Here is a 280,835-nt window from a genome sequence, read left to right as displayed (position 1 = left end):
CTCAAATTTATTGCATTTCAACTGCGGGCCACTCCATGCATGACGGTGCTGGCAGCATAAAAATCAACGCTTAACGAGCATGCACCATGCACCTCGACAACCTTAAAAGTTTTAGTTGCTTTGTTGCAAAAATTTTCTCGGAATAACCAGCTTTCCGTTTGTGAATATTTATTGACTATCTGCTGTGAGCTTGACCCGCAATCACACAAGATCACGAGCGATATACGTAGTCAGCGAATGATGCTTATTCAACCAATCAATGATATTGATATCGTTTTCTGATGTAAAAAATCGAACGGGCGTACTGGGTCAATCTTGACTTCATATCTTTACTGTATCATTAAATCCAAATCCGTGCGATTGAGGTGTTGGCTACTGCTGTAGAACTTGTTGTTGTTTGTGGTATCGGTAGCGAGTATTGAAACCCGTTGTAAACTCTGCTCAATATCAATGTAGCAATACTCAGACTACGAACACATTGTCCGGTCTGGCTAAGACCGTTAAGGCGTAAGCTTATATTCCTTGGTAAGTCCTCGTCGAAATTGTTGGCAAAGCGACGGAATGTATTGATTTTACGCAATTATTATATCCTTTGATTACCGCTGTTGATCCATTTAGCGACGTTTAAAACGCCGATATGTACTTCAGCATTGTGGCATTATGTGGACCGAGTCTTCGCTAGGTATCGTGTACAATGTACATTAATATAGGCTATCACTTCATTGGAAGATAGGGTTGGAATTAACAATATGACGTCACGTGACGTCACGAGGTTCACGTTCGTGTTCACGCAGAACCTTTCAAAAAGGTTCGCGTTCACACGAACCTGAACCTTTCAGAGGTTCACACCATCCCTTGGTATATCAACTCCGCGTTATTCGACCCACAATACGCTATGCCTTTCCATTATTGTACCACTGGCACTCTGCAGTATGTTTTAAATACGCATGATATCACCTGGGCTTTGAGATAGAAGAGGGAACCAAGTATATATCCCTGGTGAAACCCAAATATAATTTAGACGATCGTCATTCACGTGCACGGTCCATACGGGTATAATATTCGAATTGAATGAGTGCGGTGATGGTGCAATACTGCAATTATTATAGCATTGCGTTGACCTGTCACCTATATCAATACAGCACGCAGATCTCACCGCAATGAATTACACGCTAACACCCGTAACTTTTATCAGCTCCACATCTCTCCACAAACCTGTCGCGCAGTCACGTAGATATATAGTGAACACTGCTTATATCAATGCACAATACACTTAAAATCGAAGACCATTTCTACCATTCTATTCTACCAACAACATTCTATTCTACCATATGCCGTGATTTGTGAAATACCTATGCTGCTATGCATCCAACGTGACGTACAATAAAACTTTGAATCGCAGCATTCAATGTTGATTTGATACATTGTATAAGTTTCCACCAGAAGTTTGGAACCGATTGCGGCGACCGCAATAGTTAAACATAAGAATGTAAAGCAGTGTTGATCCATGTTGTATACCAAAGAGGCGGGGCAGATTCATACGCAGGAAGCCGGAACGGGTAAGCTGCGTGTTTAGGCTGTATAATAGCCAGCATGAAATTGTAAATAATCATCAAACCATATTTTACACGTTAAATATATTTTCTCTGAGACGATCGAGAAATGATGCCGTAATTAGCGGGGGATTATGAGTGATCAAATATTATAATGCAGAACTGACACACTCGATTAAAAGACTTATAGACAGGGACTGTATTCATAGGCGTAGCCAGGGTGGCAAAGGGACCATGCCCCTCCCCCCATCCCTCAATTTTCGTCAATTAACATAAGGTGGAGTCTTTTTGAACAGGTGTTTTCAACTTGAAATTTTTTTCGCGTCCCGCGAGATATAGTGTAAGCAGATCAATAAAAATGCAAAGATAGGCCTAAATATAAATATGCAATATGCATGATATGCAGAATTGAATTTTAACTGTATTCGTGTGTGCTGCACCATTTTTTCAGCGCCGAAAGGACACACCAAGGCAAATTATTTTTTAGCCATGAAAGATCACCGGCGATAGAACCTTGGCGGAAGATGGCACCGAATTCTTTAGGGATGACGTCACGAATACTTATATAGGGAAATTATGGCTCCTTCGACGAAAAAGTCTTCCGACCACTGTCGTGTAAACAGACCAAAAATAACTTTAACCAGGACTACACCGTTATGCAGCTTATTTGCGGTCGACGGTTATCATCATCAGAACGCCCATTCCGCACCAATGATCTATATCAGTGCCTTTCAACCTTTTTGAGCTCCATTCGCACTCTTTGTGTAAAATAAATTTCATTCGCACAAACTAACCGAAAATTGTTATACAAAAAGAAGATATAGAATAGATACTTAACAACATTTTTTTCAGATGTACTAGTGCTTGAATGGCCAGGTCTTAAAATCTGTTCTGCACTCATATCCAAATACAAGGTATTTTTCGCGAGTGAATAATGCTTGCTGGCAGAAATCGTTTTTGAGGGCCAACACAAAGGTCCCGGAGGCTCCAGTTTGTCGATAGGGTGAAATACTCACATGTTTGTGTTGAGGCTTTTGCCTTATGTCTTGGAAAATAAGGTCCAAAACGATCAAGGACAGCAGGCACATTAGAGCTCGCTACCTTGTCATACGTTGCTCCAACTTGTGTTCTTTATTTTTCTTTTTTTTTTCGATTTCCCATTTTCTGTCTCCCGAGTAAATGAGAAGAGCAAATAATCTCACGATACCGTGTGTAGCTTTAGCTCAATCTAACTTAAGAATTCAAAACAGTTTAATAACGGTAAAGCAGCTTTTAAGACTACTACCAAAATCTGAGTTTTTGTGGCATCTCGCGACCCGAGTCTCATCCACGAATTCATTTTTAATATCACAATTCTATACCCAACATAGCTCTACAAAACATGCCTGACGAACGCGATTTTAAATTATGGTGAATTAAATTCCTCTGCGTGTCGCAGTTGTAGCCTACCACTGTAATTACTGTCTACCCATATTGCAAGAACAGGACTGTTCCGTGACGACAACCGAGCATATCCATATCGAAAGGTTTGGCCATTCACAGGCCGTGTTATTTTTGGCATTTCAGGAGCCAGATGCCAAAAACTGCCAAAAATAAAAATTTGAAAATGCCAAAAATAACACGGCCTGCCAAATAGTGTATTTCGTTCATGGTGTTGTGTTAACAGGACCGCGTTACAAGCGAGAGGAGCGTTTGTGAAAGGCAGGTTTCTTAATCTGGGTCCAGCCCACCCATTAGGGGTGAAAGCATGGTGTCCTAAAGGGTGTGGGCACAGCGAGATTGAACGGCTGACTGCATTTGGTTTAGGTCATACTTTCCATTTGTCCAAAGGCAGTTTTACGACCATTTTTGACCGGCTTGTCGAGCGCTAAATTTAATAAAACGGGTATCAATGAGAAGCTGCCGCTGTACTGATTATTAAAATATAAATTATATTCTGCTCATGGAACTGGAACCCCCAAAATCAACCACGATTTTTGCATTGTGATCTAGTTGAACATTGTGACGCAACAAACTGTCTGGCTATTTCTGAGCTGCATAGTCTCGTTTTGCCAGACAGTCTTGTTGCGCCAATGTTCTTAAACAAGCTAACCTTCCCAGGACTCTTCCATGCGAGTTGGTAATATCATGGAAAACTGAATGGGATAGAACGGTAACTGCGTGGCCTGTCAATCAGATACGGTTGAATGAAAAGTCATCGCAGCCAGAATGTTTCAGTTGTCTGCCGTGATGTTCCGGCTAACGTAAACACACATAGCGGGTTAATTGAGTGTTAATATTATCGTAGCTTGGCTAGATTACTTTTCATGTACTTTTCAAGTTGTGATTAAGTTGAACATCGACTGCAGTGTCTGCAGTGCTGTATTATTATTATTTTAATTTCATCAGGTACACGGCTTACTCATTTATACTGTATATCTATTGAAATTATGGCCTCGCAAGTTAGTAACGATGTTAAGGAATGGTACGATATTCCCCCGGAAATTGTCCATGAACTTCTCTTCAACGACTTTGATGAAAGCGTGGACACCATATCTGTTCCAAATATTATTCAGCAACCAGTGGATCTTGAACCATTGCTGCGCTCATTGGAGTTCAAAGACCCACCAGAACTCTCTGAAAAAGGTATTGAGCTAGCTACGGGATGGATTATCAGTATGAATTCCACTAGAAATCCAGATGATATTGTGATGAGTTACAGTAATTGCGGTGATCCAATATTAGATACAAAATCAAACGACAGGCTTTTATGTGCCAAATTTTTACTTGAGCTCATGGAAAAAATAACTGATAATGGAATGAAGCCACCTCAGCCGGAGTCATTGGTCTCTGCCAGTATTTCTGAAAGGGAGGGCGATATTTTAGAATGCATGGCTGGTTTTACGTTGAGAAAGACAATTCGAAAATTCAATGACCAGTTAGACCAGCAACTTTTTCAAAAAATTCTCGCACTGCGCGCCATTTCGTGGTCACATTTTTCTTGCTTATTGGATACCCTTCCTCCAAGAAATAATACGCATGAGGTATAGAAATGGGCATCTCGGCGTCAGCCATTATCACACCATGACGCGCCAAGACATATGAAGTTTCCGGCCATGTAACATGCGACTCCGAGAAGTGTGCCAGAACGAGGAAACCTTGGCGGAAAAGGACTGCCTTTATGCTGACCGACTTCGATATATATACGATATACATATATATTTAATTGTCCATAGGCGCCTAAATGGCTGCCGCCAAATGTTCCTGTCCTGTCCAATCAGAACCCCATAAAAATGCCATCTCGCAGAAAAAAATTATTCGCCAGTGCAGAAATACCAATTTGAAATCGTGTGCGTCTTTTAGTTTAGTACGTATGGGCGATTTGAATATCTTTTGACGTAGCAGACAGGCCACGAAATGTCATTACGTAACGAAGTCATTAGACATACGGGTCCGCCCGAATCTGTTTAATTATTATTTACGGGCCTTACATTTTCCAAGACACCTCACTCAGCTTTACCGGTAAATCTGAATACATGAGCAAAGAGCGGATAAAAAATTGACAGCAATATGTATGCGATTACCGATCATATTGATCGATTCAATTATGAATGATAGAAATTTTTCGCGCTTCGCGCGAATTAAGCCGACAAACTGAAGACTCCAACAATTTGTGCTGAAAAGTAGCGGTAAAGAGGTATCGGGGGGTTGATTTTGAGGTGCAGAAGTTTGCTTTATCGCCCTATGAGCGGATCAAGACCAACGTATTGGGGGTGGGCTGACGAAATGCTGTTACGGTCCTTTTGGAATAAAGTTGGAGAAATCACTTTTTTTGTTAGTCAACTCACCAAAATTTGGCTGGAAAAGTGTAATTTCGAGGTCGAGCCGAAAAATTGACTTTTTCTCTTAGTCAACTCGCCGGTGATTTCAGTCTGTATGCCCATTTTTGTGTTCCCAATATTTGGGGGGCGATGATCGGTGTGGAGTTTGAAAAGGGGGCGATGAGTCGAAAAAGGTTGGGAACCACTGAGTTGAACCGATCTTTGCTTGGATATCTTATAAATAGGGCGATTTTTTTTGACCTAAAAAACGAAAGATTTTGACCTAAAAAATCTAAATTTTGACATTTTTTGACCTTAAAAAAGTAAATTTTGACCAAATTTTGACCTAACGTATGCAAATTAGGTGTTTTCCCAAAAAATGTTAGAATTGTACTACTTATCCTCATTTCTGGTTTGAATTGTCGGTCCCTACGAAGTAGTTTTCCCTGAAAAACTTGTTTGACTCAAAAACTGACAAATTTTTACATGACGAAACATTATTTTAACAAAATTTGGCCCTATGATGAATTCCAGTACATGATGTACTATGGTGAAAATAATTAAAATTTTTTGTAGTACAACGAAAGATACTTTCCTGCATTCGCGGCCGGGATATCTAGATATCTAGTTCTAGATATCCCTGATTCTCGGGTAAAAAGTGTCTGTCTTTACTAAGTAGCTTGCCAAGGATGAAGATGTGGCGAGATAGCGTAGTGGGATAATTCACAGCTACAACACCAATGGGTTTTAGGTTCTAGTCCGACCGAGGTCGACTCCAGAATTCCTACCTGTGTTTGAGGTTTATCTAGGCTCCTCCTCGCCATCTCATCTGCGTAAGCGGTGTCTTATAAAAAGCATTGAAGTGGGCCGTGCTGCAAGTCGGCAGATACTCGGCGGATACGGAATCGAAAATAAGGAATATCGGCCTGGTGTAAATGACCATTGTAGTCGAAAAACACCATGAATATACAAACAACAACAGCAAGAAGAATGGAGAAAGAACGTTCAACTGTAGCAGCTATTGGCTGGCAACACTGAAGTTGTGCGTGCGTACACTGCTGGTGACACACCGTGTTGCTCCATTCTGACAATGGTATACATTGCAATTTTTGTAAGAACCATGCAATGCCCACGCAGTCTTGCTTCACTTAGAATATTTCGATACGCTGAGCATAACACCGTGTCAACCTATTTGTTTCATTTGACTGTTTATGATTCACAACGAGCAGACAATGCGCCGTCTGCCACGGTAGGCCTATAAAGTAGGCTACAAACTGTAAAATGTCAAACGATAAGTTCACCGATTGCGCAAAATCTACGATACAAATAAAATGCAGGGTGCGAAAAATGTTGTCAATTTTGACATTTTTTGACCTAACGCTAAAATTTTGACCTTATTTTGACTTTTTTTGACATGTCAAAAAAAAATCGCCCTACTTATAAATAACACTGGCAAGCCCTTTGGCAAGCTAATCTCTCTGATGGAGCGCAAGGCTGAGGCGTTTGTATATCCAAGCTCAGAGCTGTTCTTTCCTCTTAGAAGAGTCTACAGAGAGTTTACGAGGGAATGCAGCAAATCCCCAAAGTTAATGAACTTTTCAATTTTGCAAGACAGAGTTGTCAAAAGTTCATGCGTATTCAACTTCAGAAGCAGCATCAACAGAGCAACGTGTACTAATGTCCATTCCAAACTAGTGACAGACTATGTCAATGGCTTATTTCTTAGAGTGTTAGGTCACTCCTTCACAAAGAAGCTAGTTAACAAGCTTCAGAAAGGAAGAGATTCGAATAAAGGAAGTCAGGGTACAAGTGGTGATTTGAAATGAAAATCTTGATCCGAAAGTGTTCTACAATGTTTGCAATTTCAAAATTGATGGCATATAACTTACAATGTAGATTTAAGCGAATCTGCCGATCGTTCTGGCACACTTCTTGGAGTAGCATGTAATATGTCCCAAATCGTTATATGTCTTGGTGCGTCGTGTCGCGGTATTGGCCGACGCCGATATGTCCATTTCTGAGAATCTTTCTTGTTCTTTTCTTGGGAAAGAGTACCAAAAAATCAGGATATTTGGCACGTAGAAATCGCGTTGCATAAATTTTCAAAAAAATACTCTATAATTTATGCTAATTCACGAAATAATTGTGGGCCCCCTTCGACCTCAGCCCCCCCCCAATTGGGGGTTTTGGGGTGCGGCAGTTACGGTCCTGATCCGATCACAGCTAACAAACGAAACTGTCTGGATGCCGAGGTCTCGGCGGTCTCACGGCTCTCGCCATAGTGAGCAAAACACGGTTTCGCGCCTGCGCTAATTTGCTCGATGACTTGTCATTCAACCGTATCTGATTGACAGGCCACGCAGTCACCATTCTATCCCATTCAGTTTTCCATGGTAATATTAAAGCCACCTGAAGTGACAAAAGTCCTCCGAAAATATATCGGTACACTGAAGGAGAAATGATAGTCGGGCTACTAAATAGAATGTGTTGAGAGACAACAGAGGAAACTCCTGGAAAAGGATCTGGAGAAAATTTTTTCCGCGATGAGATCGATGGAACTGGCGAAGTGATCTCTTTTCATGATGCATGGAAGCCGGTTCGGCCCTCCAATGATTCTGAAGCTCTGAAAACCTTTTGTGGATGACTGGCAACATTCTTTCCTTCAACGGCTACTGTTGAAGCCGATATTTCCCAGATACGCTGGGCGAGAAATGAATTTAGGAGAAACTTAGCTGACCTGAGTTTGGAAACACTGTTACAGTGAAAATGATTTAAGTCTATTCAACAGCTGTAACAATCAGCTGTTGAGCGTGTTTGTTAGGCTTTTCTTTCTTTTCTTTTTGCGTATTGCCACCGAATCCGATGGATACTGCACATTTTGTGGTTTCGTCTGATATCATTAACCTATGAAATCGTTAGGTTTTTTCTTTTCGTATTGTTTGTTGGCACTGATTATACGTGGATGCTGCACATTTTGTGGTGTCTTTTGACAAACTAGCCCAAATAAAGCGTTTTTGTGACTAATTCGAGGCTGAAGCTATCTATTTAGAGGACGATGCCAAAACTGCCCAAAATAAAAATCGAAAAATGCCAAAAATAAGTTAGTTTTGGCATATGACAAAAATAACACGGCCTGGCCATTCAGCATCGGTCATTTTTGGCCAAGGTATTGTCGCCGCGTATGCTTTTGGGACAGCATTTTATCAGCGGTTTGATGGCCAAAACTTTACGTCTTCATGTGCCTCGACGCGGAAGTGGTTGGCCTCGAAATGAATGAGTCTCATATAGGCCTGAACTCGTTACCCGCCCCTACACTAGTTCATCCCAACTGTCTTCGACCATGTTTTCCATAAAAACCAGTCGGACAAATCTTATCATGAATTCTCATGATGAAGCCATATTTTCTGCGTGCTAATAAATCTGCAACGCTTCGTAACTTGCTACTGCACTGCCATGAATCAGACTGGGGCATCCACCGTCAATGGGTGTGATATACGCTAGTTTGCCCACACATAGTAGCATTTAGGACGGTGATTACTAAACTCGGGCAATTAGACCGTGGAGGTATGGCCGAAGTGTTCAGGTTTTACTTGTCACCCCCATCAGAGCCGGAGCCATAACAGGGACATGACGCAGGTTGATGACCATTTTCTACTATTTGTAGTCATATTCTTGCCATGTCTTCGTCATCGACGATCATCATTTTACACCATACCGATATTACTTATTATTTTGATTCATGAGATGCCAAATTATAGCACGGCCCACTTATTGTAAGACACTGCTTTTGCTGATCAGAGGACGAGTAGGAGCCTACATAAACCTCCAACACTTAGCAAGGCATTCTCACCATCGAGAAATGAACTCTCATTTGGAAGTGATGTTCACGTTTACAAATTAGAATTGCCAACATATCACTTCACATTGCGATTGTTAGGTAGCGTGCTTGCACTGCAGGTAAAATGTGGGCTTAGGCCGCAACGTTATGTTGAAGGCGACAAATTCGACAATTGAGAAGTAAAGTTGATCAAACCCCCGCTGAGGTTTATTATACCAGTTTGTTGGAGCAAAAATTGAACTGCGGGTGGCTGCCAGTAACACTATTGAGGTATACTATCCTCACAGGTGCTATTCAACGATCTGCGTGGAAATGCGTTTGGCATCCATGTATAATACACCTCTACGCTTCTGTATTTGTTAGTGACGATCGTGATTGGACGACGGTTAATTAGATCGACAATGCTGTAGTTGGCAGGCTATATTGTCAATTAAGCTCAAGGCGACAGCGGGGGAAGAGGAGCCCAGATGAACCTCCGATGGGAATCGAGCCCGGTCCACCGGCTTAGTAGGCGCTTATCGTTACCACTATACGCTATCCCCCCCCCCCGTGGTCACAGAGGTAATAGCTGATAATTGAAAACTTCACACGGAAGCGGGGAAAGTTCTTCTTCCGGCCTGCAATAAAATCGTAAAGAAATTTTTGGGAAGAATCGAAAACGATTCCCATGTCCAATGATACCATTCGTAGATGTATTTTAGAGATGTCCGCAGAGATGAAATAAAACTCAAGCGGAGAAAAGCCTACTTGAGTGCTCCGAAAAGGTAGAAGTACTTCGTCAGTAACCATGACCACCTCTGGTGCTATGCGCTTTCTGGTAGTTTGCCTCTGCCGTAAGCCAAAAGAGTTCAGAACCACTGAGCTAGTGTACCGCGAACTATTTTTCCTTTTCAAAGTGTGCCGCGATGTCAAAAAGGCTGAAAACCACTGCTTTTTATCATATGTCGTCAGCGATGTAGGAACGTATAACGGTGGCCTATACGCACGGGATTAAAAGGTATTGTCAAATTATAAGATAGGTTCCCAACCTTTATACACTTTAAAATTGTTCCTTCAATAAAATTTGATAAGACTTTCGTTTGTGACTTGCTGTTGGTGAAAGTTAAGACCCCCAGAATGGAACAGCACGCAATAAAATTAATGAGCAGTGAACTGGTAACCTTACACGTGTGTTGCGCCTCCGTAAAATGGATCTGTGAGGTAAGCCGACAGAAAAATAGGAAGGGTTTGAAATTTTTCCAAATGTACCAAGGTAGCATCAATTTACATGGATAAATGCCGAATATATTGCATGGGTCAGATAAACTTCCTTGTGTTGACGAACTCATGCAAATGGTAGATATAAGCCACCATACCCTACACCAGGGGTGTCAAACATACGGCCTGCCAGACGATTTCATCCGGCCCGCGAAGCAATGTGGAATAAATTTAAACATGCTTATATCATCCAGCACACTTGTAAGTCGTAACAAATGTTGAGATTTTTTGTAGGAAATGCTTTCAATTAAATAATACCCGAAACAGCAAATGTCAAGCATGTCCACAGGTCCTGTTATTACCACTCGACTGCGGTGATGTGGTTTCACTGTAGTTACCATTATGAACGTGCCCGTGACATTGACACCCAATTCCGAGAGGGGAAAAGTGCACACTGATTTCAGAGTTTTATGGAAAATGGACCAAAACGTAGTTATTCAAAGAAGCGAAAACGACGCTATATGCAGTTACCATGGAGGTATTAGTCATACAAAATATACGATTCAAATATTTTTGTTCGCACTGCGCTGTCACTTCCGACTCAAAAGGTTCCGGGACTAGTTGAATCTCTTGATCAGACTATAGTTGACCTCCAGGTCGTATCGATCATTCCTATCTGACACCGAATACTGTGCATGCGTATTTTCTGTAACACTATTATTGCTGTTTGTTTGTTATGTATTTCGGTTGGATGAAAATAAAGACTCTCTCCCCTCATACACAGGGCCAACGCTGGATTACGACTGAAGCAGAGGGATCATATTAGAAACATGCCAACTTATATCGTCGTTTGCGCCACTGTTTTAACTTGTTCATGGCGCCGCGGGCCGAAGCAACAATGATAGGGGAATTCGATGTATTTTCGAGTAGGCTTTATTTGACGGGACCTTGCAGACTGACATACCACACGCATCTTTAAAATGTGATTTACTATTGTGAATTCACGCTTGACACGAAAAAAATCACATTTTAAAATATTTGAATAAATTGTTGCTGTACTTAGCATAGCTGCTGTAGACACCATGCGAAAGTAAAAATGCATCAGGACATCGTAAAAGCTTTTGCGTTATAATTTTGCAGCTAGCGGAAATTTGACGTTATAGGTAGAATATTTTAGGATTTTAGAAATATTGATCTGCTGATATCAGAGCATTGGAGCAGTACGACCTAATCCGGGTTTCGGGCATACTCTTGATAACAAGGCTATTGTTTGTTTGTTTGTTTTGGGGTCTATTCATGATGTTTGTCGACTACTATGGTCATTTAAAGCAGGCTGATATTCTTCTTATTTTCCGTTACTGCCGACTTATAGCACGGATCACCTCTGGGCTTTCGTAAGACACCGCTGACGCGGATGAGGTGGCAAGGAGGAGCCCAGGTAAATCTCTAACACTGAGGTATCGGAAGTAGGACTCGAACCCGTGCCCATTGGTGTTGCAGCTATTGATCATGTCATTACCTATGCCAAATTAAATCAGCGTTAGATTTACCTTCGAATACTGGGACATATCTAAAACAACTTGAATATAATGATTACTGTGCCATAGCAATAGAAATGTTCAATCCCCGAAGTATTCAGTGATCCTCCTCCACTCAGTGGTAACTTTTGAAAGTGATGTAATAGTGAAGTTTGACGAGTAGTTTCAAGCTTCTGGGGTAGTTTTGGGGCCAATTTCCAGTTTTCTAATAAAAAAAATGATGTATGACACTTAATTATTGTCGAATACTTCGAAATCATAAATACCGTCGCGGGCCGCAGAAAATGGGCTCGCGGGCCGCGTGTTTGAGACCTCTGATCTATATATACTTGATAATAGAGTATTCAAGTGAAAAGATAGGGCATGATTTTGGAGTCAGTTGACTGGTCCGACCCGCGAGCGATTTGAGGGCCTAAATCCGGCCCGCGACGCAATTTGAGTTTGACACCCCTGACCTACAATGTCGCACGCTACTTGTAGTATTATCACTGAGCTTCTAGCTGTCTACTTAGACAGATACCTTTACAAGTCGGACTCAAAGTGTATTCCCCGCAGACACATGCTTGTCTGTCATCAAAACAATACGGAACCCATCGCTATGTTCAATCAAGCATATCATAACACCACACTATTATAACTCGAGCAGTAAAAAATGTATGTCATTTCATCAGTAACAAGTCCGGCTAGGCTATCAATTAGCGATTCCACGATCTCCCGTGAGTACATATTCATATACATATGAACTTTTATTTTAACGAATCAGGTGATTTCAATCACACCATTCCGCATACGAATGAATAACAACCTATATGAGGGAGATCGCGTGCCTCTGTCCAATCGATTCTCGCTAATTGGAGGCACTGATAATACGAATTGCTGAATTGCAAATGAGCGAAGAAATTAGAGATATATACGATCGGCATTTCATACAGACGTTCAATAAACGAAGGTAATAATGTGCAGAATTTGTTTTCCAAGTGAGTCTATTCCCAACCAGAAGGCCCTAAATTCCCCACAATTGGGGTATCCCCCATCGGTTGGAAACACCTGCATTGGGATATATCTTTGAATAAATTTCACATCACTGCAATCACTTTGCGACAGCTAATCAAATGTCTATTTTCTCCGTCAATCTGTGGGTGACACTCGTTAGCTTCATTAGCCAACATCAAGGTGTCCGCTGTCCATTATATCAGAAAAAATGCGTGTTGTAGGCCTGCATATCGTAACGTCGCTTCAAGACAAACTACATATTTTTGAATTACAATGATGGTTCTGTCAAATAGATATTGCGTGATGATCATCCTCCCAAAGGGCAGAAAATTATTTCCAAGTTCAACAAATTGATAAGAATATTGATGCTCTATATTCTCATGCAGAATCTACGATTTTAGATATATTGGTTATATATATTAGATATATATTGGTTATTTACGCAGTGGAAGCAGAGGTGGTCAGTAACGAAGTACTTCTACTTTTTCGAAGTACTTACGTCGTTTTCCTCTTCTTCTGGTACTTACTCAAGTAGATCCTTTTTTCGCTACTTCTACTTCTACTTCGTATTATTTTGTAAATTTACTTTTCGCTATTTTCAGTTTGTCAAGTAGAAGTAGTTTTATCCCCAATAACAAAGATAGCTCAATGAATTTCGGGGCTGATTTCACGTAGCACTAACATTTAATTTTCATAAAGTCATGTAATAGGCTACCCATAATTTTCGTTGCGCTTCGCGCACAGTAGATATGGAGTGGAAAATATCTTTGAAGGAAAGTATCGCTGAATATAATTTAGACACCGGGTTGCGTGGTTCCGTTGACACCGCATTGTCGCCTATACCAAATATTTCATCACAGTAAGTATGGCCCCCATACCGTTTGAAACTACCGTTTCGCAATCTAGCAATTACTTATCATATCTAGAAGCCCACGACGTGACCTAATCTGGAAAAGTGAACTTTGACTTTTTTAACGTTAGACCTGTTCTAGCAGACCACCGTTGAAACTTTCTGGACAAAAGACGTGAAATATATTTTCCGCTTTTTAGAAGTAGCCTAGTATTTGTATTTTTCTTTCAATAGTTTCAGTACTTTTGTCTGGAGAACATACATGTTGAAGTATAAAAGCAAGTGTAGTTATGCTAGGCTTACCATACGTCCTCTTTTAAGAGGATTTGTCCTCTTTTTTGACTTTTTTGAAAGTGTCCTCGGAGGACGCCGTTTTGTCCTCTTTTTTGAGATTTTGTCCTCTTTTTTGAAAATTTAGGTCAGATATAGAGGAAATTGCGAGTGATATGCCGTAAATTAGCGCAGAAGTGAAGCTCCGGCGGGTATTTCGGAGGAAAAGCGGTGATTTCAGCTCTGAGCGAAATGAAGACCTTTTTTTTTTTTTTCTAGTCATCCACCTGGCAATGTAGAGTAAAAAACGTTATTTTGAGATCTGAGCGGAAGTGAAGACCTTTTTTTTTTTAGTCAACCGACCGCAAAATGGGAAAAATTCACCGGTTTTTGAGAATTCTACTCCGGTTTTGTATCTTGCAAATTTCTGAAAAAGTGTCCTCTTTTTGCATTTTCAAAATATGGTAAGCCTAAGTTATGCCTCATATTTTTCAAAAATAAAGCTATTCAATATATGACATTTTTACGGTCTGCCATATTCTTACTTAACGTATACTAATCGCCCAAAGTGTTAAAGCCGTATCCGACACAACTTCTCCGTATTGCTCTTCGACTGAACTAGGGGCCTTATAATATGGGGGAGGGCGCCATGCGATGATATTCCCGAAATGGGATGTTCGAGTAAGCAAAGGATTAGTATCGCATTTCCATATCAATACTATCATTTACATACCATGATGTGGGAGTAGACTGCTTATTCTGTCAAAAAGTGACACCTCCTGGGATGCATCAACATGAATCCAAGCTCTCTGCACCTTTCGCATAGGTCCATTTGCAGCTTTTGACAGTCCATGCGAACGAATTACGATCGTTTTCACAACTAGTTACTTACTTGAGTAGATTTAAAGTCATTCAATTCTACTTCTACTTCAAGTAGTTTTAGGTGGCTTATGTAAGAAATACTTCTGCTCGTACTTGAGTAGATTTTTTCGTCGCTACTTCTACTTGAGTAGCTTTCTTGATGACTTTGACCACGTCTGAGTGGAAGTTACGATAAGCGAAATGCAATTGTAACGCGACAGCGGTCGAATATCATTCATTTTTATGATATTTAAATCGGAATAATTGATCAATAATATTATTTTCATTCATATGCGCGGGGCGAAACTTTGTTGTCTTCAAATAGATGTCGACCGGGATGGGTGAGTCATGAATCACAACTTGAGATATGATTAACATACACAGTGAGCAATTTTATGTGGTATGCAATCAATTTGACAAACCGAAAGTAGGATTATAGCCATGGTTCTGGCAAAACTGGCAAAGTATGGAAAAAACGTTCCATACCATACTTGGGAAATTTCCATACCATATTTGCACTCCTCCATATTCCATACCGAAATTTCGTTCCATACCATACCATGCCCTGCCTGAAACAATGGTAAAACTTTTTGCATTTAGTGGTCGGTCGACTAAAAAAAAGGTCCCTTTTCGGCTCAGCCCCGAAATAGCCGCCGGAGCGTTACTTGAGTGCTGATTTACTGTATCTCAGTCGAATTTTGCCCTATATTTAACCAAAATTCTCGAAAAAGAGGAGTTGGGGGTCTTCCGAGGACACTTTCAAAAAAGAGGACGTATGGTAACCGTACATGTTACACCCACTTTTTATAACTCTGTTTGGTGATATCTAATACTTCGCAATCATAATTTTGCTCACCTTTAGCAGTTTCTGGTCGCATTTTCAAGTACAAGTACCAATAGACGAAATCCCGTTAGCATGGTTACTTTACTATTCTTCAAAACGACAGTGAAATATCAGTCTTGGCCGTCGGAGTCTCGAGTCATGTGCAATGACTCGACTCATCAGAAAATCGTGAGTCGAGTCATTACAACCCTGGTACTACATCATTACTTCCGCTTCCTATTGAATTGAAAGCCTCCAAATCCTATACTGTGCTAATATTATTAGCCTACTCCTAACCCCAATATTCCAGTAACAGTAACGCAGGAATTCTTATCCATACCCCAACGTCATCGTCAAAATAATTTTCTTGCTGATGAATTTACCTGTCTCAAATTACTGGTTACTGTTGCAACAAGCCTGAATATCAAATTTGTGCACATCGTCATAGGATAAGATCTCTTATTGAGAGAAAACTGAGCCTGTATACATGAGAAATATATATTTAGGCATTACAAAATTTCGTCTGGAGCTCAAAAAATGATTTCGATTCATATGTTGATTGAAAAACACTACGCTAAGATGTGGTAAGTAGCAAAGTGCGAATGAAATTGACCACATGACAATAATTTTAGATAGAAAATAAACGTGATAAGCAGTAGATAAAAGGGAAATACAGACGATAATAAAGTTCATATGAAAAAGGCTTAAATTTCAATAATACAATACTTCTAACACAGCCGAAGTATCAAGTTATAGAAAAGCAATGTCGCTGATTTTATTGTCATAGTACTGATTAGTACTTCACTCATGGTCAGTGATTAGTAATCACTCATTACTGTAAGTAGTCATATGAAAAAATAGGAACAGCAATCAACGAAAATAAGCGAGAAATTGATAAAATATGGCCAATGTGAAACATATCAAACAATTCAGCAGGCGTTACAGGTACAATACTGAAGAAGCTGCAGTGGTTCCCAACCTTTTTCGACTCATCGCCCCCCTATCAAGCTCGACACAAATTTTCGCCCCCCATAATTACGGATCCGAAAAGCGAGACAAGTCAACTGGAAATTTATTCACCAAAATCTGATCGCTGGTGAATTGACTAAAAAAGAAAGGTAATTTTTTCGAGTAGGTGCTCGGAAAACCGGTTTCCGCGTCTACTTTCCGATGAGTTGGCCATTATTTTAGTCTAGTTTTGCTTCATATGCAGAATAAGCCGTCTTCACGCGCATTTTTCGGCTGTGTTAATTAAATATATCTCACTGGACTCCCTAACATTTTCACCCCCTTGTTTCCTAAAATCGCACACTGGGGGGGGGGGGCGATATTGCCCACATTGGGAACCACTGAGCTAGAGGAGTCGTAAGATGTATCAATAGGCAACTATAACGCGTGTGAATATGAAAGAGTTATCAAAAAATATGGAAGTAAATCTAAACATTTAATTGCTCACAGGAACCAACATTGCTATTCATATCCAAATCGAAATAAGATTATTTGTTAGGCTACTGCCCAGTGTGCCCATTCTAGGTGCCAGAACTCGTTTCATAGATTGTTTCAGCGCATATAGCTCGTACCAACGAAAAGTGACTGTTTTAGTGGCCATTCCGCAGCATTCAGATAACAGGGGAGATACCAACTTAAAGACGTAGCCGCGATTCAGGTGTTGCGAATCACTGGATTTTTTGGACAGTCCAATGGACACAATCAAGTGCGGTCATAACAGGGTTGTAACCAAGTCACAAGGCTCCGAGTCACAAGTCAATCTCACTTTTAGATTTTTGACTCGAGTCAAGTCGAGTCATTTTCAATTCCCACCGGGTCAAGTCCGAGTCCAAGTCAGCGAACAGAGGATCGAGACCGAGTCATGGTAAATGACTCGAGTCCGAGTCCAAGTCATTGTTTTGACTGCTCAGTTTCCAGTTAAAGTCTTCCTAAACCCACTTTTTAAACTCTGTTTGGTTTGATAATGGTTCGCATTTATAATATATCAATTTTCCTCACTTTTAGCAGTTTCTGGTCGCATTTTCAAGCACCAGTACCAACAAACGAAATCCCAATAGTGTGTTGGCTTCGAAATTACAATGAAATGTCGGTCTTGGCCGTCTGAATCTCGAGTCAATGACTTGCTTCGAGTCATGCGCAATGACTCGAGTACAAGTCGAGTCAATACACAGATTGACTCGAGTCGAGTCGAGTCATTTCCGTATTTTGAGAAAATGACTCGAGTCGAGTCGAGTCATCCGAAAATCGTGACTCGAGTCTGACTCGAGTCGAGTCATGACTCGAGTCATTACAACCCTGGGTCATAAGCAGACAAAAATTACGAACTTTGGTACTGCTTGATCTGTGAAGAACAATAAGAATTCATGAAATAGGTAGCATCGTTTAAAATTCTTAACCCTCGACAAGGGCGTGTAGTTTTGAGCAAACGCGTCAGTCATGCCTCTCCGTCATAGTATAATGAGAAATTTTGGATAGTGTCCAGCGACGAGAAATCGACTTGGCACTCCGCCAGTTTGAATGTTTTCTAATGGTGAACGCCTTCCAAGTATCAAATTAACTTCAGTCTTGGTACTGGCATTGGCATAGTAAAAACGGATTAATCCGGCTACAGAAATTCAAATAAATGTATCGCAAGCTCTCTAACACCAGCAAGCACAGCATTGTAGATGTGTCGATAATTCTGGTAAATTGATGTTTGATCGGCTAATTGTATGAGAATATCTGATAAAACCTCTGACGCCGGAGCGGGATCAACCTCTTGCTCCAGTGAATGCCTGAATGCTGTCAAGAGTTCAGCTATTTCTTCATTGCAAACATCAGCTTGCATTTGATCAGAAACATTTTCGCGACTTCCAGGATATTGACATTCATCCCATTGTCGAAAGCTCAGCATTTTGCCGTCATCATTTTGAAAAATGACTTCATCGAGATCAAGAATGAAGTAGAAGTTATCTCTGATTTTTTTCTTGGACCCTATGCAATTACGACAATCTTCAGTGCAGAGAAGTTCACTTTCAATTTGATTGGCTGATCTTGAAACACAACATACAATGTTCCCGAAATTCTCATCGACCACGTGCCTAACATTATTTATACGGTGAATCTTGCATGCTTGTGTAAGATATCCATGGCACAAGCGACACAAGATCTTCCATCCTGTTGCTACATTTTGGTGCAACAATTCTTTGCTGATTTGGTTCATCATTTTTCTGCGTTGTTTGGTGCGAATATCTTCAACTCTTGAGATGCGTGATTGCGTCGAAAGATTAGTCAAGTCGCGGATTGCAAATTTTGCCAAGAATTCGCATAGATGTCTTGTTTTCAAATTAGGTTCACGTGAAAGAAGATATTTAATTTGAGCATGCTTAACCCCTCTCTGCCATCCATACACAGCGATAGTCCCAGTAACCTCGTACAGTACGATAAGATCGTAATGAGACACATTCAAGCCTTCTTCCGGATTGACGGCAATGTCAATCCTAAACTTTGCTTCGTGTTCGTCATCGTCAGTATTTAAAAAATATGAATTAGTGTTCTGTCGCCCAAGTTTTGCAACATGCCGGTTGGATTCGGATAGTACCCAGTTTTTCTGTAATTCATCATAAATTTCCCGACATATCAAACTATTCTCAACTATAATAAGGCAGCGCCGATCCCTTGAATTATCATTAGTGAATTGCATGTCCAAGATTTCATAGAGTTTTTTCATTAATACAACTTCTGTGCGTGAAATTTGCTTCAATGCCACACACACGTCAGGTGCAAATTCATTAATTTTTTCTAAGATTTGCAATGGTATGGGAATTACGTTTTTCAAGTTGAGCAAGTCGTGAGAAATTTCCAATGAACGTACAATTGTGGTGACCTCGTCTGTCATTGACCCGCATGTGGCCTCAGAGTTGGCTACGTCATATATCCATCCTTTATATTTTACCAATGCTGTCTGATCAGGAGGTGGTTGAACCTGCGAATTACTTTGACCAAAAATACCTCTTTCTTTCAATTTCGTCTCTAACACATGTATGGTTTCAAGTAATTTGGTGGTTAGTTCATCTGTGACACTATCAACTATAGTCAAATTGTTTTCAGTGATCATTTCAGGTAATGACAGGCTAGGATGAGTAGAAACGGAGGTAGCATTGAGCGAAGCCATGAGTTCCAACAAATTAGCTGTAGTCATCTCAACCGTGCTACTACCTAAATCACGACAACTTGTAAATCCTACAAGCTGGATTGACTGAGACAGCGGATTTGTGATTAGAAATCTGAGCATTGCATCCAGTATGGATTTATATGAATGTTGAATCATTTCATCCATTGTGTTATAGCATTCATCAAAAACCATCATTGATATATCATGGAAAGACAAATATGGGCTCTCCTTGGTCAATGCATGTACAAGTATTTCAGGAGTTAGTACAACAACCTTCATCTTCTTTATCACAAGACCGATTGGCAAATCTGAGACAAAATCATTTGTCAATGATACTATATCATAGACAGGCTTTATTTCTTTACACAGCTGTTGCCGCAAAATCCGAGATTGTTTTCGAGCTGTGGCATCATCAAGTACCAATGATATAATCGATCTGGATTCAGGCTGTTGTAAATGACTTATAATTATCTTCCAACATAAATCTGCCGTTTCAGAGTCCGAGGTAGTAATAATTAGTGAATTCTTACCATTGATTGCTTGTAGTGCCAGATTTGTTGGAAGACTCTCATAAGTGAATTCAATATTGAGACCAACATCGGGAATTTGTCCATCAACAATATCTGATTGGTTTACGATGTCATTCATTCCTATTGCAGCGCTAGTGCTCGGTATTTCATTGGTACTCACTTCCTTTGCACTGCATCCATAGTACAGCTTTTGAAATCTTGCATCGTCAAAACTTCGCATAAATTCGTACAAAAATGATATAAGTTTAGGAAATCGGTTACTGAAAAATGCCAGAAATTTTGACGGTGGATCCCCTATCTGATCACGAAACTCCTCTCTGCCACGTGCAAAATGTCCCCTCCAATTCCTAATTTGACGTATCAGAGCCTGTAACGACTTGATATCCTTTTCACCCCTTCTTTCAAGAGCTTCTTTTACTGCCGGTTTACCTTCAATTATTGCATGCTTCCAGTTATCGCAAAAAACTTCGGTCTTGCGTTCTTCAAGGGTTTTTAATAAGGATTTTTGTTTTTGTCTGTCTTCCAACAATTCAGACACATCACATATAAAATCGAGCTTTTTTCCATCATTCCAGAAGATTAAGTGACTTCTTACCCTAGAAATGTCTGGCCTTACTGCGTAGTCTTTTGTCAGCATTGACAAAATAAGCTTCTCAGCTGCTTTAAATTGATCATGTAGACCAGACAAGTTAGGAACACAGTCACGCACTTTACTATTGACATCAGTCACGTCGTTACTAAATGGATGAGATCCTTTACAGCTCAAAACTATGTAGAAAATAACTCCAAGAGAAAATATATCGATTGCTTTTCGAATTTTCCCAGGTCCTGGTGATCCATCAGGCAGCGGTATCAATTCGGGGGCTATAAATCCTGATGAGCCCACCATATCAGCACTTGTGGACGTAATGCCATACTTCACATCTTTGCTAATTCCAAAGTCTGATATCTTTACCATCCATTTGCGTTCCCGATCGACATATTTGAACAGTATATTAGAAGGTTTCAAATCTCGATGAATGGTATACTGAGTTTTACCATCATGAAGATAATTTAGTCCTTCTGTTATTTGTTGGAGAACTTGTACACGTGTCAAACCTATTTTCTTGTTGACATCGGCTTCATCCACATACTGCCTCATGTTATACTGACAAAGCTCCATTGCAATGAAGAGCGTTGTTTCATTCCAATCTCTACACAATATTTGAATTATGTTGGGATGTCTAAATTTTCCCACAATATCCTTATAAATCTCAATAGTTTCCTCATCACAAAGCATGCCTTTTACAGCAACCGGAATGTTCTCAAATTTCCCTTCATAAACACAGGATGATCCTTTACTCATTATTGAACCAATTTTGATTTGTTGGCGCAAACCTACAGGTTTCCAATCTTCACCAGCATGCATGATCTACCAAAACCTATAAAAGCAGATATCGGGAAGATTAGGCCATGATGTTGACAGAATTATGCATTGTAGGCAACTGAAGGTTACAGCAACTCCAAAGCCAAAGGCACACTAAAAAAACTAGACGCAAAAGAACGAAACAACAGATTTAAAAGGCATACCATTGTGCAGCTTAAAATAATCTATCAAAGAGCAACAAATTTTGTGAACCGTCCATTACCAAATGCAGTTTTTTATATGAAATATAATAAAGACAAATCTTCTCAAGCGAGCGAGATAGGTTATGCGTCCGGCTTCTCGAGCGGTAGGTCGTGGGTTCGTTCCCTGGCCGGGTCATACCAAAGACTCGAAAATTGGTATCCGCAGCTATCCTGCTAGGCGCTCAGCAATCACGGATAGCATGGAGGAGAAAAAAAAACGGGGGCGCAGACTAGATGACCTCATGGGGCCGTATTGCAACTCCGTCGTCTAAGCATCTTGATGGTGCAGGCGAAAAAGAATATCATATCTCTCTCTCTCTCTCTCCGACAACGCCTCAATGTTTTCCTTATTTTTTGGCCAATTCATCCTCCTTTCCATCTTCTACAACTATAGGCTAATGGAAAGGGTAAACCGAAAATCGGTGGCACTTCTTCGATGGCAGTCAGAGATCGAAAAGTGTTCACCATGATCACCAATGAATGTTTAACATAACACGAACAAAAATTTATAAACGTCAAAATAAATAGTTTTGTGATTTCGGAGAGACTGATATTAGGGTTGGGGGAAAGGGAGATGGGAAGTGGGTTAGGGTAAAGTATCCCAAGATTAGGGTTGGGGGATGTTAGCGAAGGGGGATATTTGGGTTGGGGTAAAGGGGGATTTGAGGTGGGTTAGGGTATCCCAAGATCAGGGTTGGGGAAGGGGGATATTAGGGTTGGGGATTGGAGGTGGGTTAGGGCCAAAGTTGGGGTTAGGGTATCCCAAGATTAGGGTTGAGAGAGGCGGGGTATTAAGGTTGGGAGTTAGGGGGATTGGAGGTGGGTTAGGGTCAAAGTTGGGTAGGGATTCCCAAGATTAGGGTTGGGGAAAGGGGTATATTAGGGCTGTGGGAGAGGGGATCAGCATTCGAGAGTCCAATCTGAGTGATGACCTTTTTTTAGTCAAAACAACAATCAACTGTTTCCAATTTCGGTGAACTGACTGTTATGCATTTTGAAAGTGTCCCCCTTTCCGATTCCAAAATATGGTAGCCCTACACTACAACCATGGTCGTTTACTGCAGTGAGGTAAACAACTGGCAACCTGCCGCGGCCCTGTGGATATACGCAGTTCATGCAGGTATCACACAGGTATCACGCAGGCATCACTCTGCATCTGGTCTGGGTATCTCAGGTATCATGTCTGGAGTGTATTTGGGGTGTGTTCAAGTTTGTCTAATAATCAGGTATCACGAAGGTGTCACTCAGGTATTATGTTTGGGTGTGTCTGCGGTGTGTTCACGCTAGGTATCATGTCTTGAGTTTATTTGGCGCCGATTTTTACCGGTAGTGGTTGCTTCACACATTTGGAACGCAGATCCCGATCGGCGAAAGTTCATCTGTGATCCTTGATGAAGGAGCGAAAAGGAAGCTAATGTGAAGAACGGGATTTCGTATCTCAATTTCCAAATACATCAAGTTAAACGCTTGTCCATTAATTAACGAAATAACACCTCAATGTCGTCATAGTCAATTCATGGTCTACTTTGGATGTACGTCACAAAGATGCTACTTTTTTCGGACAGATAATATGGAGTTTGCACAGCTGTTCTCAGATTAGTTGATAACAATATTTATGTAGTGGAATAATTAGCTACTATATAATTTATTTGCTGTTCACCAATATAATTGTGGGGCGAGACAGCGCAGTGGTATAACTGCGGATTCAATACCAATGGGTGCGGGTTTGAGTCCGTCCAAGGTCGACTTCAGAATTTCGATACGTAAGTGTTGGAGGTTCACCTGCGCGATACCTGATTACTAAACAAACTTGAACACACCCCGAAAACACTCCAGATTTGATACCTGAGCACCAGATCAACATGGGAGAGTGATACCTGCGTGATCTGCGTGAACTTCGTATATCCACAGGGCCACTACAGGGTTGGTTCGATTGGTTTGAAATAAGGACAAATATGTTAGAAATGAGGTGAGTCTCATGTCAGAAATGAGGATAGTCATGTCAGAAATGAGGATAGTCATGTCAGAAATAAGGATAGTCGCTATATTCACTATAAAGTCAGTTACAGTACCAGGCACGACTTTCTAGTGCTGCTAACCCAGTCCGAACACATCCCAGACATGATGTCCAAACACGCCCCAGACACGATGTCCGGGTATCAACACAGGCCGAACACGCCCAAGACACCATGTCCGAATGGCAACACAGGCCGAAAACACCCCAGACATGATGTCTGAACACGCCCCAGATACGATGTCCGGGTATCAACACGGGCCGAACACGCCCAAAAGACACCATGTCCGAATGGCAACACGGACCGAACACGCCCCAGACACGATGTCCGAGTGTCAACTCAGATCCGAAAACAACCCAGACACCATGCTTGAATGGCCGAACATGTCCCAGACACGATGTCCGATTGGCAGCACAGGCCGAACACAACACAGACATGATGTCCAAACACGCCCCAGACACGATGTCCGGGTATCAACACAGGCCGAACACGCCCAAGACACCATGTCCGAATGGCAACACAGGCCGAAAACACCCCAGACATGATGTCTGAACACGCCCCAGATACGATGTCCGGGTATCAACACGGGCCGAACACGCCCAAAAGACACCATGTCCGAATGGCAACACGGACCGAACACGCCCCAGACACGATGTCCGAGTGTCAACTCAGATCCGAAAACAACCCAGACACCATGCTTGAATGGCCGAACATGTCCCAGACACGATGTCCGATTGGCAGCACAGACCGAACACACCACAGACATGATGTCCAAACACGCCCCAGATACGATGTCCGGGTATCAACACAGGCCGAACACGCCCTAGACATCATGTGTGAATGGCAGTACAGGCCGAACACCCCCCCCCCCCCAGACATGATGTCCGAACACGCCCCAGATACGATGCCCGGGTATCAACACAGGCCGAACACGCCCAAGACACCATGTCCGAATGGCAACACAGGCCGATAACACCCCAGACATGATGTCCAAATACGCCCCAGATACGAAGTCCGGGTATCAACACGGGCCGAACACGCCCAAGACACCATGTCCGAATGGCAACACAGGCCGAACACACCCCAGACACGATGTCCAAGTATCAACACAGGCCGAACACGCCCAAGACACCATGTCCGAATGGCAACACGGACCGAACACGCCCGAGACACGATGTCCGAGTGTCAACGTCAACTCAGATCCGAAAACAACCCAGACACCATGCTTGAATGGCCGAGCATGCCCCAGACACGATGTCCGATTGGCAGCACAGGCCGAACACAACCCATACATGGTGTCGGAACGCCCCAGACACGATGTGCTATTGGCAACACAGTCCCAACACCCCCCAGACACGATGGTAATAAGGTTGGTCGTGTTTGAAATAAGGTCAGTCTAGTGTTTGAAATAAGGATAGTCATGTTAGAAATAAGGATAGCCATGTTTGATATAGGGATAGTCATGTTTGAAATAAGGATAGTCTCATGTTTGGAATGAGGATAGTCATGTCAGAAATGAGGATAGTCATGTCAGAAATAAGGATAGTCGCTATATTCACTATAAAGTCAGTTACAGTACCAGGCACGACTTTCTAGTGCTGCTAACCCAGTCCGAACACATCCCAGACATGATGTCCGAACACGCCCCAGATACGATGTCCGGGTATCAATACAGGCCGAACACGCCCGAGACATCATGTCCGAATGGCATCACAGGCCGAACACACCCCAGACATAATGTGTGAATGGCATCATAGGCCGACCACATCCCAGACATGATGTCCGAAGTCGCCGCAGACACAATGTCCGAACACAGCCGAGACACCATGTTTGAATGGCCGAACATGCCCCAGACACGATGTCCGATTGGCAGCACAGGCCGAACACACCCCAGACATGATGTCCGAACTCGCCGCAGACACGATGTCTGAGTGTCAACTCAGGCCGACACGCCCCAGATATAATGTCTGAATGGCATCATAGGCCGAACACGCCCCAATAACTTCGCTATCTCGTGTCGCAAATTTATAAGGTTGAACTTACTTAATACAGCCATAATGCACATTTTACCTCATTTTGACGTGTCGCAAGCAATAAAGCACAAGTATGTTTTGGAATGTAATCAAATGTATTGCAAACAAGAATATTCATGAATGCTAGCTAGGAGAAATCTCAAGATCATGCGTTGTCATGCAAATATTTGTGTAGTCCAGTGGTTCCCAACGTGGGCGATATCGCCCCCCGGGGGGCGATTTGTCGGTCCAGGGGGGCGAAAATAGCCAAGGGGGCGATAGGGGGGCGAAAACGGACGAAGGGGGCGATAGGGGGCGATGGCGCGTTGAAATGGCTATATTGGCGTCCATGACCGTAACTGCCACACCCAAACCCCAATTGGGATGGGGGCCCGAGATCGAAGGAGGCCCACAATTCTTTCGTGAATTAACAATAATTATTGTGGAAATTTAGGCAACTTTTTCAAAAAAATTCCGCGCTGCGCGCCTTTTCTTGGTCTCATATTTCTTACTTATTGGATACCCTTCCTCCAAGAAATAATATGCATGAGTTATATAAATGGGCATCTCGGCATCAGTCACACCATGTCGCACCAAGAGATATGTATAGTCTCAGGCCATGTAACATGCGACTCCGAGAAGTGGGCCAGAACGCGAAAACCTTAGGGAAAAGGCCTGCCTTTATGCTGACCGACTTCGATATATATACGATAGACATATATATTTAATTGTATATATGCGCCTAAATGGCTGGCGCCAAATGTTCCTGTCCTGGCAATCAGAACCCCACAAAATTATGGCATCTCGCAGAGAAAAATTAATTGCCTGCGCAGGCATACCAATTTCAACTCGTGTGAATCTTTTAGTTTAGTACGTATGGGCGATTTGAATATCTTTTGGCATAGCAGACAGGCCACAAAATGTCATTAGGTAACGAAGTCATTATACCCACGGGTTCGCCCGAATATGTTAAATTATTATTTACGGGCCCTACATTTTCCAAGACACCTAACTCAGCTTTACCGGTAAATCTGAATACATGAGCAGAGAGAGGATAAGAAATTGATAGAAATATATATGCAATTCCCGATCATATTGACCGATTCAATCATACCGATGGAAATTTTTCGCGCTTCGCACGAATTAAGCCGACTAACTAATGAGTCCAACAATTTGTGCTGAGAAGTAGCGGTGAAGAGGTATCGGGGGAGTTGGGTATGAGGGGTGCAGAAGTTTGCTTTATCGCCCTATGGAGGGGGGGTCAAGACCAACGTATTGGGGGCTGACGAAGTGCTGTTATGGTCCTTTTGGAATCAAGTAGGAGAAATCACCTTTTTTGTTACTCAGCTCACCAAAATTTAGCTGGGAAAGTGAAATTTCGCGGTCGAGCCGAAAAGTTGACCTTTTTTCTTAGTCAACTCGCCGGTGATTTCAGTCTGTATGCCCATTCTTCGGTTCCCCATATTTGGGGGGCGATGATCGGCGTGGAGTTTGAAAAGGGGGCGATGAGCCAAAAAAGGTTGGGAACCACTGGTGTAGTCTGTAGGAGTCGACACCATGCGAGTGCGTTCAACGCTTCCATTTGAAGTATTTCATCAAATTCAGCTCCATCTTCCTCGTCTGAATTGATAGATTGTGAAGGCAGAGGCAGGCTATTGTCACAATTATATTCTGAGGTTCTTCCTTGAATATAGGCAATGCGCGAGATATTTTTTCAACACCCAAAGCACTGTGCTCTATGCCAGAAAGGGTAACATTATGTATGAAAACAATAGTGACATTTTTCGGTCAATGTTCTTGGCCATAATAGTGGCGTGAATAAGTAAGTCCTCAGTGGATAGTCAGCATCTCCAAAAGCATAATCTTCATCATTTAATATTAATATGCCAAAATGCTGGACAGTTGTGTCTTCAAAAATCGGAATCACAGTCGCACTCTTTCTTCGAATACTTTGCGATAACGTACTGAACATCTGCCAGATACTTCCTCGGGGTTCTATTCTGATCACCCGTCCGTAAATTTCAACAACTATAGCAATTTCATATTCCTTCACTGCATCGCTTTACTATACAGCATCAGCAAGCAACTAAAAACAATAACTATCTGGCCACAACTATCCTGCGTTGTAAACCAGGGCTGTCAAACTCAAAATTACGTCGCGGGCCGGATTCAAACATTCGAAATGCTCGCGGGCCACCGGCTTTGCTTTTCACTTGAACATATTGTTACCAAGCTAGCAAGAATAAGTAGAGCAACACTTTGATCGCGAACAATGAAATTGACGATGATGATTGGTTGGTTCAATGCACTTATGAACCGCTGCTAAAACAGTCGCGGTAACGACGATACAAGTTCACTTATTTCTATGCTCCATTTACTTGAGTCGTAATATATCGTTAACCGTATGTATGCGTTGTGAGGATTGATGAATTCCAGAGATTCAACTGTAAACGCGGACTTTTGAATTTGTTGTATTTTATTTGTATTATTAAATCACGATTCAGGTTTCTCTACATTACGGGGACCTTTTGAGTCAGAAATGATACAGCACCGCGACCATGCACTGATATTTGTGTAAGAGTCGTATGAATTGATTTTATCATTGGATTAAAGCTGAAATCGCAGATACTTTGCTGTATAGTACCCCATTCACCAATGTATTGTTCGAAGCTGGTCCAGAATGATCATTATTCCACACAACAGTGGAACTAAAGTCCCAATTACACAGTGGATGCCGGGATCTGATCATCGTGTTTCGCGATGCGAATGGAGCAGCGGGCGATCAGAATAATATTCAGGACTTCTAGCCTATGATCTACGAGGGCTGTAACTGCCACACCGAAACCCCCAATTGGGGGGGGGGGATTATGGCTTTAGGGGAGCTCTCCCGTGGGAACATCTCGCAGAACCGTACATCCTGCCATAGGCAATTTCATCACTACCCTTTATACATACGATTCTTAGACGCATACGATTCTTAGATTCGTGACACCGATAACAAAATCAAGACATGAACGGACACCAAATCGCGCCAAGCGCGAAGAAAAATTTTAGGTTGCATACTTTTGCCCCAAAATACTCTAATATCTATTGATTTTACGAAAATTTTCAATAAATTTGGGGGGGGGGCAACCGCCCCTTTCGTCCCCCCTGGCTACGCCAGTGCGTCCAACATCCAACTTCGCATCGGCATTTGAAATTATAGACGTGTAACCAGGAGTCTTCGATATTTATATGTGTGAGCCCCAAATATTCCTGTCCTTGTCAAATAAACCCAGCGGCAAACACAGGCGACCCGCAATAAATGCAAGGGACATTAGTATCGGCCGAACTCATAAATTAACTTTGAATGAAACTACAATTTACCAATACCGATCTTGATCGAAAGCTATTTCGCAAATACAATTTTAAAGCTGGCAGGTCAACGGAACCACCAATAAATATAGCCGTCCAAGTCTGAAATCTGGAAATCGGCATTGTTCCGAATGATCGCTCGATAAAATTCCATTATCCTGGTCAATTATTCATTCGGACATCGTGTCTTAAGCGTATTCGGCCTGTGTTGATACTCGGACATCGTGTCTGGGGCCTGTTCGGTCCGTGTTGCCATTCGGACATGTTGTCTTGGGTGTGTTCGGCCTGTATTGATACTTGGACATCGTGCCTGGGGCGTGCTTGGACATCATGTCTGGGGTGTGTTCGGCCTGTGATGCCATTCGGACATGGTGTCTCGGGCGTGTTCGGCCTGTATTGATACCCGGACATCGTATCTGGGGCGTATTCGGACATCATGTCTGGGGTGTTATCGGCCTGTGTTGCCATTCGGACATGGTGTCTTGGGCGTGTTCGGCCTGTGTTGATACCCGATCATCGTATCTGGAGCGTGTTTGGACATCATGTCTGGGGTGTGTTCGGCCTGTGCTGCCAATCGGACATCGTGTCTGGGGCATGTTCGGCCATTCAAACATGGTGTCTCGGCTGTGTTCGGACATTGTGTCTGCGGCGACTTCGGACATCATGTCTGGGATGTGGTCGGCCTAATGCCATTCACACATTATGTCTGGGGTGTGTTCGGCCTGTGCTGCCATTCGGACATGGTGTCTTGGGTGTGTTCGGCCGTGTTGATACCCGGACATCGTATCTGGCGCGTGTTCGGACATCATGTGTGGGATGTGTTCGGACTGGGTTAGCACTAGAAAGTCGTGCCTGGTACTGTAACTGACTTTATAGTGAATATAGCGACTATCCTTATTTCTGACATGACTATCCTCATTTCTGACATGAGACTATCCTTATTTCAAACATGACTATCCCTATATCAAACATGGCTATCCTTATTTCTAACATGACTATCCTTATTTCAAACACTAGACTGACCTTATTTCAAACACGACCAACCTTATTAACATCGTGTCTGGGGGGTGTTGGGACTGTGTTGCCAATAGCACATCGTGTCTGGGGCGTTCCGACACCATGTATGGGTTGTGTTCGGCCTGTGCTGCCAATCGGACATCGTGTCTGGGGCATGCTCGGCCATTCAAGCATGGTGTCTGGGTTGTTTTCGGATCTGAGTTGACACTCGGACATCGTGTCTGGGGTGTGTTCGGCCTGTGTTGCCATTCGGACATGGTGTCTTGGGCGTGTTCGGCCCGTGTTGATACCCGGACTTCGTATCCGGGGCGTATTCGGACATCATGTCTGGGGTGTTATCGGCCTGTGTTGCCATTCGGACATGGTGTCTTGGGCGTGTTCGGCCTGTGTTGATACCCGATCATCGTATCTGGAGCGTGTTTGGACATCATGTCTGGGGTGTGTTCGGCCTGTGCTGCCAATCGGACATCGTGTCTGGGGCATGTTCGGCCATTCAAACATGGTGTCTCGGCTGTGTTCGGACATTGTGTCTGCGGCGACTTCGGACATCATGTCTGGGATGTGGTCGGCCTAATGCCATTCACACATTATGTCTGGGGTGTGTTCGGCCTGTGCTGCCATTCGGACATGGTGTCTTGGGTGTGTTCGGCCGTGTTGATACCCGGACAACGTATCTGGGGCGTGTTCGGACATCATGTCTGGGGGGGGGGTGTTCGGCCTGTACTGCCATTCAAACATGGTGTCTCGGCTGTGTTCGGACATTGTGTCTGCGGCGACTTTGGACATCATGTCTGGGATGTGGTCGGCCTATGATGCCATTCACACATTATGTCTGGGGTGTGTTCGGCCTGTGCTGCCATTCGGACATGGTGTCTTGGGTGTGTTCGGCCGGTTGATACCCGGACAACGTATCTGGGGCGTGTTCGGACATCATGTCTGGGGGGGGGGTGTTCGGCCTGTACTGCCATTCACACATGATGTCTAGGGCGTGTTCGGCCTGTGTTGATACCCGGACATCGTATCTGGGGCGTGTTTGGACATCATGTCTGTGGTGTGTTCGGCCTGTGCTGCCAATCGGACATCGTGTCTGGGGCATGTTCGGCCATTCAAGCATGGTGTCTGGGTTGTTTTCGGATCTGAGTTGACACTCGGACATCGTGTCTGGGGCGTGTTCGGTCCGTGTTGCCATTCGGACATGGTGTCTTTTGGGCGTGTTCGGCCCGTGTTGATACCCGGACATCGTATCTGGGGCGTGTTCAGACATCATGTCTGGGGTGTTTTCGGCCTGTGTTGCCATTCGGACATGGTGTCTTGGGCGTGTTCGGCCTGTGTTGATACCCGGACATCGTGTCTGGGGCGTGTTTGGACATCATGTCTGGGATGTGTTCGGACTGGGTTAGCAGCACTAGAAAGTCGTGCCTGGTACTGTAACTGACTTTATAGTGAATATAGCGACTATCCTTATTTCTGACATGACTATCCTCATTTCTGACATGACTATCCTCATTTCTGACATGAGACTCACCTCATTTCTAACATATTTGTCCTTATTTCAAACCAATCGAACCAACCTTCCTCCCTGCCGCAACAGTGAGAAACCCATTATTGCAATGACGAACACATGTTTCCGTGCACGACTTGCACGTGCAGTCGTGCATTCAACATTTTGATCTTACTAATTGAATAAGTCATTTCGGAACGGAAAATGATCTGACGAACATGATGAAACAAAAACAGATTTCAAGGAGAAAAACCCAGAATCTTAGGAGATGCTCGAAAATCCCAGATCCGGGTGGAAAACACTGAGCTATATAAACAAAGAAAACAAAGATTGCTGACCTGTGACCCTGTGACGCTTTGAAAACCCCGCCGAGGACAACGGAACGGAACACGGTCATCGGACCCAATGATATATATGTCTCTCGGAACTGGCACTAGTAATCGTATAAAATTCGAATAATCGTAGGCATTTATAAATTTTTATTTGCTCAAGACACATAATGCGATACACCAGAAACGATGTGATGTAGAACAGACAGGGGGTGCTGAAATATGGCACCACTTGCACAGGACCGTAACTGCCGCAGTCTAAACCCCCCAATTAGGGGGGTCGAGCTCGAAGACGGCCCAAAATTATTTCGTGAATTAGCATAAATTATGGAGTATTTTTTGAAAATTTATCCAAATTTTTCGCGGTAGAAGCGATTTCTTGATTATTGGGTACTCTTTCCCCAAGAAAAAAAGACGAAAGATTTATAGAAATTGACATCGGCGTTGGCCGATACCGCGACACGACGCACCAAGACATATAACGATTTTGGACATATAAATGCGACTCCAAGACGTGTACAGAACGATCGGAAGCGCGAAAACATTGGCCGAAAAGGACCGCCCTTACGCTGACCGAAAACTTCGTTATATATACAAAATACATATAGGTTTAATCGTCCATAGGCGCCTAAATGACTAGCGCCAAATACACATCCCTCAGTTCTACTGGTATATCTGATTACATGAGCAGAGAGAGGATAAAAATTGATAGCAATATATATGCCATTTCCGATGATACTGACTGATTCAATCAGGAATTCTCGCTTCGCGCGTCCACACTAGAATAGCTGGCTCACTAAACGGACACCCAATGTTGATGACCAGTTTCGGCACAGAGCAGATAGCCAAAGGGGGGTCTGGGGGGCGAAGATTGCGATTTAATGAAAAGATAGGCGGGTGCCGACCAGACATGGGGTGATTACTTCATGAATGTAATCGATTGCGATAACGATTACTTCTTAATGACGCGATTATGATTACGATTACGATTACAGCAAAATCAGGAAGTAGTCGATTACGATAAGGATTACATTGGAATAGTAATCACGATTACTCACGATTACATTTATTTTGCATCTTAGAAGCTATGCTGGAAGACAATATATGGATTGCGCCGAAAAGGCCTAATGAGATAACAGACTCCTTTTAAAAAAGATCCGTCATTCGCTTGTTACGTCATAATGTACCCATTGCCCATTTTTATAGAGGTCATTTTGTCGCGCCCAACGATTTGTATTCTTGTCAGGGCCATAACTGCCGCACCCCAAATTTCCCAATAGGGTGGAGAGCGAGATCGAAGGGGACTCAAAACGTATTTCGTAAACAAACCTAAATTATAGCGTATTTTCGAGAGATCTAATTACCTTGAAAATCCTGTCTAGATCAGTGATTCCCAACCGCGGCTCCCAGCTAGCCTACTTGCGGCTCCCATTGACGTTGGAAAATCCAACAAAAATAATAAAAAATCAATCTATAACAAACAAAAAAATGACATTCAAAAATTACACTTGCTTAGCTTGGAATCTAGAGTATATAAATAAGGCTGTCGAGTAGCGATTCTCTACTCAGCAACGATTTCGTTACTCAACTCATGTCAAAAAGTATCCTCACACTCAAATGCGTTTGGATCGGCACTCAAATCTAAGTCTGCTCAGTTACAGATTTAATTAAGTGCAGGTGGTGTTACAACACGTTTTACAACGCTATATGACCATCAAACCAATGGATCATTTGACTTGATTGTTAAGTTCAACGGCCGCATTGACGGAATGAATGCTTTTTTGCCCATGATGAAATTGTTTTCAAGTCCTATTGTAGTTAATGAGGCCACTGACCCTAGTAATTTAGAACTTGAGTTGCTAGACAAGCAGTCAGATAGAAGACATGACAATAAGCTCGTGCGTCTCTCACGAAAGTTTTTCTTTTAGTCTGATGCGTTTGAGCCACTATAATATATTTTGATTATATAACGAACCGAAGGTCACGAATTAACAACATACACTAAAGTAATTATGACAAGATACCAGTAATTATGATTATGAATTACGTGCCCCCAGCTCTGCAGGTAGGTGGAGTTGTGTGGCGAGATAGCGTATTACGTAGTGGTATAATCCATGGCTGCAACACCGATGGGTTGCGGGTTCGAGTCCGACCGAGGTCGACTTCAGAATTCCTACGAAAAGTGTTGGAGGTTTATCTATGCTCATCCTCGCCGCCTCATCCGCGTAAGCTGTGTCTTACAAAAAGCCTAGAAGTGGGCCGTGCTACAAGTCAGCAGATACGGAATCAAAAATGTAGAAAATCGGCCTGGTGTAAAAGAGGATTAAAAATTAATGCAATTACTAATATTATTGACGAAATTCAACTTGGGATTACCACCAACGTCTGGACTGGGGGACGAATTGATGTTTTGGTCCTGATTCCAGCTACAACCCACGCTAACATGATATATAAGGGGCAGGTCCCAATGTTGAGAAAATAATTGTGAAATAACGATTGACGCCCGTTTCAAGTAGAGTCATATGAGAATATGACGAAGCGAACATAAAATTCTGCCTTCCACTTAATACAGATATTGTACTGCAAGCTGCAGTTACGAGAAACGGAAAAAACGGCTCGGTTATGATATTATATATATCACCAGCTGTTGATTTTACTGCTTCGTTGTGGAAACCGCAATGTTTTTAATTGACTAGTACAAAATTTCAAATCTTTGTCCGGTGTACGTACGTACTAGATAGGCCTACTGCTCGCCAAGCAGCAACGGTTAAACTGCGTTTAAATAAGCATAAGCAGGCATCAACACATAGTTACTATTTTAAACGAGGCAGAGCGGAGACAGATTATACTGCTGTGAGGAGGTGGTGGCGTGTGAACGTGTTGATAACCTGATACACAGCACGGCGGGTGTTCTTACAATCACGCTAATGTACGACGTACGTACATCGAATATCTATTTACTGCGGATACTTCTTATGCAATGACGCGCAAAGCTAATAGGCTGCTTCTGACGTAATAATGAGCAGTGGCGTTTGAAAATCAGACGTTTGTGCTATCACGAACCTGGTATAATATCTTTTCCTTGTTCACGAATGTTCATGTTCATATGTCATAGTCCTTGTACAATTAAAAAGTAATCGTTCTTTCACAGAGAAATCGATTAGATATGGGAAGTAGTCGATTACGATTACGATTACTTCGGAATTTTTTCGAATGTAATCGATTGCGATTACGATTACTTGAAAATGCTGTAATCGTCGTAATCGATTACGATTACTAATCGCGATTACCCCATGTCTGGTGTGGACACAAGCAAACCCCACGGTTCAGTGAAATTGGTCTACGTCACACTTTCCATTTGGTCAAAGGCAATTTGACGGTAATTTTTAACCGGCTTGCCGAGCATTAAATTTGATAAAACGGGTATCAATCGAAAGCTATCGCGGTACTGATAGCGAAGATATAAATTTTATTCTGATCGTGGTCCTGGAACCCCCAAAATCAGCCTCGAATGTTGCATTGTGATGGAGTTTTGTATTGTGACGAAACCATGCCGTCTGAGCAGCTCAGGAGCAAGGGCGCACGAGAGTGAGAATGTGAATGCTCAATCGCTTGCGGAACAATGGGCAATACGCTTGCAGTTTGCGCTGCTGCTCACCTGCTCCAAGACGGCATGGTTGCGTCACAATATCAAACTCCATTACAATGCAACATTCGAGGCTGATTTTGGGGGTTCCAGGACCACGAACAGAATAAAAATTTATATCTTCGTCTTAAGTTTCGAAAAATGTCATATGGCTCTCACTGGAGCCTGCAAAAGATCTATTGTAACTCAAGCTTTGCATGCTCAGATAAGGCAACCTGCATGATCAGTAAGAGTTTTTACAGAGTAAATACGGCGCACGACGAATCCATGTATGAGGTTCGAAATATTGCTACAATAACGTCACAAATTTTCAATTGTGAGGTAACAACGGATTGAAATGTATGGCTATATGAGAGTTAAAATGGAAAATATAGAGCCAAGATGGCTCTTCAGACGAAAAAGGTTCCCGACGATTGTCCCATCAACGTTGTGTGCGTGCGCGCGCTGTTGACAAAGTCTGCGCGCACAGAGAAATGTGTGCCGCGCACAAAAAAATCCACCTGTGGTTCGAAAAGAATTATCAGACGAAGCGACACCGTCTCTTTTTGTAGAAAATGTATTAAAACGCAATAAAAAGAACTCGAGTCCGTCCCAACGAACTTCAGAGTTTCGCAAAATTGGTGGAAATCGGGAGTCGAGTCAAAGTGACGACCTTTTCTTTAGTCAACACCACACATTACCGGTAAAATTGCGTTTTTTTTATAGACTGAATGTAAAGATTTCTTTTGTCGGCACCGCGCTCTTGTGCGCTGTGCAGTGCGCAATGTGCATCTGACTGCAGTATGCATTAATCGCAGAATAACCGCTAGATGTCAGTATTCAGATACATTCAATTTTGATATCTTTACTTCAATGCAGACAGATGACTAGTTCATGTTCCAAGCAGAAATTACTTAAAATGACAAATGAAGAGCTTCTTGGAGGTACAGAACACCAATATAAAATTGAGTAGTATATTCATATTGAAATGAACCCGAATATTTTAGGCTGACACTCGTCAGGGCTAATCGTCACCAACTAGTAGAGAATGAGAAAGAACATTTCAATATTATGAATATACTATTCAATTGTATAATGATAAATAAAATATGCATACTATATCTGAAGCACCCCCATATATTTAACCACAAGTGTGTGCATGAACGGTGTGTGGAGGCAACCAAATGAGGGCCGGCACTGACAGGCGACGACCAGCAAACTTTGAATTAATGTGCTTCACTAATGCTATTCTGCAAATGCTCGCTCGGTGATTGTCGCATAATATTTAAAACAGCAACGAAAAGATCACATGTCAACAATATCAGATTATTTTGGATCCCAGCTACCTCATACAGAACTACAAAAATTATGTAAACTTGGATCCGCGACCCCGACTTGCACTTCCGTAATTTTTATGTAGGCTGATCAGCACTTCTGTTCACCATACGCGATATATAGTGGCGAGATGGTGCAGCGCTACGTTCCACAGCTGCAACACGAATAGATTAAAACCATATTTTCAGCAGGAAGGATCGATGGTCCGGCCGCGTCATGCAATCACAACGTACCATCAGATTTGCATGAGTTCATTGCTACAGATACGGCACCTTAGGTAATAACTAGGTCGGGGACAGCCAGATTTCGACTAGATATATGTGAATTTGGCTGAAGGAAATAGCGTCAGACTTATAGAACATGTATGCCTACAAAGAACCCCTGTTGCTTCCAAATCTAAATAATATATAATGTCCAATAGGCTACTTCTTCATTTCCATTTCTTGAGCACACAAATACTTTGACCAATAGGAAATTAGTCGCGGGTCAAAAAGGTTGAGAACTGGTGTCCTAGCTGTTCATTATATCGTTATCATTATATCGCATAGCACATTATGTGTCTTTAGCGGATAAAAGTAATAGAATAACTGATTGTGATTATGACAATGATATTCACCGGAAAATTGTGACATAATCATAACAACCATGCAATCAAATCAATTAAGGCATGGACCGCCTTGTCGTACTCGAATGAGTATCAACATCAACATGTTGATCGGGAGATGGTGACGATCCCATTCAGGAGATGCAGTGGGACCAGGATTTAATTGATTTTTTGGGTAACTCGCTTAGATGTGGACATGGACTGGACAGCTATGCATCAATCAGTTTAAAGTGAAAATGAACGCTTTAATACTCAAGTAGGCAAATAGAAAACAACTACTTATATAAGTATATACTCTATGTTGAGCGACTATTGTTGTATACTAGACGTATTGTTTACATTCACCGAGGTGGAATGTCGAAATACGATATGCGCGGGTGCCTCCTATGAGATTTCGTGCAATGTGTAACATACTAATTCCCTCAAGCGAGAAGGTGAAAGAATGCGCGAATGGTATTTGATAACCCTGCTACTCTTTTACCGTTAGTATACACAATAAAGAAGAGTACAAACGAGACGAAGGTTTGGAGTATTGTATGACTTTATTTATCGCACTCGATCGCATTGGTGACCTGGCGACCGAGTGGGTGAAACTTTTCGTCGTTCCCGATCTGACGCTGTGGAACAGTCTCTCTCGTTTATATTTTTTCGGCCACGCTCCGCATTCCAATCTATGATTCCACTCTCGTGCCAAAGCGGTTCGCTGTGACAACTTCGACTGCAGGCGGGATCGCGGTCGTGGTTTCTCCTGATGCGATTTCTACAAAGATAGTCACTTAGTCAGGGGTAGCGCAGTAAATTGTGATGGTTTATAATTTCGATTTCTCGCTCCGATACGCATAATTTCGAGGAGTTCAATGAAACCTTTAGCGTTGCAATCGTAGACTCGTAGAGAATACCATACGTACCGTGATTCGCAGTAGGAAGCTAAAACAGAAAGCGTTTTGGAAGCTCTTGTGATTATTAGAGTTTCCTGCGGTAGTAATTTGCGAGACTGTCACTATGTCAATTTTAAAATATTGGCCAGATGCTTTCCATCTTCAATATTTTCTATTTCGGCAAGTGTTATTGATTTTATCAGCTTTCAAGTTTTATAAGATCGGAAGTTCATGTGCACCTCATTCAGTTTACCGTTTGGGTGTCGCTATGGCAAGCACTATCCTAGTGTCTGGATAGTAATGAGTAATTGAGCAGTGCTAGCCATACAAGAAGCTACTAGTATTGACTGCACACTACTGGTATTATTGTTCTTGCCTGTGAAATCTATAAATTATGCAGAATCATGATTAATTGGAATATTTATCATAATAATGGAAATCTCAATATGATTTGAGATATCGATTATGCAGAGAGTTGATGCTGATGTGATAACTTGGTATGGTAGCTTTCCAGTGGGCATTGAAGTAGTGCTTCATATGTGCTTCAACGGACAATATCATATGATGGGTTCTTGAAGCCTACTTCACGAGCTAGAGTTTGAATTGCTCAACGTTATGATGTCGCCATTCTCGAGTTTCGAGGTAGCTTTCAAATAATAAGTATGAGATTTATTCAAGAAATGAAGAGCTCTGAATATTGGTATAAAGTTCAGTGAAGCCTGTTTAGTGCATGGAATGGACTTTGCTGCTGGTTGTTTGTTTTTACGCATTGATCAGTTATCCTTGTCGATATACGATAACATAGATATTAACGCTGCTTTATACCAACTCACGATGGTTATAAAGAAATCTATAAGATGAAAAAATAAAGGCCATGGAGGTATTTGCTACTGCTGTTTGCCTGTTTTGTGACAGCACTCGTATCGTTTTAGATGGTCAGCATGAGTCTTTCAACTCATTTTTGATATGTAGGTAGGTGGTAGGCCTACATCGATTTTTGATGTAGGCCTACCAGTGTAGGCGCTGATAGTTTGCACCGAAGTTGAAGTCATTTTGTTAATGTCGGCGAAAAAAATACAGCTGAAACACATTTTCTGATACTTGATCAGCTCTGTGTTCGGTCTATATTGCTAATAATGGCTCCAATTTAATACGGGATCTACCAGTGTGAGCTTGATACATGTTGTCCTGATGTGTACCAGTAAATGCAGTATGGACTCGAGGTCGTCAGACAGCTTTTGAGCAAAGCACTGTCGAAAAAAGGCCCAAATTGGGTAAAAAACAGCTAAATTGTTCAATAACACTAATATCGTTGCACCATTACCTATAGACCTTTTTTTTGTCAATCTCCGGGAATTCCAGATTTATATCGTTGATGCTGTTGTAGGACACCAAATCCACTACAACTGTTGATAGTATTGGAGGACACCGAATCCAACTACAATAACTGCTGTTATTTCAAGCTATTTCAGAATTGAATATATAATAGTAAAATAAAAAATTGTTGTGTTATAATATTGGTCTGTATTTACAATTACAAACGTCAAACTCCTAACTTGAGTTAGCTTATGGTGTGCTAGCTAGCTAGCTTATAGTACTAAACTACAAAACATAAATTGAACGAATCCTGTGTTCCAGAGATGAAGATTGCCATGATAACTTTTGCTTAAAATACACCAAGCCCAGTCTAAAATATAAAAATTTTCGGTGTCAATGTCCGAAAGACATTTATTGAACTAGCTAGTTTGATAGTATGTGCCAACTGCTTCCAAAAAGAGCGAAATATTGAAAACAAATAGCTAGACAGATTTTTTTTTGTAACGCCGCCAACTGCCTCTGAAAACGGTTAATCTGGCAACATTGTATGGACTACGTCAATTTGTCAAGATGGTTATTTTGTACAATGTGATATAAGTAATAGTGGAAAAATCTTTACAAGTGGTGTTACATGTTGTTTCACAATTTACTAGAAGACTATTCAAATTGGTAATCTCGGTGGCTAAGATGAAAATTTTGACATCATATCCCCTTTTTCGTTTTTGATCTGTTTTGTATTGCGACAATCATACCTTCTAATTAACAGTGATTAAATGAATAATTTGTAATCGGAGCAGGTTGTGCTTTCAAGTAAGATACTAAGCTTTTCCATTTGTAAAACATTATGGTACTGAAATGTATTATAAACACTTTATAGCTATCTTTCGTCATATCAACAATGTCATTTATTCGTTCACCCATAATTTTATGAAAAGCTCTGGGCTGGAGTTAGAGTCCTCTCTATTGAAATGTTGCTGTTTATAGCTTATTTTATTTGATACACTCCCTGCAGTGTTATTAAATGCAGTGGGTTGGGTTAAGCATGGTATTGTTTTAAAGCATAGTCAGCATTGGATGAATAATTCAGTATTTTCATAAGCATTCTTTTCCGTTGGTGTTGAAAGTATACGGAAATCTGTTCCTATCCCCCATGAATATTGTATAGCCTAACCAAGGATATTCGGACAATCTGGTAACTGCATTTTCCTTCCAGCCTTTGCCCGCTATTACTGGTATGTATAAATTATGCACAGGTGTAGGCTAGATCTTATCACAGCGAAGCTAATGAGTTATATCTCGCAGAAAGAATTTCTGCCTCTTATCGAGTAGTACATTGAAAATTGGGGATGTGGAGGATATATTATATTATTATGTGAGGTGTGTTCCCACAGAATTTGCTTATTGAGGAGTCATTAGGTAGGTACTGCAAAATTTACTTTCGTTCTGAGAAATGATGAAAGAATGGCTAGAGTATCGATTCTTTTGCCTAATGTTTGTTGAAATATAAATAGTAGCCTAAATATATGCTGCTTTGGCACTAACACCTTGTTCTAATTATGAAAAGATATTTCAAAGACATCTGCCATATCCTTCATTTAGTTCTTTACCAATTGCTAGTGAGCATCACAATGTTTTAGGAACAGTCTCCAGGTGTATTTAGTTGGTTAATCATGTTTTGATAAGGGTTTTACTCCTAGCTAGCTCCAAGATGGAGGTGTGGGTTTTGGTAACATAATCTTATACTTGGAAAGAGTGTTCTAATCAGAAATAATTATGAATCATAATACAAACCCACAGAGGGAAAGAATAACTATCATTGGCTGCATACTAAACAGCAGACCATGTTAGCAAAATTTATAAGTGGTATCTATGGAAATGGAATAGTCATGCATGACTCTTAGTAGTGGAACTTGGGTATAGAATGGCTAGAGCTAGGCTGCTCTATCGTTTTGTAATTTGTAATCTATGGATGATAATGCCGTAGAAAGTAGCTCAATTGTGTTCATGGTATACACCATGTTCATTACTTGATAATTTCAAGTTTCCAAGTTGGTTCTCAAACCACCGAAAATTCCACTTGCAGAGCTAATCCTATTAGCCCAAGCCTTAAATTGAGGTTGGGCAGTTTTGGAATGTTTATACAACACTACCACAAACATCTAAGATGATTAAGTATGATACTAAATCTTTTCTCCTATGGAACTATGTCTGCTTCACACATTTGCAGGATGTTAGTTAGCATATATAAGAAAATTCATAGTCATGAATCATTTTACAGCTTCTTTTGTTATGTTTTTAGCCGGCATAAAAACATAAGGAAACAAGTTGTAACAGGATTCATGGCTATGAACCAACAAAGTTTCTTATATGCCTGCTAGATGACATAGATATTGGCTGACATGACATAGATGGAGTATTGCATTGCATGTACTTATGAGCCTAACATACATATTTTATGGGTGTCCTCAAAATATTTAATTATTTCCTCGACATGGTTTGCAGGATTAACCGAGGTATCTCAGAGATAATAATTACATGCTGCTACTGGAAGACTAATTCTTGCTGGATTACCATTGGGAGATAACTCGAGCACCATTCCATGTGATACCATATCCCTGACAGCACCATGGCCGCGGAAACAAATAATAATCTACCTCTACCCCCGGGATGGGAAGAATCTCAAGACTATGATGGCAAGTCATTTTTCATCGACCACAACACCAAGCGTACTACGTGGATAGATCCACGCGATTGCCTCGCGAAACCCCGTACTTTTGCCGACTGTGCGGGCGGAGAACTGCCAGTCGGTTGGGAGAGATGTAACGACCCTAACATTGGGGTGTATTTTATAAACCATATCACAAAGCATAATCAGAAGGAAGACCCGCACGAATCTTGGAAAACGACACAGCAGAAAATGCTCGAGGATTACATTCACAGCGCCCTTGCCGACATCGAACTGCAAGAGGAGGTATTCAAAATCAAACAAGAGCGACTGAACTTGGCGGAAAACACCATGCACACCCTGCAACAGCGTGTGAAAAGGCACGCCAGTTGTAAGTCGACGGGTTCCAGCCAATATGTGCACGACACCGCCTCAAATGGTAGTTCAGTGTCTGGTTCGAACTGGTCAATCAGCACGAAATTTGATCCTGACGAAATTCGATTTGAAATCGACGAAACGAGGAGACGCGTCGCCCATCTGCGGCACGAGCTTTCCTACATCGAGGCTAATATTTATTCGGCGAAAGCGAAACACCGACAATGGGCGAGTCAGCAAGACAGCGGTTGCGTCATGAACTCGTGCGAGCACTTGCACGGGCACGACGGTCACTGCTGCAGGTCGCAGTTGGCCGATTTCCGCGCGTCACAGGAGCATCTGCTGTGCAGCCTTGAGGAATCGAAGCAGAAAATCGCAGATTTGAACGCGGAAAAACAAAATTTGGAACTGTTAGGGTCAAAAGACGGGAATCCGCAGACGTTGCTGTTGATTTCGGAGAAAAAGGAATTGCTGAACGAGCTCTACAGTCAAAAGGCGAGTTGCAAAGCGACGGAAGAGGAAAAAAATCAAATAGTGCGACGCTGTCGGGAGCTAGAGAGAGAGCTGAAAGACGCGAAGCACGTTAACAATCGCGCGTTAGGCGACAGACTGATGCGCGCCGAAAAGTTACGATGGATCAACTCCAAAATCGATATGGAAATACAACACACTAGTGACATAAGAGGCCAATTGCAAAAACTATCATGCAGCTCCGGCTCGTTGTCGTCCACATCAAGTCAGAGCTCTAGTAAATCCGGCAGTCCGAGCGGGCAACCGTTTGGTTACCGCAATAACTCTATGACCCGGGGCAGAGCCAGGGCGGTCCGGGATAGTTTACGGCGAAATTCGTCTAGATGTTCCGATATCGGGCCGAGACTCAACGTGAGTGCTCATATCGCAGTGAATGGGTATGAATGCTCCAACGATCCCATGTTACCGCCGCATATGATGTATTCTGACCACCATGATGGCGCGATATCCATGTCGTCGAGTGTGTGTTCCTTACAAAGTCAAAATAATAATATGTCAATGCAAATCCGTGGAGGTACTTAGCCACATCGGAGATATCGTGGTGGTAGAATCCACGGAAAGAATGTCTCGTTGACGTCAGTCGCGATGCCGACAGGGTGAATCTCAGAGGAGCTGGTAGCGTGAAAGGTTGTAAGCCTTGCTGTGGCGGAACCAAAGTAAACATTCGAGCTGCCTCGCGCTCAAGACTGTTTACACGAATAAACGAATAAATACCGTACACTGTAAACACTTGTATCGCGTGTGTGTCTTGCGAATTCCATCGCGAAAGGCTCGCGTAAGTGCCTAAATTAAAAGATGTTCCTACGAAAAGTTGGAAATCATGCGCGTAGCTACGATTATCTTGCCATTTTAACAGAGTTAAGTATGTCGCCGTCGCGTATAATACCAGATACATCACGGTATTTTCTACAGTGTTGGACTGGCGGTGTATCCACTGCTATTGACAACACTGTAGTTTGTTGTCAGGACAAGTCTTTGTGACCCAAGTATGTTTGAATCGCTTATTGGAAAACACGCATGATGCGACTGTGTTTGTGTTAAGCATTGTAATTTCGCAAGCTTTGTCGTAGATATATGAAACCCTAGACTTGATCAAATGGGTTGTTATCTGGCAGCATTTGATCGAATGTTACCTTGGATCTGTTGTATGATGGAACCGTTTATTGGAAAACATACGATGCGACAGTGTTTGTGTTGAGCATTCTAGTTCCGCAAACTTCCACGGATATTATAAATAACCCTCAGACTTGATCAAACAGGTTGTTATCTGGCAACATTCGATCGAATGTTACCCTGGGTATGTTTTGCGTTGTATGTGAGTACTTTGGTAATGTTTGAAAAATGCACAATGAAGGAGTACAAGTGGCTTTGTTCTCAAGTGGGCCAAAGTTGTGTGGTTACGCAATTTCGGTGCCGCTAAGACTGTTCACATCGTACAAAGGAAAGGATGTACCGTTGGCCCTGCAGACACATTTCTTAATATGCTTGTGTGCCAGTAATATAATTTTTGTTGCCGATGTGATCCCAATGAATTTGCGGATTCGCATATTGGTTATCAAGCTCATAAGTTACATAGCATCGTTGGACATTTTGCCTGAGCGTTAAGATACTATCTTTGCGATCTGTCTGTATTTATTGTGTCTGTATCTCTTGCCAGTGTTACATGGAATACCACGCGGCCAATTAACATTCTTTTGAAATGTTGTAATCCTTTATTAGTAAATGTGGGATTACCTAATTAGAGCGAGTTTACGCAGTACCAACAGTGCCATCGACGACGCGTTGTTAAACACTTGACATGTCATTTATATTGATATTGCGACAGTGACAGGTCGGGGTAATACGGAGATTAACGTATGATAATAATATGGCTACTGCCGACTACGATATGAGTAATATGTGTTATTATCGTGTCGTCACTTCGCCCTCCGACGTTTGCCGTGACTTGAATGTTTTTCGAAAATGGCCTTCTCTTGATTCTTCTTTGTCGCATTGACGTGAGCAAACACGGTCTGTTTTGTGCCCGCTCTCTAGAATTCGGAATATTTGAGCGGAGTGATGAATTCCAAAGAGTTTTTCGCATGTTGACAAGACGTGGTGGAGTTTGGTATGCCGTAAATTTGCACTGCACAAAACTAGTACGCTATCACGGTTTAATCCGCGTAATTGAACGAGGCCTTTGTCAACAAGGCTGAATTTCGCGCCCCTAACGAGTCCTACTAGCTTTAACAATGTACCACAGCCTGCAGGTGAAGATAGCTCTTCCCTCCCTCGATGCTGATCATGTGCAATTTACCCAGAGCGGTTACGATGTCGTTTATACTTTCATTTCTGCGGAATCGAGTCCTTTTACCTTGTTATTATATCAATGCGATTATGTATTTTCCCCCATCTTTCCTTTGTTAGTTCAATAAAAAGTCAGACGATTGAAACTGTTCGTTTCGTTCTCGAGTTGCAGTCGTTTTGTGGTTAGCGATTCATTTTGAGATAGGGAGCTACCCTGCCCAGATTATGATTTCATCGCGAAGTCACATTCGTCTGGCTCTGTTCTGTGTACCGAAGCGTCTGCTTTTGTGTAGCAAGGGTCTTATTTCTAGATTAGCAGGGGTGACGTAATTACCTATTTCGAGAGATGTCATTCCTATGAGAGGCAACTTCGCGAAGAGGCCGTGCCAGCAGCAGCACCTGGCTTTAAACACAGCTATTGAGACGAGGCAGTGACACAATTAAACACCTGTGCCAGAGTGATTGTGAATGCCTTTCGCGCCGCGACTGAGGTGTTCAGAGTCACTGGCTGGTTCGGTGCGCACGTTGATCGCCAATCTAATATACCGAGCTGATTGACGCCATTCCGGAATGTGATCAACAGACTACAAAATATCGGAACGAAAGAGATATATTTGTAAACCCGGGATGTCGCCAGCAGTTGGCAAGACGAAATTAGCATATTGTATGCTTTCATTCGGAGCAATGCAAAACGGTAATATTGAGGCAGGGCCGTAACAGCACTTCGTCAGCCCCCCCCCAAAAAAACGTTGGTCTTGGGCCCCCGTATGTTGATAAACCGGACTTCTGGGGGGCGAAGCCCCTTTGTATACCTGCTCTTTGCCGCTACTTGTCATTAATAGTGGGTGTTCGTTTAGTGGGCCACCTATTCTAGCCTAGACGCGTGATGCGCGAAAAATTTCAAGAATTCGTGATTAAATCGGTCAGTATTATCGGGAATTGCATGTATATTGCTATCAATTCTTATCCCCTATCTGCTGACGTAATAAGATTTACCGATAGAGCTGAGTGAGATGTATTTGAAAAGGTAGGACCCCTCAACAATAATTGAACATCTTCGGGCGTATACCCGTTGGCAGGAACGAAACAGAACTTCGTCAGGTCCCCAAAAAACTTGGGTCTTAGGCTCCCACAGGGTGATATTACGCCCCCATCCCATCGTGTTGATCGGTTTTGCCGCGAAATCAGCCGTACTGTTTAGTGAGCCAGCGCGTAGCGCAAAATTTTTCGATAATAATGATAAAATCGGTCAATAAGATCGGGAATTGCATATATATTGCTATCAATTTCTTGTCCTCTCTGCTCATTTTATCAGATTTACCGGTAGAGCTGAGTGAGGCGTCTTGGAAACTGTAGGGCCCGTAAATAATAATTAAACATCTTCGGGCGGGCGGACCCGTTGCTATGAATTCGTTACCTGATGTTATTTCGTGACCTCCTGTCTGCTATATGAAAACATATATATTAGAATCGGGCAGACGTACGCACACGATTTCAAATTAGTGTTTCTTCACTGGCGTATAATTTTTACCTGCGGGATGGAATTCGTCTTCTGAGGTTCAGATTGCCAAGACAGGAACATTCGGCGCCATTCATTTAGGCGCCTAGGCTATGGACAATTAAACCTATATGTATTTTGTATATATAACGAAGTTTTCGGTCAGCGTAAGGGCAGTCCTTTTCGGCCAAGGTTTTCGATCGTTCTGGCACACTTCTTGGAGTCGCATGTAATATGTCCTAAATCGTGATATGTCTTGGTGCGTCGTGTCGCGGTATTGGCCAACGCCGATATGCCCGTTTCTAAAAATCTTGTGTGTTCTTTTCTTTGGGGAAGGGTACCAAATAATCATGATATTTGGCACCTTGAAATCGCGCCTAGCGCGAAAAAATTTTGAAATGTTGCCTAAATTTTCAAAAAATACTCTATAATTTATGCTAATTCACGAAATAATTTTGGGCCCCCTTCGAGCCCGGGCCGCCCTCAATTGGGGGGTTTGTGGTGCGGCAGTTACGGTCCTGTATTGAGGGCATCCTAATCGATGCAGTTTCCAAAACCTCATCATGTAATTCACTGACCCATGTATTGGTATGCAATTAAATCTGTACACTGCACAGTACACATGCGATTGTTAATGGATGAATTTCAATCGTACCGTCTGAAATGTTTGGATTAAATCATGGTGTCATAATCTTCCTTTCTTATCACGCAACACGAGGGGAGTACAGAGACGACAGATTTCCTTCGTAACATCGGCTGACAACGACATAAAGTTCGATCTCTGCGTGACTGCTGGAGCGTGAAGTTGCTATCGAAATTTCAATAAATTGCAGCTCCATTACCGTGGCGTTCTGAAGAAAACGGCTGCGGTCAAAATTTTTATTTTGTTTTGCCCTTCAATTTGAGACCACATCATTTTTAGAGTGCAGTGCCCTTTGAAATATACTTGCATAACGCAGATGTATCTGTAAAATGCGCTAGAAAGAAGCCCAAATTTACCAGCGCTGGAGTTTGTCTTAATGTGGAATAAATTTCTTGCCTTTACGACAAGATACTACAAAATCGGTGTTGTTGTTGGGTTTTAGGATTAGAAATGTTCTAGACATCGGCGTATTACTTCACTGATACAAATAAAGTTCTCACTTTGTTTTGAATTCACCTCGCTTAGAAATGCAGCACGCTTTTATTGCCGTTAAGATGACGGTGAAAGTTATATCCCACCATGAAGCTATCAAAGAATAGATAATAAAAAATCCCTCACCGGAAATTGTGAGATCAGATAAATTACTTTGCAATTTATTGTATAGCCTGAAGCTAGTTTCCTGTAATCATTTGGGAACAAGGTGCAATTGTCTAAGAATTTAGTATTTGGCACCTCGGAAATTCTATAGCTACGACCGTGGATAACTTCATCACTGATGGCTATGGTTTGGAGATATGCCTGGATTAGAAAAAGCATTAATTAAAATGAGAATCCCATCCCTTACTATTGTTAACTATATTTAGCTATTACTTGAATTAAAAATGACGACATATGAGGCGGGTTTGAACATCTGGATACCGAAGAAATTCGCTACAATATTATCATTAGTCTGCACCTAATTCAAACAGCAATTGGCTGATTTTCGTAATTTTCTTGTCGGCCTCAACACCAAGTTCTCAGGTACGTGTCGCCATCTTAGAACACGACAAGTTGCCTATCTATACCGACAAACTGATGTCGACAATAGATATCAACAGTATTACATATAATACAGTGACGTGCGGTCCAATGAAGCAAATGAGGCAGTGCCTCTAGCTCAGTGGTTCCCAACGTGGGCGATTTGGCGGCCTAGGGGGGCGAAAATGACGAAGGGGGCGATAGGGGGGCGAAAATGGACAAATGGGGCGATGATCGGCGTTGAGCTTGAAAAGGGGGCGATGAGTCAAAAAAGGTTGGGAATCACTGCTCTAGCTGAAGCAATATGTCCATTGTCCAATCTCAATGCTCTGTAATGATCGTTTTGCTACGAGGCGAAATGTCCTAATAGTAAGGTTATCATTTGAACGAGAAAATATTCGTTTTTTATTATTTCTTCATATTACAACCAAAATTTTTATAATACTTATCCTACCAATATGCGATTCCCAATGAGGCCGTATCTACTGACCTAGCATAACCCATAACCGCGATCGCAGTGGAGTAAAAGCATACTGCCAATTTATACATAAACTTAGTATCAAAACATTCATATTCTCTCCGTTTGTTTATTTGTTTGTTTTATTGACACAGCAGTGGTGCTTTTCACCTATTAAGGTCATGTGCGCCATGACAGTAATATGTGTAATATTCATTGTCTTAGCGTGTTTCGTCTTCTTCCGGACGACTTCTCACACTCGCACTCTTTCACCATCGGTCTCCCTCGTCTATATGGCCATATCTTCGTCGGTACTGCCGATTTTTGACTCGGCTCCCCTTCACTCTGGGCTTTTCATACACTGCAATCGCAGTGAGGTTAGCGAAGAGGAGCCCACGTAAACCTCCGACACCTAGAAGTTTGGCAGAACTGGAGTCCGAACCCACTTCCATTGGTATCATGACGATGGCGGCTTAACGGATTCCGTACTATTGTTCGCTATTTTAAGTACTGCATTGCAATCTAACGAGGACGCAAAAAGCTTGTAGCGACAACTTGCAATGATATTATAGAAAATTAAATATGATTTTATTGCAGACCACTATACACGTTGATGGCATGGTTCGCAGTCGGATGCCGCATTACATTACAGCGGCGAACATTGTCGCGAGCATATTGATTCGCTCAACGTCAGTGTTTTCCAAAGTATGGGTCTCAGTCAGCCGCGACTTGTGGTTTACAAGCACGTGTTTGTCCACTGTCCATTGTCCATATATCAGGAAGCGTCATGTGTTCGTGTCACCCATTCTATGGAAGCATGACTTCAATAACAAGCTAGTTGTCACTTTCCCGTTTTAACATTTGGTGCATAATCCCGAATATTTCAATTGAATGGGTATTTTGGGACACTTTTGGTAGTTGACATTTCGGTAAGCCATGTATAATCGCGATTTGAAGGTTGTCGCAACTAGAATCACAAACACTTTCATTTGAGCGTGGCCATTGGGCCACTGTGGCGCCTGAGAGATCCAGTCGTCAACACTTATGGCTTTGATGTCGCCCGAAATTTATACGTTTAGTTGCAGCAAATTCCGTTTTCGCCCCGGCACTTATAAGAAACAGATATCGGGTTACGAGGGGGTTCTTTTGCCGCTGCCGATTATTACGCGCGCCTTCTCCCTGCGATTGATTCGATTCCATGTGTTCGTTGCCGGTATAAAGACTGACCTGAAACGAACAACCTCGGGAGTGACGTCGTATGACGCACAACCGTATATACTGATGGGCATAGTGAATGAAGCAGGAAAGAGACATAGGAAACCCGCCTAGACATTTGATTTCAGCATAGATCATCCGAAGTGCACGGAAAATAAATTTACTCCGTTATTTTTGCAATGCACGTGTATTAATTGAGCTGTAACTTATCCAAATGTCATCATTTATACTTTTTAGAAAGGAAATTAGCTTTCAAAATAACGCATCCGTCTCGGTTATTTATGTATATCATTAAACATGACGATCTTCCGTTACTCCAAGCTCGGGATGATGTATGCGTGTGTGTGTATCGCCTGGAAAATTTAACGATGCGCCCAAAATAGCGCGATTCTTAGAGGAAATGTCAACAAGTGGGTTGGGGGGGAATTACTCTGGAACATGCGACTTACTAAATATACTCTTTCTGGTATTTTCATCTATGGGGCATACCTTTGTTCGGGGATATGATGACTACAGGCGAAACATCAACACCCTACTATTATACACATATGTACAATCCATGCACCCCTTTTTCTGATTGATTTAAATCGCAAACTTTTGAACTATTGGTGATTAATGGCGCGAATACAAAAGCTGATGGCCCACACGCAGGTACCTGTCGTCTATGTACTGCAATAATTCTAACTTATTGCTTGTGGTGCTGACATTGAACCAAATTTGTGCCGAAGCTGCAATGCACTGTTCCATCCATGTTGCTCTGCTACAGTATATTAATGCGGGGTGCGTACTCGTTTTCAAAGTACATCATCTATCCCGTTTGCCTCTGCAGTCTGCAATGTTTGAGGTCATATTGTAATCTTCATTTCCAAAATGGGGTCATGTATAAATTGTAAAATAATGTACGTATATACTGAAAGACTCGCTAGCGGAACTTTTCTTAACAGTGGGTTGGCATATCCTATTCACGCGCTTGTCTACTTGTCATGATTACACCACAGCGACAAAATTCCTTCTACAATGTAGAAGTGAATAGTGAATTCAGCTCAACCCATTTACTGACGTTCGCTCATGATGATAGTCGGTCAAAAAGATTATAGTAAAACTAATTCGACAACGTGATCTAATTTATTACTGTTATAATAATACGAACAGTACTAATCATTACTTTACAAATTGCTCCGTGACTCACCTCAATTGCTTCTGGGATGAGACTAACGTTAGGGTTTCTGAGCATGAGCACTGAGCAGTGAGCACTGTGAGCAGATGAGCACTGATCCGCTGTGACAACTCCATAATCCCGAGAAGCCGAACGACCCTCTAATCTAATTCAACCGAATGTCGTCAAATTATGGATAAATTCAAACATTTGATGTGGCATTTGGTATAAATTTCTCAAACCTCCATACGTCAGCAGCCCTTTGATAGCGAAGCGATCAACTTTGTGTCCGACCATAACGGCATCACGTTGACCAATGCATACGGCAATTGCCGTTATACATTTAAGAATTGTACCACTGTACGGACATGAACTAATGGCGATACAGCTTTCGAATGTGCATTACATGCGCAACGCGCATTCGTCAACTACACAGCATGTACCACACTTTAATACAGCTTATGCTGCAGTAGGCGAGTCGAGGTTCTTTCTACTACCATACGTACTTTATCGAATAGTAGAGGATAAGGGTTTGCAGACAAAGGTGTTGCTCAAACAAACTTCGCATAATATCGACGGCATTTCTCAATCTGAAGTGTTGTGATGATGAGAGATTCCCAATGCCCACGCTGCCGATCGTATGATACCTGGTATGTTTGTGTAATGTGTATATAATAAAATTTGTATTGTCTCGACGTAACGGTCGTGTTTTTACGATACCAAATCGTGTTGGCGCGAAAGTATGCCTAATTGCCTATGCCTAGTCGAGTTCATGCGGCAACGAGATTTTTCGAAAAGTTCCGCGGGCAAAAAGTTTGCAAAGAGCAAAATCGAGTAAAAATAACAAAGACATCAAGGCATGTCAAGAATGTGAAGGCAGTCCGACAATGACGTAAGTATGGCCGCATTAACGTAAGGATTGCATAGTAACAATCAGTGATTTCAGCGTGACTAATAGGCTACGATTTACATCTGACGCGGTCCTCGAACCGGCGCAGAGCTCATATATACCAATTTTAGCTGACAAGCCATCGCTAAACATTTTCCGAAAATGTCCACCATATCATTTTGGCGGATAACATGTACTGAAAATCTTGACGAATCGGTCATTATGCCGGACCGAAATATTTGACGTATCATATTTATGTTGTTTGCTTGCCTAATTCATTGTATTTATTTTCATCTGATAGCGAAAATATCTGACCATTGCACAACACCTTCAGGGATGGTCCGTAACAAGAAATCTGCTTCGATCGGCAACATGCACTTGCACACTGAACAGTGGACAGTGGACACGTGAACTGAACAGGCACACTCCCGCAATGCACAGACGAGTGCAATAATTTAATATATTCCTATATGCTTCTCCACCTACTTATTGATCAAATGATCTGATATATTATGCCAAATAGATATACGGCTGCAATTATGCTGATATAGCGTGTGTGCGATTGGAGTTGCAGATAACTTACATTACATAACGATCTGACTGATATGTAAAGAAAGACTGATTGAATGATATGTAGGGTTTTGGTTACCATACGTCCTCCTTTAGGAGGATTTATCCTCCTTTTTTGCGTTTTTGAAAATGTCCTCTGAGGACGCCTAAATGTCCTCCTTTTTGAGATTTTATCCTCTTTTCTGATAATTTTGGTTAAACATAGGGCAAAATTCGACCGAGATACTGTAAAATAGCACTGAACTAACGCTCAGGCGGGTGTTTCGGGAGCTGAGCAGGAAAGTTGACCTTTTTTGTCAACTGTATTTTAGGAGCTGAGCGAGAAAGTTGACCTTTTTCTTGAAAATTTTTTCCGATTCCAAAATATGGTAACCCTAATGATATGTCAATCTTATTATTCCACTTTAACTATAGGCTACCTGAGGTACCTGCGGGTGGGGGTGGGTATATCGTAACAACATCCAAGCCTTTTTGATGATGCGATGCATTTTGGACTTTACTCTGATACTTCAGAGTGTTCAGAGTACTATTCATGATCTTCATCTGTAAGATGTACTTTTGGTATAATTTGGTATAATAATATTATGTCACATGCTCATATGTCCACGGACCAATTGTTATATATACTAAAACTTGAGCACGATGAATTGATAATATTGCGCACTCTGTCTACTTGAGTGTCTTATTGGCTAATATGCTGACCAACTTGGTAAGAATTTGCCACACCGACTAGATACACGGATCCTAATCTGTGTTCCGCGTTGATCAATAGATTCACGAGACCAATACATCATAGGCCCGGCCTACACCTAAAAAATTTCGTCTTGACTTGATCCGAGAATTCAGAAATGCCAAGCAGCGGGTCGATGTTCAACATCGTACGCCATGGCCTGCCGCGCGTCCACGTAATAATGGAAATACCATTCGACAATTAGTCACGTGCCGTGACATTATTTGGTACATCTTAAAATAAGACTTGCGCACACAATTATAAGAAAGAACGCGTTATCGTATTTTGTGTTTGTGTAGGTGGCTTCCACCAGCAATATAATTGAATCCTCCCGAAAGAATCGGTGACGTAAGTCATATTGTTTAATCTAGATTGGGCGATGTATGCGATAATCCGCTGCGAGCGGTTTGCCACACGTCGGGCGTTCGAAACATTGTTGCCAAATAAGGAAGTGGCTTCAGCTGTGTCTTCCTTTTATGGCGTATTACTGTTTTCACACAAGGCGCAAATTGTGTTCATACGGCTGAGTTGACAACTTTTTTTCAATCATTTCTGCTCTGCGTCACGTCAACTCATCATATTAGATGTTTAACGGATCTACCGCTGTTACTTTGTATCACGAAATTATACACTGTACAAGTGTACAGAGTGGTGATGTGGGAATTTAAAGCGCACGGCAATATCATCCGACAGTGGCGCTATTGTTTGAAAGAATCGCGCAATTTGATACACAGTATACGCCAATTTCAAGTGCACGCGACTTTTGCCAGAAATGGAAAATTAACCAATACATTTGAAAGGTATCATTGTATTTGACGCCGTACTATCGTTTATTACCATTTCTTCATTCTGTGTAATGCGCACTACTAAAACGCCAATGTCGACCTTGTCTTCTCTGAATTTGGATGTTTTATAATATATTCACGTCACCGAATGTGATGTGTAACAATTTGGAAGTGACGTCATTTTTACGATAGAAATTTGTTTGTCTGATATTCTGATATTTTGCTGGCTGCTACTTTGGAAAAATATATGCGGTGTACGCGAAGAAAAAGTATTTGCTCATGGTATGTTGATAATAATTCACATTGTTGTTGTTGGAACTTGTTCCTGAAAATAATCTCTGTTGATCATTTACATTACAGCGCAATGCGTGTAACTTTCTTGGCTGAACAATCCTGACATTTGAGTTTAAACGTTGTCGAAAGCGCGTTCTTATTTTCTCCTTCGTGATTTCGCACTCTGTAACGATGTATTTTCTTCTAGGCGCCATTCGTCATTCCAATCTGAAAGCAGTCATTCATACGAAGAAACGTGCTAATTACTACATTGAATGGCATTGGCGTGTGTCATTACAGCTTCGTTTTAGAGAGCCCGGGAACATGATCATCGTCTTGCCAATTACGTGAGCACAAAACGATCACGATCTGGTAAATATTTCAAGCTCGTCAAGATTGTTGCGGTATGTCATTGAATCTCGAAGTTTAAAATTGCTTCAAATCGGACAGCGCTATTCATGTATTTGAATTCGAAGCGAAATTTGGCAAAATGATTTATGTTCGGTTTGCCAACGGTTACTTATCGATACTTATCATATTTACGTGGTAACTCCCGCCATTATGGCCGGCAATATATGCCGACGGTCATTTCTTTATCAGTAGTACCCTTCTATATCTTAGGCGTACGGCACTGGCCCCTATCTTTTATTTATGTACGTACATGTTGTTGTTGTTTGTGGGATTCATGGTGTTTTTCGACATCAATGGTTATTTACACCAAGCCGATATTCTTTAGTATGATTTCGTATCTCCCGAATTGTAGCACGGCCCACTTCTAGGCTTTTAAGACACCGCTAATCCGGATCAGACGAATAGTGTACAAAACTGCACAATGTGCATTCTGTACAACTATACGGACTAAAGACTGCACGTTCCAAATGTGTGATAAGCTCAATCGCATGAAATTATTTTCATTAACTGAAGAAGTAGTCGCTCTGCGATTTAAGAACCAACCCTCTGTATCTTTAGGAGTATCACGGAAATTCTGTAAAATTCTGACCTCATCATTACAGATTCAATGTTGGCGGTAGGCCTACACATAATGCTGGAATATCACATCGTTATTCAGTTACCTCCAGCAGTCAAGTTATTATGTATTTTGTTGCGCTATTGAACAATTTCTAAGTCGGATATTCATTGCAGTGAAAAATTCAAAGACACTATATTGGAAAAATGTTTTATCACATCCTTAAGCTGCACACACCGCAGCATACTTGCTTATAATGCCATTTATTGATTGTTTTTGTTATTAGAGTGTTCCAAACCTTGCACATGTACTGTACAATTGTACATACCATACTAGCAGAATAAATTGTCGGGCGATGACGGGGTGTGCCGGTGAGTCGTTTCGAATGTAGTGGTGCGTAATCCTTTCGACTTTAGTCATCCAAGTCATACTGATTTTAAAGTGCCCTGAGATCGAGACTTCTACAGCTTTCAAGAGCCCTTCAAACACAATCACGTGATGAATTTGCGGGAAGTTATTTTGATGGAGGCGGGGAGCCAATTCCAATTTTCGTGAGCCGAGTCCAATGGAAAACACGGGGGATTGAAAACCATTTTCTCCTTGTATGGGCTCATACAGGAATTGCGTCGAGCATGATAAGCAAGATAGGACCCAGGATAACGATAGTGATCTCAACGCAATCGCCATGTTGAACTAGATGTTTGATCGTGATCACGATGCTGCGTTCTAATTCAACTCCAATTCCTGTGCTGTGACACTGAGGTGCAGGGAAGGTCATTGATTGCTTTGCCCTGTTTGCATTCACTAATTGGCATTTGCATCCGGATTAAGTGCTGATCAGCATGTAGATTAATCAACGCTAACTCGAAGGCCGGACGTGCGCGGAGTGGGATAACGGACGAATGGCTGATATCAGATTTGACTGATCATTTCCTGAGTTTTCGGTTGATTAAACTCAACGTTAGTGTGAGACAGTTTTATTGTAATATATAGGTCGGAGAGTGTCAGAAAGGCTCTTTAGGCTGGGCACGCCCATTTTACTCCCGTTCTCGTGATTATATCTTCGAACCAAGCCACAGTATGACAGCATAATACCATGATATTATCAGTGAATACGTTCGATTTTATTCCATGCCATTCAGCGGTTCCCAGCCGACAACCCCTCGGGGGTCCATGAGAAGGCATTTGGGGGCCTGGGATTACCTTGGTGAATTAAAAAAACAAACGAAAAACGATCTTTTTACGTCCATTTCTCTCTTCAAAAGCACATGTGTCAAGCTCAAGCCTGCGGTTTAGTTCAGCAAAGGCAACAATATCCGTTTATTTGAGACCTAACAGTGCGAGGCACAACGACCGCTAAAACCTCTGACCCCTTTCCCTGCAGTGCTGTGTTCTTTATTTTTGTATTATGTCAATTGCTTATTCAATTCTATGCCAATGGTATATATTCTGATGTAAAGAGACGCTTAGCAGTACAGAAGCTCATATGATACATTTGAATAATATATACGAAGAGACTGTTGGAGACGCACAATTTAAGTATATTCAATAATATAGTCAAAGTCATATTGAAATAAACCCAAATATTTTCGTCTGACATGACAATTACTCCTAACGAGTGTCAGCCGGATATATTCCGGTTTATTTCAATACGAATATTATGTATTATTCAATTGCATACGGAATAATATATTTATATATGCCCCATAATTAGCGATGGTTATCATTGTTAAACAAAGTTTTTGAACGTTAGCATTATAGCTGACAGTAACCCCTAATGAGTGTCAGCTCAAAAGCTTCGGGAAATAGATATGAATGTATTATTCAAATGTAATATTCTGATGCCGCGTGACAAAGAAGATATGGATTCTCAGATGCGTTAGGCATTAGGCATCGTCTTGTCCAAGGAATGATTAGTCCCAGAGGCCATGAATGTACTTCAACCCATATCGACTTGAACCAACATCGGTTCCTAGCCCTGGTGTGGTGGGTGTACGTTTTTTTATTCGCAGCAGGAGCTTCAATCACTATGGACAGTTCCTTTGTATACCAGCATGACCTTCCCAGACCGTATAACAGCAATATGCCTACACAGTTCAATGTGGAGCGATATAAGAAGGTCGGGATACAGTGATTGGTAACACAGTCAATGATAGACTCAGATGATAGCAACGGAACTTTCCATGATAGTTCGAAGTAAGACTATGTCCATTGGCCAGTTGTCTAAAGACGATATCTAGTATAGCCCTGTCAATGATAGAGATTGCAATGCGGGACATGGATGAAATCATTCCTTCAATTGTACAAAATTCGTATACCGAAAAGAAGCACGTCGGTATTACGCATCGAAGGAGATCTTGGCTCCATCCAATGATGATGAAGATTCAAGGCCGATTTCGACGTGATATTCAGTTTCGATTAGGTGGGTGATTGCCGCTGTTTAATCACGCGCGCACAGACTTTTCGTATTATCCGTCAGTTTATGCTTTTGCAAGGAATTTCTCCCAAGTGATAACCCGAGTTGCTGATTAACATCCTAGATTCAACTCTACCAAAAATGGAATAACCTTATTCAGTTACTTGGCGAGATTGCGTCAGATGAGCCGGATGAACAATCGTCACGCTAGAGAATTCCATTCCGGGGGAAATGTTTTCTTTCGGCAAAATTACTAGCATTGTGTTATCGGAATCCATGATGATTGTCTGGGGCATGCACGACTCAGTTATTCATATACTAAAAGGATTTCGGGAATAACAAGCGTCTTGTTTTCGTAAGAAAGCCACCATTACTACATCTGCGCCATCATGTTTTTTCAGAAAAATCGAGCGGCACATCGCCACTCTTGGCCGTTTTAGGTTCATTGTTCACACTGGAGTGCGCAAGGACGGTCACAAGATTTCAAACGAGTTAACCCATTTGCTGCTCGCTAAATCGACTGCTCTCGCGCACAGACAGCTTTTGAGGAATTACGGGAAGGGTCGATCATTTCAAACTTATCACCTGTGTTGTCGATGTAATATCCAAAAACTTGGCTCAACAAGTCAACAGCCGACGGCCGTAAGTTCTCATTGCCAAAGCTATATCCCAAGGTGTGGTTCTCAAGTTTTATTTCAATCACAATAGCTGAAGTGCATCTCTGATACTTGACCATTGACCAACCACAACCATTGCGATTTCGGCAATTTGATTGACAAAACACAGTTGTGCAAAATGCTGAAGAGTCAATTGTATTATTTAATCTGTTAGAGAGATTTGTAAATGAATTCCAGTGACTCAACGTTCACAATCCGTTATGCCCAGTACATGATTTGCGATTTTGTGATTCGTTCGGAAAGTGTCGCCAAGTACTGCGCTGATCAAGAGTCACTCGAGACGGACCTCTTACAAATTAATGCGTGCAATCCATTTCGTTGGCTTCATGCGTAAAAGCAAAGACGGACCTAATCGACCTTATCGTAAAAATGGCCCGTTGTCAAGTATTTGACATTGATTAATGTGAACTGTTCAGTAAGATAGCGAGGATAGTGATGATGAATTGTACATGCACCTAACTAAAAACATAGCGGCATTCAAATTATTTAGCTGATTTGTTTAACGCAATATCGCAACTGATTTCGACAAGACAGTGTAACCCTTTTACCGAGGATCGGCATCGAATAATTCCTATAGCTACCGAGAGTATACGGGTTTCGGAAAGAGTGCTCTACACTTTTGGGCTCTAACGAAAGTTTGTCAATTATTCCATAATTATAAATGGATTATAATCGTCACATCCCATATTCTACCTACAACAAGACCATGTGGTCGACAGATACCTCATCGCATTGACGCCGCTTCGCGTCGAGAGTAGCTTCATATCACGGGTTTCCGTGGAAATCATTTGTCCTTATCCAAACACACTCGACGCTAATAATGTTATTTCTCTATCAGGTTGATAGGGATCTTATTCGAAGGAATTTCGTCGACAAGTGTAACAACTAAACGATGCCAGCAGCAGAGCATGACTTACTGCCAACAGTATGGATATTCAGGATGATAACGCTGCAAAATTACAGAGGCATATCTTTTCATCTCGGAAATTATGTACTGAGCAATTGAAAGAGTTGTTGCTTGAGACATTCCTGCCTGAACAGTTCCATTGTACGATCAATACTGGGTCGCGGCTCCCGGTACAGAAACAGTATCACCCCACCAGGGATGACTCACCATCTTCGCGTTCGAAACTATTGTTTACAGAGGAAATCAATTGAATCGATCGTATGTCAGGAGCGAAAGTACCCGTAAAAATTCTTGACCACGTCTCGGCGTATGGCACAAATCGACGTGGTAATTACTAATTTGTGGCTTATCGCGGTAACGCCTTTATAATTACAGCCTGGTATAGAGCCAATCATTATTCCCCCCGGCAATCAAATGAGATTACTGTATATCGAGGATTCAAATGTACATCATGAGCACATCGCGATGGCACAGGGAAGAAAACGTTCCATCTATACACATTACACACTTATTAAAATGTAAAGCGTGGGTAGGCCCTGATAATGCGAGTGAATGACTGAGAACAATGAGCACACGCAAGAAGATCAAAACGGGAAGAAATCTTATTTTGGGCTGGAATATGAAGTGGCGTGTTAATGGCTTGGCGCGGATCGACTTTCGATGATTTCGAGAAGGTATGGTATCATACAAATGGTAGAGGGAGGCCATAGGGCAATATCTATTTATCTGATTGCATATAAATTTGTGGCTATAATGCCTCTGCTGCGTCTGATATTACCCACAAGATTCCCGATCCCTATATGTATCATTCATGACGATAGTCAACTCTGTCCCCCCTTTCTGCTTATCGCCCCGTCAGCAATGTTTGGGTCAACCTTCGAACCAATCGGGGACTCAGTCGATACTCGCCAGTCGACAGAGGCCTGAACAAACATTGTACAGTACACGAAATGGCGTCCGACTAGTGACTATACGTAGGCTTACCATATTTTGAAAATGCAAAAAGAGGACACTTTTTCAGAAATTTGCAAGATACAAAACCGGAGTAGAATTCTCAAAAACCGGTGAATTTTTCCCACTTTGCGGTCGGTTGACTAAAAAAAAAAAAGGTCTTCACTTCCGCTCAGATCTCAAAATAACGTTTTTTACTCTACATTGCCAGGTGGATGACTAAAAAAAAAAAAAGTCATCACTTCGGCTCAGAGCTCAAAAACACGTTTTTCACCCCACATTGCTTGGTGGATGACTAAAAATAAAAAAAAAAAAAAAAAAAAAGGTCTTCATTTCGCTCAGAGCTGAAATCACCGCTTTTCCTCCGAAATACCCGCCGGAGCTTCACTTCTGCGCTAATTTGCGGCATATCACTCGCAATTTCCTCTATATCTGACCTAAATTTTCAAAAAAGAGGACAAAATCTCAAAAAAGAGGACAAAAGGGCGTCCTCCGAGGACACTTTCAAAAAAGTCAAAAAAGAGGACAAATCCTCTTAAAAGAGGACGTATGGTAAGCCTACTATACGTGACATGTGTAATATGACATTGACTCGAATTGACGTTTTCTATTGAAGGATTTTGTGACATGATTTATCACGACACATACAAATCATGAAATCATTATAATTATAGGTTAAATATAAATCCCACATGAGTCGCCAGCAGTGGTTCACTCGTTAAAAGGACGGTGGAATGCGTCAAATTATTCTGTCGATGAGTGAAATAGGTTACCGCTTCGCAACGTCATGAGCGTTGATATTTCAACAATCATCAGTTATATAATATTATCAAATCCTGTTCCCTTGATGTAATAGGTATTTTGCGCAAGAAAAGAGAGCGTAGTTGTCCCGCGCAGTTTTCCATCACCGCCTTTGATGCTAGACCAGACGTTTTCTCTGCCAATAACAGTGTCCTATTCGGGATGCTATCGCAACATATTACACTACACGGAAGTGTTCCCAATGTTTTTACGCAGAAATGTCGCATGCTCAATTGGTACCTATTATGCCTTCGAACCCTTATGACCGGCGACATTGCCAGCATTGAAAGGATTTCGTTCGATTTAACAATGCTATCAAGTATAATACATTGGTTCACAGCGAGTCACCCACAGATACCTTCAGATCTGACATTTCCAACCTGCCAAAACCTTCCCTACTTCTCATATTGGCGTATTTATTAATTGCACTTTATGCCCAAATTGTTCACTCAGTCATCCCCATTTCTGATTGTTGGCACATGTGATAACTCCCAGACTGGATACTGCGTGAATTGTTATCTCTTACTTGTGCAATGTGCACTTGTGTAGCGTGCACAACTTCACAGTGCACCTGCTCATATGTATCGCGCATTTTGCAATGAGCATGAACACGAGCAATAGCCAATACTTCGGCAATGTGCATGCTTAGATTGCTCATCGCCATGGGCTCATTCAATTCATCTTCGAATAAAATCGAATTGACATGTTGGGAAAGAGCGCTTCTAGTCCGGTTTACACGAAAAGTTATAAAAAGGTCAAAATCCCGGAATTATGACATGATTTTCGCCTGAACGGTATGTGAAGTCATTTCTAAACAATTTGTCAGATGCAGTCGGCATGCAGTATCCTTCGTCAAATTTATAAGGACTGTTTATGATGGCGTACAAGACTGGTCGGGAACCTATGGCTCGCGAGCAATATAAGGCTCTTTTAGGTATAAGATATGCTACACTTATCAATATTGCAGCTGCTTGTTATTAAATTTTCATCACGGCCAGAATAATTATTGTCGTGACAGTATAAACATGTCTTTGGGAGGTAAAGACAATACCGTCTTCAGGTTTAGGGGCTCGGACCCCCTCTTTTTAAAATTCTAAAATTTAAGTTACTTTCGTGCCGGCGACCAATATCACTCGCGAATTCTATTTACCCGACTCGAAATCTTGGATTGTGCGATACGTCGATTAATCAAAGAGAATAGCAGACATGGCGACGCCTATATCACAACGTAGTTTTCAAATGCACATTTTCTTTCTGATCTACGGCGCGAAATGAACTGCCGTAGACGTGACATTCACAATTCGAATTACAAACAAGGCCATTGCTATCTATGTTTCTGATTGGTAAGTAGGTCTGTAGTACCGGTAATAAAATGTAGGCGTGTAGCGCAACGTTATATCAGTGTGACAGTGTGACAGTTACATTCGATTAATATCAGTTCGGGGCCTACGATAACTTATAACGATAACTTAAGTTATCGTAGGCCCCGATCAGTTATAATGAAGTAAAAGCTATTTACGATGAATTGCGTTATCAATGGTTAGGTTTGGCCCGTATGTGCCTTACCTCTCGTTTCGCACTGCCTCACTTGCCTCCCCTGACCCCACGCCACGGATGTATCACAGCTTAGAGTGGGTAGGCCTATATGCTACTGTAGTGATCATATTTGGCTCATCTTACACATGTGATCAGATCATGGATTCTCGCATATAAAAGGAACATCGCGACGAACCTACGTTCTCGTAACTCAAGATTTGCATGCTAAAATAAGGCAACCTGGATGATTAGTACGAGTTTTTACAGAGAAAATGGGGCGCATACGACGAATCCCACGTAGTGAGTTCTAATAAGTGGTACCATGACGTCACGAATTTTCAATTGTGACGTAACAGTTGATTGACATGTATTACTCTTTAGGAGTTGAAATGAAAAAATAGGGCCAATATGGCTCATCGGACAAAAATAGGTTCCCGACCCCTGGCGTACAAAGTCAAGCGGCATGATCATTTAGCTTGCTCATAAACCCAAGCTGCGTTACTTCATCTGACCATCACTGCTGATTTGACCTGACGTAAAATATTTTTTACAGATTGGCGGTCCTATCATTCCAGATCTGCATATTCAGAGAGTTGGGGTAACGCATGCATGTCTAAGCGCAAGATTGTCATCAAACATCATGTTATTTTCTACGCCAGGGGCCTCCAACCTTTTAGGCCAAACGACCACGCCCGGTGTATAAATGATTGCGCGGGCCACACCAGCTAGTTAACCAGATGGCAAGTTCGCTGTGCTTAGAACTGTGCGAAAGTGGCGACGATTTTCCATTCCAAATTTCGCGGTCTGGCTATACTCAAGGCCAAGGGCGTGTATATAAAAACAATAGAGGGCTTAATACTTGATGAATGCAGGGGAACTTAATACTCACCAAAATGTCCAAAATGAAATAATTACTTAACAGTTGAAAAAAGTTAATGAATATATTTGTTTTCATTTACGAAAAGACTCGGAATATTTAGCCATGGGAAATCATTTCGAAAGTTACCGCGCGGCCCACGCAGGTTGGCCAGTATGGCCACCCTGATCCACACTAATAATGCTATGAAGATGTTTGACTTGAGTTTGCTTGTTCACGGTTTGGTCTCATTCGTTGGGAATTACATGTGTCCACTAGCCCGCTGTCACTACGGATTAATTTATTCGCAGTTAGTCAGTTTAAAAGTGATGTATATCCCAAATATTCGTATGGCCGTTTATCATAGCTCTTTAGGATGGAAATTGAAATCTACGCGGTTACGTTGTATTCCCGCACATGCTCGTGCGCACGCACCGCAAACTTCAACATTATTTTAAACCGATGTTGTTGAAGCAGAGAGACGCAGCAATTTGATGACGCGCAGTGCTTGGTGTCGACACAGTTTTCGTCACTACTCTAGTCACAAGGAAGCTTGGTAGATCTGCCTATATTGGGGCTTCAAACGGTTATCAGACCATAATTGCATCATACTAAATAAAGCATTCCGAGAAGATGAACTCCAGTAACCCTACTAGACGGAAGTTTCCGAGTCAGCATATAAGTACAGAACAAATTCACATAAACCGTTAAGGGTTAAGAACATATCTCTCTCACTGTTTTATATGGACGAGCAGCACATTCCGTTACACGAGCGAACTTGATTTTGTAATATTCCAATCGCACAAAACGCAATTTTGAACAGATCTATAGAACGTGGTCGAGGTACCAACTCGCATGCAATATTACCTCCGACTGCTGTCTACAACAGGGGTTCTTAAATTATGGGTCGCGAAAAGAACTAATTTGGGTCGACCTCACCAGCGCGATCTTTTCGTATGCATGTAATATTCGTTGAATCGCTTGCAACAAAACGGAATTCTTCGCGCTGCGCGCGAACTGCTGTGGCTAGTATAGTTAAGTCCAAGGTTACTGTGTTGGGTTCCATATAGCCAATAAGCTATACACGTAGTAAAGGGGTTACAACAGTATGGATTGATCAAATGAAAATGTGCCTAACTTTGTGTTACACAAATTGATTTGATGTTATGATAGCACGTGTCTGACATTGGGTCTCATGGTAAGGTTTACCTTGCGTTGGTGGTACTCGGACAGTGCAGGACGGAAAAAGTAGGGCTGTAAGTGCTACGTCCCGTAACACACATGGTTTACAGAAATGAACCTACTTGTATGCGCAATTGTGAAAGAATGGTATATTGCTAAGTATTGCTTAACGCTGCTGAAGACCGTCGGGATGCTTTAGTGTATGGATGTGCAACGTACCGGTGCAGGGCGTGGGACACGGGCATTTAGGAGCCGACCCTTTCCACGCCGGTAAATTTGAAGACATGCAGTTCTGACCAACATGCGGCTGGACAAAGTGCATTGCTAAAAAATCGCCGGCGATAAAACCTTTGCCCAAAATGACCGTCGCCGGTCGGCCAAAACCTTTGATAATGATATATCCTCCGTCGCGGAAATGGTCGGCACCGAATAGTCCCGTCTTTATAATCTGAGCCCCGCAATACAAACGCGGCTCGCAAGGAATACAATGCACCCCTATTTGAAATCGTGTGCGTCACAAATGTTTCATAGAACTGAGCTGCGTATAGCTGAGTTTTCTGCACCTTCTCTATGTTATTCATTACCGCAGAAACGTATAGCATAACATTAAAATGCATTATTCCGGTGTGTGGAGCTTGGGTCGCGAGATTCAAATAAAACTCACATTGGGTCGCGATGTAAAAAGTTTGAGAGCCACTGGGATCACAACCAATTAGTAAATTGAGAATGAAATCATCGCATCACAACGAAGAAGAAACCACAAGTCACAATTGCCACAAGCCCAACTCGAAGAAGCCGAATGTCATTTCCGCCATCGACCGTGCCCAATGCCTGCCCATGTTTTAGTTTCCCGATACCACCGTTTTTACATGAATAGCCAAAAGTTTAAATCTATATTTCTCAGAAAAGGAAAATGTCTCTTCGGCTACTTCCTTGCAACCATACAAGATCTGCGTATATACACGCGATTGTTGATAAAACAAACGAATAAATGAAAATAACTCCGCGAATACCCAACATCGTGAAGAATGTCACGTACCCAGTCATTTGCATGGCATGACGACGCGAACACGATATCCGTGATGAGGACTCCCTTTTTCAGAAATAGCTAGGATTCGTCAATGTAGTATTGAAATACATTTGTGTTCTTCGCTATATATGGTGGTTACGTGTGGGCCTGAGTCTGGGTGAGGCGTAATATTGCTATGAAATTGGGTATAATCCTCAGAATGTCTTTCATTCATTCATTGGTTTGTAGTATTGTCATCAGTTCAAAATTCCGCAAGATTCGATACACTGAAAATCAATTAAACGCCCACTGGCCAAGAAATGATAATAAAAAGAATATGTAAAACATGTCTGCATCGCATACATTGCATTCTCGGTAATGTCAATTCTCGGTGGTGTCCATTCTCGATAATGTCCATTCTCGGTGGTGTCCATTCTCGGTAATGTCCATTCTCGGTGATGTCCATTCTCGGTAATGGCATTCTCGGTAATGGTTTTCTCGCTATTGACCGGACACCGTAAAACATGAGGTCTGTGCATTTCACATCGAGTGAATAAGGACAATTGAAAGCTTTAAATAGGTCAGCAATGAAAATGAAGATGTGTTGGTAGGCGAAAGCTATATATGTGAAATCGTGATCCGGTAATATCAAGTGGAGGCTAGTATTTATTTAAGTAGAATCAACCTGAATTTTGTGTTCGATATAGACCAGAGGTCTCAAACACGCATTTTGGAAATTCAAGTATTCAACAATATGTTCAAGTTCCATATATCTTTTTTTAGATATAAGAACTTAAAGTTCCTGCTAAAACTGCTATAACAATCACTGAAATCTCAATAAACTTCACTATCACATCACATTTAGGAGCTATACCATACGGTGGATAAAAGATCAGCTATTACGTAACATTTCTAGTTGTGGATGATAAAACATGATCCGTTGATAATTCGTGGCTGAAAATGGTGGTTTGGTTTGGTGCGACCTTCTCGTAAATTACTCGATTTCGGATTGACTGGGTGATTAAATATGAATGACTCGAGTTGAGTCTGGTCAAACGTTAAAATCAGAGAAGGACTTGCAACTCGGAACGGTGACTTGGTAATCCTAGGGACCCAACAATCAATGAAACTGTCATGGGGAATAGTAATATATCAAAAAGTCGTAGCTGACGTTGCGGAGGGTATATCGCTATCGAATCAGGTCAGTATTGCAACCATTGGTATTCTGTGACACTCGTGACGTATAATAGTTGGTTACAGGCTACGTGTTGTTTGTTCTCTTTATCCATGTTATTCATTATTATCGGTGGCGAGTATGGTAGTAGTACGCTCTACAGCTGTAACACCAATGAATTCTTCGCCATTGAACATTTCTATTCCAGGGGTTCTTTACCAGGCTCCGTTGACCCCATCAGGGTACGAATTATAACATCAGGGTGTACGAGATGCATTGTGGAATAAGACTATTTTCTTGGTCAATTTAGTCAAATGGATAAAAAGTATTCGCGCTCTCGCGATTTTATGTGAATGGGCTTTCTGATTTTGATATAGGTACCTTCAGAAATTGTGTTGAAAATGGACAGGAGCTACGAGAAATCTTATTGGAAGCACAAGGGGTAGGACCGCTAAAACGGTTAAGAAGCAATGCTATTACTATGGCTCAATAATGATTATATTTAAATTGTTATTGATATGTTGCAATAATAATCGAAGGCCAAATTTGACCTTGATTTAATTAGACTTTGGCAATGACAGGAACAATAGCCTTACTTATCACGACTATAGCAAACGAGGATTATGCTACACCGCTAAAATGCTCTGATAACAGATCGATATTCAGTATAGATTTTAAAATATTCTAGATAAAATTGTGGCACGTCAAAGGTCGACTAGCTGCAATATTATAACCCTACAGTTTTACGATGCAATTATCGAATGTTGTCTATTACTCATTAATTAATAAAAAAATTATGCCCGGCACATAAAACAATTTTCTTCAAATATTTGAAAATGTGATTTTTTCCGTATCAAACGTGAATAGTAGAATAGTAAATTACATTTCCACGATGTTTGCGGAATGCCTGTCTGAAAGGTCCCTTTAAATAAGGCACGCTTGGAAAATATACATTAAATATTTCTATTAATAATGCGGCCTGCGGCGTCATCAAAAACTAGGAAATTGGCCCGCGAGCACATTTGAGTTTGAGACCTCTGATATAGACACTGGGCACTGGACAATGGACATATACTCGACGTTCCTTTGTGTGCTAAAACTATGTGGACATTATTTGTCCGTTAATCGGCTTGGCATTCGACTCGATTCGTTCAAGCAGGACTAATCTGTTAGCTTTCACTCGCGTGTCGATGTATTTACCGGCAAATCGACACTATACGAATAGCGCACCGTAAATGCACGATGCTACATACTGTTCATCGGGCTATTCGGGCATGTTTATAACGTTTAGTCATACTGGCTGACTGACAATGTACACGGAAGGGTCTACAGATTCTGTCGTGATGAGGAACGCCTAACACAAGTTGAAGTATAAGTAACACCGTGTATTTATACTCATTTACAACTGGTAGTAATTTCTAAGTGATCTCAAGACTATTTCATGTGCGAGTAGAACATGAAAAATCTACTCAAGTAAATAGTTTCAGAAATAGATCTGGTTAAGGGACCGCATATCTTAAGTTTAAGCAATAAATCGGAGGTGGTTACTTTTGTAATAACTGGATTTATATTCGTGACTCACGCGCAAAAGACTAATGACACTTAAGTTATGTATGATCTTCGAAAATATATTCAGTTTCCGTAGTATAGGGGCTATTTTGTGGCGGGATAGCCGAATAGTGGTGTAATACACAGCTGCAATACCCATGGCTTGCGGGTTCGAGTCTGACGGAGGTCGACTTCTTAATTCCTACCTAAGTGTTGGAGGTTTAGGCTCTTCCATCTCATCCGTGTATGTGGTGTCTTATAAAAGCCTAGAAGTGGGCCGTGCTACAAGTCGGCAGTTACGGAATAAAAATGAAGAAAATTGGTAGGGTTTAAATGGCCATAGTAGTCGACAAACACTACGAATACCACAAATAACAACAGCAGCAACAGGGGCTATTTCACGCGGCTCTTACGGCAATTTCACTCTTAAAAGTGATGGTAATGGAAACTCAAGACACAACTGCTTTCAACTTTTCAAAATCAAAACTCTAAAAAGAAAGCATATTTTCCTAAATATGCAATCACTTGAGTAAGCAGATTACTCGAAGAGAAAACCGAATTGAGTATTACGAAAAAGTAGTAGCACTTCGTTGCTGACCACTTCTGTGTGAGACCTGACTAATGTCACAGACCGCATATGTATAAGTGGCAGCCAGGAAAGTATTCGGAACAGGTGATCGATATCTCAAATATGGGTATGGGAATTGACAGGTGGTTAGTAACGAAAAACTTATAGTTTTTCGCAGTACTCCAGTGCTAATTGAAGTGGATACGATTTTATACTATACTACCCCCCATCTAATTAAGCGGTTTTACCGCCAAACTGCTTACTCTTCGCATTTTATATTTTGTCAAGTTGAAAGTAGCAATTGGATGCATTCCCATCACATTCATCAGTAACATTACCATGCCAACTGAGTGATCAAGACCCCGTTTGAACCGTCACCGGCGATTGACAAACGAGAGTCTGCGATGCCTCTTTCCACTTCGCCACCGTAATTACTTGAGTACTTCTTGAGCGGGGCCCTGTCTCGAACCTTTCGCCTTTTGCTTCTAACTGAAGTCGCTCTGACATGCATTTGAAATTGCTATTTCTTCTGGTAATTGAGAAGAACCAACTGAGTAGAACTAACCAGTTGTTACTACTTGATGAACTTTTATGTAATACACGTTTATTTGTATGCGTCTACACTACTGCCTTTAATATATTGGATACGGTATCCAGTAGAAAAATTCCCTTTAACCATTGTGGAATTTTGCATTGACCATCAGCTATAGGTTTACACAATACGATGTCAGTAACCTTGTAATTTATCGCGATACATTCGTCATCTAAAATGGTTTCAGTTGAAATATACACACACGGCCACCTGTGGAAGGAATTTGGCTGGATGATATTTCCTGATTAGAGCAACAACGCGAAACAGGATTACATGCGTTTTAAGTGATCTTGCGATGTTATCATTCCTGCGTAATCTTCTTCGAGATTGGGAGTTAGTAACGGCTCGTTGCTCGATTGCTCAATCGCACGACATACTTCGGGGCAAGTCCTCACCCCACTTATGCGAGATCAAAGATTAAAGATTGAATTCGCTTGCAATATATTTCTCACAATGTTTGTTATTTCTCGCCCAAAACTTAATGTGAGATATTGCAATACTCTGCTGTGCAATAAACTTGCATGGGCTCTTATGCCCTTCACGTAACCAACCTTCTGCATGCAGTTAAAAAACATCACTCTGCCGAGTCTGTCGTTGTTTACGACAACAGTCGCGCCGTTTTTAGACAGATCGGAGCGCATACGACATCCTGATATACAACTTTGTTGACCACTTCTTATAGTTATTTTCGCTATTTTGTGTCACCGCGGTTCTTGAATTGTTGGGTCTTTTTGCAACAATCCCATTACGTTATTTCTACGCTTGTAGCCCCGCTGACATTCAAAAGATTTGTAAGCTCTCAAAGCGAAATGGCTAACCTAAAACGAAACGGCGAAACTGAACACTGAAGACTCAACAATTTACGAATATGGATTTCGGACGCGGATAACTACGCACTGTAGATGTTTTCTTTCACCATCACCCGATGGCAAAAATCCCCAGAAAATAAAGCATCGTTAAAAGAGTAAGGTAGGCCTACCCACCGGTGTCCAGGACGATAGCAGGTGGAAAGCGCAGTAGATTTGATAGGACCTGAAGACACGCGCAAAGATCGATTGTGAAATTTTCATATCAGTTGAAGCGCCATACAGAATAAATGGACGAAGCCGGCCGTTACAGTAAAATAATATATAGCCTACTCGCAGTAACGAGCCCGAAGGGATTTTGTATTTTCACATTTATCCCGGCTCTGAGGTACCAACACTGACTCCAGCCCAGACTTCAAATCCAGAAAGATATTTTTGTGCAATCCTATATTTGGGGTGAACTTGAACATTGGTTCTGTTCGCATGCCCAGGGCTAGGCACCGCTACATTATTCTACCTTCAGACTTTAAGCAGGTCCATTATTCGACCCGCTTCACGAGGGAATATTCATGATTGTAAAATAGTCTGCAGCGCACAATACAATAAGATTTGTCACGTTGCTCGAATCCCGTAATGTCATTGTGTCCCATGGTTTGAATTCCGGCGGCCATGCCTGCCAACGGTCGTTATTGTTAGCGACGTCATTGAAAACACTGGCACGAGTCGCGCTTCACAACAGACGCCTATCCAGTTACGTAGCGATTGTGCGACATAGAAAAGCGGACAGGTGACACAACACAAGCGGTTCGCTATTTGAAAGGAAATGATCATTTTTAAATAATGTTATCTAATCAGTTATTGTTGATTTCAACACGGGGGCGTTGAATGGGCATATCGTCATGCTGCGCAGAATTGGGTTCCTGAATTCTCGCAGTCTAATTCGAAATTTCCATTAAATTCTCCGAAAGATGTCCTTGATTCAAGGCTTTAGCTGCTTAGTGCTTATTGACGTCAGACCATTTAAGTATGGCGGGTGTTAGTCATCCCATTTAAGGGAATTGATGGGAGATACCTATCGCAAAGTAGCCGAATTGTAAACATTTTTAAAAGGCACCGCGGCTGGCAGGCGCGTGCTTTATGTAAGCAATGAACAGCACGTAAATCTCTTGGACTCCTTCAAACCCGTCGACCGTAAATTCAGATCTTGAAAGTATCGAACCCCTGCTATACTTCTCTCAAACGCGTGCCACGGATTCTTTGAAGGCACCGATTAAATGTAACTGGTGATAATTTGTCAACGAATAAGTCTTCTCGAGATATTAACCATTTACTATTTACTGCAGGTCATCGTTAATGATACCATTGGTTTAAATGGGATGGCGCTACCTACTTTGTACTTTGTGGATCATGGTCACTTGAGAATTGAGTAATCAACACAAAACAACACGTTGGTATGTACCTGCTTCTTTGCGACCAGCTCGGCTGTGCTTGGTTACATCGTCAATCAAATTCAATCGGTTCAACTTCACATTCAACCACCCGACAACGGTCCATATGGACCGGACCCCCATAGGGTGATCAACATAGGCCCCCATAAGATGATCAACATATAACCTCTGACTGCTTCTATCCCAAGACCACACCTTCGCCTGCGGTAAATTTCGGCACTAGCCTTTATTCATCCGATTCACAAGCATACGCAGTACGCACCCATTCCGTCGGGTATTATGCGAGCCAAAATAGCTAACGTCGAACGCTAACCCAAGACTTACCGATTTGATTTCTATCGACTTTACTATACGCACCAAAATGTTGATTAGTGTTATGAAAAACCGGTGGGTGAAACGTGAATATTTTTAATGTAATGAATCATTTTTTTCAATAATATTGAAAGCACTCACAATGAATGGAAAAGAACTAGTAGAAAGGGCCGCGGCTTCAAACAGATCAACATCGAAAAAGAACTGTGACATCGGGCACTCTAGGCCGAGGTGGATGTTAGAGTAAAGGATCGCTACTGATGCGTGTCGTTCTACATCCTCCTATCTGTTCATGACATCGGATTGTGTCTTATCGCATTGTACATTGTGTGTGACTTGTTCAGATAAAAATATAACCCAACCATGTTATGTTATGTTATGTTATGCCTTGCATATATGACTATGCATTTTTATCTTCTCTAAGCCCACGTGACCAGATCTTCCGGTAGCGCTAATGGAGGTGGTAGTGTCTTAAAAAACTTTAGAGACATTAATTATTATGCATCTCAGGCTATGTTGATTGCTTATGCAGCGCGGTTAATGTAATTTTTCGGATCCAGACCAAACTAATGGAAACACTCCTTTCGCACGCTATCCCCGATTCGTGTTTCTCCACTGGGCGCATTATTCTCCACTATATGGGTTACAATTTTACCGCGAAGCTGAGATTGTAAGGACAGTACTGGCAATTCCCGTACCGGGACATATCAATATTGAAAGCTTTGGACAACGTGCGGCGGTCATTTTGGGTCACGGTTTTATCGCCGATGATTTTTTGGTAGCGTACTTTACCGAGTCGCATATTGCTCAAGACTTCGTATGTTTTGGCGAGTCCGGATACGGAAATGACCGGCGTCAAAATGTTGATGTCTGAAAGTTCCAGTTCGACTCATTTATGTAAATTATACGAGAGAATAACCATAACAAAATCGGGACAACTAGTGACAATAAGTCGGGAGAAGCGCAAAGAAAAATTTCTAGTTGCCCATCTGACCAAAAACACTTTACTTTATGTTGATTAGCGAAGAAATTTTTGACCCCTTCGAATTTCGAGAGTTACTGGAAAAGTTTCCCGTGTATACGAGATTTTCGTTTGCTTTGGGATCGCGTTAATTTTTAGGAAGGTGCTTCGAGGACGGTCTTGTGAACTCCAACCATGGACCCAAGTTGGAGAACCACTGTACTATAGTTTCAAACCTACCGTGGTTTCGTGTCACCACTCCGCACGCACCTGAAAAAACCCCCAATATAGTATGTATATTGAATATTTTTAGATATACTTTGAATTACATATATAACTTCCGTAGTGGCGAGATAACGTAGTGTTATGGATCCACAGCTGCAACCCCATTAGGTTGCTGTTTCGAGTCCTACCGAGACCGAATTCAGAATTTCAGAATCAGAATCTTTCGGAACTAATTCCCAAGTGCTGGGGGTTTATTTCGACTCCGCCTGGCAATCTGATCCGCGTAAGCGGTGTCTTAAAATGCCTAGATGTGGGCCTTGCTGGAATCGTAATGAAGAATATCAGCCTGGTGTAAGTGAACATGACCGACACCGTTGTAATCGAAAAACACCAAGCATCACAAAACAGCGACGGCAGCAGCATATATAGCTTCCAACGCCTGTAATCATGGTTCGCAAGGAATACCAATGAACAATGGTATCAGCACTGCCTCCGCAATTATGTTGTTATTACCTAGAAATCATTACGATTCTACTCTCCGTCCATTATTCTATCGACATGACTAGCCATGATTACAGATGGTGGGAATAGGACAAGGTGACAATCTTGCTGTGTAGACTTCACGGTCTCGTGTGAAGCAGCAATGGTCCGAGATAAATACATATCCCATATTTCTGAACTATAAGCGCCCGATTTATCCCCTTGCTACGTTCCCAATATAGGCTATTTATATTGATCTGGGTTGCGCGTCAACATGGGAAGCGCATTTACTGCAAATTCTCTGGAGATTTCTGGAATGTTTTTATGCTATCTGAGCGATCAGCGATCTCCATCTCGGCGATCAGGGTTGCACGACGCGACGCTGAATGTATTTGCATATGCTAAGCTCGTTAAATTGAGTGCCCAAGGGGGAATGAGCAAGCATGATTAATGCAAATCCGCGCATTTTTCGCTTTCGTATGTTCACAGTCATCTATTACATCAGTCCATTGCTAAGGCAATACGCGTAACTAAAACACCTTTACCTTCCAATAGTTACTGTACGTCGTGTATCAGGACTAGAGCCCGACCGATTATATCGGTTCTCAGATAATATCGAGTCGATATCACACTTTGAAAGAATTATTATCGGCATCGGCCATTGGAGGAGAAAATTATCGGCAATTTTCGTGACGTCACAACATGGCGATAGGAAGTGCGCCAGACTGAGAATGTTGACTAACTCATATAGCTTACACTTTACACCTGTCCAGATGCAGCCGTTCTGTCGTTCATTCCAGCTGTAAAGCTGTTCAAATAAATGCGCTGAAGTTTTAGAAATGCGCCTAGATTCCACCTCTTTTGAATACGGCTGAATCTATCGGGTTTATCGGCGAAGGTGTTAGATATCGGTTTTATCGACATCGGCCCAAAATCCAATATCGCTGGCGGGCTCTAATCAGGACGACTCAGATGAGCATGCGATAGATAAGTCCATTGTACGTGGTTTAGGCGTGGAAATACCTGTGATTTAGCATTCATTCAGCAATTCGATGCTTGCGGACTATTGAAGTCGAACTGTCATGCTCTCCATATATTGGTTGGTCTTTGATTGAGATGATTATTGTCAGTTGATTTGAAGTCACCTGTGCTTCAAATGTGCACGCACAATCCACTATGGATAGGGTTAGGCAGTCACACTCACAATAGGCTCGCACAGTTGCAAAAACAGTCATAATAAACCGTATAGCCTACATATCATAGCAAACCACATATATCGATATCGTGCAGTGTTTTATGTTGATTCAGCTGCTGGTCGGATCCATCATCAAGGGCAAAGTTGCTAGTGACATCGCTATGTGAAATAGCTTTGTTTCACGAATCAACAATGATGTGTATGACTAACTACATATTTCTCTGGAATGTATCAAAGTAATTTTAGAGGACCAAAACATGAAACCCTATCATTCCAACACACCATTAGTTTCCGTATCGTTATTGCAATCGATATTAGAGATTGCTGAAATAGTTTCGAAATCACGATGTGCATCAGTCATATAGACGAATTTCACTTGGAAAATGACAGCTTTGTAGACAGTCAGATGTTTATCAAGTGTTCCTTTGCTCCAACTAACGGTATCAATATCAAGCCAACAGAATGTCTTATATAAGACGGTAGATTGAAATCTATTTCTAGCCGTGGCATACAAATTCTCGACTGCACCAATTATTTCAATCCTCCAAGATAGGAATTTTGTGCTGTGTAAATTTAGAACATCCGGTTTAGGCTGTTACGGCATTTTTCGCATAACAGAGGCGTACTTTGTGTCGAACGAGGCGTATAGTTTGACCGAAGATTACCGTATCAATATTTTCACCGGAACCGACCACCAATATCGACACTGAGAGAATATTTTTCCGCGCAATGGAAGAGATGGCCTATGTTTTAGGTTTGAGTTGAAATACCAATGAATTTTAATTCACGTCGTCATCCTGCGGCACCTCTCACCAAAGATGTATTTATAAAGTAGAAGTATGTGATAGAACTGGGAGCTTCCAAAGCATGTAAAATTGGTGTAAGTGTAGGTAGAAAGATATTACGCGTAGACGTCCAAAGCTGTTGGTTGCTAATAATAGCCTATGGGAAAGTTGCACGACTAAATCTGACTGCAGAATCGCTGTTCGGGTCACACTTTCGGAACATTTTTTATGTCGCGATGATAAAGTGGGCTAAACTGGACAGTGGACATCGATTATGACGATGCACAATAAAGATGCATCAATGCAATATCTACCTTCTATCTCACTGATTTGCAAACTGTCATTTTCCGTGATCCTATTTTGAAATATATATTATATACGATCCTGGGATATGTTGCCATATATCAAGGGTACAGTACTTAAAAGTAATAGCCATTTTTTCGGGGTGATAACTAACCTGTCCTGAAAACGAATTATATAGATATATTAATTATTGTGACAATGACGTGACAACGCATAAGGTGCCGCGAACCCAAATAGTACGTAATATTTCTCGAACTACCTTAAAAGTCGAAGTGTCACCAGTATACACGAATCGACTATTGTATAATTAGAAAGCGCCATTAAAGAATATTCTTGCCAATGTCGAAATAGTAGATTTACACGTGTGTGAATTCGATTTGACTCGTTCTCGGTTGACGATATAAGACGTATGTGTTTCCAAATCCTGAAGTGTGTTTCCAAATCAACATATAACCTCTGACTGCTTCTACCCCAAGACCACACCCTCGCCTGCGGTAAATTTCGGCACTAGCCTGTAGCCTTTATTCATCCGATTCACAAGCATACGCAGTACGCACCCATTCCGTTGGGTATTACGCGAGCCAAAATAGCTAACGTCTAACGCTAAACCAAGACTTAACGGTTTGATTTCTATCGGCTTTACTACGCACCAAAACGTTGATTAGTGCTATGAAAAACCGGTGGGTGAAACGTGAATTTTTTTGATGTAATGAATCAATTTTTTCAGTAATATTGATACTTGCCTTGCATATATGACTATGCATTTTTATCTTCTCAGAGCCCACGTAACCAGATCTTCCGGTATCGCTGATGGAGGTGGTGGTGTCTTAAAAAACTTTAGAGACATTAATTATTATGCATCTCAGGCTATGTTGATTGTTTATGCCGAGCGGTTAATATAATATTTCGGATATGATATCGGACCTGACCGGATCCAGACCAAACTAAAGGAAACACTCCTTTCACACGCTAACCCGAATTCGTGTTTCTCCACTGGGCGCATTATTCTCCACTATGGGTTACATTTTTACCGCGGAGCTGAGATTGTAAGGACAGTACTAGCAATTCCCGTACCGGGACATATCAATATCGAAAACTTTGGACAACGTGCGGCGGTCATTTTGGGTCACGGTTTTATCGCCGATAATCTTTTAGTAGCGTACTTTACCGAGTCGCATATCGCACGGAAATGACCGGCGTCAAAATGTTGACATCTGAAAGTTCCAGTTCGACTCATTTATGTAAATTATACGAAAGAATACCCATACTAAAATCGGGACAACTAGTGACAATAAGTCGCGAGAAGCGCAAACAAAAATTTCTAATTGCCCATCTGACCAAAACACTCTACTTTATGTTGATTAGCGAATAAATTTTTTACACCTTCGAACTTCGAGAGTTGCTTGAGAAGTTTCCCGAAAACGTGTGTATACGAGATTTTCGTTTACTTCGGGATCGCATTAATTTTTAAGAAGGTGCTTCGAGGACGGTCTTGTGAACTCCAATCATGGACCCAAGTTGGAGAACCACTGTACTTTAGTTTCAAACCTACCATGGTTTCGTGTCACCACTCCGCGCGCATCTGAAAAATCCCCCCACCTTTGTTCAAACCTCAACATCACGGCCCAAGTGGCCGAATGGTGACATATTGTTTAGTTATCTTATCACCTCCCCAAATGCTAAGATATGTGGGCGAGCTCCGCCGCCATAGACGGTGGAGGCCCCGGTTTGATTCCTGGCATTAGCAAGTTCCAAGGCGTTGGAGGTTTATCTGAGATCCTCCTTCCCTATGTCATTGTGCTCACAGCGTCTTTGCAAAAACATCCGAGTGAGAAACCCAATCAAAGACTAATTCAGGGACGAGAATGAAAAGAGAGAGACGTAAACAAAGAACGAAGAGGATTGAACACTGATACATCGGGCAGTAGACTAATGGGGGATGCCAGATTGAGAGACCGAACTTGGTTGTTGTTACAGTTTGTGGTATTCATGGTGTTTGTCAACTACTATGGTCATTTACACAAGGTCAATTCTATTCGTTTTTAATTCCGTAGCTGAAGACTTGTAGCACGGCCCACTTCCAGGCTGTTCATAAGACACCGCTTACGCCAGGGGCCGGCAACCTTTTGTGTGCAGCGAGCCAAAATGTCAAAAATTGTCAAATTTTACCAGCTTGCGTGCCAAACATTCAATTTCGTGATATTTGACGTTTCAAGCAAGGAATACCACCAACCGTTTTTCTGCAGCTGGCAACGGCATCCGTTACGCCAGTGATTCTTGAATTCTTGAAGATTGTCGTTGCTGCACATATATATTGGAATCGCTTGCCCCCAGTCGAACCTTAAAGAATATCTCCTTCTCAGAGAAGAACACGATTCCAAATTCGCATTTCGACACGGGGCTCATTATTTTCTTCAGCAGGTCTCATTTGATACATGCGGCTCAAGGTGCGGGCATTGGACTATTCGGGGCTGGTCATTTCGGAGCCTGGAACTGTCGACATATCGATGTTTTGGCTAGCATGCGGCGGTTATTTTGTTTCAAAGTGTTATCGCCGCCAATCATTTTGGCAACGCATACACCGCACTGAAGTCACATGGTAGCATGTTGTCCGAAACTTTATGTCTAGGACGCGTGTCTTCTATAGCGTGAAAATGCCCAGCGCCGAAATGCCGGTTCATAAGTTGCGCTCCGGTAGGCTGCACAGTGAATACTTCTAGACTAAGGCATCCAAATGGTTTCGTACGGTATTCGGTTGACGTTCTTTCATAACTGCAAATACGGTTGACTCATTTCTGTACATTATGCATAGCCTTAAAAAACATTTTCTACATACATATATATTTATTTATTGGGGTTCCCACATTATAATCAAGACACCAGGTCCAATAATTCGCGCGAAGCGCGGACAATAATATGAAGATAACGAAAATCTGCCCTGAATGACTCTATTTTATGTTGATTTACGAAATAATTTCGGATCGCCTACGACAGTGGTTCTCAACCTGGGGGGGGGGAGGGGCGCGGGAGGCTCTCAGGGAGGGGGGCGCGAGAGATTGACAAAGTCTGTATGAATTCTGACTAAACATGTGTTTCACAACGATTCTGAGAAGACGTTGAAGACGTAACTTATTTCGTATTCAAGAAAGCTGGCCAAATTCAAACTCCAGCAGTCGCGCTCAATGGAGGATTGGCTTATTTCAACATCATTTGAGCAAATTTTTGATATTCTTGGGAGATTTAGAGCAATTTCCACGTGTAAGTCATTCATTAATTCATAGCTTTGGCAGTAGCCTACAGCTCGGTGCGCTGGATAGCTGTTGTTAATAGCTGGCGAACTGGACTGCTCAAGACAGACTTAGATGCAATATTGGTTGCCCGGTTTCGCCCTCAATTAGTCTACCCTAAATCAACACAATCTAATTCAATTCCAAAACTGATCAAATGTAGCATGGCAGCGGTACAGAGCGACGCCGTGCGCTCTGTAGCCACTACCAGTATTAGGATAGTCTCAGTGCAACCTACCTTGAAATACAATGATGTCTTGTTCAATATTTTTTGCTATTTTCAAACAAGTTTGGGGAAATTTGTCAGAAATATTAAAGACTCCACAACGGGAATGCGAATTAAAACTTGTATACTATTTGATCAGGGATGGGCAACCTGCGGCCGTACAAGGGAATTTGTGCGGCCGTCGACACCTAATTCAATTAGTATGTGTTGGTGGCCGTCGACATGCAAATGGAAATTACGAATTCACTCCCAAGTGTTTAAGAGATTTTAATGAATCTTGAAATTTTGTTCGTGCTCCGCTCATTTAACCTTGACTTCATTTTTCGAATTTGATATAGTATTACCCTTCTGAATCTGAACAGGAATCGGAATCGTGTGTTCCTCGCGAAAAAAATTTGTTGATGGCACATTTGGGCGATTTCAATATATTTCCACTATTTCCACTACCGATACAATCGACAATCCTAATGGGGGGGGGGGGGGTCAAGAAATAACAGCATGCAATAAAGTGACTAATAACAATTGGCCCACCCGAAGATGCATTATCATTTATAACTTGCCCTAAATTTGCGTAAGAACTCCCTCCGTGAACCCTAACGGTGAATCTGATCACATGGGTAGAGAAAGGATAAATAATTGATAGTAATATGTGATACTGCTACTATTAATTACGGAATTAATTTGTGAATCGGAAAATTTTTCGCGCTCGGCGCGACAATATGCTATTCATAACATTGCCACTCGCGATTTCGGTGCGTACAATTGGCCGTTGTGAAAGTAGAATAGTCTGAAGTTCACAGGGAATGGATATGGACAGATTAACATAGGTATTTTGCGTCCAGTTAGCTCATTACGGCTATGCCCTGGAATGCGACCTTAAGCTTCATAAGTAATCGAAATGCGGCCGTGATTAGCAAAAAGGTTGCCTACCTCTGTATTAGATGATGTGCTATTTTTGATATGACGTAAGTAGAGCGGGGGGGGGGGGGGGGGGGGATGGTCGCATTTCCAAAAAGGTTGAGAACCGCTGGCCTGCGAGCTTTGTACATTTTGAAAACTTCTGCTTCATTTTTTGCAAAAACATTGTTTGCGCCAAATCATTTGGCGTGCCATGAAAAATCAGCGTTCCGGGCTTTGCCGACCCCTGGCTTACGCGGATGGCATGGCGAAGAGAAGACTATATAAACCTCCACTTAGGTAGGGATTCTGGAGTCGACCTCGGTCGGGCTCGAACCCGCACCCATTGGTGTTGCAGCTGTGGATCATACCACTACGCAGTAGGCTATGCTATCTCGCCGTTGGCCGCATGGTCGTTTCGACATACTCATATCTGTGAACTAAATCGCATTGTACATTGTGTGTATTGAGCGGGTAAAAATAATAATACAACAACCGACATGCCACAATCAAAATTTGGATTCTTTAATTTTTATTATATGTCGACCTTTCTTACGACATTTGCCCGCAGCCCCCCTGGGCAGTGGGCAGTCCAACCGGCAGCCTAGTGAGCCGCGGTACCCCGCTTGAGAACCACTGAATTAGGCAGTTGGGGGCTATGTTGTATGTACGATACTTTCTTTCAAATGAATGATGATCAAAGCTGACGATCTTAATGAAGTAAAATCTCATGAGGATAGCATTTTACTAATATAAATTGGCAAGGAGCCGCAGTACATTCAGAATTTTTTATAATTCAAAATTATATAAGGATTGCCATCAAAATTGACCCAAAAATAAGGACAGTCGAAAAAATAGATTGACATTAAAAAGCGTTTTTGTATATACTTTGTATTTATAGGAGCCGTGGTATATCACATTCCATAATTTGCCAAAAAATCTGCTCCAGCAACTTCTTGTTATTAAAAAGTGCTTCATGGATCTCACGACACAGCTCAGGTCTCAGGTCAGGTCTAGTCTACCTTGACTGATAACTGGGTTTTGACTGTCATTTAACTAAGTCTGTTCCTTTCCTTGGTCAACTTCGCTGAAACAAGAGAGAACACTCTATAACTTTAACATCAAACCATATTGAAAGAGTGACTTCTTGTGACTTTAATTGTTACGGCACCCTTTGCCACTGGCTTTATTTTGAATCTAGATTACGCATATGCGAGGTACGTCGGTTGCGTATTCGCGGCATATTATTAAATAGGCTTCAAAGTAAACGAATTTGAGGTTCCGTTTTTACAGCAAGTTAGCGCGTATGCTGCTGTTTACTGATAAATTGACGTCCGCGTCGATAGTTTGGTAGGCCACAGCATAAACTGCTATGCCACTCACTGCCATAGCTATATCTCCCCATCTAGAAGTCACATCCTGTGGTGTATACTAGTGCGGAGCATGGATCGGAGCCGGATTGGATATCCAGCCGGATTAGTACTTTTTCTGTTACGGCCGGATCCGGATCGGAGCCGGATCACTACTTTTTTTTGATACGACCAGATTCTTTATGAATAAGCATGTCTTTTATAACTAAATAACTACTAACCAACCACACGCAAGTAACCCCCAAGCCAGTGCGAAAATAAGCGAGGCTTATTTATAAATTCACGGAACCCCCGTATCGTGTAGGGCCGGCCGGATTTCTGGCCGGACTTTTTCAATTTTGGCCGGAGCAGGATTGGAGCCGGATCAGTACTTTTTCCTGATACGGCCGGAGCCGGACCAGAGAATTGAACAACCGGATCGGGGTCGAATCAAATAATTTGTCGTTTCGCTCCGCACTAGTGTATACGCTGCGGGAGTTCCGTTCATTTGTGATGTCATAAAAGCTCGACGCAAAAGCATAATTTTAGAATAGGTTCCTTGTGGTACAGAATTTGAATATTGCAACGAACAACACATTCGTGGCGAGATAGCGCAGTGGTATAATCCGCGGCTGCAACACCAATGGGTGCGGGTTCGAGTCCGACCGAGGTCGACTTCCGAATTCCGATACCTAAGTGTTGGAGGCAGGGCCGTAACAGCACTTCGTCAGCCCCCCCCCAAAATGTTGGTCTTGGGCCCCCCATATGATGATAAACCGAACTTCTGGGGCGCTTCGCTTCGCTTCGCCCCCCAGACCCCCCTCTCGCTATACGCTGTTTGCCGATACTTATCATCTACATTGGCCTCCGTTTAGAGTGTCGGCTTTCCTCACCTGAACCACGCGAAGCGCGAAAATTTTCTATAATTCATGATTGAGTCTGTCTATATGATCGGAAATTGCGTATATATTGCTATCAATTTTTATCCTCTCTGCTCCCGTAATCAGATTTACTGATAGAGCTGAGGGAGATGTGTTTGAAAAGGTAGGACCCCTCCATAATATTTAAATATCTTCGGCCAATACCCGTTGCCAGGAACGAAACAGCACTTCGTCAGGTGCTCCCAAAACCAACTTGGGTGTTGGGCTCCCTTAGGGTGATAAACCTACCCCCTATCACCTTGTTCGCTTTTGCCATGAAGTTAGTTGTACTGTCTGGTGAGTCAGGGCGAAGCGCGAAAATTTTCGATAATTCATGATAAAATCGGTCAATAAGATCGGGAATTGCATATATATTGTTATCAATTTCGTGTCCTCTCTGCTCACGTAATGAGATTTACAGGTAGAGCTGAGTGAGGTGTCTTGGAAACTGTAGGGCCCGTTGGTACTACTCCGTAACAAGATTTTATTTCGTGACCTCCAGTTTGAGCGTAGGCTACCAAACTAAAAGACGCACACGATTTCAAATTGGTATTTCTTCACTGGCATATAATCTTTCCTTTCGGGATGGTATTTGTCGTTCAGATTGTAAAATACACTATTTTGTATATATAATGAAGTTTTCGGTCAGCATAAGGTCAGTCCTTGTCGGCGAAGGTTTTCTCGCTGCCGATCGTTCTGGCACACTTCTTGGAGTCGCATGTTAGGTGGCCCAAAACTTTATGTGTCTTGATGCGTCGTGGAGCGGTAATGGCCAACGCCGATATGCCCATTTGTATAAATCTTGCGTATTTTTTCTTGGGGGAAGAGTACTCTAAAATCAAGATATTTGGTAGCTTGAAATCGCGCGAAGCGCGAAAAAAGTTTGAGAAAGTTGCCTAAATTTTCAAAAAAATACTCTATAATTTATGCTAATTCACTGAATAATTTTGGGCCCCCTTTGACCTCGGGCCCCCTCCCAATTGGGGGGTCTGGGGTGCGGCAGTTACGGTGCTGGTTGGAGGTTTACCTAGGCTCCTCCTCGCCACCTTATCCGCGTCAGCGGTGTCTTACAAAAGCCTAGAGGTGGGCCGTGCTATAAGTCGGCAGTTACGGAGAAATAAGAAGAATATCGGCCTGGTGTAAATGACCATAGTAGTCGACAAACACCATGAATACCCCAAAACAAACAAACAACACATTCATATTCGCAATTTATTCACTATAAGCTTTTCAACTGACCCTCATCGGTAGTGGCTGTCAGTATAATACGGAGATTGCAATTCGAAATGTAAAGATGAAATAGGTACTGTGACGTAAGAATGGTATAAAAACAACAACGAGAGATTTCACAAAACGAGAGCGTTAAGCAAAAATGCAATTTTGCAACAAACAACACATTCATATTCGCAATTTATTCACTATAAGCTTTTCAACTGACCCTCGTCGGTAGTGGCCGTCAGTATAATGCGGAGATTGCAATTCGAAATGTAAAGATGAAATAGGTACTGTGACGCAAGAATGGTATAAAAACAACAACGAGAGATTTCACAAAACGAGAGCGTTAAGCAAAAATGCAATTTTGCAACAAACAACACATTCATATTCGCAATTTATTCACTATAAGCTTTTCAACTGAACCTCGTCGGTAGTGGCCGTCAGTATAATGCGGAGATTGCAATTCGAAATATAAAGATGAAATATGTAGTGTGACGTAAGAATGGTATAACAACAACAACGAGAGAAATCACAAAACGAGAGCGTTAAGCAAAAATGCAATTACTGCAATACAAATTGGCTATAATATATAGCCAGAGACGCAACACTAATGAAATACACGGAGAGAATAGAGTCGGTCCTTTTGCCGACAAAGAATTGGTTGCGCGAGTTTTATTTTAGTCGATTCGAGAACCTTTAAATGGAACAGAATACGTCCACGCGCAAGAATTGAAAATCTGCTATCTTTATACGATTTTGCACACTCTGGTTGCGGCAGAAGGTGCTGACCTATTGCAGAGTTACATGCCATGGTCTGGTCATAGTTGCGCAAGAAAGGGTTACTGGTCTGCGATTGACTGTCTGAAATAGCATTGACGTCTGGTTTTCTAATATGCTTGGACACATGTTGGTTGATTCTTTGTTGCAAACGAAGTGAAGTACGACCCACATACCGACTGTCGCAGTGGCACGCATAATTGTAAATAATACTACTCTGTTTTGTGGCAGGTAGTACATCCTTCTGTGTTGCAGGAAAGAGAGATTTTGTGGTGAAAACAATCCTAGGTTGTACCCACATGAAACATTGACTAACAGACATGATTTGCTTCTCAAATCTACCAGAAACTTTACCAATCTATAGTAAATGTAAATAGACTGGACATTTACTGGGTCCAATGAATTTAGTGGGTCTGAAGTCAATTAGTTTTTTGTCAATGGTGGACTTCACTATGTGATCAGGGTATCCATTGGACTGGAAGATTTTCCGTATGAAATCTAATTCAGATTCAAGTTCCGTCTTACTACAAATCATTAGAGCCCTGTGAGCAAGCGTTCGTATCAGATTAGTTTTGCGCTTTGTCGGACAAAATGAATTCCAAGAATAGTAAAACGATCGAAGTTGTGTACTTGTTGAAAATAAGACAAAATAAGGACGCAAGTCGAAAACAAGGACATTTCTTAGAAATAAGGACAGTTGAGTTTTCTAAGACCTGGTCCTTCAAAATAAGGACAAATCTGAGAAATAAGGACGGTATGGCAACTATGATTATATAGGATAGCCTACCTGGTTGATAGCCTACACAGTTGCACAGCACACAGCCTTTTGATATCAAGAAAAGCTCTCCAGAAGGAAAGAATGTGGAGAAATGTAACATTCAACGACAAGCCAATCAAAACTTTCAGCCGGAACGTGAGTCATGGTCAGTGAATCAGTATAATTTGTATTTAATCCATCTTTAACAATCCGTTGGCATTGGAAATATTTCGGCCACGAGAACGGTATGTTATGCAGTCAGGGTGAACATTGAACTTGATAGCTACGTTTGTACAAGCCATCCGGTGCGAATTCCATTTTTCGTCGGTTTTTGTCGAAGAAATGACTTTAGCAAGCTGATTTCTCATGATTTCATTGACAATTTCAGAAATGAAATAGCGACTTAGCGACTTAGCTTCGCTCCCGGCACCGACGTGTGAATTCTACTTCCCAGAGTTCCCATACGTCAATCTTTATCGAGTTCTGAGTCCTGACTTGTCCACTACACCACCTTGCGGCACTGTGGCACAGACTCTGGGTATGTCGTTGAAACTTATAGTTTTTTTTTATATTTGTGTGTGATGCACTTGCGCGGTTGCTTGTGAACACTCGACCCGTACCCGCTTGTGAACTTTATCTATCTCAGAATGCTACCCTTACAGTTACGAATGACACGAAAATTTTTCGACGGTGACTGTCAATTAGCAGAATAATCATGATCAGACACAGACACTAGGTCAGTGGTTCTAGGGAACAGTTTTCAGGAGCAGTTCGCAGCAACCTAGCAGCACTGGTGCCGGTGGAGGCCCGGTTTGATTCTTCGCAGTAGCTCGTTACTTAGGAGGTTCACCTGAGATTACCCTCTCCTACGTTGATGTGCTCACATTATCTTAATAATCGACTGGTTATATTTTCATGGGATCACGAACGACACTCACAGAATGTGCCATGCGATATACAAGACACACACAACACGATGTCATGAACAGATAAGGGAATGCCGAAACGACCGGGACGACCAGTTGTGGTGTCTTAATCTGGTATACACCTCGGCCTATTAGTGCCCGATGTCACAGTTTTTTCGATGTTAATCTTTATATACGTCGGTCCTTTTAGCCGCTCTTTCTTGCTCTTGCTCTTGTTTCATTCTTCATCGGGTCTTTTTTCTGGGCTTTTTTGTCACCGTAAGAACAGCGACACGGAGGACGAGCAGCCCAGAATAACCTCCTACGCCGGAATAGGAGGATGCGGAACGACTAGTTGCGGTTGCAGTTGCGGTCTCTTAAACTGACATTCACCTCGACCTAGTGCCCGATGTAGCAGTTCTTTCTTCGATGTTTGTCTCCATTCCGCGGCTCTTTGCTGCTCTTTCCATTCCTTGTTAGTGCGCTCTTTCATCGACTATTTTTCTGGGCTTTTATGTCACCGTAAGAACAGCGACGAGGGGAAGAGGAGCCAAGAATAACCTCCGTCGCGGGCGGCAGGCGCTTTATCGTCACCACTACGTTTTTTTGTTCTTCATCATCATCATCATCATCATCATCATCATCATCATCATTGGTTTATCAGCAATTTTTATCAGTTCAATCATCACAAAATACAATGAAAAAAGACAGCAAGGTGTCGAAGCGATGGAGTAGTCTATATAATCAGAAAGCCCACCTTGGCCTAGCCTTGGGCGATGTAAAGAAGAGGCATACACACTGAATGAAAAGTAAAGAAGATAGTATAGTACCGCATTTTCTCACGTAACCCCTGAAAAGTCTTGTGTGGCGGCACCACTGTTGAGAACCACTGCACTAAGGGTAACTTCTCCGACCAGTTTCAAGCGGCTGAAAGCGGACTCGGCAAACTATGATGGGTGGGATCATTCAATGCAAGTGATAAATTGTTCTTAAACTGTTATAATCTAATCTGGCGCATTTATTTGCCTTACAAGAAGAACCGTAAAATACTGTTCAAGAGACTCTTGAGACTGTTGGATACACTGTTCTTTCCAATTCACTATACTAGTTGCTGATGATTACGCATGCCGAGTGTCATCTAAAACTCTAAAGGTTAGTTTTAATATGAATATACTATTTAATTGCATTTTGAAGTTTTGTACTCTCAAGAAGCTCTTCAAATATTACTTTTTGAATGTGCCCGTTGACGCACCAATCTCGAGATTATACTGCAAAATAACTCTCTCCGCATGCTTTCGCTGCTGAGCAAACCGCATTGTCACATTTCTAACCAGACCTGCGAGATTGCAGGTCTATCAGATAGTTTGAGCGCATTAAATATATGCTCAAAACTAGTAAAACCAGTAATGTACGCGTAATAGTCAATGCTATTTCAATTTCCCGCACATACATTGATCGTGCGAGGATAAATATTACATTTCTTTGGATTCTACTTCACTGCGGAGTTGGATTCAACGGTATCGCCGATAAGATCACCCGGAAAGCTGCTACGTATCCAACTCAAAGAATAACCAGCGACATTCCACTCTCCCTACAAGAAGCTAAAATAATTGCCAAAGAACTAACTCACATAAGATGGAAAAAGGATTTTGAGACGAATGACTTCGAAAATCTTCACAAGCGCCACATGATATCGCGCAGCCACTGGGACTATCAAGAAGGGAAACATCGATATTGATACTTTAGACTGGGCATTGCAAGCTGAACGGACACTTACATCGAATTGGTTGTGACGACGATGGCCTTTGTGCAACATGTGGCGTGATAGAGACGGCGGAGCATTTCTTGCTTCAATAATCTTGATATATCTCGCAGCGAAATTATTTGAAGGACATAGCACCACGAAACCATGTACCCATAGACATTGTAGCACGTCTCGGCAACCCCTACACCATATTACCTGTGATTGAAATGTACTCCTAACCGAGAGGCAACTATAATGCAGTAGGAAAATCGAGTGCACATTCCTTCAACACTTTGGTTTCGTGCACAACGCCGTAGTTGCTAAGCACCATTCTCCAATATACATAGGCTACATATACTGAGGTAAATTTTTATTCAGCACTCCGATTTATCTTTGCGATTTTGCGGAAGAGATAGCGTAGTGGTGACGATAACGGTTTACCGCCCAGGCGGCATGGGTTCGATTCCGCGTCGGAGGGTATTCTGGGCTTACGGCGACAGCAAAACCCTACAAAAACGACCCGATGAAAGAGCGCACTCACGACGAATGAAAAAAATGCCGCAGAATAGAGACTAACATCGAAAAAGGAACTGTGATAACGGGCACTAGGACGAGGTGGATGTCAGTGTTTTAGGACACCGATACTGCAGCCGCAACTGGACGTTCGGCATTCTCATATCTGTTCATTACATCGCATTGTACATTGTGTGTGTCTTGTTCGGATGAAAATATAATCTGACGTTTATTGATTTATCGGTATTCATAGTATTTGTCGACTACTATGGTCATTTACACCAGGCCAATTTTCGTCATATTATTTCGTAGCTGCCGACTTGTAGCACGGGTCACTTCTATAGATTTTTGCAACACAACAGCAACAACAGTCATTGGGTTATAATTTTCATCTGAACAAGTTACACACAATGTACAATGCGCTAAGACACAATGCGATGTCATGAACAGATAGGAGGATGTCGAACGACACGCATCAGTGGCGATCCTTTACTCTAACATCCACCTCGGCCTAGAGTGCCCGATGTTACAGTTCTTTTCGATGTTGATCTTTTTTGAAGCCACGGTCCTTTCTACTAGTTCTTTCCATTCCTTGTGAGTGCTTTCTTTCTTCGGGTCTTTTTTACACCGCTTATATGGATGAGATGGCGAGGAGGAGCCTATATAAACCTTGAACACTTGGGTAGGAATACTGGAGTCGACCTCGGTCGGACTCGAACCAGCAACTCATCGGTGTTGCGGCTGTGGATTATACCACTGCGCTATCTCGCCACCCTCCGATGACTTTTTAAACACCACTTGTTTTAATTAAAACAACCCCATTAGCAATGCGTAATTGAAGTTATACAAAGATGACTTTTCACCTAACAAAATCAAGTAAAGATTAGTATTTCAGCATCATAAAAGTAGTTTACAAACAAAACTACTTGAGTAAGCGAAACAAGCAGATAAAGGCTACTACATTTGGCGGTTATTATTTTAATCCACTTAAGACAGGGGCGGGTACCATAGGCCCGCGGGCCGGATCCGGCTCGCGACGGGAGTTTGAGCGACCCGTGGACGCAGCTTTTGGTCTTCCATGATAATGTTGCCCGTGTCCCGTACCTACATACATTTGCGAGCAAACGTTTTCGAACATCAAAATTAACAAGACAAAGCGGCGTTCCAATAGAACAGTGATTCCCAAACGGTGGGGAATTCCCCACTGGTGGGGAATAGACTCACTTTTGAAAAAATCTTTACAGTAATATTATCTTTTAATAAATGTCGTTTGAAATGCCGACCGAATATCTCATAGCTCATTTGCAATTCAGCGATTCATGCCACCAATTAGCGATCTCCAGAAATGTTCATTCATTTGTACACCATCATCGGTCACGAAACGTAGTGACAGAAAAACTCTGATTCGTTGTACTATGAGCTGATATTGCTGCATCAATATCTTTAGATATCCCTGATCAATATGTATTCAAGGGAGATCGTGGACTCGCTAATTGATAGCACATCCGGACTCGTTACAAATGAAATTACATATTTATGTTATTTCAAGTTATTTTAGTATTGTGTGAAAGTGTAGTTGACGTCGGCTTATATACATATCGCACGCATGAGTTCGTCAACATCAGGAAGATAATCTGACCCATGTATTATTCGGCATTTACGTATGTAAATTGATGCTACACCGCAACATTTGGAAAATTTCACACCCCTCCTATTTTTCTGTTGGCTGCAGCCGGGGTAGATACATGGAGGTGCGTTTACGGTTACCAGTTCACCGCTGCGTTAATATTATTGTATGCTGATTAATTCCGGGGATCTTAACAATCACCTTGCTAAGCACATTGCTAAACACATTGCTAAGCAAAGTCTTGCAAAATTTTATTGGAGGTAGATATAGAGGAATGGAGGCTAGGAATAAATCGGAAGTGGGGAATTAGGATAAAAAGGTTGGGAACCACTGCAATATAACTTATGTTCACGTGCAGTCTTTACTAAGGGTTTGTGTGTCCAACATGCAGCCAGAGTTCAAAGAACTTGTAGGCAACTTTGATCGACCACAGTATATTACGTTAATAAAGTCATTGACTACTGTTTTTGGTCCCTATGGTTTATGCTTAATGTAACTTTTAAACAAGATATATTTTTTTATATAGGTGGATAAAGATGCGATTAATGTATCGATTCAGGAATCCGGCAAGCCAAGTACTTTATTTATCCCATATCCGGCCCGCCGACTGGAGAAGTTGCCCGCCCCTGACTTAAGAGCAGAGGTGGTCAGTAACGAAGTACTTCTACTTTTTCGAAGTACTCAAGTAGTTTTCTTCTACTTCTGGTACTTACTCGAGTAGACCTTTTTCTCGCTACTTCTACTTTTACTTCGTAATATTTTGTGAACTACTTACTTACTTTTCGCTATTTTCAGTTTGTCACGTAAAAGTAGTTCAATCCCCCAATAAGAAAGATAGCCTAAGGAATTTCGGGGCTGTTTTCACGTAGTATCAACATTCAATTCTCATAAAAGTCATGTAATACCCAGAATTTTCGTTGCGCGTCGCGCACAGTGAATATGAAGTGACAAATATATTTTAACGAAAGTATCGCTGAATATAATTTAGATACCGGGTTGCGTGGTTCCGTTCGCACCGCATTGTCGCCTACATTAAATATTTCATCACAGTATGTATGGCCCGCCATAACGTTTGAAACTATCGTTTCGCAGTCTAGCAATAACCTATTATATCTAGCACCCCATGACGTGACCTAATCTGGAAAAGTGGACTTTGACTTATTTTTTAACCTTAGACCTGTTTTAGCAGACCAACGTTGACACTTTCTGGACAAAAGACATGAAATGTATTTTCCGCTTTTTGGAAGTAATATTTGTATTTTTCTTGAATCAATCTTGAGTCAAACTTACTTGTGTCAATCAATCAATCAATCGTTTTTTTGTCACACCAGTGAAAATCCGGTACGGACCAGGATGACGACGAGGAACCGCAGGGCCTTAGTACACAGTCGCCACCTGTAGGAGTGAGAGTAGATTTAAAGTCAGTCAAATCTACTTCTACTTCAAGTAGTTTTAGGTTGCTTATGAAAGAAGTACTTCTACTCGTACTTGAGTAGATTTTTTTCGTCACTACTTCTACTTCTACTGGAGTAGATTTATTGACTACTTTGACCACCTCTGCTTAAGATTAAGGCTGGGTACCGTCTATTATGACGTCAGAACAGGAAAAACTACTTGAAAGGTACACGTCATCCAAAATATAGTTACATTTTATGTCCGAGAACCATGCAGAATCGATTCCCGACAGTACAGGAGAGTGACTCTCTGCTTATTTACCAGACTTAATTACAATAGTCAGCGGTGCTAGCAGGGATAACTAGTTCTAGATATCCCTGGGTGCTAGCTACTCGAATAAAAATAACTTTGCGGTTCGACATATTAGCAATTTTTATCAGTACAATATACCACAGAAGATAGGAAGGTGTCAAAACGACTTGGAGAAGTCTTTGAAATCCGACAACCACCTAGGCCTAGGCGATGTAAAGAGGAGGCATGCACACTGAATGAAAAGTGAAAGAAGATAATATAGAAAAGCAAGCGGATAAAATGGGGTGGCATGTCACGAAAGGCGAGATCGATAGGTAAGGTCGTGGTCCGGCAACCTCGAGGACGGACTAGTATTCAGTTAGTAGAAAATGCTTGTATTTCGACTTGAATATGGATATGCTCGTCTACTGCCGGATGACCGGCGGGATCGTGTTTCACACGTCAGGTCCAGCATATTTGATGGAGCGATGATCTTTTCGGTCGATCATATGATAATTGGACGACATGGAAGCGCGTGTGTCGTACTTGTGCGCTTTTGATTCCGAGGTAAAGAAGTCATTTACATATTCGGGGAAATGACCGCAGTGGAACTGATACATAAACCTGGCGATTCCACTCAATTACAAGTCAAAGTTCAATACATGACCGAGGTATATTTAGAATAATATCACAGACAGGAGGAATAGAAGATTAGCCCTGAGCAGGGATTTTTGGATCTGGATTTTAGCATGGAAGACGGAAACACATCCGGATCCCGAAAAAAGATGATCCGTACATGGTACATCTCATAGTGGGAAGTGACATTTCATCTGTTACAATTTTACCAACGAATTGCTATAAGCTTCTGGAAGACGTTTCGCGCCGGTCACTTCGTCGTGTCACATTCCTAAATTGTCACGTCACGAATGTCAGCAAGCGCAATTTCTTTGATGAATTTGACTACTTCTCTCTTATACAAATAAGTTCGTGGACAGAAAAGCAAAAACAGGCGCTTTCCAATCGTATTCCTATCGAACAGGGCGCTACAAATTGCAGAATCTCCAAAGACTGCAATTCGGATTCTCGCCAATTCCGCCAAGTGGGGTTAGGAATACAATATCTGTCAATCGAACTTAACATAATCGTTGGTACATACCTATAGTCATATGTGGATATAGTCAGTGGGAATTTACAAGGCTCTAGTGCAGTGGTTCTCAACCTTATTGGCTTCGCGGACCCCTTTTGACCATCACGGACCCCCGCGGACCCCCTCAAGTTTTAGTTCAAATTTAGCTCAACTAGGGTGCAACCGTCATCTGTATTGTGCAAATATGAACTGTATGCTTGTGATAAATAGCAACAGAATGACTTTTCTTGAAAATAACATACGTGGTCGTGTGTTTAAAATCCGCGTCTTCGATTTGATATGGACGATGAGTGGCGATAATTCATTTCCACAAAGATAGATGGAGGCTAATGCAATATTAACGCTAAGGTTAACATAGCTCCTTCTTTTTCAAGTTTTTGAGAATGTTCTCCGACTCCGAGGACGCCTAAATGTCCTCATTGTTGGCAATTCGTCCTTCTTTACAGCTTTTGCATGTAAGATTATGGATATATTCGAGTAAAAATGGGCATAAATGACGCTAAATAGGGAATTCGTGGTCCGATAACAATCGACGACTTTTTTTAGTAACACCATTTATTTTGAGAAAAAGTGTGTAAATTGGCATTCGAACGAAAGTAATGACCTTTGGTTTCGTCAACTAATCAAATTTGTCAGCAAATGTAGCGAAGTCGGCGGATTTCAGTTTTCATCGACTAACTTTTCTGAATTGGTAAAAGCGTCCTCCTTTCCCAATTCCAGAATATGGTAACCCTAATTAACGCTTAACGCTTCAGGCAATACTTTTGGTGTGATCGCAACATTTATGGCACCAAGATGAAGAAACATATCTCTAATGAACATATCTCGTCCAGCCTGGTCATTTTTATCCAGCATCTCATCTTGAAGTTATTCTAGAATAGTGGTTATGTATATCACGGGATGAAATGGATTTCGTGGCGTGGTATCAATCTCTTCATTGAGATAAATTAGGGAATTTACTTCAGAAATATTTATTTCAAACGACTGTTCACTAATTTGATGAGACTGACAACTTCAAATCGAAAAGGTTTTGCAAACATTACTAAGTCACGTTGATTGACCTTACTATATATCTCCATATTTTTATTTTTTCCACAAACCCCGGCAAAACGTCTCATAACAGCAATATGTTTGTATTAGTAGGTTATAGGTAATTTGACAATTAAAATGAATTTGCACCGTAGGATATTTCATGTCAGACGATTAGTATGATGATGTGAGTCATGAGGTTTCAGCAGTTATGGTGCGAAACTGCCTCATGTTTTCTAAAATTAAAAAAAAAAAGGTTATCAATCATTTTGAGAATTTAGAGGTCTAGAGTTGAGTTGAGCGGTTGAGAACCACTGCTCTAGTGTCTCCATTACCGTATGACGTCATTATAGTTTCGAACGCCAGAATAACACTGTCATGTTACTGGGTTGCAAGGAAATACTTTGTCCAGGAGTATTGCACTCGTTAGATCACACGGAATGTTGTGTCTGGAAATATGAATGCGACGTCACATGACGTGATAGGTTTGTGTTCACGGTGAACTACTTAAAACATTTCGCGTTAGCACGAACCAGAACCCTTCAGTGTTTCGTTCCATCCATATCGTCAATAGACTACGTTAAGTTCATAGACTGTGAGGACAGATGTGATATTGAGGGATTAAGTAGTACGAGTATTGGTAACTCAATCAAGTATTGAACGTAACCGCGGAAATACACAAGTACCTAGTGTGACCGTAAAATGATAATTTCTTATATTCACAAAACATCGGTTGTGAACAGAATAGTATATTACATCAGCTCGACGCAATTCCAGCGACCGTCTCCATAATATGATTGAATCCACTGTTATCTTAAAACTGTGGTTTCCGGGAGATAAAAAAGTACTCGAAAATCCCACGGGTTTGTTTGGAAATCCGACATCGGTATCTAGAGACCCCCGCGAAGCCATTATTTGCGACTAATGAGGCGTTAATAATTACACTAGAGATGGAGATTAGGTTCAACGGGGTTTAATCGCACCGACGGCGAAAAATTCAAATCAACCCGAAAGAGGGCACATTATGGATATGGAAAACAACGTTTATCCGGGTTATCGAGTAAATACGACTTGAAAGAAATGGAATCTGGTGCGATTCCTCTTTTGTAGAAAGCGCGCCGCTGCTTCATTAGCATCAATTAGAACCGGTTCCCCCAAATGATAGGATGATGATAGTTCCACCCGCTGTGTCTGAAACAATTTCAGTATTTGAAGAGCTTCTTGGAGGTACAGAACTTCAGTATTCAATTTAACAGTATATTCATATTAAAATGAACCCGAATATTTTCGGCTGACACTCGTCAGGGGTAATCGTCAGCAACTAGTAGAGAATAAGAAGGAACATTGTATATCAACAATCGTATCACAAAATATGACGTCACCAGTATGAAACTTCGAATGAGAGAGCTTTCAGTGCACTATTCCTAGGTGGTGCACGAACTCCTTCTGTTGACAGAGTTTCGGTTGGTGTATTTTGATAAAAGTCGACTCCAAGGCACACAAGTGGAAGTGTGAACGGCCCCTCCCAATAACCCGAAATTTTTCGTCTCGATAATTATTCGCACAAAGCGGATTATCCAACAGATGTTTGCCGATTGCAGAATTAATGGCATTCGATCGGTCAGCATCAAGCTGGAGTGTATGAGTTAAGGGTGAGCTTTTCACCGGTGAAAAACTCTGTCAACAGAAGGAGTTCGTGTACCACCTAGGAATAGTGCAATGAACGATCTCTCATTCGAAGTTTCATGCTGGTGACGTCATATTTTGTGATACGATTCTTGAAATACAATGTCCCTTCTTATTCTCTACTAGTTGCTGACGATTACCCCTGACGAGTGTCAGCGGAAAATATTCGGGTTCATTTCAATATGAATATACTACTCAATTTCAGTATTCTGATTCTCCAATAGGTTTGTTCAGAATTGATCGACTTGAAAAATATAATAATCTTTTTCAATAAGTTCCACGTGACCCGTGGACTAATGCCCCGAGGACATACTTCCGCTACAATCCATATCGTTCAATGCTCGCCTGTGTCGGCACGCTTCACATTATAACTAGGGCTGGGCACAATGATTCGAGAACTCGAATCTGAATCGAGTATTAATTTAATGATTCGAGTCGAGTAGTAAAATACGATTTTTTCGAATAATGAAATTATACGCTTCTCGCCACTGAAAGTTAATTTACCAACGAGAATTCTAGTTTCAATATTAATTTTCACTGTTGAAGCCTTGAAACCTTGATTGGCGGTATTGTAGCTTACGAAACATAGTACAAACCTACGGAGGTTACTGGACGTAGCGCATTTACGAAGTCATGATAATCCCACAACATTTTCACCGAGTGGAATGAAATCGGTATGGTCGGTAAAATACCAAAGTATCTTTTACGAGATGGATAACCGGCATTGTATTCTTTGTGGTAGCAAAAACGGTGCATATTTGAACTTGGACGTAATACATTCCGTTATGACGTCATAACCGGTGATACTCGATTACTCGACTCGACTCGACTCGAAGCATATTACGTGATTCAGAATCGAATCACTCGGGTACTCGATTTTGCCCAGCCCTAATTATAACATTATACACTATACAGTGCACAGTGCCCTTGCACATGGAACTCTATACACACAGCGCACTGCACGTTGATTCAGCAGAAACAAGGATAAATATATGTATACATTAAAGAAGTTTTCGTTACTGCCATAGCTTATTTACGCATATTGGAACCGAAGAGGAGAAAGACCCTTTATATAGAGCTGTGTCGGTGCAACCGTACATACCATAAGAATCAAATCGAATTTCCGTCTGCTATACCGTCGTGGAATCAACGCCATTGTGAGTTTCTCTAGAGGAAAAATGACCATTTACTGGAATTCACTGATGTGCCGATGTGATTAAATCTGTATTCCGGTACCCGTTCTAGTATGCATATCTATTTTTTTCATTACTGACTGCATTTAATGCTGTTGCGGGCATAGGTGAGTGTTAATTTATTGACGGCCTGAAGTCATTTTATGTTTACTAGTGGTTTTACCAACTCCAGCAATCATGGAACGTTTAATGTGATGATAACATTAATCATGATTATTAATTATTATGATCATTTAGTGATTACAAACAGGCACATTGTAATGCTAGAAAATACCAGATCCCTCACAACAGCATTTCACGCACGTGAAATAGGCGCGGGGAAACTATATGCATAAAACCGGACGTAGCAGCCTATAATCACATAAATGTTGATAAATCTCAACGACCAACGATATTCGATCTAATAACACGAGTAAGCTTCATGTCCAGTGCAATTCTCTTGACCGTGTGTTTTTGTGCGTTTGTTTTAACGGCACGGTTCCACGTCCCAGCAATCATCACATTTTCGGAGATTCGTTCCAGGCGAGAGCGTCGTAGGTTCGCGTATAATTGACCCGGTTCTTCGACAACGTATTACCACACAACATCCCCATGGTATTACTATTATTATTATTCACAGCCGAACAGGTTTGATTTAAGAATGTCAAGTTAAAAACGCAAACACCAATTATTCAATCCATACTCGGCGTAACGCGGAATTATAACTTCGCGTTTAAAACTAAAATGCATATAACACAGGTCTTTAAAACAAGACGTTTTGCTTTATGTCCGGATTTGCTATATAAAGTATAATGTATATTCAAAATGTGTGACAATGATAATTTTTTCCTGGGATCTCAGTTCCATCGGAAATGCGTTAAATATAATTTGATGTTGTAGCAGGGCCTGCGATGCCGGTTGTAGTATCGAAAATCATCGTGTTTCTTTAATCTAAGTTATTCGGGCCAGTTATCTAATGTCACTATAACAGTCCCACATGATGACCGATGTGTCAGGGAAGAGATTCAGTAGCATTGATAGAGGGCTGTATACCAGCTGCTCAAATGTCTTAAATATCATTTTCAATTTGATTACTACCATACTGACGTACAGTTAAGGGTGAATAGGGCTGGCCCTCTTCCCTTCCAAAAATGCTCCGCCAGCGTCAATTCTTCTGTAATTAACAGAGATGAGCGGATTTGAAATTTCTATGTCCTACTCCAATCCAAATCCGAACCTTCAAATCCATATCCAAATCCTAATCCATAACTTTTTCATATTCAAGTCCATGTCCAATCCTAATCCGATTCCAACTGGAAATTCAGAAAAAAAACAATTTATGCAATGGAGGGATTCGAAAATTTTCTTTCACAACCAACGATTCACTTGATTCAAGATAACTTAGTAACCATAAGTACATTAATAACTGATCTGAATAAAGTTGGTCGCCATTCGCCAGACGACATTTCAATCTCCCAGAAAATAGGTAAATCCAATCCAAATCCTAATCCGTTCTGAAAAAAATGTCTAATCCAAATCCAATCCAAATCCGACAAAATTTCACAAATCCTGTTTTTTCAAAACCTAATCCTAATCCATGCTCATCTCTGGTAATTAAGGGTTCACCACGTCGAAATAAATCCAAGACGCCTATGTGTAAAGGTTACACCCAATAGGTTTACCAATATACCCTGCGCGATTCAACTGCTGATATACCCACTGCGTTGAGGTTCGAGTCTGGTCGATACCGAGAATGCTAATACCGAGAATGCTATTACCGAGAGAGACAATACCGAGAATGCTAATACTGAGAATGGATATTACCTAGAATAGTATTACCGAGAATGTACACTGTACAGTACTAAGAAAGACACTACCGACAATGTCTATTACCGAGAATGAAGATTACCGAGAAAGACGCTAACGAGAATGTAATAAAAAGAATATAATGGCGGGCAGACGTTACTCTTCCAATCGAATAGAATGATCTCAGAATGTATCACGATATGTTAGATGCCGCCTTGGATGTATGATTATTATCCCTGAAATCGGGTTCTGACTGTTATGATATCGAGTCGAGGTCGATGAGATCTCATGCTTCGCTGTGATGTCTACTTCGCCGCAGCCCGCTTTATGTAATAAGAAGTGTAAAACCAGTTACGTAGCCTACGACACACGGGCCCTATATTTTATCAAAACTGGGTAGTGTATATAAGGGATGTTCAAAAATGACTTTTCTCTCTCAAATTGTACCGGATACTCGATAAAATCGTTAATTTACCTAATTTAAGCCTACACACCAAATTTGTTTCAATTCCTGCCAGTAGCCGCGTTGCTACAGGAGAAGATAGTTTCTATTTATTATATAAAAAATAAATTACCAAAAATTTCACAAATTTCTGTTCACCCCATGAAAGTGTTAGGTTGTCTATAGAAACGATGTTCACCAAATTTGGTTCAATTCCAACCAGTGGAAGCGGAGGTATTGCCGTCGAAAAATTTGGATTATCAATAAAATAGTATATTTACGGCGACCAATTCTTTAATTATTCATTAGAGGTGTGCCCACCGTGAATACTATTTTATTCAAATCCAAATTTTTCGACAGTAATAACTCCGCTTCCACGTGTCTTTCTCGGTAATGTACATTCTTGGTTGTATTAAGGTAAACACTAAACATCTCTTCTGAAGTAGTTGGAGATACGAAACCCTTGTGGTACAACCTTCAATTCTCCAATCACTGTCTCAAGAACCCAGGACGAGTATGGCCGACGACCTTCATAGTCCGACCCCGGGATCTGCGCGCCGTTTACGGACCAGTTATCCCAGGCACAAGCACGGTGGCGGAGGGATCAGTGGCCGCAGACGCCCCCTCTCAAAGCCTGCTTGTGCCGACCGTTTGTAACTTAACGAGATGAAACAAGAATGTAAAACGATGAAGCAACCGAGATGGGTGCTTTGTGTCCTATGACACAAGGGACCCTATTACGGCGCTTGCGATGCCGTGCTGTGGTGCAAAACCGCAATACTGTCACAAGCGTAACGGGGGGAGGTTTACTGCGGTTCCTCCAGACCCCTAAAAAATGTCCATTCACGGTAATGTCCATCTCGGTAATAGCATTTTCGGTATTAGTATGGGTTATGGAACCGTTAAGGTTGCAATCGCATGCTAGCGCGAATTTCAGCGCAGGTAGATTTCACGATCATGAGTTGGCATTTCGTAAATAAGTAAGTAAGTCATTATAGCATATTACCAGGGTTGTAATGACTCGAGTCCCGATTTTTTGGTAACTCGATTTCAAATGCGCAAAACGACTCGACTTCACTAGAGTCGATTTTCGTATTGACTGGAGACGAGGACGGCCAAGACAGACATTCCATTGTAACTTCGAAGAATAGTAAAGTTACCACATTATTGGTAATTCGTCTATCAGTCCTGATACTTAGAAAATACGGCCTGAAACTGTTATGACTGAGGAAAAGTACTATGTTACGAATTGCGAGCCATTCTATATTACTCGGGTTGAGCTGGATTGAACTGAAATCTAAACAGTGAACATAATGACTTGGACTCGAGCCAAAACGCTATCACTCGGAGTCGACCCTCTACTATAGCTGACTTGGACTCGGACTTGACTCGGTGGTGAGTTACTCGACTTGACTCGACTCAAAACTACAAAAGTGCGATTGACTTGTGACTTGGTTACAACCCTGCACGTTTACTTACAAATAAAAACATTCAATGTAATTTTTTTAAATGTCTTTGTTCAAACCAGTCTTCAAAACACATTTTAAACAAGTGTGTTTGAAAACACGATTTGCTTTTAACGCAACCCTTTACATAGATTACTCAATATAATATCGACACGGTAAGTGTATTTGGTCTGTGATTGCGTGTCGACCCAGCACTCGACGATAATACAATTCATATCAAGGGTAAGCCCTACGCGGCTTAGTAGCCTACAATAAACTTGGTATTATATTTAATTTCCTTCGTTTAAATTGCATGCACTTGTTTTTACCGGATTTTAATTTCCCGGAATTGCCCTTGCTTGGTTACATACTCACAGAGTTGGGATGAATCGAAACGCAGCACATTCCGGTAAGTATTACACTGCCTGTCAGTATTCGATTTGAATGGCAGTTTTACGCAAATTCTATAAATATTCAATTTTCGTTTGCTTATAAATGGAATAATTCATAAAATGATATATCCTGGGGAACATACGAAGGAAATAACGGAATTTCACTATTGTTATCTACCGTTATGCTGTACATGAGCGGGTGGAAAATAAACGCTGAATGGGCGAAGGGGTCGATGATTCAGAATCCGATTTGCCTTCAAAACGAGACATATTTAGAATTAGGACTAATGGAAATGAACATATTTCTATGTCGTGTGCACACTGCACAGTGCACATGTACGTGACTACAGCAGTCGAACACGGTCTTTATGATATAGGTATTGATAAAAACATAAAGGTAATTGAAGGGTGTAAAGGTTTACGGTGAATTTTACATTTGTCATGTTTTCCTACCGGACTCTCAACGTCATAATTCCATGTTAATGTAAAAGTTGATACGAAGCTAGAGTGTCGTTGTCATGATTCGGCGGATGCGTGCGTTCGATAGCAACACGGGAATAAATTGTTTCGTTTCATCGCGACCGTTTAGCGGGGTTAAGTGCCGCTAGCAAATATGGTTTGTTGATGATAGCCTATCGGGTTGGGGAATCATTGGGGTAGCTACCTAATTTTGTTACCGCTGAAGCACTGTTTTTCTGTTGTAACATCTTTCCTTCTCGCTCTCCATATCTCTTTATACATAATACCACATAATACCTCATCTGTATATTGAGAGTTGGTGATCGGGAAGTTCGCCGATACTTCTACTGAATCTACTCAAGCAATTTTAATTGACTCATATGGGGGCCGTGCATGTGTTGACTATATTTGTTGCCAGACTATATTTGTACTCAGATTCCGATTTTACTTCAATTATATGTTATCGGGTAAAAAGCAGTTTGTGCACTGATTCCCCTGTTTTTAGGAATGGATTCCTTCGGTGGAATGGATTAGCTATTCTAACTAACATGATTTACATATTTTAACTGTGCGTTGGATTGTCAAGCCGATATAGATATACACAAAATATGTATTTAGAACATTATATGATTTCGAACGTTTGTGAAATATAAAAGAAATGACTCGAAAGATGTCCGGGGATATAGCTCGAGAACGTTTCCACCCTTCAATTACCTGTTGAAGTGAGTTCGCTTGGTTTTGACTCCTAGGAAAAACACCAATTTTATACATACGCAAACGCGGCGTTTATTGGGTGACAGAATTCAGAAATTTAGCCACATAGCAACAGTAAAGCCCTCGATTTCGCATAAGATCTCCTCAAACTTTTTGAACTCATCGCCCCCCTTCTGTAGCTCTATTACTGCTTATCGCCTATGAAAATCGGTTGGTATGTCATAAGTGACTAATTAAATACGATTTTCCGGAGGATATATCTATACTTGCATTACTTACTTAAGCAGTTCTATTTGTATACTATACTTCTACTTCAACCGTGTCGATGCTGAAACGCTTGTTTTTGCATGTTTAATATCGTAAAGGGAAAAGTACTTTTTGCGGATGAATTGCATCCGCGTTTATGAAAGAATAACTAAGCAGACCGACCAAGGCACAGGAATACGGTCATATAATATGGTTCAAATTTCTGGCTGTGAAGACCAAATTTGGTGGGATGAAAATGCATCGTACCGTATACTGTACAGCCTGAAATTTATCAAAAGGAAAGATATATACTGCTGTACCATCGTGAAAAACCATCTAAAACCCAATGGAATAATCGCATGTGGCACTGAAATATTTCAGGTGCAATAAATTCTGCTAAAATATATTAATGCACTGGCGATAGGCTTATTATAAAAATTTGAAAATGGAACGGATGTATAGCAGCCTCAAAGCTTGCTTCCGGGGAAATGTGTTCCGGAATAGTGTTATAAGGTCCAGTCGCGTTTGTCAGCATGGGTGTCGGCTGTCGGGTCATTTAGCACGGAGGCAGTCGACAGACATTTCACCACGACTGCAGTTCACCCACGAGTCGGACGTTATACAAGTCAAGAATATAAATAAAATGTTGTAAAATGAGAAATGTTTAAATGTTCATGTTCTCCTCGAAGCTGTCGTAGTCTTGTCTGAACTTCTTCCATATGTCATCACCCATGTCATGCATTGATTCTGTATTCGGGCCTTGTTATAATATTCGAGAAGCATGAATGATTACGAAAACTGTCTTTTTGTGATAGCTATAGATATGAGTCGACTTACGAAGTCAGCCCCCTATCGCCCTTGACATTGCCCCCTTGAATCGCACCCTGCGTTTTCACACCATATCGCTTCGCTAAATCTCCGCCTCCAGGACGTGCAATCAACCACGTTGAGAAAATTGGGCCAGCAACGTCAGTTTTCAATAAATTATTCCTGGGAATTCAGTGCCCCGCGTTTTACCATTAGATACTGTCCAGTGTCCATATATATACTTACTAAGTTACGAACTCTTGTGTGCCAGAACATGTTGTCGTTATACACATTGATATTGCATCTGCAAATTAGCAATTGACAGAAGGTTAAGTGATTGAATTAGGCGCCACCCGTACTGCGCATTAATCAGACCATGCCTCATCACCGTCGAGCAAACTGCGAAAACGAGTCAATTACACGTTTGCCTCCTTATTGCTTTCCGCCTTTGCAAATATCAACAGGAACATCGGGCAATGGATGGAATTTACGGGAGGCCGCAGTAGCTGCTCGTGTCATCTAAAATGGGAAGTAATTAAAACAGTATGGTCACAATACGTACGGAGATAATCCTAATTATTCCGAGATTTTCGTCGTATTGACCCTCAGGTTTATTAGGTTTATTGCGACTTGCGCACCAGGCGCACACCACAATCCGAGCGAATCGCGGCACTTCAAACCTCAAGAAGTACGCATGTCCTTGTCCACTAATATCCTTGATTTCGCATATAACTTTTGACGATTATGCGATAAGAACACCAGAGACATGGCGAAATGTTTATTTTGGCTTTACCGACGCGAAAGAATCGTAAATCTCTTGACTCGCGTATCTCGGCCTTCCGTTGCATCAGCGGCAGATGTCCAATGTTCAAGTATCAAGATTGAGAAAGACTACAGCCATGGAAAGTTTCCCTGCACATTGATGTCACACTGTCATTGTGCTCTTTCCGTCCGTCTTATTTTATCCGACTTTTCCCGACGACGAAAATTGAATTGTAACGGCACTCGCTGCAAATCTCAAGACGCATCTTACTCGAATATGAGTGGCAAGATATCATAGTGGCATAACCCCAGCTGTACCACCAATGGGTTGCAGATTCAAGTCTGGGCTCCGCCTCGCCATCTCATCCGCGTAAGGGGTGTCTTACAAAATGCCTAAAAGTGGGCCGTGCTGCAAGTCGGCAGCTACGGAATCAAAATATAGAATATCGGCCTCGTGCAAACGATCATAGCAGTCGACAAACACCATGAATACCACAAACAAACAAACAATACTCGAATGTGAAGGGAAATTACCCTTGGATGCGTGACACAGTGGAAGGAATTCCAATTAAGTCCCAGCACCCACAATATACATCAGTCATGTTTACATGATTATGGTTGCGAGATAGTGCTCCGCATATGCGGTAAACGTAAAAATTAGTTTTTGTTGTGGAATTGTTCCCATAGTATAGCCTATACGTGATTATGTACTTAGAATAGTGACTATTCGTAACTTCTTCTCGACTGAAAATACATCATGACCCGACTATTTAGATCATTCATGCGAAGTTTTAAACGTTCTAGTTGTTTGAGCATTCTTTCGGGTTCTATTCCCGGAGTTTTATATATTTAAGACTCACGTATGGCGAGATTAAGATAGTTTACTTTGCGTGAGTAAAATTCGGTCGGTTTCATGCGGAACTAATGAGTACAACATTATTTTCATCTCGCATAATCTGTTGATGAAAGTGTAGACGACCTCCGTCTTTCGCAAAGGATTACATTTCGCGCTTGGTTGAGAGGAATATCCCAACGCAAAGTACGAGGGATTAAACCAGGAGGCAGAAACATCGGCGCAGACACGGCCGTTATTTCAGATCGTCTTATGCTTCACGTAATCACGAAATGTTGTTTACGTATGCCATAATTTTTTACGCACTTCGCGCGATTTACTGTCACGGAGTTTCTTGATTTCCATATCGGTATGCCCCCCAAGAAAATACACATAAAATACAGAAATATGTCCGGTGTTATAGGCCGTTGCAAATCATGAAAGAGTGGAGACAGTGGGCCGTTAAAATAAACTGGAGAATAGGATTCATAGGTAGGCTACGGAACCTACGACTGCAAAAGTTCTCGTAGAAGTTTTTAAATAATTTAGAAAGCGTATCGCCCTCTAACCAAAAAGGCCTCGCGATACATTCGGATTCCCTCGTGGTCCACGGACCCCAGTTGAACCCCTGGGTTAATACGACATCGTATGCGATGCCCAACAATAAAGTGTGTTGACTGACTAGTTACCAAAGTTCAGTGTCATATTGATATCGGCATTATCAGCCGTGTACGTAATTTTGGTTACTCGTGCGATGGTCTGCGACATAAATATTACTTACTGCACTGATCACGTGACTGACGATCACGATCACGCGTCGGCGGCAGCTGAACTTGTAACGCGAACACGGAATAGCAGAAATCACTTGGTAATATGATATTCAGTAACCCTATACCAGGTGTCTAATATATGCCGCAGAAAGCGATTACAGTTGTTTTTCTCACCCCTGGCTCTCATCAATCATAAGGCTGTTTGCAGTGTTTGATTACCGCAATTAATAAACCTAGGAAGCTTGACCCTCTTCGCGAAAGGTAAGCAATCCAAGCACAACTATTCACGGCGATTCTTGAATTTGCTACTGTGAACGCGACGTATGTGTCAATTCTCACCATCATTGTCTTTCCACGTAAGTGACGTTGCAAGTTCGGGCCAATTAGCTTCTCACGCCAAGCGTATCACAATGATAGCCTGAAGTATGCCCCATTCAAGGATTGCTCGCTGCAATACCTGTTTGAGAGAACGATGCGTGACTACGTTAATTGCATATGCGCTCAAACATCACAGGTAGGAAAAGAAACCGAATTCATGCCACTGAACAAGTCGACAGTGAGAAATATCTTATCGAAAGGCAATAGATTAGGATCGTGTATTGACACGGCCATCCTGGAAATTAAACCCCGGGGACCATGGCCAAATATATGCAGAGAGAAATAAGGTAAGCAAGCAATTTCTTGTTCGTATACTTTTTAGTCCAAGGCGCATATCTAGCTAGTCACTTGATGGCAGTGGAGGTTCTCTAGTATACAGAAATTTGATCAAGAACACGAGTCTCATGCCTGGGTTTGCAAGTTCGTAAGGACGTCACTGCGTCAGTGTTATGAGCACTTTGGAGGCGTAGAATCTGTGTATACTGAATACTGATAGACAATGCATTCTTGTCATCTTATTGTAGCATTGCGCTTTTCCGCATTAGCATGTTACTTCGTCCGCCTCTTATGAAATTCATTCGCTGGACTCTGGAAATCGTGCTGGACTCGCCGGCTAATATAAGGCCAAGATCACTGTCCCATTGCGTTTGTGAACTATTTATTTGTGGTCCATAGTAAGAAAAGATTTCTCATTTCACAGACGCAAGTCACGAAAAAAAACCACTTCTGACAATTTTTGAAGTGTGCGTTTGCATTGTTACTTGATGCATGAGTAAGCAATATTTGTTCATGTTATCCTTTAAATTAGCGTTTTGTTATATCCAATGAAGAATTATTGTGAATAATACGGAGTAATTATGATTAAAATAAAAAATTAGAGAAATTGACATTTCTTCAAAATTTGGGACAGCTCAGGAAAAATTTTGGCATTTTGGTAATTGGTGTGGAATATTAAAACGCAATACACAAAAATTTTTAGCCAACTAAAACTTTTCTAAAATTTTGTTATGTGGTGCTATCAGTCGGAGCACGGTTGCATCATATCCACAATGTATACATTTGAACAGCTTCTTGGAGGTACAGAACTGCAATATACAATTGAATAGTATATTCATATTGAAATAAACCCGAATATTTTCGGCTGACACTCGTCAGGGGTAATCGTCAGCAACTAGTAGAGATTCTCTAGGCTATGGATGTTCGTTGTTCATATTCTAAAAGTAATATGTCTCGTCTTGCAGTCACTTCAATAGTAACCCGCAGACAATGTGAGTGAAACAACGACTATGCAATACAGTGGTAGGTCTACTTAGCATAATTCCTCTTTGACCGCGCTGCGTCATACGATACATATTTTCTACATGGGTGGCTGGGGCGGCTTAGCAGGAGAGAAATTCGGAAATTATTCCATTATAGTTTCGCATTAACGATGCTGTGTTATAACGACAAGCTCATAAACAGTGTATGATTACGTTAAGCCAGGCGGTTAATTGCAAGTAATACTGAACAATTTGTACATTAAACCTTCAAGGAAATCCCACATACTTCTTTTGAAACATGATTATTCGAAAGCCCTACGAATGATGTAATTGTAAGAGAAAGAGATTTTGATGGGTTAGCAATACCAGACCAGCTTTTCAGGTAATCATTACAGGGAATACACAATGAAATGTGCCAACATTTGCCTTATCACTAAGCCTAATATGTCAAACTATGCCTCATGGGTCATTTCGAATCACCGCATACTAGGGCCAAAATAGAATTATTGTATTGTTCGTTGGCCTATGCAACAAGCTATGGATTTTCATTGTTCATTAAGTCAATGTTCATTGGTCACCTTCTGGAAGTAATATGTCTCGCCGAGTTAAATTAACTTCGACCTTCAACTAGTATAGAGGAAAATATGGTTATTGGAATGGTGCGTTATAAGATAATTATATGGGCTCATATTTTCAAAGTCACAGTTGCACATCCCTGTATCGTTACGTGTCCTGTGCTGTTGTTAAGATGAATGAAGAATTTTCGTGAAGCTGATTTCATATTTATGAAATGAAACTGCTGCGGCCCGTTTCCAAATCAAATTTCGACCATGACCTCAATATATTGGAATTAGATTTCGAACAATAGTCGTTTCAAGCGTCATGGCACCAGAGCTTCGATATCTACATAATTTCCGTAATCCAATTCCCCATCGCAGGGCAATCTTCATCACGCGGGTATCCTATGTCTAGATCGCACTTAATCGCTTTGATCCCCATGATCTGGCTGGTTATAATATTTTGAAGTTATTTCGATTTAGCGTCTTGCATGAAAGAATAAATGCCTTTTTATTCTTTAACGATGTAGGAGAGATACGAAAATTGATACCGCCGTCTCAAATTTAAATCACGCTAATTGGAAATTGATCAGTTCATGATGAAATATGATCAAATTGATGGCGCTTAATCATACGCTGACGTGTCGGGCAGGCCCAGCGTGATTGCTGTCTAATGGTGTTGGTTACGCCCATAATGTCGCATATCATTCACATACTTTTGTGCGGGATATATACTTAGAAATTTGGCGAAGAAATTAATGCGCTGTGATATGGAACTTTCCTATTGCATGATAGTTCGAGCAATCTAGTCCAGTTCATATACGACGGGAGTCTTGAGATATCATAGATGGACGATTTATTTTTTTACCATCTGGAAAATAAAGCAATCGACATATGCAAGGCCGCCTGCACACCTTACACCAGTGGTTCTCAACCTTTTTGTCTTCGTGGACCCCTTTTAGACCGTCACGGACTCCGCGGACCCCCTCAAGTTTCAGTTGAAATTTAGATCAATTTCATCTAACCATAATCTGTCCTATGAAAATACTATTCATAAACAGTAACAAAATTACTTTTCGTGGAAATGACATCATCATTCTATGCGTAAAAATTCGGTATCAGTACGCAGTCGTGTCTTGGAAATCAGCGCCTTCGATTTGTTATACATGATTGCCTAAAATTTATAACCCTAAAGATAACTGAGGGCGAATGTAATATTAACGTGTAACGCTTGCAAAACACCTTTGAGTATGATTGCAACATATGTAGCACCACAATTGATAAATAGATTTTTTAATGAACGTTAAGCCATTTCCATGTAGCGGCTCACATTGAACTTATTCTGTAGTATATTGGTAATGTATATTACATGATGTAAAAAGATTCCGTGGCGACGTTTCAATCCCGTTACTGGGACAGATTAGGAAAAATACTTCATGAAGTTCTATTGCAAACTACTATTACTAATTTGCTAAGACTTCAAATCCCAAACGATTTGTAAACCTTTCGAAGTCACACTGATTATTCTTACTATGCTCCAACTTGTTGTTTTACGACAAAATCCATCAAAACACCACTAAACGACAGTATATATTTTTATCAGACGGCCATGCTGTTGAAGTGAGTCTTGAAGTTTTAGTAGGTATGAAACAAAACTGCATCGTGATTTCCCTATAATTAAATAAAAATAAAAATTAGGTTATCAATTATTTTTCAAATTTATAGGCTTTGCGGACCCCTTGAAATTGTTTCGCGGACCACCAGTTGAGAACCACTTCCTTACACCTTACAGCTTAGAGCAAGACTCAATTGGGGACGTCTAGCCAGATATCTGTTTTATTAAGTCATGATAAATACGTGACGTCACATCATATAAAAAGTCGCCCACCCCTAAAAACTTTTTTCATAAGCCCCTCGCAAATCCTCATAACGATAATAATATACTCAATCAAACTGCATTGAAAACTACACCCTTCTGGAAAATGCGGAATGTTCAGAGAATGTCGCGGTGAACAGCTTGCTGTATTTACAAATGTTCCAAAATTTATTATAATATTCAACCAACCATTATCATTAATTTGCAATTACCTCATGTCGCGTTTTCGATACGAAATTTTACCGTCATCTCCAGGCCAGTAGAAAGAGAAAGAGAGTGGGATAGAGAGAGAGAGGGAGAGAGAGAGAGGGAGGGAGAGAGATGCAGGAAAGTAGAATAGAACCGGTCTTAAGGTTTATTTCAAAAGTGATAACGACAGTGTTGACATGTAGTGTTGTAACCATATATGAACCCATCTGTTACTTCTAGTCACTTTTAAACGAAAATAAAACGAAGAAAAATTATGTCATCTAAAATAACGAAAACGACAAAAGAAGTGCAGTTTTTACTAAAATCAGGAATGATTATCCTTCGTTTCCATGCACATTACACATACATAAGCAAGTTAAGTGTCATGAACAGTAGTAATATCTGTAGGTATGTAACCCATAAAGCAACTACAGGCAATCGACTACAGGCCTTTTACAAGTCTGAAGATCACCATGCAATGCATTCGGATGGTATCACGTACCTATTGGAGCCACACATACATTACGCATTAATGCTTCATCGATGTTTAGGACACCCGTCTTCGCAACGTGTACGTGATTAATCGAAGTTGCGGCGATATCAATTTCCATCATATCCTTGGCGTTGAAAAGATTCTGGCGTTTGTTTCCTTATTTCTTAATCGCGCAATGGGACCCACTTCATGTGTCACCCGTAAACAAAAGCGGATCGTGATATGCAATCTGACACCGCATGTAATTATTTCAGTTGGTAATGTTTAGGAAACTGGTTGAAATTCCACTTTATTAAAGTACCACGCGGTCAGTAATTTCGCGGGAAGAAGGGCCCGCGCGCGTCTAGCGTGACGGTTTGATCACAATTATTCCGTTAGCATTGGGCTAAGTATTGCCCCTTTTCACACTCATTAATCAGGCATGACGCACGACACGGGAACTCAAATTGCGACGGACCCATTGGGTTAACTGTCACCCACCGTGGGAGAATATCGATACATTGACCCGTAAATGACTGAGCCTTAATTGCCATCAAGAGCTTAGGATGATGGCTGGCTTGGTTTTAGTAAAATGTTGCTAAGTAGCAGGTGATCATATTGCAATTTTCTCGCCTGCGATAGTGCGTAACTCGGCAATGTATCGCACGCAACTGATCGGGTGAACGAAGCTGGCAAATTAGCGACTGACAAAATCCACGATAGCGTTAAGAGCATGGTTCAGAAATGCTAAAAATTAATACCATATACAGATTTCGTATAAGACGATTTCATGTGGGTAAATGAATCTGGGAATCGCTTTTCTATATAGTATCGTGCATATTGATTTTAGTGGTGCTTTGATATCTTAGAGCTCCTACAGACATTTTTCAGTTGTCAGTCGTTTTAGGGTACGCCTCGCAATGTCCTCCCGTCCCGTTACTTTATTAAAGTAAGCTATTTCCAGAGGTGTTCAGAGTAGTCAGCGTCACTACTCACATAGAAGTAGAACAGTGGTGGGCAAACTACCGCCCGTGAACCGCTTGCGACCCGGAACACCCCTTTGTGCGGCCTGCGAAAGCCTCAAGAAAATATAAAGCGTACTAAAAATGTAATTTCAGCAACGACTTGGCAATACTTTTTCTTAATATATTCCCCCATGGCAATGAAAAGTTATAGTTTTACTATTATATTTATTTTATTGCTGACCTATATTGTAGCCTGATCTCAAGACCCACGCATTTTCAAACGTTTCAGATGGTCAACATCACAGAAATTCAAAACAGAAATAACATAAATCGGATCATGAGCTCGATTTAAAATTGGCAACTCCAGCAATTTTATAACTTTTATGTTTGTATTTGGGACACCGATTCGCGCGTGTGTTATAGGTATAGATTTGTCCTGGATAAGGGTAGAAGCGAAGTATTCTATATTTATATTAACTATGTATTGTAGAAGCGTATATTTAAGGTAGGGTAGTTATGATGTTGTCTGTATTGTCTGTCCTGGAGGTAAACTCAAAGTAGAATCAGCATATCTATGAACAGGTCGTTCCTCACTGATTGATATTTACATCCGCTTCTAAGAATCGGCACAGCCGCCTTTCTTCCAAATTTTACCAAATTGGTTCTTGAGGATGTCAATGTTTCTGATGTTATCATTAAATTATTGTTTGATTTGTTTTAAATATATAAATAGATATCATCTCCATAATTCCTCTATCCCTATATAATCAAATAAAAACATGGCGCTTTGGCTAATAATCCCAATTTAATATAGTGCGACCCGAGAATGAATTCAGGTATTGAATGCGAACCGCGAGCTGAAAAGCTTATACACCTCTGAAGTAGAAGAAATGTCGTAAATCTTCACTCAATTACAAAGTAGCAACGCATTTTCAAGGCATACCCAAACTACTTCAATTGGAAGTGGAAAATGAAAGATCTGAAAGTCACTCAAGTAGGTAGTTTAAAAAATCAGATTTGGTCGAAAGGTTGCATACCATTAACAGCGAGTATAGGCAAAAAGTTCCGGATTTAAGACTGACCCCACCTCGGTTTTCATTAAAGCAAAGCAAGTCATTTCCACACGTATATGGTATATACAATAGCAAAGGTACGAACCAGTCGGTATGATTACGGTGTCATAGTACACATTCAATTCTATGAAACACACAATATGCCGGATATAGGACATAAATTATCAAATATTATCAATTTATACAACTATCTATCAATTCAGAGCAATATCAATCACGCTTCAAAGTGTCATCGAAAAATAGCATGTTTATGATCTCTCGGTTGGATGCGGCCAAAGGAGGATGTTACCAATGCATTGTTTCAGTGCAATTTTGATGCAATTATTGAGCAATTTCTAATCGGCTGATTCACGCACAAATTAATCGCGATGAAACTGTATAAGGTTATCAAAATAACGACGGCGCGCCGCAAAAATGCCACGCCCACTTGTGTCGCTGCCAGAAACAGCGGCTAGAAATTGTGCGAACAAAATTTCCGTGCGAAAAGGCGAGATCGGATGAAAAGCATCAAAGTGCGCGCTCATCAATCTTGACAATTACTTATTCTCTCAAAGTAAAATCGTGATGAGTGCACCGCGATAGAAAATCAGCACTCCGTGGCAAAATTGGGGGCAAAACAAATAAGCTGTTATTTCATTCCGCTAAATTCCATACCTCATTCGTTTGCTGTGATTGCACTTGAAAACCTCATTCTACTCCACCTTTTATAGGCGCAATTAATGCTGCACTATTCCTATATCCTTGAATGACAGCCCACCTTCGAAAGAAAGCTTGATATAACAGTAAAATCTCGTGCTGGCGAGAGGTGCCGAAAGACAATTTAGTGTTGCCGGCGACTAAGAACGAACCATGTTTAAACATGGGTTTATTTTCGATATTAGCATGGTCTACTTATCAATTTACCGCCAGGTGCGCATGCTTTCAGCTAAGCCACGGAGCACAAACCGCATAATATAAATCCTGTTTTTATTACGAAGTGATGGTTGATTGGGATTTCTCATTATGAGAATTCCGGGTAAAGAATCCAGTTATATAAATATCTTCTTTGTTGACTTCCTTGGTACTACGGTGGTCACTCCCGGTGACAAATTGTCCATAGCGTTCGAGCTGTTGCAATATATTGGAGAACACTGCCGCAATTATACAATCACTGTTGAACGCAATAAGTATACGCCTGTCTGAAAAATCTTACATACATATTGATATCTTTTATCGGTGTGTGTTCCGATATAAATGCGGGTTGCAACTTCTTATCATGGAATATCGGCAATTTGTTGGAGTTGAGTTTATCCCTTTCCTTGTGAAAAAACTCTATCGTGTTTGTATGCTAAATTACACTTACAACCTGTCTAGCAATCGCTCACGAACGTTGCCTAGTTGCTTTCGGGGTGTGATACAATTAGAGAAATACTGTATTAGATTATGGCTTAAGAAGTATATAACGTGATTTCACTATGACTTCGCCAAGAAGTCTCCTAAACATAGGACTCTTGGGTTTGTCGTACATTGGCAGGCCGTGTTAGTTTTGGCATTTCGGGAAAGAAATGACAAAAATAAGGCTTTCGAAAATATAGATTTTTATGAAAGTTTTGGATAGAAATGTCAACAAGAATTAAAATAAGTCGGTATGAAGCGACAATACAAGTGGGAACGCTAAATTCCTAAATTGAGGTATATGAACCTTTCGGAAGGGCGCGGTCTACCATCCAAGGGATCTATGTGATGCGAATGAAAATCTTGGGGTCGAGCCCAAGAAGTCAGGTAATGAAATCTGGATTTACGATGTGCTGTGGATTGATCAACCCGGGTAGTAAATGATGTCCAGCAATTAGGCATGTAGCTCAAAGACTAGGCATTTTCCTGTTGTCACCGCTCGTGGATTTAGTTACCTCGTGTAGCCGACACGCGCGACCCATGCTGCATTTAGGTCAATGCGTATATATAATTCCATTTTCTTTCAAGTTGTTAATGAAAACTTCAGCATATGGCGCGATTACTGATAGACTTTGTGACTTTCGTTTGCTATGAACGATTAAACTATACAGCGTTTTACATCGTTAATTCGAGTACACAAATATGAATTCCTGGCAATGCAAAATATAAAATATGAAGAAAATGAGATAATAATCTATTTTCCATGAACAATCGTGTTTAACATTACCTTGCAAGTAGATATCTTGAGCGATTTCATTGTAATGACGGTAATGCGATTTGGTGCGAGTATAATTAGGCCCCGCTATATCGATGCTTTGCACTGTACATTGTACGATGTACGACGTACGTGTACGACTCCTATTAGCTATAACAAGAAGTTAGGTCTGTTATTCATAGTAACGCTAGGGAATGAAAGTTCCTCTTTGACCATTCCCAAAAGCTTCAAAGTTGATGACTTGGACAGCCTATACCTTTTCGCGAATTTTGCATCGTTAAGGTATTCCAGAGGATTCGAACTGTCTTTGATCATCCTCGTAGGTATTCTATCTTCGCTCAGGCTCCGCTGGGTTTCCAACAGGTCAACGTATTGGTATAAATCCATTTTGAGCTGTACTCAGAGGTGGTCAAAGTAGTCAAGAAAGCTACTCAAGCAGAAGTAGAAGTAGCGACGAAAAAATCTACTCAAGTACGAGTAGAAGTACTTCTTTCATAAGCAACCTAAAACTACTTGAAGTAGAAGTAGAATTTACTGACTTTAAATTTACTCAAGTAAGTAAGTAGTTCGTTCGCAAGGACTAGCAAAAGTTGCAAATTAAGTTATGCGGAAGGTGTAGAGAGCTTGATTCATATTGATGCATCCGCGAGGTGTCAATTTTTGACAGAATAAGCAGTCGTACACATCATGGGATATAAATGATAGTATTGATATGGAAATGCGAAACTAATTATTTGTTTACTCGATGACCCCGTTTTAGAGAATGTCATGGCATGGCGCCCTCCCCCATAATATAAGGCCCCTAGTTCAGTCGAAGAGCAAGAGTTGTGTCGGATACGGCTTTAGCACTTTGAACGATTCGATTAGTATACGTTAATTAAAAATATGGCAGATCGTAAAAATCCCATATAGTGCATAGCTTTATTTTCGGAAAATATAATGCATTATTCTACACATGCTTTTATACTAAGACATGTATGTTTTCCAGACAAAAGAACTGAAACTATAATTAGGACTCAACGTATAATACTCCTAATTGAAAGAAAAATACAAATACTACTTCTAAAAAGCGAAAAATATTGGCCTATTTCACGTCTTTTGTCCAGGAAGTTTCAACGGGGGTTTGCTAAAACAGGTCTAACGTTAAAAAAAGTTAAAGTCCACTTTTCCAGATTAGGACACCTCATGGGCTGCTAGATATGATAGGTTATTGCTAGATTGCGAAACGATAGTTTCAAACGTTATGGGGGACCATACTTAATGTGATGAAATATTTGGTATAGGCGAAAATGCGGTGTGAACGGAACCACGCAACCCGGTATCTGAGTTATATTCAGCGAAACTTTCGGTAAAACATATTTGTCACTCCATATCTACCGGGCGCGAAGCGCAACTAAAATTATGGTTATTACGTGACTTTTATGAAAATTAAAAGTTGGTAATACGTGAAAAGAGCCCCGAAATTTCTTAGGCTATCTTTCTCATTGGGGGATTAAACTACTTGTACTTGACAAACTGAAAATAGCGAAAAGTAAGTAGTTCACAAAATATTACGAAGTAGAAGTAGAAGTAACGAAAAAAAGATCTACTTGGGTAAGTACCAGAAGTAGAGGAAAACTACTTGAGTACTTCGAAAAAGTAGAAGTACTTCGTTACTGGCCACCTCTGGCTGTACTTGTACACCGTACACAATCTACACATGCAACATCCTCTTGAAAGATGCCAGGAAAATTCCCGCCTTCGCCTATTTGGCGGATTATCTGACGTCATTCGCGTCAGTTTGCGACAACGACCGGAGATCATTTGAATCGCCACTGGATCCGCATCAGTGAGCCGTGATCATGCTATAGTGTCAATCTCGGATCCTAAGATCGACGATCATGGCTATCGGCGGATCGTTTCTGATCATGATCTATCCAACCGACCCTTAATCCCTATTAAATCATCTTGACGAGACCCAGATATTAGTCCCATATCGAAACATCTCATTGAAGGGTATTCTGGTACTATAACTAAGGCAATGCCACCTAAATCGGCCACATGTATGGTCGGAAGCTTCAGTATGATGCACTATTAATCACCTATACATCCTTTACGTCGTTCGCAGTGTTGGAAAAATAGAACAAACTATTTGAAGGAAATATCGCTATTATCGACCTTATATCCACAAATTAAAGCAATTTTAGAACAAGCGATTTATCTCACTTTCCCCGTCGGCCAATCAATAGTTTTAATTCATTTATTATACAGCGTTTGCGTGTTCGTATTTATTTTTGATAAGGATATCTCGCTGATAATTACCGAGAGTATACCCTCCAATTTCACAGGCCGTCATTGGCCGTAAACATAAAACAATCAGCAACACACATCGGACTAGACGCAGGGCGGTAGAGCGCCGTAGGTTTTTGAAGTTGGCATTATGCGACGAGGTTATGTTAGATAACAATCGTGCAAACTTCAAAAGGAAATACGTTAATTGGTTATTTTCCAAAGATATGAAAGAAAAATCACGGAATCAAAGATTGCGAAGTGACAAGCACGAATGCTCATCTTTCAAAGACAAATTTCTGTGATCGCACAACCTGATTGCGGAGCATTATGACGCTTTAATTGCTGTCCGTGATAATTTTAATCGTGCGTCGTGAAGTACAGTCACAATTTAATATGCCCTTATCAGACGCTGCATCGCTCTTTCGGTCTGAAGTTGCTGAATATAGAAAAATGCGGTTTTTAGTTATTGGACGGCACTGTGTCGAACGCTAAGCTTATTCAAATCGCGGAGTGTTGGAATTTGTTTTCCAAGTCAAGAGTTCGAGACATTGCGAATTGTTGATTCGAATACTCTCGTGTGCTGCGTAGATTTTCCGCGACCTCTACTGAAACGCATTAGTTTTGAACTCATAGCGAGATTTAATATTGGTTAAGTCAGTGTGTGCAGTGTATGGCTGTTGGCGCTTCGTGTTTTGAGCTGTGGCTGACGGCGCTCCATTTTGTCAACAAACTATATTCACACGCAATTGTATCGTTGTGAATTTGTTCCGATGGAAGCTATTTTGGGACACGATTGCGGCGATAAACCAACCAACATACGTAGTTCGTTCTCATAGATGCAAAAAAATACGATGACCGGGTATTTTCACTAAAATTCGAGTTAGATTAACTTAACTCAATATAGGCTATGTGCCATTGTGGGTATCTCTTTACGGTATTTTCGTATTCCATAATATACTCTTGTGATTACTGTATTGATTGCACTTTCAACACATTAGCATATTTACAGATTGGCTCGCAATATGTACATGCCTTTTTTTTAAATCGACACACTCATTAGCGTACAACCTTGATTAATATACCAGGACTTGCACTCTATAGTGAAAACCATACGTCATTCAAGTCGATGCATTTCGTGACTACAATCAAAACGGTCATCGAAAGGAATCTCGGGATCCTTCGGGGCATATTTGAGAAGAATTATGCAATATCTCTCAAACCTCTCATGTACTACTTCCAATTCGAAGTAGTTTTTGTCAACTTTGAAAGGCGCCGCTCTGGGCCGTAGCAATCGGAAAATATTTTCATTGAACTATGAGACATTGCATCCCTTCATTGCTAGAATTTCTTCTCCCTGCTGTATTCTCCGAACTCTTGGAGGATCTTGTCTCACTGTATTACTGTAATTCAGTGATGTTGGCAACCTCTTGCACCACACCCCGTCTGTTCTGAAATGCGTGTAATGCTGGAATACGAGGGACATGGTTGGTTTTTGCGATTCGAGGTTAGTAGGAGGAATATACGTGTCGAAGAAAGAGAGACAAAGTAAACCAATTCGCTGCACGTGCACAGTCGTAAAGATATAGATATTTACAGATACGTCTGAGGGCTGTTAAAAAAAAAACTTTTTTTCCGGAATCTTGCTGGCTACGTGATTAAATCGTTAGGTTGCTTTAAAAAACGACGCACACCATATTTGAATTCATTCCAACCAATAATCGCCGATTTCGTAGAGTTTGAAAATTTTGAGTTTACCCAAAAATGCAAAAAAAATTATTTTTCAAATTTTTCTGTCAACCCCATGAAATTGTTGCACTGTCTTCAAAATCAATGCAAAACAAATCTGACTCGATTCAAACCCGTAGAAGCTGAGTTATTTGAGTTTTTTGATTATAATTCTGGCATTATCCACCGATCAAGTTGAGATCAAATTTGTTTTGCATTGTTTTTGAAGACAGCGCAACAATTTCATGGGGTTGACAGAAAAATTTGAAAAAAGTTTTTTTTTGCATTTCTGGGTAAACTCAAAATTTTAAAACTCTACGAAATCCGCGATTATTGGTTGGAATGAATTTAAATTTGGTGTGCGTCGTTTTTTAAGGCAACCTAACGATTTAATCACGTAGCCAGCAAGATTCGGGGAAAAAAGTTTTTTTTTTTTAATAGCCTTCTGTGAATCAAGAGAGTCGCAAACAGTATTTCACCAGAAAATTGCTCTTAACCCGATTTGCAAACATCCTGATAATCTAGTCTTTTGCATGTTGATAAATCAGCGTGATTGCATTCCTATACATACCACGTATGATACAGTACATGGCGGAGCCAGGATAAAAATGTAGGACGGGCAATGCAAAATCGGGAAGGTGACGACACGGATTCATCGTGGCGTTATGAAGCTATACGAACTTATAGAATATACGAGTCCAAACTTTAAGGGAGACAGTGGGGCGACGGTGTGTTTTACCCCCTGGTTACGCCGCTGAACGCGTATGCATGCAATGAACCGCTAATAAATGCATCCAAGTGCCTAACTAAATACCTCACTGTTCTGTATTTCAGCTTTCTCGTTCAAATAAAAGTAATGAAATATTCATTATTTATCAGAATGATAAGAATACCAGGTATCAACATCTGCGTAAATATTATTCAATAGCAAATATGAGTCGTGTCCGTACCATAATTTATATCACACCTTGTGCATTTATTGCTCAATCCAAGTAATCAAGTACGACCCGAACAACGAAGCCGTGTGAAGTAAGTCAGTGACGGCTCCTAATTTCAACAATTCCTTGCTTTAATTATTTCGCCACTCGACTCAGGCGAAGTGCAATTATCCGGCACCCGAGAAACGGGACACGCTCACACTCAATCGCATTTCACCTCTAACCCAAACGTAATGAGATTTCTGCGCGGCCCATAAACACGATATGCGCTCAAACGCAACGATGAACGCCGTAATTACGGCCGTCGCTAATTTTCCGGTTTCCTGCTGTCTCGTCGGGGCAGATGGGGATCTAATTGTATTTCTACTTGAAAAGATAATCACAAATCCATAATCCGCGTCCGCGTCAATAATTTATAATGCGGACCGGAATAAGGGTAGCGTAATTTAACCCGTGTTGAGCAAATCAACTGTAATCACGATATGCCACACTCGTGTAATGTAGTGCGATGCACCAGCAAACTACCTTGATGATGGACGAGTAATGCTTTCGGTTACTGAAGCTGAAGCCATGCAGTACATTGTTGGATACAAATCATTTTTTCGAGCATTGGTTTTATATAGCTTTACTGTTTAGAAGTCGCAAGATTTAACCTTGTCGGATATTGAATTCATTCCATTTACAATTCATAAGATGTCATGCATGCCTTATTGCTCGAAACATATTTCAATGCCGAATGTATCGGCCGCGGTGTCAAATATCAAAGTTTGTTAGCTGCAGGAACTCCCAAAATTCTGGAAATAGCCGGGACGTTGCGTACATCTGATCACAACCATATTTGATGACAATCTTAAACTTAATTAGCAGAATCACGGAGCCAAACAATCTACGTTATACATTTTGCCTATTTAGATTATTGAGAATCCGTCTTCCTGATATTCCTCGTAACAGCATTGCCTTACAATGGTTCATTTTGACTGTGCCATTTGTAGACCAAAATCGCTATCTTTCTGGTCCAGACCGTAAAGCAGAATCTGCACAAGAACAAGAAACACAGCTGCTCCTGGATCTTGAACATTATGTACATTAGACATATAAGCTGCAACATCGTTATTACATCGAACTATAGCCACTCAGGCATATAGTTATTTTCATCGTCATAAATCGATATTTGTAGATTTGAATTTATCATGTAAAACGTTATATTTTGGTATTATCGAACTAAAACCACTAAATGTGCAGTATCCGTTCAGTGTCAAAAATAATTATGCCTGGGAATGTGTGATCCTAAACAGTGGTTTTTCGATAGTCCCCTGAACTTTTTCGTCTTATAAATCAATTCTTCATTTACATGCAATTGATACCTTTCCACACATTGCCGGATGTACAATAATTCTAGGTGTGTATGTATGAGAGGAACTGACGACCGAATCCTGGTCAGTGAAATCAACTCAATTTGCGTATTTCGCTTGAGTTTTCACATAACTTTTGATACGTGTGTGTTTGCTTGTTGTCGGTGGATTTGTGTGTGTGTGACTTTTAGCGCCGCGGGAACTATTTATATCCAATTGTATATTTATTGCGCGAGCGTATGACATTTGACATCGACTTTGACTATATACATTACCTGCTATCGTTGGCGGGGTGTTTCATGTACTGGTTGTCTAATATTTCGCCAGTCTCGTACCGTAACAAATAGTAATTCTAGGCATAATTCTGAGTTGTTGTCAAATATCTTTAATAATATTGTCCGAGAAAATAGTCGATCTTCATTAGTTTCAAGACATGTATTTCACCCGTCTATAGCGAATCTATCAATCAGAACAGCAACGCATACATATACACAGAGCATATATAGGTTTTCTGTCAAGCTTATCCATTACTCGCCAGCTGCATCAAGCTATTGATGGGAAATGTAATCAAAATAAACTCCGCGGTGCCGCCCATCTAGAGTGCGGGAAAATTATACAATACTATTCGATTGCCAAAGGAGCGCTCTTATCCTCAGAATTCACGGGTCACACATTGTCGTAACAAGCGGAACGGCTTCAAGCTTGACTTTAATCAAACGGTTTTCAACGCCAAATTTGCTAAACAATCCGCACTCGAAGTACTGTAATTAGACAGGGAGATTGGATATCGCTAAATGGATGAAGCAAAACGACTCCTCGCAGTGACCTTGACTTTCGGAAATTAACACAAAATCCTGTAACATCACACTCGCCGAATGCAGGTGCATTCTCTCGTATGCTTGATATGCCATAATGGTTCATGAATCGTTGCTTGGTGCATGTGCAAGCGCCGAATTAGGGATGGAAATCTAGATGCGATTGCGTAGCACTATTGCCTTTTTCCAGAAAAGGCATATTTGTTCCCCTTGGGTGTGTCTGCATCGTATTAAAATGACATAAGGATAGATTTGATGTCAAAATATCACTGTACTGTACAGTACACAGTCAATATTTATTGTAATTTTGTACAATTTCGCGACTACCTTGATCAGATGTAGACCTATACCCGTATGATACTGAATCGCGGAATCGCTGAAATGGCCCCATTCCCATTCTTGTATCGATACTATTTTGAAGTCATTGCGTGTCTGATATGGCCAGCGATCAGTGACACTATAATTGATTGCTTCTGGCTTTGCACGGATATAGGCTTAGTTTGAATAATCAGGTGAATGAAAGTTATCATACCTATGCCCACAAAATACCACGTTGTCGCAGCTTTCCGTCACTTTATGCCACGACTGCAACCTAGAATGGTAAAGCAATCTTTCAGTTGCAAACCTGTTTTTTAGCTGGTTTCGCTTTGAGCCCGTAAGTTTTTTTAATCGTACCCATTCCGTCAGTCCTTAATTGTTGCGATCCTTCGACGACGCTTACTCATGCCATCGTTCGAATTTAAGTAAAATCATCGTTCCCATTATATTCTGCCGATTATTTACATTCCGAAGTGATCAGTGCAACCGCCCTGACTCAATAGACGATTAAAGCAAATCGACAGCTGAAGATTGATCGCTTTCAGTTTTTTTAAACATCTATACCTTTAATGAATCAGAGCGAATGATAAAATGTGTTGATTTTTAATGATTGATCATTCCCACTGCAGCGTTGATGGAGTCGGTAATGGTACCGTCCATGGAGAGATTATACGCCTATTGCCGATTGGTACTGGTCTTCTTTTCCGCTGAATGCCTCAAACGGTTGACTGGTCGCGTCACAATTAAAATAAACAAGCATATGCCAAGACTTTGACGATTCCATCAGTTATTCGATTAGGGAATATAAAGATCAACCTTCGTATATGCTGACATGATTCGCCATGCCAACAAATTAGTGAAGTCAATATTTGGAGAATGCACATCGCACGCTATACGCCAACGCTACACGGTGTAAACAGCAATGCAGATTATTTAAAAAAGTTTTACAGTTTAAAAAGCTCACCATGTAGCTAGGCATCGTGTATAGGAGGAGCGCGGGACCATATACTGACTGTGAGATCTACGAATCAATGTTTCAGCTGCAGCAGTTTAGGTGATGTTACATCCAGGACTCGTATGTGCACTTGTGCAGTGTGCACTTTCAGACCATTGATTAGTTTTACAGCCACGCCGTAAAAGTATTAATGATGCAGACATTTTGGTACTGCACAGACGGCGACCGTAGGCGGTTGATACATTATATTACATTTTATATCACAAAAATATTTCACTTTCCCATTTATATTTATCATTATGCTAGGTGAGTAAACTGGTTACTTCGAACGGCGCGTGGTTGCTTAATGATCTATTACACTGCGAAGAAAATACTTGCAGTATCTCCCCACAACTTATGTCTCAAATGTATTATCAAGTTTCTAAAGACAAATTCAGTCATACATATTACATAACGCCGGAAATGCTTAGCTTGGATCTTGTCAGTGATTGGTTCGGGTTTTGTGTTGATACGTCGCGTGTGCGGATACAATATAACTCGTATTTATGTGGAGAAGGTTTCTAGATTACGCGGGCCGCTTCAATTTCCGCATGACCGAGATCGAACACTCCCTATATAACTGTTGGAAGAGGAATTAGGAGTGGAACAGGACCACGATATACAGCGTCCCATGACATGACCATCCCATGCAGCGTTATATTTTGAGAGAGTCGCCAATCTCACCATAGCACGGTGAGCAAAATCGCGCTAGCAATTGTTCTGCAACACAACTTCGCCCACACAGCGCCAACAGGAGCATACAGGCTAATAACGTGCCTTTCCCGCGTCCACGTGGGCATGTGGCACAATAGAAAGCGATACCATAGATGTGTAGCTATTTATCATGTGATATACTCGTAATAGCTCCGGCGTCCTTGAATATTTCTGATATATGTTTCCCGACTTCTAATAAATTCTAATCCATGATAAAATATATATATTTTCAAAAAATAGCATGTTTAGCCTAATGATTTAATAAAATCCTATCGGTCGATGATCTTCTTCGTAATTACGCTTAACAGTGAACATCTTACGCCATGATGTAGTATCAAACAGCTGCTCGCAAGTAAATCGATTGCACCAACGACATCGATTCGCTAATATTGTTTAAATATTCGATAGAAGATTTTTTTCTGCTGATATCCATAATAATCAATTAATGATTTGACAGTATCAATTTGACGGTAACATACCAAGTCATAACACTCATCTTTCTCTTTTCCTCTTTCTAAAAGAAATCATAAAACAGCTGTAATATTCTTTCTTTGTTCTTGCACAATATGCAGTCAATGTAAGTCGGCGCTGTGTTAAACAAAGTTTTCCATAAGTTTTCGTCATACAAGATAAGTTATAACACCTAAGGGAGAAGGACACAACTTTATTGCAACTTGAAATGCATGGGACGTGCTTTAGTTTCCGATAATCTCAAATCCAGCCATGTGTGACATCACTTTCTTAACTACAAATTTGGCAGTGATTTGCGATCTGTTAATGCGGATTTACTCCGTTTAGCTAACGCGTATTCTTATAGAGAATTTCCTGCAGCATTTGTCAGGTAGTTTCGACCCACGAATTTCACAAACCGGTCTTGTTCCTTCTGAGGCTATCTAGTTACTCAGAAATTATCACGTTTGAACAAGCTACGTCATTGAAAAGAAAAAAAATGTGCGCATAAAACCGTCCATGTATTTGAACGTGCCAGATTTGCGAATTAATATTAAAATATTCGAAGCGAAATTATTATACCAGGAAACAAGATATCATAATCAACGTTCCCGTGACGGAAGAGACTTACGTGCAGCGGCGTTCGAATTAAATTTCAACGCGATTCCCTCGAATTTAATTTCACGTCGAGAAAAGCTGTGGCGGTGTTATCCACTTCCTCGGAGATAGTCATCTGACGGAAAGATTAATGTCACCAGTACCGTAATAGAAATATCACTCACGCCAATTTCGATGATGATCGCTCCACAATTAAAGTATTGAATTCGCCGACCAGCATGGAAATTTGCAATCTCGAATTTTCGGTAATTTTCTGTTAGGGATCAAGTTTTGTTCTGGGAGGTTACATTTGCGTCGTTCATATTTTTGTGCCGCGAAATATTAGACGTATTTTTTTAGAAATCCATAAGAGTGTAGAATATATGGTGCAGTTTATAGAAATATCAGCGTAAATTCACCACATTTATGCGGGTCAACGAGTATTTGGGTGTGGCGCTGACAAACAAGGCAATATTAGAGAGGAGGGCTATCGCTTGGAAATTTGCATTGCTCGGTCGATTGACCAATATAAATACTACTTATCCAAACCTTATCGACTAAACGCAGATAGCGTGATTAACTGGCACTTATATGCCATAGCACTCATGGTATACCCACGTAATCGAATATACATGAAGTGGGGGCTCATCCGTGGGAGCCTTACCTATATAAGATGAAGATCAATGCTTGATGCAGTGGTTCTAAACCGGATGGGTGTCTAAGTCAATTTTCATGAGGTGTACCAGTACCAGAGGTGGTCAGTAACGAAGTATTCTACTTTTTCGAAGTACTTGAGTAGTTTTCCTCGACTTCTGGTACTTACTCAAGTAGATCTGATTTTCGCTACTTTTACTTCTACTTCGTAATATTTTGTGTTCTACTTATTTACTTTTCGCTATTTTCAGTTTGTCAAGTAGAAGTAGTTTAATCCCCCAATAAGAAAGATAGCCTAAAGAATTTCGGGGCTGTTTTCACGTAGTTCCAACATTTAATTTTCATAAAAGTCATGTAATACCCAAAATTTTCGTTGCGCTTCGCGCACAGTAAATATGAAGTGACAAATATGTTTTAACGGAAGTTTCGCTGAATATAATTTAGATACCGGGTTGCGTGGTTCCGTTCACACCGCATTGTTGCCTATATCAAATATTTCATCACAGTAAGTATGGCCCCCCATAGCCTTTGAAACTATCGTTTCGCAATCTTGCAATAACCTATTATACCTAGCAGACCATGACGTGTCCTAATCTGGAAAAGTGGACATTGACTTTTTTAACGTTAGACCTATTTTAGCAGACCACCGTTGAAACTTTCTGGCCAAAAGACATGAAATATATTTTCCGCTTTTTAGAAGTATAATTTGTATTTTTCTTTCAATGACAAGTATTATACGTTGAGTTCTAATAATAATTTCAGTTTTTTTTTTCTGGAAAACATACACGTAGAAGTATAAAAGCAAGTGTAGTCATGCCTTATATTTTCTGAAAATAAAGCTATACACTATATGCCAATTTCACGATCTGCCATATTTTTAATTAACGTATACTAATTGCGTAAAGTTTTAAAGCCGTATCCGACACAACTTCTCCGTATTGCTCTTCGACTGAACTTGGAGCCTTATAATATGAGGGAGGGTGTCATGCCATATTATCTAAAACGGGGTGTTCGAGTAAAAAAAGAGTTGATATCACATTCCATATCAATACTATCATTTACACATCCCATTATATGGACGGCTGTTTATTCTGTCAACCATTGACACCTCCTGGGATACATCAATATGAATCGAGCTCCATACACCTTCCGTACCGCAATTTGCAGCTTTTGACAGTCAATGCGAACGAATTGCGACCATTTTCAAGACTACTTACTTACTTGAGTAGATTTAAAGTCAGTCAATTCTACTTCTACTTCAAGTAGTTTTAGGTTGCTTACGAAAGAAGTACTTCTACTCGTACTTGAGTAGATTTTTTCGTCGCTACTTCTACTTCTACTTGAGTAGCTCTCTTGACTACTTTGACCACCTCTGACCAGTACTAGCTTGTTCTGCATCTTTCAAGCATACACAAGCGGAATTCTTGTCATAATTCCGACAAGGCTATTAATCATTAATGCGAATATGACAATATACCGGCGAAATAATCCTCATAGCCTGATGTAAGATTGTAAGGGGGCGGTCAGGATGTCTTTATTTTGTACAATGAGCATAACAAATATGAGGATCATAATGACATGCGACAATTGAAAATCTATGGTAAATATAGCTCCTTTGACGAAATATATACGTACTTTAGTTGTTCAGCCGACTATTTTGAGGGTTTCAACCATCCCATATGGTGATCGTCGGCTAGCGGGTGGTAAATTGGTAATCGTTCGTAGGCTCATACAACATGTTTTTTGGAATGTATTTACACAATTATGGCATAATTTTACAACTTGAAAAAAAAAACAATTGTTTTAAGGCCTTTGTTTAAAACACTGTTTAAAACGTGTTCTGAACAAAGTGTTTTAACAACTATTTGTTTTAAATGCAATCCTGATTACACACAATTCTAAAGAACTAGTTTCATACTTAAACAGTTTTACAATAGTAGTAAAAAAACCTTGTGAACCTCGTGTTATCTTCCCATACAACCCCAAAGTCAGATTCCCCCCAAAAGTTTCAAAATTAAGCTTCGAGTCGAGTATTCCAGTATTACTCGTTATGGCGTAATAACAGTATATGTAAGATGTCAAAGTTCAAATATGTAGCTTTTATGTATATCCACAAAGAATATAATGCCTGTTCTTCCACAGTGGAAAATAGTACGAATAATTACACTGGGCAACAATTTTTAAGGAAAATTTTGTTGACTTTGATTTTGCACTTGATGTAAGCTAATTTTGGTATGATGATTCCGAAAATGCCGCTGGCATTCTCCTGTCGCGTCAAGTTTTTGCTCTACAGCATATGCCCAAAATATGCAAATTTTCACGAATTTAGCCGTATTACTTTTTCATACCATATGCAAAACCACACTTTTATCATATATTAAGTTGTATTGCCAAGGGATCAATTGAATAATTAGAAAAAAGGTACTGGTATCGATCTAGGCCGATGCATTCGCCCCTTCTTGGTTAGAGGATGCAATCATCCGAGGATATTTCAGACAAACGGTAAACCTTGGCATAGTCAGCGATGGGCAAGGAGAAAGCATCCCCCAATATCTTAAGATGACAGGGGTAAGATACCAGAGTAGATTTGAGCTTACATTATGTTAGCTGACAATTGCTCGAGTATCAAACGAGACAACCCACAGAATTATGATTTATTTGCGTAAATTTGAACCCTGAAACTAGCACTTTGTTTGTCCTGCAGAAGCAATATCAGTTTAAATCAGCCACATAAAGCAGTGCAAATGTTAATTTATAGTCTATTGATTTACTTTCGACTGCTTGTGGTTTTTGAAACGTTTCATACAATAAAAACAAAATGTTAGAAATAGTACTTTTAATGTGGATTATGAGACAATGGGGTGGGTGCCTACCCCAAAAACTTGGCATGATCGAGAAAAACGGAAGTCATTTACGAATTCAGCGCCAAAAAGTTAGGCGAAATCAATTGTCTGATCAAAGTCAACAAAAATTGTGTTTACCAGTGTTATCAGTGACGTGGAGCGTCATAATGAAGTTGCGACACGTTGTGCACCACATCCATCAACTTTCACCATGGTCCTTATGTTCGTTAGGTTCCATCATGACCCTATGTTCGTTACTCGTTAGGGTTACCTTATTTTGGAAATCTGAAAAGAGGACACTTTTTCAAAATTTTCAGACTTGCAATATCGGAGGTAAATTCGGAAAAAATGGTAAATTTTTTCCACGTCGTGGTCGGTTGACTAAAAAAGGTCAACTTTCCGGCCCAGCTCCAGAAATAGCCGCCAGAGCGTTACTTCACTGCTGATTTACTGTATCTCAGTCGAATTTTGCCCAATATTTAACCAAAATTCACAAAAAAGTGGACAAAATCTCAAAAAAGAGGACATTTGGGCGTCCTCCGAGGACACTTTCAAAAACGTCTAAAAAGAGGACAAATCATCTTATGGTAACCCAAATGTTCGTTAGGTTCCATTACGACCTTATTTTCGTTAGGTTCCACTGCAGCTCCTTATGTTCATTATGTCCTACCATTAATCAGAATTTTTCGGTCGTGCTTTTGCATCGTCCAGCTTCAAATTTATATGTATGGGAGAGGAAAATTGGTGCGCTTACTTTCCAAGGACAACTGGCCGAACTTCCTTAGGTCTGTTGGAGCATTTTGATGCTAACTGGACATAGTCAGCCGTGATTAGTTGAAACTAGATAAGCTTTTTTACGTTTATTCGAAGCTCCACGTGACTTGATTTTCGCATCATCACTTTAAGCCTTCGTATCTCAGGCCAGATTGTTTGGATCCCACTTTTTGCGAGGTTGCATCCTTTGCAGGTGTTTATGTCAAGATGTCAATGAACTCTGGAAAATAGAGTAAGTTCTCTGGAAGTGAGCCCCAAATAAAGGATCTGGACGACAGCAAGCATCGCCACCTGTCTCATCAAGGAGGATCATATTTGCTTGCAGTCTTCATCTAAATTTAGCTGTATGTGTGATTGTGTGTTCGTGTGAGGGGGTTGAAGTAAGGTACTGTTATTTGGAGAAGGGGCGCCAAAGAGGAAAGGTCAAGAAACACTGGCTTATTAAAGTATACGGAGTTATAGAGGTATGACCGAAGTAACAGTTATGAAGTGTGCTGAATTTGACAATGTTCGTGTTGGGCTGCAGTGAACACGAAATAATGTAAATGTGGAAGAAAGGCCTCGTCTAAGCGAATTGTGACCGGATCACTAACTGGATTTTATTCGCTGCCACAAAGTAAATCACCAGAACGATTAGGCATCACTTCCAGTTTGTTGCACTGACACAATCCGACATGAACTATCATAGCGGTGGAACATGTGGCAGCAGTTGAATTAAATGCGGTTGGCCGTCCGAAAGCGAAGTGCTTCATGCGCAGACCGCAAATGCCCGATGCTTACCGGATTTCGCGACACGACAAAGCGAGAGAATCGCGTCTGTCTGAGACAAAACGGCGTTCACTGACTCGCCAGACCGCGAGACGCGCGACACAGCGCCGTAGTTGCACAACTCGCCGATCAAATTTACAATTTTGAACTCTGTCGTGAGTTGTAGGCTCAGTCGTGGAAAGCAGCGAAGGACTTACTCTAGCTGAGACGGCCCCATTCTGTTCTAATCGTTTGACTTCCACTTTCGTATATTAGATGCGGAATTTACCTTTGATTAGACCAGTGGTTCTCAACCCTTTTTAGACACACCCCCTTTATGATAGTGGCAAATTTCGTGCCCCCCCCCTTATCGTCATACCACAAAACCCAACCGGGATGCTAGCAACCCCAACAGATTGTTTGATGGCATGGAAGGTTATGACTGTTGATGAGAGAATTAAAAAATATTAAATTCGGTCTATATATAGAGAAACACGCGTGAATTGGAGGTAGATCGCGCAGAGCGAGAAATTATTTTTCAGTTGACCGCTCCTTCGCGCCCTCTTCAGATGCTTTCACGCCTCCCAAGGGGGCGCGCCCCCCAGGTTGAGAACCACTGGATTAGGCTGTTTGGAATTCAAGTTATATGGCGGTATGATAGTTCACGATCACGAAATTTACAACAGGAAGTTGTATGCTCGGAACAATAAGTAATTAAGAAAGAGAAGCTGTGATACTGATTTTGTCCACATAACAAGACGAATAAGAGAGAATGAACACGAACCTACCCATATCACTGATAGGCAGGCCGTGTTATTTTTGGCATTTCAGGAGCCAGATGCCAAAACTGCCAAAAATAAAAATTTGAAAGTGTCAAAAATAAGCAATTTTTGACATATGCCAAAAATAACAAGGCCTGCCAAATAGTGTATTTCGTTCATGGTGTTGTGTTAACAGGACCGCGTTACAAGCGAGAAGAGCGTTTGTGAAAGGCAGGTTTCTTAATCTGGGTCCAGCCCACCCATTAGGGGTGAAATCATGGTGTCCTAAATGGTGTGGGCACAGCGAGATTGAACGGCTGACTGCATTTGGTTTACGTCATACTTTCCATTTGTCCAAAGGCAATTTTACGACCATTTTTGACCGGCTTGTCGAGCGCTAAATCTGATAAAACGGGTATCAATGAAAAGCGGCCGCAGTACTGATTATTAAAATATAAATTATATTCTGCTCATGGAACTGGAACTCCCGAAATCAACCACGATTTTTGCATTGTGACCGAGTTGAACATTGTGACGCAACAAACTGTCTGGCTATTTCTGAGCTGCATAGTCTCGTTTTGCCAGACAGTCTTGTTGCGTCAATGTTCTTAAACAAGCTAACCTTCCCAGGACTCTTCCATGCGAGTTGGTAATATTAAAGCCACCTGAAGTGAAAAAATGTCCTCCGAAAAAATATCGGTAGACTAAAGGAGAAATGATAGTCGGGCTACTACATAGAATGTGTTGAGAGACAACACAGGAAACTCCTGGAAAAGAATCAGGAAGAAAATTATTTCTGCGATGAGGTCGATGGCACTGGCGAAGTGATCTCTTTTCATGATGCATGGAAGCCGGTTCGGCCCTCCAAAGATTTTGAAGCTCTGAAAACCTTTTGTGGATGACTGGCAACATTCTTTCCCTCAGCGGCTACTGTTGAAGCCGATATTTCCCAGATTCGCTGGGCAAGAAATGAATTTAGGAGAAACTTAGCTGACCTGAGTTTGGAAGCACTGCTACAGTGCAAACGACTTAAGTCTATTCAACAACTGTGACAATCAGCTGTTGAGCGTGTTTGTTGGGCTTTTCTTTTTTTTTTTGCTTATTGGCACCGATTCCGATGGATACTGAACATTTTGTAGTATCGTTTGATATAATTAACCAATGAAATCGTTAGGTTTTTTCTTCTCTGTTTGTTAGCACTGATTATACGTGGATGCTGCACATTTCGTGGTGTCTTTTGACAAACTAGCCCAAATAAAGCGTTTTTGTGACTAATTCGAGGCTGAAACTATCTATTTAGAGGACGATGCCAAAACTGCCAAAAATAAAAATCGAAAAATGCCAAAAATAAGTTATTTTTGGCAGTTTTGGCATATGCCAAAAATAACACGGCCTGCTGATAGGGTTACATTTAAAACAAAAATCAATTAAAAACAAACATGTTTGAAACGAGGCCCTAATTCAAAACATGTTTTTTATTGTTGATTTTTCAAGCCATGACGTCACGAATATTCAATTGTGACGCCATAATGGATTATCATTGACAATTGAAAATATAGGGTAAATATAGCTCATTTGACGAAATATCTGTACTATAACTGTTGAGCCGACTATTCTGAGGGTTCCAAGTTCCAACCATCCCATTTTAATATACGTCGGCTAAATCTGGTGGTAATTGTCCATAGGCTCATAAAACATGTTTTTTTGGAAAGTATTAACACAATTATGGCATAATTTTACAACTTGAAAAAAATGTTTTAAACAAAGTGCTTTAAAACACCGTTTGTTTTAAATGCAACCCTAGGATATGCCAGCCATTATGAAAGCACCGGTGGGCCAAGATAGGTTTTGGGTACAATGGGATTGAGATTTTGTCAAGTTGTTCCGCATATTCGACACCTTCTCATGTATATTCATTGTATCGCGCTGTCTCTTCGGTACAGCATTGTGTATCTGTGTCTTGACTTATAGTAGTAAACTGAGTTTTAAGTTTGAGAGGTGCATTTTGGTTCTTTATTAAACTGACCCTGCGCACTGGTCAAAAACGATCGGTATGCATGTAGGAACTGAGTTGATGTGTCTTTAATGATAATTAACAAAAACTTATAGCGCTACGAGATGGTTGACAGGGCAAAATATACATACGCTACGACTATGTGGGCCAGTGTGCATCAGCTTCAGCATGCACCTGCCACGATCGAGGGCCCAACATATCGGGGAATTCCCTATTGTAGTCGTGTCGCAAAGCCAGTTTGCATCCGTTGCATTGCCTTTTCACATTCTTTGTGCACTGTTTGCACATTCTAATTGATGCGATATTAATAATTCAGCGTCAATCGCGATGCGTCCGCTTGAACACCGTCTTTTGTCATTACGAAGCCATAGCCACAATGATAATGAATGTGAGCATATAGGTATAGGCGAAATGCTAGCAATTTAATTTCCTAAATTTTTCAAAGGCCTTCATAGGTGATAATTTATTCAGCACGGAGCAGCAACGATTTCATATTGTTAAGCTCTCCGCCTCTATATGCGATGCATAACTCGAGCTCGTTCGGCCAATTCTGAAACTTATCTCATATATAACATAGACGGAATGCAGGGAAAATCTCTAACAGAAACTCGAATATATCTCAGACATGGGGTAATCGCGATTTGTAATCGTAATCGATTACGACGATTACAGCATTTTCAAGTAATCGTAATCGCAATCGATTACATTCGAAAAAATTCCGAAGTAATCGTAATCGTAATCGACTACTTCCCATATTTAATCGATTTCTTTGTGAAAGAACGATTACTTTTTATTTGTACAAGGACTATGACATAAACTGAACATTCTTGAACAAGGAAGATGTATTATAGGCAGGGTTGCCATACCGCCCTTATTTCTAAGATTTGTCCTTATTTTGAAGGTCCATGTCTTAGAAAACTCAACTGTCCTTATTTCTAAGAAATGTCCTTATTTTCGACTTGTGTCCTTATTTTGTCTTATTTTCAACCACTACAGAACTTCGACCGTTTTGCTCTGGTATTTGTGTTGCATAATATTCATAAATTATGCTTTTGTGTCGAGATTTCATGACATCATAAAGGAAAGGAACTCTCGTGAGGTACACACCATAAGATTAGACTTCTAAGCCTAAGTAGGGCTGGGCACAATGATTCGAGTACTCGAATCTGAATCGAGTATTGATTTTAATGATTCGAGTCGAGTAGTAAAATACGATTTTTTCGAGTACTGAAATTATACGCTCCTCGAAACTGATAGTTGATTTACTAACGAGGATTATTGTTTTGATACTATTTTCCACTGAGGATGCCTTGAATCCTTTATTGGCCATGTCGCGGCATACGGGGCAAAGTACAAAGCTACCAACTTTACTGGAAATAACACATTTCCGAAGTCATGATCATCCCACAACATTGTCAAGAAGTGCAATGAAATCAGTACGGACAAAAAATACCAGAGTATCTTTATTGTGATGGATAACAGGCATTATATATTGTGGTGGCATAAAAGGTACGTATTGGAAATTTGACATATAGTACATTTTGCAGTGACGTCATAATGAGTGATACTCGAATACTCGACTCGACTCGAAGCATATTATGTGATTCAGAATCGAATCACTCAGGTACTCGATTTTGCCCAGCCCTACTTCTAAGTGGTGAGATAGCTCGGGCCATGAGTGGTTTCGTCTGTACCAAGTTACTACGGCGGACGTCATTTTAGCAGTAAATAGCAGTACCAGGTTCCTGCTGTTTGGTCTACAGCAGAATAAGCTCAAGCTCTGGGGAAGGCAGCATTTCTTGCGTAGTGAATAAAGGCGCAGTGTAGTCGACACATTGGTTTAAAAGTAGTAAAGCTATTATTCATTGATAAATTTTGCACTTGCGCACATAGTTTTAGCTACTAATAAGGCTAAATCTGATTAGTAAAAAAGAGCAGGCGTAAAACGCTTTTCGTGACGATTATCAAAGAGAATTCAAAGATATCTAACGAAGTTTGAAGGGCGAGTGTTTCGCACATAGCAATATCTGCAATTGTGACATCGACCTTGAGGCCGTAGGAAAGACCGCTATTTTAACTCACATTGATACCCAAAAACACAAGAAGTGTGTTATAATGATTAATTTGAGCCAGTCAATGAATAATTTTTCCATTAGTCGATCAGCACCAACGACCACAGACGACAAGGCAGCTGCTGCAGGGGGTACCTGGGCATTCCATACTGTCAAACTCCAGCAATCATTCCTCACCAACGATTGCACATCGCAATTGTTCGAAACAATATTCCCCGATTCCAACATCGCAAATAAATTTTATTCGGCCAGGACCAAGACTACAAGCATTGTTACGCGAGTTCTTGCTCCATACGCTCAAAAATGATTTTGTCTGAACATGGTGTAGGCCTACGCCCTTTTCCATCTTGGTTGACGTCTCTAATCACAACGAGGTGGAGAAGTTTGGTTTATCACCCTATGGGGGTGGGGGGTCAAGACCAACGTTTTTTTAGGGGGGCTGACGAAGTGCTTTTTCGGCCCTGAGTAAAGGTGAACCTAGATATGAGCTCTCGTGAGATCCATGAACCACTTTCTAATAACAAGGAGTTGCTGGAGCAGATTGTTTCTGGCGAAAATTATGGAATGTGATATGCCACGGCTCGTATAAATACAAAGTATGTTCAAAAAACGTTTTTTTTCATGCTAATCTATAATTTTTCGACTGTCCTTATTTTTGGGTCCATGTCGATGGCAACCCTGATTATATGCCTACCAGGTTCATGATAACACAAACGTCTCATTTTTTAATGTCATTGTTCATTATTACGTCAGAAGTAGCCTATTAGCTTTGCTAGTCATTGCGTAAGAAGAATCCACAGTAAATAGATATTCGATGTACGTCACGTACATTCGTGTGATTGTAAGAACACCCGCCGTGCTGTATATGAGGTTATCAACCCGTTCCACACGCCAGTACCCCGGAGCAGGATAATTAATCACCACTCTACCAAGAAACTTGTGTATTGATGTTTGGTTATGCAAACGCAGTTTGACCGTTGCTGCTCGGCGAGCAGTAGGCCTATGTAGTACGTACGTACACCGGACAGAGATTTGAAATTTTGTACTCGTCAAATATAACATGACGGTTTCCACAACGAAGCAATAAAAATCAACAGTTGCTGATATATATCACAACCGAGCCGTTTTTGCCGTTTCTCGTAGCGGCAGCTTGCAGTCCATTATCTGTATTAAGTTGAAGTCAGAATTTTATGTTCTCTTCATCTTATTCTCATATGACTCTACTTGAAACATGCGCATTATTTCATAATTCTTTTCTCAACATTGGGACCTGCCGCCATAGCCATGGGCTTATATATCATGTTAGCGTGGGCTGTAGCTAGAATCAGGACCAAAACAGCTATTCGTCCCCCAGTCCAAACGTTAGTCTTTGGCCCCCACAGGGTGATAATTTCAACTTGAAGACTGAATTTCCTCAATAACATTGGTAATCGCATTACATTATTATTAATTTTTATTCCTCTTTCTCTCCCTCTCTGCCCTCGATGGTCAGATTTACCTGTAGAGCTGGGGGCACGTAATTCATAATTATAACGTCTGTTATCTTGTTATAATTAGTTTAGTGTATGTTGTTAATTTGTGATTTCCGGCATGTTATATAATCAAAATATATTGTTGTATCCCTAACGTAGCAGACTAAAAGAAAAACTTTCGTGAGACGCACACACAAATTGTCATGTCTTTATTGCTCTGTGGGTGCCCGCGGGTGGCATTTGCATTGTGGGCTCGGATTGGAAGGACTGGACTATTAGTCACGCCGCCCACCCAGCGCGGCTATTGACAATGGACACACGTACCCTAAGTTTCGGCCAAGGTCTTTCTTTAGTAGCACAATTCGTGAAGTCGCGTGTTGATCGAAATTGCATTTGTCTTTTGGTGTGTCGTGGCTAGGTATTGACTGAACCTAAATGCCTGTTGCTATAAATAAGGGGTCGCATTTAAAACGAAAATAAATTCAAAGCGAGCATGTTCACAACATGCCCTTGTTTAAAACATGTTTTTTAAAGCCTTGATGTCACCCATGTGGATTGACATTGACAATTGAAAATATAGGGTAATTATAGCTCCTTTTACGAAATATCTGTACTATAACTGTTGAACCGACATATTTTGAGGGGTTCCAACCATCTCATATCGATGTTCGTAGGCCAAATCGGGTGGTAATTGTGGAAAGCATTTACACAATTATGGCATAATTTTACAACTTGGAAAAAACACAATTTAGTTTTTTTAAGCCTTTTTTTAAAACACTATTTAAAACAAGTTTTAAACAATGTGTTTTAAACAACCATTTGTTTTAAATGCATGCCTACTATAAATTATGTATGCTTTTTTGTTGAGGGGGAGACGTATGCATTCCAAAATCAAGCTTATCTAGAGAGGATTTAAGATTAATTAAATCTTTCGAGAATACTCTATAATTTATGTTGGTTTACGAAATACTCTTTGAGTCCCCTCCGAGCTCGCTCCCCACCCTATTAGGAAATTTGTGGTGCGGCAGTCATGGACCTGGCAAGAATGCAATTGGTTGGGTGCGATAAATCGTCCTCTATAAATATGGGCAATGGGTACATTACGACGTAACAAGCAAATGACGCATTTTTTTTAAAGGAAGTTTGTTATCTCATTAGGCCTTTTCAGCGCAATCCATATATTGTCTTCCAATATAACTTCTAAAATGCAAAATAAATGTAATCGTGAGTAATCGTGATTACTTTTCCAATGTAATCGTAATCGTAATCGACTACTTCCTGATTTTGCTGTAATCGTAATCGTAATCGCGTCATTCGGAAGTAATCGTAATCGCAATCGATTACATTCATGAAGTAATCACCCCATGTCTGATATATCTATTATTGCCTCAGGATTCTAACCTGAATCCTTCCGTCTGGACAAAGAGCACCACGCAGTCGGTCGTTCTTTCTTTCAAGCTGAAATCATATGGCAATATCCCAAGCAACGTCTCATTTTTTATTAGATTCCAACATTGGCAACGCGTACACCTAATTTCCTAACAAAATTTTCGATATGATAGGGTGCGTTTCTCTTCGTCAAATCCAAAGATTCTTCCCTAAATGGGCCGTTATTTTTTCCAGAAATCGGGGAATGTGACTAGCGTTCCAGGTTTTCCACCTTAATATTCTGATTCGCTATCCATTTCGACACGTAGCACGCATGCGTCGTCGGTTGAGGAGATATGCAAATGTACTCCTATCGAATATAGAAAATTCTGGGAAGAAATACGAAAATGAGCAAACATTATCATACGATACTTCATCATGCTACACTGGAGCATTCGACACTAAAACGCCTCCCAAAAGGACATCTCGCACCCTACGTTAAGAATCACTGTTGTTGGATGTTTGATATTCATTCGAGTGCCAAGCCGCACGAAAAGCCATTAATAGCGGCCAATAATTTCATCGGATATGTATCGATGTATAGAACTGCAAATACCACAAACTATCGAGACACATACTCAGTTCAAGATCTGATCACAAACGCCATTCATTTAAGATAATGATCACACGGAGATTAGCGTACAACGTACCAAATACCCCGTCTGATCAGCGTTTTCCAGTTTGCTAACTAATAGACGAATTCATCATAATCGTCGTATTAGCGTGGGTCTCCTTCACAAAGACAACGAAGAACGATCGAACTTCGGGCAACAATAGGCGACATCTTGACACGCTAGATTATGGCTTATAGCTCACGGATAGGAATCATCGAATGGTCTTTATTACTTAGTTCAACGACTGTCGGCGTCTTCGAGTCTCCCCATTAACGTTTTATTAACGGAAAATTTGATAAAGGAAAGCCCTACTGCAATTAACCCTGTCAAATATCCCCTTTGCGATCGTTATGTTTACAATTCGCTGATAGCAACCGCAAGGTCTCCCAAACGGTTATATCTCTTCTGCACATCAGGTATGCCCGTATCAACGCGCCGCGCTGTAGATTACTACGGGTGCAGTCACTGCCAATCTCATTTCATCAGTTATTCAAAATACCCGCGGTACATGGCTTTCTGCGCTAAAATTAGATGCGCAAAACGCTGAAAAATTGAGATGCATTGATTTGTTCAGACTTAGGGGGCTTTGTAAACATATATTGTATTTTGAAAATAATGTGACTGAGCAATCAGACCGCGATATAGCACCATCATATCTCTCCGCCTGACACAAAGTTGCGTCTTGAGGTTTCGACGATTTGTTTTTGCACTCTTTATAAAATACAATGTCATTTATCTGGGTTCAAGATCAATATTCGTCTGCTTAAAATAACTGCAGTGCTGTTATTTCTGTTACTAAATTTTATCAGTACAGTCATGTGACAGTCTGAGAATGAAAACTGCTGGGATGATCGGTGTGTTGCATATCACGTGACTTCTTGATTCGCTTGCCGCATTCCGTCGGGTTTCGAGCGACAGTTACGGAAGCTACCTATGCCTACCAATGGGATAGGGAGCTGTATATCCCACCGCGACAGCTGAGATGAATCCAGATGTATATTCTGATCTTCAAACATGAAAAATCGCAAAAAGCAGGAGATTGTCGTAAATGCACAGGGATCAAATTCATGATAATGGTGTTGACGCACCATCGTAACATTCGTAACTCCAACTGTTCTTTCCAGGATAGTCATTTCGTTTTATTTGTTCTCACGGTGACTGGACATGGCGTATGCACTGTCTCCGACTGTCTTACAAAAGAAATTGTGAGATTTATCGGTATAATTGATACATTAATAATTTCTATAGGGACTATCACGCTAAACTTGATGAACTAGCATTCAGGTTTAGTCTCAATATAACGGTAGTTTAAACAAAGAAGGAGGGATCCTTCAATACATTAGCTGGTCTTCCGATTATGGTTGCCCCTGTCTCATCGTGGTAGCGGGGTCGTCAGGTCAGCAAAGTTCAAACACCGTTGCCGGAACGCCTGAAGTATTACACGGCGATTCTGTAGTGATTAAAATTAATCAAAATCGTAAGCTCTCACGCCTCATGTGCGTTATCTGCTCCGCATTCCGGTGATTACGGGCAATTAATCATGAATAGTATTTTCCATTGAGAAATGGCGGGTGTCGCCTCGCCCAACGCTCGCATTCTTCAGCCAGTCAGGTACATAAATATTAGCTTATTTGCGTCTTTTTGTTGGATTCGCGATTGTGCAAATTGAGATTAGACCTGATGGAATAGCTTCTGGAATATATTTTTCTTCGCGCTCCGTGTAATTCGGAATGGATTCAAGTACGACTCCCCGTTTTAGAAGTAAGCAAATATTCGCGTCTTTTACGTTCAACTTTTCACCTCATCCCGGCCGTCCAATCAACGAATTGCTAGTCACCGTTGATGGATCGCCTCATTCACGGGGCGCGCACGCAATCAGATCACTTTCAAATGAAGTCGCGCAAATTTGAACATGCTCTTAGTTTCATGAAATTTAGTATTTGCATTCATTGGTCAAATGAATGAGATCGCTTTAATCACACAGAGTTTTCAACAGCAAACAATCTAACACCTAGCATACTACCGTTCGGTCTGATAACAATAAGATATTGCATATAGAAGCTTGCACTGTATTTCCTCACTCCTCCTTTTGGTATACCTCGAATATCCATGATTAAAATATGATCCGTCAAAATGGCATTTACGAATAGACGTATTTGATTAGAGGTTATGTTGTCTTGTACATGGAGCTTTCTAGCACTATTCATATACGATTATACGTATAATGTAATTTAAATCGTAGCTCTAGAAAAGTAAAAATATTAAAGACACCCACTTAAATATTTTAACTGATTTTTAGTTTTGTTTTGTATTAATATTGGTGACGGACGGAAAAGGAAAGGACGGAAAGGACGTAGTTTATTTTTGTCCTTGATGTTTTTGCGGCATATACACCGACTCATGATATATATACACACGATGTGTGCATATGCATACCATGAGTGCATGATGTGCATATGCTGCTGGACAAGGAAGGTGCGGATATAGCCCTGTAGGGCTCTCTAAGTCGTGCACCACCTCTCCATGCTATCCCAGAAATGCATGAGCGTCAAGCAGGGAAGTCGTGGATACCAGTGTTATTAATCAGGTCTCTGGTCTGACCCGGCCGGGGATCGAACCCACGACCCACCGATCAAGAAGCCGGACGCTTCACCATTGCGCTATCTTGATCTACTAACAATTGCTAAACTTCTGTCATGGAATTGATACCCGCGGGTTAGATGCTCAGTAATGAAGCCTTACATGGAGCGACTTGAACAAAATGGACTTATGCACTTTGAGATGTTATGCATTCTAGAACTGGCTAGTTTGTAATATGTTGAACTTCATATTTTCATCAGTGTGAGTACAATTTATTTAGTATTCCATTTGACAACAAAACTGATCATTGTGATCAAACTACTATTACAAATTACGGATGATAACGACATCCGTTTAATTAAAACGTCATCATAAATGTCGTGAGACCCACTTACACACATAAGGGCACTCGGATCACCGTCTCAACAACTTTGTTTGAAAACCGAATAGGGTTGATTGCGTACGCGTAAGTCGCCGTTTGTATGGTAATGAATAGATCAATTAAGCACTTGAGCGAGATAGGGCATTAATATCGGGATATATCGGGACATGTGAAATTCATTATCCTTGTAAACATTAACTTAACTTCACGCATCCGTTTGGAGCCGTACATCGGATAATTAACTTGCCAGGACCATGGAAGTACTCACCATTTCTTGTATTCAGTTGCATACCCTGCTGTGTGTCTGGTTTTGATTATGAGAGTGACCAAATATATAAGTTCGAGCATAAATTAGAGCGCCACATTTCGGACATTTTAGCGAAATGTTATGATCGTGCTGGGTACCGAGAAAATTATCGTTCTACTCTCCGTATCTTCCATTGATGCTTTTCTCTTAACCCCTTTTCCTGCCGATTGCATCAAAATATGAATTCTTTCATATGCAATCCACTGGGAATTGCGTTTTCATATCGTCGTTGATTCATTAATTATCAACCGCAAACTCAATACAATGCTTTTAGCAGACTCGAAATGAGATCAACGTAAGCAAAAGAAAGTTTCTAAGGTTGGACGTTATTGGTTATTGGGAGCAGGGTAAGCGTCGTCGATAACTACAGAAAAATTGAAAGCAGCTTTAAATATAGCAACGAAGCTGAACAGTGCGAGACGGAACAGAATAGAAAATTATTCATTAAATTTGAGTAAGAAAGGTTTCGGTCCAAAAACAAGCCAATCGACCTCCCACATTCGGTAAAAGCACCGCCCGAATTATTACCAATCACAAGAGCAATCTCTGCCAATGAATAGGTTGAATTATCATCAATTCACATCCCGATTCCTCAATACCAAACGCAACGACTTGAAAACGACCAGGTCAAGCGACATACATTCCGCGCCTTATCGCAGATGAGATCAAAATTAATGGATTGAAATCTCCCAGAAAGACGCCGTTTCAAGGTAATCTATGGCGTCGCGAGGCAGAAGTTAGCACTTGAGATTATTACAAAAAGTTCATCAACTTTAGATCTTATCCTAATTTCGATTGTCTGTGTACACCGCGCGATACAAGAAGGCGGATGTGGCCAAGTATCTTTCGTGAGGGACTATTGTTGAGGCAGTCCTATTGAGATTTTCGTTTGAATAAGCAACCACTATTTCTCGAAATGTTAATTACTATTAATAACAAACTTGCTATTAGAGCGTTGGCATTTGGAACAACAGTTTTTCTCGAAAATTATTGATAAGGCTTTTTATTTTCCATGGGAAAACACAACAAACCGCCTAAAACCATTGACTGTAATATACCAACAACGGTTCAAATGATAACAATCTAATAGATAAAACCTCTTTGATAATAATTTATGCGCATATACGCGATAACTTCAACGTTTGTATTGTGTGTGATCCCGTTGAGTCAATAAGTGAAAACCTTTCTGGATTAGTCTGAAATTATTCCGCATTCGATCCGCTGCTGTGATCACAGCACAGTTACTGGGTGTTGTAAAAGTCAATGGAGATAATATCTTACCGCTAGTCTGTTGTCCTCGCCATATTGAGTCTTCACAAAACACAATAGCAGACCTTGCTTACATTTTAATATAGAATGGTAAAAAACAGCAGTCTCGTAGTAAAGATCTGCATGGGCGGAATTCAACATGTCCTGAAAACAATGAAGATTGAGTGGGAATTTGTTTATGTCGTATATACATTCCAACCCTAGTTTTTATTCGCGATCGACATACTGCCCTCATGTTTCAATTCCAAAATCCCACGGTGGGTTAACAGGACTTTCGATTCTCATGACTATCCAGTAAATCAGGGGTGCCCATCCTGGGACCATGGGCATTCCCGTCAGCATATCGTTGTGAATGTAGTGTAGGTTTTCAACCATTAAACGGCGCAGTGTGTTGGATATTCAATATGCATGCGGCTTGCCTTTCCACCACCAAACCAGCAATTAAGAGATTGTCACACCAAAAACAAGCGCAACCATCCAGACTTGTACAAACTACTGGATTTTCAAAAAGCGCTACTAGAACTATATCTAGACCTACTTAATTTTTAAAACTAGCAACTAAAACTAGAAATAGAACTACCCAATTTTCAAAATCCGCAACTATACAACTGGAACTAGAACTACTCAAAAAACCGTTAGTTGCTAGACCATCGACTAACTAAATGAGTATTTTGTACAAGTCTGCCTGAGTAGCTTTACTGGTAGTCCTACAGATAAATATGTATATATATATATAACACATATGGTATGAACACATGTGGTAGACTTTTGTTTTGTGACTCGCTGAAAATAAGGGGTTCTCCGAAGGCTTGTAGATTAGCGTAGGGCAGAACTGGACATTTTACGGCCCGCGAGACGAATACGGACTATATACGTGGGAAGTGCAGTAAAAATTTTGAAGAAAAATAAAATCTGCCCCAAAAGGCCCAACTTCATGTTGATTTACGAAATAATTTGGATTCACCTTCGAGATTTATCCATTTCGAAAACTTTTGTTTCACTTTATGCAAGAAACATGATTATAATAATGGACATCAAATCATTCAGTGTGCCATGAAAAATCATCTTGTGTGTCACTTTTTGGCACGCGTGCCAGGGGTAGCCAATCCCTGGCGCATTCTATATTCATAATAAAGTCGATATTACAATATAACATGGCTTAATTCAAGTCGGAATTATGACATAAACACGCATTCATTCGGCTGAAGCTGCGAAAAGACGAATTCGGAAAACCTACCATCGAAATTACCAGAACGGGGTTTCGAGTTTGAAATGGGAGAGATTTCGACCCCAAAAAGTCACCTGTTGACTACGCCACTGTTAGCAGTGATGGCTCTGAACGAGCAATGGCCGCACAAACATTCAACAGAACACCGGCATCTCGATTCGCCCAAACCTACGACACGTGTTTTCTAGTTTTTCGGCAACTAATATTTTTTCAAATGTGCAACTACAACTAGAACTAGAACTACTCAATTTTCAAAATACGCAACTAGAACTAGAACTACAACTACTCAAAAAATCGTTAGTTAGTTGACCATCAACTATAACTAAATGTTTAGTTTGTACAAGTCTGCAACCATCGCATTAACTGAATATATATAACTAATTAAATACTAACTCATTAATGTACCATTATTTTTATTGTGTGTTGTATTATATAATTTCATAATTCTAACTGTATAAACCAGTATTTTAAATTAAATTGATGTTTCCTAATTTTCCCAAAAGACTGAGGAGGGGGGCATTGGTTTTTCAGAATTTTCAGAAGAAGCCGCGGGGTAACAAGGGTTGGGAACCACTGTGATAAATAGTAATATTATGTAGCTCAATTTTTGTAATATACGCCGAACAGAATAATTTCCGAGAACAAGTTGTGGTGAACCAATTTTTCGAAAAGAACGGCTCGTTACTAAAATACTTTGCAAGACCTGATGATGCTACAGATAATCGCAATTTTAGGTGACAATACTAATACACCGCCGTTACTGTCAAAACGGGTTACTGAAATTGCGAAATCGTTTACTTTCGAACAAGATCTATAGCTATGAATTGTGGATGTTAAAAAATGTTAGTACATGCTTGCTTAGGTATTTCAAGCTTTTCTGGAATTTTATACCCAAATATCCTGGTTGATAATCGTGGGAAATCTGAAACCAGAAAAAGGCAGTGGTATATTCAATGATTTATGTTTTACTTATTTTGACGTGCCCCTTTATTTCGTAAAATTAATCTAGATTAATTATTATTAGTCAGTATACTATTGTTAAGTTTGGGATAACAGCATTAATACAGTCAGTGCCTACACAAACCTTTCATACACTGAAATGGAAATGTTGTTCCGTATCCCATCACGATCCGATATAACATGCCATTCTGAATGTAGGGTTTGGTCAGGGATATCTAGATATTCCTGGGTTTGGAAAGATTAAGCCAATCATAACCGTGGACAGGCAGCATGTCGGGCGTCATTTCCTGAACTCTTGGCCTTGACTGTGTAATATATTATTGCATAGGTCGGCACTGTGTAGATACACGGAATCCGGATTCACTTTAATTTCTCAAAAGCTCCAAAAGTACACCCAATATTGTTTGAAAAATCAAATTCTGTATATTTCCTAACTCGATATATTGCATGCCCCAGTTGCCCGACCATATAAGTACGTAGAATTTGACGAAGACATTCAGTAACGCTACAACCATAGAAAATATTCAATAAAGATAGAATGGTCCATGTACGAACGTACCAGGATATTAAATCTCTATTATTTAAGATATTGTGAATCATAAACATCACAATGCCCTTTTGCCTTGTCTTCTCATCTAGAGGGGGCAAGTTAAACAATAGCAGAGATAAAAAGTTCATCCCCAATACAAGGAACAAAGCGGTCAAATAGTTATTATTAATGAAACTCTGATTCATGACAAGTGCAGCTATTCTCTAATTTCGAGAAAAACAAACACCGTCCTCATGGATTGATATCCAACACAATGGAGAGACTTTAATATCCTAATGGATGTTCCAGAACTATTCCATTAAGCGTAATCCTTTTTCTGGAGACCAACGTTCGTTTCATGGCCACTGTTATTTTTAATATCACAGCGCGGTTGCTATGCAATTCACTAATCGAAAGTGCTTAGGATCAATTCATAATACCTCTATTTGTCATTTAGATTAAAGTCGAATTTGTTTTAACGGCGTAAATGACATCCCATCTATGGTCAGACCATGCAACAAGATTTTGGAATTCACTAACAAAGGTGAAAAAATGGCAATCCGTCGGCGAATGCAGATGCATGGTACATCATGTTGTACTGCGTGGTGCCACATTATGGATACCGATATTTGCATAAGTCTAGGAAGAGACTTCTTAACTACAAACTCAACTAGTTCCATGTTGCGGCTACCACCACAATCTAATTAGACATTTACAAGGTTGGAGACCCGTCTCAGTTGCTCCACTTCTGACCGTATCGTATCATCGAAATCACGAAAGTTAAGGTTAGTACCCCGCATTAAGGGTCGCGAACGTACTCTTCAGCATAATTTGGCGACAATATGAACAATACAGTGCCCCTGTAGGAAGAGTATGACAGTTTGCATCTAACCTTTGCTGAATATTTAATTCAAGCAACCGATTGAAACTTGGTCAAAAAACAAGACTCTCAAAGGAAACTCGTGACTGATTACTTCGTAAATGTCTGCATTCCAAACGATACAAAAACGCGATGGGCGGTTTCTCAAATTTCGGAAAATTGTTGGTGACCATGAATGAATTCCGTTTTGTTTGTAATTCGTGCTTTTGGACCGATGTTTTGTTCTTGGTTCCCCTGCCCATTCATCAAAAGATCTAACTATCCAAACAGAACGCACAATTAGAGCTAAGTCGCGTAACATTCACTTAACCTGCCACCGAATTAATACCTCGATGAAAAAGAATTGCGGACAAAGGAACGATGAACAAGTTGACAAGGAAACAAAAGAGCCCTCATCGCTCCAACTTGATTGCTAGAAAAGCTGTTGCCATCATTCATATCCGACAATATTTGTGTTCCCAATCAAATATTAAAGCTTGGCAGGCAACCAAAATGATAAGAATACGGCTCCTCAATAATTTTAATTGTGTGGTGGCACTGGTCGCCGTTATCGCTTATTATTTTATTTGCATGAAACATACGAGCTCAATGTCGTATACCGCAGAGTGTGGGGTCGAAGTGATCACTGCAATATTACATTAATATCAAGCGATAATATATATCTTTGCTCGTCATCATCCTTTTGTTCTGCGGATTATTCTCTCGTCGGTTGGAAAATCGCGGATTGTTTTCCCACCGTTTGCGTTGCTTATATTTTTTCACTCACCGAGACGGCGGTAATAAATCTCTTCATTAGGAAGTGATATAATTTAATAAGCTGATTTTACCCTATCGTGCCAGACGGTGGGTGTCTTCGTGAGATAATAGTTAAGAGTACGAATATTCTAATCTGTCGAGTAGCAGTTCCATGCTAAATAGACATTGCAGCGCAGTGATTCATGTGTAATAGCTGTAGCTACTTTTGATTCTTACAACCCGAAGTAATTAATATAGGACTATAGGTTATACCAGTTGGATAGAAATACTGCCCCTGGCAGATAATACGAGTACATAGAGGTGGCCTACGATCCGCATTAAACCGATTTCCTGGAACGTTGCACAGCCGGAAACTCTTCGCTGTTGGAATTGCGATAATATCGTTCAGTATCACGTGGTTATCGATGCATTCAGATGTTTTTTTGCTTAAGCGGTATTAAGCAAAGAATTACATCACAGTTTTCGCCTATATAATGTTTTGCTGTTGTTATCATTATTATTGATGGTGATTGACTACTCCGCTATGACTCTTGTGCGCCAAACTTCTACAAATTTGATTCGCATCGTAATGCAATTCGCAAGGACCATTCAAACATGAAATCTGAAATTATTTCACGTAGGCTTGCAGGGATTCTATTTCTATAGACTCTGATGGACATTTTTCGCCGAAGGTGGGTAAGGTTAACGATGGATCTCCAAAATTGACTTTCCTCGTTGTATAGAAACACCTGAGCGTTCTGTCGTAGCATTTCGCCAGAACAATAAACAGCAATCACAGTTTGTGGATTTCCGGTTGAGCGAACTCCAAAGCAGTTCCTCTTAATTTGTATCAACGGACCGTATTAAAATAACAACTGAGGAGATAGATCGACAAGTGTGTGGCACGGGTTGTTGCGGATTGAATGGAGATATGGTTTATAAAGATAATACAATGTGTTAGTAGAGATGCGTGCGTGGTATGGTATTAGTCAATCATCAGTTTGACATGGTCTTCGTCATTCCAAACAAGCGTTCGTGCAGACGAGCTTAAATATACATTAATTAACAGCTGTGTGAAGATCGGGCGTACAGCAGAGATGAGTGGCTTTTATATTTTCAAATCGAAATAGGCCTACTGTTCAAGTCTATATACAAAGCCAGAATTTATTTCGACTCATGTCCAAATCCAAGTAATGACTGACTTAATTTCAATAACGGGATGGCATTTGTAAATTATGTCCTTTGTCCGCACGTTTCCATTGTGAAAGTCCAAATCCAGCCTATAACAGTCCGATCCTAGTCAAGCTAAAATTTTCCGTTTTCTTTTTCTAATCGAAATCCGTACTTCTCTCTGGTGAATGACGATGAACGACAAGGCAGTACACGATAACGAGACGAGATAATGTGGATTACGCTAAATTACACGGTTGAGTTGAACCTGTTCACGTGTACCATATATCGACACAATACTGTGTATCACGTGGCACGAATGATTAAGGCCATAAGAGTTGTCGACGCATCTTAACCCAACAGCGACTGGCCGCCTATCACGTATTTTGCGCTAATTTGATACGTTAGCATCTGCCTATTAGTTTGAGCTTTATGTATAGGACCTCTTAGCCCAACCCTGACCCTTGTACACTCAGTTGAACTAGAAAATGCATGCGTCTTGACCAAAAAGGAATGGCTTCAATACACATACTGGTGTAAACGTTTATATCCTTCATAGGAGCACGTAGCACTCTATACTGAATAATAAGTATACTCAACTTCAGAGGGTCACTTGTTGAAGGTATATCCCTACGTGCATGAAAAGACAATACCCATATATACGTCACTGACTTATGAAATGCTAAAGATCCGCGAAAAGTACGAACAGTGTACGAACAGATTTTCGTCGTAGCATTTTAGCTCTAATAACTGTGAGACCCCCTTTTGTGATCTGAGGGTATACACTTTATTCCGTTATTTCATCATTATTCGTGTACAATGTTATTGACCGTGGCGCAGAAGGCCGTCAGGCGATAAGCGCCATTCTTTTTGTTTAATAAACAACAACAATAACAGCTCTAATAAGATACAACAACAACATTCTATCTGATAGTACAGGCGAATAACAATTCGCAGACAATATAGACATGCCCAGTGAATATCGAATATGTTCAATGGTGTTATCGAATTGAGTCCGGCATCACGTCACACGTGACGACGTATTTCGAGACGCTGAAGTGACGCCTCATGCATTGAAATTTTTACAAACCCTCGTTAAAAATCAAAGGAGTTTTGGGCAATAAATAAATTTAATTTAGCAATGTTTCAATATTTACTCCCCTTCATTTGATAGCTAAAAGGCTGTTAAAACTAGACACACAGTAGACGCCATGCACATTCAACATATGTCGTCATTAAATACTTGCTTACGGACATGTTGAAACGAGTTACAGCGAAAATGTTTATGAGATATCAAGGATTGATTACTAGCCCAGTTTAAATATGAAATATTACTGATCGCTCGTCAATTTATGCGCTACGGTGAGGTCAGGGCTCTTGTCACAGCACAAAATATTACTCAACGTAAGGAATTAGCATAACAGGAAGTTCTGGATTGGTATTTTCAAGCTCCAAAATAATTAAGATATATGGCTGGTCTGGAAGACTAACGAGGAAGTAAGTCATTATACGATGGCTTGAAGGAATTCAATTACCGAGTTTTAGCAGACCTCTTACTTGTATTCAAGAGACTATTCCATCGATGTAAACCAGATATCGATTTTGTTGAGGGACTTGTTCAGTTTATAGAATTAAATGTTATCAGTTAAAAATATCTAGTGTCTGATCAAGTCTTATTTCTTAACTATATTTTAGTATGAGTTGGTAGAGTAAACCTAAGAGTATGGATGTGGTAACCGGTGGATGCAGCGCTGAGGAGACGCATCATCAGATTCAATTCCAGTTGAACGGCAAGAAGATGGCTACAGAAAATGCACCTCATTCGAAGGTGGATGCAAGTTTGATTAGTAAATTCACTCTCGAGTTCGAGGGTAATGAGGCGACAATTAATCTGTCAAAGACGACCGAGGATGCCGAAAGTGATGAGAAACAACCCATTGTAGATATTTCAATTCAGCGACTCTGCATCAAAGGCCACGATAGCATGGACTCAAACGACCCGTCTTCAATCTCGACGCCTCACAAATATCGTGTATCGGATATAAGTTGCCTTGGCAGTGTGACGCAAGATTCAACTGAGAATGAGGAAGTGTGCGATTCGAAGTACGTTTGATTGAATGGATTTTGAGTTATAGGCGTACAACATGTTCGCGCGCACTAGTACCGAAGTCCCTTAACATCTAGTTGGAACAATGGTTAAAGTCTGCGGCGTCACGTCGAAATCGCCGATTCATCCAATAGATTTTATTCTCACCGTCCACCCACACCTACCGCCTTTTGATGTGATGTGGTACCGATGGATCAAAAATTGGAAAATGATCGCTGGCCCCAAAATGTTCAGCCGAAAACATCAGATCTTTTGCTGGCTCAGCACTTTGATACAAGCTCTACCTATCGCGCACATATACATGAATATCCGTCTTTTCAAAAAATATTTATGGACGTTCAAAATTTGATGCTCGAACGTATCATCGGTCCCCATCCGGTGGGTCCAATGGCACACGACCCGGGGACCTATGACACATATACCCTAAAAAACTCAAACGTTACAACTTTTCTTGCTCAGTATTATAATCTAAGCTACAGCAAGCCAAATAAGAATGTTTGGTCGCAACCGTCAAAAAATAGAATGAATATTAACTCAAATGTTGTCATAAAATGACGTTTCGATTTAGGCTCGAACTTAAAAATTTGAGGGTACATACATATTGCCCGAAAATCGACAGTGTGACTTTCAAATACCTCGTTATAGCGATAAAACATCATATGCAATTATTACATGAAGATTTTCTGTACGTAGGCATGTTTCACTTGTTTCATGATTAGTATGCTTGATTATTGTGCTTGATTTGGCTATTGTATCATCGGTCCCCACCCTACGAATTTTATACATGAATCGAAAAAATTCCACCCAAGGAATGTACTGAAAAAATCATAGGTGCCATTATATAGCCTGATGCAAGCACTACACTTCACAAAAAAAATGATTGCTGGTTTGTTCGTGTTGAAGGTTACAAAGAAAAATGTATATGTCGATTTAAATTTAGTTTACACCCCCCAAAACAAAAAACATCTGTGAGAGACGCCATAGCTCGCGCACGTCGAATTTCTTTGTATGTGAGGAAAGATTTTGCCAGCATGCAACTGCAGACAAGTTCACGGAGTATAATCATGGAATTATCATAGAGAATTTTCAAAGTATTTTCGGTCCCAGTGATCCATCGGTACCACATCTCCCCTATGTTTATCCCACTGATGTGAGAATTTCATTGGTGATCAGTAATGAAAAGTTCATTCATGTATAATGACCAATATTATTCAAGCACACTTCCTTTATATTTTTCTCGTGCCTCTGCGAGGACGAAATCATTCCGTTTGATCTAACGCCAAAACATAGTCGACTTCAAGTAAGATCCAAGCGCTACCGAATCGCCCCACGTGTACCTCATGAGCGAGCCGAGATAAAAAATTGCGACCTCAAATATTTACTAGCGGTTAGCTTCCATTCTTAGGCTTAGGGTTATTTTAGTAATTCGAATTCGCTATTGTAATTTCGAGAGTGTAATCATCTTGTAATGATCGCAATATTTCAAGGAGATACATGCTGTGCCTACGCTGCTGTCTGAGATTTCACAACGTTCAAGATTACCTCAAGCACGGTCGAGACGTTCATTTTATTAAATCCGGCGAGAAGAATTCCATACCAAGAGGAATACTTCCCAGTTTGATACAGGTGATATAGGCCGTGAATACTCGGAATCATGCATACTAATTATCCAAACGTATAGACTACAGCCATTCCCCATCTCTATAGCCATTGATTATGTGTTAACGGAGAATATATAACGATAGCGGCATCTGGATTGTTCAAAACAACCAAACTATAATTTTATTGTAACGAGTTTCTCATGGATACTGCATCAACGTATGCATTAGGAATCGAGATTATCATATTGACAGCTGTGCTCTTAAACATTGGCAAAATAACTAAGGCATATCGTAGTGATGATGGCGTATCAATATTTTGTAATCATACATTTTCATCTTCATACAATCTCTAAATGAGAGCTTTCATTACCCATAAAGTATGCAAACAAATTTTTACAACTGTATATGTCTAAAATCGTTTTTGACGAGCTCATTAGATGATCTAATTATCCTATCAGCAGTCGCCCAAATGTTTGAATCCAAGAATCATGAGAATGCAGTCCGCAAAACCGCATTACGGCGAACTCTGTAAATGCATCATTCCGAAATAGATTTATACGTTTCCATCATGCGTCCGGCAATAACCAAAGGCATTTATATTCCGCGCGGAACTGAATAGCGCTCGAATTTTAATTTGATGGTTGTAAAAAATAATTGATCCACCATGCCTGTTACAGGTTGACGCATGTTGGTCTAAAACTAATAATGTATAAAGGAAAATATTAGATTGGGAATGACATCGCTTTGTTCAAAATAGGTCACCGACATCCGTGCATTCGCGGACGACTCCGGAGCGAACCAATTAAATTCCTAATTATGCAAAGAATCAACAGATTTACGGTCGCCGTTAAAACGTAGACAAAAGGCGCTCGGCGTTTCAAAGCGAATGGCGGAACGGATAATAGTACAATTAAAGGAAAGGCCCTTTCATTTTGTCGAGTATATATACGTTAAAATCACTCCGCAAAGCAAACAACAAGGATTTCGATCAGTCCAAATACTAGCGCCATATTTACGATGTCTGTTCGGGTATTTTGATATTTGTGAAATATTAATCAGACAAACTCTTATAGCAGCCTGATCGTTGATAGTAGCTTCGCGATTTCTGAAATACGTATACTAAAATGGCTAATTTTACCCTGTAACGGTTTAGGGCTGATCATTGAATAATCAAAACGGCTGAGTTGTCTGGGGATTTTTCGTGTATTCGACCACTCTAAAGTTAAACCACAGGCGCAATATTGTTAAAAGTAGCCTACACATGCAAAGCTGCCTTATCATATTACCGACGGTGGAATTCGCCATTAATATATTATACCGACCATACCAGTGTACGCAGAACGCAGTATACATATAAACGCATAGCCTATCCGTTTTCAACGCGCGTTACCATTACTTATACCAGGGGTCACCAACTCAAAACGGGTCGCGGGCCACTTTTCAAATTTCGTAGCGGCCGCGGGCCGCATAAATTCAATATCGATATAAAGTGGGCAACCACGTTTTAAAACTCTACGTCAATACAACGCTGTGCTACCTAACATATAGACGATGGCTATAGTGACCACAAAAAAGTAATATTTTATTAAAGGAATAAAAATACAACAAAGGATCACTGTCATCAATTTCATTTTATTTCGAACTCCGAGCTGTGCACGATACCTAGAAAGGTTTTTTGGGACTAGCGAGATCCGTAACTAGCTGAAAGACCATCCCCACTTAAAGCTTAATCTTGTGGGTAAGCCCTAAGCCAGTGGCTCTCAAACCTTTTTAGACATGCCCCCTATATGATACTGAAAAATTTCGCGCGCCCTTATCGTCATATCACTAAATGCATCCAAAATGCTGGCTATCTGAACGGATAGTTTGATGGCATAGAAAGTTATGAATGTTGATGAGGGAATTCTGTAATATGAATTCCGGATTATACACAGAGCACTAGCTATACCTATGAATTCGAGGGAAATCGCGCGTAGCGCGAAAAATATTTCAGTTGAACGCAGCTCCACGGCCCCTTCAGATGCTTTCACGCCCTCATAAGGAGGACGTACCCTCAGTTTTAGAACCACTGCCCTAAGCATTTTTCTAAGCGTCTCGGTATTGGAAGTGTTTGGGCCATTGCACGTCAATTTCAGAATTTCAAAATGTTTTCTTAGCTTTCTTCCGAAATCTCAAATCATGTCGCGGGCCGCAAAATATGACCTGGCGGGCCGCATGCGGCCCGCGGGCCGCGTGTTGGTGACCCCTGACTTATACCCTGGAGAAAGAATAGAATATTTAACGCACGGCTCTATGCGCTTTGCACATCACCACCTAACGTCCTCCTAGATTGTTACGTCATGCGATCACTGAACCTTGAAGGCGCCGTATTTGCAGTTGCACGATTGCACACCACTCCTGACAACGATCGCAAAGTACAACGGGTACTGTAGAATAGGAGCATGTTTCATCGGATTCTGTTAGATGTTATTACTATATCATCATGTGGTATGCAGCCTATTGTACACTATTTACCTATTCCGAGCCCAAAATTTTTGCCATGCCTAGAGTGGTCCTGAGTCGCATCCTATAATATGTCATAGGTATTTACAGACTTATTAAAGCATTTTAGTTTCTGCAATCATGATAGGGTCACGATGGGTAGGTTTCACAGTCGTAAGTTGTCCCAACATAAGCAATAGGCATACGGCACCTGCACATAGAGGGGAAGTTGCCATCAGTTCTCCTGCTTTTACTGCTCGGTTGTGGGGATTATTTATTAGCTGCAGCTCTAATAATACGGCCTAAACTGAGGGACCTATAACAAAAAGGAATGAGAATGGTAGGGATAGATGTCTTTATACTAGACAATTATAATTATCTTTGCGACTCCTTTTGATCAATCGTAGATGGCGAAGGGAACGGAAACATTTCGTAGTAATACGTTGACCCATCACTTCCGACACGCATCATGCAATTGGGTATCGATCGTGCGTTCATATTTTTGACGAATCTCCTTCAGGTTTTCAAGAACGGCGAAGCTTCTTATCATTCTATGAAACCAATTACTGACGAGGGGGAAGAGAACAGCGATGCCCAGAGTCCCATTGAGGTAGGTTTTGCACGAATGGTTTTCTGAGCTAGTATAGAAAGCATGGATGATATAGTTGGAAACTGATTACGGATTAGAGAGCGAAGTATTATGGAATATTAGTGACTTTTTGGATATAGCAGATTTGATTCCAATTGATTCTCTCTTTGAATCCCCACGCATTATAAATTCGACGAGCCTTGCAGATCGTCTACGGAGAAATGACTAAGCAGAACTGACTTAAATTTATATGTGGTCGTCTGATTGTGCATGGGCCACACTACCACAGCTTTAGATACATACCGTGCCCTGTATATGAGTGGTATATGGGACACAAACACATAACACCACATCAGGGACACGACGCCGCAATGCACCAGGAAACCTTTTACTCGTATGGCAACATCTCCATAACGTTGGACGACTGACCGGGGTTCATTTCTGACTGTTCACGCCTTAGATCCTAGGATGGAATGGCACGTATTATACGGATTTTAAAACCATTACTCGTATAGTGCGCCATATGTAGAAGCTACATGACGGGCATCGATATGGATAGAAAGTAGTATCCTTAATATCCTTCTTCTACTCGCGAAACTTATTGGTGACTCTTTCAAATCGTGGATTCTTTCACACACACACTTGTTGATATCAAATTGGATATGCAAGTCTATACAGGCTGCTGTTCTTGTTCGGTACCCACTGCTCAGTTGCCATCCGTCCATGGGGATGACACTGATCAGAACTGGCCAATCAATCTCCAATACAAAATACGAATGTTTACTAGGGCTCTTCAAAAATGACCTTTTTTCTTAAATCGTACTGGCTACTTGATAAAATTGTTAGGTTACCTTACCTAAATTTGGATTTGAATAAAATAGTATTTACGGTGGGAACCACTATAATAAATAATTAAAGAATTGGTCACCGTAAATACTATTTTATTCATAAACCAAATTTTTCGACGGCCATAACTCCGCTTCCACTGGTTGGAATTGAACCAAATTTGGTGAACATCGTTTCTATACATAACCTAACACTTTCGTGGGGTAAACAGAAAATTTTCAAATTTTTTGCTATTTATTTTTATATAATAAATATAAACTTTCTCCTCCTGTAGCAATGCGGCTACTGGTTGGAATTGAACCAAATTTGGTGTGTAGACTTAAATTAGGTAACCTAACAATTTTATCAAGTAGCCAGTAGGATTTGAGAAAAAAAGTCATTTTTGAAGAGCCCTAATGTATACCTGTAAAATTTTGGACGTTTTCACAATTTTAACATGGCTCTCTGCATATTACTGATACCATATCATGCCTCACATCCATCACCAATTCAACATACTTCTACATCCAAAATTTCAGGCAAGTTGAAGTCGCAGATATGTGATTGTGATGTAGTTTCGTACGAATTTCAGGTAATGTAATGACTGTTATTGCCTTGTACCAAGCGCGACCAGCACAAGGCAATCTGCACTTCTGATTCTGATTAGCGGTAGATCCAGGAAGTTGCAAACATCAAGAATACAAAAAAGGCAACATCATTTTCCATCGGTGTGGCATGTAGTTAATCTGTCGAGATGAAAGGGCGTTGTGCGGTTCGAAACAGTCATTCTCGAACAGGAGGTAGTTCGGCGTTCAGAAACTTGTAACGACAGTCGATGGCATTCAAATGAATAATGATGCGACTAATCGACGTTTTAATTTCCTAATTTGTTGCGGAATCGACCTTACACGCCCGGCCCGTTAAAAATTTATGGGAACGCCTGCTTCGTCGGTGATTAATACGGGAAAGGCAGACGCAGACCTAATTGTGTTCGCTTTGCTGTAAACAACGTCAAATCAGCAACGTATCTGTCCTAATAACGACGTTTCAATGAACCAAGCTCAAAACATCGACCCATATGTCTCATTATTATTCACATTGGTTCCGCTCTCACGGTTATCAAAATAATGTCACTGCACCAATAGAATATCACCTCATAATTCAAGCTGACTTTGTAGCACGAACGCTGGTGCGCATGTATCGGCGTTGTCAAACGCGATTGAGAGGGTTAGCTTACTCTCGATTCAAACTACTATTAAATAAAAGATGACGGGTATCTAATTGGGAGGGTGCGATCTCGAGTTAATTTATTCCCGGACTGTCCTGTCTAAACTATCGGGCTTTGAGTTTGTAATGAGATCACTGCCTGTCGCGATCTCAAAACCTGTCATTATAGAATGCCACCGAGGCGTTGATTCTGTCTGACTATTCTATATACCGCATCGCCTTTATTTGGATTTTGGATCTGGTATCGCCAGCATTTCGTGTTTCTGTGAAGCATGGATATGTGTGTCGTATTGCAAAGTGGGGAATGTGATATTTAACTAAACGCTTTATATCCATTTTTTGCGTACATAAATTGACATTCTGGTACAGTGACGAGGAGGCATTGGTTGGAACTAAGCATTCACTACACTGATGGACTTATAGTCAATCCGTAAGCTGCACTATCCGTGAAATAACAAGGAGCAAAAATGACCGGTGTAGCTTGGCAAGTCAGATAGGTGTTGTAGACATTACGAAAGCTGTCGTGAATCTAGCAAATTTTGTTTTGCCGGTTTAGTTAACATGCTCTCGGCAAATAAACTCCAAGGATGAGAATTAAACTCTGTGGGCCATTTATTTTTCCGTATTTTTCCTTAATCTATTCCGGAAATGCGCGCATCTACCATTAATTATACGTCACCTAATACGGTAATAGTGTTGTTTTCGCGTATCGAGGGGGTGTAATTACGCGTTGAAAATTGTGCCGACCTTTGCAATCCGACACCCCAAAATTGCGCTCGAGATATGATAATTGCGATTCTTAAGGATCGGGTAAATCTTTGTCTTTTAGTTCTGCAACGGGTTCATATAATTGGGTCTAATTTCGCGGTATCGTGAATTTTTCTTGGTGGTTTCGTGAATTATGGTAATACAGAAGATTAAACGCTGGTGGGTGATGATATAAGTTGCTCGAAAGCTCCAAACTTTAAAGACCTTGCCGTGCGTAATAGTGTACGTGTCACGTAATTGTAGTTGTGATTTTGATTCACACATATACCCGGTGCACAAAACCAGGCTAGACGATATATGAGGTCAAGAAGATCTCAAAGATGAATTTGAGATTCTTAAGCCCGTAGCATATATCTCATTGGAAACTTCGCTATGCTCATTATCAACTATATTCACCATTATACCCATAGTCGTAAAATAAACTATAAGCCGGTTTGTGTTCGTAAACATGTTAGATTGCTTTAAACAGATTTTCATAACCTCTGCGTAGTCCATGGTTAATTAGTTATATTCAATGAGCAATCAGTCGTCTTGTCATACTTTTGTTATGTTCATTGTGACACCCAAACACAGACCAGCTGACAGAGACGGTTAAAATAGTCGACGTGGCTACTTCAGTAGCAGTAGAAGTAATGCCTCATGTTTCTACTCAGTTACAAGCGGAAGTCGAAATTTCAAAGACATGTCACATCTACGCCAAGCAAAAGTAGAAAGTAAAGAAATTAAAAGTATTCAAGTCAGTAATGGTTCCTAAAAGTAGATTTAGTGTATGCGTCGCATACTTTTAGCTGGTAATCGGAGGGCGCCAATCCATAAATTGCAGGGTCCATCTTCACGAGTAACCGAAACTGACCAGTGACGCCACGAATAGCTGCAATTTTCCAAAGTCGATTCAGTTACAGTGATACAGGGGCTTTTTCGCCCAATTGTCATGACAATTTCTCTCATAAAAGTGATGCCAGCGTATCCCAAAATAACTTTCTACTTTAAATAAGCGAATGTGTAAATTGTAGGTAGTTTTGCCGGGGCCTACGATAAATTTGCCTAAAACAACTGTTAAGTAGAAGTGAAAGTAGTGAGGAACATAGCCACTCGAGTAAGTATAGTAGAAGTAGTTAGAACCGCCTTGGATATTGGGAAAAAGTAGAAGCAATTCGTTACCCCACCCCTCTGCTAAAATACCTGCTTTGAATATGGCGTGAACATGACAAATTGTTACCCCATGTGATCCACGACCGTTCGACAATTCATCATACTACATACGACATACGACATACTATTACACATCCCAATAAATACCTGTACAATCGAAAGGAATAAATCTTTATACGTCATTTCCAATGATATCAAGATGCCCGTCACTTATTGATAGGTTTTTAGCAACAATGCAGTGTTGTGACAATGCTGTGGAGATATATCCGCGATAAAGTACGCACGATAATTGCAATCCAATGACGACCTCGCTGTCACGATTCGCTCTTCGGTTGCAAGTCAATCACGAGTAGCCTATACCCACACGTCCAAAACCAGATAAACTGTACACTTGAAAGCGTCTGTGATTTGCGCGAACTCGGCCCTATGAATTTATCATGAGGATATCCCGGGATTTCACACGTAGTCGTTAAGTCTTGCGGGTAATTGGAAAATCAAGCGGAATTTCGCAAGAAAAAAGGTAATGATAAACTGCGCACATGGTGGTACAGTACGGATTATTACGGCTATGCGCTGAATGGTGGGTTCCAGCCGTGACGAACACAAAAGCATTAAAATTACGCGAAAAAAGCTCGAAAATAATTCCTCTCTTGTACCGCAATCATCCTATGGGAAACGGGAATTTGTCAGTGAGCAGGACGATTGCGAATTTGATGTCGTGAGTACGTGCGGGATATGTGAATTTTTTCATCTAGTAATCTCTTGATTTATCTGGAACTTCAAAATTGGTTTGTGTGATAATTTCGCGACATTGATAATAATTCTTTGTCTCCTGCATAGTTTTTTATTAGATCAGCTAAAAAAAATTTACTATCTTACAAGCAATTCGCTGGTTCAATGTGTAAGTAGCTGAGCAGTGTAGTGGATGCTTATAAAAGAAGTACACATATTGAAATAAACCCGAAAGTTTTCGGCTGACACTCGTCAGGGGTAATTGCCGGCGATTACTTCTGCCGAAAATATTCGGGCTTATTTCAATATGAATATGTTATTCCATTACATATTTAGGTTCTGTACCTCCGAAAGTCTCTTCAAGCAGTGTAACTAAGTCTTACACTGTGACAAAAAATATGTTTCTGTTAAAAAGTATTAGAGTTCAACAAATATTTGCTGGTATCAGCGACTGTTTATTACAATTGCGGGTTAATATAATGCTCCAACTTTCATAGGCAGCATTCCTGAATTCGAGTAAATTTGTGGAAGTTTTGTGGCAAAATTCTTTCATAGCGGTCCGAGTGTTGCTGAGTTCGGTAAAGTTCGGTGCTACTTTAAAATGCTGTTGCCATTTTGTTCACATCATTTATTTGCGCCGGTTAGATGTGGTATGACTTGTGCAGCGTATACTTCCAGGCATTAGAAGCTAATAGATACCATTGCGTTGCCACGGAAATAACTGGTTTGTATTTGGTTGGAGAGCTTTATAGAAATTTGCAGTTATAGACAGTTCACCTTCCAATTGATAATTGCAATAACACAAAAAATCGATAGAAATAATGATAATTATGGACTATATCATAGCAAATCATACTCGCCAAAATGTATGCTGTCATATCTCTGGGACAGAGCGTGAGCACGGAAACAATATTTATAAATATTGATTCTGCACTTTGATAGGACTCATCTTTGACTATGGGGATTTACGCTGCTGCTCTGATGCGGGATTACAATCAAATCATTATAATTTCGATAATAACAAGATCGGCAATTACTAAATTTTCTCGACTTTATCAATGCATAATCACATCTCCTATACGCCGTTACGCAGGCGAATGATAATGAGATGCACTCGTAAAGTATGCAAATTGTTCTGTGTCGGAGCGTACACGTTTGAATTATTCCGAAAACTGAATATTGCAAACCGTAAGTGCGTTTGGCCTCCGTGAAAGAGGTTAATAAGGATATACGAGTCAAAGTTTTGAGCATAATAAATTTATAGTTATATTTACGCATATAGCTAATACTCATGGGATGAAATAAAATCGTCCGCCACCGCAACGCAAGAATCAAGTCCCATAATTATCGCATAAATCGAGTTTTCAATCAGACTCCATCAATTAGCATATCGATAACTCATTTATTTGTAGGTTGCGTACTTTTCTACAATTCCCCTCATCTTCCGACAACCCGCGTCCTCCCTTGTGGGTCATGGAAAGGATTAATTCGCGATTGAGTTAGGAAACTCAGCAGGGCATAGATGGAAATTGAAATTATGGCTGTGAAGAATTCGGTTAAAACCTCATTCAGACATCAAAGATCATATTTTTCGCATATATTTACATTTTTAAACTCCTTGCCCGACTTTCATTCTCACTTCACACTGATGGTAATAGCCATCAAATGATAATAATATTTTATTCAATTATAAAATACAGTCAACGGTATTAGTCACAAAGTTATTAGGGCTACCGGCCTTTCTATTCCATAGCAGCCGTGATACGTTACGTTCTGATTGTGATGTGGAATGGGAATCGTAAAAAAATTTGTTACTGAAAATATATATCCCCATATCATTTCTTTGCAAAATTATTTTTGAGCTGTTTTGGGCCTTTGCTGATCATTTACATACATTCATTTCAATGTCCAGTAACCATCGATCGAGGTTTATCGTTTCTACTGCAAGGACCCAATTCCCATATACATATATTTATTTTTAGCAATGTTTTAGTCATTAGAAATATGGCCAGGGACAATACCAGTTCATAGCTTATAGTAGTGTCAATGTAAAATTCGGTACCAGGTGGTGGCGTTGATGTTAAATCAAATCGACTATCTCTCCAAAATCTGGAGTGAACTCCGCAAAAGATATCGCCAAGGATATTTTATAGGCGCGTCGCGCTCCTAATCAGTTCGGGAATGGGTACAATGTGGCCTGGTTATCGTTTTGACTCAATAGAACTTGATCCCAGATGTCAATACTGGCGCAAATTAAGAGAGTTCAATTACATTAGGTTGTCGCGAGAGAGATTCTATGCCTGCTATTTCAATTCTAGCTGCATAATATACACTTATTTCGACCTCTAAAAATTGCGATATTTCATGAAGAATAGTCCCGAGCATTGTGCCTCGTGCAGTAAATGACACAACCAAACACGTGCTGCGTTAATTATCAAATCTTATTTATTTAAATCACACCTAATTATATATTGCAATTAAAGCTGACGATTAGCGATTTCTATTAATACATAAGCAATAAGCATGGTACTCAGCTATAATGGTGGTGGTTTTGAACTAATGATAAACGAAGTAGAGTCATTCGAGCGCCGCCCATTAACGCTGTCCAGCGTTGATGGACATTATTCAGATACATCATTTCACAAGATTGTATTGCAGGCTAAAATATCCGAAAATAGACTTCAGGCTACATCTGATGTAGGCTATCCTTTCGTGTCGTATGTCGTCTACCGTTTATCTGAGATATAATATTCGTGTGTGCGCGAAGGTCATGTTATCAATCGATGCCAGTTTATCTACATTATTAGTCACGACAAAATTGACAATGTACCGCCAATCAGAGTTGAATGGTGATTCACGCGAAAACTTGATATTGACAATCGAAGTTGCGTCGGTGTTTCCTGCGCTTTGAAGCGGGCGGACCGACGGAGCAATTAGCATCACCAATATATCACGACTCGTATGAAAATATGTCATGTGCTATATCGAAAGAGAGAGAAAATGGAGAGAGAAAGGTAGGGTGGATTCGACTCAGATGTACTCTCGTCTACGCTTGACCGAATTTTAGCAGTATGCTGAGCACTTGAGCAGTCTTTATTTACTCAATATGAATACTACCTCTGACGACAGTTCGCCGTAAATATTCCGGATAATTTCGATATGAATATTTCAATTGTACCACCAAGCAACTCTTCTAATATGAATATATTATTCAATTGTCTGCCGAATTTTCTATAGAAATTATAAATTGGTGATAAATCAGTATTCTACCACGATACTTGCGTATGTTCAATAAAGTAGGAGTTTGATCGAGAATTGGGGTAATCCAGTTAATAGTGCATTCATTCACCTGTACTTATTTTAGGTGGATGTCAGGTATTACTGTTGATGAGACAGCATATCAACCCGCCCTCTTTACTGTCGTCTATAGTTATGAAGAAACCTCAACAATAATATTGCTAAATCGGCAGTGAATTCAAATCCTTGTAAAGACAATCATTTCCAGCCATGCGGGAGTCATTTCGAACATCTCTAATTTTGGTACGGAATCAATCCCAGTAATGTCGCAACATCGCTGCAATCTATAGTGGGTGCTGGGTACATCTCCATCGAACGTCTCTGTCTCTCGGTATCACAAATTTTGAATTTATTTCATTTTCAGGGGTAGTCTCCCCCCTTAAGTTTCAAGGTATTCTAGCGGCATCTAATGCCGTTTTCGTACTAGAATTGAGTGAATTCCTTCCTGACCAGACCTGTCGGAACGGTACCCGAAATGTCCTAAGAAAAGAAAGTTTTGGGACTTTAAATTAACTGGCTGGTCTCACAAGACTCAAGTAATTTGAGCAATCTCACATAGGCATGTGTTGTGTATCTTATGCCTGATTTTTAGATTAATTGTTTGGATGTCGAGCTAGTAATTATTGGACGCTGTCATTGCACCGGTTGTGTGTCTTACAGTTCGAGAATGACATCAACACATCTGACGATCCACCTACTCACGATGTCATTTTATTGCAAAATTATGATTTTCTAAAGTAATTATGGAGAAAGGCCGGTTTTCTTTGAATATACCGTGTTTGAATTCGTCTTAAGCCTCAATTACATTAATAACAGCACGTTTTGTATTCACCGAAGATACCTAGTAAGTATTAGGCTTTGATAAACACCAAGAACCATCACGTGTGTCCTTATTTTTGCGCTGGATAATTCCTTTTTAATGTCCCACAGTAAACACGGGGCTTATTATTCATACCAAACGCTGCAATAAATACGCTTCTATATTTTGGCTCCACTCCGGTTCATTATATCCGTCAACCCAATTACGCGTAATTTTCCAGCTGGGGGATCTTGCCTTTACCCATTCCGCGCTAATCTACCATGAGATAATTGCCGTTACCAATACCAGGACCCTAATAACAACGGGTCAAAGATATAAATGGATTAAATTTTTTTCGCAATTAGTGAGAATTCCCTCTTTTCGATCTGCCGAACGTTTGCCTTTCTTTTATCATCCCCGAGTCGCCTTTTCGTCTTTTTCTCTTCTCGCCCTGATCCGCGGGTCTTTTATGAGCCAGCCTTGCGTTAATTTTTGAGTAATTACGGTCCAAATATTTTAATAAAATATAACCCGCGCGGTGACTACAATAGGAGAAGTGAGCAAATACCGCATGCTGTTTGGGAATACATCGCGAGACATAAATATGACTCCTTGTCAAGTGCCGCGGTCCCCTTATCATTGCATTGTGCGAAGGTCAATTAGTCGCGGCGCGAAGAGGGTTAAAATTAAATTTTGCAAATAATTTTAAGATACGGGCTTCTACCTAGCATGAGATATGTCGGATCCAAATCGATCTATATTCCGTGTAGTTCCTCGAGCGTCTACATCTTGTCTCAGATTTTTCAGCCGTATCGATCTATTCAAGAAAAAAACTAACAAGCCTCACTGGAGATCTTTACGCTTTGATTTTGAGTGGTTCTGGCGAAAAGCGGCGGTCGTATCTCGATTTAATTATTCGGCGACATTTTTTCTTGTGATTGGTCGAGATTGGCCTCGTAATTTCCGTTCGCTAAGCCGCCAGAGCGATCCAGCGCTTAGATCAGTGCGTGTTTTTCGAGTGAGGCAGTGTAAATTCGGGCTGTGTGTATTTAGTCGTGGTTTCGTGGATAGACGCAGACAGTGACCAGCTCGGTGGGATCTCACATTTTCGCCGCGTTTCGATACCATCCGTCACGGCAATTTGAAGTGGCATAACCGGGGGAAGAGTAATGAGTTGTTGGTAGATCTTCGCAATTGAAATGTAGCAAAGTAGATTCATATTAATACAGACTGTAATCAATGAGTCCTCAAGTTCATGCCGTTGGTACTAATCGTCCGGAAAAACACCGTATAGCTATAGCTGCGGTGCAGTTGAAGTAGCAATAACAGACGGATTATTAGCGTTGTTGATATTCCTATACCATTGCTCTTCCAGTATAGATTCAACCGTATTGGTTAGAGCGTAAATGAGGTGTTATACCAAGGTCATGAGTACTATGTGTAGGGTGTCATCTGTCTTACACGTACTTTGAAACGCTCCAGGTAGTTTTGCAGTGTATATCAGACCTCAATGTAACATACATTTTCGTCAGCTTGAACGAAGGGCTATCTTATGACAATAACGCAGCGATTGGGATCTTACAGCGGCATGTGACTTCCCAAAGCGAACAAATATTCTCCATGCGTTCAATCACTCACACTGACTGCGTGCACTATGCAGTGATATTCATTATCATCAGTGCATTGAAGCGGGCGAAAGGATCAATCACAAATATAGATAAATACGTTAGCATTAATCATAGTCACCGCGTGCAAATATACATGGTTTCGGCGAAGACGCTAATTCACCAAACCGGGCGTAAGCCTAAAAAATAACAATAGCTCATGAGCCCAGGTAAAATCGTTAATTTGTAATTTGAGTTCATGACCGAGCCTTAAATAGCGTTATATCAAGATAAAGTCTCGCGTAGCCGCTGTGGGATAATTACGAAAACAAAACGTGAGCGTATGGAAAAGATGCACTTTCACCCGCTAGACACGATGATCGGGCAACGCCGCAATTTACCTTAATTACGCGAGAGACCAAATCCGCCATTTTGAGGCGAAATTTCGCCGAATCGGGAAACGTGAATTCGTGTGATATTCATTTGTTAGAACAAGGTGGTACTTTACAAGCTGACTTGAGTATTTTACGGCACCATGGAGTCATATTATTGCTATAATACCGGACGACATCCCTAATCCTGGCGACATATGTCAATTCAATTTCATAACCCGTCCATCTTATGCATTATTTTGTTATTTTCCCTTCAGCGCGTATATTTGCATACCTCATATTTTACATTTCCATATTTTCATTATTATCTGTAGGCCAAAGGTGGGTGTTCGATTGGCTGACTCTTCCAAGTGGTTTGGCCTCTTTTATGTTGTGTCCTACTGTCCTTGTGTCACAATCTCTTGATGTTTTGAATTGAAAAGAAATATGTTTCATGCTGATCTCTGAACTGTCAATTCACCGTAAAAATGAGAAACCATTGTACAAATCTGATCACGAGACTTACCCCTACCTTTATTCACGAGCGAATTCAAGTGACTTGCGGCACAACGGATGTGCAACCTGGTGCCCACAGAGAACATCTTGCGGTGCGCTAAGAAATACCAATTTCGACTAGGGTGCAGCTCAGTACATTTGAGGTAACCTCAAGTAAAGTCATGAAAACACTAACATCACAGGAATATGCATATACTGACTTTTCACATGACCATTTGTGGCGAAATTTATTCAATGACCTGAAAATATTTTTCACGCTTGACGCAATGTTTCTTCTGCTATTCGCGATTTGTACGGGTAGTCCAATTTTTAAATTTTATTTTAAAGTTTCACCATCACTCACTGTTACGAATTCTTGATGATATGATGTACCTTGGCTTGAACATACTCAGAATGCCTAGATGTGCGGCGTTACCTGTATCTGGTCGGCTTTCAAAAAGGTTGGACAAAGTACACGTGCACACCCCTGATATAAATCATCGGATGGTGTTAATGAAGTATTGAATAATTTGGAGATTCCGAACCCAGGCTTGGTTGATCATCCATTGACAAATGTCACACTTTCTTTCACGGATTCTTAAATGTGTCTAAAATAGAGAGACTAGAGACATATTGTATTCTTCATATTGGTAATACATTTTTCAAAATTACAGGAAGTCGAGTGTTTTACCATATCAACTAGTTCTCATGGGTAGAGTTGAAAAAATAATATACAATTATCATCAATTCGCTTAGGGCACAACCCCCGCATAGAAAATGATACTCTGTTTTTGGAATTCCGCGGCAAACGAGAACTTAATTTTGGATATAGTTAGCCATGATCTAACACAGGGGTGTGTAACCTTTTTGACAAGCGTGTCAGATATAACGCTTTGATACTGTTAACCACGTGTAAGCATTTTAGTAGTTGCTATGCTAGGCCAATCTTCTCATAAAGAAATGTCAACGGTGATGTCGTACTGTACGCAGTATACTTCAAAAATTTATACCTGCAGGTAAATTGTTATCATACCCAAAGTCATCATATGTAGCCTGTATTTATTGATTTTTGTCCCTTCTTTTAGCCCCCTTGAGCTTAGTCCAAACATATTTTCTAAATTTTAATGTATGTTCGCATAATTTTCCTCTGAGTCGTAGCCTGCACAGTGTGCACTGCACAAGTGCACACCCATGACCAAACATAACAGCATAGTAACTACAGATCACGCTGGTCACGAGTGGTCACTGGTCACCCAAAGGCAAAGGCCAGTATTCAGCGCAGTCAATGGTGATCGAAGTAAAAACTAGTGGGGATAGTGGCGCTTATCAAAACTAAAGCCTTTGTGCGTGACGGACGATAGACATTGAAGAACACTTGCAGCTGTTTAATGAAAATACCATACATATGAACAATATGAAACAAAATATGTATGGTACAGATCAGGGGTCTCCAACACGCAGTCCGCGACGTCATATTTTGCAGCTCGCGATCTGATTTGAGATTTCGCTAGAACGCTTAATGAAGCATTTTAATATACTGAAATTGATTTCAGTTTGAATATATTGCTGATCTTGTTGAAAATATGCTGTTTTCCTGTTCCCAACATCACTATTTCTTACGCTATTCATAGCTGATAAGGCTTCGGCGATAGTTCTAGCATTCCATGGAGGAAGAATTAACTTATATGAATAGACTTAGACATATTGCCTTGACGTGCAATGGCCCAGACACTGCCAAGACCGAGACGCTTAGAAAACGACTTGGGGCTTCCCAACAAGATCAAGCTTTACGATGAGATAGTTTTCCAGCAATTACCGTGTTTTGCTAACCCCACTATCGATTCTTTAGTCGCAGAAAAGCGTTGTCAGCTATCGCGCGTAGCCCATAGTTCAAAATCGAATGAAAGTGATGATTGTGATATTTTAATATCGTTTTCTTTTGTTGTAATTTTAACTATGCCCGTCGCCTATGTTAGAGAGCACAACGTTGCACTGACGTAACGTTTTAAAAACGTGGTTGATTCTATCTCGATATTGAATTCATGAAGGCCCGCGGCCTTCACGAAGTTTGAAAAATGCCCCGCGACCCGTTTTGAGTTGGCGACTCCTGGTATAGGTCGTGTATTATCATAAAACATGTATCGACAGCGGATAAATTCAGTCTATATGGCTCTGCCTCATTGATACTTCTGTGTTGCTAATTAACGTAGCTGCACTTGTTGACGATTGGAGGCCATGTGTGACACAGGCACACAGTATATTGTAGTGAGCTCATTTAATCCATCTCTTTACTCTGTATTTGAGACAGGCCGCTTGAATTTCAGATAAATAATAACGCTAAACGTCACGCAATGTTTATTTACCAGCATCTTTGAGACGCATTCGCTGAAGTTAAAAACAGCGTGTAATTGGGAGTTTACGTGGTCGCTGCATTTGAATTATTTATAAAAGACTCAAATATTCCGTCACGGGGCAGGATAAGATTTTGCACACTAGAGGGTAGCAAATTGCTGTGTTGTCGCCATGCATGTTTCGGCAATGAATAAACCCATTAGACCTTAGACGTACAAGGGTAGCCTACTGTACGTACAGTTTGTACACGAACGAGTACAGAGTAGTAGAGTACACCTTAGCTAGAGGAATAAAAGAATACTTTGTATTATATATACATTGCACACCATTGTATTACAGTGTTTGCAATTTTGCATACTGTCCAATAAAAGAACACCGTGCATCAGGGGAGTATGTAAAGCTGCGCCAATCGCCAGCACGCGTTAACAGATAAGACACATTTCGGTTATCTATTATAATGCAATTGTATCTCAGCAATGCCGGTGTTGTAACAGTTCATAGAGTAATCACGACGTCTATTCAAGTATTACCGGGTTAAAATAAACGCCATTTCGATGAGATGCCATTGAAGGAATGTACCTAACAGTTGCCTACGCTTCGCAGCGGAGGTCGGTTAATTACACAACTACGCGCCGCTGACGGATCACTTAAGAGCGTGATAATTGGCAGTCAAAACACTAATTACTGTTCGGGAGTTTAATGTTTTCATGACTCTTTAAAGCCGTCATTCTGTTGCCTGTTAATTAGGCAAGACGCACAACAGCGCTCTTGAAAAGCCAATCTGGTTGCGCACTTGAAGTCGTTAAGCAATATATGGTTGATTAATTCAGACTAAGGGCCGCGAATGGCCGTGTTTTGATTGTGTCCATGCGCGTTCCGATTAATTCATTCCCAAGGAAAACAAGTCATTGGGTATCTTCGTGTGTAACGCGACGTAACTGGCATGGGAAATTAAAAATAGGAGCAATCATCAAGAGGTTTCGATTGACGAGGCTTTTTCTGGAACGTCTATTTATTCCAGTGTTTTGTTAATTCTGATTGCTTCGAAATCTATGTGTTTCCGTTGTCAGTAATGTTTGGATCCACCATTGCATCCGTGACTTTTCAAAGTTTAACTCATGATAAGCACGACGTATTCAGATCGTGATATTGTATATGTATGCATACCGTCACAAACTCCTGTGAAGGTGCATCTGTGTGGAAGGTATGTTTCGGATTGTAACACCTCGATAAGGGTGGATCGATACGTATACGATATGATATGACGTGGTTCGGATGACATCACCCGGAACTTATAATTGAAAAGTGGTACGTATTCGAAGCTAATCAATTCCGTGGGTCGATTGTCGGGATAGTTTTACTGGGTATAAGTGTGGTTACGGTTTCGGTTTGTCGCGAAAATTTACAGAGCGTCACAATTTCTCCGATCTCTAACGGGAATACTCGTAGCGTTTTAAGTGTTCGAAGACATAAAATCACGATGATTAATAACAAATGAATCCGTGGGTTAATTTTTAATCAATGTCATCTCCCTAATGGATGCGACGTCATTTGAATAATGTCGTAAAAGCATTCTGATTAATTCAGGGAATCGCGTAAGGGTCTCTAAGCCGTTCCTTCTTGCATAACATCACATTTGGAAGTCTTATTAGATTTAACGTCCGCAGTTGTACAGTGATTGCGCTATGTTGATTATGCGTAACTTGCGCAAGGAAGATGCCGTTCAAATTAACTGTTTGAAAAATTTGAAAATCAACTGAGGGTGACAGTATTGTTTCCGTAAATTTATGTGTATTTCTCCTAATGGCCGATGACTGTGCAACGTACTTTTATCATCGCCGATGATACCATGTTTAAATTATCACAGATTTCATCAAACTTTAATTGAATCATTATGCCGTCTAGTAAGTAATTGTGAAAATATACAAGTCAAGGCTTGTGATGACACCACGTTTTAGTGTGAAATCCGAAATTCCTGTCCAAGGCCTCGGACAATTACAATCCCATCTATCTTATTCGTGTGAAGATATGCATTGGATTGTCGCAACCGATGGTACCTTCAAAGAATTAACTTCGGTCTATGTCAATAAACCAATCATCGATCGGAAATTTTAAACTTTTTTCATTTCTTAATCTGATGAGAATCATTAAACGGATATCAAATGCTGTGTGATTGAATTCTTATCTATATTTAATCATTGGGTAAAAGTTGCACGCCCTTTCTAATCATGGTTAAAATGACTCTGATAACAATGTCCTATCAAGATGTCAGTCCAAGTTCTGTGTTTCCACTCTGTTTCACTGTAAAAATTTGCTAATTCCCTGCGCTGGCTGCGCTATATCAAATCTGGAAGTCGTAGAAGGTGTGGCTATAATCTACGAGAAAACTAGTGAACACAAGGATAATAATGAAACTAATAACCATAAGGAAACTTCTGCACGGACATGATCATGGTATGAAATTGAATATAAGAATAATAGTGAAAGTTGTCGAATCTTGTGCGAGAAGGACCGTTCTCCTTACCGTGACATTGTGTCCGGTTTATGTCTGGTGTATTTTGCGACTGTCAAGACAAGACATTTTGTCTGGGATAACTGGACAAACTGGATTGTATGGAGTGCTTTATATCCTATATACCCTGATTTATGATTGCCCAAAGTGTGCTCAGCAGACCACACTGCTTTTGTTTCAGCCGTTTTATTTTTTATTTTTATGAATTCCTTGTATGAATGAGTCAATGAAGTTGGCACTTTTTAGCACGAGGCGTGGAGGTGATATAATAGTAGAAACAGTTGAAATAAACACGTAATCGTACGGTCGTAATCAGTTGGAAAATGAAAATCCATAATCGTAATCGATCCATCCCGGAAGGTATAGAAATACTTAAACACTAAGTCGTTTGCAAACGACAAGCTGGAAGCCCGAAAAAATTAATTTTCAAGTAATATTGCTAGTAGATTAGGAGTTAGACCACCCACGAACGCCCCGTGACGCAAATCAAAGGTGCGTCGAATCATTGTATTCTACTTTGCCACAAACCGACTGTAACGGATTAAACCCACTAGCGTTGAAAATACCGATTGAAAGCAACTGTGCTTCAGAGAGTCGCGATTTTTGCCTTTAATTACAGCATTATAATATCCGACTTATGTATTCCTTTGAACATGCACCGCCGTGTGCTATGTCATTTCAAATCGCCGAGTCACAAAGCAATACAAAGGAGTGTGCGACATCGTCGTTGGTATATCCAAATGTCACAAGAGTTCATACTCAATCATGACGTTATTGATAGCACTAATCATCTAAATAAGCTACCGTGAGAATCCTAACTCCCTGCTGTGCTGTACACTGTGACTGTACTGTACTTACACAACACAGCCCTCCGCGCGATGGCACCAGGCTATGGCATCCGTAATGAGACATCAAAGACTGTGGAAATCGCTCTCAAAATCTCGTATCTGCATCGTATATCTAGACTCTAGAGGCGTGCTCTTGAGTTTATAGTTGTGTAAAAGTAATGACATCATGCGCTCGCTAATGACAATTAGTTGGAGAGGTAGGACCCGAGATTTAACTAGGAGGAGGCTATGTGTGATCGTTGCTTCAAGTCTAAATAGTTTACCATTTTTACAAGGCGATAGTTCTCTTTATTTTATCCATATCTTTATTATTTCTATTTTCTCCGTGTTTCCTGTTATAGAATATGAAGCGATTGCGATATAGTACTTTACTTTGGTGTGAGTTTCCAGTAGAGGATTGCCCAAACGTTTTCGCTAACGGGCCCGCGTTGCACCTTTCGTAAGCTTTCGCTGGCCGCACCCGTACTTGAAACGTTAATATTCCTAATCCTAACAGTGTATTCAAGGATTTGCCACCCTCTGTAAGTAGAGAATTTTAAGAAACGGTGGACGGTGCTATTATGCAGTTCGATTTATTACCAATCGAAGGAGCAACCTTTTATTTGACAATTTTTACTCCAGTTATTGCGTCATAGATGTCGGCATTGATTTTTGTTATATATTAGTTTCTACCATCGAAAGACGAGCAAGCGCCACTGTTATCGCATGATAGCTGGTATCTGCTGATTATAATAATAATTGGTCTGAATCAAGTATATAGGCCAGGAAACATTGTAATCTTAAAGAGGACTGGAAATCTTTGCTATTTGGGTGTTGCGAAAGGGTCAAACCAAGGTGGCAATCGTGGGACACAATAAATCAACCGGGAGCACACGCGCCGCACTTTGAACACCACTGTTCTAGTATAAAGTAATTGATCTCTTTGCCTTTTCCGTGTGCATAGTTGTTGGGAAGAATACGTAGGACAGAATATTAGTGTTAAAGATCTGTATAGTATGTGCATTGTGCACTGTGGTTGCTCTTGCTATAGCTCTTGCCTTGCTATTTTGCACCGAAATTGTGTTTCTCATAGGGCGTCATCTTGCGGCCGGGGATTTAGGATAATACTGATGTAGGTGTCACATTGGTGGTCTCGAATTGCAGCTAAAACACACACTTGCAGTGTTCAGTAGTTGATTGAAGATTACCGGTTACAACGACTTCCAATGCATTGGGCATCTACATCCAGCTCAGAAAGTTACATTACAAGCGAATAGACTGATGTATAGAGTACGCCTTCATATAATTAAGGGGATACCGACCGTACCGTACAAATTGTCTACTTCGGTTAGTTTTAGCGATATGCTAATCACGCTATGACCCTATAGTTCTTTGATGTGCGGTGACAGTAAAGTAGCAAATCCCTGGTGTTTTACGGTGTAACCTAATTAATTCATTGCGAGAGCTCTTCCCAACCTCTCGGCACCTGTTTCCCGTTTTTACAGGAATCGAGAAGTGTGTCAGATTAGATCAACACGCGTAATTGCGAACGACAGGGCCTCATTCCCTCTTCCCATTGGCAAACAAACAGACCTCACGGGTGATGTAGGTTCAGTACGCGACGGGCTTGAAGATTAATTCATCAGAAAATTGCACCGATCTTATAATAGATTGAGAGACGAATTATGATACTTCCCAGGAGATGTGATATGATCGTGCACGCACTAGCAATGTCCGAATGCTGAAACATTAGACGCAATTCATTGCCACATCACAGGCGTATCGACAAACCGGTAGCAGAATTCTCGGACGCACCATCTCTATTTTAAGTCACAATATTGTGACGAAGTGAAATATTGTGATGTAACCTTCGAGGTTATGTTGTATGCAGGCTTGGACAACTAGCAAAATTTTCAGCTTTTCCAAATTAGATTAGAATTAGAATTGGAGTTACGCAGTTTTTTCCGAATTAGATTAGAATGAGAATTTGAGCCACACAATTTTTCCGAATTAGATTAGAATGAGAATTTGAGCTACACAATTTTTCCAAATTAGATTAGAATTAGAATCAGAACTACACAAATTTTTCCAAATTGGATTAGAATTAGAAGTAGAGCTTCACAGTGTTTTCCAAATTAGATTAGAATCAGAATTACTGAATTCGCAAAAACTTGGTAATTGAATGAAATAACCAACACGCGGGTCAGATGGGGCCGGCGATCTGATTTGTGATTATGGAAGAACGTGAAGTAAAGCATTTTTAAATGCTGAAATTGATTTCAGTATCAAATTATGATTGTTATTGTTTCAAAATAGCTTATTCGCCTGTGCCCAACATCACTATTCCTCATTATCTGAAACGGCTTCTGCGATGGCTACAAGCCACTATGCCACTTGCCAGCATGGTTATTATTCGTCACAATAACTACTATGACTGTGCGGTGTAAGTAATGCGATGGCGGCTTGGCACTGGATTTCCCTGTGAGAGAGGGATATTCTTGTTAACTCCGTACAAAAGGCCGCGGAAAAAGGGGCATTTTCAGGAAAACAATAAATTAGATTAGAACTAAAATTAGAGTTTAGAAGCATTCAACAAATTAGATTAGAACTAGAATTAGAGCATATGAACATTTCACAAATTAGATTAGAATTAGAATTAGAGCTTGGAACACTTCACAAATTAGATTGAAATTAGATTACCGGCATTTCGCTCTAATTTAGTGAAATTATACAACTAGAATTATCTAGTTGTCCAAGTCTGGTTGTATGAACGATATTGTCTGCGGCTCAGTTCTGTAACCATGAAATACACGTTGCTGGTCAATTTGTAAGTCACACTCATCACACTATCTCCAGCTTTAAGTCTGCATCGACTGGCTACATCTCGCGTGAGACTATCATAACAAACACAAAGATCGTATCTGTAATCACAATGTGAAGTGTAATTAAGTTACAAAAGTACCTAAAGCGTTTGGAACACCATAGACGCGCTGCATGGTTAGTTTTGGTTACAACACAGGATACGCAGGCATGCCGCTGCCAAACGAACACCCATTCATTTAGTATGGCACTTACCATTAGCGCCATTCTGATAATTAAGGCGCCGAGTATTATAACGCGAAATGATGTGTGCTGTCAGGCAGCGGAAAACGTAATTAGGCGTAGGCTCGTTATTTGACTTCCTCATTAATATTGTTATTCATGAGCCACTCGGCTTTTAACACACATCCAGCGGGCGCTTACCAGTTGGCGAGGCGCAGATCAATGAACTGTGCGTTGGATAGTACTGTTCTATCAAGTAAATACAGTGTTTTGAAGAAATGATTTTTGGGAGGCAGAGGTCGGTGAACTACTACTCGTAGCATGCATATTTATTGCACAATGTCTAGAATTAGACTGCGAAACCACAGCAAGACAGCATAAGCACAGGAAAAGACGGTTCAAATTGCTAATCAAAAGCAAAAGCGCGTGGCGTATGAATGAATGTCTTCATTCACATTGCGCTTTATTGCCAGCCTACCTGAGCAGTGAATTTTTCTCTATGGAACTAATGTAATCATCGGCGGATATCCATGTTGAGTGTATTTCCGAAGGAGAGGCTGATTGAATATATGCAATAGGCAGTAGGAATATTTAAGGTACTCATCAGATGTGCCACTATCTAGGACGAAAATGTAAGTGTGTTACCGATCGCAAAGCATTAGTGTTTAGGACTAAAATTGCTCTTCCGTATTCGGCAATATACCGATTACACGTAATTAAACGTTGCAAATTATATGCATGAAAGGGAACCAGTTGAAACTCGTGGCGTTGCAATTGTCAGCTAACACGCGGGAGTACGTTGTAGTCTGCAGTATATGCGTCAAAGGCCGATCGCAGAAATCGATCTAGTCTTGATTGTATCGTTGGTTCTGAAGTGGAATATTGATAAACAGTAGGTGTTCGCTAAAGATGTTCGTACCTTTCCGAACATAAGATGTTGTCGGTGCCTTGCCTACTTCGAAATACCAAATATCATTATTGGGAATCGCGCTAATCTTTTAGGAGTAAACACCAAAATATTTAATATGACAGGAAATGAAGAGTTCAAAGACAACCCTGTGATACATTACTCAATTGAATGGTGAAGCACAATGCATTTACAATAAGGCACGTATTATCAGACTGCAGTTTCTAGTAAAAATCTGATTCAATGTATAGTTCGTATAAATCGCAAGCGATATGCAATAGTCAGCTGCTAATTATAAACGCTGCGAAACCATCACTGAGAAAAATGTGCACTGGATGTTAGCTATCCTTCCTAATCGAAAATACATTGCATTCCTCGATCCTAATCCAATTGATGCAGAATGCGTACAGTCAGCTCAAAGTAGCCAGGTGGACGTGAATCATCTTTGGAACTGTAGTTTATTTTGCACAATCGCTTGCTAGTCGGGCTTCCTATCCATTACCAAATGACAGGATGTATAGGAAGATTGCAGGGCTGTCGGCTAACAAGTTCCTTGCTTGTCGAATCCTCCTAACGACCTCTGTGCATCATTTTGTAGCCCTAATCAAACACTTTCGCTCACGTCGGCGGAAGCCCAACTATTTCCCAGTTTAGAAATTCGCGCGACGCCCAATCAATCCAGAATGAATTGCTTTAAGCGGTTAATGGCTTTAAGTTTAGATGATGTTCCCTTCCGTAGTTTCATTGAGTTTCTATGAGACGAAGTTTCGTCGCCAAACATCTACTTGAGCCAACGCGGTGGGTAGCAATCCGATGAGTTGGCATTTGATGAATATGTGAATTAGATACTTATGAATGGTCAGTAGGGCTGTTCAAAAAATAACTTATTTTTCTGGATTCCAGTCATTCAGTTATCAAATTGTCAGGTTACCCTAAAAATCGCTGCACACCAAATTTGGTTCAATTCTAACAAGTATAGGGCTCCGCAGATCCAATTAAAAATTTTTAATTTAAATAGAAAAATTAAAAAAAAAATTCAATTTTTTTTTGTCAACCCCATGAAATTGTTGAGCTGTCTTCAGAGACGATGCAAAACAGATTTGACTCAATTCCAACTAGTAGAAAAAGAGTTATTGAAATTTTTCGTTGATATTTCTTGGATTATCCTTGATTGGTGGATAATCCGCGGATTATCAACGAAAAACTCCAATAACTCCGCTTCTACTAGTTGGAATTGAGTCAAATTTGTTTTGCATCGTCTCTGAAGACAGCTCAACAATTTCATGGGGTTGACAGTAAAATTTGAAATTTTTTTTTAGTTTTCCTATTTAAATTAAAAATTTTAATTGGATCTGCGGAGCCCTATACTTGTTAGAATTGAACCAAATTTGGTGTGCAGCGTTTTTCAGGGTAACCTGACAATTTGATGACTGAATGGCTGGAATCCAGAACAAACAGTTACTTTTGAACAGCCCTTGGTCAGTGGACACAGTCATGACAAATTTCTGAGTAGAACTGGTTCAGGGTGGACTTCATGATCTACTGCTAAATTGTATTGCAGTTGAAGATCGTTGCTTGGGAGCGTTTTGCGTTAGTTGATAAAACGTCGGAGCCGCGGGCACAATATCTTAATTACACAAAGTGCCTTGGGTAACGAATGTTCGGGTTCGCTGGCAAGGGTATTGGCTGCAAAAAAGTAGATAAAAGTAATGTCTATCACTATCAGCACGAGGTCACGGTTTTAGTGCTACGTCACAATAACGATGACGCAATAATAGTCGGATAAGGTAAAACCGTTGTGGAATCTAGACTCTTCTTCTCTACTCTAACTAGGTATGGAGGACTGCTGTTTTGTCGTGATTTTCGTAGAAACATTTGTCCTAGATTCATTTTCACCTTTGACCATATTCTGTGTCGAAGGAATAAGGACCGTAATGCAACACCAGAGTCGAAAATTAGTAGCTAATTAAATGTTACGGCTACCGCCGTAAATGAGGTATAATGAGAATGATCCTCCAATTCAATAATGCAAGCGTAATTAACAAATGTATGCCTGCCTAATTAGGACTGCGTCTGTCCTCGATTTCCCTCCCAGGGCATTCAATTATAAAGGCCCAATCACAAACAAGGGATTCTGTTGTGGGATACTGCAACTGCTAGTTATCTAGAATCCATTTGAACAATGTAGTAGCAGGAGGGACAAGTACAAGCTAGGAGACCTACATGCGGCAAATTGTCTATTAAAACCTGCTAGTACATATGACAAGGTACGCCAATCGTACGACCGTTCCTTCGAATTAATGACTTCGTTATTTATTCCTTAAACGCCCTTCGACCTTCTTATTAATGAAAAACTTTGTCCAAATATTTAATTACTATTCCTTCATTAGTGTGTCAATATCTCATCAGCGAACGGGTCGTTGCGATCGGTAGAGCATCTGAAATTTGTGTAACCACGCGGTTGCTAAAGCTCGAGGTGTAGTCAAGATAACCACCGTTGGAGTAGACTCCAACTCAAGTTCTAACGAAATTATCACCTTTCGGTGCGTTAATATGCAAATAATTTTTTGCACGTTATACATTTCGCAGGCGTGAAAATGTTTCAGAAATGCAACCAAGGATGTACAATTGCGCAATAGCCGATATTGTGGCACACAACGTTCTCATGCTGCATTGTAAGAGTACATTCATGTGTGACCCAATATTGTCTCCAGGTGACATAATCGATTAGTTCTAATTTTATTGGAGGATATTTCTGCTTATCAACAGTTTAAGTTCAAAGAGTAGCAGGAGTTAGATGTGATATGCCGCGAGGAGCGATTGGTCCGCCGACAAGTTGTGGTAGATTTGTCTGACGATGTTCGTTTATGCCCCGCAGACGGCATACGGGTAACAGGGATTAATGTTTTTACCTTTGTGAATAATAAAACGATGCTGTTAGCGGATATGTCGATTGATTGTGTCCAGTCAACACTTGCTGCGTCGTTTTCGCCTATACCCGAGCAGTATTGCTTCTATTTTACTGATACATAATTATTTATCACATCAACGTACTGTAGGCCGTAGTACAAGCATTGCTGTGCCTGTTTGTATCGCATAATAGTATATGTCACATCCGTCGTTAGATTCGCCACCTTTACAAGACAAACTGTATGTATGTATGTGAAGGATTTTAAGTAGGACAATTTTCTCCTCCGTGCACACTCAACTTTTCCAGGGGCATAATTTTACCAGATATTACGTCACATTCACGTCATCATAAGGTAGGGATAGTGAATGTATAACGCACGGATATTCTAACATTGTGTTTTGTAAATATTTTTTTCAGAGATTGATTATAACTGCATGGTGCTTGTGAGGTACTTGGAACTTTCTCAGTGCTGTTGAAATCGCGCTCCTATATCATATCGCTTGTTGTCTCATTACCTTGAATTGCGCGATTAACAAGAAATGGTCAACGAATTTATGGCAATATTTGCCATCTTCCAACCGCGCGGTTGATAGCTTCTATTTACGACCAAGACAAATATCTAATTAGCCTTTAACGTATTCTAAGATGGTTAACTAGACTTGCAAGAGACACCGTTCCGTTTGGAAGCGGTGCGTATGTCGTATTATCCGTTTGTAAGCCGAGCAAACGTTAGCATGTCAGCAAGCAATATCAATTGGCAAGTACATTAAGGGGATTTCAAAAGCGATGTTGCGATAACTTCACGAAGTAAATCACTATGGCGCAACATACATTGCCAGTCATTAGCGAGCAATTACAAATTTCTTAAACATTAAATCATATCCACATGAGATATAATTAAACCGCATTTACATTCGCGTGGTGGCAATCAGGGATAGTAATTTGATTACAGTTAACCTCGGCTAACCCAAATTCTTGGATATGTTGTCCACAGCGGCAGAATTGTGGATGGTCAGGAACATTCGTTTAGTTCAGACTTGAGAACCTCGACAGTGGATCCTATACATTGATTTTACAATGTTCCCCTGGAAGAACTCTATCGAAAGCCTGCTTGCAAACAAAAGTGAACGTATCTGGATATAGTTAAATGTACTTTATCGCGCATTAGGCGCGAATTAATTTATTTATCATCTCATTCAAATTATAGCTTATTATGCGTCGTAGTCTTTAACATATTTCTCTTTATCTTGCCAGGACACCAAATATCACAATCCGATTCATGGTTCCGTAGACCTTAGTCATATTTGCGCAAAGTCTGGTGATGAAACAAACCTGAGATCTTCGGAGTGCAGCGATATGAAAATGAACGATCAAGACGAAATGCGCATCGACAGTGACCCGGAAATAAAGCCAGGGTCAGATTCTAAAACAAGCACCTGTACGGAGCAAGAAATCCCCGCAACAGGTATGTCTCATCAACCGCTCTCGACTGATGGATAGTAAGTCGACCTTATAACATGGCAATACATCGATAATTCAATACCATTCCAAAGCAAAAGGAACTAATCTGGGCTTAGCATACTAGCCAAAATATACTCTGTGTTCAAGTTCAAATAGTTGTATGGTCAGAGTAACGATGACATAATAAGTTTGGGAATCTAAAATGAAATAGGATGTACTATATTATTTTATCCTATTCCGGACATGTCCAGTGTCCACTGTCCATTCAACCATATCCGGTGAATGCCTCAAATATTGTAGACATGTAATCTAGCATATGTGTGTCCTTCGATATTACCTTAAATCGTTGTTGGCCCGAGAGCGTTTCGCACAGTATGCCCCTTGTACTGACATCCCTTTCGTGTTTGGATCCGAACCATCTGGACATATTTGAATGAGCAACTACTTCGCGCTGTTGAATTTTTATTAGGTAGCGATCGTGTTAACAATGTCCTGCACGTAAATAACCGTGTATAATGGAATCTCATCAAGTCCTAATTGCTCATGTTTTCCCGTCGTTAGCAAGTGTTACTCTGATGCCATACTGAACCTTTCACGGAGATAGATAACCATGCGTTTCGTTATCAGTCAACGCGTGAGTGAGTGTTATGCACTCCAGAGGTCAGCCAGAATTTAGACGAGAAATCCCGTATCATTGCTGGCTCTAACCGATGCGGCACACGCAAATACAGTCCGACCGATTTATGTATCCGTAGAAATATCGGTATCGGCTAACTTCGGTCGATATTTATCGCCCTTTTCAATGACGCCGCCACTCCTACGATTGCTCAAGTATTCGCTACTACTGGAACTGGATTAATTCATGTGGGTAATATGGAGTCCCCTCCTACTGAAAATGCCGAAAATTGTGTTTTCTTAACTACAATTGAGTTGCATTTTTGTTGTAAATATAATAAGTTCACAGAACTAATTAAAAGATTTAATTGAAATAATGACTTTATTGCCCAAAATAGGGCATATCGGCGAAATCTGTATCGGCCCAAGATTCTGATATTGGTAAGGTGCGATGAAGTTATGGCTACTGAATGTTAATTTACTAATTTGAACCAAACGCCTATGCTATACCTCTTTCTTTTCCGTTTCTCTAGACCTCGCTCTTGCGATAGAATCGCGTGTGAATTGTCCATCACGCAATCAGCCGACAGATATAGAAAGAGCGTCGAAGTCGATTGCGTGCGGTATGTCCGAAAATGGGAGGAAAAACAGTTCTCCGTTGCAGGGCAGCAACGGGAAGGTAAACGTTTTTTGCAATGCCAAAGCTATCTGTAGTTCCCGCACACCAGAACTCAGTGCTGTGGTTGTTGTTGTTGTTGTTGTTGTATTGCTGCGGTAATTATCAATAATCATGGATTGCTGTAACATACATGAATTATGAAAGCGATAAAACCATAGTCGGATTCATGGCTTCAGCCTCAGCGACTCTGATCAGTTTGACTGCCACTGTGGCTCAGTGAGTTGTCAGTGCTTCAGCCATAATCATGGCGCGGATCACTGATCAGTGAGCATGTGAGCAATGATCGGCTGTGACAACAACTGTCGTTAGTTAAACATCAACTCTTGCAGTGGACCGCGTAACAGGTCGACTTGGTCAAACTACTTTCTACTTTACAAAATCAAAAGAGCAAAACTGAGTAGTTTGACCTACAAAACTGTGAAAGTAGTCTAAAACTATAACTGCTTGAGTTAGTAGCGCAAGTGCACCCCCATCAACAACATATATCCATTAACAGGGATCAACAAAGTCAAAAGAATCTATGTTCGGCGGAATCGGTGGAGTCACTAATCTCGATCCCATGTTTCAAATGTCACTTTTCCAATCCAGGAATTCGTGCAAGACGCTCAAATGTCCCAAATGCAATTGGCATTACAAATACAGGTGACTGATTTGAACACTGTCGGCCTCTTTTCGGTGGAGAAAGTATAATGCATGCATGCACTTCGTAATCGGATCCTAGTAACACCATAGCCAATGAATTTCTATTGGTCTTCGGATTCGATTGGCCAGTATCGGGTAGATGTCTTTCTAACTAAACAAGCATCTATGCTTACCTTCTTTTGTTGAACATCTAACAGGATGAAATAATTTTACGAAAATTTTACGCGAGTCTGGCGAAAATGAAGATCGAAGTCCATAAAAAACATATTGCCATGAACAGAAATTGATATATTTGGTTGTATTAAGTTGCTAGTAACAAACTAGCATCTATGTTTACCTTGATGTATTTAACATCTAACTATTATTTGTTGAGAAAGAATGAAACGGTTATCTACTATATGACATTGAATAACCAGGATGGAAATTTATGAGTTACATTTCCTTTTGCTTTTTTTTGGGGGGGGGGCGGGGGTGTTCGAACAATTCGGTAACATCATGGATTCGATGAATCTTTTTATAACAGATGTCATAATGTCGGAGTCAAAAATGCCAGAGGTCCACGGTGCCGTGTTGCTTCGTGGCTATGGTCCTACCAAGCGATTCAAAGAAGGGTACGACAATCCTTCCACATGTGTTCGACTCTCGAGAACGTGTTTTGAGAATTTAGGATTGATTCTCGAAAATGAGCGTTTCTCGTCATCAAAACGCTGTATAGAGCTGTAATATGTGACGAATAACTTCCAAAATATTTATCACATAGTCACCTCGCTTAGGATGTGATTAAAGATAAGGATAGCGTGAATTAACGTCGTAAAAACGGAATAAACAGCCGTTGCAAGATGATTGAAAGGCGTAAATTTTCCAACAGACAAACACTGGACGCGCACATGAGAGAGAAACACGCAGACGAGACGAGCGACTGTCTTTATTGCAACACAAACCAACCGCACCCCCGTCTCTCTCGCGGAGAAAGCTACGCGTGTGGATACAAGGTATGTACCCATTACCCTATACGAAACGTCGGTAACGGCTGTATCGCAGCCATAAACTAATGTCAACTGTGCTAATTATTTTGTGTCAACGAATTGGAAGTAATGAGCGTTGCCAAGTTGTCTGACTGTTTGCACAAATCAAGCGATTAAATTACCCTGCTCTGCGTAGTGTAATAAGGATTTTCAAGTCGGCTACTGATTAACTAAGACACTCGCTGATTGCCGGATGATGTAGCGATATATGATTCTTATGAAGCTTCGGGCTGTTAATGTTGAGTTGATCGTGGGGGCTGTGCCTGTGGATACGATTCGACTTGAATATTCAAGAGGGGATGTGACGTTGTGATCCGTTTTTGATAAGGTTGTGCTAGTAATTGTGGTAATGTTTGATTACAAAAAAATCGATATTGTTTAGTATGGGGGTCTGGCCGACAACTATTCGGTCAGTCTAATGATACATCGCTCGCACCAAAATGCTATAGTTGAATCTTGCGTATTGTCTGCTTGCAATCTAGTGTGACGGTGAGGTGTGTAGGGAATTCATCGCCGAGTAATCAATACCAATGTCATTTAAAGCTGCAGTAGAGACTAATTAGAGTTTTCTAACCACGCTGTTAGTAAATGAGGCCTTATGTCAGGAACTTGCGTTCGCCTTTCTTGTCGTTGCGGCTTTTTATGCAAAGGAGGCATGGTTTCGATTTTCGCGGGCAAGAAGATATTTCGTATGATACATGTGGTATGGCACATGTGATATCGTGGGTCCGAGTCAGTACGTAGGGAGACTGTACATCATGTTCATCGACATTATCCCATGTCCTACTATAGATCTGGAATCTGGACTGGTCCCGATCATTTTTGAAGTATATTTCATTCAATTCCGACGACATTAACGCTGATAAAAAAATCTGGTCAACGAATTTATAATCCCTATTAGGTGATCAAACCAGTAACGTAGAAATTCCTCTTTTTGGCATACTCTAGTAGAATTCGCCTACTGTTACTTTACTTACTCAAGTATAAGTGGAGTTGTCATAGCAATCGGTCACAATAGTTCCAGTATCAAGGAAATCGCAAATACTTTTAAGAAATCGCACCTATTTATACTGTTCTTTTGGGTTAGCCGCTAAAATGCGTTTTGCAATTTCAGAAATTCTGTTTGTGTTTCTAGTCGTAATTTAGCGGATACTTGCGTCATTTTTTTCTATTTCCAGGGGTTTATTGCTTATAAAGGTCTAGTGCAGTAATACATTGCTGCGCTAATTCGGTCGCATGCTCCCCTTGTACACCATGCAAATGCAATTTGACCTACCCATGCCTTATTCGCTTTGGTCTGCAAAATCAAGTGTAATACTTCACCCATGAATCGCGTCGTAGCACTCGGGGCTTCACCATGCACCCTTTCGTGCCTACAGATTTGATCAGCTCTTCCGCGCTTGCGACCTCCCAAGATCCTCGCCAACCCAGCACTATACCGGCGATACGTATCTCATCCATCTTTGTTCGTGATTTTGCCCATCGCACGATATGCAGAGTCTGGTATTTCTCCACCTTACCTCTCCGCTCTTGAGTAGCCACGCAGACTACTTTGACCACCTCTATTGGTGAATTGGCACCGTGTAACGAATACTGAACGATCGCACATTGCTTTCAGCCGTTCAAATGCGAAGTCTGCAACTATTCAACGACCACAAAAGGCAACCTGAGCATTCACATGCAATCGGACAAGCACCTGTACAACGTCAAGACGATGCAGCACCAACGTCAACACCATGACAAGGAAAGAGCCGGCGGAAACGCGCCAAGCAACATCGCCGACGCCAGCTCGTCGCCGGTAATATTTCGAGATCAGTACCGTAATTACAGGCAGCAACAGGTTTGAGATGCATGTAACTAGGCGTGTTTAGGCTGTAACATTTTGACTTGGCTTAAATTCAATGTAACAGAATATTTTAATAATCCCAAATAGCATGCTGTGCCCACTGTCCATATTGATGATCTTGCTTTTAATCAAAAAGGGGTATTGGTTCATTATTCCTTTTGCATAAATGAAACGCAGAATGTGGTTTAGCAAACGATATTTCCACGATTCGTTTTTGTACATAATACTCTAAAAGATGTAGGAATAGGTGTTGATAGAGGTAGGGTCAAGATGACTGATGCTGTTACCAATTAATTTATTTCTAATTATGAATCAAACGCTCACACTTTGAGTGCTGAATACGTTGCTGTGATCACTGGCTGATCGTGATTAGCGATCGATCAAATAATTAATTACACCACTGCCCCAGCCTATCATCCGTCTCATATTTTGATTAGCTCCAGGCTGGCTGTCAGCACTCAGCAGTTACCCTAAGGATTGTGATCTGGGTGATTCAATACCGTGCAAAGCTGAAACATGCTAAGGAAATAAATTATGTTGATAATTTTAAGTCGATCATTGCATAACTCGCATGGTCAAAGTGGGTGAGCACCAGAGGTTTCAACTGGGGGATGGGCACTGGGCACAAACCTTTTTGAATACAATGTGATGCAAACTTAATGGATACCATGGTTGGAGAACATTTTGAAGTTACGATAGGCTCTGAAATGGGTCATGTGCACGGTACATTGGGTCCTAATCTGAGTGTTGATTGTACACGACTTTCGTTTACTACATGACAAATTTGCATGAAGTCTAGAAATCGTTGCATTCTGGTCAAGTCGAGCTAATTAGAGTTCTTTCCAGACGACCAAGCATCAACCATCGGACTCGTCGCCGTCTGCAAAACGACTAAAAGACACACCCTCGCCAACCGCGTCCAGCGGCAGCCGTCGCCAGATGTGGCGCTGTGACGTGTGTAACTACGAGACCGACATACCACGCAATTTGCGCATCCACATGCAAAGCGAGAAGCACTCAAACAACATGGCCTTGTCCGGTATACCCCACGGAAGGTTCGAGTCTCAGAAAGTAATCAAACGCGAGGCGAACAACGAGGACGATTTCAAGTCCGAAAGGCCATCATCAAATCCGGACCAGGATCAAAACAACCCATTGGCCGCTCTGTACTATTACCTTGCTTCGATGCAAAATCCAATGCAGTCACCAGGCGGCGAAGCCCAGGAAAATTCGAAAGAGAGAGAGAAGCAGTTCCTCGCCCATCAGCAGCTGCTAGTGGCGCAGCAGTACCAGCAAATGATGTCGCAATTTGCGGGAGCCAATGACGCGGGGTCGGCTTCGTCTCTAATCCAACAGCAGCTCCTGATGCAGCAGCAAATGCAGCTTTTTCGTAACGTTTTGTCTCAAGATCGGTTCACCAACCCTGCCGCAAAACTGACGGATGGAGCCGACATTAGCATGCACGACATGAACGTGAGTGTATTACGCTTCATTGCGATCAAAACTACTTACGGCCCGCGAGGCAGTTGAACTAATTACGGGTGACCTATTTTTACGTCTATCCAGTAATGAAAGACTAATATCTCATTACATGATTATCAAGAATATCGATATGACTCAACACCGGCTGTAATTGAATTAAAATAGAATGATAGCATCGACTGAATCTACATCATCCATTGCAAACTGCACTGTAAGAGCTTTCTTGCTGATTTATCACCTCCCGTTATCATCGAAATGGTCACCACGGAGCTAAAGATATATCACGTGATAGCCTTATTTGCATGTAAAAACTTGAGTTGACATCAATAGTATATAAGTATTAACTGGCCTGGTTTCATTCTAAATACTGCCAGATGCAGCTGAGGTATGTGATAATGTACTGTAATAATAGGGACAGGCCGTACTGATGAATCGCATCTGGTTCCATGGTTTAGTGGTGGTTTTATGAAGTCATAGCGTGTGAAAAACTTCATGTTTTCCTTGCTCAGAATCCAGAATCGACATCCGACCAATATCTGTTCACGTGCGGGATCTGCTGTAATTTTTCGTGCAACGATTTGGAGTCGTTTTGCACTCACGTCCGCACCCCGCGCTATTCGAGAAATACTCTGGACGAGTCCGAATGGGTGACCAAATCACAGACCGACGGCTACTTATGTCGAATATGCAATTACACGACTCAGGTATGGTGAATGTTCTGTTTAAGATGCCGCTTCACAGTATTTTCACGTTGTAATCTCGTTGTCTTCCGACTTTCTGAGCATATCGATTGAACTCCGTCCAAACCCGCGTTATTCAACTTACGTACGTCATTCGCCTCTCATGCCATCTAGCGGAAGAGCAGCACTCTCAAATGATTAGATGCAACCGACTCACGGATGTACACTGTACAGTAGCCAATGTTACCAGAATGCAATGTGGTTTGGTGTGGTTTGCGTAGCCTTATGAGGCTGCATCGTTGAGGCATAATTATGCGCAAACGTGGAACATGTTCAAGCAGATAACAATTAACTAATAGGCATTAAATAACCACAGCAAAAATGCAAGATTCAGATGTAAGAATTGCATGAGTAGCAATTTAGCTTTGTGTGATAAACCAAATTCAAGCTTATAATATGTTGCAAGATTCGGATGAATGAATTCAATAAGTATCAATTTTGATTTTTTGGATAAACCAAATTAAAAGTTTTAAATGGTAACTAAAATGTGAAAGGTGACACGTCGTGAAAGACTCGGCGCGTTGCCACCACCGTTTTAGGAAATTCTTTTCACGCGTAACTAACTCCTCAAGTTCAACGGAGTTATGACGAGGTGACGCTTTAATTTCATGCAACGCTCGGGCCCTTTTCCCGAAGTCACGCCACTCCAACACTCTGTCATTACCAGAAACAAACCGCTCTCAACGCACGAATGACTTTCCATGAGCTGTGACATCGATTTGGGAGCGTTTCTTGCTGCGAATATGGTACTAATTACGCGTCAACCTTGAGATGAAGTAGGAAGAGTTACTTGCCTATATATAACCGCGCTTGTTTTGCGTGACTGCGGGAGCTAATGACATCTTCTGTTGATTGAGAACGCGCAAAGGCACTAAACCGGGCTGTGTTGGTGGTCGTTCCCTATGCTATTTTCAGTAATTTGGTAAATTTCAAACACGGTATGCTTATGGGTGGCGGGTTATATAATTTGTGAAGCGAAAGTCGGTGTGGGGAAGAGCCGACTATGATATCAATAATTTGTCCCCACGACTATATAACGTTACATTAGTCCGCGCGCGCCTTCATAATTCATAGAAACGTTGCTATTTAGGCCCCAGTAACGATGTCACGAAACCACGCGTGATTCAAGGTGACGAACAGAGCGATATATACTGAACACTTTGTTATTTAATCTTGAACTGAAACGAAAAAGCCGCTCACAGCGGCGTAAACGGTCGTTACATATCGAATGGATCAATTCTTGATCTTCTTTTTGTGTGTGCAGCTTTCGCTTCGTTCGCTGGAAATCTGGTAGATGCACTTATTTTCCACTTCTGTACTTACAGTTTAGCACCTATATTTATGCTTCCGGGGCGAACGGAACGCAGTCAGATATCGAACCTGTTCAGCAACGCTAGAACTAATACATTACCATCCGATCAATCCCAATCTAATTTCGCGTTAAGGAGCTATTAATCTGTAACATAGGTCTGGTTGACCCTCGCGTACAGCGCTAATGAGTTTATTTCCCCATGAGGCGCCGCAATTAAAGCGCATATTATCACTGTCATACCATTACGGTGGTCTGTCGACCGACTCGCTCTAATACCATATTCAATAAATCCTACGATGCCACTCGGCAGAATACGGTGATTCCCTATAGATTAATCGAATCAAACAGGTTTTCAATTCCGTGTCGGAGTCAGGAAAATAATTCCATCATCAGAAACGTGCGAGTGGACCCGGCTTGATTTCAAAATCCTTTCAAGATTTGTAGACGGGGCTGAGTTCCAACGTGAAATCATACGTGCCGGACGTCCCTGCGTATGTACTCATACGGAAACTATTATCCCAAGGGTGCTTGACACGATTCCCGACCTCAATAAGACCTAATTTTGTGCGTTTCAAAACGCTGAATTATTCATAAGCGCGCTGTGTAATAACGTACTTAATTTTCTTCATCATAACCGGGGCGTAATTGAGTGTACAAATATGCATCGGACGAAAATTGGCGCAGCCAGACTTGCCGTGCGGTGTTTATGCCATATCGGCGAGGGGGGCGTTACTCCATGCTCTGCATTTTATATTCTGAGGGAATTTAAGTCACGCTCGCAATGTGCTCTCCGCGTCGCGGCATACAGCATGGCCTGATATTACGACTGCTTTGGGAATTTTGCTTTACATTGTGCACATATTGTAACTTTGTACAGACTGATCATCTGATCAATGGTCGGTACCTTATTGGGTCCGTGGACATGTGAGCTTGCGACACTTCGGCACGCGACAATTTGGCATGCGACACATGAGCATGTGGGTTAAATTCATGGTTAGGGGTAGGACGGGGCTGGATTTGTAGTTGGGTCAGGGTTAGGCATGGGGTTACGATATATATAAGGGGTAATTTTAGGGCTATGTTTCGGGTTATGGTAAGTTTTTAGGTTATAAAGTCACATGCTGAAGTGTCGTTTTTGATTGTGTCGCATGCTCATATGTCGGGCAACCCACCTTATTGTTCAGTTCAGTATCTTCAAATTTTATCATTTCAAAACACCACAAGATTGCGACAAAACGAAAAGATAGGAAGGAGTCGAATCGACTTGGGTTAGTCTTTCAATCAAACACTCACCTTAGTCAAGAACTGAGGAACAAGAGTATTGGACACTCAATTAAAAATAACAGAAAATGACATAAAAAGGATAAGCCATGAAAATGGAGTGACATGTGTCGGTAGATAATAGATATGTCAGATCGCGATGTTGTAATTTCGAGTGTAGACTATAGTGTGCATTCAGTGGAATCTGCTTGTATTTATACTTGAATGTGGAAAATGGATATGCTCGGCGACTGTCTTATCAGCGGCAAAATACTATTCCATACCCATGGTCCGTCATACTTGATAGAGAGAAGCGCTCTATCGGGGCATACGATACTTATCGTAGGACCCGGCTCTATTTTATATTTTAATTCGTGCCGGACATACTGGACGACGAGGACGCACGTGTATTGTGCTTATGCGCTTTAGATTCTGAAGTGAAGAAGCCGTTGGAATTTGCGACGCAGTGGTCGCAATGGGGCTGATTCATTAGCCTAGCAAATTCCAATCCTAATAGCTGACTATGGATGATGCGCTCTTCGATACACTAGCACACTTACCAATTCCAATTGGTCACACAGTGTATACTGCATCCGTTGCCGTTCCATGCATGGTGCTGCACGGTGTTTCATATCCTGGTGATTAGTTTTGCCGCCAGTGATGCGAAGGAGGAAATAAATTTGCCTTGAGTACGCGTACCGGAATGTGAATAACAAGAGTATGGCAATTAAATCCGTCCTGTTCGCTATTATTCACGTGCTCCGAAGAAAGTGATCATATGTTTTTCTCTAAGCTCTGCATCTATTCTAATTGTGCGTGTAGCAGTTCTGACGCGCCGAGCACGCGAAGAGGCAGTCATTGTTACTTCGTGACGTCAAATATAGCTAGGGCGTTAGGATGGTAATAGTATCAAAATCTGGAGAACTCCTAGGTTTTGTATCCGAATCCGACGTTTGTCATCTATACCCCATTCGGTATCAAGCAAATTCATCTATTAGGTTGCATGTAATGCCCCCTCACGTTATGTATAAGGGCATTCAGTAACGACGCACTTGTAGGGTTTGCTGACTTGCTGTGCCTACTCACATGGATATGTTTTTGACTACTAATGCCACTTCTGCTGGAATAGTTTTCGGCAAAACTACTGAAGTTTTACTCTTTTGATTTTGAATAGTCGAAAGTAAATTCGGGGTTAGTTTGTATCAGTTTCATGTGTGACATCGTCATGGGCACCAGTCGCACCACGTAAAATAGCCATCATTGTAACTGCCGAGTATATTATATCGATAATTGTACCGTATACCGTCGTGATGGTGCATCTTGCAATACTGAAAGTAGCCACCGCCAATTAATCGCCACCAAGTATTATACGGTTGTGGTTGTTGGTATTCAATTATCTTTTTAATACTCCAATAGTCGCTAACGATGATCCCTAATGAGTGTCAGTCCAGAATATTCGAGTATATTTTAATATGAATTTATTATTCAATTGTAGATTGAAGCTCTGTACCTCCAAGAGTCTACTTCAACCTGTAATTGAGTAGAAATTTGTGGCTTCACTTCTACTTCTACTCGAGTAGCAGCATCTAATAATGAGGCGCTTTCCCGGTACCGTATAGTCTCTTGGTAAAATTCGAACCCGTATTACAGCGCTTGTAATTATAGGATTGTGCAATTAAGGCTTTGTTCGCGAAGCTGTGTTCATCAGGAATGAGTGTTTATGATTCCTGACCGTTTTCCATCAGTCATACGTTTAATTTACCGGCGGTCCGATTAATTAGGTAAACATACACGGAAAATAAAATGTCGCCGGCGCCCCGCGACGCGGTTGACTGGACGTTTTAGGTGGAGAATCTGGCAGAATCGGAAATCGTAGAGGCACTCAACAACACCTGCTATTACAGGTGCGCAAAACTAGATAACGGTCTGATGAATTTGGACGACTTGATTGCTTTGTCCAGAGTTCATGCCGTCGTAAGGTTTGACGAGCTGGGAACTATGTCAGTGAAGTTGTTGTGTTGTTGTGCCTCATTCGCGTATTATCATCGGAATGACTGTCACAGGTACGCATTCCGTGATGGTAAATCAAGAACATCATCCGTTAACTATAGACCAGGCCTTGTCAAGCTTGCGTCGCGACCCCATTTGGGGTCAAGAACATAACACTATCATATCGTCCAGTAATATAAACACCGCACTCTTACAATATTGTAAGATATTTTCATGGGTTTTTGGTACATTGATTAGTTAATCCACGTCGAACAGTGCTGGAATGGTGGGATATACTACACCAATATAAATCTTTGGTATACGCGAGCCCGCTACGATTTTTGGTATTTTATCAATGATTATCTTCTGATGCTGGTCGAGTGTGTAGTAGCAGTATCTGACCTAGCAATATCTCAATCTATGAATGAAATGCATCTATACCCTAAATGTCAAAATAATTTTAACGCCGCCAAATCTCCATGTGATCTACTCATCCGCTTGGTAATGCTATTGACAATGCAATCTTTGCAGACGCAAGTCGCAAGCGAAACGCACTTGACCCGGAGGGTTAATTATACTTGTCGAAAATGCAGTCAATGACCATTGGTCATGTCACGTGTGTGGTTGTTTGTGAAACAATAGTATCTCATTAATCGCCCTTTAGATGTACTAGCGTACGTTGCACGAAAACTGGCTCCGGGGAAGTCCTTTAATGAAGCCTTAGAAACCTCCCAGACTACTAATATTAATTATGCCGTGACGAAACCGAGTGACAATTCGTACGGGAAATAGGAAGAAATTAACTCTTCGCATTGTCTACTGAGCATAATCACACGATTGGTCTCGCATAAAAGTTCATCTATTTAAGAGCGTGCTTCTTATTTCCGCGTGCGAGAATGCTTGCGTTGGATGGATAGGCGGAAGTACTATTTAGCAGCGACGTGAATTAGATATCTAATCCTAACGAGTGCCAAACCGTTTGCACACTACATTGCTATCTGGATGTGTTGGAGCGAGGAAAAGTAATAATATCGCAAAAAAATATGATTCGTTCTTCAAATGTCACTCCCATCCATCAGAGTAGACATAAGACAACCTGCCGTTCGAAGGGTTAACTAGATAAGATATTAAGTGAAACCCCGCGATGCCGTGCTTACTTGCTAGACTAACCAGTAGGGCTTGACACAACGATATGAGTATACTCGAATCCGAGTCTCTGGTAATTATTTGCTTCGAGTAGTAAGGGTCTGTTTTCGAGTACCGAAATCACACTCCCCTTGTGACAAATCACTATTTCATGAATAGAAAACATAATTTCTCCGCTATATCTTCTGACCGTAAGAGCTGAAACCTCGATTGGCTTTATCACAACATCGTAATCAACTAACCATGTAGTATGAGGGAAGGAACTTTTTGTGCAGCGCTACATTGTTTAGGTTTTGGGTAACGAATTTGAAATATTGATTTGGGTCGTATAACTGGAATTCTGGTGGCGTAGGAGGTGCCCAGCCCTTCAATCAGGCCTAACCGTCTTATGAAATGTAGATTTGCCGATTATTAATTCACAATGACGGAAGATACGCGCTATGATTAATTCTGCGATTAGATAAATCGTGATCACACAGGAGCCGCTGGATATTAATTACGCGTTTGCTAGCTTCTCCCGCTGTCAACAGAAACAGACGCTAATGATCGGTAACAACTCTGCCATCCGGCAGGCAACAAAACATTTGCAAATTGGCGTGGGCTGAGTTGTTTATGTGTACGGGCGACTGATGAATCGGTGTGGTGAGATGCATGCACGACCACTTAATCTAGCGTTCGTCGGCGATGCACCTATGCAGTTGCAGTATACTTGATTGTCAACTTCACCCTTAGCATTCTGGTCGTGGCATGCGCCATAGATTCAGTCGGGGAATGGCAATGCCTGTATCCTATGCAACGGCGCGTGATCATGACGTCTGCTTCAGAAAGCACTTAGGCAGGTAGCGACGTAATTTGATTGGTCTTTGTTGAATTCCATAAGGAATAATCCGATTGCAACATAATTTAATTAACGCAGCGGCTAATTCAATGTATGCTAATTGGATAGCCTCTCCGTACTAGCGTGCTTGTATTAGCACAACAAACAGCATGTAGATAGCGTCTTGCAGGTCTGGTACAATCAATATCGAAATTCTTGCGGTGTATAGATATTCCAGTGAAATATGTTCAATTATCGCTTCGGGTACAATGTTCTGTTCAATTGCTTCAATCATGCTCCGAACAGCATGTGGTATGCGGTCCTAGTATTTTTGCTTACACGGCGTCGCCTTGATAATATAAATTACTGGAAACAAGTGGCGAACTGCCAAGGCTGAGTGTCTAGCATAGACTGGGAGTGAGTGCAAATAAAATTTAGCATTTGGTGCAGGTAGAGGTCAGAACGGAGGGGCCGGTTCTCCGTTGCGTACATGGTGGAAATTCATTGCGTCGGGAGTACAATATGCTACTGGTTTTTACGGTATTATCTGTAATTTTTCTAACTTTTTTGAGACGCTATTTGCACTACTTTTCGTTGAGTGTGATATCCTTGCAGTTAATATCGGTTTTCTCACTATCCAATCCGATTGATAAAATCGACGATGCAGCCATTACTCCGTACAACGGGCGTCATTTTACGAGGTATTTCGTGGACAGAACCTTTCGACGCCAGCAACCGGGTTAATACGGTGCGACGATCATTAATCTCTAGCAATCACAATCCCATCATGGAAAATTACTCATTAGCTTTCCGTAATTCAAACACAATCAACCATTCCCTTATCGCGTGATTATTAAGAAATGACCATTAAGTCGCTATGACAAGCCCTTCTGAAAATCTGCGCCGAGAGTCATAGCTTCGCCAACTGTGACAAATGATGTGTACCACTTTATGGACGATTAAAACGCCATTACATCATGCCGTTCGGGGTGGCGTGAGGCGAAATGTCTAGTTGTGAACAAATTTATAACCCTAGGTTTTATATAAATCGGCATGTATATTACCAATACTTAATCGTAACGCATATTATGGAAGTATACTGCTGTTTCCTTGTCATTTTTTCTTGGAAAATGGTAGTTTTTATCATTTTACTCCTTGTTTGCAATGACAAATTTGAACTTTTCTCAGTTTACTAGATTGCTGTATTGCAAACACACTGGGTATATAGCGGCATACCCAGCCTGTTGGAACGAGAGGCAACATGTTATCCATTAAGAGCTACGCCTCGGCGGCGATTAGGTCCATAAATAGCGTAGGAAGTCCTGATTGTTCCTCGATTTATTCTTTCCTTCTCATTAGGATGATTAATTATTCCTACGCTACGGAGAGTGGGAAAATCGTACGCGACGAGAGAGCATATTAAGAGAGGAGCGATTCGCGAGAAAAAGGGGAGCGCCAGAATAAACGAACCCGCTTACCAAAATCTTCGGCATGATGCCATGATTAAAATTGATATGCCTCTCTCATTTTGTGATGGAATAACTGCGATTGGTGTCGAATTTTTCTGAGACAGGTCGGAGTCTGGGAAGCCCACTCCGGAAAATATCACTTCGGAATTATCGATTCATTTGTCGCTCGAGCGGGCAGAGGCAAGGTCGTTCGCCGTTGCGGTAATAACAAATTGCTGTGTGTATCGCGACTCAGGGGTCAATGGGAAGAGATAGGGAAAAAAGATAAAAATCCTAATAATTATATCTAGATTATCTAATTCCGTAGATATAGGATGAGGTATTTCCATCGTGATTACGGAAGGGAATATATGAGACCTCAACACTGGCTTAGATCAACTAGAGACACCGCAAGCAGCTCTATATACACTCGTGTGCCCTGCAGTATAGGAATGTAGTTTAACGTCCACGTTACTACGTTTGTTTTAGCGGGAGATCTTAACGGCAAGGGACAGTTAACGTCGGCTTATCATAAGTCGCTTCAAAATGAAATCATAAAGCGATTTACATTGTGTACATCTCTTTGATGGTATCACCGTGCGCTATAGGATACGCCGATGTACAAAGGCTGTGAGTCATGTCTTCAGTAATAATATTCTGTTTTGACGGATGTCGTTAGGCGGCGAATCTTAATCAGAGAGTAAATATATCATTACCGAACCGTGTGGATAGCGTGGCGCGTAACTATAACCTCACGCCATGCATTGCACCAGCAGGTCGTTACATAAATAACTTCAGGTAATGCATCACGGGGCGTTGGGCCATGCGGACGTAGGTAGCGCAACTTTATAATTAAGCTTCGCATAATGAAGCGACTTATGTTATACGTATAAGGAAGTGACTAGGTCTGTGCTGATTATGTTGTAATTACGTTAAGTTAGACTCGTCCTGAGGGCTCGAGGTGTACACTATTTACTACTGGTTGGAATACGGGGACTAAGGTCGATCGGTAGAGGATAGTTTTATATACCTGAGACCTACATACGGTGTATAGTTACAACTATATGTGCAAAATGTCAGAGATGTATTTGTGCTGTAGGAAGTGTGAGATTGAGATCTAATAGAGATATTAAGTGGCCTAAAAATAGGCGTGATTGCAGATATTGTGAAATAGCGTTTTATTCACACTAAAACACTAACGTAACAGTGTAGTAACGCAATATTGGGGGCAGTCAGCTGTGAGGAGAAGTGCTTCATCAACTCTGTCCGCCGATATTCGCATGGTGTCGCAATAGGTCATATCAAGTCAAGACCGGCGACGGAAAAACGCAATCACGGTGCCCTATCATGTGTAGCCTATGTCTATTGAACTTTATTTTGAGGCGAAATGAGGTAAAATGAAATCATCAAAAGGTTTTTTAACAGTGACGCACCCGTAACAGTCAATTAGAATCATTAGTCGCTGCATTTAATATGCTGTTAGTGGCGTCATGAAAAAGTTCTATCCTTGGCATCATGTTTGATTTGTCACGTATCATGACCAATGTTTATTAATTGCAACGATTTAATCACACTACCAAGACGCCTTGTGTCTTTGTAGACAGTTTTTGGTCAATCCTAGATGTATATTTCAAAAGACATCGTGCGATAGCCGGTGTCAATTCTCCACCGCCACCTACATAAATTCAACCGCAAATCTGTAAAAAATTTCACAGTCCAACGTTGACAGCCATGACTATTTGATAACACTCTTCCGAGGAAGCGAGCGTAATTATAAGCATCACAGGGGTTAACGAAGCCTTGTCTTTAATTATTTTATACCGTTTGATGAGACAAATAATCTGAGATGAAGTGTGTTTATTTGTAGCGTACCGCTTCGCCCAGCAGCCGTTAATATTGACAGCTATATGGTTGATAACATCGGTACGTAATTTGCGGTAACATCCGATATTGCAATATTGATGTAATTGACATTTACAATTTGAATTCCTCTATTACATTATGCCTCCCAGCGACTTGAAATAAAATATTAGGATCCGATAAAAAAAATCAATCGTAGATGCGTTTCAGGTACGACGTGTTGATTATTTCACGGATTGAAGTGAGGCCAAGTGACGTGTAACAGCGTACTTGATGATCAACAAAGTCGTGAACTTTTGCGTAAATAGCATTGTAAAAACCGTAATGAGTAGAGAGCATCGATGTTAATTAATAGCAATATATTGACAGTGTTATGGGATTACGCGGATTATCCGCCAGTTGTGGTGTAATTAACCGACCGCGTACGGTATTGATCCTTTGTTATTCAGTAAGCGCCTTAACGTTGAATATATTCATGTTTCAGCTTAAAACAAACTTTAGCCTGCACTGCAAGACGGAGAAGCACACCTCGAAGCTGCAGCTGATAAATCACATCCGCGAAGGCGGCGAGTCGAACGAATGGAAAGTCAGCTATGCAATAGCAGGAAATAATATGAATGTAAGATTGCGATTGCAATTACGGATATGCGCGCTGGGCGTGGTGACTGGATTATGGAATGCGCTGCGGTCAGGTTTTATAGCTCATGTGGAATTGTAGTATCCGAAAACCTGCTGCCGACAATGCATTTGCGCGTTGTTTCTAACCCAAAGACAATTTCGCGGTAATTCCTCAACACAATAGACGTTCACGTACCAATCCATAATGTACCGCAGATGCGTTGGAACTATACGCTTTTAATGTGATTTTGTTGTTCTCTGCCAAAAGAATTGTAATAGCATCACTCGCTTCATCGCTTGTTTCTGTAGTCTCAAGAATCAAATTATATTAGTCAACAATATTAGTATTTTCATCCACTCGCGAAGCTCGCTACTGTGTACAGTGTACACTGTACGTACAGTCACCCTATAATTCGATATATTAAACGCGATGAAATGTACAACAGATTGGAGGACGTGGAAACGGCCATGTGTAGGCTACAGTTTATCAACAAGATTTCCGCATTTCCTTACTGATATAATTAGTGTTCATGCCCGACATAAGTGTGAAGTTCATAGTGTCCAGGACGCTGTCTCTTTTTCTCCCTTTCCTTGCACGTGACCTTATCCTTGGGTCTGTATCTGGGCTTCTTGTAAAGACGCCGTATGAACACCAACACTTGAACAGCTCGTAGATATACCACAGACCAGACATCGTTAGACATTGTCGGCTTAGTCAACGGTGTAAATATTCCTTTGAAAATTCCTTTGCCAACATCGGGTCTTCTCGTAATTTACTTGGGCGGATCGGTATAACAACACCTCTTGCGTACGTGTATATCCCTCGTCGCAAATACGCGCAAGAGCGTTGTTCGCGTCATATTACTCATTACAATATAAGGAGATTCTACCCGTTGAAAACAGTCTCTGATATAACTTTGTCAGGAAATCAAATTTGCTTACCATGTATGATAACCACTACACCATTTATACAATTGGACGTGTCACGCGGAACGCGCTGGATCCGAAGCAGAGATGAGCAATAAGCATGGATTTGGATCTGGATTTGAAATAGGCGGATTCCAAGGTGTCGGGCACAGGATAATATTTGGATCTGAGATAGGACCTGGCATTTCTAATGATCTACAATTCCCATGCTGCCTTTGAAAAGAATTTCTGTCATTTCCTTTATCGGGTACGGACTTGGAGTTGAAATGGTTCGAAGTTGCGGCCGGGTACACGGGTTTGGATTTGGAAATGACTCGAAATTAGGGTCAGACACAATGATTTAAGCACTTCAATTGGAATCGAGTATTAATTGTAATGATTAAAGTCCAGACGTGTGATTTCATTTTCACGAGAACTAAACTTTAACGCCCATTTCCAGAAAGAGTCGTAAACGAGAAATATAGGTTCTAAACAAACATCTATGTTAACCTTTATTTATTGAGCATATCAAAGGATGACAAGGATCTGTAGAGAGAAATAGCATGGCTATCTAGGTTCGATATTATCTCCTCCGTGGAACCTTGAAACATCGATTCGTCGAACCAGCCTCCCAAACGTGTAGCTGTGGTACAAAGTTACCCGTGTTAGTGGAAATGATATTTCTGTGAATCCGCGTTACACCGCAGCATTGTCACAAAGCACAAGGAAATATGACATGGTTGAAAAAAATCGTTTTTAATGTGGTGTAGAACTGGAATTCTTTTCTCTGTGGTCGCACGAAAGGTACATATTTTAACTTCGAGAATTATCCATACTGGTACCCATCCATCACTCGGGTACTTGATTTTGCCCACCCCTACTCGAAATGGACTCCAAATTTAGTTCTGGACTTGCATTCAATTCTCCAATCAGAAACAGGATTTGAATATCACGATATCAATCCCGCCCGTTTCTGGATGGAAGGCGCCGAGAAGCATAATCACTGTCTGTTCGGCGGGATAGCCGACTGGCGAATTATTTACAGGAATGGCATGGCGGCCGGGAGTTGCGTTTTAGCAATCTAGATCAGTGTTGATTAAAACGTTATGAGATACTGACGAATACTTCACACTTTCCCACGATCTGAGACAATAATAAAACTACATAACACGCGATAATAAACCGACAGGCCGAGAGGAGAAGCCCGCCTGGTGTGTGTGTATCCATTCCGTGAATTACGCTTCGGCTGAGATAATGTAAATTCGATTACCTAATTCCCAGCCCACCTAAAAAAGATAAAGCGTAATATCCGTTAGAGTCTCGGCTGGTTAAAATAGGTTTTGCGTTTTAAAAAGAAATCAGAAACACCGCAGGTTGAGGGAGTCTTTCTGTAGGCCAATGGTTTTATGGAACGGTGAAAACCACGTTAAGACAATCACTTGGTAATCATATCACGATGGAAGAGTTGTTTTATAGAATTGAGCGTGTCCTGTTGACTATGTATAGAGCGCTGTGTCACACATTAAAAAACTGCACGCATACACGCTTACAATGTACTTATGCGAATGAATTTATAAATACTTGATCGCGTGATGGAATGGCATTCGTTTCTACTGAGAATCGCAATGTCCCTACTTGTGGAACTATAGCGGTGTATGGGTCCTTGTGGGTTCCATACTTAAACTGGCGTTGTTTATCCGGCGATTTACAATTTAAGTATTCCAGTGGTACGCGTGTGAAGGCTGAACCAAGTACCAGAAAGTGCCGTTGGATAAATTTACACCTCATGCGGTGGTGGAATCTCAAGTATTCACCAAAGTCATTTGCGGTCCACTTTGCTATTGTCATGATTTTAAGTTTACTTCGGTAATTGCACGCGGTATCGTATACACTTAACCACTTACATCAATGGCTAAGTAGTTGCATATAAAATATGCAACCCCCTCATATGTGTTGCAAAGCAATTATTTTATTTTCCATTCCAGAAAGTTACTTGCAATGGATGCCGACATTCGACAACGAGTATTGACAAATTACGTATCCACTGTTCTACCGACCGTCACCAAGGAACATTGACAATGTGCCACGTAAGCACAATTCCCAACTACTTTTATCATACGTTGTTCAGAACAACTTGTTCTATCAATTTCTTTCCGGGCCGTTTGACTATTTGTTTTAGGTTTGTGTTTATTACATTGGAATACGCCACGTCGGCCCACGTGTTTTGAAAGCTGCCTTTCCGACGTGGGTTAAGATACGGTTTGAGTTGTGTCAAGCATTCGTCAAATCTAAGATACTTGAGATATAGTACATTACCCGTATATGATATCGCAAACGCTATTTTAAAGTAACAAAACTAAATTGATAACTAAGAGTGGATACCAAGGAATGAGTGTGACTCTATGCAAATTAAAAGGTTGCGAAAAATACTCATGCCCTTGCAAGGTCTATTCATTTTCCTTAAAAAGTCTTGCCAATTTCTATTGATTGGAAATTTGCATGAGCTTAAAAACGTAAGTTTTCACTGATGGCTCATTCTTTCGCCGGCTTCCTGGTTACCAAAAAGGATGAAATGTTTTGTTGGATCGCTTTAAGTTAAGATACGTTAAGCGCATATTACGGGTAAATGGGATGCGTAAAATTGGTCAGATAAGCAGCAATTGTTGTGTATATGTCGGGACGAAATTTCCCAAAGTATTCAATAGGTTGTCGCCTGTCAGGAAGATGTATCATCTTTAAAAACAATGCGAAATTTCCTTTAACGGTTTGGAAAGTGAGAAGCACACAGTTTCGGTCGCTCGAATCGCTGAGAATCAACTTTGGACGATGGATTGTGTTAATAATGAAGCTACAATACTGAACTCTGGATACAAATAAGACTTCTAGTCATTTCCGCTTTTATGCGATGTTCAATCGTTAACGTATTTCTGACCCACCGATTGCCGCAGTTTTCTGCAGGCGTGTCACGTGACACACGCGGTGCTCTCTGGCCTAATGGGAATTAGAGACTACAAAATCTAATTCTGTATCGATGATAAGCTCGGTTGACTATGTCGTTACTTTATTATTCGTGGTCATTGGTCAGTGGTCACACTACCCCAGGCTTTTATTATTTATTACGATTCCTGAGCTGCCGACTTATAGCACGGCCACTTATTATTTTGTAATACCGATTAGGCTGATCGGAGGATCAGGCGGGGCCTATATAAACCCACAATATTTGCGTAGGAATTCTAGAGTCTGACTTGAACTCGCAACCCATTGGTGTTGCAGCTGTGGTACCACCACGCCATCTCGCCACTGCGCGGTTGGATTGGGGTTACGTTTGGGGTTCCCATACCGAATTGCCATATTATCCTGGTCGCACAGGTTACATAAACAGCTATATCAGAACGCTTAGAAGTTTCGAAATAGCGATGACGGTATAACGAAACACAAGACAATGCGCATGTTGTTTAGTGTGCCTGTTTTAGTATTGGGTGTTCTGAAATCGGAATCAAGGTAAAATGAAACCCCACGCAATGCAAATTCCGTTTTAGTTTGTCTGTTTGGCATTGTAATGACTCTTCAGTGTCAATGGATATTTAGCATCATATCCGTATATCAATTAGCGTAGGTAGTTGCTAGTTGGTTACGAAGTACTTCTAATTTTTCGGAGTACTCCAGTAAGTTATGTCTACTTGCACTTTCACTTAACGTTTTCAGTAAAAACTAGGCCCAGAATCCGTACTTTTTTATTTAGTTTTTAAATCGCTATGTCTACGTGACTACCAACGAACTTCAGACTCAAAACTCCAGATATATGATGTGTATATATATTCATTAGTCTCAATTTACCGGAATACAACTCGTTCCGTCAGCGAGCATTCTTCCCACTACGAGGTGTCGGTTTGGCAAAATTAGTGTGTTCGCCACGGTCGCTGCTACACCGCGACCAAGACGTTTCCATTGTTCACGAAACCGCCATTGTGCGTCGCTATCATTGTTAATTAAGCGCCGATATGCAACCAAACACTTTCATTACAATCCCCCTGCTTTTCACATGGCCCTTCCTGTCATCTTATTTAGTCTTCGGGCAGCATCCGGCCTTTACTTGTAACTCATATAGTCATCTTCCTATTTGATAAGCGTGGAATCGTGTAGCATTGCAAGTATTCATTGCCACCGATCTTAGTAAAATCCCCTATTACGCCGCGGAGGCAATAGACTAAATGCAAAAATGTCGTCCATTAGATGTTTAACTTACCTCCGAGTCATCAGAACAGGGCGGCGATGCAGAAACGAAATTTGTCATTCAATGTAGTCGAGCATCAATAGCCACAGCACTATGGTGTCTAGAATTGAGGGTTGTGATTGGATATTTTGTCCATTCCATGAGCAGTGCAATTAGTCATTTGTCATGAGCACACCTCGGGATTCACCGGTGAACTCACTTCATACCTCATTTTCTTCAGTACTTTGATTCCATGTTGAAAGAGGCACAGTCGAGTTCCAGCAGTCAAGACGAATTGATCTCCCATAGCCTGTCCTGCCATTCGTGCTCGTATAAGTCGAAAGTAAGTTTTGTGCGGTGTCTGATTTTTACCTCGCGTGAAAAGTGTTTGAAACTGTCTGTTTCGCACTAGTTTGTCGTTGGGATGATTCAGCACATGCAGAGTCAAAGTCATCAGTCTAAATTGCATGAGAAACAACAAGCCGGTAGTTATTTATCGGAAAATCCAGTAACGGTCGAAGCAGACGTTGAGATATCTAATGCAGGAAGGAACTCGGCTTCAATGAGTAAGCAATTTAGCCCGCACATTCCTAATTAACCATCTTCTTAATATAAACTGGTCTATAGCGTTTTCTATATAGGTTTACAGTTAGTTTGTCGATACAGTCGCTGCGGCGCGTATGCTAAAGCATCGGATGCATCGCTTTTTAGATGCGACCGCGAGTAATGATGTCGTGACTTCAGAAGAAGAAACGAAGGATCAAGAAGACAAAGTAAGCGACTGCGCTAATTTATGTATGGTCTCATTGCAGCCTTTAGACACAGAAAATTAGAACTTCATGAAAATTTTGCTAACATATATGCTGTCACTGTCAACTGTTGTTCATTTCACGGTATAAGATCTGTATTGCACTTTAGCGAAGGCGGAATACTGTCTTTGCTATCTAGAGCAGTGGTTCTCAAACTTTTTTAGACACGTCCCCTTTTAGGATTTTGAAAAATTTCGCGCCCCCCCCCCCTTATCGCCATATCAAAAATGCAACTAGAATGCTAGCAATACCAACGGATAGTTTGATGGCGTGGAAGGCTTTGGCTATAGGGCGATTTCTGACTTACTGACAAATTTTTACACGAAAAAACTTTATTCTAACGAAATCTGGATCTATGAAGAATTCCAGTAGTTACATCACGCCTTATGGTAGAAATAATTAAAATTTAATGTGGTTCAACAAAAGATATTTTCCTACATTCTCGGGTAGAAAGTGTCTGTCCTTACTAAGTAGCTTGCAAAGAATGGAGAATCAGCGCTCAACAGCAGCAGTTGTTGGCTGGTAACACTGAAGTTGTTGCGAACACTGCTGGTCTGGTGACACACCGTATTGCTTCATTCTGACAATGTTGTCTACATCACAATTTTTCATCGTTGATATAAGAACCAATGCCTTCGCAGTCTTGCTTCAGTTAGAACATTGCTGTACGTTGAGCATAACACCATGTCAACCGATTTGTTTCATTTGACCGTTTATGAGTCACAATGAGCAGACAATGGGCCGTCCACAATAGTAGGCCTATAAAGTAGGCTACGAGCTGTAAAATGTCAAATGATAAGTTCATCCATAGCCTTTAGATAGGCCAAGGTCATGGTTCATCGACAGTGCAAACATCTACGATACAAACGAAATTCAGGTTGCAAAAAATTTTGACTTTGTAAACAATTTCGACAATTTTTTTACCTACAGTACAATTTTGACAAAATTTTGACTTATTTTGACATGTCAAAAAAATCGCACTCGGTATGACTGTTGATGAGAGAATTCTCAAATATGAAATCGGACTATACACAGAGCAATAGCAATGAATTGGAGGTAAAAAATTTCAATTGACTGCAGCATCGCGCCCCCCAGTTTGAGAACCACTAATCTAGAGTATTTAATGACTGTTATACTAGACCGAAGTACTGTTTCAATTATTATTGGTCGGCCGACATTTAAGTTCTACCTCGAAACTGACTCGGGTGTTTTTATGCAATTAGCAGGTCTTTTACCGTGGTCAGCACGATTGCCGTTTGATGGTGTGATGAGGGTTTCGGGGGTTTAATTGCAGCAATGCAGTTCCGAAACTCGTTGAATTTATTTTGTATTATTTCGACAGCGTTTTCTAAATAAATAGGAAATGTCTTTATTATGACACCGAATGTCGTTTTTTTTACAACGTGAAATAAGCGGTAGGGCGTCGATGCAAACAACGTGTCATTTTATTATTCGATTTCCGAGTATCGCGTTATTATCACTAATTCGATCCGACACGGTTATATTTCTCGTCTGGACGAGCTCGGCTTATAGTATATCGGGCGGTGGTTTGAGATCTACCCTAGGGCTGGGCATAACGATTGGATTAGAGTACACGGATCCCAATCAGGTAACGAAATTATTTGCAGCTTGCCACTAAGTCTAAGATACATTTTATCAACGAGATCATTGTTTGAAGTATTGTCTCGGAGTGCTATGTCACATTGTGGGTTGAAAGATTTCAAATCACATTTTTCGAATGTAACTGGCTTCATTTATTGCTTAGTGGTGGCATAGCAGGTACGCAGTCGAAGACGCCGTGTCTGCCTATCGTCACGACGACACAATTAGTAATATTTAAATGCTCTACTCGGACGTTTAGTACTGGATTCCGAATCGAATCAGACCAGCCCGATCATGATAGGCTATATATTATAACCTACATGATGAGCCATGGAATAACTTTAGACGTTAGTGTAACGCAGGCGAAGTCGTTTCAAAATCACCCCCAATCCCATTCTTTCCCAGGTCTACGAATGCAAACTGTGCGTTTTCGAAGCCTCAGATGAACGCGAGCTGGAGCAACACAAGGCCGCCCAGCACTTTTCCCAATCGGAAATTAAATGTCCGATGTGTCCGGTAAGATCTCCCGTTACGAGTCGCCGCGAAAGCATCAAAAGATATCGCTAATATTCGCAGGAGTACCTGAGCGACACGACCTTATTCCAGGCGCATCTCATCGAGGTTCACAAACTGACGGAGCAGGTGCCGAATGTGAAACGGAATAAAACACTGACACCGCCGCTGAACCAAATAGAAGGTATGTACAGTACATTTTCTACAATTGTGCAATTGCGCATAGCACACGAAGAGGATTTCGTGACGTGAAGAAATTGTAAAATCCCAGGGTCTTTGCATTCCGTCTGGAGTTGAAAAGTCGTAAATTTCAGGAATTGAGTGTGATTCGTGTGTCATCATTGACAGGGTCACCATCAAATATACAAATCGCCGGCCCCCCGGAAGAATTAGAACCAAGCCGACTACCACAAGACTCCACTTGGTTGCCGACAAAATCGGTCGTCGAGGTAGGTCTCTGTTATTGTCGTAGTTCACAGGCACAGTCGACTATCCGCCATTTTCCGCATCGTTCATGGTGCATGAATTTGTTCGGCTATACTTTGCAACCGAAATGTTTGAAGGCGTCAGCGATTTTGCGATCAATGATACGTAAAGAGTTTTAATGTCGATCGTGTTTTACTGTGCCGTTCGATTTGCATTGTCGGTTGACGTGTAAAGAACTGTACGAAGGCGGTGGTGGCACTAAGTTGAATGTTGGGCGAGCGATGAATATATAAGGCTTTGTTCTCTCCCCGCAACTAAAATAGCTCTCCGAATAAACGCCGATTTCATCACTTTCCGCTCGGAGCATGATCCTTCCATTATGATGCATAATTTCACCTAATCGGCACTTTCATCTTTAATTACACTAAATCGCGAATAGCGCGTCAAATTCTTCTCAAGGCGTATTAATTTTCCATCAAATTATCTGTCAAATTCATCAGCATTTGCGCCTCGGAGCGAGTCTCCGAAAAATTCTTCTCGGCTCGAGTCATCGTTGAACGGGCGATCGCTTGTTTTCAGCGCGAATACCAAGCTGAGTGCCTGTCGACAAAGCGAGATTCTGCCGTTTCACAGGCTTTGCATACGTGTTCCGCTCGGCCAGATCGGCTCGCCGATAAATTATCGCTTTAATTAAATCGAATCAGCCCGCGCGCGGCCTAAAAGCGTGACCGAACGCGTAATTGTAATCAATTTGCAATCAGCCCGCGCGTATTTGTACAAGGAAACGCAATCTAATGTGATACGAAAATTCGTCCTGACTGTATCTTCAAAAGACGTCACGGCGATCTAATCTCATCTACGGATTCGGCAGGAAGTGTGAAGCGGAATAATTTAGAGTGTACAATGGTGGCGCTCATCGTGTTAAAACAGCGCTAACTTAAGTCTAACCTCGAACGCTGTTTTTTTCGTATGCAAATGTGGTATGCAAATGTCCATACAAAAATATAACTTGCCGATGCTCATGATACTCATTCGTGCATGTGTAATGTGCAGTATGTAGTGTGCACTTTCATCTCAAGGCTGAAAATCGGAGAAGATCCCCTTGTAAGGATTTTGGCGCGGAAATTGTGATAGAAAATTGGGAATGTCAAGATTCGTAGATGCGGCTTCTTCGGAATTCGCGAGCAATGCGGGAAACCCATTGAATTCCCACGCAAATATGATTGGTTTTGGAGGGGCGTTTCTTATAAATATACGATCCCTTGCGATAGGCGACAGACTTGAGCCCACTCGCGATATTTTCGCAAACCTCAAATAATATGTACGTATGCGACTTCAAGACTTGTAGAATGCAGATGGCCTTCATTCGCAATTGTAAAATATATTCATTTTCAGAGGAGCTGTGAGGTCCTTGGGTCCTCGTGTTCGCGTGCGAGAGGTACAAATACGAAATTACTCAAAATCCTTATCAGATACTTTTAATCAGATTTTTGATGTTCACGCTTCAACGTAGAGGACACCCGTTCAGTTGGAATATATTTGCGCTGGTGGTGATGTGTGTAGAGTGTAGGATACAAGAAATCCTGCGTTAATGATCACTGCGTGCGTGTATAAAACCTTGAATCAAATGCCAATTAAAAGCGAAAGTAGGAGCGCCATTGTCGAATGACTTTGCTGATGAAATTTGAACTCTATACCGTGAAATGCGTGGTTAGGGACAAAATGTTTATGCAGCACTACAAACGAAATATCTGCAGTTTTCGCGGATTTGGTCAATGCGTCGAAAAAAGCGCTACGCTGTGTATAGTAGTTTACGGTCAAGGTCTATAATCGGTCGAAGGCATTCGTTGCGTTGAGCAAAATATAGCTAACTTGACAGGTCGGGCCTTTTCCGGTGTTTTGTCGCAACGCCGAAGTGCAACCCCTTCGACAGCGATGATGTTTTGGTGCGGTGATAGAATTTCTGTTACGTAGCCCTACATATCCCTATTCTCATCAAGAAAAGCGGACGTCGGTCATGCTCTTTGTTTCTTCCGTATTTCGACAAATTCGCTATTGGTGATGCACTCATCGAATAATCTGAATGCTCTTGGTCTGAAACGCTGCAAATCGCAATTTTTCTGTGAATAGTATGAAGCTTCGTAAAGTCCAATAAGACCAGGGATCCAGGCGATACAACAATATTCAAGAGTCAAATTGACGTGAGAGTCTGTTACCAACGATTCCTAAAACTCAATCACGCCATCTTAGCTGTTAATCAGATCATATTTGTGTGTTGCGTTCATATATTACAGTATGATCGATGTGTTTTTATATTTAACTGCCCATATTGATTATTGAGTGATGCTATTGATTCCATTTAGGCTGACACGGAAGTTCATACTCACAGTGACAAACCTGCAATAAATGCAGACGAAACCGACGATTTATGCGACCAGGTTCGACGATTCGGATCCAACAGAATTGCAGTAACCATTATGCATGTTTTCAATTATACAGACCACGAACTGCATGGTGAAAGATAACGGTAAGGAGGTAGATGATGACAAAACAAACGAAGACGCTTTGCATGGGGATCCAGGTACTTGCTTTCACGTTTTAACTACTCAATACTTTGCTAAACATCGCACTAAATTTACTAATTACCTAAATTATTATTGATCCAGTGGTTCTCGTTGATATACCATTTGATCTTCAAAGATTTACACACAGACACTATTATATTATTGGCACTGGTTCACTATATTATATATTGGTACACACAACGCAATATGAAGCATACACATCATACGCCAAACCTAATGTGTGTTCACTTGCACATCGTCACAGACAAAGAACTCATATAACTATCGTGTAAATTTATTCATTGTTTATGAATAATTATATTACAGCGTTGCTACAGTGAAATCGCGAAATAACTTAGTGTAATTTAAAGTTGATCACGAATGATTAGTTACCTGGATAGATAGGTATAATGCAAAAATTCGTTGTATATTAGTTGACGTGCTTCAATGCATGGATTAATTCCAATTGAGCGTTATTGGAAAGTTCGGAGATTATGAAATTGTTAAAACTACTGCACTGCAATTTAAGCTCAATAATTTCTGTAGAACATCAATCACATTGTGACGTAAATCGGTGTAGCTGAACGAATGAGACATTTTAGTTTCGACACACATCTTAAAACTGTTTTCTGCATCACTAAGTTTGCTCAATAATCCGGATTCCAGACCACGGATCCAGTGGCACAGAACATGTGACATGCATGCTACAAATGAATACATGACGTCAATCAATTACTTAAACGCACTCCTTGTAAATTATGTTTTGCTTTATCACTGATTTGACGCGAGAGGGGAACGTTAACTTCTTCGTGTAACTGTAGAACACCCGAGTCGCCCAACATAAGTGGATGACTGATATAAACGGAGGGAAATCTTTTGAAGAGTCGTGTCATCGGCCATTTTTCAGCACTGCACCACTTCTCATTGCATCGCCCCAATCTACTCGCCATAGCAACGGTGTAAGACGCCAAGACGGTTTAGCCTGGCCTTCCGTAACTAGGTCGTGAAGAGATTCTGTTCGCGATATCTGCCAAGTTTGGCACACCGGGAGATTGAGAGCATTGATAAGGTTAAACCGCATTGAACGCCGAAATCCAGACAGCATCACTCGTCAAGCCAGTACAAACTAACGCCTCGAAACATTGGAAGAATTTGAAATCAATTAGATGCCTATCATTACCGTCGTGGTAGACATGAACAAAATGATGGATGTTTTCTCGGAATCGGCAGGCAAGCCGCAATTCCAATCTATTAAATTTTGTTGACAAAGTACGGCCATGATGGAATTCAAAACAATATTCGTGATTATTTATCTGCCTAGAGCGCCATTACACATTAGCTCGACGCTAATTACGAGTCGTCTTGTGTGTGGAATTATATGTCGTTCCATAAATTATAACGATTTCTGCCATCACTGTTTACGTTGGTAGCTCTCATTTACATACACAATCTACTTATTTTGATTTATTGGGCCAAACCCATCTAGATTAGCTTCTGTTAACTTTTGTATTAATGTCGTGCTCGCGTTCTGTGAAGTGCACGCTCCACCGGATGTTGGTTTTGCTGCAGACTAGCGGAACACTTTTCACTGTACTGTCTCCACTTTTACAGCAATTTTCAAAAGTGATATGTGGGAAAATCCGGCCGAGCTGCTGCGGTCCATATGCGGCGATTCAGAACTGGCTGCAGACGTGATGACCGATAGCAATTTCGTAAGCACGTGGGATCGTCTGAACCCACCGTTTACGTGCAGGTAAGCATCTGATATCACGCCAGACGCATAGAAAGGGCATACCATACCACGACACCTTACTTTTTAGCCACTGTGACGAGACGTATACAAACAGAAGCGACTTGCTGAATCATATTAAAACCTCCGACCGCCATGCCGGTAGAAACATTAGCGGTAGCAAACAAGATGGCGTAGCGCAATCACGGAGGACCGGTAGCCGGTCGCCAGCCGAGTGTCGATCAGATACCCATCAATTCAAACGTGGTGATGACGTAACCGGTGACGATACTGAATGCGGTAATGGAGGCTTGAACCAAGACAATACGGACAGGGAAAATCAAGGTAAAATCGGCTCGACTTCGTCGAATTTCGATTTTTCCTTATTATCGGATTACAAGTGGAAACGAGGGCGTCTTCTTTATCCAGGAATCAGTAAAAAAGCCCACAAGACCGTGCTGCAAGAAGTTGGGTTTGATGCGGTCTCTCATTTCGTCGAAAACAAATCCGATGAAAACAAAGAGAAGGCCGAACAGTGGAAAAAGGAAATAGCACCTCAGGCGGGTGGTGACACCGAACCAGCGCCGTCAGATAGCCGTCAGAAGCAAGTCACTGACCTAATTTGCGGCCGGTGCGGAAAGGAATTTTCGAACTCTTGGATATTGAAGGTCCACGAAAAGTCGGTTCACAATCAAGAGATGTCGCCTGAAATGCTGAACGAATTCATACAAGGCTACACATCTTGGTATTGGGAATGCCTCAAACAAGAGGCAGAAAACGGACCGACTTACCGCACGGACACTAACGCTTCTCCTAGCAGTACGGATGAACAACGCGCTCAAGCGCCATCTTACAGCAAACCTACAAAGAATATATCGCCCGCATCGGGCCCGCCGTCGATTATAGCACCAGGCGACCGAACTCAAGATTTCCAGAAGGCCGCGATGCAAGCCTTCGCTAAAAATTACCCGGGACTCGCCACTCACATTCCGAGTGGATCGCCGCTAAATCACAATCAAAGACCCGGTTTATTAGTGGACGAACAAATGAAGTTACAGCAGCAGCAAATGCTTTTACAGTTTCTAATGAATACCCAGGCTCAATCGGCTATGCAACAACAGTCCACCATGGCATCAAACAAGAACATGAATCCAGCAAACGTTCCCAACATCATGAACATGCTCGCCGATCAGTTGTACGGAGCTGCCATGCAAGGCGCGGCTAGCCCTGGTTTTATGGATCCGATGGCAGTAATGGCACTGTTACAGCAGCAACACCAGCCACGCATGCCAGGCAACAGCGCAGTTAATCAATGGCTAGCGATGCGATACCTCCAGCAACAGCAGCAAATGCAACAACTGCTGATGTACCCCACGGCGTTGGGTGGCGGAAGTAACGGCTTACCTTTTCCGCCAAACTTCGCCGAAAACAACGCCCAACAGCAGATGCTGTCTGCTTTCGCCGCTAGCCTGCTCGCATCTGGCATGTCTCAAGAGTCGTTACCGCAGGCGTTTATGGCCAACCCGGTCGCTAGCATGCTGCAAGCTTACCAATCTCAAGCGGGATCCGGGTCTGTCCCGGGTAAGGATCCGGATCCGGATACTTCGAAACTGCTACGAGCCCAGCAACAAAACAGCAACGCTTCCAACTCACAGTTGAACCAATCGCAGACTGAGATACCGGCGAAAAGACCGCGCACCAGGATCACGGACGATCAACTAAAAGTATTACGATCGAATTTCGACATCAACACGTCTCCCGGCGAGGAACAGGTGGCGGAAATGGCACTGAAAACGAATCTCCCGTCGAAAGTGATAAAGCACTGGTTCCGAAACACGCTGTTCAAAGAGCGCCAAAGATCTAAAGACTCGCCTTACAACTTCAACATCCCACCTATGACATCGCTCGATGACGTCAACCCCGACTTTCAACTGTCCCAATCGGACTCGCCGAAAGGCGGTCCGGAGTCTCCGGAAGAGACGAACGACAGCATAGATTTTCCGCCTCGGCGAGACGCTGACAAGTTGCGCGATCAAGGAAGAGACGAACCCGAAAAGAATGCCAGAAGCATGAGCAGCGACGCAGCCAGTTCCAACGGCGCACAGAACGAGGCCTTGCAGATATTAAAGTCGTTGGGTTGTAATCCGACGAAAATAGCAGAAGCTCAGCATAAATTCTACTCTAACCCGATGGCTTACATGGCGAAACTGACCCGAACGAAAAGCGAGAGCTCGTCTTCATTGCAGATTCCACCGTCGCTGGCTATAGCCTCCGGGTCGGAAGACGATTACTCGCACAGCGAACAGTCTCATTACCTGTTCAATCGGTCCGTATCGCACATGTCCAACGACTACCCGTACTCAAACGCTTCAAGCGCCGCCATGAACTCCATTACCAGACGCACACCGAGGACCCGTTTCAGCGACTATCAGTTGAAAGTCCTGCAGGACTTTTTCGACAAGAACGCCTACCCGAAGGACGAAGACCTGGACAGATTGTCGAGGATGTTGGAATTGAGCACCCGTGTGATCGTGGTGTGGTTTCAGAACGCTCGACAGAAAGCGAGGAAAAGCTACGAGATGACGCACGGCCCTATCAGCCAACACGCGCCGTCTAACGTTTCTTCTTTCAGCACTGTCTCTAGAAAGAGGAACTTGTCGCCGCAGTCTCCGAACGGTAACAAACTCACCTTGTCACTCGATCTTCACGCGGCTTCGAAAAACTTCAACGTAACACGCGATGTCTCCAACGAAAATTTCAGAGCGGCCGACTTGCCCTCGGCCGATAGACGTGGCAAATCCGATTACGCAGAATCGTCGCGCGACCACGAAAAGCGCCTCGTGGACAGAACTTCAAACAATCCGCCCCCACAAAACAGCGAAGGTGAATCTTCCGCTGGAAGTACTGAAAATGTCCCGGTAAAATCAGAAAATATCCCAGTAAAGTCCGAATCGAACTTAATCGGGACAAAAGCCGCGACAAGTACGCCGCATTCGCTGAACGACATCATAAGCCGTTTCGGAATGCACGACATGATGAAATACGAAAACTCTGGTTATGACGTCAAATCCGTGACGTCATCGCATGCATCGTCTCCGTTTCTCGCGCATGGGGATTTTCTAAAGAAGCAAGCGATGCCCGCGCAAAACAATCAGATGTCCCCGGGATCTCTGGCTGACGCGATGGGAAACAGGGCACTGTCCGGGTTCAAACGGAAAGGTATATCTGGTAATTTTGTATCGAATGTAGTTCGTGTTTGTAATGATAATTTATCTGCGTTTAGGTATGAGCGAGCCCAACAAAGACCCCAAGCGCCTGCGAACTACGATTACTCCGGAACAGCTCGAGTTTTTGTATCAACAGTATCTGGTCGACTCGAGTCCCAGCAGGAAGGTTATAGAACAGATTTCGGACATCGTGGGGTTGAAAAAGCGAGTAGTTCAGGTAGAACCGTAGCCATATATGAAGAATATATTTCCTCCCATAAGCAGAAAGTAATATACAATCTCTCCATCTCCGACAACAGATAGACGTGAACAGGCGGTCTATCGAACATCCACGATATATATAGAAAAATACGCAGAGAAATAATAATTATGGTACTGATTGCCGGAGATGGTCAGTCACGAAGTACTCCTATTTTTTTTTTGTGCATTCCCGTACATTATCCCTACTTGTACTACATACTCACTACTTACTTTTGAAAGTAGCCACCTTCAATCGGCTACTAAAAGTATGTTTCGTCTCGACGAAATCTACTTATCGAAACTACTTACGGGAGTACAGTTAAAATGTCCATATTCTATTTTCATTTGAAGTACTTTTAAGATGTCTTTGAGATCGTCACTTCTACTTTAATCGAGTATCTACGATTACTACTTCGACCAACTCTACTGATTCTATTTTCATTTGCAGTACTTTTAAGATGTCTTTGAGATCGTCACTTCTACTTTAATTGAGTATCTACGGTTACTACTTTGACAAACTCTACTGATAACTGGTCCTATACAATTGAGAATTTGGCTACACCAACATATCAAATTCAAGTATTCGCGTACTCTTTCACACCGCCATCAACGCGGTACTTTCTCCTCCAGGTTTGGTTTCAAAACACGCGAGCTAGGGAACGAAAAGGTCAATTTCGATCCGTCGGACGAATCACAGCCGTGCTTGGCATGCCACAAACCTGCCCCCACTGTCGAGTGACCTTCCGGACCAAAGCGGATTTGGACGCACACGTTCGGTACCGACACATGCAATCTCCGTCATCTACTTCGATAGCTATGAGTCAGTCGAAGCAAATATCTCCTGGGTAAGTGATACTAATGATACTAACATCGATGTGACTATAAATTTGATATGGCGGAGATTTCTCAAGAATTACGTTGCGTCCTAGTTGAAGTTATTTTAATATTATTGTTGTCGCTAATCTATGTAGCATATGTAGCAACTTTAACATGGCATTTGTCATCGCGTACATACGCGTGTTAGTTGTTTATATATGCCTTTCTGTTTGTTGGCCGTAGAGAGACACTTGTTATATCAGTATAGTACATTCAGTTTTATAATGCAATGTTAACGGGACTGTGTAATAACTTTGCATTTCATTTCTCAGCGCGACCTTTCCCTCGATTTCTTCGACATCTCGCGATGATTCACGCCCTTCTCAAGAAAAAGATATTGATTACAAGGACATATTCGCTAAGCACTCCATGGAAAAAGACTTAGGTAAGCGATCCGGCTGATTATTCGTTCGCATGCGTCAAATTACAGTTGGATTATTCAAAATACCGCGCCGATATGGTAACATCATTTTGCAATCGATGCGAATTTCGTAAATGGATGCGGTCCAATCATTAGGGCAGTTATGAGTTATAAATAAAGTTATATTTAGACCTGACCATACTGCGTTTTATGAACACCGTCAAAATTCATATCTCTAATGGAAATGATTGATGCCCATACCTGGTATTTCTGTATGACAATGTCGCCTTCGTAGGTCGAATGAACCTCTCACGTGTGTCATAGTTCGAAGAGTATTACGTTTTGTATTGAAGCGTCCGTAAACACGATGATGGAACAGACGGCCGAAAATTCCAGACTTTAATTTGTATGGTGTAAACAGTAAACACGCATCAAAATATTCGGATAGCGCTATGAAATATGTTGTGTGTAATCAACGGACTGCAGTTGTGATTTATGAATCGCGAAAATTGTATTGAGAGACAACAGGAATCCAGAGGTGGAAATAATCACTCTTTGAGTCAATTAAAACGATTGAAACAATGGTGTCGCTTAATCTGTCCAGTGATCATCTTGATGGCCTTTAGGAAATGTTTTGACTTGCGTTTATTTTGAATTCGTCCGTAATGCAAAAATAGCGCGACTGTAGACATAGATTATTGTGGCTTTGTGTCGTGTTTACGTATCTGCAGAACTTTACAAGTGCTTGCATAATGCGCTCATAGCATCAGCCATTTTATTTCGCGGGAAAGGCTGAGTCAATGCGTGATCGAACATGCTATCACGCAATTTCGACAGACCACACGTCTGGTATTTGATCTATTTCGAGTACAGTCCGTGTGGTTTTGAGAATTTTTGCTCGGGTGCACCCGATTTGACAACTCGGAATGATTCGTCTTATGGAGCACCATTAGTTCGCCTAATCAAGATAATAAGAGTAATTGTACTAAAGAAACTATTGCACTTGTATATAGTATGGTAAAGGAAGATAATGATATTATGGAACAATCGAACTAATGACGGGTGCTTTGAAAGGCGTCTAGCACTCGAGGCGGACATAGGAATACCTTGACAACTTCGAATCAGATGTGGTCAAAGTAGTAATCGTAGTAGCGACCTCCAAGTATATAAATAAGTGAGACGTCACAATTTTTAAGACATCGCGATCACAGGATCAATAATTTTTCGTCTCATTGTAGTCGCCGGCATACTTGACGTAAATTTAAATTCTCTATACAGCATCTCAGTCCACTGGCTCCTCGGAGCACGGCGATGTCTACGAATCTTCAAACGGCGAGCCTGACGCGAAGCGGAGAAAGGAATCGAACGACTCGGACCAATTCAAACCAGTCGCATCTAACGCGAGCGGCGATTTTTCCCAGAGAACGGCCGAAATCTACAAGGCCGTGACGGAACAAATCTTCGGCACCAAGGTGGCGATGAGCAACCAGCACCGACGGGAGCCGTCGGTCTCGTCGACCAGTTCCATTTTCAATACGACGGCGGAGTACCGCGGCGTGTCGCCGCCCGCTGTCTCATCGCCCGGTAAGCTGTGCTCGGTTAGCCATAATGATTGGTGATGTAGAAGTGGTGGAGGGTGAGATGATTCGCAGTTTTGATTTGTTTGCAATCAAATATCAAATCCATAGTAAAATTAGCGGAGATGGTAGCTGAAGTTGTCTGTTCGTGCCCCAATATTCGTCCAGAGGTGGTCAGTAACGGAATACTTCCATTTTTTCGGAGTACTCAAGTAGGTCCTGCCTACTCGGATTGCTAGGGGTTGTAATTTTATACGACCACTACCTCTACTTGACAGTTTTCGGTTTTTTTAGACAAAGCTAGGTCATAGCTTGTTCGTAGTGATAGAAATCGTTAGAGGCTGGGATTGAGCACCATATGTGATCTTTTTCTATTCGAATATACCGACTGACGTTTCCACAATTCTTGTTCAGAATCGATGGGTAGCGCCACAAATTCTTTTATGGTACCGTCAAAACGCTACCGCACGCAAATGACAGCACTGCAAGTAAACGCATTGAAGCACTGTTTCTCGCAATACAAGACACCGACCTTACTCGAGTGCGAAATTCTGGGCGAGCATATTGGACTGCCGAAAAGAGTCATTCAGGTAATTTTTTGCGTTTTCTCGCCTATATACCGGATTTCAAATTCTTGTGCCTCGCAGGTTTGGTTCCAAAACGCGAGGGCGAAAGAAAAGAAGGCTAGACAAGGGGACATACCGCCGGAACAACCTAACAGGTAATTCCTTTGTCTTGCTTATAATACTCAAAAGTGAGCGGAATTGCGTTCTCATGATGTGAGAATCAGACATGGGGTAATCGCGATTAGTAATCGTAATCGATTACGACGATTACAGCATTTTCAAGTAATCGTAATCGCAATCGATTACATTCGAAAAAATCCCGAAGTAATCGTAATCGTAATCGACTACTTCCCATATTTAATCGATTTCTTTGTGAAAGAACGATTACTTTTTATTCGTACAAGGACTGTGACATAAACTGAACACTCGTGAACAAGGAAGAGATATTATACCAGTTATTCAGAGCGTAAACGTCTGATTTGAAATGCCACTGGTCATTATTACGTCAGAGATAGCCTATTAGTTTTGCTCGTCTTTGCGTAGGAAGTGTCCAAGTCCACACATAGTAAATAGATATTCGATGTACATTAGTGTGATTGTAAGAAAACCCACCGGGGTGTATATCGGGTTATCAATACATTTCAAACACCACTACTTAGCAACAGGATAATTAATCACCTCTCAGCCTAAGTTCAAATAGCAACTTTTGTGTTGATGTTCGGGTCTGCTTAGTTAAACTATTGAATGTAATAGTTCTAATTCTATAGTTAATTGCAGTTTAACCGTGCTGCTTGGCGAGCAGTAGGCCTATATGGTACGAACGTACACCAGACAAAGGTTTGAAATTTTGACCCAAACATTGGTCTTGTGCTCCCATAGAGTAGTCAATTTTGAAGTTGAAGATTGAATTTAATCAATAATATTGGTAATTGCATTTTATTGCGTTTTTAATTCGATCTCAGCGCCCGAGGGCCAGATTTACTTGAAGAGCAGGGGGCGCTTAATTCATAATTATAACATCTGGTATCTTGAAATAATTACTTTATTGTATGTTGTTAATTCGTGACCTCCGGTCTGTTATATAGCCAAAAGATATTGATTGTAGTGGCCCAAACATAGCAGAATAAAAGACAAACTTGCGTGAGACGCACGCACAAATTTTCATGTCTAATCCTCTGTGGGTGCCCGGGTGGCATTTACATGGTGGGCTCAGATTGAAAGAAATAAACTGTTAGTGACGCCCACCCAGCCCGGCTATTGACAATGAACACATTATCTAAGTTTCGGCCAATGTCTTTCTTTAGTAGCACACTTCGTGGAGTCTCATGTTGGCCGAAACTGCACATGTCTTTTGATGTGTCGAGGAGCGGTATTGACTGGCACCGAAATGCCTATTACTATGAATTATACAAGCCTTATTTCTTGAGGGGGAGACGTATGCATTTTCAAATCAAGCTATCTAGAGACATTTAAATCGCTCAAAGAGAATTTCCAAGTTAATGAAATCTATCGAACATACTCTTATAATTATGTTGGTTTACGAAATACTTTTGAGTACCCTCCCCAACCACTCTCCACACCCTATTGGGGAATTTGGGGTGCGTCAGTTATGGACCTGGCAAGAATGCAAAACGTTGTGTGGGATAAATCGTCCTCTATAAAATGGGCAATGGGTACATTATGACGTAACAGAGAAATGTCCCATCTTTTGTAAAGACAGCTGTTATATCATTAGGCCTTTTCAGCGCAATCCATGTATTGTCTTCCAATATAACTACTACCATGCAAAATAAATGTAATCGTGAGTAATCGTGATTACTTTTCCAATGTAATCGTAATCGTAATCGACTACTTCCTGATTTTGCTGTAATCGTAATCGTAATCGACTACTTCCTGATTTTGCTGTAATCGTAATCGTAATCGCGTGATTCAGAAGTAATCGTAATCGCAATCGATTACATTCATGAAGTAATCACCCCATGTCTGGTGAGAATACTGTACTTTGCTAACGAGACTTCACGATGCTGATTGCATATCAGGGTTCGGAATCATAAATCTTATGAGATATTCTGTCATCATTACTAATGATCAGAAAGTATATTCTCGTTTTCGCCCTTGACATGTGTTTATTGCGTATCAGTGTTAATCTGCAATTGGGGTGCAGCCTATTTATGAGAAGTCGTATTTGCTTCACTTTTAGATGATCATATTCCTGAATATGTTATCATACAATGCGTGGACCAAAAGGATAGGAGTGCTAAGTTGGCATTTTCTGTGGCTCTATTACGCCACCATGCGATCTTATTCTAGAGTAATTAATTGAATAGTTATAGAAGTAACGCAGTACATTTCTGCTCAATTAGAAATAGCGATTTTCAATACATGCCCAAACTACCTTGAGTTGGCGTAGAAAGTGAAAGGTCGGAAAGTAATCCAGTAAGTAATTTATAAATATAGTGGGTCGCATACTTGAGCAGTAATCGGAGATGACTACTTTCGAAATGTAAGATGGCTCTTAGCGATCCACACAAAATGAACAATGACACTACAAATAAGCAAAATAATCGAATATATGTCTCGATACTATGATACGGGGGCTATGTCAAGCAGTTTTATGACAATTTCACTCATAAAATTGATGCAAACTTGCCTGAAAACGATTTGCTTCATTTCAAATTTCCTAAGTGTAAAAACGAAGTAGTTTTGTCTAAAAAACGTTCAAGTACAAGTGGAAATAGTCTATAAACACAATACCGTAAGTACTGCAAGTGCGCAACATTCATTTGATTACTCAGAAAAAGTAGTAGTGCGCCGTTATTGACCCGCTCTGAGTAGAACTGTATGTGAAAGGTCTTCAGAACTCACCAGTTTCATTCCTACTAAATGAGTAATTGGCTTACCAGTTTTCATAATACTCCTTTCGCTAACTCACTCATCTCTGTTCAATTCCATTATTGCGACCATTTATTGTTCCAGTCCGGCAAAAAGTTCTTGTCACTTCTGCCCGGAGGTGCGTTTCGGATCCGCTCAAGACTACAGGAACCACGTCTTCTCCAAGTTTCATTTGCAAAACTTTGTAAACTCCGTCGAAGGCGAAGCACCCGGTAAGCGCAAACGCGTTTGTTGCATCTCGCGGGAATGTATTTTTACGCTGCGATTCCAGTTTCAGCGTTGTCCGAATGCGCGAACTTATCCCCCGGATACGATTCCGACGAATACGCGCAACGGGACTCTCCAAGCCGATCGCGCGGTAGCAGCCCGCCCAGTCAGAACACAGAAGCTAAATATCGCGTATCTGCGATCGCTACGGCAAACGGGCTGCCAGTGCCGTTTACGGATAATCAAACGCAGTCGCCTTCGTCTTGGAGTCCTAACACGCTGGCGAGGCGATACCAACAGTTCTCCGCGATGCAGGAACTCGCTGCTGTAAGTATCACAACGAATGTGGACAGTTGATTATGCGACACTTCAGCATCTGGCTTTTTAAACTCTAACGCCAATCCTTATATCGTCATTAACTTTCATTTTACGCTTCAATCACTATTAACTTTACCGGTTTTTCTGACTTGCGGAAATGCAGGCAACATGAATTCATCGTACAATCAGCTACATTTATGTTAAATTTTCCCTGGGTTATGAGCGAGTTATGTGCCATTGTCGACTTGCGTAATTCTCAAAACACGCGATCGTATATTGATTTTTTATTGAAACGTGCCCATGGCGTATTATCTGCTAATTTTCTGTCTCCAAACCTTGACGCCGACGTCGATTATTGGCTTCGATACTTATCGTATTTACTTGTTAAATTTTACGCCCAATTTACTGCTGAGCTCTTTCCGCGCGCTGTAGATCCGTTGCCCCCAACAGCTCTTGCCTTAGCCCCTGTAATCCTTTTCTACCGCCGAAGCCCGCCAGTACACATTTATCAGTATGATTTCCTCGCAGAAGACAGCTGCGTCGCAAAGTAGCGATGATAATAATTCGCAAGACTCTAATCAACCAGATCCTGCTGTTTTACAAAAGCTGCGACAAGCATGGCTACAACAGGTGAGAATATTTATATTGTGTAAATCAAATTGAAGATATCACGACTTAATTGCGATCCAGCCTTGTTACATATTTTAATAAAACCGGTTACGTATTCATCGATAAATTATATTTAGGCTCTCCTGGCGAATGGTTTTCATGACGATTCAGCGGCACGTCCTTTCGAAGGTGAGTAAGAATGCGTTTGTTGCGTACCTATAGATTCGTAAGTAGGAACGCTTTAGTCTACAATATTCGCTGCTAGGTATTGGGATTGAAATACTGGCACTTGTGTGCTATGCGCTATGGTATCTTTCATTTTCTTGGATAGAAACTGTATTTCGGTGGAACACGGATTCTCGATATTTGACCGAAGCTCAAGCACGCCTTTGAACTTGTTCCGATACTACTTTCTGTTCATCCATACATTCTTGTCAGATGAACAGACTTTGATGATGATTTCAATTCGATTCATATCCTAAATATTGAGACGTAATCTGCATTTTACGTAGATACTGGAGCGAGGCCTACGATACTTAAGTATCGTAATTAAGTATCGTAGGCCCCGACTGGAGATTTTCTTTGGGCCTGTTCAATTTCGCACATTCGCTTGTATTCATTCCTTTACGTGAGATTTTCTAGTCGTATACCATATAAATCCAAATTTTCCCCAACTGCAGTCGAATGTTGGCATGCGCCTAACTTTTTAATGTCGGTGTGATTTTAATGTCGTACTACAACATTCCTGAATACAATTCTACAAACATATCTCAATGCATTTATATAATCCCTTAACAAATGTCTTTCTCTGTATTTTAGGTGTCACATCTAGTCAAGCAACAACGCAAGCCGACTAAACTGTCGTTACATTGAACAGAATCGCTAACAGTTGGAGCGAGGAGTTCTTAACTTGAAGCTGCTCAGGTGGTTATATATGGGTCACCCACCGCACCGACAACTATGGTGTACGTCTCCACCCACGAAGACCGATAACGCTGTGCAAAATGCTACATCTCTATGTAGCCAGTGTCCAACTGTTCCTCCATTGATTAGAACATGATCCAACTCTTTCTTTATTTCCTTTTTATATGTCGGGCAACATTTTACTACGCCAACTAGTTTCCGGATTGCTCGAGGTTGTGACGTAACGTCCGCCTTCTTTTGTGTATGTTCCGCCTTGCATTTATCACATGAGGCGACGTTTTAGTACTTAGCATCGTGTAGTGCCTCTCTCGCAGAAAAATAAGATTTGCTATCTGTTCCATTGCTCGGATGTTGTTAATTATTCTTGATGACTGTCTTTCTTTTTTTATTTATCAGACTTGAATAGCAGTGTCTGTCGACGTATGACTAAATTTTCGCTTTGTATGTATATTGCTATTGTGATTTTCGGGCGATTTTAACGTATCGAATCCGCCATTTCGTGACTTCATTAACGCATATAGCAGTTATTGTGTCTGCTTTTGTTACTCATCCTTTATATTGCATTCCTTCGCTTTGAGATACAAAACGGTCTCGTGAAAAACAGATGCTAGAGCTAGACGTAAGGATCAACATTTTTTATCATATTGCAAATTTTTCACGACCACCCGTGTACCCATGAACGCGTGGTTATATGCATTGCGCATAACCACTGATAGAAATATACATCCCAAATCTGTCGGTATTCTATTTTTCACGAATCGCTTAAATTGCCCTACAGTGTGACCTTGCTGTATTTACATACATCAACATAACCTGTTGGGTTTCGATGATAATCCATGGACCCGTACAGTTTCAAGCCACACGTTCAACTAATGCCAAACGTCCAATCGTAACCACGAATCGATGTATCGTCAGGTGTATTTTTCTATAAAGCAACGTCTTTTACTAATGCAGTATATTTTGTTCTATCACTTCAACCATAATGCCAGGTGCAACATGCTATTAGTCAACAACCATTAATCTTACCGTATTCTGATAATTGTCAACATCACCGCTGTATTACGAATATTGGCTGTGCCACAATCAAAAGTCAACAGTTTTCAACTTCTAATATACGCACCGCAGTGTAGCATCAATTGCTCTGTTTCATTTCCTTTCACTGTCCACTCGGTGGTGTATAGATGTCATTGAGTGCTGATTATAATAAATTTAAACTTTGATTACATTATTCCCAAGAATATACGCGTTGGGTGTTTGTTCGGGCAAAGGGTTACAATAGCGATATGCCGACCAGCCTGCGATCAATTCTTACGCGCTCGATTCAAGACGCCATGGATACAGAACGAGGCTCTAATGTGACCGCAGTGCGCGGAAGGTTTATACTCCTGCACTAGGCTTACCACATCGTACCGCATCGCCCATTCTCTGGCACATAAGTTGCAGTGCTAGTACAATCGGCATGATGTTGAATGTGGCAGGGTTGATAGCTTTGATGAGTAGTCTGGTCAGTGACCAGTCTTATGCGTGCTGCATACCTCGTCGCCCATAAGAATGTATGTGACTTTAATTGGTTCGACGACCTTTGGTTTCGGCAAAATTGACACTAGCGTGCGTATTGAGATCAGACTTCGTTTGTGCCAGAGATGAGCATGGATTAGGATTTGAGAAAACAGGATTTGTGAAATTTTGTCGGATTTGGATTGGATTAGGATTAGAGATTTTTTTCTGAACGAACTTGGATTGGATTTACGATTTTCTGGTAGATTGCAGGGATATCTAAACCATCCCTGGTAGATTGATATGTCGTGTGGCGAATGGCGAAAAACTTTATTCAGATCAGTTATTATTGTGCTTACGGTACACTACACTATTGTACACTCGGTGCCAATGAGCAATGAGCATGAGAGGTGCATACTGCCGCCATATGCCAAGTTATCTTAAATCACGACAATTGTTGGTTGTGAAAGAAAAATTTTTAATTCCTCCCTTGCATAAATTTGCATTTTTTCTGAATTTCAAGTTGGGATCGGATTAGGATTGGACATGGACTTCAATATACAAAAGTTCTGGATTTGGTTTAGGATTTGAATCTTCGGATTTGGATTGAATTAGGACATAGAAATTCCAAATCCGCTCATCTCTGGTGTCCGCCCAGTGTGTCATCACTTTCCATCCTAAAAGTAGGCCTACTTAGTCTGCAGCAGAGATAAGCGAATAATCATTTTTTTAAATCCGAAATTCGGCGTCCGAAGACTGCATTGCGTTTCAAAGTCACCAAAGTACGGTTGAGATCATCTCGCCTCAATAGCAACGGGCTCTTACCTACAGACTCCCCAATATCAACAGTTTGCATCTCCGATATGGCATTTTAGCGGGGTGGACATAGCCTATGTCTTTCATAGCAAGAAATCGTTGCATAATGGCTAGAGCTGTGTGCAATGATGGATTCGAGTACTCTAATCCGAATCGGGTATTTTGCGATGATTGCTCGACTAATGACTTACGATTTTTTCGAGTACGTCCTACTGTAGTATATCTATAGGGTCCGTGTACAAATGCGCATGTGACATAAAAGCAAGCGACACTTGAGTATGCGACAGTAACGCATGGCGACTTTTTGTAATGGCGACGCGTGAGCAATGAGCATAGAGACACAGTGTGTTCCTACGCTCATGTGTCCCCATGTTGTTGAGTCGTATGCTCAGCAGTCGTTTTTCATTTTGTCGCATGCTCAAATGTCGGGCAACATATCTAGGACTGGGCACGGGAGTACGCGAATCTGAATGTAATGGTTCGATTCGATTAGTGAAAGTACCAGAATTGTGCGCTCGTTACCACTACGCGTTCTGTAATGATCGTGGAGAATTATAGCTTTGATACCTTGATCCCCGCGCTGGGAAGAATAATTTTCCTTGAGTCAGTCAGTGACTTTTCATCTCACCAATAAATAGGCGACAACGGGCAAATTGGTATGAATTGGGGGACCGGACGCGGACGGTGTCAAATTCAGTCGGTACCCTGCGGGGTTATAGACGATTAAATATGGCAAGATGCAGGTCTGTAAAGACTAACGAATGTGACAGTCAAATAAATTAACCAATGGACATAGAAATTACAAAAAGATAAAAGACATGGATGGATATGGGCACTGGCAGTAAAGATCCAAGCAGGACACAAGTGAAGTAGCCTATACAAGCACGATTGCACAATGCACGTACAGTACTATATGGTTACCATGTGCACAGTGCACAGAGCTATTTGGAAAATTGTAGGATTAGTGAAAGTTTGGTTATATTTGTTATGTTCATAAGAGGATTTGTCCTCATTTTTCAATTAATTGAATTAGTCCTCGAAGGACGCCTAAATGTCTTCTTTTTTGGGAATTTATCTTCTTTTTCTAGAAAAAGTATTGACATATGATCAAAAAATCGACTCCGACGCAGCGAATGCCAGAGTTGACAAGACAATCAACGAAAAATTCGCCGCGACGAGTATTTCGGGAATAGGGATGGGAAAGATTGCCCTTTTTAGTGTCAACACCACAGATGAAAGTGGGCAATGCGGGAGTCGAGTCAAAGTTATGACCTTTTTTCGGTACTAGAGATTTCAGAATTTTTAAAAAGTGCCCTCTTGTTCGGTTCTCAAAATATGGTAACCTTATACAGTACACAGTGTAAAATATAGGCCTATATATCAAGACGAGTTCACAGGAGACGAAACAGGTGGAACAGTATTCAATCACATTCATTGTAAACCATAACCGATTTGGTATTTTTTCAAGAAAAAATTGCGGTATTTGGTCTTAAACTGATCGTATTGCATTGATCCATATCAGGGGTCGCCAATGCGATGCCCGCGGGCGCAAGGTCGGCCGTCAGGGCAAAATGGGTCGCCCGCGGCCGCAGTAGTAAATATTCAAATGAGAACTTTGAAGATGAAGTGGCGAAGTTCTAGATATCCCTGGGTTTTATATATGAACAGCATTTGAATATGAGTCAGTCGACCTTACGGAACATGCCAACACAGTTTGCGATCGGGGCGTTGCTCGCAAACATATTTTCGAGCTTTTCGAGCTTTTCGAGCCTTGACGCGGAGATTGGCAAGCATTGCGGCAACGCGGGCAACTGAACTCACATACGCTGGTGCGAATGATGCAGAGAGTTATCTGTTTTTGGTAAGGAGCGGAAACCTTGTACAGTGCTCTGAATGTCTAATGCAGGTGTTCTCGAACTGTGGGTGAATCTGATCACATAGGCCAAGAAAGGATAAATGTCGGATAGTAATATGTGAAAATAATATTATGACGAAATTCAATCGGGAATCTGAAAAGTTCAAAAATTCAAAAAGTTAGGTTTGTCACACTATGGGGGGCAAGACCAACGGTTTTTTGGGGCGAGCGGGCTGACGAAGTGCTTTTTCTGCCGTGATTACGACCATGCCCTGGAATGCGGCCGTGAATAGCGAACAGATTGGCCACCACTGGTCCAACAGCATGGTTTTGTGATACTTCCAGTGCTGGCCTAATATAAGCGGAAGTCCAAACACAAATTGCCTATTGCATACCAAAGTATACTATAGTTGCAGAACGCGACCAAGGCAGTAGCTTTTGCAATATATTTACGATACCTACAGCACACGAAAGAGCATCAAAGAGCACCAATATGCGGTCTCCATGACAATCTGAGGTCTATCATGACGCCCACATGTTTTACAGATTGAGGCCGAATAAAAGGTGCTGCCATGCCATCTGTAGTGCTATGGATAGGGTTGCATTTAGAACAAATGGTGTTTTAAATTTTTTTATTTAAAGCATGTTTTAAACAGTGCTTTAAACAAATGCCTTAAAAAATATTTTTTAAACGTCGTCTAAATATGCCATAATTGTGTAAATACGTCCGAAAACCATGTGGTATGAGCTTATGGACGATTTTTACCCAAAATAGTCGACTTATACAATGTGGGGCGGCTGGCACCCTCGAAATCGTCGTCGCTTCAACAGTTTTTGCAGTTAGATATAGATCATTGGTAGGGAATGGGTGTTCTGATGATGATGACCGCCGGCCGTAAAAATGCTGCATAACAATGTAGTCCTGGTTGAAGATATTTTTGGTCTGTTTATGACAGGGGTCGGAAGCCCTTTTCGTCGAAGGAGCCATATTCACCTTATATTTTCAATCGTCAATGCCAATCCTCAGTGACGTCATGGCTAAAAATAATAAAACAATAAAATCATGTTTTAAACAAGGGCATTGTTTTAAACCTGTTTGTTTCAAATTGATTTTTGTTTTAAATGCAACCCGAGTTATGGCGTTATGATGAGGGATACTCGACTCGGCTCGAAGTCTATTAGTCGATTTGCCCCCTCTACAGCAGCTACTACGCCTTGAAAAGCCCAGAGAAAGAGAGAGCCGAACTCCCGAAAGATGGCATCAAAAGACTAAGTTGCAGCCGCATGAAAATCGAGAGAGACTGATGGTGGAAGAGCGCGTGCATGGAAGTCGTCCGTAATCTGACGAAAAAGACCGTAAAAGACCGTTGAAATTACTGAAATTGATGTACTGGGCGCAAATGACCTTATAGGCGATAAGCGCCAAAGTTGTGCGAATAAAACAAAAACAAACAAACGCATTTAGACAAATCTAAACGACTTTCCTGAGAGCTTATTGAAGCACATTGACGTTTTTTTTATCAATGATCTATAGAATGAGACATGGATATACGCATAATTTTCGAGATTTTCCAAATTATGGACAACCCTTCGTAGAGCCTATATCTCCTTTGTTTTTTCTTGAAAGTAGTACACAGCTTCGTCAGAGCAGTTTATTAATCGCACTGTATGCTATTTTAGGCGCGGGATTGTGATTTCAAAGTTTATAGTGTGTTTTTGCTCTGAAGAAGTGGGTGGGGCACATTGGAACAATTTGGCTGGGCACAATGGGCCATTGATAACCAAAAGCAGATTTTACAAAATATATAAAAATCAACAGAAGAGTGCGCAGAATCACGATCGTCACCAAATACCCCCTTAAAACATTCCTTGAAGTGTCACGCAATAAACGGGGGATATTCATGTTATTTTCCGCCCGTTATAATCAATGTGGATCGACGAGCCGGCAGCGATCATCCATGCAAGTTTCATTACGATTCCAAACTTCGGAATGTAAATATACACCTGCTGATCCATCATTTTCTTCAACAGTTATCAGTGTCTTGTTAACTGATATATAAATATTGTCCCATTTCCCCCACCGCTTGTCCCATTGTGCCCTGCCCCGCCAACGCTGTAAATTGCTTTGCTTGCACGGATCCTCAGCGTGTCGAGTACATGTACGTAGAGTCACCGTCACACCGATTATTATTTGACGACTTGAAATTGACTCGAAAATTATGCTTCGAGCCACGAGTCAATCCACATTTCTGAAACACTGAGTCAAGCCAAATCCAGTAATTCGTGCAACAGTAATTTTTGACTCTAGTCAAGTCAAGTAATCTGCAAAAGTTGACTCGAGTCATCTCGACACTGTTTTGTGGTCGAATAAAAGATAGATATTTGAACATTCCATATCATCCTTACTCTCATGAAGTTATAATGAGTGATACTCGAATACTCGACTGTATTCGAAGCCGCGTACTTGATTATAAATAGCATCACTCAGTTACTCGATGAAGAGCAAAACACTTCACTGATCAGTAGGGCCATTTTTTGACATGTGAAAAAAATCAAAATTATGTCAAAATTGTAGCGTTAGGTCAAGAAATGTCAAAATTGTTCAAAAAGTTCAAACTTTTTTGCAACCTGCATTTCATTTGTATCATGGATTTTGCACTGTCGGCGAACTTATTATTTGACATTTTACAGCTTGTAGCCCTGGGGTCGGCAAACTCCGGTACGGTTGCCATTTGTGGCACGCGAGATGAATTTTCATAGGACGCCAAATGATTTCGCGGAAGCGACATATTGAGACCATGTTTTTGCAAAAAGTGAAACAGAAGTTTTCAAAATGTACAAAGCTCGGACGTAGTCGATCCAAAATTATTTCGTAAATCAACATAAAATATAATCTAAGAGGGCAGATTTTACTTATCTTGAAATTTTGTTCAGCGCTTCGCGCCATTTCTTGGTAGCCGATGTCTTGATTATAATGTGGGAACCCCCAATAAACAAATATGTATATCGAAAATGTTTTTTATAGCCATGCCTAATATACAGAAATGAGTCAACCGTATTATCAGTTATCAAAGAACGTCAACCAAATATCGCACGAAACAGTTTGGGTGCTTTAGTCTAGGAGTGTTATTCACTGTGCAGCTTACGGGAGCGCAACTTATGAACCGGCATTCCGGCGCTGGGCATTTTCACGCCATAGAAGACACGGTCTAGGCATAAAGTTTCGGACAACGTGCGACCATGCGACTCCCATGCGGTGTATGAGTTGCCAACATGATTGGCGGCAATAAAACAATAAACAAATAACCGTCGCATGCTGGCCAAAACGTTCGACATTGATATGTCCACTGTTAAGGCGACGAAATGACCAGCGCCGAATAGTCTAGCGCAGCGGTTCTCAACCGGGGGTCCGCGAAGCAATTTCAGGGGGTCCGCGAGACCTCTAAATTTTTAGTATTGGTGATATGTTAATTTTTACTTCATTTTTTTAATTTGAGAAAGCATGAGGCAGTTTTGCCCCACAACTGCTAAAACATCATGACTCATATCATCATAATAATCGTCTGACATGAACTATCGTAGTGTGGAAATTCATTTTCATTGTCAGTTTTCCATTAACCTGCTGATACAAACATATTGCTGTTATGAGACGTTTTGTTGAGGTTTGTGGAGAAAATAAAAATATGGAGATAGTAACGTCAATGAGGGTGACTTCGTAATGTCTGCGAAACCTTCTCGATTTGAAGTTGTTAGTCTCATCAAAGTAGTGTACAGTCGTTTGAAAAAAATAAATTCCGAAGTATATCCCTAGTTTGTCCCAATGCAGAGATTGAAACATCGCCATGAAATCCATTTTATCCTGTGATATACATAACCACTATTTGAACAGCTTCTTTGAGGCAGAACTTCAATATACAATTGAATAGTATATTCATATTGAAATGTAGCCTACCCGAATATTTTCGGCTGACACCCGTCATAAATCGGATAATTATATACCTGCTCTTAAAGCTCAGCTATCAGATTTGGCGCCTTCTTATTGCGGATGCCCTATCGACAAGGCTGCTTTTTTGATGAACAAGTAGTGTTTCGTTGCTATCAAAGCATTACGCTTCAACCCTGAAATTCATATCATCAGTTATATTGGTATGCAGCCTTGTCTTGTTAATATTAAATTGTTCATGATCGAAAATGTTTGCTCGTAAATATATATGTAAACCCGAACAGAACAAGTAGTTTCATGACAGTCTTTCTCAGATTGGAAAACTTGGATCCATTCTTTGGCGCAGAAAATATGTCTATACTATTAGATTACGATTTTACTTTGACGGTAGAAACTCTCTGCGGGCCGATCGAAATGCCGTCGAGGGCCGAATCCGGCCCGCGGTCTGTATGTTGCCCGTCCCTGCGCTAGATGCGGGACGTGATATGTTCATAAAATATATGTTTCGTCATTTTGGTGGCATAAATGTTGCGATCACACCAAAAGTATCGTCGAAAGCGTTATGCGTTAATATTGCATTAGCCTCCATCTATCTTTGCGGAAATGGTTTTAGCCACTCCTCGTTTCTATCATAACGAAGACACGACCACGTACTTCAAGAAATACAGCTGCAAAATTAGCTTTGAAATAATAAAAGTCTACCAATTTCTACATAAATAGTATGATGTTATTTTCAAGAAAAGTCATTATTTTGCTGTTCATCGCAAGCCCACAGTTCGTATTTGCACAAGACAGATATGAAGGTTGCACCATAATAGAGCTAAAATTGAACTAAAACTTGAGGGGGTCCGCGAGAGTCCGTGACGGTCAAAAGGGGTTCGCGAAGCCAAAAAGGTTGAGAACCACTGCTAGCGGAAGCCTCTCGGAAGGAGATATTCCTTTAGCTTCGTCTGGTGTGCAAGCGATTCCATTATATCAGGAGCAACGACAATCTTTACCGCGACCTTTGCAGGCCAATAGTGTCAGATCGACCTTAATGTGACACCAAACCGACTTGAATGATACAGGATTGGGCACATTTTTATAATCATCAGACCACATCATCGTAACAACACTGATTGGCCTGTCACATATTAGAAATGGTACCGAACACAGTGGACTTGGAAGCGACCAAATCAACCACAAAAGAACGATCATTGCCGCAATGCGCGACTGAAAATAAATTATGTAAATATCACGTACATGTATACAGGGTTGTAACCAAGTCACAAGGCTCCGAGTCACGAGTCAATCTCACTTTTATAGTTTTGACTCGAGTCAAGTCGAGTCATTTCAATTCACCACCGAGTCAAGTCCGAGTCCAAGTCAGCGGGCAGCGGGCAGCGGGTCGAGTCCGAGTCATGCAATTATGACTCGAGTCCGAGTCCAAGTCATTGTGTTGACTGCTCAGTTTCCAGTTAAAGTCTTGGTAAACCCACTTTTTATAACTTTGTTTGGTGATATCGAATGGTTGGCATTTATAACATAACAATTTTCCTCACTTTTAGCAGTTTCTGGTCGCATTTTCAAGTACCAGTACCAACAGACGAAATCCCAATAGTGTGTTGGCTTCGGAATTACAATGAAATGTCGGTCTTGGCCGTCTGAGTCTCGAGTCAATGACTTGGTTCGAGTCATGCGCAATGACTCGAGTCCAAGTCGAGTCAATACACTGATTGACTCGAGTCGAGTCGAGTCATTTCCGTATTTTGAAAAAATGACTCGAGTCAAGTCGAGTCATTAGAAAATCGTGACTCGAGTCGGACTCGAGTCGTTACAACCCTGCATGTATAAGCGATAGGTCGGGTACGGTAAGCGACCAAAATTTATTCCCTTCGCAACCAATCCAGAATCACTGGCGTGACGGATGCCGTTGTCAACTGCAAAAAACGGTTGGTGGTATTCCTTGCTTGAAACACTAAATATTAATAAATCGAGCATTCATTGTTATGGAGATTGGCATTGGGACGCAACAATGCTGTCTGGCGAAACGAGAGAGAAGCTCAGGACGTAACAATGCTGTCTGGCGAAACGAGATAGTAGCTCAAGAGAAAAACGGCTAGACAGCATTGTTGCGTCCCAATGCCAATCTCCATAACAATGAAAATTTCGAGGCTGATTGTGGGAGTTCCAGGGCCACGAGCGGAATAAAATTTATATTTTCGTAATCAGTGCAGAGTCAGCTTTCGATTGATACCCGTTTTACCAAATTTAATGCTCGGCAAGCCGGTCAAAAATGACCGTCAAATTGCCTGTAGTTAAATGGAAATTGTGACGTGATACAATTTCACTGAGCCGTGAGATTTGCTTGTGTCGACACCATATAGGACACTATGGCAGCAGCGTCAGCACGAAATTTCCGCTCAATGACGTCAGCAGGAATCTCGCACCGTTTACTGCCAGAATCATCCTCGATTATCTGTCTGATCGTTTCCTTCTGATTGCGCCAGAAAGCGGACCGTAGGTGTTGTGCTGCCCCAGACCGATACTCGCGCTGGCCATTCAATTGATTGACTTTAGCACGCCGTTGTGCTTCGCGCGAGTATCTATTCCTAGGGGGGCGTTTACGGCCGGGAGGGCGGTTGCAATCAGAGGCACGGTCAGTCCAGAGCTCCAACTCACGTTCAAGGTGCCCGAAAGTCTCGGCGTTGTGAGGACATCCGGACACCAAGTCCGCAAGTTCCGAGCGCAACTCGCGCAGGTCGACTTTCAAGATTTTGATATTTTTTAGGTCAAAATCTTCCATTTTTAGGTCAAGGAAATCCCCCTAGTGTTCAGGCAAGTGTAGCTATACTGGGTATTCCCCTATGTACCAAATACAGAACGCGTTCATTATCGCAATCGCATGTAAAACGTGTGCGAAGTGTTACAGAAGTAACAGAACTAGTACGGTGAATTGAATAGGTTATTACGAGAATATCCGACACAACGCAAGAAATGTCTGCTACAGAGGCTCGTACGCCATGCAAGGACAATGAACATGGCATAAACATCACCGAGGCATTGCAAACGATATCAGAAATACAAGAGTTATTATCGTGCAATTCATGGTACCGTAAGCAGTATGAAAACTAACTTGCCCCGAGACGAATTATTTATCTTTCTTTTCGTTGATTCTTCAGCCTCCGATTTGTGGAAAACCCGTTGATAATGTGGAACTGTGATCACTTGTTTTGTGGGTAAGTGACAATTCATGTTAAATAAGAAAGTGGTTATCGACCACGTATCCATGTCCAGTCCATGGCCAACAGGGCTAACGTGTTGTTTATATTATTCCGAGCCTTTCCAAATTGACTAATAGATACGGTACTCTTGAAGATGCAAACCAGAATTTAGGTCCCATTATTGCCTACCTATGTTCTACCTGCCTTAGTGAGACTCTGAGACAAACTACGGTACCTAAACATTGTAAGTGAAATTTTACATTCGCTTTGCAAAGTCGTTGATAAAATCTTGAATAACTCGTATATAATATTGTAGTAATAATATAGTATATAATATTGTAGTAATAATATAGTATTGAATAACGCGTATATCGAATAGGTTTGAAGTTCCAAGAATTGTACCCAACTTGTGAGTGCTTTTCAGTTTCTGCATTGGATCGCGAGACTCTTGTCCTATATGTGCTGCGCCAGCGTGGAAGGAGGATCAATTAACTGTTTCATCATTTACTACTCTTGCAGCACTATCTACCGAGATGAAAAATTTTCTGCATGGTCAGTACTGTTGAATTGGCCTGTTAGAATTTTTTCAATAATAGGGAGCCAGACAAGTGACCTCTAAACTGTGTGATGCGAATCTTTTGTGAATCCACACTACAAAAAATAATAAGACAATTTTGGTCTTATTGTCTTAAAGTGACTTTTTATGAAAAAATGTCTCAAAGACCAATCGATCTTAACCCTTACGAGGTGGGGCCATATTTTGCAGAATTGACCTTCACTTTTCAAATTCTCACCGTGACCCCACGAGGTCTTGAATCTGGGCCGTTCCAGTTTACAAGTGGGCGGAGTATAGCCCTCTACCGATTCCACCCTTGATCGACACCCCATTACATGTGTGAGGTTTTTTAATAAGTTTAAATAAAAAAGATTTTCCCCCAAAAAATCTCTCTCTCTCTCAATTTACAAGGCTGTCCCTCAGGATGGCGTCAGAGAGAGGAATGTGATGCTTCAGTGCTTAGCCACTGTTGCCTGGTTTCAAACAAGCCGTCAACCATGATTGTAAACCGCACGGTTCGTCAGATATCGAAAATGGAAAATACATATAAAATTTACAAATGGGCGTGGTAGGTGAGTGGTTATCAAGGTCAAGTTCATGATCAAGACTCAATCGGCCGCTGCAGTCCGGTTTATGGCATAAAACAACGCGATATGCTTTCTTTTGTCATATCCAACCATTTGCAGGCATAGTAAACATGTTCATGACTCATATGCCGACTGAATTTCCACTTGAACTTGACCTACATCTTGAAAATCACTGAAGCGTGACCAAAATTTACAAATCCCCCTCAGAAAACGCTCCAGAAAAGGTTTTGATGTTTGAAACGGTGAAAATTTACACAGAAAACCGTACATGTCGACTTCTGATGTTCTGGCAGATTTTCCGACAATATTTCCCACTCGGAAAATATCCGGAAGTTATAGGTGATAACCACATTTTATTTTATTTTTAATTTTTTGTTTATTTTTACAAACCAAAATTTTTGAGTAAGGTACCAAATACATCGGAAAACTCTCAGCTTTTCAAAAAACGTAGTACCCGATGTCTAGGGCGTGTCAATAAGGAGAAATCGGTGTCGGAGACATGCCATATCATATATGATACGCCCACCTCGTAAGGGTTAAAGACTAATCGGTCTTAACAAGAATTTTTCGTCTCAAAATTAAGACCGATATTGCTTGTAAATAAGACTTTTTTTATAAAAAGTCACTTTAAGAATTTTTCGACTCAAAATTGAGACCGAAATTGCTTGAAAATAAGACCGTTGTCGCTCAAAATCAAGAGACAAATTACATCAAAATACTACGAGTGCTTTGGGGTATTCACATGTTCCACCACCACCGTACTTGTGTCTGGGGAGAGAGCCACCAATCTGACCGCATCCCCGGGTTTCGGACTATGAAGGCCTGGCAGCCTTGTACTTGTCTATTTCACTTATCACTTTGTAAACAATCCTCAAAACAATATATAATTTAATTAGAGTATAGTATTTGTGGTGGGTGCGACATGCCACCACCATTGTGTCAGTGAAAAGTGACAAGGTACAGTACTTCGAATTCTTGTTCTGGCGCAAATGCATTCTGTATTTAACTTATTTGAAGTGTGACATGTGACCAGCGAGAAATGGACAAACATGGCCCCACCAAATACGTTTTGGCTCTCCGCTCTCAAGCCACCGCTAGATTGTATTTGCAATGACCTTTGATGGATCAAAATTTGTTAAAGAAAGCTAATTACGTCTTATGCTCCTGGCTCATGACAGTTTACCATTCTGATTTATAAGACCACGGACCATGATGTTTCTTGATTAGCAAAATTTGTCTTAAAAACGAGACCGGAAAAACTGATACATCAAAAACTGTCGCAATAAGCACAATGTGTCTTTTAAGAAGTGTTTATTGGTCTCAGTTTTAAGACCGAATAATCTTGATAATTCAATGTGGTCTTAAAAAGTTTGATAAGTCCTAATTTTAAGACCGAATAATCTTGACAATTGAATATGGTCTTATAAAGCTGAATCAGTCTTAATTTTAAGACCGAATAATCTTGACAATTCAATATGGTCTTAAAAAGTTTGATCAGTCTTAATTTTAAGACCGAATAATCTTTATAATTTAATATGGTCTTGAAAAGCTGAATCAGTCTCAATTTTAAGACTTCATTTCATCAGTAAGACTACATTTGCTGAAAATGAGAGCAAATCTTCTCAATGTCTCAAATTTGAGACCAAAATTACAAATTATTTTTTGTAGTGTAGAACGCTAGTTGTATAAATATATTGAACTAAGGCAGAGGTCTCAAACACGGAGCCCGCGGGCCGCATGCGGGCCGCCAGAGCACTTCGTGCGGCCCGCGACGACATTTCAGATTTTCATTAATTTTACAACATCTAAGTGCCACATATATCTTTTCAAGTTGTAAAGTGAAAATTACCTCTTACAGCATTGCTCCGGTAGCCGAAAACTATTCATCAAACTTCACTATCCGCGACCATGCAGTAGAGATTTCCTATTTTGCCACATCTTCAATTCATGATGATAAAACCTGACCCTTAGACGATGGTCGTTTACAGTACTGTGCTTAGACGATTCGTGACTGAAATTTGTGAGTTAGACTTGGACGCGACCTTTATCAGAATTACTCAGACTCGGGCTGACTCGATGGCCAAATGAAAATGACCGGAGTGGACTCGGAAAGCCGTGACTTGGTGAGAACCATGGATGCAACAAACTACTCGCGTGTCATGGGAATAGTAATAGATCAGAAGGTCGCAGCTTAACATTCGCTAACTAAGCAAGTAGTTATGGCAACCATTGGCAATCTGTTAATTACATCTTGGGTCGCTAAACCATGTTAATAATGCCACTTAAAGGTACCGAGTATACCGTAGTGGTAAGCTCCAACTATGTAACAATGTTGTTCGGTGTTCCGAAATTTGTATAACTATGACACATTCATTAATATATTTATATTGTTATTTTTCTGCTCCAATATTCGAAGGTATTTGATCATGAGCTTAATATCCCACTTATCAGGAGTATACCCGAATCCTGGATTGGGCTGCACTGCTAAACACCAAATGTTGTGATAGCAGATTAATCCCTATTATCAATCTGTTAAATTCAAAATATATTCATAGTAGCTGCAAGATTATAACGTGACAGCTTTTAGGATAACATTATATATTTGTCCGCTCATATGGCGTCTATATCTTATAATTACATATATCAAATACAACAACACTTCTATTCAAATAGTTATAAATGTGATAATTTTTTCATGCCAGGCCTAAATTGATACAAGAGTAAATCAAATTTTTATGATGAGTGTTGAATGTCAGTCTGTTGGATTGGCTCACTTTGAATAGGACAATTTCATCCCATCAAATACGGCCTACTTTAAAAGACATGGAATACCCGTGTTGATGCTGCCGCCCGCAGCTAAGTCAAAACTGGAGAATTGGCCCGCGAGCACATTTGAGTTTGAGACCTCTGAACTAAGGCATGTGCACAAGCATATTATACAACTTCAAAGGTGTTTTTGATCAATGATGTAAGCCTCAAGTATCAATGCTTTATTGATGTACTCAACTCAAGTAGGCTTACGTGACACAGTAATCATTACTTAATGAGTTAGTTTTCTAGACAACTCGCTCCTCCAATTCAGTCGATTTTAAACCTTACTTTATTCGTATGAGCTCCCTAATTACTCACTAAAGCTTTCATTTTCAACTTCACGCAGGGTCTGTATTTGGTGTGCTTGCATATTCATATATCTACTAGTGGCGGAATCACTTCTGCTCCAGTAGCATCACTGATTGGACCGGGATTTTGCATGATCACATACCGCAACATTATTGTATATGGGCAATGTGGAAGCTTTCTCATGGAGCACAAGCATTTTCTGCAAAGCTGACATTACTCGTATTCCAAATTGCCTCTTAACATAGCGTAAGGGTTTTCAAACTATTGGTCATGGCTCAGTATTGATTTCAGAAATCATGCGATTGTGATTTGTGAACACATATCAGCTTGACAGGTAAATTGCAGTTAAGCTCAACCTATTGTTACTTTTGCAACATCATTTGCTGACGGTGCTTAACCGCTTTGAAGGGTCTCGCTGTCTTACGATGTCGATTTATCCATAAGTAAACATTGTAAACGTAATGTGTGACTTTATTTATAACTAGAAGTTCAAAAAATCCAAGTGTCCTTATCATATCCACAAATCAACAAAGAGGTCCATAAAGCTATTACTGACTTTCACCAATACATGGTTGTGTGACGGTTCAGCATTCGATCCCTCTTGAACATGAAGATCAAGCCATGGAAGAGACTTATCATTACAGCACACATAGGCTGATCACTAGGGCAAGTTTTTGTTGTAGTTAAATCCGTGGAAAGTTGGAATTATTTTTCACAAAAGTTGCACTAAAAGACCACATTTTGGTTGGTTGACTAAAAAAAGGTCAACTTCCCAGTTCCACTCCCAAAATACAGTTTTCCATCCATGTTCTCCATTGGTTGACTAAAAGTAGGCCTATATTAAAAAAAGGTCAACTTTCCGGCTCAGCTCCCGAAATACCCGTTAAAGCGTTACTTCAGTGCTGATTTCGAATTTGGGCGTGTATGTCACAAAGAATTTTTCAAAAAACAGTGACATAATCAAGTGATCTATTTACATATACTGCCATATATTTCCAGTAAAAAGTTGATTGCAGAAAAAGTTGCATGGAAAAATGGACAAAAGTTGCAAACAGTTGCGCTATAAGATTCCTTCAAACAGCTTAAAACAGCATCCTACATACCTTCCGGGTATTTAGGAAGCTGCAGGAAGCTGTAAAAAAGTTGCAAAAGTTGCAAAATCTTACCCTACTGATCACTCTCACTGACTGGACGCAAAGTAGCAGTCTTGTCGACAAAATACAGCAACAATCTGAGTAAATTTTCGTGTGAATAAGTTATTGTGTTGTTGAAATTTGTTGTACACGACTGTCGGTATGTTCTTTTCAATTCTCTTCTAGTTTCTGACGATTATTCCTGACGAGTGTCAACTGGAAATATCCGTGTTTATTTCAATATGAGTGTATCATTCAATTGTTTTTTATTAAATGTTAATAGGCCTGTGTCGTTTATTTACTAATTTAACGGGCCAGGGGCAAATATATGGTTGAAAACCTTTCACCTAGGCTAATTGACTATGGCTATACGGCGATTAACCTACCGCCCGCTTCCCAGGCCTAAGAGAGAAGAAATTACCAACAAGAGCCCAGGACAAAGCCACCAAGACCAACGATCTACCAGTTGTGCAGCCTAATTCCCACAACGTCGATAACAACGCCACAACCGACACAGACGAAACTACAGCAAAAAATGCAGAAGAAACAAACCACGTCACCACCGACACCGACCAAAACACATTGAAAAACAGCGATGAGATTATTGAGACCACCGACACATCGGTACACACGAAAGGAGACGCGAAAGCGACAGGCACCGGGTCAAATATCTCTGAAATAGATATTGAAGACACCCTGCACGAATTCCTAAAGTCAAACAATCCGGCAGGTCCCGGTCGTGGAGTAATCACCCCCATCGATGGCATGCAAGCGGGCGACGTATTAGAGCAAATATCCGTCGGTATGAACGCAGAGGTAGGTGATTGCCCAGAAAGTATGTCTGCTGAAACGGGGGGAAAACCGGACTATCGCAAAGGGGTTTTGATTTCCGAATCGGAAATAGAGACACAGCTTGACGACTGCGTCATTGCTAGTAGCGATGTGTCTGCGACAGAAATGGCGCAGCACTCCCCGGCGTTGCTTGCCAAGGTTGCTAACGACGTGCTAGACGCCAGCATGAGGAAGCTGAAGGCGTCCAGCGTCGAATGCTCTTCTGATTTTGACACGTTTGAAGTCGAAGCTCATCAGCTGATGCCGTTAAATCAACGTGATCTAGGCGGGCTGAGTGCGAGTAACGAAACGTCTGCGAGTTTCAGCTCACCGAATACCGGCGAGGCTAGCGCATCGAAAGTAAAGAGCGCGATTTTGAAAAAGAAAGGGAGAAAACTTGGACCCCGCAAAAGTGAGGCACGGGGCGTGTCACCGTTAAGCAAACGCGAGTCTGTGGGTAAAAAAGGCGACGGAAAGCGAGATAATAAGAGTGATGGGAAGAACGACGCTGCGGCGCAGGCAAAGAAGTCGAAAGGAGCGACCAGATATTTCAAATTCAAGACCAGGCCGTTTCCCGATATCTGTGAAGGTTGGTATTGTGGCAGGGGGGAGGGGTCGCGGAGACTGGCTTCTTCAATGCAGCGTGCGTACCCCTTTTGTTAGATCAGAGGTGGTCCGTTAGGGTGGAGTGAAAAATGAAAATTTTTGAATTTCAAAAAAGTGTCTTGATATGTGGTGCGAAATAGCAAATAAATAAATTCTATCATAATTTTGGGTTCATACCAGTGTTGGGATCAAGTCACTACCTTCGAGTCACGAGTCATTGCACATTTTGACTCAAGTCAAGTCAATCGATTTTCAAAGGTGACTCGAGTGAAGTCAAGTCACTCGTTTTTTGGAGGTGACTCGAGTCAAGTCACAATTCAAGTCAAATTGAATTTTCGAAGTATGATAGATGATGCGAAGTCATTACATTTTACTAGTGATGATGCAAAGTCGTTACATTTTACTAACTGGATGAAGGACAGAATAATTGGTCGTTTAGCTTGAATCAAATAATGAAATAAAAATGAATATACATGCAAAAAGGTGATGTATCGCTCACGCACACGAAGAACTGCTAATAAAATACGTGACTAACTGTATAGCTACATGCTACAGTATGTTATTATCGGCCAACACAGAGGATCGAATACGAAGCCTCGGGAAGTTGAACAAATTGATATGGTACTATTCACTACCCATCAACACATCCGTGAGAATATAAACGCATAACCTATATATACCTTCGGTTTATTAAATCATACAAGAGTGTTGGTGAATGTGAGCACTGAGCAGTGCACAATGTAAGCACTGAGCCGTCTAAGAAACGAACATACGTTTATATTTGATGAATCTATTGCTACTACGACAACGTCAGCTGTGATGGTTTCGTTTGCGGTCAGTTTATTTGTGATGTACCAATGGAGGATCACTGAAACCTACAATCAATGAATGGCTGGTTTCTCTCACAAGTGACACCGGCGTATCGCGAACAACCCAAACATACTTAAGATAGGGTGATTTAATCGACACCTTATACTTAATGACTTGAAATTGACTCGTAAATTTTGCTCCGAGTCCCGAGTCAATCCACATTTCTGAAGCGCTGAGTCAAGTCAAGTCAAGTCATTTTTGCAAAGTGACTCGAGTCAAGTCAAGTCATACGAAAAAGTTGACTCGAGTCAAGTCATGACTCGAGTCATCCCAACACTGGTTCATACACCCTCTAGTGGTCGTGCACTTGCACCGAACGAGCCGAAAATAGCCAATTTCACCACATCTTGACAACCTCTTAAACTAGAAAGCTAGTTTTGGGCTTGAAAGATGCAGAAGCAACATGTTTCTATCTCACTTCCATAGAACTTACTCTTAAAAATGAACAGAAAAAAATTTATAAGCAAATTACTGATTTTATAGGTAAAATTGAGCACCACTGGTCCGTGAAGCAGTTCTTTAACTTTTTAGAAGTGCTAAATAAGGTTTTGCAGACTACTCGTACTTCGCGGTTTTCAGTTTACAAGGCAAAACTACGACTAGAATAGCCTACTTCTCGGAAATTATTGCTTCTGCTTGCGCTCTACTTTTACAGAGTACTCCAGTACGTACTTGTTCTACTTTCTCAAGTAGCTATTATTTGACACTACTTCTGCCTCACACACTTCAGTTTTTAGGCAAAACTATTTAGGCAAAAAATTGTTGCAACAAGGTTCTGGGACTGCGCAAAATCTAGTACCGGCACCTCTGTGATTCGATTCCACGTCCAGTAGTAAGCTTTGACCGACTCAAGTCTCCGAGTATCGCCTGTTAATGATAACTTTGAAAATTCAAGCATGTATCTCTCTTGGCACTGAGCCACGGTGGCTCTCGGAAGTATGTTGTGTAGCAGATTTTAAACTTTGCAATCCTTGTATTTTATCAGATGATGGGGAGACGCAGGAATTCGTGTCGCCATTATTCACAGCGAATGACGCATTACAAATCAAGAAATCTGTGACCCGTTCTGGTAAACCTACTACGAGCAAGAAATCTGGTCGTGCAAAGGTTGGAAAATTTCTCGTTCGTCTAGTCCACTGATTCTCAAGGGACCTCTAAGACCTCTAAATTGCAGAATAATCGATAACCCAATCCGTGGTGTTTTAGCTGAGGTAGATCATCTGAAGCAGTTTACATTCATAATTGCTAAAACCTCTCGGCTCTGATCAGTAGAATGGCCATTTGGGATGAAATATCTCACCGAGTAAACTTGTTCCAATGGGAGACATTCACATCTATGGTCAAACCACTACAGGCGCGCAGTCCTTCATTCATCACTGAGGTACATGTTAACTGGTGTCAATGGACGGTCTTACATTGTAGGTATTGCGTCCCTGCTGCTGAGAAATGCGTTTACTTCACCAAAAACACTGTATAAATACTCAACCATGAATTTATTCAAGACGGCAACAGTTTTTTGTAGATTAGCAGCCTTTTTCAACTCCAAAACCGGCTCAATACAGACCGTAGATGGCCCCATTTTGAAGTACCGGTACCAGAATAGTTTCTAATTTGTCTTTTATCTGGCGTAGTTGATTAATGCTCGGGAAACTGCAGTGCGAGTCTCGGCAGTGGCATAATCAGTGCGGTTTGTTAGCAATCTTATTTCATCAATACACCACAAGACTACGATACGATGAAAAGATAGCAACAGGCATATCAAAACGACTAAGTATAGAATAATTACTGAGTGTAAGAATAGGCCTCGGCCCTTGGAGTAGTCTTTGAAATTTGTATAGACGCCGTCCTATCATTGGTAGAATGGTTTAAGATGAATCCACCGCCTGGTAGAATGGTTCAAGATGAATCCTGAGCACTCTGCAGGCCTTACACCCAGTCTTTTTACATGAAAATTAAGAAGCCAAAAGTCTATTTTCCGACCCTAACCAGCTGTGCACTTAACTGGTCAGAAAATGCCACATTGCCATAATGCTCTCTGACCCTGGTCAAACACACACAGGCAGAATGTTTGAAAAAATAGTTTATTGCAGTCATATGAGGAAAAATATATATATAGGCTACTGCATGACGAGATGCACATTGAACTCTATAACTATAGTGCATATAACGGAAAAATGATATCAACAAAATATGTTATGTAGAACTTTGCAAGTATACAAGTATACACATCATTTCTTATGTCTTTGCGGAAAACGTATACACATCATTTCTTATTTTTGTCTTTGCAGACAACAGAGTGTTCTATGAGATGGGAATTTACTAATTAATTTCTGCGTATTTTTATGACAAAGATCACAGTTACCATCTGTACAATTTTTGCAGTGATCGATCATTACAAGCGATTCGGGATTTACCTATCACGAATTTCAACACACATAATGCAGTACGGCGCAGTTAGATGTAAGCCAATTAGCCGAAAAGCAATCGGATACAAAATGAACCACTTGCAATGCAGGTATAGTAGACCGAAACCTAGGCCTATGCAACAAACTGGATTACTCATCATATCTAACTTCAGTTTAATCAGCCATGAGGGATAAGCTACACCTAGTTCAGTTTATATTACTTTTTATAGATCCTTGGCAATGAAGGCAGCAACAAAATATTCAACTACGGCTCACACTGAAAGATTGTATCGTCATCACCATAATAGTCGGTAGTTACCGCAGTGAAATAGCACACATTTTTGCAGATACATTCATCTACCATCATATAATATTGTCCTCGAAAATTTCCCAATTGGATTTCAGTAGCTATATAGCCTTAAAAAAAATCAATACCGGTACTCCCTCCAGGCTTCAGTCTTGGACTGTAAACAGCCCGCCAGGACATATTGTCATACAATTTGGTCAGAATCCATCCATTCTCCGTTGCAAGGACGCGATACAAACACCGAGACACCGTCCATTTAAGGTAGTCGACATATACCTCAGGTATGAATAAAGGACTGGAATTGCGCGCCTCTAGTGGTTGACCATAGATGTCAATGTCTCCCATTGCGTGTAACCAACCGTATTCTTGAACGTGGGTTCAAATGCCTGACCGGGTTAAACCAAAGAATGAATTGAACATAAAACTGGTATATGTGGCTACTCTGCTAATTGCGCCAGCAGCGAGGAGATGAAAGAGGGTCGTGCTTACCCAATAACCTATAACACAGTTATATCCCGTCTTCCAAGCACATCGATGGTTCAAACAAAAATGAAACTGATCTTGGCCTCGATTTATTCTCGATGTGTCGGCCCTTTGACACAGACATATTTTTTTGTTTAGAGATGTTTTATCAGGGTTTGGGGGAAAGATTAAGATTTGGAGTAGACAAGTCAATCAGGATAATTTGCTGACAATGGCAGCTTCAAATTATCCTGAGTGACCAGTCTATTCCAAATCTTAATCTTCCCTATAAACCCTAACAAGACATATTTAAGATCATTCAGGATAATGTCGTAATGCTGGAAAAGCTTTCTGGATTTGAAGCTCTCATTATCAGAAAATTAGTGAACATTTACAGTCAATTGAAATATAATTCCAGAAGTAGACTACTTTCCAGATAAGTCAAAGGGGTTGACACATCTTCGCATGAGCCATGTTCAACTGTGGTAGACATAATCACTGTTCCACAAGAACTTCAAGATCATCTGTTTAATCGGAATGATTAGGTTGAATGTGATATGCTCATTGAAAATTCTGTTTCTCGGTCGAATTCGAATCACAGACAAATTTTGGTGCGCTGTTGATAAATAAATGCAGGGGCATAATCTAGTATGAAGAATGGTCGATTGTAAAGATTTAGGTCGTTAAGGCAGTGCTCGAAAATGGTGGGAAGAAACAAGAACAATATGCGAATGCATTCATAGTCTGCGATTAGCAAATTACTCTCTCTGAGAGGACAAGAGGGGCATTTATAACGGGGTAGAGGGTTCTCTATGCCTATGTCTTGACCGACTAGACAGCGTAATGGTGGAGCTACCGGCTTCTTCATCGGTAGGTCTTGGGTTCAATCCCTAGCTGGGTCAGACCGAAGGCCTGATTAGTATCACTGGTATGCATAGCTTCCCCGTTTGGCAACAGCATCACCGGGATAGTATAGTGGGGTGGTGACAGACTGTTTCTGCACTGGCATATGCACATCATACATGCATAGTAAGTATGCATGCATATGCACAGATGGTGTGTATGTATATCATGAGTCAGTGTATATGCTGCAAAAACATCAAGGACAAAAATATGCTATGTCCTATCCTGTGCCACATTGTCTTTACTCATCTGAAGTGGAATTACTTCGTTACTTACTGGTCTCTCTATACGAACTCTTATTTTTGCTATTCAGGTGGGAACACGAATGTCGCCTAGGCACGACTCTGTCGGTACTGCCGAGACAACGCCTATAACACCCCGCAACAATCCCAAGACCAAAACCGTGCTTCCTGTCAAGAGTCCTCCATTTAGGGCGGCGAAGTCGAAGAAAAATAAAAAAGGAGAAACGCCCTTGCATATCGCAGCGATGAAGGTTGGCGACCCATTAACTTGACTTATTTTGATTATTGCTTGCTGCACGTTTCATCAAAAAGACTGAAAGCTTTGGCTCGTGAATACAGATGTCTGCAAAATCGAATATACGAGTGATTCACTTCCTAATTGAGTATGAGGCTTCGAGTCGAGTATTCAGTATTCCAGTATCGCTCATTATCACGTCTTGGGAGTAGGAATCGAGGTTGTAATGTGTCGAGTCACGATTTTTTGGTGACTCGAGTCATTTTTTCAAATGTGTAGAATGACTCGACTAGAGTCAATTTGTGTATTGGCTCGACTTCTACTCGAGTGATTGTGCATGACTCGAAAAAAGTCATATGACTCGAGACTAGGACGGCCAAGGCAGACATTTCATTGTAACTTCAATGGTTAGTGAAGTCACACATGATTGCTATTCCATCTATCAGGGGCCAGAAACTGGTAGGACTGAGGAAAATTACTATATTATAAATGCGAGACATTCTATATCACTCGAACAGGGCTGGAAAGAGTGTGTTGAAAATTGAACAGTGAACATAATTACTTGGTCTCAGTCTCGACCCTCCACTAGCAGACTCTGACTTGACTCGGTGGTGAATTGAAAATGGGTCGACTTGACTCGAGTCAAAACTATGAAATTGAGATTGACTTGCAACTTGGTTACGACCTTGGTAGGAATGGTATGGAAAGGTCAAATATTTATCCGACCACAAAGGAATTAATGCCAGTTCTGCACCACAATAAATATGATTGAGTAATTTTTCGACTGCCCGTAAACCTATTTTCGGATGTAGGCCTACTTTGCGACAATACCGTGGGTTGATCACCACTTCACTGAAATGTCATTTCTACTAACTTTCATAGCTTTGCACTATCTGTTTTGGATCCGCTCACCATGTGTTCACCATCATGTTTCAAGGCAAGTATCAAAACTATAATTCGCGTTGTTAAAATATCACTCTTCGCGGAAAGGGGCATATAATTTCCATAGGCTACTCTACAAAATCGTTGCAATCGATAGTAGACTCGGTTCCGTTCACTTACTTACTACCAATTATATGCTGTACCGTAAAAGCCGGCCTCACAGCGCAGTGAAAATTTGCAAATAACATTCCAGGGAGACGTGAGTGAAGTCAGAAAACTGACCGCCGCGAAAGTGCCGTTGAATAACAAGGATAACGCCGGTTGGACGCCGCTGGTAGGTGATAATGTATTCCGAGGGAAAAAATTAAGTTGACATAACTTCTCCGGTTTAGCATGAAGCTTGCCATCACGGGCATGTGGAGGTGGTGGAACTGTTGCTCGATGCTGGCGCCCACGTTAATACGCCCGGTTTTGATAATGAGACTCCCTTGATCGATGCCGCAAGGCAGGGTCATTCAGAGATTGTGAAAATGTTGCTGGGTCACGGTGCCGACACGGACATGAGGTTGGTGGTTTTAGCTTTATCTTTGTTGCTCATGGTCATGCGCATTTCAGATGGAACAATTGTTGTTAGCACTGTACAGTTGAATTTTAGAGGGCATAATCGAATGATTCGATTCGGACTCAAGTCTGAAGCGTGAAGTCTAATATTCAAGTACTGCCTTTTACGACATCATAGCAGTAATCCATAGTGATGTACCTTTGCGGTAGTTCTCACGTCGTCCAAAATAATTACGTATTCCTGTACCACAATTATTTTGTAGCGCTTTGTGACCATTGTGGGGACAGAAATGCTTCCATGACATGGCTTAGAGCAGCATGTTTTTCGATACTGATACCCAGCTAACTGAGGTTTTGAGGCTTCAATGACAGGAATGAAGAATTTAATCTATTAAATATCTTTACAATTGATGCACGAATCGCTATATCCACAACCACCTTAGCTAATAAAGGAGCAGCAGTACATCTGGGAGAGTTATAGTTACAATTGGGGAGAATGTTCGCATGTTATATTGTGTGGTAGAATTAAATGTGTGGCAAGGAGTTGTTTGGCTTTTAGGTATCTGGCAGCGAATTCCTAGACTCGAACTTGCGATATGTATAAAATTAATTCTAAACAATCATTTTTTCGCCCTATACACACATTGATTCAACTTTAGCACGGCTTCGAGCTGTTGCTATAATTTCCTGTCGTTTCTTATATGTGTATTTAAATGACAGCAAATAGAATTTAAAATATTCGAATCATGATCAAATGTAGCGTAATACATTCTACAACTTGTTGGATATTTGTAGTTCTCGCTATTCAGCTGACATGAACCTTCACCAGCCACATAAACGACAATGTTTTTCGTAACAGGTCATCACATGGGCTCACCGCAGTGGAGCTGACCACTAGTCCCGCGGTAAAAGCAGCAATTGAAAATCACGAGATATCAACTCAAGCTGCTAAAAATACTGTAAATTCACAAAGTTTTGGGGTAAGCTGAGATGTACGTACAGTATATACCGCCAACACTACTACCACTAGATCCACGAGGTTTAGTTGTGTAGCCAGTCAGGCATTTGTTTGATTTTAATTCCACAATGAGCACAATGAAAGCACCTCTACAACTATGGGGCAGTATAGATCAGTGCTCTTCAACTGAAGTACCCCAGGGTACACAAGCACGAAAGGTATGCAAAGATTCATCACAAACTTGTAACACTAAAGCACTGGTGTTCAACCCGGGGGGTGACGTTTGCGAAAGCTCAACAATAAGTAGTTTTGCCTGAATAACTGTAGAAGTGGAAGTGTTTTAAAACATGATCACTTGAATGAGCACGGAAAGTAGGCACAACTGAAACCGAAAAAGTATAAGTACTCCATTACTGCTCACCTCTGCCGACATGGATTGGGCATAGTGTACCTAGTGGATTTCAAATCCCCCGATTCCAATTGGATAAAAAAAATTTATCTCTCGTAGCTCATAGGAATAGGTGAGAAATCAGTCGATTGGGAGGTGTGGCAGCTGTGGAATAAACGGCACAATTCAGAAATTTGTGTTCCGTAAACTATTTCGCGAAGACAACCTTACTTGGTGACTAGATGTTAACTCATAAATGAATCCCATGGTTATTGATTTTGCCCTGTCCGACATGTGACAATTCGTGACTCATCTCGCTGTCCTCAATTTTGATAGATCTTTGGCCAAACGTGTAACCAGATGTGGTCAAAGTGTTTATCATTGGTACTCAAGTAGGAGTAGAAAAGTACTGCAAATTTCTACTTAAGTACAAGTAGAAATAGCGATTTCCAAGACATGTCAAAACTACTCGTGATGGAAGTAGAAGATTAAGATCTGAATAGTATCCAAGTACGCAGGTTCAACAAGTATGCTTGGTCGCACACCTCTGGTACCGGTAGTCAATCGAAAGTTGCTGTTTCGAAATTGCACGATGAATCTTTTCGACCAATTCAAAATTAATGATGACTAGGCAAATCCGTGGAAAGCTGCACTTTTTTTGCACAAAAGTTGCACTAAAAAGTTGCATTTATGGACAAGTTCCTAGAAATTATTAGGGTATGCATTTATGGACAAGTTCCTTGTAATTATTAGGGTTCAAGACACTGGAATTGATCTGTATCCAAGGCTTAAAACACCATACTACATAACTTCTGAGTATTTAGGAAGCTGCCGGAAGCTGTAAAAAAAGTTGCATAAGCTGCAAAAACTTGCCCTAATGATGACACTACAATTTGGTGCAGCTCTCGAAAATATATTCATTTATTGTGATTGAGGAGAGCAGCCCACCCAGTCGTTATCAGTATATCGTATCAAGCGTGTTGTAAACATACCCCAAACAATCTTCTGCTAATGAAATCCGAGTGTAAAAAAGAAGTGGTTTTGCTCACAAAACTGCTACCGGTATGTAGACGTGAAGTAGTTAAAATGCATAATCAATTGAGTAAGCATGCCAAAGTGCTCCATTCATGATCTCAGTATGAAACGCATCAAGGCTACATCACATTCGTGTTGTGTGTGTTGACAGACGACGCCGCCCGACCAGATAGCGCTCACTCATTCGTCTGCTTTGAAGTCAGGCGACATAATTCGAGGAGCTGCAATTTTGAACGCTATCGTGAATCCAAAAGACTTGTCCCTCGGTGAGAGAGCTATCGTTGAAGTATGTTTCCATTGAAATTCAGTCAATACGTGATTGGTGCACCTCAACGCGCGGGACATACGAAACCCGATATTTGCCTTTCTGATAATTTTAGCGTTTGCTAATTTCACCATCATGTTTTAGCTTTTTACCTGCTCTGTGCCAATTTTGCCAGTCTTTATTCGTTTGACAACCGTTATTTTCGTTCCGCTTCATTGCTACAGTGTTGGATTTTGTATTTTCGTTGTCATGATTTTGTAATCCGAAACATCGACGTGATTTCTTTCGTACTTTGCGTGATTTCTGAAGTTACGGGGGGGGCTGGGTTTAGGCTGGGACTGGTAGGTTGCGCAGATGTGGTAGTTCCCTGATGAGTTGCCGCGATAGGCCGCTCTAATCGCTGCATCTGGATTGCCGTAAGTTTTTTCTGTGTCTCTGTCGTACTGTTGTGACTCGTAGGTAATGAACTTAATATGGTTGAATTGCGATGCTTGGGTAATAACGTGTTTTTTTGCAGTAACGCATCACATTACTCCCGTTTATGAAGACAAACGATCGCCGCGGACATTGAAGTATCTGCAGTCCGTCGCGAGAGGCGTTTGGATCGTTGATAAAAGATGTAAGTCGTGATTTTTGAAGTCAGACGCTATTGCTCTGCAGAATATGTTCTGGTTGGTGGCTGATGACATTGATGTAGCAGTTTTTGGAATATTGGTATCAACCGGAATGTCGATATGTTAACCTATAGTAAAAAATTCAAATGGTATTGCTTCATTTTCTCAAAGTAGCGCAGTCTACATCTTCATTTTCTACGCACACACCATGATTGCCGTTGACATGGATGAAAATCTAATTACAACCAAACAAACCGCGAAATTAGTACACTGAAAACACATTCATCACTTTTGCCCAGTACTTGTCACAACCAAATAGCCGAAAACAAGGTCCAGCTTGTCACAAATAAAGGCAAATCTGGAAAATAAGGACGGTATGGCAACTCTGGCTATAGCCTTATGCTAGGAGTGTACGGTAGTCTTGTTTGTTAGTACTCTAGTAGAAGTAACGTCATAAATTTCTACTGAAGTCAAAGTAGAGTTTGTGATTTCCAAGTAAGTAAAAAAAGTATTCTAGCCCTGGTTTTGCCAAAAAACTGAAAGTGAAGTAGAAGTCATTTAACAAAACCACTTGACCGAGTGGTGCAAGTAAGCAAAAACTATTCCAATGATGTGAAAAAGTAGAACTGCTTCGTTACTTTTGGTTCTTACATCCGGTTTCCGGTGCTGGAATCAAGCTTGATTGTAAACAGAAATGTGAAAGAACTCGGCAGCGATAATTGCCTTGGTACCATTTGTCAGGGTTGGATGCTTGCATCGAAGCCGGTTGCTGGGTGAGAGAACAACCATACGAAATATTAGGTTCGAAAGAAGACGTGAAAGAAGGAGGTCCTAAAAGTTCTAGGATCAATAGAGCAGCCCAGGTGTGTAATGGCTTTTCTTGATCATTACTTACGGTGCGATGTGAGTGAAACTCACAAGTCTGTCCTGGCTACAAACAAATTTGCTAATAGAATCGTGTTTCGTAAGTCTGACGGCCAGCGAACACCAATTCTAATCACTTCTAGCGAAATTGGTATTCATGACTTCTCATTTCACCACTAGTCAGACCTTACCTTTTTATCAACATCCGGAGCAGTGGTTCTCAAACTGGGGGCGCGCTCCCTTTGGGTGGCGTGAAAGCATCTGAGGAGAGGTGTGAAGCCGCCTGAGTGAAATGAGTTTCTAGCGCTCGGAATGAGTTCAATTCGTGCTGTCAAGTTTCAACAATGGCAATAATCCTAATTGTATTGCGATTTTAAATGTCAAATATTTTTCGCACTCCACGCGATTTATCTACAGATCATAATTATTGCTCTGTGTATAGTCCGAATTTTTATATTTAAGAAGTGTCTCAACAGCTGTGACACCCTCCGTGCCATAAAAAAAATGCGTTGGAATTGCAAATATTCTGGTTTAGATATTAAGATAAGGGGGTTTGCAAAATTTTTCCCTATTAAAGGGGGATGAGGCATGTCGAAAAAAGTTTGAGAACCACTGATCTAGAGAAATTCTGACTGACCTTGAGATTTCGAGATCTGCTTTTAGTAACATCATTAGCAACTTTTGGAAGGCAGTTTATTTTCATGGACACCAGCAGCTCGTAAATTTTTCTGAAAAAATGTATTGCTTTTAATCTTTCGTTTCCTTCCAACCAGTACCCACCGATATTGCAAGGCTGTCACTTTTACCTGACTGGAAGCTTCGGTAACTCAGGTCTCTCAAAGCTGCAAATAAGTGAGATCGTCAAACTGGCAGGTTTGTTGAGTACTAGTATCACCGTAAAATGTATGGACGGGTTATTTACGTCGGTGTGCAGTGAAAAGAACCAGCAGTAGGCCTACCGACTGAACATGTTTCCGCACGCCATAACCAATGCGTCAGCTTTATTTATATAATTCCCAATTGATACCTACTCAATGTCTACACGCTGAGGTGGTCAGTAATGAAGTACTTCTTGTACTTCTTTACTTATTTGGAAATCGGTACTTTTACATGAATAGAAATTTACAACTTTACTTGTACTTGTAACTTGAGTACGACGAGTACCAACCAATTTGATATGGCAGAGTAGTCATGAATATATGTTTTGTTACAATAAGCATCGTGAATAAGAAAACCAAAGTCAAAATGTTATCTGGGTTGCAGTGAAGAAATACGAAACTATCGAGTCAACTGCAGTCCTAGTGCAATACTGAACGCAGAATGAACCTTTGACATACCCTTGCAGAGTAACCATGAGCAGTGCGTTTAAAACCGTGCTCCTCCTGCAGGTGGGACAATGTTGGTCAGGGAACCGAAACCGGACAGCGATCATGTCCAGGCGTGCACCAAGACGCCGTACCACGCACGGAGAGGCACGCCGCAGTATTTATATACATACTATGTCGTCTACGACCCAAACGGTAGGTGTTGGAATGCTAACTGTATCCGCAGGACATTTATAAAATAATGGCAGTTCTGTATCAGAATTAAGATTGTTTGGTATTTTTTCGACCATTGCACTTTGTGATAACCTTGTGGTTGTGGGTTCATCTCGACTTCGCAGATATGTCATACCGCGTGTTTCGTATGCTGCGATACGACCAGCCGAGGCTTACGGCTTTACACATTAGAAAATAGTATTGAAACTATAATCATCTGCTATAATCTGCTAACTCAACTCTTAGTGACTAGGAGATCATTTCAGTACTTTCAGAATAACTTCTCACTGCTTGATTCAGATTCGAGTAACCTAATCATTGTGTCCAGCCCCAGACCTGACTTAACTCGAGTCACTATGAAAATTGTTGTGACATGACTTTGAAACTTTCAAATGACTTGATTTGACTCGACTGAAAATTTCCTTGTCTCGTGGTGACTTGCGACTCGAAGGTACTGATCAACACTGTTTTGAACATCTATCCAGAAAAGCCGGTTCGTTGCGTGAGAAGAGGCAAAGTGTGCCCCGTGCCGGTGAGCTGGGTGCTCGGTTGCGTATCGGCGTTTGCCGTAAATGAAATTCCGGCTTGAAGATTATGCTCGGTCCCGTTGCTTCATACCCTTTTGATTAGTAATAAACCTTACTTGTTACTGATTGGTTTCGTGTTTGGTTGGGCAGTAGGACAATATGAGGTTGCTGACGGTGCAGGGTACAAGTTGGTTTTGCGAAGCCACATAGTACAGAAATCTTTTAGAAACTGCCCCAAAACAGTTTACAGGGGTGGCCAACCTTTTCCGCCAAAGGGTCACATGTAATTGGCGGACCATCGCGCTGGCCACTAGAGCGCGAAAATTTTTACAAAGTTTATAGGCCATTAAAGGTTAATAATATTGTTACTCGAGTACATTGCGGATCTGCTGCGTATCGCTGGGCTCAGTTTGCAAGGACTGGACTATTCGGCACCTGGACATATCGATATCGAAAGATTCAGCCAACATGCGTCTATCATTTTGTGCCTAGGTTTCATCGTCGAAGGTCTTTCTGCGAGCGCAAACGCAATGTTGCATGTTGGAAAACACTGTCTTTCGTAATTGCGAATTTAGTTAGACATAGGCTTTCCTTCATTTGCAAGAAATCGAGTGACAACATATTACGAGAGGCGTGAATTTTTTTTTACATTGGATAAGTGTAACGCAGAATATTCTGCTTTATTGTATACGAAGATCTACCAAAATATGACTGGCCACAGATCTGCCAATGTGTCGGAGCTGATATTTTAGTCGTCACATCCCAAGTGTTGCGGCCAGACTAATCAAATTTTTGGTTGGCCTTGCTAGTTCACAATCTTGGCAGTCGATTGTTGATCGTTGAAAATTACCTCACGGGCCACTGGTTGGCCGCCCCTGGTGTGCTACATTGTGCCTGTGGTAACCGGACGTTGTCAAGTCGTGTTCTTCAAATTTCAATTACAACACTGATTTCGTAGTAACGTCATGATATACTGTGGCTGGGGAACTGAATAGTCACTATGTATTTGGTGAATGATTTCCGTTAGTTTTAATTAGCCGTAGGCCTGGAAAGGCTGTTGTTTACTTCGTGCAGCCTCAGGCACCGATTTCCCGAGGTAGCTCTTCGTATCGTGAGATGGTACACGCTCCAGTATCGGGCATCGTTCGTCCCAAACAGCTTATGGCTATCGGAGTTGCTGGTATTCTGATTTACCGGCATCCAATTCGCAATTCACCTCGATAAGTGCCATCGCATTGTTCGGTCGAAACGCAACGGCGCAACACCAATTGCTTATTTTCAAATGTACTCATGAATATTGGAGATAGAATCGACGTTTCAAAAGGACGGGTTTCCGATTACAAACCTCAACCTCCCATGCTCACGCCATTGCATGTGTAACACAATCACAACCACCACTGTTACAGCAGCCACAATTCGACTACTGGTCGGGCGATGGTAACTGACTGAATATATATATTCGAAGGCTGCAGCTATTTGTCGTGTCATAGACATCTTACGTTGGTCGCCGATATACAATGCATTTTTGCAATTTCGAAATTACCCACCTCCGATCAACTGCTATAATATGCGACCTCCCAACCTAATCTAATTGAGCACTTTCCAGACCTTCGTATTCTACATCCACTTGGAGTAGCCTAGTTTTGATACGTCTTGGAAATCACCACTTCCACTTGGAATTGAGTAGACATATATTCACAGCTGTACTTCTGAATCTACTTGAGTACCAACACTGACTACTTTGATCACCTCGCGCTGACTAGGGTTGCATTTAAAACAAACGACTCTTAAAAGTTGAAATGCTTTGCTTATATCGTGTTTTTAAAAAAGGCCGTTTTAAATATTGATTAATTTTCAAGCGTTGTATAGTTAATTAGTTATGCTAGGGCGTAGGCCATCATTGGTGGGATTGCCCATACCCACGACGACGACGGTTTAAAAAACTCAAAATCCACCCCACCGGAACTAATGACTCCTTTCCGTCGAAAAAATTAACAATCCACTCCCGTATACCACCTGGAAAACCTTCGCGTACCACTAGTGGTTTGCGTACCACATGTTGGGAACCACTGTGCTACAGTTACCATATTTTGGGAATTTGAAAAGAGGACACTTTTTCAAAAATTTTAAACTTGCGATACCGGATGGAAATCCTGGAAAAATGGTAAATTTTTCCCACCTCGTGGTCGGTTGACTAGAAAAAGGTCAACTTTCCGGCTCGGATCCCAAAATAGCCGCCACAGCGTCACTTCAGTGCTGATATGTATCTCAGTCGGATTTTGCCCTCTATTTAACCGAAATTCTCAAAAAAGAGGACATTTGGGCGTCCTTCGAGGAAAATTTCAAAAAAGTCGAAAAAGAGGACAAACCCTCTTAAATGAGGATATATGGCAACCCTAAGTTATGCCATACTTGTGTAAAGACTTTCAAAAATCCAAGTAGTATGAGCTTACGGACGATTTGTACCCAATATAGCTGACGTTGCCTATACGATATGGAATGAGCGAAACTCTCGAAATCGCCGTCGGTTCATCACCACCTAGCTAGATACCGATCGTTGGTACGAGATGGATGTTCTGATGATAATGACTAATGACTAGGGCAAGTTTTTGAAACTTTTTTTACAGCTTCGTAGATACTCAGAATCTATGTAGCCTACTATATGATGTTTTAGGCTGTTTGGACTTTGGAGGGATTTTATAGTGCCACTTTTTGCAACTTTTCTCAATTTTTCATACCGAATTTTTACTGCAACTTTTATCAAATATTGCGTAAAAATGTAAGGGAATGATATAAAAACAGGCTAGTATACAGAAACTATTTATAGTATGGTTCTATTCTCTTTGATTTGCATAACAAAGAGCTGTATGATGGGTTAGCTGCATCTCACTATATATGACACAATGGTTTGCAAGCAAGAAGTTCAACTACCCCTGCCAAGCACGAGCGTGCCCGAACAATATGTTAATAGATCGCGTTATTCATTCTGTCGTTTAAATTTGAGATAGTTTCCCGTTTCACGAACGCCCAGGCGAGACCACCGACAATAACATTTTCACTGGGTCACCTTTCTAAGACTATTGATTTTTTAAAGTCGCCAAGTGTGAGTTTTTTTATGGAACGTCTTGGGTCAAGTTTGCAGTTCTAGGGGGGTTGGGGTGCGTTACTTGACTTTTTTTTGAGCTGGGGTTACACTTACACATCGCTATGCTGTTTGGCTTTTGGGGTGAATTGTAATTTTCTTGCTGTGTAGCAGAAAAAAATGTAATTTTTACGCGGTCCCGCCAGAATGTCCGTGAAATAACAAAGTAACAAATTTGACAGCTCTGCAACATAGATTAAACAACGGAACCTTTCGGGTATCTCATACCATACTAACTGAACAAAAATTATAAATGCAACTTTTCTCAAAATTAAATGCAATTTTATCGCATTTTTAGTGCAACAAAAACTTGCCCTACTAATGACCGTCGACCCCCCAAACCCCCCTTTCGCATCTGTTATTATCATCTATTTTTCACCACGTCAAGGTTTGGCCAGATGCTGGATTCGGCCATATCTATTATTACATGTGTGCAAGGATACACTATATCAAAACTAAGTAGTTCTACCGCATGCAGAGGCGTGATGATTATCGGGATACGGGACTTTTCTAACAAATGCAGAGATTTGATTATGATTGACACATTTGTACGGAATCATATTCTTGCTTGGTACACGGATTTCCATGTTTATTCGCTATTATCCTTGAAAAAAGCGCATAAACGAAAGAGTGGGCCTTGGGCGACCGCCCACCTCGCCCACCCCAAAAGCCACCACTGGTAACGATGTAGTCCTGGTTGAAGATATTTTTGTCCATGTAAGACAGCGGGCGGAAGTCTTTTTCGTCATAGGAGTCCTATTTACCCTGTATTTTCAATTCTCAAAGTCAATCCACTGTGTCATTAAATCTTTGTGACGTCATAACTGAAAAATCACATAAAAACATGTTTTAAGCATGTTTGTTTTGAGTATATTTTTGTTTTAAATGCAACCGGACTGTAGTGCTGACACTTGTCCCTTCGTTTTCATTGCCTTTTCAGCACATTCATCTCATATTCAGTATTTTCATTCGGTTTGCGGAAATCTGATATTAATACGTATTGTACACTCTGCACGCCAAGGAAGGTACATGGGCGTTTATAGACTTTAACCTAGGGGTTCTCAACGTTATTGACCTCGCGGCACCTTAGCACTGGCTCCAATTTATGGTGTTTAAGCATTTCGAAGTAAAGTATAAGATAGCGCCGAATAAGTTGTAAATAGTGTGCCCCATCCCAATAATCGTGTAACTTAACTTGGTGCCAATTTTAACCTGGATCTGTGGTTCTTATTCTTAACTGGTATTCCATGTGGAACACTGGAGTTAAAAGTGTTGAACAATCAGTGTGAGTGTCGGGCCTAGTCGCGCGGAGCGTAAAATTTTTTGGAATAAATAAAAGAATTTGATCAATAATATTGGTGAGTGTATAGGGGAGATGTGGTACCGATGGATCACTGGGACCGAAAATACTTGAAAAATTCTCCACGATAATTACATGATTACACTCCGTGAATTTGTCTACAATTACATGCTGACAGAATCTTTCCTCACATGCAAAAAATTCGACCTGCGTGAGTTATGGGGTCTGTGACGAATGATTTACGTTTTAGGGGGTGTAAAGTAAATTTGGATCGACATTTGCATTTTCCTATATCACCTTTCAGACTAACAAACCCGCCATAATTTTTGATGTGAAGTATATGGCTTGTATCAGGGTATATCATGGCACATATTTTTTGAATCAATACCATGCTCGAGTGGACTATTTTCAAGTCAATTACAATATTTATGGGGTGGGGGACCTACGGCACCATATCCAAATCAAGCAAAATAGATGGACCAACTAATCACTGACAACAGAAACTCGCCTACATATATATAGGCTGTAAATCATAGTTACTTGCAGAGGTGGTCAGTAACGAAGTACTTCTACTTTTTCGAAGTACTCAAGTAGTTTTCATCTACTTCGGGTACTTACTCAAGTAGACCTGATTTTCGCTACTTCTACTTCGTAATATTTTGTGATCTACTTACTTACTTTTCGCTATTTTCAGTTTGTCAAAGAAGTAGTTTATTCCTCCTATCAGGAAGATAGCCTAAAGAATTTCGGGGTTGTTTTCACGGAGTATCAACGTTTAATTTTCATAAGAGTTGAGTTAAGCCCAGAATTTTCGTCGCGCTTCGCGCTCAGTGGATACGGAGTAACTATTGTTATTTTACGAAAGTATCGGTGAATATATTTTAGGTAGCGGGTTGGCGTTGGGGTTCCGTTCACACCGCATTGTCGCCCTTCGCCCATATGAAATATTTCATCACAGTATATATGGCTCATCATAATGTTTGAAACTACCATTTACTTATCATATCGTAATTTATTAGCAGTCCATGACGTGTCCTAATCTGGAAAAGTGGACTCTAACTTTTTTTTAGTTTTAGAGATGTTTTAACATACCACCTTCGAAACTTTCTGAACTAAAGACATGAAATACATTTTTCGCTTTTGGAAGTAGTATTTATAATTCACTTTCAATTCCCAGTATCATATTCTTTGAGTTCTAATTAATATCAGTTCTTTTGTCTGGATAACATACATGTTGAAGAATAAAAGCAAGTCTAGTATTGCCTTTAATTTCCGGAAATATACTACACAATATGGCATTTTTAAGATCCACAATATTTTTTATTCACGTTTACTAATCGCGCAAAGTGTTTGCACCGTATCCGATGCAACTTCTCCGTATTGCTCTTCGACTAAACTACGGGCCTTATAATATGGGGAGTGCGCCATACCATAATATTTATTTAAATGTGGTGTTCGATTAAAAAGAGGATTAGTATTGCATTCCCATATAAATACTATATTTTTCATCCTATGATGCGGACGAATGCTTATGCTGTCGAAAATTGAATACCTCCTAGTATGCATCAATATGAATCAAGCTCGGCACCTTTCGCATATAGCTCAATTTGCAGCTTTTGACAATCCCTGCGAACGAATTTCGATCGTTTTCACAACTACTTACTTACTTGAGTAGATTTAAAGTCAGTCAATTCTACTTCTACTTCAAGTAGTTTTAGGTTGCTTATGAAAGAAGTACTTCTACTCGTACTTAGGTAGATTTTTTCGTCGCTACTTTTACTTCTACTTGAGTAGCTTTCTTGACTACTTTGACCACCTCTGGTTACTTGTGGTGTTTTATCGCTATTACAAGGTATTTGAAAGTCAAAATGTCGATTTGCGGGTAATATGTATGTCGCATTAATTTTGTAAGTTAGGTGTACATCAAAACATGATTTTATGCCAACATTTCAGTTAATATAATCTATTTTATTCTTGAAGGTCGCGACGGAACATTCCTCATTGGCTTGCTGTAGCTTAGCTTATAGTACACAACAAAACAAGTTAACAAATTTGAGTTTTTGAGCATATGTCTCATAGGTCCCATGGTCGTGTGCCTTTGGACCCACCGGGTGGGGACCGATGACACGTTCGAGCAACAAATTTTAAACGCTTATCAATATTTTTTGAAAAGGCAGATATTCATGTAAATGTCCGCAATAGATAGAGCTTGTATCGAAGTGTTGAGACAGCAAAAGATCTGCTATTCTTGGCTGAAGATTTGAGGGCCAGAGATCATTTTGCAATTTTTGATCCATCGGTACCGCATCTCCCCTATATGAGCAAGTGATGTCCATTCTAATTAATTACTTCGTCGAAGCACGGTTATTTAGTAACCTCTGGTAAAGATTGACGCTATTTTTAAGACTGGAATCGCTGCAAATTTTAAAAAACTCATTTGCTTAGACTCGTGCGATTTTAAATTAGCACCTTCTAACGGGAGATGGCGATATTTTCCTGAGCCAGTCGCATTTATGTCGGAAGGGTCTGATTGCAGGGACAGGATCATTAGACGCCGCGACAATAAAGCACCCGAAAATCTATATGGAAGGCTTCGGAATACATGAGTCGGTTTTATGGCCGTCAGTCATTTTGGGAGCGCACTTTGCGGAGTCGCGTGTAGCCTACTTTACATGTCTTCGTGTGTACCGGAACAGAAATTTCCGGAACCAAAAATCCCCAACCCCTATACTGAGCTGTTACCACTAGAGACTCAATTAAACCAACGACCTCGGGCTACTCTAGTGTATCTGTTGTATTCTCATAATTGAAAATGCAGCTAAATTAATTATGGGTATTGGGTAATTGCGGAAGATTTTTTTTTCGGCATACCGATAATAAAAGCAAGACATGTATGGACACTAAATCGTGCAAAGAAATTTTTTAGGTTGCATTCATCTGCCCCAAAATACTGTAATATTTACAGATTTTATGAAACTTTTCCAAAATTTGGGGGGCGATATCCCCTTTCGCCCTTCCTTGGCTACGCCAATGAATAGGCTCCCAACCCCTGTTATACACGGACCAAAATATCTTTAACCAGTACTATATCGCAATGCAGCATTTTTGCGGTCGGCGGTCATCATCATTAGAACATTCATTCCGTACCAATCTACGAATAAAGCTATTGAACATATGTACTATTTCGCGGGTTCCATAACCATCCCATATCGTGTACGTTAGGGCTGTTCAAAAATAACTTTTTATTCTGGATTTCAGTCGGTCGGTCAGTCATTAAATTGTCAGGTTACCCTAAAAAACGCTGCACACCAAATTTGGTTCAATTCTAACAAGTATAGGGCTCCGCAGATCCAATTAAAATATTTAATTTAAACAGGAAAATTTAAAAATAAAATTTTCAAATTTTTCTGTCAACCCCATGAAATTGTTGAGCGGTCTTCAGAGACGACGCAAAACGAATTTGACTCAATTCCAACTAGTAGAAGCGGAGTTATTGGAGTTTTTCGTTGATATTTCCCAGATTATCCTTGATTGGTGGATAATCCGAGGATTATCAACGAAAAACTCTAATAACTCCACTTCTACTAGTTGGAATTGAGTCAAATTTTAGGGTAACCTGACAATTTAATGACTGACCGACGGGAATCCAGAACAAAAAGTTATTTTTGAACAGCCCTAGTGTACGTAGGCTATATGTCGGGTGGTAATCGTACGTAGGCTCATACAACATGTTTCGTGGAAAGTATTTACAAAATTATGACATAATTATTCAACTTTTCGCGTGTCACTTATCAAGAGCTACCAGCACGATAAAGAAATACAACAGAGTTGAATTCCAAATCAAATGAATACTCCTGTTCTATAGTATTAGACGCTTCATGCCAGCCTGGGTTCTTCTGATACTCTTCCAATCCTTACTCCAATCGAAGTTACAATATGGCATCCTCTGTTGGGGGGCTGCCAGTAAAACTGCGCTCAAGCCATTGCAAAAACGACAACATAACGTACTCCGTATCACCCTGCGAGAAGACAATTTGACAATGACATCGTAAAAGCTGTCGCGTTATAATGTTGCAGCTAGCGGACATTTGATGTGTCACAATTATAAGTACAATATTTTTGAATTTAACAGAGATTGATCTGATATCAGGGCATTAGAGCAGTGTAGCCTAATTCGGGCTTCGGGCATACTCCTGCTAAATAGGCTATATTGACCATTTCATTGTCCAAAGTCAAATTAAATCAGCGTTAGATTTACCTTCGAATATTGGAACAGATCAATAGCAACTTAAATATAATAATTTATGCGCAATAGTATCAGAAATTTTCAATCGCCGAACAAACCAATGGTGTTACAATTGTGGAGCGTACTACCACTTTACTCGCGACCTTACTTGGCTATCGAGGTATAGTCCCTGGTCCATAACGAAGTAGGCTACTTCTACTTTTTCGACGTACTTAAATAATTTTATGCTACTTGCGGTACTTACTCAAGTAAATCTAATTTCCAGCTACTTCTACTTCGCAATATTTTGTAATCTACTTACTTACTTTTCGCTATTTTCAGTTTGTCAAGTAGAAGTAGTTTAATCCTCTAATCAGAAATTGAGCCTGAGGAATCTCGGGGCAATTTTCACGGAGAATCAACATTTAATTTCCATGAAAGTCGAGCAAAGCCCAGAATTTTCGTCGCGATGCGCGCACAGTTGATGTGGAGTGACACATATGTTTTCACGAAAGTATCGGTGAATATAATCCAGGTAGCGAGTTGTGTGGCTCCGTTCACACCGCATTGTCGCCCATATGAAATATATAATCACAGTAAATTTACCCCATCATAACGTTTGAAACTACCGCAATTACCTATCATACCGTAATCTAGCACCTCATGGCGTGTCCTAATCTGGAACAGTGGACCACCGCCGAAACTTCCTGGACAAAGGACATGAAATATATTTTCCACTTTTTGTATTTCTATTTCAATTCCCAGTATCATACTTTGAGTTCTTATTAGTTTCAGATCTTTTGTCTGGAGAACATACATATTGAAGTATAAAAGCAAGTGTGGTAATGCCTATATTTTCCGAAAATAAAGCTACTCGTAGTGTACACTAAATGATATTCTTACGATCCTCCATATTTATTACTAACTTATAGTAATCGCGCAAAGTGTCTTCGACTTACGAGCCTTATAATATGGTGGCAGGCGTCATGCCTTGATATTTTCTAAAGCGGGGTGTTCGAGTAAACAAAGGATTGATATCGCGTTTCCTTATCAATACTATATCACTTGCATCCCATGATGTGAACGAATGCTTATTCTGTCGAAAATTGATACCGCCTGCGATGCACCAGTATGAATCAAGCTCTCTACACCTTCTGCATAGCTCAATTTTCAGCTTTTGACAGTCCATGCAAACGAATTACGAGCGTTTTCACAACTACTTAGTTACTTGAGTATATTTAAAGTCAGTCAATTCTACTTGTACTTCAGGATAGTATCAGGTTGCATTTAAAAGCACCACTTCTTCTCGTGCTCGAGTAGATTTTTGCGTCACTACTTCTACTTCTACTTGAGTAGCTTTCTTATCTACTTTGACGAGCTCTGATATTAACACGGATAAAAAGACCCAAGATGAAGGGGGAAACAGAATGTTACTGATGGTTCCCATACCGACCTGCTTAGATATGGCCAAATACGCTACGTAGTGCAAGCTACGACCTTTTTGATATATTACTATTGCCCATGAAAGTTTGAAGTTTGATAGTTTGTTGCGTTTGTGGTTGTACGAAATCGCGGCGTTCCGAGTCAGTAGTCCTTCTCTGATTTTGAGGTTTGACCCGACTCCACTCGATTCATTCTCTCGGGTCATGCTTTATCATCATGAACACGGAACAGGTATTCTGACATTATAATAGTTGATCTTGCACCTCACCTTTTGAAAGTGATGCGATAGTGAAATTTGATGAATGGTTTCGGGGTTTTGGAGTTCTCAAATAGTAATATGTATGTGGCAGTTGAATATTGTCGTATACTTGAAAATCCAAAATACCGATATGGTTGATGGCGTGTTTGAGACCACTGGCTTAAACTAATAATTACTAACATTCGACATCACGAATGTTCTTGCTCTCAAACAAAACGTCAGATTTCAAGGACAGCCTGAGGCGTTTCAGTTGTTTTCGGCAACCTCATACTTCACAATTTCACGTATAGGTCTACTGTAGATATTATTACTGTAGTCTTCATTAATGATATCATTGATATCGATAAGCCAAAACGTTTCGATCGATAGCTTCGGAATATAAGCGCACAGTCTATACATCTACAATAAGGGTAGCCTACCACTCTGCAGCATGCTAGTTTTCCTATATGTTCACGTCAAAGCCTGTACGATATAATTCCACAATACACTGGTAAATGCCCCACTGTTTCGAAAATGGTAATCAAATGCGTGTCTGCTCAAATAAATCGATCTCACATAAATACGTTGATCCCGGTATTCCGGTATTATTCGAGTCGAACCTACTGATATGTCGGATCACTAGGCCTGGTTTTTGCAACTTTCTTTTACAGCTTCCGACAGCTTCCTAGAAACTCAGAATCTATGTAGCCTACTATATGATGTTTTAGGCTGTTTGGACTTTGGAGGGATTTTATAGTGCAACTTTTTGCAACTTTTCTCTATTTTTGATACCAATTTTTTCTGCAACCTTTATCAATCATTGCGTGAAAATGTAAAGGAGTGATTTAAAAACATGCTATACACTATTTCTAGTATGGTTCTATTCTCTTTGATATGCATAACAATGAACTGCATGATGGGTTAGCTGCATCTGACTGTTACCTATGACACCATGGGCTGCAAGCAAGAAGTTCAACTACCGCTGCCAAGCACTACCGTGCCAGAACAATATGTAAATAGATCGCTATATGAATTTTATATGAATATATTACTGTACTGCAACTTTTGTTAAAATTAAGTGCAACTTTCTGGCGATTTTAGTGCAGCGAAAACTTGCCCTATACTGATTACTTTGTGATATTTTTTTCTCTACTGCCGCGCTGATGAGATTTACTAGGCATGGTATACTGTGGATGTTCTACTATAGATCTACCAAAAACAGTATCATCTGCATATTATGAAGGCTATTTGATTAGCTCTATAGAAATTTTCAGTGTTTTGCTTATGTACATTTTACCGTAATAAGCAGGATATAGTTTTTGGGACTCCGGTCTAAGTATGGTATCGTATCAAGCAGCGTCAAAAACGTGTGGAGAGTCCTTTGCCTTTCCTCTCCATTTACGCAGCTGTGAATTGTGAGCAAAGTTTGAATGCATGCATGTGCATCATGAAGAACATATTTCGTACCAGACCAATGGAACATCAATTACAAGTTTACCTTACCAAAACACACGTGTTGTTCCAATTACCTCTTTCTGAATGAACGGATATGGTATCAGATCTGGAGTCAGGTCAAGTCAGGTATTGTCAGTTGGTGCCACTCTCCGTGTTCGCGGCAGATCAATTAGGATTAACAGACGATTTGATTTGAATCAGATATTTGTAATTGATTCATATCGGCTGTGAACCGATTTTGCTCATACTGCTGCATCTTCCATAATCCTACAGTACCGATGGCGATCGACCCTACGGATCAATTCTTTGTTATTATCTCACTGGGAACTATAGGTGAGCAGGTGCCATATAGGCAACGTGTGGGGTAGCTACTTTGTCGTTGTGTTTGTGTTGTCGTCGAAGCTAATCGTGACGCCAATCCATAAGCCAGTATTATGTGTCCGTAAGATGTATGTACTGCAGTGTTGCAAAACTCCACACACGTTTTATATATCTACCACATTGACTCATACAATTCTCTAAACGCGCATCAAGTGATTTTCACTACATAGTCATTTTAATCAAAGCTGGTGTATTTGTTTGCAATACAGTTGGTAAGAACAGGCCTTATCGGGCACCGCAAAATGGGCACGTTATAGAGAAATCGAACAGGTATATAAACCCTACGACCTCCGGGTATATCACAGCATATTGTTTTGATGTTCAGATAAAAAGACGTGAAAAGCATGGTGCAGTTGCGTCCTTCTCGGTATAGTTAATCGTAGTAGTCGCTATCTTCATATTCAGTCGCATCGTAGTCACTGTCAAAGCCGCCGTCATCCGGTGTTGTAGTTTTTGGACTGACTATTGTCGGAAGGGGTCCGTCCAGACTGAAATGGCAGACCGCATAGTCATACCTCTTGTCAATTCTTGTATTTTCGATCCCCTTTGTCCCGGAGCTGGTGTCAATCGTAACTGCTACCCGCACGTAAGTCTTGTAGTAAGAGCCGTACGAGGTACTTGTCTTTCTTGGGTAAGGACTTATCCATTTTGAGTAATTCGCCGGTCTCCCGTCACCGAGAAGTAATTCGTTATTCTAAAGAATAGATTTGGAACATAAGAATCAACTCGACGGACTTTTAATCCCAATTACATGCGACTGTATATAAATCTAGAGCCAATGTATAAGTATATATCCGTTGTACATACCGTTTAGGGATTTTAGAGGTTCACGTTCACGAACGACTCATGGTAGGTTCTGCACTGAGAACCTTTTTCATATATTACAATTTTCACGTCATGATAACATCTTTGGTTGGAATTTTTTGCGTTTAAACTTCGGGTCACTCTATGTCTATGCATTGCGCTGGCAGTATAACAAAAATCGACACTAAAGGAGCATGCACCTGGCCGATCTCGAGGATTTTATATTCGTTGTTGCAAAACTTTCCTCGAAATATTCCGTTTTCCTTTAGTGGATATCTAACGGCGCTAAGTTGTGAGCTTGACCCGCAATCACACCACATCAAGAACGAAATACACTACATGTAAGTAGTCAACGGATGATGTTCTTAATCCAATCAATGAAATTGAAATAAAGAAATCATCGTTGTCTAATGTAAAAAATCTAGCAGGCGTACGGGATCCATCGCGATGAGATGTTTCTCTTTTATCATAAAAAAACAAATCCGTGCGGTTTGATTGCTTATCATACAAATTGTTTATGGGGTAATATCAGTAGCAAGTGGGGCTGGTGTGAACTTGAGGTTCACGTTCGAGTTCTGTGTGTGAACCTCGAAAATTTAGAGGTTCACGTTCACAAACGAACCTTGGTAGGTTCTGCACTGTGAATCTCTTTCATAGATTACCATTTTTCACGTCATTATAACATTTTTGGTTAATATTCTTTGCATTTCAACTTCGCACCACTCTATGCATGGTTCTTACAATATAAAAAAAATCAACACCAAATGGGCATGTACCTTGCTAAACCCAAAAATTTTATTTGTTTTTTACAAAAGTTTGCACGAAATATACATCTTTCCGTTTGTTAATATTTAGTGACTCTCTGCTGTGAGCTTGACCCGCAATCATACAACATCAGGAGCGAAATACACGATACATGTAGGTATAGTCAGCGGATGATGCTTATTCAACCAATAAATAAAATTGATATCGTTGTCTGATGTAAAAAATTTAGCAGGCGTACGGAGTCAATCTTGATTTAATATGTTTATTGTATCATGAAAACCAAATCCGTGAGATTGGGGTGTTGGCTACTACTGCATAACTTGTTAATGGTGTATAGTATCGGTAGCAAGTATATAAACTAGTTTTACTCTCTGCTCAATATCAACGTTGCAATTCTGAGACGCCGAATGCATTGTCCGGTCTGGCCTGAACCGTTACGGCGTAAACTTATATTCCCTTGCAAGTCCTCGTCGAAATTGTTTGCCAAGTGACGGAAGATATTGATTTTATGGGGGTATTCTATCGTTGATCATTTGTCGATGTTTAAAACGTCACATGCACTTCAGCATTGTGGCATTATGTGGCATGAGTCGTCGACTCGTCGCTAGGTATCGTGTACAATGTACTTGTACGTACAATGTACTGAGGATTATCAACGAAAAACTCCAATAACTCCGCTTCTACTAGTTCAGTGGTTCCCAACCTTTTTCGTCTCATCGCCCCGTTTTGAAGCTCCACACCGATCATCGCCCCCCAAATATTGGGAACCGAAAATGAGCATACAAACTGGGATTTTTTATCCTCTCTCTGCTCACGTAATCTGGTTTACCGGTAGAGCTGAGTGTGGTGTGTTGGAAAAGGTAGGAACCCTAAATAATATCAATCATCTTCGGGCGGACCCGTTGTTATATTGACTGCGTTACATTCTGCTATTTGGTGCATGACCTCCTATATCTGCTATGTCAAAAGATATGGATATCACCAGAACGTACCAAACTATAAGACGCACATTGTTTCAAATTGGTATTTCTTTAGTGGTCAGGACAGGAACATTCGACGCAAGCCATTGAGGCGCCTATGGACAATTAAACATATATGTATACATATCGAAATTTTCAGTTAGCACAAGGGCATTCCTTTTTGGCCTAGGTCTTCTCGCTGCTGATCGTTCTGGCACACTTCTCGGAGTCGCATGTTACATGGCCTATAACTTCATATGTATTGGTGCGTCGTGGCGCAGTAATGACGGACGCGGAAGTCTTCATTTCCATAAATCATTCGTATTTTTATTGGGGGAAGGGTACCCCAAAATCAAGACACATGATAATATTAAATCGCGTGCAGCGCAAAATTTTTTGGAAAAAGTTGCATGAATTTCTAAAAATTAATATATATGTAATTTATGTTAATTAACGAAATGATTTTGGACCCCCTTCGAGTTCTGGCCCCCAATTGGTGGTTAGGGGTGCGGCAGTTACGGCCTGACTCCAATATAGCCGTTTTAACGCGCCATCGCCCCCTTCGTCCGTTTTCGCCCCCTTCGTTATTTTCGCCCCCCTAGACCGCTAAATCGCCTCCTGGGGGGCGATATCGCCCACGTTGGGAACCACTGTACTAGTTGGAATTGAGTCAAATTTCTTTTGCATCGTCTCTGAAGACAGCTCAACAATTTCATGGTGTTGACAGAAAAATTTGAACATTTTTTTTAAATTTTCCTGTATAAATTAAAATTTTTAATTGGATCTGCGGAGTCCTATACTTGTTAGAATTGAACCAAATTTGGTGTGCAGTGTTTTTTAGGGTAACCTGACAATTTAATGACTGAATGGCTGGAATCCAGAAAAAAAAGTTATTTTTTAACAGCCCTAATGTACATTAATATATTCTATCACCTCACTGAAATGTAGGGTTGGAATTAGCAATATTAAGTCATGTGACGTCACGAGGTTCACGTTCGCGTTCACACAGAACATTCCAAAAAGGTTCGCGTTCACACGAACCTGAACCTTTCAGACGTTCACACCATCCCTAGTAGCAAGTATAGAAACCCGTTTTGCACTCTGCTCAATACCAATGTAGCAATAGTCAGACGCCGAATACATTGTCCGGACTGGCTTAGACAGTTAGGCGTAAGCTTAAATTACCTTACAAGTCCTCGTCGAAATAGCTGGCAAAGCGACGGAAGATATTGATTTTATACGATTTATTATAGCATTTGATTGCTTCATTTGACGAAGTCGGCATGTACTTCAGCATTGTGTCATAATATGGCCCGAGTCGTCGCTAGGTATCGTGTAGGCCAGGCCCGCAGTCGCTTATTTTGCGGCCCGCAATATATTCGATTATGAAAGCGGGCAATTAATACTGATATGATATTGTTACGTATTAATTTAGCTACTTAGCTCTCTCATCGAACCGTCTCTGTTTTCTTTATTGATGACTCATTCTGGTTTATTGATATACTCGAGTTGAAATTGGATCTGTTTTGATAATAATCCGTAGTCGTCTGATGGACTCTGGTTTAGGAGAATATTGCTAAAGCCAAGAAGTCACATTTGTAGAGTAAATGCTGGCAATGCAAACGTAAGGAGGGAGCAGTTGTTAATCAATGACGAGCTTTTATCCAGGACCACCCAAAAACATCAACTTGAGAAAGTTGACTTCTCTAAGATGGGGATCCGGCCAATAATAGGAAAGGGGTTGATTGGTTTGCTCAAAAGAGATCGCGAAACCTCAGACTTCTTTTAATATGACTGTACTTTGCATGAAAGGTGGAGAGCTCAAAGTGACAATGGCCTCTGTGACGAGAACAGTTACCGTAATTTGATACTGATCATGCTCACGAATTCAAACAGCGAGTTCCGTGGTGGAAGGTTTGGAAGGTGCATACTGCATATACCTACTGGGAAATGCATGCATCGCACGCTCCACGAAGTTTCTACCAGGAGTAAGCATATTTTAAGAGAAAAATCGACTTGATTTACTTACGGCACTGGAAGTTAACTTTTCACATGCCTAACATCAACCGCAAATTAGCGAACGCTGGCCATAGACCATAGAATGCATAAACATGAAGGTATTAAACGTCCGTATATGTTTGGTTAACACAGTGAAAATTTTAGTAGCCTTCGATTACATGGTAATAATGTTCTGCGGCCCGCAGCGGGTCATTGTTATGGCCATTGTGTTGCGGTTACCCGATTGTTCTGACCAATGCCGATATTTCATACTTGGAGGACAGATTCTAGGTGGATCAGTGCCTGATCAATATTTTAATTTATATTTTCGGAATCGGTGCAACAGTAGCTTTCGATCAAGACCAGATTCAGCAATTTCTGCGCTCGGAAAGATAGCTTTTGGGTTGCCAGAAATCCTACAGTCGCTTACGCAAAACAATTCTCCACTCCAGCCTCAGCGAAGCGGAACGAAGCTGCAAAATCGGTCGTTGCCGTTTCATGTTTAATTTCTATACTATAACAAAGGGCTGACTACTACAACATTGCTTTATGCAAGCTGTGAAGCATTGTATCAGTGGATGGGTGATGCAAGAAAAGCATTTGTTAATGTATTACAAAAGCTACCTCGAATTTCATGCCAGTCCATGCCTCTATTTCTGTACTATAGGTATGGTCGACATATTCGTACAGCTTCTGGTACACCTCTCGGTCGTTCAAGTCTGCCGGGTATCCACCTAAGTCAGTACAATTGGTCTGGAAATAAAAGTTTTCTCGCATTATATGTATTGTATGGAATATATCTGGTTACACTAAATCACGCGGAGTTCGTTTAAAAAATTAAAATTGAATAAATCTGCCAAAAATACTCTACATTGTGTTGATTAACGAAAATTTCCCCTCGACCTTTAAATTGGAGGTTGCGGGGGTTTCGGTAGTGCATGACGCCTTCTATAATAGCTGGAATACCTTTGCGTTTTCAAAATTCCATCTTAGACCGTCTCCTCCTATTAGAGAATAGCACCTTGATCCGACATATATTGGAGCGTTAAACTTTTCCATGCAAGATTTCTCTGAAACCATATCGCAATTTTATATGTAGGCCAAGTGAGTAGAATCGTGAAAATTGCATGCATACCTTCATCGGTGTTTGTGGACTCGAACCCTGAAAATAGGCCATTGAGTATCGTTTCAGTGTCCAATCAAAATAAGTATTTAAAAAAGAACTGTACCTGGAGTGCGATAAAGTTGCATCTCCAACCGAAACAATTGTGCTGCAGTATAATGAAAAATATTGTTAGAAATGATCAACCCATAAGTCAATTTCAATATTGAAACTCATAAATGAAATGATTCTATAATAATGGAAACCAAACGACCATTCATATCAACAGCTTGTTTCGTGATGACGAAGTGAGCGGAATAACATATTGCAGGACAGCGATACTGTTTCCAACTTAATATTTTCAAAATTACGTTCACATAACGTCAATTTACTGTTCGCACAGCTTTATATTGCCGTTTTTATCGTGCAATTTTCAACGGTCACCTATACCAGACCATCTCCTGCATTTGCTTATATCGGAACAGTCGCGGACTGCGACATTCTGAGACCCCGATAAAACAGCAAAGTACACCTGTTTCATAGTAGCCTAATTACGATACCGGAGTCGCTGCATGTATTGTATATAGAGTCACAACTAAAAAAAAACTCTTCGAAAATGGAATTTCGGACATACCGTACATCTTTTGCATTTCATCGTGTAGATAACGGAGGATTTTTTCATCCTTGGGTTCCCCTACTTCGCCAGCACTTCCAGTACGTCCGGGAGGCCCGGGCGGTCCCATCGGTCCGCGAAAAAACGGAAGCAAGCCCCTTTCCACTTTCCCTTGGCCGATGGCACCGAATACTTCCGTCATCGGTCTGCATACCATCAGGTCATTGAGATCATTGATGCTATTGGCGGCATAGCCCGATCGTCCAGTTAATAGAAGTATTGAATACACAACAGCACGGTAAAAGCGACTATCTGCCATCTTGAAATGTAATTATTAAATATAGTTTCAATACACGTGCAGCATTTAGTGCGGTATATATATAAACTTAACGTGCTAGTTTGTGTTTGCAACGCAATGGTAGTCTTCATGCACTTTCCCAGTCATGACAAAGACCAGCTGGTAACAGTCAGCTCAAGTCACAATATCAAAAGTAAACGATATATCCCCACCTAACTCATCATTACTTGAACTTCGCAACACGAATGTTGATGTTCACAAACGAAACGTCAGATTGCAAGAATTTCATTGCCTGCAGGCGTTGTCGCCGTTTTCAGTAATCTTATGCTTCAAATTTCCAAATACTATAGGCGTACTCATGTTAGTTGTTAATTTTTTTTATAGCATTTGTGTTGTGAGCATGAAAACAATCATCACAAGACCCAACCAATGCACACTGTACGACGTATCGCGTAGAAACATAATATTGCCAAAAGTATTTGTTTTCATAAAGATAATATCATACCGCCAAGTTTGTATTGGAAGATGACGTATGGTATGGTTACAGATGTGTCATATTAGTGACGTGCGGTGAGGTTACTGATTGTGCAGTGTGCACTGCACACTGGTCCCGGCACTGCCCACAAGCGGCAACTGCAGCTCTTGCGCGTTCTGTCCGAAGTCTCGAAATGGATACACATTGCACAGCTCCTGATAGATCGCAAAATGAATATTTCGATGGGTATACATGGGTTTATCTATGAATAAGATGACGTCTTATATGCACACACTTTTCCATTAACGAACCAATATCATATTTCAATGCGGAAAACGCATAATCTGGGTGACCCAGTTAAATGCGCTATTTCCGGTTGCCGATCCAAATTTCTGGAGTTCTAGCTGTAGCCTACTATGCTACACACACCAAGCCGTTCTGTATTCCATTGCCTCAGTGACTGCATCGACTGTCAAGCACTCATACATTAATTTCTCGATATGATCGAGAACAACTTTCAAATGCATTATAATTTTATTGTAAATGAATTAAGTCTTAACAATCATCATCATCATCATTGGTTTATTAGCAATTTTATCAGTTCAATACACCACAAAATGCGATACAATGAAAAGACAGGAAGATGTCGAAGCGACAAGGAGTAGTCTATGGAATCTGACACCCACCTTGGCCTAGGCGATGTAAAGAGGAGGCATTCACACTGAATGAAAGTAAAGAAGATAGTATAGAAAAAGAATGCGACAAGAAATAGGGCGGCATGTCATGGGAAGCGAGATCGATAGGTCAGTCAAATCTAACTCCGGGATTCTTTCCTTTTCAATCTTCGATTCTCCCTCAAGTAGCAAGCATTGAAATGGATCCGTGGGTCTGGCTGATTCATTCTCCATAATGATGCATAGTTCATTTCTGACTTTTATAATATTAGCCACTACATTTCGTACCCAAGTCTGATAAAGAGGAGAATAGACGAAATCTAACATCAAGAATTACACTATGCTGCTACCTAGTTAACAAAAAGATTTTCAGACGTCGTGTACCGAGATGTACCGGTATCTGAAATATACATCAGTGAACCCATGACATACCACGATTATACGTAGCCTACCTGCTTAACCCAGTTTCCAACCAATGTACACTGTACGTACAGGTTAAAATGAATCAGACAAGGTATATATCTAATCAGACATGCCACTCCTGGGTTTTTCCACCCAGATCTGGGTTTTTTGAGCATCACCTGGGTTTCTGGGTTTTTATCCTTGAAACATGTTTTTTTTTTCAACATCATGTTCGCCAGGTCAGTTTTACGCTCGAAAATTAGTTATTAGATTTGTAAGATCGTAATATCGTAAAATGCACGTATTGCAGTTCGTCATTGTCGATGAATTTTGCTATTATTGTAAATGCATAGTCTTGAGAAACTGATTCAATACTAAAATGAGAGGCATCGGCGTGGTGACGGAGCTTTATTGAACAGTAACTTTTAGGCCGAAAAAAGTCATGTTCGTAGGGCAATATAACTCATTCGAAACACCGTCTTACAACCTCGCCACCTCATCCGCATAAGCGGCCATGTCTTACAAAAAGCCTAGAGGTGGGCCGTGCTATAAGTCGGCAGTTACGGATAATAATGAACAATATCGGCCAGGTGTAAATGACCCTGGTGTAAATCACAGAAATAGGGAATGGATGGCATTCTTACGAACTTTCTGAGCGCATTGGTATAATTTAGGGATGGTGTGAACCTCTGAAAGGTTCAGGTTCGTGTGAACGCGAAACTTTTTGAAAGGTTCTGTGTGAACGCGAACGTGAACCTAATGACGTCATAATGCTAATTCCAACCCTAGATTTCAGTGAGTTGATATATTAATGAGAACAATACTTAGCGACCACTCGGACCACATTATGCCACAATGCAGGAGTAGGCTACATACTGACTTTTTAACCGTCAAGTGGGGCAATCAAGTGGGGCAATCAAATGATATAATAATTCGATAAAATCAATATCTTCTGTCACTTTGCCAAGAATTTCGACGAGGACTTGCGGGAAAATATAAGCTTACGCCTTAACGGTATATAGGCCAGACATGACCATGTATTCGGCGCCTGAGTATTGGTACATTGATATTGAGCAGAGTGTAAAACGGGTTCCTATACTTGCTATATTACCCCATTGCCAAGTTATACAGCAGTAGCCAACACCTCAATCGCACGGATTTGGTTCTAATGATACAGTAAACATGACAAGTCAAGATTGACACCTGCTAGATTTTTTACATCAGAAAACGATATCAATCTCCTGAATTGGTTGAATAAGCATCATTCGATGACTACCTGTAGTGTATTTCGCTCGTGATGTTGTGTGATTGCGGGTCAACACCACAGCAGATAGTCACTAAATATTTACAAACGGAAAGCTGAATATTTCGAGCAAACTTTTGTAACAAAGCAAGTAAAATTTTTGAGATTGTCAAAGTGCATGCTCGTTTAGTTTAGTGTTGCTTTTTTATGCTGCCAGCGCTATGCACAGAGTGGCCCGCAATTTAAATGCGAAAAATTTGAACAAAAGATGTTATAATGAAGTGAGAATTATAATACATGAAAAAGGTTCACAGTGCAGAACCTACTCTGAACCTACCAAGGTTCTGTTGTGAACGCGAACCTCTAAATTTCCAAGGTTCACACACAGAACGCCAACGTGAACCTCATGTACACACCATCCCTAGTATAATTAATACATTATTAACTATTGAAGCGGCGCACCAGTTGTTTCATAGCAATGCGTCGAGAGGAAAACAGCATATTTTTTGTTGGATTTGCCCTTTTAACCGAGCAAAATGTATAACATGAAGGGATGAACTGTTGCAAATTCAATAATATAGGCTCCTATGAATGTATGATCGACTGATCGTACGATGACAGTTAGTGGTCCCAGTTTCACAGCTATTTTATATAATTTTGAGTGAAATATAGGATCTGGGTTTTTCTGGGTTTATTTGGCCTCCATATCTGGGTTTTTCCTAAATTGCACGTTTGCATGTTTCAATTACATTACAATTACAATTACAATTACTCAATGCTAAAAGTATCAAATTACAATTACAATTACAATAACAATTACAATTACTTTTAAACACGTAATTGATTCAGTAAAGAGGTGTTCTTTGACAACCGTAGCGACGTAATTATAGCAACAATCTCAAGCTATTCATGTTTCATTCCTGATATGTAGAATACCCTTTAATTAAAAGAAACTCGAACGTATTCGAACTATTCCTAATCACGAGTACTGAAAACTACAAGCACAGAAAAATGTTTCAAGCGACTGTTAAGAACCAAAGGTTTGAGCGACTAACAGCGAATAGGCTACAGGACAGTCAATGAAATGCAATCAAACGATTAGGCTACTCAGAGCTGAGTCAGGATAATGAAATGTAATTGGCAAGGCGTCAGCGATGAGGATGATAGCCTACCGATAAGGTGCGTAAAATTAAAATAAATGCATAAGGAAAGAACCTCCTGATAACTAGGAATTACAATATTTTGGTTCGCATTTACATTTTCACTTGCTCGGAAACTGTTAGATTGCATTTGATGAACATTAGAGTGCGAAAAGTTTCTGGCCCCAGTAAATTTGGCCAAGATTGGAGGTAAGATCGGGATAACATCTCTACAAATGCGTGATCAAGTTTGAAGAAGCCTTGGTTGGAAACTTTGATTTTTTTTGCTATTGTTGCAACAAGCCTCGGTACTGGTCAGAGATTAAAAAAACTTTGACCGTGGTGTAGGAAATGGTTCAGCACAGGTTTCAGAAGAGTTTATTTGCTGTTCATCCATTTTTGAAATATTAATATTAAGTTTAGCTCACTGGTTCTCTAACTTTTTTAGACACGCACCCCTTTATGACAGTGAATATTTCGTGCCCCCTTTATCGTCATAGCACACAATGAAACTAAAAAGTTAGCAATCCTTACATATAGTTTGATGGTATGGAAGGTTTTGACTGTTGAGAGAATTCTCCAACACGAAATTCAGACTATACACCGAGCAACAACCATAAAACGGAGGTGAATCGGGCCAAGCGCGTAAAAGATTTCAGTTCACTGGAGCTCGCGCCCCATTCAGACGCTTTCACGCCGGCCTAGGGGGCACGCCCCAGCTTGAGAACCACTGGTTTAGCCTATATTGTAATTCACAAAGTTTTCTGTTGCTACTGAAGTATGAGATACAGTTTAGCGTGACTGAATTATCTAGTTATAGCGCAGCACGCATAGAACACCGATGTAAATAGGCTAATTAATACATGTGGTGACTGTTTACTAAGGCCTTAAGGCCCCTCGTCGTCATCCTGGCTCGTACCGGATTTTCACTGGTGCGACGAATAAATGATTGATTAAATGATTATTTTATGTTGTGATAGTCAGGTTTCCATGAAAATGTAATTGAGATTGTAATTGAGCAAAATTTTGATCAAATTACAATTACAATTACATGAAAAAATGTAATTAATTACATTCTGCTCAATTACAAATTACGATTGATCCAACTCTGGTGCGAACCGTCACACAGGTTGAAAAGCACTGTATTATATTATAAAATTAAAAGAAAATACTGTCTGGCTGACTCTATGGTTTTCTTACTTCATGGTTGAATACATTCTCCTGTCAATCATGATCATGAATCATTCGGAATCAGTGTTGCCAATTTAGCGATTTTGTCGCTATAGATCTAGCGATTTTTCGTTCCGTTTAGCGACAAAAAATACCAATCTAGCGACTAGCGATAAATCTAGCGACTTTTATATAATATTTAGCGATTTTCTAGCGATTTTTTTTCAGAAAAATCTGATACCAATCGGTTTTCGGCAGCAACATTATGCTTGTCTACCATATCTTATGCGCGCTACAGTGTCAGCACGCATCGACGATCTCAATTCAGGTAGAGCGCATGGATAGGAGCGTCAATACTGACTTTCCTGGACAGTGGGCCGAAGTTGGTCATAACTCTTCCAGGCATAGTAATCTACAGTGTCGCGTTCGCCAAACTCGTCAAGATCCCGGCAAATTCACCTTCAACACAATACGAGTAACCACAATAATGCTCATCCAATGCAGTGTGCTATACAAGGTCCAATATATGAACTCTTTACACCCACACCAGACGATTATAGTGTTCACTGTCCAACCCTCCCCCAAAAGACTGACATCTCGAGTATCTAAGGGGCAGTCGGATTCCAGATAACTGATCAAACTATTTTTCATCAAACTTTTGACACCTACACACGAGACGAATCAATATGCTACGAGCTATATCGCGATCCAAGATGAATGAAAAAAAAAGATTACGTCGCGGACTTTTGACAGTAACACAAGATGTGTAACAACAGGATTAAATTACCCCGCAAAAAAATTTGAAAATTAAAAGAATTAAATCCCGAGTTTCTATGCGCGCTGCTGGATAACAGAAAAACATTTTTTAATGAAGGTATTTGATGTATCGCCCCGTCTCTTATCTGATGTATTAGGGAAACAGGATGGCCAGAAGTGATACGTAGGCTACCCTAAATTTCCATCTGTAGTAGGCATCCATGTATAATACGCACCCTTAACATGACATGTCAAACTGGGGGAAAAGCCTGTAGCCATGTATAATACGCACCAGACATGGGGTGATTACTTCACGAATGTAATCGATTGCGATTACGATTACTTGTGAATCCCGCGATTACGATTACAGCAAAATCGGGAAGTAGTCGATTACGATTACGATTACATTTCAAAAGTAATCACGATTACTCACGATTACATTTGTTTTGCTTCCTAGAACTAATTTCAGAAGAGATATTGGAAGACAATATAAGACTGCGATGAAAAGGTCTGCAGTGGTTCTCAACCTTTTTGGCTTCGCGGACCCCTTTTGACCGTCACGGACCCGCGCGGACCCCCTCAAGTTTTAGTTCAATTTTAGCCGTGTTATGGTGCAACCTTAATCTGTCTTGTGTAAATATTAACTGTAGGCTTGTGATAAACAGCAAAATAGTGATTTTTTTTTGAAGATAACATCATACTATTTATGTCGAAATTGGTGGACTTTTACTATTTCAAAGCTAATTTTGCTGCTGTACTTCTTGAAGTACGTGGTCGTGTCTTGAAAATCCGCGTCTTCGTTCTGATATGAACGAGGAGTGCCGAAAACCATTTCCGCCAAGATAGATTGAGGTTTTAATGCAACATTTACGTATATAACGCTTCTGACGATACTTTTGGTGTGATTGCAACATTTATGGCACCAAAATGAAGAAACAAATATTTTATGAACATATCACGTCCAGCATCTAGTGCAGGGACGGGCAACATACGGCCCGCGGGCCGGATTCCGCCCGCGGCGGCATTTTGATCGGCCCGCAGAGAGTTTCTACCGTCAAAGTGAAATCCTAATCTATAAGTATAGACAAATGTTATGCTCCAGAGAACGGACCCAAGTTTTCCAACCAGAGACTGTCATGAAACGACTTGTTCTGTTCGGGTTAAATATATATTTACGAGCAAACATTTTCGACCATGAACAATTGAACATTAACAAGACAATGCTGCGTACCAATATAACTCGTGATATGAATTTCAGGGTTGGAACGTAATGCTTTGATAGCAACGAAACATTCCTTGTTCATCAAAAAATCAGCCTTGTCGATAGGGCATCCGCAATAAGAATGCTCCAAATGTGATAGCCGAGCTTTAAGAGAAGGTATATCATTGTCCAATTTATGACGAGTGTCAGCCGAAAATAATCGGGTTCATTTCAATATGAATATACTATTCAATTTTATATTAAAGTTCTGTACCTCCAAGAAGCTGTTCTCTGCATTGGGACAAATTATGGAAATACTTAGGAATTTTTATATTTCAAACGACTGTTCACTAACTTGATGAGACTGACAACTTCAAATCGAGAAGGTTTCGTAGACAATACGAAGTCACCCTGATTGACGTAACTATCTCCATATTTTTATTTTTTTCACAAACCCCAACAAAACGTCTCTAAAGAGCAATATGTTTGTATCAGCAGGTTATTGGAAAATTGGCAATGGAAATGAGTTTCCACACTACCATCGTCCATATCAGACGATTATTATTATGATATGAGTCATGAGGTTTTAGCAGTTGTGGTGCGAAACTGCCTCATGCTTTCTCAAATTAAAAAATAAAATAAAAATTAGGTTATCAACCATTTTAAAAATTTAGAGGTCTCGCGGACCCCCTGAAATTGCTTCGCGGACCCCTAGGGGTCCACGGATCCCCGGTTGAGAACCGCTGGTCTAATGAGATAACAACTTTCTTCATAAATCATACGTCATTTGCTTGTTACGTCATAATGCACCCATTGCCCAACTCCATGC

At 40.9% G+C, this 280,835-nt stretch overlaps 5 protein-coding genes and 2 long non-coding RNA genes across 10 annotated transcripts; 4 read left to right on the top strand and 3 right to left on the bottom strand.

Annotated features, from left to right (window-relative positions):
* Positions 1-17,609: 17,609 nt before the first annotated feature.
* Positions 17,610-32,348, bottom strand: LOC145442731 (uncharacterized). The gene is made up of 2 exons (XM_080320715.1): positions 32,261-32,348; positions 17,610-21,608 (listed from the first exon to the last, which is right to left on the bottom strand). The coding sequence occupies exons 1-2, from the start codon at positions 32,317-32,319 to the stop codon at positions 18,338-18,340; spliced, it is 3,330 nt and encodes a 1,109-aa protein (XP_080176841.1). The 5' UTR covers positions 32,320-32,348; the 3' UTR covers positions 17,610-18,337.
* Positions 32,349-38,505: 6,157 nt separating this feature from the next.
* On the top strand, positions 38,506-46,013 carry LOC145442630 (protein WWC2-like). The gene is made up of 2 exons (XM_080320592.1): positions 38,506-39,573; positions 42,513-46,013. The coding sequence occupies exon 2, from the start codon at positions 42,637-42,639 to the stop codon at positions 44,101-44,103; it is 1,467 nt and encodes a 488-aa protein (XP_080176718.1). The 5' UTR covers positions 38,506-39,573; positions 42,513-42,636; the 3' UTR covers positions 44,104-46,013.
* A 5,729-nt stretch (positions 46,014-51,742) lies between these two features.
* On the top strand, positions 51,743-62,172 carry LOC145442777 (uncharacterized). Its single transcript, XR_013916157.1, has 3 exons — positions 51,743-54,842; positions 55,309-61,031; positions 61,576-62,172. It is a non-coding gene; the product is annotated as an uncharacterized LOC145442777 (long non-coding RNA).
* Positions 62,173-100,362: 38,190 nt separating this feature from the next.
* On the top strand, positions 100,363-224,258 carry LOC145442730 (zinc finger homeobox protein 4-like). Of its 3 annotated transcripts, none has more exons than XM_080320712.1 (34): positions 150,590-151,025; positions 152,517-152,655; positions 155,632-155,721; positions 180,776-180,986; positions 182,131-182,276; positions 182,773-182,918; positions 183,787-183,910; positions 185,562-185,783; positions 186,636-187,262; positions 187,781-187,975; positions 198,328-198,462; positions 201,353-201,454; positions 203,822-203,923; positions 203,993-204,146; positions 204,292-204,353; positions 206,397-206,507; positions 206,568-206,688; positions 206,853-206,953; positions 209,294-209,368; positions 209,430-209,511; positions 211,106-211,247; positions 211,315-211,568; positions 211,653-214,442; positions 214,507-214,667; positions 215,321-215,535; positions 215,839-215,951; positions 217,206-217,511; positions 217,919-218,094; positions 218,152-218,225; positions 221,047-221,174; positions 221,234-221,496; positions 222,016-222,117; positions 222,234-222,285; positions 222,916-224,258. In XM_080320712.1, the coding sequence occupies exons 1-34, from the start codon at positions 150,646-150,648 to the stop codon at positions 222,951-222,953; spliced, it is 8,139 nt and encodes a 2,712-aa protein (XP_080176838.1). In that variant the 5' UTR covers positions 150,590-150,645; the 3' UTR covers positions 222,954-224,258. The 3 variants fall into 3 exon arrangements, with proteins under 3 accessions (XP_080176840.1, XP_080176838.1, XP_080176839.1); XM_080320713.1 differs by having other exon boundaries at positions 150,591-151,025; positions 185,562-185,741; XM_080320714.1 differs by lacking the exons at positions 150,590-151,025; positions 152,517-152,655; positions 155,632-155,721 and adding an exon at positions 100,363-100,401.
* On the bottom strand, positions 199,869-203,825 carry LOC145442732 (uncharacterized). The gene is made up of 2 exons (XR_013916144.1): positions 203,614-203,825; positions 199,869-200,010 (listed from the first exon to the last, which is right to left on the bottom strand). It is a non-coding gene; the product is annotated as an uncharacterized LOC145442732 (long non-coding RNA).
* A 9,709-nt stretch (positions 224,259-233,967) lies between the features above and the next one.
* On the top strand, positions 233,968-254,349 carry LOC145442485 (uncharacterized). The gene is made up of 15 exons (XM_080320405.1): positions 233,968-234,220; positions 234,293-234,349; positions 234,759-234,886; positions 240,131-241,150; positions 243,023-243,144; positions 246,428-246,607; positions 247,727-247,807; positions 247,866-248,038; positions 248,894-249,014; positions 250,567-250,681; positions 251,198-251,299; positions 252,036-252,157; positions 252,932-253,031; positions 253,547-253,678; positions 254,182-254,349. Exons 1-15 carry the CDS (start codon positions 234,108-234,110, stop codon positions 254,283-254,285), a joined length of 2,670 nt encoding a protein of 889 aa, XP_080176531.1. The 5' UTR covers positions 233,968-234,107; the 3' UTR covers positions 254,286-254,349.
* A 12,211-nt stretch (positions 254,350-266,560) lies between these two features.
* Positions 266,561-273,004, bottom strand: LOC145442679 (uncharacterized). Of its 2 annotated transcripts, XM_080320662.1 has the most exons (6): positions 272,670-273,003; positions 272,163-272,204; positions 272,069-272,095; positions 271,900-272,003; positions 271,558-271,686; positions 266,561-267,101 (listed from the first exon to the last, which is right to left on the bottom strand). In XM_080320662.1, the coding sequence occupies exons 1-6, from the start codon at positions 272,965-272,967 to the stop codon at positions 266,781-266,783; spliced, it is 921 nt and encodes a 306-aa protein (XP_080176788.1). In that variant the 5' UTR covers positions 272,968-273,003; the 3' UTR covers positions 266,561-266,780. The 2 variants fall into 2 exon arrangements, with proteins under 2 accessions (XP_080176788.1, XP_080176789.1); XM_080320663.1 differs by lacking the exon at positions 271,558-271,686 and having other exon boundaries at positions 272,670-273,004.
* Between the last annotated feature and the right edge of the window lie 7,831 nt (positions 273,005-280,835).

This window comes from Botryllus schlosseri, chromosome 7 (assembly GCF_051294905.1).
Source record: "Botryllus schlosseri isolate E-star chromosome 7, Bs_hap1, whole genome shotgun sequence".
Lineage (NCBI taxonomy): Eukaryota > Metazoa > Chordata > Ascidiacea > Stolidobranchia > Styelidae > Botryllus > Botryllus schlosseri.
Note: the sequence above shows the minus strand (reverse complement) of the source record. Positions and strands in the feature narration are given on the sequence as shown.

Coding starts and splice junctions, on each gene's coding strand:
- LOC145442485 (XM_080320405.1), top strand. CDS start 234,108: ATGTCTGCTACAGAGGCTCGTACGCCATGCAAGGACAATGAACATGGC. Junction 234,350..234,758: donor TGTGATCACTTGTTTTGTGG/GTAAGTGACAAT, acceptor AGTGCTTTTCAG/TTTCTGCATTGGATCGCGAG. Junction 246,608..247,726: donor TGCATATCGCAGCGATGAAG/GTTGGCGACCCA, acceptor ATAACATTCCAG/GGAGACGTGAGTGAAGTCAG.
- LOC145442730 (XM_080320712.1), top strand. CDS start 150,646: ATGGATGTGGTAACCGGTGGATGCAGCGCTGAGGAGACGCATCATCAG. Junction 151,026..152,516: donor GAGGAAGTGTGCGATTCGAA/GTACGTTTGATT, acceptor CAATATTTCAAG/GAGATACATGCTGTGCCTAC. Junction 180,987..182,130: donor GCAAGAAATCCCCGCAACAG/GTATGTCTCATC, acceptor CCGTTTCTCTAG/ACCTCGCTCTTGCGATAGAA.
- LOC145442679 (XM_080320662.1), bottom strand. CDS start 272,967: ATGGCAGATAGTCGCTTTTACCGTGCTGTTGTGTATTCAATACTTCTA. Junction 272,205..272,669: donor TGAAATGCAAAAGATGTACG/GTATGTCCGAAA, acceptor ATTATACTGCAG/CACAATTGTTTCGGTTGGAG. Junction 272,004..272,068: donor GTCCACAAACACCGATGAAG/GTATGCATGCAA, acceptor ATATGGTTTCAG/AGAAATCTTGCATGGAAAAG.
- LOC145442630 (XM_080320592.1), top strand. CDS start 42,637: ATGGCCGCGGAAACAAATAATAATCTACCTCTACCCCCGGGATGGGAA.
- LOC145442731 (XM_080320715.1), bottom strand. CDS start 32,319: ATGACCGTGTTCCGTTCCGTTGTCCTCGGCGGGGTTTTCAAAGCGTCA. Junction 21,609..32,260: donor AAAGCGTCACAGGGTCACAG/GTCAGCAATCTT, acceptor AATATTGTGTAG/AGATTGGAATGAAACAACGC.